This window comes from Canis lupus, chromosome 2, assembly GCF_011100685.1.
Source record: "Canis lupus familiaris isolate Mischka breed German Shepherd chromosome 2, alternate assembly UU_Cfam_GSD_1.0, whole genome shotgun sequence".
NCBI classification, from domain to species: Eukaryota; Metazoa; Chordata; class Mammalia; order Carnivora; family Canidae; genus Canis; species Canis lupus.
Window position 1 is genome coordinate 43,099,501 of NC_049223.1, and position 288,358 is coordinate 43,387,858.

Consider the following 288,358-nt stretch of genomic DNA (forward strand, 5'->3'; position numbering starts at 1 on the left):
TGTACAAAGACTGCCGCTCCTCCTCGCGTGTCTCCAGCGGAGGCGGAGGAGGAGGTGAGAAGGGTGTCCCCCATCGCTGACTCCAGGTTGTAAACAAGATATCCCAGGAAACTCTGTGAAGTTTTATTTGTATATGTTGGGAGAGAGGAGGACAAAAAGGGAGAAAAGCTTTAAAAGAAAAACACACACATTTTTTATTTATTTTTTTGGTTTGCAGCTGCACGTCTGCTGAACACTGGGTTTCTTTCGCTTTGCACCAGGCAACGACCCTGGACGCCACCTGCGCGCCCCGCGCGGAGTCGGGGGTGGAGGGACGGTCCTCGCCCGGGTTCCCCGACGCCCCCTGCAAAGGGCGGTGAGAATGACAGGCCGTACGCCCTCTCGCCGGCACCCGCCCGACGCACCAACACACCGAATTTCGAAACGCAACCTCCCGACCGGCCGGGCCGAGATTGCGGCCGAGAGGAAGCGGCGCACGGCCGCCGCGGAGGCTCCTCCTCTCGCCGGTGCAGCCCGGGAGCACCTGGCGGCCGGGCGAGGGCGGCACGCAAAGCCCAGGGCGCCTTTGCGGCGGCTGCGTCCCCGCCCGCCTCGCCCGGCCGCGCGGGCGCCGGGCCCACTCGCTCCACCTGCTCGGCGCCGGCCCCGCTCCTCCCCCGCGGCCGGGCCCCGTGCGCCCGCCCGGCCGTCCGGGCCCAGCGCCCGGCGGGCCCCGCTCACGCAGTTGGCGCAGGCTGCCCTACGCCAGCGGCGCAGCGCCCGCCGGCCCGCCCTCCCCCTGCGCTCTCCCCGCCCCCTCCCTCCCTCGCAGGGGCCGAGCGAATGTAGCCCGCGAGAGAAAATGGCGGCGGCGGCGGGGAATCGCGCCTCGTCGTCGGGATTCCCGGGCGCCGGGGCGGCGAGCCCCGAGGCGGGCGGCGGCGGAGCGGCTCTCAAGGCGAGCAGCGCGCCCGCGGCAGCCGCGGGGCTGCTGCGGGAGGGGGGCAGCGGGGGCCGCGAGCGGGCTGACTGGCGGCGGCGGCAGCTGCGCAAAGTGCGGAGCGTGGAGCTGGACCAGCTGCCGGAGCCGCCGCTCTTCCTCGCCGCCTCGCCGCCGTCCTCCTCCCCTTCCCCGTCGCCGGAGCCCTCGGACGCCGCGGCGGGCGGGAGCGCCTTCCAGCCTCTGGCGGCGCCGCAGCCGCACGGAGCCGCGAGCCGTGGCGGCGCCCGCCCTCCGGAGCCCGCGGCCGCCCCGGACAGCGGCGCCCCGAGCCCCGCGGGGGCCGAGCCCGGGGAGAAGCGGACGCCCGCCGCCGAGCCGCCTCCTGCAGCGGCCCCCGCCGGGTGAGCAGCGCGGCCGGGGGCGCGGCGGGGCCCCGCGGGGCGGGCGGGCGAGGCAATGAATGAAGCCCGGGCCCCGCGCCGCCCGTCGGGATCCGAGCCCTCGGGGACCCCCTCCGACCCCCTCCGGCGGCGGGCGGCGGCGGGCGGCGGCGGGCGGCGGCCGGGGCTCGGCCCGGGGGGCGGCCCGGGGACCCGGGGCGGGGACGCGCCGGAGAGTTTGTTATTGTGTGCGGACATGTGACAGGCGTGCGGGCCGCGCCGCGGGGACCCGTAGAGATGAGGTGAGGGGCCCGGGGCCCGGGGCGCGGGACTCCCCGAGGTGACCCGGCTCGGGACCGCGGCGCTGCGCTCGGGGCTGGGCTGGGGGGCGGGCAGCAGCTCGGCGGCGGCCCTGGACGAGAGTCCCGGGATCGCGGGGGCTGAGGCCCGAGCCTGCAGGCTGGCGGTGGCCCGGAAAGGGGCGGGGTGGGTGCGGAGCCCAGCCCGGGGCCGGGGGCCGGGGGCCGGGAGGCGGGGGGGCGGCGGGGGACGCGGTGAGGTCCTCCCGACCTTGACAGGCGGAGCTCCTCGGCAGGTACCGGGCCGGCGGGGACCCGGACGCCGGCAGCCGGGCCGCGCGGGGCTCGGGGCTGCAGGCTCCGTCCGCCTGTCAAAGCGGTGCGGGCGGGCGGGCGGGCGGGCTGCGGACTCGGGGGCTCGGAATATCCGAGGACTTGGGTCTCCCCTCTGCGCCCTCGAGGGGCTCCGCCTGTTCTTGGGAATGCGCACAGCGCCACTGAGATTTGAGTGACTTCGGTTTGGAGTTTGAATCTGGCCTTTGAAGTGTGCGTTCGGCGAGCGGTGCGAGAGCCGGACCGGATGCGTCAGCCATTCAGTCGCCCCGCGGCGGTGCCCGCTCCCCGCAGCCTGTGCGGCGCGGCCGGGGTCCGCGGCCCGGGTGCGGGGCGTCCTGCGGGCTGCGGCTGCGCGGGCTCCCCGCCGGCGGCCCCCGGGCCCCGCTAGTGCGGCGGCGCCTGTGCCTCACGGTACGTGCGACCCAGAGGACCCGCCGTTCCAGGCCTGACCCTTTCTGTACAACTGAAAAAAAAAAAAAAAAATCTTTATTTTAAAGAAAATTCTTAAGTGTGACAGCCGTAATCCTTTTTTTTTTTTTTTTTTTTTTTTTTTTTAAAGGAAATCTGGGGAGTGTTTGCACAGCATAGTCCTGATGAGTATTTCGAGTTGCTGGAAATGTTTTTGTGATACTTAACCGTTGCCCCGTGGAGTCTCCTGACCTTTATTCTGGGTATTTTAAACACTATGCCTTATATCTGTTTCCCTTGTGAGACGAATTTGGCGATACGAATCCTTGGTTTGGGTTAATTATCTGAAGTGCTTTAGCACTTTGTTGAGCTCGATTTCTTTATTTATTTAAAACCGCAGTTCATTTATTACCAGGAAGTTGCACCCCCCCCCCCCCAAAAAAGAAACCCTAAAAATTATGGTCAACGCTGGGGCGTGGCAATCTTGAGAGGAAAGGAGATTTGTGGCTGTGATAGTTTACTGTGTGCACTTGTAAATATAACTTAGTCTAACAAGAGTTAGGTTTCTCTATACTTTCCTACTTCTGTGAAGATTGAATTAAAACCTCACTAGAATAATTCTTTGAAGGCAACTTATAGTACAAATGAGCTCCAGATAAAAATATTAGGCATTAAATTTTAAAAGTTAATTGCGTCTGTTCTCGTGAGAGCAACTTTAGAGCATAATGTTAGAGCATAACATTGCATCTGTTCTCGTGAGGGCAACCACACACCATAAGAGGACTAAGGTGGAGGCAGATCGAATTCAGGACGGAGTAACCCACGCTTAGTTTTTGCATTTTATAACACAGGTTTTTTTTACCCCTCTTTGTAAAGGAGCTATTTGTTTAATGAGGTAATCAGCATTATCATTTTTAAAAAATGAATTTCATTAGCCAGTATGCTAATGTCATACCTACAGACTTCATTTATAGTAAAATGTTGATTCTCTAATCTTGAAAATACAGTGATTTCTCCTTCCATTCCTTGTCTGTGGGATTGAAATTAATTTGCACCTATTTGTATGAATACTTTGATTATAAAGAGTTCAGTAAACTTTACATTTTACTTTTTTGACAGTTTTTTTTTAATATTTTATCTATTTATTCATGAGAAACAGAGAGAGAGAGAGAGAGAGAGAGAGGCAGAGACACAGACAGAGGGAGAAGCAGGCTCCATGCAGGGAGCCCGATGTGGGACTCGATCCTGGGACTCCAGGATCACACCCTAGGCTGAAGGCGGCGCTAAACCGCTGAGCCACCTGGGCTGTCCTTGACAGTAGTTTCTTTTGTACTTCCTAGAGGAAAATAAAGCACTGATATTTTGAAGTATTTTTATGTTTCAGTAGTAGTATAGATCTGGAGCTCCCTTCTGCCTAAAGACTTACCGTACTTTTTAAAGAGAATTCTATTTTAATTTCAGAATTTACTTCAGTTTTTTTTTATCTTTGATGTAGAAACTGAAAATGTAGAAAATACATTTGCAGAGTATAAATTATGTAAGTTATACTCATATTAAAAGATTTTATGTCCCCCTCTCCTTTAGGGTAATAATTGAAATCAATGAAAGTTTTGTGCCTGTAAGTGGCGCCCAAGGGTTTGGAATTTTAACTTCTATTACAGAATTAGGAACTTTTTCTTCCTATTTATTGTCTTTGAAGAAAAATTACAGTGTTACTCTCCATTGAACAGACTGTTGTGAGTTTGGTAGATATAATTACTCTATCCTATTTTTGTGACTTAAAAAAAACCCTAACTATCAATTTGCTGGCCCCATGAAAGAACAAGATATGCTGTGCTTGTTAATGTTAGTTTTTGCTTAAAACTAAAGCTATTTCATAGGCTGTTTTTATATCCTCATATAGCCTTCAGCTTTCACTTCCTTTTAGAAGCTGCTAGGTTAAAAATATAATTTAGTGATTTTTTACTAGAGTAGATATAGGAACTTTATTACCCAAAAATAAGTTATAAAAAGTTAAATTGATGATTTTTATAAAACAGTAGAAGTAGTTACATAAAATTAACTTAAGTGAATTTGTAAGTTTTGTGGTTTTGAATTGTCTCAATTCTGTTTTAAATCAGGTAAGAAAATCAATGCATTCTTTATTGTATTTAACCTTATTAAATATAATTCTGAAAGAAAAATGTCAGAGCTGTAGTTGTCGCCAACTTTTATTTTCTTTTCATATCTGATTTTGGCAAGGGTGACTGGTTAACCAACATTCCTTAATGTATGATTTCCAATACTCTATAATAACTCCATTTTGTTAGATACAAAGCCCAGGAAGTAGCCCTGTTCATTGATATTCTTTCCCATCTTCTATCGTACCTCACGCATATGTGGCATGTTTTAAAAATGGTCATTGACTTACTGACTTGAAGATTTCAAAATAAGAAAGGAGTGTTCTTTGTTTTCAACAAGAGCAAAATAACCAGCTACAGCTTGCCTAGGCTGTCTGCTCATCAGTCCTTGACACTGGCTGTGAGCATTCCAGAAGAAGAAATAATGGGGTGGCAAGGCAGTTATAGTGAATGGATTTCCCGAGGGAAGATATGGGGCATTCAGAAGTGCTCTGAGTTAGAAAAGCACAACTTTTTCATTTGTAACCCATTTTCTTGGGTTGAGAAGTATTTTTCTCTGTAAAGAAGGCAATAGAAAAACTGGCATAGGAAAGTAATAGTCTCCAGAGGCTGCTTAAGAACTACACCATATTGCACCTCTAACCTTGGGAATACTTTGTGTATACCAGATATACCAAGTATATCCTTAAACTTGGTTTTTCTCTGTCCTTGCCTTTTTATATCCTAAGTCAGAAGTCAGAGCTACTTAAAAACGTAAATGGGTAGAAGATTAATGTGAGGAAATGTGCAGTTTAGGAACAGACCCAAGTTGTCTTTAACCAATAATTTAAGAACATTTTTAAACATGAAAGAAGTAATCAGGAACAGAATTAAATGGTTCAGTGCAAAACAGTGAGATTAGTCAGGTGCTCTTCTTATAGCAAGATTATAGGAGGATTTTAGCTGTGGCTGAAACACATTTATTGAGCATACAGATACATTTGGATTCCTTTTATGTAGTCACCTTTCTTGCCTTCTGCAGGTCAGGCTAGTTAGTTATATATAGTATCTCATTTCATTATCACTACAGCCCTCCAAGGCATTGTCATTTCTATTTTCAAGAGATGGAAACTCAGATTTGATGCTAAAGCCCTGTGATCACATAACTAGAAGAAAGACCTAGATCAGTCTGACTCCACAGTTAATTTCTTTCCACCTTCTATGCTGCTTTTATTTTTCCAAATTAATAATAAGTTGATTGGTAATTTTTTAAGTAGGAAGTTGTTCTGCAGGAATCCTAACAAACATAATAAATAGAACTCTACTCAGTGCCTTAGCCAATATAGTTGTTTCTTTGTATGTGTATATATTACATAGTTTTCTGTAACGTGTTAGGCAAGGAGAATAGTTGATTCATGCTCAGTGTTTCTTAGATTTTTTGATTTGTGCTATAAGTGGGGGAAAATAAAGAACTGAAATTAACATCAGTCATGAATCTAAACCATCACACATGGAGAGAAACTATTTCAGTATAGCTGTACCTTGAACCTTTGTTGTTTTTTATTTCATTCATCCAAAGTTTACGAATCTCTGGAAGACGACGGTCTGGGTTGTAGAGAAAAAGATCATTAATGCATGGCCTCTGTTTCTCTTGGTGGGTTCTAATATGAATGTGTTTAATAGAACCATGTTAAGTGCTTTAAGAGAGACACCCAGATTAAAAATTAGTGCTCTGAATCTCATCCACAACCTTACACACTGTATACTTATACTGAATACAGTGGTATCTCCCTAACTTTCTGAGCAATTAATTGGCCTTCCAGGTTAATAGTCAAGGGTAGTGGCTTTGTTCTGATTTCTGCTTGTATATTTTGGTCTACTAGTTTTTGCTCCTGTCCTTTGGTCTCTTTCCCCTTTCTTAGGTTAGGTCTGTGCTGTAGTTTTTCCATTTCTATAATAATGGAAAAAGGAATCTAGATACAGATTAATTTCAAACTATTTCTCCTTACACTTTTAGGAGGAAAATCATGAAATTGCAAGTTCAGATGCGATTTTTTAAAAAGATTTATTTATTTATTTATTCGGAGAGAGATAGGCAGAGACACAGGCAGAGGGAGAAGCGGGCTCCATGCAGGGAGCCTGACTGGGGGACTCGATCCCAGGACTCCAGGATCACGCCCTGGGCTGCAGGCGGCCCTAAACCGCTGTGCCACCGGGGCTGCCCGCGATTTTTTTTTTTTTCCTTAAAAGAACATTGAGAGGGGTTATAGGGAGCAAGAAACTCAATATATGCCAATGGTGGTTTTAAAACTTAGTCTTTATTATTAGTAACAGCAACTCTGCTAGTTAAGAAAACCTTAGGAAATGTCAAATATGCTCTAGAGTATAAGATAATAAAAAAAAAACCTTATCTTCATTTACTTTATGGCATATCACAGTTGGTTTAGATATATTAGGTATGGAAGGGGGTTCTGTATTGTTAGTGATTGTGTCCTTTGGAATACCAGTCTGGTTAGTTTGGTTTAATAGATTGAGATGTCATACAGTACAAAGGACTGTTAAGTTATTAATACCCACAAAGCACATATTTCTGGGAGTAAAGTATGACACCCGGGAATTATTAATGAGGCCATCGGACCTCTTGAAGACTGGTGGAAGTCCTTGGAGCTTACACAGTGCTATAGTTAGTGCATTAACTATGTTTATCACATGAAAGTATAGTGATGATGAGTGTATATGGAGTAAGGAAAGAGTAGATACTGGGTAGAGACTTTACTGTTGACAAACAGACTGGATCATTACCTTTTGTAATTGCCTATAGTCATTTAACTGGTATATTATCAAATAATCTTCAAACTGGTCTTACAGCATTCTAAATACTAAATATCAGTTGTTAACAAACAAGGAACTCTTATTATTCATACCATTGCCCAGTACCTAGACTAGTGTCCAACACCCATGAATATTAGGTGCCCATAAATGTTAGGATGAATTAATTTCCTGAAGTGATTATTTTTAAATTAGTGTATCTGAAGATTATAGTAATTTACTTCGATATGATTTTAATCATCATCTAGTTTAAGGTAAGTTTTGAAGGCAGGGACTGTTTCTTATGTAGTTATATATAACAGTAGTTGGTATTTAGCAATCAGTGGTTGATAATATTGAATGTATATAATGTATAACTTAAATTAGCTTAATAGCTAAGTGTAGTTACAAAGAAATTAGAGCCATGCTCAAACTGTCAAATACTAAGAAAATTGAATTTCTGATATTTGAAGTGGTTAGTTATTTGGGCCAGTGGGTAACCCTCCTAATTTTCTTCTTAGCCCTGGCAATTCTTCCTTGGGGGCCCATCATCACCATCTTGAACATTAATATGAGAGGATCCTTAGGGTGATCCTAGGGCTTCTGTCATTGTGTCTTCTTCATCCCCACCACTAATGCCTTTAGATAATTATTGATCATTCACAAGTGATTGCCAAATTTATTTTCCTAGCCACAATCTCTCCTAAACTCCACACCTATGCTTGTCTGTATGAGATTTCCATACTCAGATATCTAAAGCCAAATTCAGGGTTTTCTCTACACCTGGTCTTACAAATATATTCTCTGCTCATGAAATGGCAGAACCAGAACCTAGGAGTTACCCTTGATGACTCCTTGTATTTAGTCCACCATCACAGGCTGGGGATTTGACCTTTTTACCACATTTCTAGGCCAGGGTTCCATGATCCTATATTTATACTGATGTAGTCGCCTCTTGACTTGTTCCCAGTATCCTTTCTCCCTTCCAATCTGTTCTCCATATATATTTTTAAATTTTATTTATTCATGAGAGACACAGAGAGAGAGGCAGAGACATAGGCAGAAGGGAGAAGCAGGCTCCATGCAGAGAGCCCGATGCAGGACTTGACCCTGCATCCCTGTTCTCCATATTATATGGCCAGAGTGATCATTGTAAAATGTTAATTTGATTATAACAATGTTACTCTAGAAAAGTAAACAAGATTAAGTATAAAAACTTTATTTTTTTAAAGATTTTATTTATTTAAGAGAGCAAGAGAGCATGCGCACGTGGGAGAGAGACAGGCAGAGTATGTGAGCAGAGGGAGAAGCAGACTCCCCGCTAAGCAGGGAGCCCCATGCAGGGCTCCCTGCGGGGCTCTATCCCTGGACTCTAGGATCATAACCCAAACCGAAGGCGGACGCCTAACCAATTAAGCCACCTAGGTGCCCCCAAGATTAACTATAACAACTTTGAAAAGGGGCGCCTGGGTGGCTCAGTTGGTTAAGCATCTGCCTTGGGCTCAGGTCATGATCCCAGGGTCCTGGGATTGAGCCCCACCTGGGGCTTCCTGCTCTTCTCTTTGGGGAGCCTTCTTTTCCATCTCCCTCTGCCTGCCAATTCCCCTGCTTGTGCGCTTGCACTCACTTGCACTCTCTCTGTCAAGTAAATTAAAAAAATAAATAAAACTAAAAACTTTCAGAAGCTTGCCATTTGGTTAAGGACCAGGGAATCCTTAACTTCCCCTACCCAGTCCCTGCCCTGTCTGGCCCCTGCCTGCCTCTCCAAGTCTATCTCAGATCGCACTTGCCCTTGTTCTCTGCAGGATTGCCTTCTTTCATTTCCTCAAACTCAGCACACTACCTCCTGCCATAGGGCTTTGGCATGCACTGCATGCTCCCTCTGCCGGGAACACTTTCCCCAGTCCCAGGTCAGTACTTGATAGTTCAAATCTTAGCTCACTGGTACTTCCGCAGGGAAGCTTTTCTTCCCTGATCTCTCAGACTGGCTTCATAGCAGTGTCCCTACTCTCAGTGTTGTGGTTTTACATTTGTTATCTCATCTGATGAATGGCTGCCTTCTCCAGAAGACTGTAAGACCTGAGTGGAGAGTGCCTGTGGCTGGACAGGGACTCAGCACCTAGCAAAATGCCTGGTCCAGAGTAGCCCCTTGGTAAATATTTGTGGAATAAATGAGTAAGGATAATAATGACACAACAAGTTCAACTTAGTAGGTTGTGTGTTCTTCACCTTTGGTCAGTTGTAGTCTGGGACCTAGCTGAGACAGGATTAAACAGCAAAAGGCTTGATGATTGGTATTGCCACGTTCTCAGTTTATGATAGATTCATTGGGAGGTGTCTAGACTAGAAGACACGTCAAGTGTTTTGAGTAAGGTAGGACAGCTTAATGTGGTATGGAGGAAATAGCTATATAGTAGTCCCTGCCTCCCATTTCCAGTTTCACTTTCGGAGGCTTCAGTTACCTGTAATCAGTCACGGTCTAGAAGCAGACTATCCTCCTGACACTTCATCAGGAGGTCACTAGTAGCTTAATGCTACATCACAATGTTTATGTCATTTATCATGTTATATCATCACAAGAAGGGTGAGTACAGTATAGTAAGATTTTGAGAGTGTGACCAAGTTCATATAACTTTTATTAAAGTATATTGTGATAATTATTATTACTATCTTACTGTGCCTAATTTATAAATTAAACTTTATTGTAGGTATATATGTATAGGAAAAAAACATACTATACATAGGGTTCAATATTATCTGTAGTTTCTGGCATCACCTGGGGTCTTAGAATGTGTCCCTTGTGGAAAAGGGGATACTGCTCTATTGCATGATAATCTGCTGTAGGTTAGAAGAACTTACTATCTGTATGTAATTCTTTTGTACTTACTAGGAGGGTGAAAATATGTGTGTATGTATATTTATGTATATGTGATATCTATATTCATGTTTATACTCATATATACATAAATATACACATAAAGGTATTATGCATTAATACAATGATTCATTTTTTCAAATTCTTAGAATGTTATGTAAACTTAAGATACCATTTTAGGATTCTTATCCCTTGCGTATATTTATATTTTGTGTATTTATATTTTGTGTATAATTATACTCAAAAGTGTTATGCTTTAATTTTTCTCTTTTAAGTACTCTTAATGTAAACTTAAAATACCAATTCTGGGATTCTTATCCCAATAATCCTATTTCATGCAAAATATATTAATTTTTTATTAATAATAATTCATCTTGGAATAAATAGTTCACATTTGCATCAAAGAAAAAATTTGTGGGAAGCCCGGGTGGCTCAGCGGTTTAACTCCGCCTTCAGTCCAGGGCATAATCCCGGAGTCACGGGATCAAGTCCCACATCAGGCTCTTTGCGTGGAGCCTGCTTCTCCCTCTGCCTGTGTCTCTGCCCCCCCCCCCCGCCCGTGTCTCTCATGAATAAAGAAATAAATAATTTTAAAAAAAGACAAAAATTTGCTAGGCAAATACTGTGTAAGATTTTACGAACCAAGAGCCCACGTTAACAGAAAACATTTTAAAATTTACTGATAGTAACTAAACCCTGCAACCTCCCTTATCTAGAACATGGTTTAGCACTAAGAAGTAAGGAAAAAAGGCTCTCAGCTGCCAAAGGGCCTGTAACAAAGTCTGTCCTTTGAAGTTCCAGGGGCATTGGCTCAGGATTCACAGACACTTATTTAAGATATTATTCTTGTAGTCTTATCCATTTGGTATCTCCCAACACACAGCAATCAAAAAGCAGCCAATTAGAAGGACTAACAGAATGAGGAAGGGACAGGTTCCCTGATGGCAGCAGTATAGTCAGAGAGAGAGACTTGACGGCAAGAGAGGAGAGGGTGGGGAGAAGAGGACCATACAACCTGGCTGTCAGGGGACACCTGGTATGGGATCTTTCATTTCTACATGTCTGGATAGCTTCTCAGATTATACATTTTATTTGTTTGTTTGTTTATTTAAAGATTTTATTTATTTATTCATGAGAGACACAGAGGCAGAGACATAAGCAGAGAGGGAGGAGAAGCAGACTCCATGCAGGAGCCTGATGCGGGACTCGACCCTGGAACTCCAGGATCACGACCTGAGCCAAAGGCAGACTCCCAACCATTTGAGCCACCCAGGTGTCCCAGATCATAAATTTATTAAATGACAGAACTTTCCATATTACTTTTTGGGTTTTGGGTACCAATTTCCTTATATGTAGAATGAGTGTGATCAGGGTTGTGTTTTGTAATGGTGAGTGTGGTGGCTCATCATTGTAAGGTTGTGGTGTTTCTTTCTACTTGGTGAACTGAATTAGAAGGCTTATTATATATCAAGATTTCCATTCAAGATAATTGTAGGAAGTATTTTGATCCTTAATGTGGTAAGCTTCTAAGTTACCTAGAAGAGATATTCCTATGACCTTGTTGATACTGCGTAAATGAAATGTTCTTTAGAATTGCATAAAGTTGGATGGTACTCATTAGAAATGTCGTGTGGATTGTCTGTGGGGAAAATCTTTCTTGCTTTATTTGTTGGTCTGAGTCACCTTATAGCCTGCAGTTTCTTTAAGAAACTTGTTAATCACCACCACCACCACCACTGGTATACACTGACCTTTCTCCTAGGAAGACTGAGGAGTTAGGCAGTAAACTCCAACTTTGTAACATTGATCAAGTTACTTGATGACTGCAAGATTTTTGGTTTAATTTCTTGCAAAAACATTCCTCATGTCTGTATGCTCTAAGATGATAAGTGTTTTGAAACACATTTCACATTTCTTCTTTTTGCTCCTTCAAAATAATGAGTTGATTGTATCTCATGAAATTTCCAGGTTTCTATTAGTATTCTTAAATTCTGCTTTGGGTAGTAAGTAAGATTATTTTCATTAAAACTTAGATTTTAGAGATTCCTGGGTGGCTCAGCATTTGAATGTCTGCTTTTGACTTAGGGCGTGATCCCGGAGTCCCGGGATCAAGTCCCACATCAGGTTCCTTGCATAGAGCCTGCTTCTTCTCCCTCTGCATGTCTCTCTCTCTCTCTCTCCCTCTCTCTCTCTCTCTTTCTCTGTGTGTGTGTGTTTCTCATGAATAAATGAATAAAATCTTTAAAAATAATAAATAAATAAATAAGTAAATAAATAAAACTTAGATTTTATAAAAGATGTGACAGATTAATGTAGATATTAACATTCCTGAAAAATTTTAGTGTTATAAGTTTATTTTGAATCTTGAAAATATGTTTCACTTCTGATGCACTGACATCTCTGTGCCATTGTACAAGGTCCTAATGATGTTTCTGGGACTCAGAATTTACAGAATTAAACTTCATTAATAGAATTATTGGGCAGTCCTTTTAAAAGCAATAGAACAATTAATTTTTAAAAATTTAGATCTTTATCATTTAACAAAAAGGACTATACATTGTAGACTACTATACAATTTGCTTTTTTTCTTGACAGTGTTATCTTGATAACAGAGCTGTCTTTTTAATGACTGAATGATATTCTATCATGTGAATGTCACATTAGCCAGTTTCCTATTTTTAGACATTTATATACTTTGTTTTCGGATTGTTCTGTTAAGCTTCAGTGACTATCATTGTACATACATTTTCAAATATTTGTGCATTTAGTTCTATAAACCAAATATTCAGAAGTGGAATTGCTGAGTCAAAGAACACACATATTTAAAATTTGACTCCAGAGCTCAGTTGCCCTGTCAAACGGTGTACCAGTTTATATTTACCTCACAGTATGTGAGAGTGCCCATGGCCCCACATTTTGGCCAACATTAGGTATCATCGATCTTTCATTTTTTTTTGCCAGTCTGGTGGCTAAAAAAATGGTTTCTCTAATTTGTAATTCTTAGCTTTTTAGATCATTGTACAATTTGTCCTGTTTATTACTAGTTTCATATTTCTTTGGTATATTTCCTTTCACACATGGGTAAGAATTGTTCATTTTTTCTTACTGGTTTGTAATCATCCTTTGTATATTAGAATTTAGGTCTGATATGTATTATAATTGTTTTCCTCCACTTTTGTGAGTTATGAATTTCAGTTACAGTATTTTTCCATAAAGAAGCTTTAATTATTTTTCCAAATTTCAGTTCTTTCTTTTCATTATTTCTATTTAAGTCTTATAGAATGGCTTTCTAGAGATGCAGTGTTGTATAGTACTCAGGAGTACAAGTACATGAATTCTAGACACAGTTTCACAACTACAAGCAGGGTAACTGGGCAGTTACTTAGCTTCTTTGCACTTCAGTTTTCATAACTATGACATGAAGATGCCACTTCATAGTTGTTGCAAAGACTGTATTTGTATAGTTCTTCAAACAGTGCATGGTGCATGGGGAACACTATGTAAGTAATAACTGTTATTATTCCCTAATTGCAGAATTATCACACTTCATCAGTGTTTTATAATATTTTTATGTATTTTTTAAATATATGTATATTTATTTGAGAGAGAGAGAGCACAAGCGGGAGGGGCAGAGGAAGAGGGAAATGAATCTCAAACAGACTCCATGCTGAGTGTGGAGCCTGATGTAGTGCTCGATCTTATGACCCTGAGATCAGGACCTGAGCCCAAACCAAGAGTCCAACACTTAACCAACTGAGCCACCAAGGCTCCTGTTTTTATGTTTTTAAAAAAATAATCACTGATCCATCTGAAGTTTAAGAGGTGACAGAGGGCTCTAACTTTATTTTTCCCAAATGACTAACAAGGTGTTCCAGTACTATTCATTGATGAAAAACATCCCCTTTATCATATACTAAATTTTCAAGCATTTGGAAATTCCCAAATACATTCCTTTATTCCAGATCTTTTCTTATTAGGAGCCTAAACTCCTAAATAACCACATTTCAAGTTTTTTACAAAAATTTAAAAGAAACTCATTGACTAGAGAAAGAGGAGGTATCAGGAGACCATTAACTGTATCTTTGCTGACTCATTCTGATGGGTATTTTGGTTCCTGAAATGTCTTGGCTTCAGTGACAGAACCCTGCATCCAACTACCTCTGGGATGGTTTCTCTAGAAGATGCAGCTCTGGCAGTCACTGCAGCTTCCACGTTTCCAAACTGATTACTTGTCCTCTCCAGCATTCCCATCCTTTCCCTCCAATCACTTGGTTGTTCTGGATTCCTGTTGGTAATGCCTGCTACCATCTCCCAAGTTGCCGTGCTCCTACTCTTCTGGCTTTCTCCTTGTCAGCATCCGAGCAGCCTCCGATTCTAGTGTTGCCAGTTCTCTGCGGGCTTTGGAATCTACACCACAGCTGCTAACCCGGGGTGATGCCACTGTCACCTCATCCTGATTCTTGCAAAGCGTCCTTCGTAACTAGTCTCCTACTTTTAGACATGTCTTCCTGTCTTTTCCCTACACCGCAGTTAGACTGAGGCTTCTACAGTTCAGGTCTGACCTTGACACTTCTGTCCATGAAACTTTCCTTCATCTTCAGAATCAAGTTCAGGCTCCTTATTATAGCTCAGAAGCCTCTGGCGACCAGCTCTGCTTCCCTCTTAGGTCCCCCTTCCAGGACACCCTGCTCCAGGCATTCTAGGGCCATGTTCATATTTTTGTTTTCCCAGCTTGCCCCTTTTTTCTTAGTGTGCTGTTTCCTCTATCTGGAATACTCATTTTATCTCCACTGTGAGATTTTTTTAAATTGTTTTTTTTCCCTTCGTAACAAAGAGTTATTGGTATTCTGCTAAATATAAACGTGGCTATTTGTAGAAGTCAGTACTGTGTTGTAAATTTTGCTGAACTCTTTTGTGTAAAGTTCTTCAGTATCTGTGTTAGATTTGCTACTTTTAAACCTCTTCAGTTTTTCTTCTGTCATTGTGTTGTGGTCATGTCTTAACTGAACAACAGTGTTTTACAAAGAGTTGTTTGTAAAGTGCACATTTTTATAAAGTGAGCCAGATTTTTCAATTTGTATTAAAACTTCAAAGGTGCAGAGTTTGGAAAATATTTTGGTACCATGCAATGTATTACTGTCTTTGAGAATAATCCCAAACCATCATTTAGAGAACAAACATGCTAAAATGCTGCAAGTACAGACAGGGCTTGATTGTGTCCTGGGCACATCATCACAAGGTTTAATATCAGCTGCCTGGCCTCCTTAGGAAAGGTCCCAAGGTGCTGACGGGCTATAGGAAGACAGGCATATCAGATGTGGGAAATCTCTTTTGTCTGGTCTGTGGGTACTCTCTCTAGAGAAACCAAAAGACAGAGCAGTAAACATGCCAAGGTGAATGCCTATTGCCAGTACTCTTATCCCCCTCCCCCACCTTGACACTGCCACTGTCAGTGCCTTCAGGAGCACTCCGAGGCACTGCTGTGAACCAGGCATCAAGGTGCTGGGAACCCAGCAGGGATGATGCCTGTGAAGGAGTTTAACAAGTTAATGGTCTTCTGATGACACGGGGTGTGCAGGCCTTAGTCAGCTGGGAGTAAGGCCGGTATAGGGAGGGTGTTCTGGGAAATGAGAGGTCTGTGCCAAGTCTCAAAGAATGCAGAGTTATTAAACAGGTGAAAGGGTCTTGCAGGGAGGTTTCATGACTGCAGCGAGCAGGCCCTCTGCTACCATGAAGAACTGCAAGTATAGTTCAGATAGCTCTGGGTGGAGGGCAGGGTGTAGATGGGGCTCAGGAACGAAGCTGGGGACAAGATTTCTGTCTCTGTTAGAGAGGCATGCAGAGCTCCCTGCTTCCATATTGCTCTCAATGGCTAGTCTTTACATTTTTGTGCATAGGACAAAACTTTTGTAGTTTGACAGGTTATCACAGTTTGCTAGGAAGTGGATCAGGAGACCCAAAGGAGTTGCATCAGAGCTGGTGCAAGATAGTCTGCAGCCACCTTTGCACTGCCAACAACTCCCACAGTTTCAAAAGTTCACAGATTGGGAGGTGTTCTCTTGCAAAACAAATTCCATCCACTTTGATCCTGAATGTGGTTTTGGAACTGCACATTTATATTTCAGAGATGGCACAGCATAGTAATTAGGAACCTGCATCCTAAGAGTCAGATCTGTTAGCCATTTACTACTGTTGGTCTCCAGGGAACTCACTTAACTTCTCTGAACTTCATTTCCTACCTCAGAAATGGTGTAAGTGGAGTGATTAGATGAAATAATGAAGCATGATTCTTGACCCAGAAAAGTACTCAGGAAAATTAACTGTCAGTAACATCACTGCAAGTAACCATGAAGACTCACTAATTAATAATTTGTGCAGATGAGGATAAGGTTAAGAGATTCAAGGTTATCTTACTAGCTACCATTAGTTTAGCAAAGGTAGTGTGTGTAGATTATACATCATCTTGAGAGCAATTTATTTTTCCTTATTATTTTGAAATTATTTACTAGAATACATGAAAACATAACTTTCAAAACTATATAAAATGGTATAAAGCATATCACTGGTAGTACATAGATCTGGAATCTCATCACTTTATGAGGACATAAGGCTAGTCTCCTAGGTTTGGTTTTTCTCATCTGTGAAAAGAGGAGGTTGACTTACATATTCTCTTGGTTCCCTCAAAGCTCTAGCAACTTCCCACTAATTTAATTTAAAAGTTACCCCAATTATTGAAACAACAGTTGGTTTTTTGAACTTACAAACTCTTAGAATTTTAAACCTGGATATCAACTCTAAGGAGAAATAGTAAGGAAAATCAGTGAAGGCTCAGAAAAGAGAAATCATATTTGTTAAATGACCTTAAATGATGAGAAAATATTTACTGTTTTAAAGCCTATAACTATACTGGGAGAATAGTGTTTTACAAAGTCAAGAGAAATTAGGACTGAGTGGTTAGCATGTTTGTGTTTAACAGATACTGTTAGAGAGTTTTGAAAATAACTTTAAATATAATTTTTGGTAACTAAACTGTTAAAAATGGTCTTTTTTAAACATCAGCTTTAATTGTATAAGGAACAGATATCCCCAAGGATAACCTCTAATAAGCAAGGCCCTCCTTGGACTTTTTTCTGTGTTTATAAAGTTCTTTCCATAAATGCCCATATGTATACATACTTTCTTTTTTACTTAAAACTTTATTTTGTGTTGTTTGGTGACACTTAATTGTATTTTTTCCTGATTATGAAAATTCAAATTTAATTGTATGGGGTGGGGGGTCTTTTCACATAAATTGGATAGAGTTGGCAATTCTTAGTAAGTATGAATTTTACTATGAATTTTTTAATCTAATAATTTGGGGCTCAAGTTATAGAAAAATTAGACTTTCAAGTAGATTTGGAATAGGACTTTTTAACTGACTTATCATTGTGATTGTACCTAATTGAAATGTATCTACAGAAAACTCTTGCCCATACACAGAACTGAAGCTGCTTTAATTCATTGCTGGGTACATCCAATACTAATTACTGTTTGTCTTAGATACCTGGTAGTGAGGAATACTTGACCCTTTCTGCTTCCATCACAACCCGTACATTTAGTTCCAATTGTTGGGATCAGTTATTCAGATATTTGGGAGTAGTTACTACATGCCTGTAGGCTCCTGATTTATTCACAGACACAGCTGTGATGAGAAATAAAGGAAGTTCTTTTGAGTCTCGGTTGCATTAACACCATTATTCTAGGTTATTGTGACTGATTGTGATAACTAGCAATAGTTTTTGTTACCACTAATAAGGTAGGTAAGATTGTCATTTGCACAATGCAAACTCAAATCATCCTGCAGTTTTATAAGTGCATGGTGGAACATTCCCTCCACTGCAGGAGGATTTGCTAGGGGTTTTAAATAGTGCCAAAGATGCATGAGAACAAAGCCTTCCTTCTTGGGGCTTAGATCCATAAAGACAGTTTTGGCACCAAAGAGAAAAGGTTTATGCTCAAGAACTTCTTGCTTTTTCTTCTCCCTCTTCCTGGGCCAAGTTTTGGTGATAAGACATAAAACCGTTGGTGTCTGAAGTCAGCTTATCTCTAAATACAGCAACTTGGTAAAGAAATGTGCTCAGAATTACATTGTGTAATAAAATGCTTTATTCTTATCAAAGGTTCTCCAAAATACTGAATGTCGCAGATATTAATTACTAAAAACAAATTAGTAGAAGTTTCTTATCTGAGTAGAGAATATGGTTGGCCAAACACTGAGCCAAATGAAAGTATTTTTTCTGAGTTGTGTCTGTTTCATATTCCCCTGCCTACAACACATACACACACCCGAACCCCTCAAACACACACATGGGTCTTGCCTTTTCTTTCACCCATACAGACAAATTGTTCTGGGATTTGCTATTACAAGATCTTCAGTAAGCCACCTACACTGAATTCTTTGCTATATATATATATTTTTTTTTTTTTAAGATTTTATTTATTCATGAGAGACAGAGAGAGAGAGAGGCAGAGACAGGCAGAGAGAGAAGCAGACTCCTTTCAGGGAGCTGGATGTGGGACTCGATCCCTGGTCTCCAGGATCAGGCCCTGGACTGAAGGCGGTGCTAAACCACTAAGCCACCCATGCTGCCCGAATTCTTTGCTATATAGCAAGGTTCCTATAATGCCACTGTATTCACACATTTTCTTGTATTTCTCAGTTCTTATTAAAAATAAATCTTACTTTATAAATCATTTATTGAGCATTGATAGGATTTGCCTTTGTGATCAATCTGCTCGGCACCTTGAATTACTTATACCATACTTTTACTACTAGGCTGATTATCTGTTCTCATGTTATCGAGTTACTTCTGCCCCAGTATGTTACTTCGTGGAAATGCAGAGCACAGGATCTACATTTTATACTGGCTGAACCCGGATTGTTTTTAAATCTGTCACAGAAGTTAGCCCAGAGATCTAGAAAAATATGGGCTATCAATTATTGATTTTTTAAAATACCTAATCTAGGGTTGATTTTTTTTAAATTGTACTAAGGGAGATTGCATGTATTAAAAACATAGATAATAGCACTTCTATTTTGTTAAAAGTTTCTACTTAAGGGGTATATTTTAAATGTTCATATTTTCCCATATGCTTCATGACCCACAAGTGTCAAATCTTCTTAAGTACAATATGGTATCTTTTTCCCATAAACCATTGAAATATCCTTGGAAATTTTATAACTTTACCATTCTAGCTCTTTCTTCTACAACTCTTTACCTGTGAAAATGGGACAAAATCTTGGGTTCTTAGGATGATGTGTAAAAATTTGGGGTTTGGACACTGTGAGGACCTGATAGCCATCACCACCTCTCCTCCAGGATTATATGTCATGGAGGAAATGGTGAAATCAGCGCTTTTAGCTGTTGTGGCTTTCACTTTCTGCCCAGCAGCCCAGTAGTTATTTTGGGGTCTCCTATAATCTGGGAAGTGAAACATTATTGAGTCTCACCCTGGATCTTGGGCAAAGAAGGGTCCTCTGCTATGCTACAGCTAAAGCCAAGTAGACTGCCTAGCCCCAATGAGTTCAGATACCACAGAACTGCTGTTAGATAAGACTCACTCAGGATATTGACTTGTTCTGCCCTGCTGGAGCATAGAGGCCGCCAACCAGACTTTTTTAGGAGACTGGATCAGGAATAGGTGGAATGGAGAACAGAAGGGACTGTTGCTAGTGGCAGTGGTAGCAGCATCAGCCAGAATCAATGTTTACAGCCCGTGAACTACAAAACTTAATCACTTATTATAAGGTGATTAGACTCTGACAGAGGGAGATGGACCACAGAAGACCCAGGCCTTAATTTTTTTGTTAACCTCTGATTTGTAACCCAATGTTTTTCTAATTGTTCCTTTTGTAATTCAAGTTCATTCAGACTAAGTACTAGTGGGCCTTTTGACTGTCCTTTCAGAAACTTGGTAGCTTGGTAGCTTGTTCATTTCACTTATTAAATAATATTTGGAATCATTAACTGTGTCTTTCTCTCAAAACTTTAAACATTTAAAGATTTTTCGTATATTCTAATCTATTTCGAGATATTTACAATTGCTTATATAGGACTAATTAGAAAAAAATAGGAACAAATGAATTTGATAAGAATTTTTCTTTGACTTCTCAAGAGTCAAGTAGCCCAACATAAAGGTGAAAAAAAAAGGTAGAAAATACTTTGAAAACCAAAATTATTCTGGTAGAAAACTTCAGTTTTCTTTCCTGTTTCAGTTAAAATGAAAAGCCTAATCAAATTGCAGTTCAAATTCAAGATTTCTTTATGAACACATCTGATTCCTTCTTTTTCCTTTCAGCTATTGTATAGGGAATTTTCTCATGTCTAGTTGAAAGGTATTTAACCTGCTGTCCAGGAGCTGATTGTGGTAGACTAAGTTTTAGCATTGCCTCACACCAGCTGGCCTGTCCCCAATACCATCTTCCCACCTCTGCAGGACATTGAGTCAAGTAGTTTAATGACTTTGAGTTTGTCCTTATCTGTGAATTGGAAATAATACCTTTCCCACTTCGAGAATTTGAGAAGATCAAATGAGATGATGGATATGAAAGTGCTTTCAAAGGGTAAAAATGAAGCACTAGGATTTAGGGTCCCAGCATTTTAGAATTCCAGAGTGCAAGCACCTGCCTCTCTAAATATCACAGTGGCATTAGAGATGTTCAGTCACCAATGGCGGCGGGGAAGGGGGGGGGGGTTGCTGAGCGAAGCCATGGAGTGCAGAGCTGGGGTGGCTGGCCAGTGCTGATTCCCCTCAGCTTGTCCTAGTTCAGCAGGGTACTCCTGTGTGCCGATCTTATTGGAAAGAGCAGTAATAATTCACTTCCTCTATGCCTGGTCCACTGGTTTCTCTCATTTAAGCCTTGCTCTGTCCTTGTGAAGTGCAGTTTTATTCCCATTTTACAAGTGAGAAAGAAGATATTGTGAGAGGTGAGATGACTTGGCAGCTATTAGGCAGTGAAGCCTGGATGTGAATTCTTTTAAGTTTGAATCCAAGACTGTGCCCTTAACTTTTATAATAATCAATCTTTCTTTCTTTCTTTCTTTCTTTCTTTCTTTCTTTCTTTCTTTCTTTCTTTCTTTCTTTCTTTCTTTCTTTCTTCTTTCTTTCTTTCTTCTTTCTTTTTTTTTAGATTTTATTTATTTATTAATGAGAGAGAGAGAGGGGCAGAGACACAGGCAGAGGGAGAAGCAGGCTCCATGTAAGGAGCCTGACATGGGACTTGATCCCCTGTCTCCAGGATCAGGCCCCGGGCCAAAGTCAGCGCTAAACCGCTGAGCCACCTAGGCTGCCCTGGTGATAACTTTTTAAATTATGTTTAGGTCTCCCAAAATATACAGGAGGCATCAGTGAAGCATGTTGATACTTTTCATTGTGATATGAAGTTCTTATAAAATAAGGACAGTTGTAAACACAAAATCTTTTTTTTTTTCCTGTGTTTACTGTCCTAGAGAAGAGAGTTGGCTCTAGGCTGCAAATGTGGTTGAATTCCTTAACACACAGACCTTTGCCCACAGAATGGGAGATGTACTTAAGGTGCGTGTGCATTAGAAGTGGTCATTGTTAACACTGGAACCTTCACCCTTAAGAGAGTGCATGCACAGACTTTGTCTCCCCTGTACCCTGTGAATAGCCCTCATTCCCATTTTGCAGTTGGTGGGAATACCTCAGAACAGCTAGCCTCTCCACACAAGTGAAGTAGTAAGAGGCAGAGTGAAAAATCTGACCCTGTTTTGTATATATACACACACACTCCCTCCTGTGCTGCTTTTCCTCAGCTTACACCTGAGTGTCCTAGAGTGTTTCAGACGTTTTGAAATCTCTTTATACCTAAATGTAGTTATTAGAACTCTTTATAAGTGAGTCCTGAAAAAAACTGTTTTCATGTCCAGTGATTTTAAATTACAGCTCAGTCAGACTTCAGCATTCTTTTAGTTGATATATTTTAATTGTTGGTTATTCCTATTTACTAATTTGTGTAAAGATGTCAATATCTAAGGCTAACATCTAATACAGAGGTACGCCTAAGTGAATTTTAATTTACTTTTTCCTTTTCTAAAATTTAAATTCAATTTGCGAATATACAGTATAACACCCAGTGCTCATCCCATCTAAGTGAAATTTAGTCCATTTATTCGCTTGTTGATATTTGTTCTCACCTAGTAATATAAGTTAACAAATACCTGCCTGCCAAGTGTGGGATCTTTAGTTTCTGTTCAGCAGGTAGCTTCTTTGATAATTAAAAGAGCTTAGTGGCTTTGAGAGAAATCAGTAATCTCCCTGACCTGTGCTTCCCCCCACCCCCACCCCCAAACAAAGGAGATTATCTTTGAGTTTAAGTATAGAAAGGCCACTCAGGTAAAAATGAAGCTCCTGCAGGGCAAGAAAAATATCTTTGCCCTTAACTGTTTTCCCCTTATTTTGTTTTCTTAAAAATAATAGTAATGTGTTTGCTGTCCTGTAAATCTTACATATGTGCTCCTTATATAAACTTACACTATCACTTCAACTCAGTCCTTGTTTACTGGTGTACTATGTACATACTGCTGTGCTAGGAACTCATTTGGGAAGATAAAGAGATGATTCAATTCTTGTGCAGTCTAGCCAGTTATTGACTACTGATAGCTAGTTTCAGGAGAGACTCTTGGAGAAAAAAAGTAGTTGTCCATTCTACATGGACTTGACAGTATTCATGTATATACTAGGTATGAGGACAGCTTCATAAATGCTGCCTGTTGATTATCCTTTTAAGGTACAAATGATGTAGGCAGTAAAGAAAAAAAATGAAGAAAGAAATACTGTTAGGCTTTAAGAAAGCCCTCTTAATAAAAATGTATGTTGGCACACACAAACACACACCCCAGAAAAAAATGAAGAATGATGCAGTGTCAAACTCTTGAAAATGATTTTATTATGTATATTTTATTTGTATACATCTTTTAAGAAAATTTCTTGTGGACAGTAAGATAGGCTTAATCTTACATCTTATTACGGTGATGATTCCAGCTTTGGGAATGAAGTTTCAAGGCTTCTCATGAGTGTTTCTAAGGATACCTTTGCTCAGCTAAACCCTGGGTTATTCAGAATCTTTCACAGTTGCTGAGAATTGAGGAATGAACTTGGTGGGCAAGTTTAATTCCTTTACAGATAGGCCCTGGCTCATTTCTGGACCTCTGAAAGAGTAGTAGGGAAACTGTAACTCAGGTTCCTCCTTCTGAGGAGTGCCAGGATTTCCTAGAAGAGAGCAGAGGAACCTGCAAAGGAGCCTGAGATATCATAAGACACACACCCGAAAGGCAGGGGAGAGGACATTGTCTAAGGAGAAAATGGTCAGCAGTAGCAGTGCCACTGGGCAAGGAAATCCAAGGGTGGCAGAGTATGTCTCCTGACCAGTTTTTGTGGAGTGAGTGGTGGGCATCCGAGCCACTGTGCTTTGTTAGGGGGTAACAAAAGTGAGGAAGCACAGGCTCCACTTGAGAAGCTAGTAGAGGACAGAAGGGGAGTGAGGGGAAGGCCTAAGGGCTAGCAAAGGCAAAGAAGCATTTTAGAATTGATTTGGTTTGTTTTTATAGAAGGCTAGGAGAGGGAAGAACGCATATAGGCTAAAGAGATGGAGGAATGAAGGTTTTGTTTTGTTGTTCAAGTAGCAAGTGCGCCTTTTTTTTTTTTTTTTGCAAGTGTGCTTTTTTGAAACACTGACATTTCTCCAGGAGGAGGCTTGGAGGGTACTTGACTGAATGATGAAGAGGAAGCCAGTCTGTGATTAAAACTTTGCCATAGTTATGAAATATGTAGATAGGCATTTTTTTCTGTGTTTAAATTATTGTAATTCATGATGTAACAAAACACTCAACAAATTTATTAAGAACTGGTTATGTGCCAGGTACTAGGACTACACCAGTGATGGAGCAGACAAAATCCCTGTTCTTACAGAGATTATGTTCTAACAAAACATGGTTGTAAGTGTGCTTGGAACCCATTTCGTGGTTTCTACATGCAGAGTTTGTTCATGTTTTATGGACTTCTCTGTGGATGGCAAGAAACACTTTTTTTTTTTAAGTGACTTTCCCGCCACAAGGGTTCAGAAGATTGTTTTTTTCCAAGCCCTCTTGGTGACTCCTTACATTTCTTGGTACTTTCCTAGAAGTAGTGTCTTTATCCCATTTTTAATTTGGTCAGCACACATACCTGACTGCTAGCCAGTCAGATTTTGATGTTTGAAGGTGTAGTGTGGCTGTGCACTTGGGGAGGTGATCCAAGACTACTTTCTTGGTAATAATAAAGTATCAAAATTTTAAAGTATTTTTAGAAAAATAGCTTAGGACAGATTTAGAAATATAACTCTAACTTATTTTGTTGCATAACTGGTAGGCTTTCTTGAAAGTGGTAGAGAGATGGTTTTTACTTGGCAAGTATGTGGTTTATCTTATCTCTGCCTCAGGTAAACGGTGACTTACTGCTTATCTATGGCTGATTGCTCTGTCATTGACAAATTATGCCCTCTAAACAATTTTTTAAGTTTTGTATCTTGTTTATGTAAACATTAAATTGTGATTGGAACGTGGTTGAGAACAGCTACTTATGTAGCGTATCCATGAAGACTTTGGCCATCTATTCAGTTCTGTTGAAGAGAAAGAACCTAGGAGTATCCCGTGCAATCTGCCATCCTGAGAATGGTTACTTGGAACAATGAACAAAATTGATTATCAAGTCTCTAGTTTCATGGTTTACATTAATTAATTCTTTTGAGTTTTATGTTTTAGTCATCTTTGTATTTTTAACACAGAGCTTTAATTGTACTATTCTCCCAAATCTTAAAATAAAATTGGCATTCTAGAAATAGATGGTCTGTTTTTCATTCAATTCCTGTGGCTTCAAATGCATCCTGCCAGCTGTATCCCCCTAAACTAGGAGAACCCAGGTTTGAGAAGTCTGGGCTTGGGGTTCCAGCACTGCCGCTTTCCTGGACACACCCCATTTATTGGCTTCCTTAGCTAGTTCCCTCAACTATGAAGGTTGCTTCATAGTAAGATGTAGTCTTACGGCTTCTGCCTCCCCTCCCAGGAACAAAACCTGTTGGGGTTTCCTTCAAGACTTCTTATTCTTATTAACCATGGGGAAATCAACAGGCATTAACAAAATAGAGTCATGGACAAGTTCCAAAGTATGGGAAGTTTTTTCACTGAAATATAGATGTCTAGGCTCATGATTCTTGGCTTCTTTTACTGGAGATGAAATCTTTCACTCCACAAGTAGTGATCCCAGCTCTGCTTTCTTTCTGCAGCCCCTAGAGATAATAGTGTGTACTTGGTTTAAACTAAGGCCTCAGTGAAGCTTATTTACATCCTAGAGATCTTTCTGGTCTGGAGGCTTTTATTGAAAAGACATTGCTTCCTCCCAGCCAGCCATGTGCAGGTACCAAGCATTATAAGCTCCATAATATTAAAATGGAAAACCAGTAAGACGTGGGCCTTATCTACAAGAAAAATAGAGCATGAGAGGAAAGATCAATCTGTTCCTTTAGTAAGCACATGTTTCTTAAGTACGTCCTGTATGCCAAGCTTTCTGCTGGGGCAAGGGACATGTTGAGACCCATTTCTGCCCTCAAAGATCATTTCTTGCCCTCACAGTCAAGTGTTGGAGACAAATAAGAGGCCATTATAATAGTGCTATTTACTCAGGATAGAGGAATCCACCCCTCACTCCAACCTCAGACTGAGTTAGAGGGACTGTGCCTGGTGGGGAAGGCTGAAAACAGCATTTGGGATAGTTTCTCTAAGGTAGAGATGACTCTAAAACTTGAGTGCTAAGGTGGCAACTACAGGGCATTGAGAGCAAGAGATATGCCTAAGGAAACTAAACAAATTTTACTTTTAATTTTTCCTTTTTCTGTATAGTAGATAAATTACGTTTTATTATCAGCTTTGTTTCATTTTTCAACTTAAAAGGTTTGAGGTTGAGTATCAGCCAGAATGGTAATGAATTGAGTCAGAGTTATTCCAGGAGAATATTCACATGCATGCTTATGAAAAAGAGACACTGCCACGATTTAAAACAGGAATAAACACAATAATACAGTTTATGTAAGTAGAGTCTTTTGCCCCATTTCCATTCAGATTTTTATAACTGAATTGATTAAAATTAGAAATGGTTATGACAATCTTTTTAAGCATATACTAAACTAAGTCATAAGTCAGAACCAGCTATTTTAAAATGAATGCAATTATTTGGTTCTACTGAATTGTAGCTTTTTGCTACAGTGAAAAGAAATTGTCATCTTTATAAACATCTCCAGAATTTTGTTGAAATGAGGGAGATATTATTTAGGTAGGCAGAAAGTAATGATTCAGACTATATCTGGGACAGGATATGTCAGAATTAATGTGCCTTCTCTTTAAAGTGATTAGTAGTGCAAATGACATCTTTGATATTAATATTCGCTTAAGTGACATTTTTAAGGAAAGAGTGCCACCTACTGAATGAAGATTTTCTTCCTTGCCTGTCATTCCATTCTAGAATGTTCAGTTTCATTTTGAATTCTTAGTTTTTTCAACAACAAATAGTTTATGCCAGCCAATAAACAAAGAATTTACGTTCATTTCTGATCTCACCATCCAATGGATTAAAATAGGGTAGCTAGTATTCTTAGGCGAATTTTGTGCCTCCAAAAGTAGTTGTAGAGAACAAAATATAAACATAAATTTCAGTACTTCACAAGTTTCAAAACCTTCCCATGATTTTAATGTATTCATTGACCCAACGGTTTTTGTTTGTTTTGTTTTAAGATGGGTATGTGTACAGTCAGTGAGTGGGAATAGGTGAGCAAATAGCTGGAAAGAAATTATTCCAAGGAATAACTGACAGGGTTTTATAAGAAACATATTACATTAGTGTACATCTAGTGGAGAGACTTCAGTAACCTTGAGAATAATATTAGTACAGACATTATTTGATCACAACTTGGCCATAGGTCGTTTGGGGAGATTGCTGAAGTCAAGTTGGAAATCCAAATACCTATTTCACAATAATCTATATGGTACTTTTGGTAGTTATTAACAAGATGTTATCTTAATAGTGAAAGGTTGAGAACATGAACAATTAGCAAGCACACCAGTAACAATTAAAAGATTTTATTTGAGAATTTTACATGGCCATTATTTATGGTTTATTGGCACATTTGTGGTGTTTGGCTTAATTTACTGCTGGGCATCAAATGTTCACAGCTTTTTCCTTTTGTTTATTGGACTATGTAAGTAGAGAGTGATTTTTTTTTTCAAGAGGAGCTAAACTGTATGACAGATTGGTGTATACTTGCTGTTGTAGAGTGATTATACAGCCCACTGAAGAATGATATTTTGGGTCAAAATCCTGAACTGAAAAACAAAAATACAGTGTAGGGTATTAGAATTTATTCCATATAAAATGTTTTTGTCATCTAATCCAGAAATGTCAAGCTTGTGTTGTAAATACCAGATTTAATAAACCACAGGTTAGTTATCATGTTTTCAGTTTAAAAAATAAATTGGCATCTAAGATAGTAGATCTTTTAAAAAGAAAAAGTTAATTGTAGTGATATCTACTCTTATATAAATAAAGAGTAATAATTGGCCAAGTGAGTGATAGGCATTCTCCGAAAACAGTTTTTTTTAAAGATTTTATTTATTTATTCATAAGAAACACACACACACACACACACACACAGAGACATAGGCAGAGAGAGAAGCAGGCTCCATGCAGGGAGCCTGATGTGGGACTCAATCCTGGTACTCTAGGATCACGCCCTGAGCCGAAGGCAGGCGCTCAACCACTGGGCCACCCAGGCATCCCCGTAACTTTTTTTTTTAATTTGAGAGAGACAGAGAGAGAGAGCACGCTCACAAGCAGGTAGGGGAGGGGTAGAGGGAGAGAAGGAGAGAGAATCTCAAGCAGACTCCTTGCCGAGCACACAGTGCTCTAACCCATGACCCTGAGATCATGACCTGAGCTGATATCAAGAGTCAGATGCTCAACTGACTGAGCCACCCAGGTGCCCCTCAGAAAACATAATTTTTAATAATACAAAATAAAACTATTTTAGCAGTAATTGGGTTTTCATCACTCCAAATGACACAGTAAATATTAATGTATCGGGCAGCCCCAGTGGCTCAGTGGTTTAGCGCTGCCTTTGGCCGGGGGTGTGATCCTAGAGACCTGGGATCGAGTCCCACATCAGGCTTCCTGCATGGAGCCTGCTTCTCCCTCTGCTTGTGTCTCTGCCTCTCTCTCTCTCTCTCCCTGAATCTGTCATGAATAAATAAAATAAATAAAATCTTTAAAAAAAAGAATTATCCAGAAGAGAGATTTAAAAAAAATATTAATGTATCCTAGATTTTCTTCATTTTAAAAAAGCAAACTATCACTTTTGTGACATAGATCAAGAAGCATTTCTGAAATGATGACATCACATGATGAAAAAAAAAAAACACAAAAACCAGGCTGTGTGGCTGCAGAGAGTTCTGGAACCATGGGAGTTATAATTCAGATTGAGCCCTTGTCTCCATTGCTGCTCGAGACTTGGCCAGAAAGCATTCATGCTTCGTTTCTCATTTCTGGCTACTACTTCACATCTTTTTTACTTACGGAACTTAAATATGCAAAAGTGGTTGTGTCTTTTAATAAAGAGAAATTTATGGTAATTTGTTTTAAAAAAAAAAAAAACAACTAGAGGAGTTTTTTTTTTTTAATTTTTATTTATTTATGATAGTCACACAGAGAGAAAGAGAGGCAGAGACACAGGCAGAGGGAGAAGCAGGCTCCATGCACCAGGAGCCCGATGTGGGATTCGATCCCGGGTCTCCAGGATCGCGCCCTGGGCCAAAGGCAGGCGCCAAACCGCTGCGGCACCCAGGGATCCCTAGAAGAGTTTTTAATGTAAAACAACCTAAAAATCCATGTTTTGTGGTCTCTTCTTTCTTGAGTTTTCCTCCTGACAGTTGTTTGACATTTCTAAGACAGCTTTGAGAGAATCTTTTAAAAACAATACTCCCCCCTTTTCATAATTAGGTTTAAACTATTTTATGATAGTGACCATTGAGTATATGGAGGCTGAAAGTTTAGTATTTCCTAGCCTAAGTTTTCACAGGGTTTGTGGATCTACATATGTACTTTGCTAATGGTGCTAATGATGTTAAGAAAGGATTCTCACATTTTAATATACTAGGAGCCACTAGTTGATAGGAGTGACAAAGAATATTTTATGCAAATAAACTATTAGGAGGTACTCTCTAGATTTAACAAATAGGGGAGTTTATGAGTCATGTTGAGCTTTCTGTTTTTTGATATTATCTTTCCCTTGCAGAACTGGAGCACATATATAGTGGCATATTAATAAATAAGTCATAATGTTCACACTGGATGACCCTAATGTATTGCCTTGTAGTCTGATCTGGTCTGGTAAATTCTGGAATTCCAGAAAGGTTATGAATTACAGACAGTCTTGTCACTGGATAATGGTACAGTTAGGACTTGACTGTGAGTTTCCAAATTCCCCAATCCTATTTTTCTTTGGTTCTTGAAGCCTCCCACAATGTGGAGAGAAGTAGTATGGCCAAAATCTTTTAAAAAGCACATGGTACTGAACATGTACAGAAAAATACAGAGGGAAAATATTAGGAAATAATATGATGAACAGCCATAAAACTTGCCTGTATTTAATAAATGTTAATATTTTATCATACTTGCTGCAGTTTGGCGTGTGAATGTATGTACTTTACAGGAATAAATACTAAACAGTTGGAGGCCTCCTTGTCCCCCTGCCTCCATCCCGGCACCTCACAGATAGCAGTCTACCTGGTAGATTTGTATAGCAATTATCTCCTAAAACTAGAAAAAAAAATTTATTTTGCTGGTTTCATCTGTTTTTCAACTAACGTATTATTTAAAAAGAAAGAAAGAAAGAAAGAAAGAAAGAAAGAGAGAGAGAAAGAAAAGAAAAAGAACCAGCATAGTGTATAAGGGGAAGGATGGGACTTTGAGGCCAAAGAAACCCAGTTTTAAAACTCAGAATTTGGGCAGCCTGGATGGCTCAGCGGTTTAGCGCCTGCCTTCGGCCCAGGGTCTGATCCTGGAGACTTGGGATCGAGTCCCGTGTTGGGATGGAGCCTGCTTCTCCCTCAGCCTGTGTCTGCCCCCCCCCCCCCTCTCTCTCTCTCTGTCTCTCATGAATAAATAAATAAAATATTTAAAAATAAAATAAATCTCAGAATTCCCACTATGAATTCTTTTTTTTTTATTAAAGATTTTATTTATTTATTCATGAGAGACCGAGAGAGAGAGGCAGAGACAGGCAGAGGGAGAAGCAGGTGAGCCCAATGTGGGACTCCATCCTGGGACTCCAGGATTACGCCCTGGGCCGAAGGCAGGCACTAAACCGCTGAGCCACCCAGGGATCCCTGACTATGAATTCTTAATCCAAGTTAATTGATCTTTCTGCAAGAATTTCTTTGTCCCCACCATGAAGTTGGTGTGCTTCATCTTGTAACCACTGTGAGAATTAGAACCACTATATGGACAACATCTAGCATAATACCTAGTACAGAGGAGGTGCTCCCTAAAGAATAGCTTTAATCAATATCATCATAAATAATAATAGTAATAGTTTTAGTAGTTACATTTATTGGGTGCTTACCATGTAATTGGGACTTTTTAAGTGTTTTATTCATGTTCATTCACTTTAAAACTGTGAGATGAGAACTATATGCAAAGGGCTTAAAACAGTGAAAGACACAGGAAAGTGGGTCATAAATATTACCTATCTCCATTTTGCAGCAGAAATTAATAGGAAATTAGGGAGGTTAACTTCCTTTTAGGCACTCTACATATATGTTAATTTATTTAATCCTACTAGTCCTCTCTATAATAGGTATTACTATCCCCATTTTACAGTGAGGAAGTTGAGATATGAGAAGTTAAACAACTTGGGCCAAAGCCACAGCTAATAGCATCAGACCTTGGATCTGAACCCAGGCAGTTTAACTCCAGAGTTCACTGCCCTTATCACTGTGCCATACTTCTTATGTATGTGGCATGACTTCTGTATCTCCCGTCCTAGAAACATATCCTTCAAATTATGTCATCTCTGGTGAATAAGACACCTTTTTGGTTTTGTTGTGTGTGCAACCCAGATTTTACTGGTTCGAGTGCCTATTGTTCCCATCAGTACTCCTAAGATATCCCACCCAGCTACCCCTTGCAATACTTTTAAACTCCCCAGTGTGGGTCTGACATGGCTCGTGAATGCATTTGGTCTGTAGCCCTGTAGCTGTCTCTGGACAGCACTGCCTCCTTGTCCATTGCCTTTACCTCCTCCTGCTACACTGGTCTGACTGCCTTCCCACCAGTTACTGCCAGGAACAAGAGTGCTCCCACTGTGCCAGAGCTCTGGGAGTTTGCAGTGAAGTGGACTTGTGCCCCGAGTCCCTTTTTTATTTCATATTCTGGGACTGTAGTCTAGGCATATGGAGATTAGAGAAAATGGCTTGTGGGTTTTTTTGTTTGTTTGTTTTCCTTTGGCTGATGTCTCATCTTCACCCAAGACCTAAGTCCATTACGAAGAGTAAGTAGACGGGCAAATTTTAGTGACAAACTCTGGCCTCTGCTAACAATTAGACGAGGCCAAGTTTGAACGTCTGACACCCACTTCTCTTAGGATGGGTTCATATTGGGTGATTTTATCCATCTCTAAAGCTGGCTGTCAAATAATCTTTTCCCCTCATATTTTGAATTTTTAGAGCATTTGTTGCACTAAAGACATGCTGAATTTTGTGATAGCTTGAGAAGTCTTGTATTAAGACAGTAAGACAGCTAGTGTTATTTCTTCTCTAGATTTTTCTTAGACATACTAACTTGAGCCAGAAAGGACTATAAAGATGATTCAGTACAGATTCCTCACAGTATATCCTCCAAACCACTACTCTATCAAAGGTGTTCTGCTAAGAGGGACTTCTGTGCCAAATAAGTGTGAGGAATGCTGTGTACCTTTTTTCCTCTCTTGGAAAATTAAGTGCACATGGGTTTTTAAATAAACCTGTTTAACTTCATTTTATCTCCTGTTTCCTAACAGCAGGATCATAAACTGTTTAGTATTTTATAGAACTTTATTTTCACCAAAGTTATATCTTTTGTCTTTTAAAATTTTCAGCCTTTTTCAGCTCCATGCCTGCCAAACCTGTTCTTCCCTTGAAAATTAGCTTCCTCGGATCTTTCCAGGACTCCCCTAGATAAAATAAAGGAGGAAGATCCATTCCATCCTTGCAATTATTTATGATATATTGAAATACTTCTATTATAACAGAGATGGCATAATATTTTCTCTGTTGTGCTAGACTGAGCACCTGGAGGGATAGAGAGCCTTTTTTATCTTTTCGTTTCTTTATCCTGTTTTGTATTTGTACATCTCTTGCCTAGCACAGAGCTTACATGTAGTAGATGTGCCAACATTCATTGAACAGAGTGGTTTTCTAGCATTAAAAAAATAGAGAAGAAAAGCAGCATTTGTCAGGAAGTCATTCTTCCTCATTCTGAGCATCCCAGTTAACATGCCTTTCCACCAGCTAGAAGGAAGTACTATAGAAATAGTATCAGCTGTTCTGCGGCATTTGAAAGAAATCATTCTCCTAGCAAAGGCTGTAAGAGGGCTTTGTGCTCTAATCCAGTGCTATATCCTCTTCTCCATTAATCTGGGAACATTAAAAACAGCTCAAGGGTTTTTATTAACATAGATGGTATTCACTCAAAATGTTATATTTTAACTGTAAACCAACTTTTCTTACAAGAAGGGAATATGTACAGTAATAGACCAATTTCCCAATTATTAGCCTTATTCATTTGATCTCTTAAGAGAATACTCAAACTGAGCTGCCATGGTTTTTGAAAAATAATGGACTCTGTAAAAATGTAGTTACACACCCAATGGAAAAGGTTCCAAAGAAAAACATACACCAGAGCTCCCAAATAACATTGATTTGGGACTTTTTGATAAAAAGCAAAATGGTGACGGAACAGCCATCCCTTCCAACAAACCCTTGCCCCTTTATCTGCTTTGTACCATGAACTATATACTAGATGGAGGACAGAACACAGTGCTTTGCTAGAAACTGTCCCACAGTAGTGGTGTAGGGAGTTCCAGTGTACTTCTCTAATGTATTGTAAAAGCTCACTATACTTACACATCATTTGTCATTTAGACATTCTCTACCCTAGACTTGTTATGTAGCACAAAAGGGGAATTCTTAAAAGGAAATACACATTTAGCCAAATACTATAAAATATTAGCATCCTTTTCCTTGCTTACTGGTCTGTGTTCAACAATTAAGGAAAAGGATGCTCATACGTCCCATTTTTTTCTCAAAGGTTTCTAAAGGTTCTTCATCAAATATCAAGGACACACAAACGAAGGAATAAACAGTGGAATTTTTAGCAGTGAATACCAAAAGAATACAAGCCTATGGGATTAAACGTTTTTGAAGCTTTCATGGGTTTTTGTTGGAAATGAATGAAAAATGGGACCATATTGGTTTTAAACTCCCTCTGTAAACATTGGCTCTCAGAAACTAGTTTACATTAAGCCTGGTAGATCTCCCAATTTGTGGTTGTGAAGAAAATAATAGCGTGAATCTTTCCCCCTGGAAAGTAGAAAGGTAGTATTATTTAGAAATATTGTTACAAAGGTCATTACTTTGATGAGTAAAAAAAGTATTTTTGAAAAATATTTAAGTAATAAACATTCCCTGGCAGCTAGTTAGCTTTTCAGTCCATTTGTTTTGTCTGTCATTGTTCACAGAATAGCATTCATTGTTTTTCTGTCAATAAGATTTTCATGTATTTTGTGAATCGATGAATCTTAGAAAATCACAAAACTCATTTCTCTCCAATTCTAGCCAATTTTGTAATTTTCACATGTCTACCATAAATATTACCATTTCAGGACACCTGGGTGGCTCAGTGGTTGCGCATCTGCCTTTGCCTCCGGGCATGGTCCTGGGGTCTTGGGATCGAGTGTCGCATCAGGCTCGCCTGCTTCTCCCTCTGCCTCTCTTTCTGTGTCTCTCATGAATAAATAAGTAAAATCTTTAAAAAGAATAAATATTACCATTTCATTTTAGTTCATAATTTATGTGACAAGTCAGTAAATTTCACTAACTTGAGTCATTATAGAACTGAAAGCATATTTCAGTTTCACTTTAGTCTAATTTGTTTTTTTTATGCCCGTACATGAGGGGTGTTACCTTGAAAAGATGTCTGCCCTTACCATCTGCTTTTTTTCTTTGAGTGTTTACAAATGTATTTTATAATTTCAAATTGCTAATATTGTAGGATTTTTATTTCTTTGCTAACTTGATTACTGACTTGACTTGTCTTATTTCCTTTAGTTTTCTTTAAATTCGTATTGCCTCTTGGCAGGTTTTAATGTCTTTTGTAGACATTTTCTTGACCAGTCATTACTTGTGATTATTATCTTATATATTATCTAGCTTGATAAAATATAATTATTTTCATTTGATATAAATTGATTTTCAGATTCATCTGTTAGTACATTTAGAAGGAAGAGTAATTTTTTCCCCCAGATTTGCATAGAATATCCCAACTCCATTACCACATGATGTCATCAGTAATGCATATTAGACTGATCTCTTTGTGGTAAATTAACTTGAATATGGTAGTTTTTAATGGAATCTGCCAGCTACATTTCTGAGAGATAGGGATGTACCAAGGAAACCTCTTAACCAAGTTTTTGCATTGCTGTTTTATATTCTTCCTGGGACTAGACAAGTGTTTGAAAGATATTTTCCATTGTATCTTTTTCTTAGTTTATCTTGTTCTTAGGCATAGGAAACACAGCCCCTTTAGTTTGATGATATTTATTCATGAATAAGCATGTCTACCTGAATGTCTAACTTTGGTGTTTTACCTTCAGTATGTCAGTAATTTTGGAAGCTACTGAAGTCCGTCCAGAAGGCTTGTGTATTAGTTACACAAGATTTACTTTTCCTGCAAAGCAGTTTTATCAAATTCATATTTGAATATTGCTATGAATATTTGTGATCAAGAGGTGCCTTTTAATCATAAAACAGTTTCGAGTCGAATTAAACAAAAATGCGGTTTATAAAAGAAAACAACCTAGAATTTTTTCTTTCTTCACTTAATAATGCATCCTCCAGGGGCACCTGGGTGACTCAGTGATTGAGCTGTTTGCCTTGGGCTCAAGGTGTGATCCCAGGGTCCTGGGATTGAGCCCCACCATCAGGCTCCCTGCAGGGAGCCTGCATCTCCCTTTGTGTGTGTCTCTGCCTCTCTCTGTGTGTCTCTCATGAGTAAATAAATAAAAATTTTAAAAAATGTATCCTCCATTCATCATGATATTGTCTTAGTTGGTAGTTTTCAATATGTTATGTACATCTAAAAATACATTTTTGGGGGATCCCTGGGTGGCTCAGCAGTTTAGCGCTGCCTTCGGCCCAGGGTGTGATCCTGGAGTTCCTGAATCAAGTCCTGCATCAGGCTCCCTGCATGGAGCCTGCTTCTCCCTCTGCCTGTGTCTCTGCCTCTCTCTCTCGGTGTCTCTCATGAATAAATAAATAAAATCTTAAAAAATAAATATAAAAATACATTTTTAAAAGATTTATTTATTTATTCATGAGAAAGACCGAGAGAGAGAGAGAGAGAGGCAGAGACATAGGCAGAGGAGAGAAGCAGACTCCTTGCAGGGAGCCTGATGTGGGACTTGATCCCGGATGCTGGCATCATGACCTGAGCCAAAGGCGGGCACCCAGCTGCTGAGCCACCCAGGCGTCCCTCATTTAAAAATATTTTTAATTGTGTCTGAATTTATAACAGTTATAATTACCAGTATAATTGGTTTCCTTACCAATCCCTTAGAGTTTATTCAAAATATTTTTTTAAGATTTTAAAAATTTATTCATGAGAGACATACAGAGGCAGAGACACAGGCAGAGAGAGAAGCAGGCTCCCTGAGGGGAGCCTGATGTGGGACTCGATCCCAGGACCCTGGGATCACACCCTGAGCCAAAGGAAGATGCTCAACCACTGAGCTGCCCAGGCGCCTCATGGGGCTTGAGCTTAAACCCCAAGATCAGGAGTCCCATGTTCCACTGACTAAGCCAGCCAGGTGTCCCAAAATACGTTTTTCTTTTTAATTCACTTGAATTCTCTAGAAGGAGCCTATGAGGCATGTAGTTTACTCTATAGACTAGGTCATAGGTAATTGACTGCCAAAAAAAATTCCATGTGGAGTTGCTACCTTTATAAATACTTCGATGGTGGGGTGGCTGGGTTTTGGACTTGGTTAAGTGTCCAACTCTTGGTTTTGGCTCAGGTCGTGATGTCACGTCAGGTCATGAGATCGAACCCTGAGTGGGGCTCTTTGCTCAAGGTAGAGTCTGCTCTCTCCTCTCCTTCTGCTTCCCCTCTCTAAAATAAATAAATCTTTTTTTTTTTTTTTTAAAGAATGCTTTGATAGGTATTGTCTAATAACTCTGCTTTTTTGGTAAACTCCCTGTTACTGTATTTGCACAATGACTAGTAAGCTAATATTTTACAGATTACTAATTTAGAAGTCAAAACCTTTTGAATATTCTTCTTGTTCTCTTTGAAATTGTTTTTATGTCTAAGAGACACTATGGTAGAAGTTATGGGTTAAATGTGCTATGTGTGTCTGCTGATACAACTTCTGCACAGTGTTATTTCCCAGATACTTGTTTATTAGAAGTGATAGCCAACTACTTCTGACTGAATCAGCAATTGTTTGTGGAGTCCGTGGATGCTCTCTTGGTAGCTGCAGAACATGCCAGGGGAAAGGTCCTGCCCTCAAAGCACTTGCACTTTCCTTGTCTAGGTTGGCTTAAGTCAGCTAGTTAGCAAATAGTTACAGTATGATTACCCATTAATATATTATGTTGGTTTAATTCTGATTAATTTCATATATACTCTTCATGTTTCTATACTATATTCAATTTTTCAAAATTGCTGTAATTTTTGCTGAATATCTTTAATCTTAAAACCTGGATTAGGTGACATTTTAATAGAAACTAATCCATGATATCAGATACACTAATTTTTAATATGTACAGATAATTTGGAATAATTTTTTTAAAGATTTTACTTATTTGTTTGTGAGAGATATAGAGAGAGGCAGCAGAGACCTAGGCAGAGGGAGAAGCAGGCTCTGATGTGGGACTTGATCCTGGGACTCCAGGATCACAACCTGAGCCAAAGGTAGACGCTCAACTGCTGAGCGACCCAGATGCCCCTGGAATAATTTATAAATAGGAATCAATCAAAACACTGAGGTGGTATTACACTACTTACAATCATTGCCGACAATAAGTTATATTATCGTCTTTGTTATTTGGCTTCCATATTATTTAACTTTTGATGTTGTTAATTAGAACATGAGATTTTGAGGGGGAGATTCTGTGCCTGTATCTCTCGAAGGACTAATTAGGAAGATTTGTGTAATACTAGAAATAGCTGCCCCCCCATAAAGACTTCAGATGGAAATTCCACATATTATAAAACTGATTATACCATGGCCATATCCATATTAAGAAACCAGTAGTCCTTTGTTGTGCCAAAGAAAATGGCTACCCCTTATGGGGAAAAAGAAAAGCGATTGCATGTTTCTCATTGTAAATAAATAGCTGTGCCACTGTGAGTTCTCAGGGTCAAATATTACTGAGCATAAGTTGGAATAAAATCTTTTGGGGACTAATTATCATACATACGTGAGCCATTTCATATACCATTACTTCTTATGTAAAATTGGGTATGTTGCAATTATTGTATTACAAAATGGAAGGGTTGGACCAACCATTGATTTTATTTAATTCTTCCTGCTTAGAATAGGGAAACCATCAGTAGTAGCCTGTGTCTCTTGAGAATTATCTTATGGGAAAATAGAGCTGTTACGGATAGTTTGGCTTCAGATCTTGGCCAACAAATTTTAAACACTTGTAAATACTCATTTTCGTTCTGACCTGTAGGGACTGTGGAATCATTGCTATCTGGGTTTAAATCCTGTGTTTTTCACATACAGACTTTATCACCTTGGACACATAACTTAACTCCTTGGGGGTTTTTGGTTGTTTTTCCTATCTGCCAATGGGATAGTAAAAATCCCGTCATGAGAATTGACTGAGGTGACCCATGTGGTGCTGTTAGCACAGTGCCCTGTCCTTGGTTAGCGTCTGTTGTTAGCTTTATGCTTATTTGTTAGCTATGTTGTTAGCTCTTAGGTTTACCATATACTCTCCCCATTCTTACCTAAATAATTTCCTTCTCTTGACTTTTACCTGGAAACTCAAACTTTAAGGGTCCCACAACAGAGTAGTTTTGTTTTGGAAGATAGTTCCTCTCTTCTTCTCCTCTCCCCTTGGTCACAAAGCTTGTGGATTTTAGTATATGAATTCCTCCTCTCATGAGAACTTCCCAAGTGGACCTCAGTTGGGTGGGTCTGAATTATGCCTATCCTAAACAATTCACTGTGTTTTTCAGGGTTCCTTGAGATTCCTTGAACACTGAAGAATTGACTTTCTTTCTATATAAGTTGCCTATAATGTGAACTGTTCTGGAAATCTATATATACTAAAGTTCAACTTCATTAATCTCTAGAAAGGTTTCATATGATCATTATATACTCTTACTACAGGGAAGTGTTCTATTAATGAAGACAATGAATGTGCTTCTTTAATTCTTAAAATAATCACCATTGTAAAAATGGCTCTTTGTATTCTCATCAAATAGATAAACAGCACAGATAACCTCCTATTGAGTCATTGTAAAAACAAAATTAGAGTTGACAGTGACCTGCCATAGCAGTCAGAGTCAGACTGACCAGGATTTGAATCCTGCCCCTGCCCCATATATACTGTGTGACCCCAGGCATGTAAATCAGCCTCTCCAAGCCCCAGATGGTAATAACCTCATAGGCTTATTTGGAGGGTGAAGTACATGTAAAGCACTTAATACCATGCCTGGCATGTAACGTTAATTTTTCCTATTATGACATAAGTCTGGCAGTTATTTCTCCATATCACTAGTAGTTGACTAATAGACATTTTCATGCTAAAGATGAACCATTTAAGAAATACCTTTTAAAAATTATAATTAACTTGGTAGGATTCTATTTTTGAGTGTTTTTAGAATATCTTCTGTGTGCCATAGCAAGTGTGTTGTATTAGTGCTGTAGTCAGGCTCTTTGGAGGTGCAGGGAAGAGAGACCTATTAGGGTTTATTTCAGCGCTATGTAAAAAGGACCCATGAAGTTTCCTTTCCTCCATTCAGCGCATACATTGGGCCTCTGGAGAACTTGGTTATTCACCACCCAGGGAAGTTTAAAAGTAGTCTAATCGTGTAACAGCATATCAGGGTACTTGGGTACAACTCTATGTTTATTTGCATTGCTTTTTCCCTTCTCTCCATCGCTAACCATATCTTCCTTCGAATTTCTTTTTCTTCTCCCTTATTTCTCATTATTCCTACTTATTGCTTTGCTATTTTTCTCTATTTTGATGCCATTCTTCCTGCAGTGACACTATCTGTGTATCTTGCAAACACCCATAGTGGGCAGATCTGGTTAAAATGTACCATCCAGTATAGAGGGTCTTTGGACCAGGGTTCATTCTTGCACTGGCCAACTGTGGACTGCAGGATGGGTTCAAATGTATAAAGCATCATGCCCCCCAAACATCAAGCACCACCACCCTTGGAAGAGGAGGTGGCTGTCGCTGGTTAGGGCCCCTGGCTTCGGTTCACATGCCTTTTGTTGAGGACATTTGCCACTGATGATAGAAAAATGAGTAAAATGTTGTAACCTGTCCCAGAAAAGCTCTTGTTGGGATGAGGGAAGAGGCAGATATATAAACTAATATTCAGCTTTCTGCTGTATTATAATTATTGTGAACTAAGCGGGGGAGAGAGTGGCAACTGCTATAAAATGGTAGTAGGAAATTCTTTACTGAAGGCATGTAAGATGATAGGGTAATTCTGTCAGGGAAGAAAAATCATCTGCAATAGCAGCTATGAAATGCCTTGGGGTGCTTAAGAAGAGAGTATTTTAGTGCTTTGAGAAATAGTGGTTAGTTTTTTTTTTTTTTTTTAAGATTTTATTTATTTATTTATGATAGAGAAAGAGAGAGAGGCAGAGACACAGGCAGAGGGAGAAGCAGGCTCCATGCCGGGAGCCCGATGCGGGACTTGATCCTGGGACTCCAGGATCGTGCCCTGGGCCAAAGGCGGGCGCCAAACCTCTGAGCGACCCAGGGATCCCCAGTGGTTAGTATTGAAGGGGCTCTGGGAAGAGCGTCTAGTATATGACACCAGTGAGGTCAATCAGAGAGTTAGAAGCAGAACTAGGAAAAAAATCACCTCCTGGAAGTTCAGGGAGAGGTGAGCTGGAAGAGTGACAGTCCAGTCAGTAATAGCTGCTACCACAGGGCGTCAGCAGAGAGAGAACCGAGTGGCTTCTTTAAGAAGTGGCCATTGAACTATCTCATCTGTTAGCAGATAAATTCTGTAGATCTAGAGAAAGGGACCAGAACAAGAAGCCTAATAACCTCAGAAGAGAAAGGTTCTTTGAACCTCTACGTTGATCTTGGATTCATTCTGAGAAATGTTTAGAACCCCAAAAAAGCAAGAAACATGTTTTCTAAATAAACAGGAAAAGAAGATAAAGCTTAATATGTAACAATATTTAAGTTTCTTATATTTGTCTGGCTAAAATTTCATTTATTTTTAAAGTCTTCAAAGTAGTTTCTCAAAATATGTATATTTTGTCAAAGAGTCAAATAAAAAAAAAAGTCAGAAATGTACAAGCTCTTACTTTAGTTAAAATAACAGGTATTGGTTTTAGCTACTAATGCAAAAATAACTCTCCAAAACACTCATGTTTAACCAAAGTGAATTAGAGGCCTTCTAGTCTCCTGGTGATTTAGCAACTATCTGTTTAGATTAGTTTATGTTAAAAAAAAAAAAAAGATGTTTCCTATTAGAGCTGTAGTTTTAATTGGATAGACATGACTGCTATATACATACATGCATGATTTTTTTCCTAGCAAGTAGAATAGGATTTACTGTATATTTCATTGAATCTAAGATTTCATTGGTTATAAATTGAACCATTACCTTATATAAACCCTACCATAATTTTTATTATTATTATTATTTTACTTATGATAGATAGAGAGAGAGAGGCAGAGACACAGGCAGAGGGAGAAGCAGGCTCCATGCACCAGGAGCCCAACATGGGATTCGATCCTGGGTCTCCAGGATCGCGCCCTGGGCCAAAGGCAGGCGCCAAACCTGCTGCGCCACCCAGGGATCCCCCTACCATAAATTATATTTGATTGCAAGAAGCATTCAGATTTCACAGATACTAAAATGCAACAAAATATACATTTCAGAATTAATGATCTATGATTATTATTTATGGTTTATATTTGCATATTAATTTAGGAACAACAAAAATTCCTCTACTTAATATCTAAATTGCAAATGTAGTCTTAATTAAATGCAGGATGTAGTCATTAAATTTTAAAGTTAGGAAGGTCCTTAGGGCTGTCAAAGATGTTCACAAATGATCATTTAATATATGCTTTGAAACCTACCATAAGCCAGACATTGTTAGATGTTGGATATATAATGATGAATAAAACAATGGTCCCTGCCTTCAAGGAGTTTATAGTTCATGGTGGGGAAATAGGTTTGCAAATTGCAATGAAGAAATTCCTGACTGAGATTGGGACCACCTCCGAGGTATAGAACAATAGTTAAAATGAGTAGAAATGAACGAGATGAAATTTAGACAAGAAGCAGTCTGTGCAAAAGCCTTGAGCAGGAGAGATGTGGGAGTATTTCAGGTAGTGAAATAAACAGGGATAGGGTGGAGGTCTAGGTGACTTGAGTTGAGGTAAAGACCTTATAGTGCATGGCCACGTAGGACCTGTTAAACTGTCAGACTTTTGGTCTAAGCCCAGGGAGTGCCACTGGAGGATTTTAATAGAGGAAGTGACCCTGGCAGCTCTGTAAAGCCTGGACTGGAGTAAGATCAAAGTGAAGAAGCCCTGGTAGGAGTCTGTTGTTAGTACAGACAGGCTAAGTTGGCAACTTGACCTGGGGGGTTGTGAGTAGAAGATACATTTTCTTGACAATAATTTGCCAGTATTACCAAAAATCTTAATTTGTGTTCAATTTGACACAGCAGTTCAGTTTCATGGCATCAGTTTTAAAGAAATAATCTTAGATATATGTAAAAGTTGAGCTACTAATATGCTCATCTCTATTACTTATTAAGAAATGGGTTTAAATTACAGTATTTTTAAACAAGTGGAAAGGAAAGAGGCAAATCATGCAGACTTTAAGGAGGCCATATCACTCATTTGTTTAGACAGGGAGAGTCTTATTCATGTTTGGGTGAGTGCCACTGAGAGAGACCTGAAAATAGAATGGAGAAGAGATACTCATAAAACAAATTTAGGGGAAGAGAGACATTTAGGACCAAAGGGAAGATAGGTTCCTTTTGTCCAGGAGTGCTGGGGCTTCTGGGGTAAAAATGCACTGCAGTTCTGCACTGTGACTTATTTTTTGAGAACTAGCCTGGGAACATAGCCACGCCTTGCAACATTGTTACTGGAGGGAAAAGTGTTTGCTTTTCAAACTGGGGAGTTGTAAGTGAATTTTTGGTTATGCAATCAGCCCATAAATTGGGTTGCCTGTAAATCCGAGCTTCCCTGGGTAAGTAGTAACTGAACAGGATGAAATTTGAGGAAAACATTTCTCTACTTGCCCTCCCCTTTTCCTTCTCTTTGCTCCCCCACTCCTCATTCCTCTTCTTTTCTTCTCCTTTTCTTTCCCTTTCCCTTCCCTCCCTCTTTTCATTTCCCTCTCCTCCCTCCCCCTCTCCCAAAAGTTTAGTTTATACTATATTTTATAGTATACTATAAAAGTTTATATTTTATACTATAATCAGAGCAGGAAAAACAGACAGGCACTTGGGATCCCTGGGTGGCGCCCCAAAAACAGACAGGCACTTATAAGTAAATAAAATAATCTCCTTCCTTCCTTCCATTCTTTATTTACTTTTTTTCTTATATAGCCTCTTTCTCTTGGACAATTTTTTTATACCTGTGTGGTGGAAATATTCTACTGTATCCTCTTAATGCCCATTTGCAAGTTTCAGATATTTTGTGCTCTTTGCATTCCTCAAACTATCTAGACCAGTCTCTGCACAGAGGGGTTTAACTTTTTGATTTCCACTCCCCTCACAGAATGGATGCTTCAGGAAAAGCAGTTAACCATTTCCTTTCTAGTGCATATTTAGTTTTAAGTAGGTTTTTTGCTTGTTCTCTGAAGATACTGCTGCTTTGTGGTTGTAATTAGCTGGAAAATTCCTTAGAGCAGTTTGCATTTGACTTTTTAGTAAGCTTGCGGTTATCGTCTCTGGTATTTCCTTGAGTATTTCCTTTTCCTATCTGTGTAAGAAAAAAAAATCACTGTTCTGTAGCTTTATAAAATGTCCAAAATAGTTATTGAAGCTAGCGTAGTATTTTTTAAATTGTTACTTCTCCCAGAGTGCAAAACTTTCCTTATGAATCAGGTTTTAAAATCCATGTTTATGTATATTGTATTTATTATATATATATATATATATCTATATATAAAACTATATATAACTATAGTTATATAGTTATCTATATATATAATTTCAAATATATCCACATGTGGATGTAAGTATATTTGAAATTAGCAGATACTTTACTACTTAGGCTCTGTGGCATTAATTCTCAAAAGTATTAGCTTACAGATTATTTTATTTTCATAACTCCACACTATATTGAGTAAAGGTCAAGTGTTTGTACCAGTTTTTACTTTTTATATACAGAGTATCCCCAATGCTTTGATGTGGAATTATTGTTGTGAGAATACAAATTTAATCATTTAGGCTTTGAACAAATATTGTGGAATCATAGAAGATGGATTAGGTTATACTTAGCTTATTAAATATTTAACTTTTTCAGAAAATGATCATATCCAGATTCAGTCTGTATTGACTTAAATTATTATAACTGTTTGGATAAATTATTAGAAATCCTGGAAATCCTTAAATTATTGGAAATCCTACAGTAGTAAAATACTCTTCTAAATAACTGTCTTAAATACTTTAGGATGTGCGAGTGGTATAATTGGCAACAATGCAGTGCTCATGAATGTGTTCATAAATGCCATGCTTAATGTCTTGGGATCCGTTTTGTTAACTACCTGGAAACAAAGATTCTGCATTAGTATTATTAGTAAGTCTGCACCTTCTAAATATATTTTCTTTTTAAAGGCATTTTTAAACTCACATTATCATGCAGTGTTGAACAACAATACGGGGATGATTCACAGCGATACTTTATTCTTGGCTTAAATCATTTGAGGGTTTTTAGCAGTTATCTTTTTAGTTATATGTCCATTGAAAGTATAAAGTACTATTTGCTCTTGGAAATTATTCTTTATATATTAACCTCATTCTTGTTTCTCCCTGCATTTTAGTCGTGAGATGGAGAATAAAGAAACTCTCAAGGGGTTGCACAAGATGGACGATCGCCCAGAAGAACGAATGATTAGGGAGAAACTGAAGGCAACCTGTATGCCTGCCTGGAAGCACGAGTGGCTGGAAAGGAGAAACAGGAGAGGCCCTGTGGTAAGTCACTTGGGTTACCTGCTGTAAGGAAAAAAGAGTAGGAGGAAATGGGAAATTAAGTATCCACAGATCCTCTTGTAAGCTTTTTTTTTTTTTTCTTGATTTTAAATGCAGTTGTTTCATTTGCTTGATATTCTAGCCCCTTGGAACAAAATATAGCTAAAATTATGCTCACTAATCATCTTAAACTGTTCGAGAAACTAAGCTGGCTGGGTTGGGGAGGTAATGCTTAAAGCAACACTGCCCTCTACTGTTAGTATCTAAAATCCTTTTAGTAAAGATTTATATTGTACCTTAGAAAAAGAAAAGCATTTTTTTTCTCATTTTATTTTATTTTATTTTTAAAGATTTTATTTATTTATTCATGAGAGACACAGAGTGAAAGAGAGGCAGAGAGACAGGCAGAGGGAGAAGCAGGCTCCATGCAGGGAGCCCGATGTGGGACTTGATCCCGGGTCTCCAGGATCATGCCCCAGGCCAAAGGCAGGCACTAAACCGCTGAGCCACCCAGGGATCCCTCATTTTATTTTGATAGTCTGTCTCTAAGGGAGGATCCAAAGATCTGAGTTCCAGAAATCAATCCAGAAAACCAAACAGGTTGAATAGACTCATAGGGTTTGAGGTAAATTTAAAAGATACCCAAGGTTTGGGGAAAGAAAATCTAGATCCTGGGATTAGGAAAGGCATACTCTATACTTTGCCATAGTTATTTTCTTCTAAAGCATACAAATACTATGAAATGTACTTGTCTTTCTTTTTTTTTGTCTTTCTTATAAAGGATGTAGATCTTGATTGTTAAGTGACCCAGTTATCTGTCTGTATCAGCAGTTTTTTTTTTTAAGATTTTATTTGTTTATTTATTTATTTATTCATTCATTCATTCATTCATTCATGAGAGACACAGAGAGAGGCAGAGACACAGGTGGAGAGAGAATCAGGCTCCCTCTGGGGAGCTTGATGTGGGACTTGATCCCAGGACCCCAGGATTACGACCTGAGCCAAAGGCAGATGCTCAACCAGAGCCATCTAGGTGCCTTGTATCAGCAGGGTTTTATTTGCTTTTTGTTTGTTCTGTAAAAAAAAAGATGACAAGTTAAAATTTATTACATTTGGGGGAGGGCAAAGGGATGGTGGGAATAACCATAAAAGTTATTGAGTAAACTATTCATTTGACATTTCCCTTAGCTATGTGATCATCTAGGCCTATATTCATCCTACTTGCCTTTATTTTTTTTAAGAGGGGGTGGGAGAAGCAGAGGGAGGAGAGAGAATCTTAAACAGGCTTCATGCATAGTGCAGAGCCTGACATGGGGCTTGATCTTACAACCCTGAGGTCATGGCCTGAGCTGAAATCAATTGTGGGATGCTTAGCCAACTGAGCCACTCAGGTGTCCCCCACTTGCCTATTTAAGTAAAAATTTAATTCCTCAGCCACATTAACCATGTTTCAGATGCTCAGTAGCCACATAGATATACGATCATCATTGAACTGCGTTAGTGTTGCACATTTTACCCACTGGTGCTAACCCAGGGACCTAATATAGAATATAACTGTTCCTTTATATACCAACTTTTTAAGCTAAGCTACCACATTACCCATGAGTCTTTTCCTTTCCAGCTAAGCTTCCACATTTCTTCCATTTGTTTTTCATGTGAAGTAGTACGGTGAGAACTCCCTACAGTTTCAATAATCATATCAGAGGATTCAGATGAAGAAAGAAATACAGAATTTATCTTAGAAAAGAGAAAGTTCTAGGGATCCCTGGGTGGCTCAGTGGTTCAGTGCCTGCCTTTGGCCCAGGGCGTGATCCTGGAGTCCCGGGATTGAGTCTCACATCAGGCTCCCAACATGGAGCCTGCTTCTCCCTCTGCCTGTGTCTCTGCCTCTCTCTCTCTCTCTCTCTCTCTTTGTCTATCATGAATAAATAAACTAACCTTTAAAAAAAAAAGAGAAAGTTCTGTTTAAACAGTTTATAGAAGGGGTAAATTTCTGCCCAATTAATATAAAGAACTTTAAGCCATATGAAGTTTGAATATGCTGCTTTCTGGAGCTCCCTGTGGTGGTGGAAAGTCTAAGTCTTTTGAGAATACCATAAAGCAGAAATCACAACTTTTTGAAAAGCCAGTTCTTTATTACATATAAACTAAGGACATTCACTTATCTAAGACCAAATTTTGTTTTTTCTCACTGAAACCTTTTTGTCAAATCCTCAAGTATGTTACCTGTATGTAGGACAGAGGTAAAGAGGGAAGAGATTCGTGGAATAAGACACATAACACGTAGTCCTTAAGTTCAGTTATACTACCCTACATCTCATAGTTTACAGATTTCATATTACCCTTTAGAAATTTATAATCTACTTGGAAAGTCTGATTTTGTTTGTTTTTATTATGTTTATATATATATTAAATCAGGTCCTTGAAACATAAGTGATGTACAAGTATCTCCAATTATGAAAATGTAACTTATTAAATAAAAACAAAAGCATGAAATATCACAGAACAGTATGTGACTGAATGCAAAAAACAAAAAAACAGGGATCCCTGGGTGGCGCAGCAGTTTGGTGCCTGCCTTTGGCCCAGGGCGTGATCCCGGAGACCCGGGATCGAATCCCACATCGGGCTCCCGGTGCATGGAGCCTGCTTCTCCCTCTGCCTGTGTCTCTGCCTCCCTCTCTCTCTCTGTAACTATCATAAATAAATAAAAATTAAAAAAACAAAAACAAAAAAACAAAAAAACATGTGGAGTGGGCAGAGAGTAGTAACAGATTAGAAAGAAGAAAAATGTGTTAGGCTGATAGAGTTAAGTGTGCATTTGTAAAGGGAGTTAACCAAGATGGCAGTTTTCACCAGGTGAAGGCTAGAGTGTTCTGGTGTGCTGCAAGCTAGAGATGTGGATTAGGAGGGAGAGTAGGAGTGGAAGCCCAGGAAGAGATCAGGTTAGTCATGTTTGGTAGGCATAGCAGCTGGCAAGTAGAACAGTAGGAGAGTAGTGGAAGAAAGGCAGGGAAGGTTGGCTAAGGCTATAGTCACAGCTAGTTTAGGTCTGTTGAGAAACAACAGACCTTGCAACCTTCATTTCTGCTTGACAGACTGCTCTTCAAATGTGTAGCTTCTTTTAGTCATTCTGAAATATATGTCCAAACTATTGTCATAAAACATTGCCAAAAAAGGCAAAATATATTAATCAGACTATTTGGGCACTTAAATTATGCCCATTATTGTTTTCAAGATCCTGCATTTTGTCAATACAAATGAATAAGAAAACGTCTCCTTGAATCTAGTTGAATAAATTAACTGTAGAAGGTAAAAGTACTTATTTTTCACATTTGTTTACTAACCTATGATTGTTGATTTTGAATGTTAAGTAATTTAGGGCACATGATAACAGATTGTACTAAATTCTAAAATTATGTATAACGTCTTAACTAGTGATGAAGCCTAAATGAATGAAATCTGTGGATAAAAATAGTCTTAACATTTATTGCTTGAAGTAATACTAAATGAAAGTTGATATACTGTTACATTTGTATAGCATTGTGTAATGAAAAGGACTTTATTTCTTTGTTGTATTTACTTATTTTTCTTATATTTTTAAGTAACCAAACTAGTAAATTTGTTTAATTTAGGTGGTAAAACCAATCCCTACTAAAGGAGATGGTTCTGAAATTCACAATCTGGCTACTGAGTCTCAAGGAGAAGGCCAGGCAAGCACTGCATCACCCACTGCTAAAGGCCGACGCAGTCCTTCTCCTGGCAGCTCCCCATCTGGTCGCACAGTGAAGTCCGAATCTCCGGGAGTTCGGAGAAAAAGAGTTTCCCCGGTGCCTGTAAGTTAACGTTTCAGCAAGTTTGTTAACTTTCTACAACTTTACAGAAAAGTTTGACAGCAATCTGTTAGAGCAGCATTTCTCCAGGTGTGGCCCACAGACCCTTGGTTCGGGGAGGAAAGCAGGTCCTGAGACCCTTCCAGTGGATCCATTAGATCAAAACAAATTTTCTTTTTTTCTTTTTTTCTTTTTTCAAAACATATTTTCTAAGAAAACTGAGATGTTACTTGCCTCTTTCACTGCATTAATATTTACAGTGGTGGGTAAAGCTGATGCATTCATCTAAATTAAAGCTATAACAACAGAAATTGTAGCCTTCCTGGGGTATTTGTGGCATACTTAAGACAAGTGAAGGAAGGAACTTCAATAAAGACAACAAATTATTTTTCACTAGTGAGATTTATTTTTTTAAATATTTTATTTATTTATTCATGAAAGACAGAGAGAGAGGCAGAGACACACGGCAGAGGGAGAAGCAGGCTCCTCACAGGGAACCCAGTGCGGGACTCAATCCCAGAACCCCAGGATCGCGCCCTGAGTTGAAAGCAGATACTCAACCACTGAGCCACTCAGGTCCCTTCACTAGTGAGATTTCAAGCAAAAATTAGAATTTCAGGAAATTCATATCTACTACTTTAAACTTGACAGTTTCCCAGTACTTAAAAGAATTTTATAATGAGATTAGTGATGCTATCAAATGTGATTATTTTTCATATATAATCGCACAGTAGGAAAAGTTGGTTGGTGTGGTTTCAGATTCTACATCACATTCTTTAAGAAACCATTTCTTGGGAGTTATCAAAGAACTGCATTCATAATTATTGGAAGAGTCTTTTAAAATACCTTTTCCAGCTACATTTATTTGTGAAGCCACGTTTTCTTCATGTATTGTAACCAAAACATCATTATCACAGCTGGCTCACTGTAGAAGCATGGATGAGAATCCAGTTGTCTGTATTAAATTAGACTTCAAAGAGATTGGCAAAGTGATAGGTGCTGACTTTCTGAGAGAGAGAGAGAGAGAGAGAGAGAAAGAGTGGAAGAATGGGACTTCTAGTGGCAGAAATGCAAGTTAAAATTTACTTTATAAACTTGAAGAGCAAATGAGTGGATAATAGAATGATTATGATCATGACCACAAGGGGGAGATTTGGTTTTCCTCAGATCAGCGCATAAAAAATCCTTTTAGAAGTAGCAGCACCTGGGTGGCTCAGTCATTTAAACTGCTGCCTTTGGCTCAGGTCATGATCTCAGGGTCTTAGGATTGAGCCATGCTTCAGGCTTCCTGTTCAGCAAGGGGTCTGCTGCTTTCTCTCGCTATTTCTGTCTCTCAAATAAATAAACTCTAAAAAGAAAAAAAAAATCCTTCCAGAAGTAAATTTTAAGTAAATCTTTTTACATTAAAGCCAAAGATACTAAATAAATAAATAAGTAAATAAATAAATAAAGCCCAAGATACCCAACAGTATTTATTTGCTTTATGTTGACACATCTTTAAATGAGCTATTTTTTTAAAGCTTATAAAGTCTTTATTAGCTCATGAATCTCTAAATTAGGTGGAACTCTGCAGGAATGACTTCTGTCTGTTCCCCATCGTACCTGCTGAAGCTGGAATATCCAAGATGCTTCCTTATCATGTGTCTGGTACTTCAGCTGGGATGCTAGAACAGTTGGAGGCTGTTGGCATCTCTTCTTCATAGCATGGAAGCTGGGTTGCAACACCACGTTTTGCAAGCCAGGAGAGCATATGGAACAGATTTTTTCTTCGTCCTCAGAGAGAACCCTGCTGACACCTGTTTTTGGACTTCTAGCCTCTGGAACTATGAGACAAATTTCTATTAAGTTCCCCCACCCAACCTCCCCCAAAAAAAAGGCTATCAAGAGGGCAAATCCAGTCTGGAAGCTTTTATGAAGCCACTTTGTTTCCTAATGCCTTATTGCCCAAAAGTAGTAACATGCTAGTTGCAAATACAGAATTAGTGTGGTGGGGGACCACACAAAGGTATAAATGCTGGGAGGTGTGGTTTATAGGGGCCATCAAAGTATAAAAGTCTACCACAAGTATATACGGAATTGCATTTCCCCTTCCCTCCCTCACTTTAGGATATATGTTAGTCAAAGTTATCCCTCATTTTTTTAAACACCAAGTTAGCATTTCATTATCTGGATAAATCATAGTTTATTTAATGAACTATACATACTAATGGATATCATGCATTTTCCTCTTCATTACTAAAAAACAGTATTGCAAACATACTTTTTATATATGTATCATTTTACACATCTGTGAGCATATCCATAGTCTGAATACTTAGGTCTATAGCATGTGCATGTGTACTTGTTTCTTCTTTACTTTTTAATAACTGCCCATTAAAAAAAAATCAGTATTTTTTTTGGATTGAGATATAATTCCTATACTATACAATTCACCTTTTTAAATTATACTATTGATTGGTTTTGGTCTTTTCAGAGTTGTAGCCAGTCATTACAGTCAACTTTAAAACATTCTCATCACCCCCATAAGAAACTCCAGGCCAATTAGCAGTCTTCCCCAACCCTAGGCAACCATTACTCTACTTTCTGGAGTCTATATATAATTTGCCCACGCTGGTTATTTCATAAACAGTAAATGGAATCATGTAGTGTATGTGGTGTTTTGTTGGCTTCTTTCACCTAGGATCATGTTTTGAAGGTTCATCTGTGGTATAATTTTATCAGTACCCCATTTGTTTTTGTTCTGTTTTCTGGGTTTTTTTCCCCCACAAACTATGTTTATTAATCAGTGTATACATTGATTTTTGCCATATACATATATATTTTAAAACAAAAGTTATCTATGCCATATCATTCTTGTTCTTTTTGTTGGTTTAACATTCAGAATAAATTTCCAATCAACATAGTTCTCTAATTATATTTGGAAGTACTCCATTTTTAGCTATAGAATAACATTCTTTTGTATGGATATGCACATCTGGTTTGTCCATTCATTTAGTTGGACTTTTGAATTGTTTCTATTCACGGTTATTATGAATAATGCTGTTGGGAACATTTGTGTACAAATCTGTTTGTGTATATATCTTTTCACTTCTCTTGGGTTTATACCTGGAAGTGGAACTGCTGGTTCATGTTTTCCAAAGCAGCTGTACCATTTTATTTTCCCACCAGCACTGTATGAGGGTTCTAATTCTTTGTTCTCACCAACGTTTATTATCTTTAAAAATTAAGTTAGGCATAAAAAGAACTAGAATTTCCACTGGGCATTGATGGAAAAACCCAAGTTCTAGGAGAATCAGTGAAGTGGAATGAGTCGTATATATCACCTTTACCACAGGTGTTTTTGTCAGCCTTCAGTAAAGTAAATGCCTTAGTCTGGGGAGAGTCACTTGCCATTAGTTCTCTATAGAGTCTACCACAGGAGGAATTCCATGTTAGTGTTTATAAATTACCAGTTGCAAAAGAGCATTTAGTAACACCTTAAGTGGAAGCCAGGAAATTGGATTTTAATTTTTATCACTAGAAATAAGTCATCTTTATGCTTTTTTATCTTGGTTTACATAATACTTTTCAAAGTACTCAAATATTTACATTTTGTAAAATTACCACATTTGTCTCAATCAGCTAAGTATCATTAGTTACAGGGATAACTGAGATTTTAGAAGTTTGTGATGCGGTATGTCAGATAAAAGCATTTGTAAAATGCATTTTGTTCCATTATACTTTGGAGCATTTTTTCAGAATATAAAATGCCACATGGCCATCTGGTATGACCCTTTTTTAGGTAATTGTGTCTTATCAAGAAGTAAGCAATTTACTTAATACAAAAACAATGTTGTGAAGTTTCAGAGTGGGAGAATCACACCACCTCGAAGAGCCCCTTCACCAGATGGCTTCTCACCATATAGCCCAGAGGAGACAAACCGCCGTGTAAACAAAGTTATGAGAGCCAGGCTGTACTTATTGCAACAAATAGGACCCAACTCTTTCCTGATTGGAGGAGACAGCCCGGACAATAAATACCGGGTGTTTATTGGGCCTCAGGTAGGATCTTTGACCATTTTACATTTTATTAGTATCTGGTATTAACTCAGATGTATATACCATAGCATTCTTAAAGTTACATCACTTAATTTTCTTTAGTAAACTAAAGTGAATTTAAAATATATTTTGTGTTTACTTAATAAACATTTTTATTTAATGTACTTGTGAAGGTCTCTAGTATACTTAATATACTTAATATACTTTTCTTGCATATCCTTACATATCTTACCATATAAGAATAATGAAGCAAATTAGTAGCAACTTTGTTAAACTCAAAAAGATAAAAAAAAAAGTGATCATCTTAAAACCACAGATTTATTACTCATAGGTTCTCTTTTAACTCTAGAACTGCAGCTGTGGGCGTGGAACATTTTGTATTCATCTGTTGTTTGTTATGCTCCGGGTATTTCAACTGGAACCTTCAGATCCAATGTTATGGAGAAAAACTTTAAAGAATTTTGAGGTAACTTTTAATAAATGCTTTAGAGTAAAATTACTAACAAATTTTTATGGCTCATTCTTGACAATTTTCCATGAGGTGTAAATTTAATTAGACAGTAGTCATTTTGAAGGCATGAAGATATTTAATTATTATTTGAGGCTTATCTCTTATAATCCACTAATTAGTTTTTTCTTCCAGACTGTAAAGAAAGTAAACACTGACCTATAAAAATACTGTCTTTAGTAACCTATATATATTACTTTTGAAGCTCTTAAATTGGCTTTGTGAAAAATTTATGAAATAAAAGACAAATAATTCAACCTCTAGAACTCTTCATATGTATATTATGGCACGAATATCATTGTTACTGTCTTTTTTCAATGTTAGGTTGAAAGTTTGTTCCAGAAATATCACAGTAGGCGTAGCTCAAGGATCAAAGCTCCATCTCGTAACACCATCCAGAAGTTTGTTTCACGCATGTCAAATTCTCATACATTGTCATCATCTAGTACTTCTACATCTAGTTCAGAAAACAGGTTAGTACTTTTTAAGGAATTAAAAGCATTAATCCAGTGTTACTTTCTAATTTTAGAGGTATTTTTTTATATCTTCTTGTTAAATTGCTCTAAATTAATTTACTTATTGAATCTTGACTTTTAAAGTTAAAATCAGGGGTAAGCAATATTAAAGGTCATCTAAGTATGTGTGTATATACACACATATATGCATACATATATAGGGACTTTTTATCCTGAACAACTACACTGTTGAAAACTGGCACCTTAAATATCAGAATATAATAGTCATTTCACAAAAAAAGTCAGGTGGCAAGTATAAAATATAAGTGGCTGCTGTTTATCTGTCATTACTTTGTGCCAAGCACCTAAAATGGTGTCTAATTCTGTTCATATACCAACCTGATTATCACTCTTTTGCAGACAGTGAAGCTGAAGCACTGTATAAAAAATATTCTATAGTTCTTTTATAAACAAATCATATACAAGCCAAAGTGGTTTTCCAAAATCACTTTCAAATGTAGGACCTTTAAATTGAATGACATCACTTCTTTTAATGATCTTGCCAGAGAATTCTCATTACAGGCTATTTTACTTGTGAGAATACAAGGATGCTCTTCTAAACAGACTAATCGATAGTAATTAAGAGATAAAGTAGCCATTAATCACAGTTATTTAAAATCTGCGCTTCTCAAACTCTTCCATTTCCTAACTGCTGATAAGAATGAACACGTAATGCTAAAGGGTCTGAATGAATATGTAATGGTGAAGGATTTTTACACTCAAAATGACAGGTGTAAAAAAAATTTCAAATCTGTAGTATTATCAAAACACCTGTGAATTTTCTTTCTTTTCCAAGTTCTTTATTGGGTTTCTTCATTGGTTTTAATGTAAAAATGAGTTTTTTAAATTACTCCAGAAAGGAGTGCTGCTTCTCTTAAAAGGGCACTTCTGATATGTTCCTGAGGGACCTGTTTGAGAAGCACTAATCTTAAGTGATTAAATCCCATCTTCATCCCATCAGTTTTTTTTAAGTGTTGTAACTGCTTCAAAATTCATGAAGAATAGAATGTAATCAGGCCAAGGGATTTGTGAAGGAAAGAATGGAGAGACCTATGGGAAAAGTAAAAGTTTGAATTTTCTTATTTTTGATTAAATGAATTGATTTTAGAATCAATTGTTTTACAAGTTTTTTGGGAATTAGAGATTTCTACTTCACATGGTTCGGTGATAACTGAAGCCAAAAGAGATCGTGCAACAGCTCAGTTGAGTAAAGGCAGAATCAGAACCTCAGTATCTTGACTTCTTGTTCAGGTCTCTTTCCCTTAACTCCTTATCTCTTCAAAATAGATGAAAAAAAAAATGAACTTTATTTGTTAAGCTTCCTGAGCCAGACTTATTCTGGAACCATCCTCCCTTTGATTCACATTCCTGTAGTTTTTTATTTTGGAAAAAAAAGTTTAAAACCAGGTAGTCAAAGTCAAAATAGAAAGTTTCTCGCTAAAATGAACAAAGATAACTTCTAAACATGGGCTAGTCATAATATGGAGGTTTTATTAATTTGTTTGGTTTACTATATCTGTGGGGGGGGAACCACAGAAGCTATAATCTTGATATACTGGGATTATGCTGTGTAGCTAAGTAGATTAATGTTTCATGTAATTGGAAATTTTTATATCTAAAGACTACAATTTTTTTTTAAGACTACAATTTAAAAAACAAAACAGGAAATTTATCTGGAGACCTGACTGCATTGTATTAATTTTAAATTATATAAGAAACAATTAAAGCCAGAATTTGGACAAATTGAATATACTTTAAAAATTTTGATGCAGTAAGTGTACTTTTAAGAAAAAAAAATTAATCTGAGAAATGCAAAAGATTTATATATATATGACTCTTTGTCACAGTATAATACAAAAAATTGAAATACCCAGCAAGGGAATGGTTAAAATATACTCATATCAGGAATAGTTCATACAGATATTAAAATTATGCTTCTGGGGTGCCTGGTGGCTTGGTTAAGTATCAGATTCTTAATTTCAGCTCAGGTGTCCTCTCAGGGTTGTGAGATTGAGGCTGTGCAAGGCTCTGTGCTCAGCAGGGAGTCTATTTGGGATTCTTTCCAATTTTTACCACCCTTCCCTCGGCTCACACTTGTGCTCTCACACTCTCTTTCTCTCTCAAATCTTTTTTTTTTTTTTTTTTTTAATTTTTTCATGAGAGAGAGAGAGAGGCAGAGACATAGGCAGAGGTAAAAGCAGGCCCCACGCAGGGAGCCCAACATGGGACTCGATCCTGGGTCTCCGGGATTAGGCCCTGGGCTGAAGGCGGCGCTAAACCGCTGAGCCACCCGGGCTGCCCTCAAATAAATAAATCTTTAAAAAAATTAATGCTTCTGAAAAAAAAAATGCTTCTGAAGAATACTGAATGGCATGAAACAAAATGTAAGTTATAATACCGTATATTACACATGAACCCAGTTTTTACATATAAAGGTATTGTGGGATCCATACATATTTAATGAACAGAAATTTTAATGGTTCTTAATAGGTGGCATTATTATGAGTGACTTTTATACTTTAAGTACTTGGGGCTTTAAGATTCATCAGGTCACAGATTCATCTCTGTCACTACTCACCTCTGCCCTTGCAGCTCAGATAGCCACAAAGGATAAGTGAATGAATGGGTGGGGCTCCGTTCCTGGAAAACTTTATTTACAAAAGCTCACAACAGACTAATTTGATCTCCTTGTAGTACACTAATACCTGCTCTCTACTCAAATGACTTTACTTCTGATAAAACTTGCTAAAAAGGGGATCCCTGGGTGGCTCAGCGGTTTAGCGCCTGCCTTTGGCCCAGGGTGCGATCCTGGAGTCCCGGCATCAAGTCCCACGTGGGGCTCCCGGCACGGAGCCTGCTTCTCCCTCCACCTGTGTCTCTGCCTCTCTCTCTCTCTCTCTATGTCTATCATAAATAAATCTTTTTTTTTTAATAAATCTTAAAAAAAAAACTTGCTAAAAGAAAATGTGAAATGTAGAAGTGAGAAATGTTTCTACTGCTTTCTTAAAATATGAAAATACAGGAACAGTTCATGTCCAACAATAAATGGATGCTGAAGTCAGAAAAGCATTTAAGAAATAAGTTGTACCTGCAATTGGACTGAATTATGGAATTTTCTTTTTTCTTCTAAATCTTTTGAATAAGCTCACTTTGGTATAATTTGAAAGTTACTTGACCTGGGATCATCTCTGCCATTAATATTTTTATTATAGATTGTTGTGTAAATCATTTCTGCAGTGTTTTTTGTTAATTTTTATCATTACTGCATGCATATTTTGCATTTCCTCACTCAATATAGCTTCATTATCATGAAGAGAGCTAGAAGGGGCAAATGAGCAGGAGGGAGAGAGACTAGTACGTGTGCCTTTACCTCAGGAATCATCCATCATGACTTTGCTCGGCCTGTTCAGCTTTTATGAAAGTTTTTCAGGAAACTGTTACTTTGCTGTCAACTATTCAGACCTGTTTTTCAGGAATTATAGCTTAAAGTTGTAGAAGTGTAATATTAGGCTCAGAGAAAAGCCTGAAGTTAGTAGAGACTCAAATTTGTACAAGTAAGTAGATTATGAGTTATTCTCCTGAAATTAAGCCTACCATGAAGTGATTTTATGATCTTTGGCAGCTTCTTTAGCATTTCAGAGCCTAATCTTTATATTATAAAGGAAAATACTGATTTTTAAAAGCTACTCATGACATCATGAAGTGGTTCAACAAAACTTTATGAAGTAGAAAACAAAACCCCTGTCTCTAGTCTGAGCTGCATACAAAACTACTGTTTAACAGTTTAATACAACTTTTAAAAATTACATAAAGAAAATCGAATTCTTCTCTATACTATTTGTTTATACTCACACTACTACTACTCTCATCTTTGTTTTTTAAACAAATGTAAAAGTCATGCTTTATATTTTGATCTGAAACTTGCTTTTTTTTTTTAAAAAAAAAAAAAAAAAAACTTGATACCTGGAACAATTTTCCTGGGTCAGTACAAAAATAGACACTACTTTTTTTTCATGGCTGTATAAGATTATATAGATATGCTACAATTTATTTTGCTATTGCCATAATTAATGAACATTTAGTACACCTCTAATTTTTTGCCTATTAAATGCAACAAATTTTCTGTTTATGTATTCCAAATATCTCTGTAGGATAGCATCCTACAAAATAGGTTTTTTAGGTCATAGATATGTTATATTAAGTAATTTAAGAAATACTAGCAAATCCCTTTCCAGAAATTTCATTTTTTACTTCCACTAGCAGTGTATATGAGAACTTGCTTTCCTATGCCAATACCCAGGCCAGATGTGACCAACCTATACAATTTGTGTCAATCAGGTTATTTAAAAAAAAATTTTTTTTTCATTAAAATGCATTTTGTACTTCATTTTTCATACTTACTGGCTATTGGTATTTTTCATTTCAATTGCCTTTTTATCTTCTTTGCCATTTTACTATTAAATTACTAGTATTTTTCTTGCTGATTTTTAAAAGCACTTTCTGTATTAAGAATAGTCTAATACATAGAGTATCCTTCACATATACCTGATAAAGTTGCAGGTTCACCATAATTGGAATCATTCTGTACAAATTAGAATTCTGGCATGGTATCTGATGTTCTTCACCACATAGTATGTTGTGGATGTATGTTTTTGTCATTGTTTGTGAATGTCTTGGAGACTTTTTTTTTTTTTTTTAAGATTTTATTTATTCATGAGAGAGAGCGCGCGCGGGAGAGAGAGGCAGGCAGAGACATAGGCAGAGGGAGAAGCAGGCTCCATGCAGGGAGCCTGATGTGGGACTCAATCCCGGGACTCCAGGATCACGCCCTGGGCTGAAGGCAGGCGCTAAACCGCTGAGCTGCCCCCAGGGGTCCCGAGCCCGAGCCCTTTTCTTTTTTTTTTAAAGGCTTCACAGTGTGTGAGTGTACTGCTTTTTAAACTTTTTGATGTTCATTTGGTTAATTTTTTCTTTATGCTAAATACTGCAGAGAACATTCTTTCATACATATATAATCTATTATATAGATTATAATATAAAAATAATAAAATCTTATTTTGTCTCTTTATTTTCTTATGATATATTCCTAGAAGTCTAGTTGAAAGGTTTTGTATATTAACAATGTAACATATGTTTCTAGCTTTGTTTCTAGGAAAGTTGGACCAGTTTATGGACCCACACAAAGTGCTTCTGATGGGCCTTCAAACTTAACATGGAGTAGATGAGTTCTAAGGTCCTCTCCAGTAATTGCAACCTTAGAACTATTGGCATATAGCATGTTTGTATATAGTCAAACCTTACAACAGTTTGTTTAAAAGGTACAATAGCAGAATTATGGGGCTACATGGGTCTCTTATATTGTACTTCATATATTGAATTGTATTCATAGCAAGAAAAGGTTAATTCATACCCACAACCTATGAATATTTAGTGGTGTGAATCTTATTTAAAATTAGTATACTAATGAAAGAAATAAATACTTCCCAAAAAGTTCTATAGAAAATGCTCTTAACAAGCATTTCTAATTAGTTTTTTTCATATTTAAAGAACCCAAAATTGCTTTTAGCTCTGGTGTTAATCCTTTATTATATTCTTTTGTGTCTAATGCTTTCCTCTCCCCTTCCTTATAGTATAAAAGATGAGGAGGAGCAGATGTGTCCTATTTGCTTGTTGGGCATGCTAGATGAAGAGAGCCTCACGGTGTGTGAAGATGGCTGCAGAAACAAGCTGCATCACCACTGCATGTCAATCTGTACGTGGCTCTTCTCCTCCCCGTGCTTACCCAGCACAGTTAGCATATGAGCCCACTAGTGATTTAGGGTTCTAACATGACTTTTAGGGAGACTAGGGAGAGAAGAAAAATAACTTTAGGCCCTTATTTAAAGTTTTCACTAGAGTTGAGGATCTGTTAGGAGATGAGGTGTGTGAGCAAAGAAATGTAATACAGTGTGATATGTGTAGTAACGGAAGGCAGGCACAGAATTTAAAACAAAATTCTGGTCTGGAAGATGTATGTGGAGGTGAGGAGGTGAGAAGATCTTGGCAGGCATGACAGGGTAACATGAAAGCAAGTTTTGGAATAACATAACTAGGTAACCAAGTAGGCAGAATGTTTTCAAAAACAGCAAAATACATGTTGTAACTTTAAAAAATAGCATTTGCAGAAGGTACACATTAGAATAATTTGCCTCCTGTGTTTGCCTGCTTCTACATAAATATATGAAATTATTTTTTGAGATTCCTTCAATATAAACCTATACTAGCCATTAGCAACAATTATTATATGTAACTACTTGATGTTAAGCATTTGCATTTTTTTAAGTGTTTTCCTTTAATTTTCAGGGGCAGAAGAATGTAGAAGAAATAGAGAGCCTTTAATATGTCCCCTTTGTAGGTCTAAGTGGAGATCTCACGATTTCTACAGGTAACAATTTTGAATTAATGAATTGGATATGTTTAATAAAAAATAAAAATGTTCTCTGGGTGTTATTGAAGTCTTTTAAATTTTTTTTAACAAGCTTTTGTTAATTTTTCGTTTAGCCATGAATTGTCAAGCCCTGTGGATTCCCCTTCTTCCCTGCGAGCTGCACAGCAGCAAACCATACAACAGCAGCCTTTGGCTGGATCACAACGAAGGAGTCAGGAGAGCAATTTTAACCTTACTCATTATGGAACTCAGCAGATTCCTCCTGCTTATAAAGATTTAGCTGAGCCATGGATTCAGGTAAGTAGTTCTTGTTCTTCATTTCTCAAATAAACCTTTACAGACCAATTAATGTAGCTGTCTACCACTCGTTTATAATTTAAGGAAATACTTTTGCTTGCCTCCCTCATGACTGATAGTTTGATCGAAAATTTTACCTTTGGTGTTAACACTCTCCTGCTTATTATAGAGCTTAAACTTTGAAAATTCCTGGAGTCACACCTCCCAGCTCTAGAAAAATCTCTTTCTAAACAATCAGACATAAAGGATTATCTAAGGATAGACACTAGACCTCTTCAGTGCTAACCTGTTCAAATGTTTAATCCCATTCCTACTAAGAATTTCTATCATTTTTCTTGTTTATTACCATTTAAACTCAATCTTGGCCTCGGTGGCTCAGCGGTTTAGCGCCACCTTTGGCCCAGCGCGGGATCCGGGAGATCAGGTCCCATGTCAGGCTCCCTGCATGGAGCTTGCTTCTCCCTCTGCCTGGGACTCTGCCTCTCTCTCTCTGTCTCTCATGAATAAAGAAATAAAATCTTTTAAAAAATAAAATAATTAAAATAAACTCAATTTCTTTTTTCTGTATTCTCATGGCATATAATAGGTGCTTGATAATTGCTGAGTGGATGAATAAGAAAAAAAGTATAGTATTTGCCTTATATTAGCTAGCCATTTTTATTTGTAAGGGCAGTTTCTGTTCCTTCACTTTCTCTTCTGATGAAATGCTTTTTCTTCCACAGTAAATTGGAATTTCTTTGGTGGGTTGGTGGGACTCTAATGATTTTCTTTGTCGTTGCCTACTTTGTCTATTATTTTTAAAAATGTAGAATCCCAAACCAATCTCTGCAATAAACAATAGTGAAGTAAAATATTGTCAGTAATCTGTTAAATTCTGTTCAGTACTACTAAATTTGGAAACAGAGACACTGACTCAGCTTGTATATCATAAGGATTTGTTTCCTTTTTCTTTTTATGATTTGTATCTTCCTGTAGCTTTTGAATTCTCTTTTCTCAGTAATGTGTTATGAATCTAATAAAATCTGCAAACTTAATAAACACAAATTATTTCTTTCATCTGGTTCACTAATGGTACTAAACATAAACCCTCACCTGCCCCTTCAGGAGTCCTCAAGAGAACTTTCAAGTTGATACTTAACTATTGGATGCTATCTTTCAAGGTAGTGGTCTAATCAGTTTTGCTTAAGCTTTAGGTTGGACTGTGCCTATATACTCCTTGTTTTTTTATTGATGCGATACAAGACAGAATTAAGCCTTAGATTATGGTATGCTATTTAACAATGAGTGCCAGCCATATAACAAGTTGACTGTATTCTAGTTGACTTATTCTCCTTTACTATCACCTTAGAACACATTTAAATAAATCATCATTCGTTTTTCCTAAAATTGTGTTTATTCATCTCTAAAATTCAGAAATTTTTCATATAAGTTATGTAGGGTATTAAGTTTACTTTTAGCTAATGAGCCCATAATGTCAAGATCATGTACCCTTTCCTTGATTTAGGGACTCTGGCATTGCAGGCATGGTAATGATGACTGTAATGACATATAATTATAGGCATAGCACTATTCTTTGCAGATTTGAACACAAGAGTTTTTTTCTTTTGTCTTTAGATTTTTCCACTCCATTTATAATAGTTCTATTTTGTTGGGTGTTTCTTTTTCTTTAACCTTTTTCTACAAGACAAAAAGCACATTAAAAGTTTTTGACTTAACTGTTGTCATCTAGAGGAGAAATACTCTATCTCTTGGACACTACAGTGCCTTTTTTGGTCTGGCTTTATCTTGCTTCAGTTTCTTCTCTGTAACTACCTTAATACAAAGTTTGGATACTTCATAGATTTTTTTTTTTTTTGTCATAAGCATAGGAGTACAGAAGCATATAAAAATATATATGAATTTTAAGTGGCTGGACATATTTGAAACTGTAAGATTGGTGAAAATTTGAGAAATGTCCACAAGTTTCCTTTCATAATAAAAAATCATGCTTATTCCCAAATACTTTAGGTTCATTAGTTTTTCTTCACATTGAATTTATTGTGTTTGTTTGATTATAGGTATTTGGAATGGAACTTGTTGGCTGCTTATTTTCTAAAAACTGGAATGTAAGAGAGATGGCTCTCAGGCGTCTTTCACACGATGTTAGTGGGGCTTTGCTCTTGGCAAATGGGGAGAGCACTGGAAACTCTGGGAGCAACGGTAGAAGCAGTCCGAGTGCTGGAGCCAGCAGTGGGTCTTCCCAGACCAGTATCTCAGGAGACGTGGTAGAGGCATGCTGCAACGTTTTGTCAATGGTCTGTGCTGACCCTGTCTACAAAGTGTATGTTGCTGCTTTAGTAAGTAGCTTTATTACATAACTAAAGCATTATGGGTGGTTTTTTTTAGAGCTTGTAGATATCACTCTTAAGATGCAATGAAACTTACTTTACCTGATTTAATTTTGGAAAATCCAAATTTTTATTCCATAATCCCAAGAAATTGCAATTTTCCATTAATCTCTTCATTCGCATTTTACTTGTTTTAATCTATTCAGGTTAGGTTTTCTTATACACTGTTTACTTTTCTCCCCTAAAATAGCCATGTCTTGCTGGTCATCTCTTTAAATTTTCCTTACACCTTACACATGGTCAAATTAAAAACGCTTTATGGGATACCAAGTGATTGTAGTTACTTTGATTTTTAAAAAATTTTCTATTAGTTAGACATTAAGGAGAACTGGTTATTAATAAACATTGTACAGAAATTCAGAATCCTTTTCACAGAGGAGGGCTTCATGACATAGATGACTGAGTTTTTCTAGTTGAAGCTATTAGAAGTTGTCTTTCATGAGTGGGATGGAATGATGAAGAGGTTGTTTAATTTGCAATTTTTGAGGCTAATTTGACTTTCTCCATTCTGAGTATCCATATCTTAAGATAGGGTTTTTCGATCTTAGCACTATTGACATTGAGCCAGATAATTATTTGTTGGGGGCAAGAGTACTGTCTTGTGTACTGTAGGATGTTTAGCAGCATCCCTGGTCTCTACCCACTAGATACCAGCAGCAAACCTCTCTTCTCCCTCCCATCCCCTTCATGACAACCAAGAATGTGTCTAGGCATTGCTGAGTGTCCACTGAGGGTCAAAATTGCCCCAGTTCACAACCACTGCTTTAGAATCATTCTTACCTAGTTAGTTTTTAAAACTCCTTAATCTCTCTGCTTATTCTGGCTTTTTCTAATCCATTCTCTAGCAACTATGCTAATGCATAGCCTGATGGTTATGAACATGAATTTGGAGTTAGAACTGAATGATCTCATAATTTATCATCCTGAGATACTTGAATAATCTGCTAGTTAAACTAGGACTAGCCTAGGCAGTCTGAACATAAGGTCAAGATTATAGAGACCTTAATTCAAATTCTGGTTCTTCCATTTGCTAGCAGTGTGACTTCAGGACTCTTTAAATTTCAGCTTTCTCACCTATAAAATAATGAAAATATTACCTCCTTAAAGACCACTTTGATTATTTCCTAGCTTAGAATCCTTTAAAGGATTCGCTTGCTTTAGCAGCACTTCCAGAAGTATATTTCATGACAGTTTGGCAGGATTATGAAAAGTTCCCTGAAGAAAGTTCTGAGTTAAAATTGATGAACATTGAATTATAGAAGTTCAGTGAGTCTGTTCACTGCCAGGCTCCCAGGAACCTTCAATAAGCCAATGTACATTAGGAATTTATAAGAGCAAGAGGTAGAATGCATTATTTCCCAAATCTATCTTTACCGTGGTCTGTTTTTTCATGTAGAATATCCAGGGACCAGCATACTGTAAAGACCAATGTTTTGGGCCCAACTTTTGACCTGTTCTTGTTACTGTTTTCCAATACAAACCTTCAGACACACTTGACTGTTCAATGTACTGCCTTACTGTTGGGTTTTCTTCTTAAGTTCAGATGGTTTCCCATCTAGTTTGTGAGCTGTGGGGTGAAGGGACTCTGAGAATCCTACTGTATTCTGATTCCTCTATAATTAGTGTGCCACACATAATGGAGGCAGAAATGGCTCCTTCCCTTAAAGCTCTCCATTCTCTTTCTCCTCTCCTTTTTGTCCTTCCTCTTTTCCCTTTCCCCTCCCTCGCCATATATAATTCTTCGCTGAACCACTGAGAGTTAAAGGAGTCATGACATGACATTTCACCTTAAATATTTTAGCATATATCTCTTAACAAATACATTCTTCCGTATAACCACAATGCAATCAGCAGACTCATGAAATTTAGCATTAATAACAATACTCTTATGTACTTATAAAGCCCATATTCATATATCCCCAGTTGTTGCAACCATGTCTTTTACAGCTAAGTCGCAGATTTTACTCAGTTTTCACCAGTTTTCTCATTAATGTCTGTTTTCTATTTTAGGGTCCAGTCTAGATACTCACATTGCATTTAGTTGTCATGTTCCCTTAATCTCTTTCCATCTGTGACAGTTCCTCAGTCTTCTCTCATCTTACATAGATCTTGACACTTGAAATGTGCTGGCCACTTATGTTGAAGAATGTCCCTCATTTTTGGTTTGGTATTTTCTCATAATTTGATTGAGTTTATGCATTTTTTGTAAGAATACCAGAGATGATATGCCATTATTAGTGCACTCTATCAAGGGTACATGATGTTACTGTCTTATTATTGGTGATGCCGTCATTTATCACTTGGTCAAGGTGATGGCTATTGTGTTTCTTGCTATAAAATTACAGTTAATAAATGTCTTAGGAGAAATACTTTGAGACTAAGCAAATACCCTATTTCTCTTTTTTGCCCATTGATGTTAGCATTTGTCAGTGGGTCTTGCCTACAGCAGTTATTGTGGTGTTCACTGGTGATTTTCTGTTTCCCTCATTCCTTCTAAATTGGAATTCTTCTATAAAGAGGAACTGTCTCTTCTCCATTTATGTATTTATTCAGTTTTTATTTTTTATTCAGTTTTTAAATTTCTAATCAATATAGGCTAATGGGTATTTATTTTCACCTATGGATTATAATCCAGGACTATCATCATTTAATTTGTTGCTTATATTATTCCAGCTTTGGCCACTGGCAGCTATTTTTTTAACTTACTTTGAAATTCATACTTCAAAAATAGCAGTAGTAGTTCAGAGAGCTGCTTTCTACCTCATGTTTTATTTGTTATCAGTATAGATTCATGGATTTTTTTTATTTGTGGGTTATAATCCTTTCCTGTCATTATTTTATTAAATTATCTCAGATGTTGCCAGGGTCTCTGATGTTTCTCAAATGCAGTTAAACTGACCTTCAGTTTTTTCCTCCCAGAAAACATTGAGAGCCATGCTAGTATATACTCCTTGCCATAGTTTGGCAGAAAGAATCAAACTGCAGAGACTTCTCCGGCCAGTGGTAGACACCATCCTAGTCAAGTGTGCAGATGCCAATAGGTAAGGCCCTATTGATGAACTGCTTCACACCCTCTTATATTAAAAGCCTAGCAACAAGCCTCACACCTGGTGAGTATTTGATAAATGTTTATTAAATGAGGCTCTGAATATTGTTTTCTAACATGAGATTTGAAATTAAAATATAATACTTAAAGCTGTTGAACACTAGGGAGAAGTACTGATGGCAAGTAAAAACCACGCTAACAAACTGCATGGATAACCATATTTTTGTGTTGTGATTTTCTTTTATTTTAAAATAATATTTCTTAATCTCAAATCCAGTTGAAAGAACAATAGCTCTTATATACATAATCTCATTTTAGAGAATGAGTTACACAGGATAGGAACCAATAAAATCATTACACCTGCTTAAAAAACCAAACCATTCCATATTTGCTGTGTTTACTGACAGTTTATGCTAAAAAAAACCAGCAACAAATTGCATATATCTGTGCAACATCCTCCAAAACTGACAAGGAACAAGAATAATGCTAACTAGAGGGGTAAAAACAATAAGGTAGAGAAGTGAGGCACAATTGTAGTGAAAATAAGCTCAAACTCTGCTTCAGTGGGACCACTGGTTTGTTCACTATTCATTTAATGAGGACAGCTCCCGCCAAAGGTTGTCATTTAATGAGGACAGCTCCTGCTAAAGGTTGTCAGTTGTCGGGCATTCTCACCACTTTACATCCTGCCCATCTGACAGGAGAGGAAGCACTGAATCGCCATTGTTGTGCCCCTGCCATTACATTCATTTGGAACTTGCTCAGTCACACGATGTACATTGTAGGTGTGTAGCCAGTCTCAAAACCTAGGTGCTTAGATTTGACTTCTCATTTCATGAAGTTTGTCTCCACTGTTTTCTCTACTCAAGCCTATGGATGGATTGAAAGTATTAGAAATTATCTTATTTAGAGAGAATACTATAATACCTGAACAACATTAAGCAAATTATCAAATAATTTGTAAGATGCATAGAAAAATTATAGTTTTTCAGTATTAGAGTACATATTTTTCTGAGAACATCACTGCTTTTGTGACATTTGTTGTATTGTGGGCTTTCTGGAATGCTAAAATTAGGTTGTTTACCTGGTCACTTCAATGACGGAACATTATAAAAAACAGAGAAAGAGATTTTAAAGTATTTGGAACTCACTCTGGCTATTTAAGAGAATATAAAGTTTTGGATGGGAAGGTTTTGTTTTTAATGTAAGAGACTCTTACTGAAAATTCAGAAATTAAAATGAGCCTTTTTTATTTTAAATGAATTAATCAAAATATGCCTTTCATCTGGTTTATTTTGATATCAGTATTTGTTCTCTAAGAGCCACTGCTAAAGATTCTGTGTTTATCACAGATAAAATTTATTTAAAATTTTATAAAATTATATAAAATTTAGACCCTAAATAATGAATACAATTATTTGTAGGGACATTGTTAATGTAATTTGAGTGGTGGAAAAACAAATACCTGTGGAAACTTTTTTTCCCACTTTTACACATAGCATCACATTAGTATTGTCCTTTTAATGTGTATTTTATCCAAGATCCAAATCTGACGTTGCTTCTTTCATTTTTAGTCGTACAAGTCAGCTGTCTATATCAACACTGTTGGAATTATGCAAAGGCCAAGCAGGAGAGTTGGCAGTTGGCAGAGAAATACTTAAAGCTGGTAATAACTTTTTACTTAATATAGCAGGTCTTACCATTTTCCTTAGCTGACTATCGAATCCTTTAATCTCTGATAGGGCAATCCTTTAATCTCTGATAGGGCAGTTGTATACAGGACTTTGGAGTAATTGTGTAAATGGATTTAGTCACCTAACAATAGAAATATGAATTAACCAAAGAAATTCTTTTTTAAAAGATTCATTTAATCTGGGGGGGGGGGGGCACGTGCGCACATGTGTGTACATGCATATAGAGGGAAGGGCAGCAGGAGAGGGAGCAGACTCCCCACTGAGTGCAGAGCCAAACACAGGGCTTGATCCCAGGACCCTGAGACCATGACCTGAGCCGAAATCAAGAGTAGGATGCTTAACTGACTGAACCACCCAGGCGCTCCTAAGGAAATCTTAAAATAAATGTAATTAGAATATTATTCTTGGCATTATGCTCTTTTGATGTTTTGTTTTAGATTTTATTTATTTATTCATGAGAGACGCAGAGAGAGAAGCAGGCTCCATGCAGGGAGCCCGATGCAGGACTTGATCCTGGGACTCCAGGATCATACCCTGGGCCGAAGGCAGGTGCTCAACTGCTGAGCCACCCAGGCGTCCCTGTTTTAGATCTTAATATCACGGTTTTTCAGTTATTTTTACTTTCCTTTTCATAGGATCCATTGGTATTGGTGGCGTGGATTACGTCTTAAGTTGTATTCTTGGAAACCAAACTGAGTCAAACAACTGGCAAGAACTTCTGGGCCGCCTTTGTCTTGTAGACAGACTGCTGTTGGAATTTCCTGCTGAATTTTACCCTCATATTGTCAGTACTGATGTTTCACAAGCTGAGCCTGTTGAAGTCAGGTAATTTTTCTTCTGCAAATAGATTACTTTGTTCTTCCTTCCTGCCCCATCCCTACCCCCTAAGAAAGACACATTAGATTTATGAAAGACTCAAACTACAGAGCATATGTAAGTTACTAATACCTTAATCTTCAATTGACATAAAAACCTCAAGTCTAGGCTAATTACAAATTTATAGATCCTCCACAAAAAATTATCAATCCTTTGTTCTGAAATGACATTTTTAAATGTATACGCTTTAAAGTAGTACCTTCTTTGTATGTGCGTACATTTTGCAGTAATTTTGACTTGTCTAGTAATTGAATGTGTCTTTTTTTCTTTCAGGTATAAAAAGCTGCTGTCCCTCTTAACCTTTGCTTTGCAGTCCATTGATAATTCCCACTCAATGGTTGGTAAACTCTCCCGAAGGATATATTTGAGTTCTGCAAGAATGGTTACTGCAGTACCCCACGTATTTTCAAAACTATTAGAAATGCTGAATGTTTCCAGTTCCACTCATTTTACCAGGATGCGTCGTCGTTTGATGGCTATTGCAGATGAGGTGGAAATCGCTGAGGCCATCCATCTGGGCATAGGAGACACTTTGGATGATCGACATGACAGCTTTTTGCAGGCATCCGTCCCCACCAGCTATCCAGAAGCCACAGAGAACAGCCCCCTTGAGCGTACAGACCATTTAGAGAAAACTGGAAAAGGACTGTGTGCTACAAAACTGAGTGCCAATTCAGAGGACATTACTGACAGACTGGGCAGCATTTCCGTAGGACTTCCCAGTTCAACAATGGAGCAACCAAAGCCAATGGTTCAAACAAAAGGCAGACCGCACAGTCAGTGTTTGAACTCCTCTCCTTTATCTCATCATTCCCCGTTAATGTTTCCACCCTTGTCAACTCCTCCTTCATCTGCCCCATCTGCACCACCTGGCACTGGAACAGATGTCTCTAAGCATAGACCTCAGGGATTCACTCCCTGCAAAATACCTTCTGCATCTCCTCAAACACAGCGCAAGTTTTCTCTACAGTTCCAGAGAAACTGTTCCGAAAACAGAGACTCAGATAAACTTTCCCCCATTTTTACTCAATCAAGACCCCTGCCCTCTAGTAACATACACAGGCCAAAGCCATCTCGACCTACCCCAGGTAATACAAGTAAACAGGGAGATGCCTCAAAGAATAGCATGACACTTGATCTGAACAGTACTTCCAAATGTGATGACAGCTTTGGCAGCAGCAGCAATAGTAGTAATGCTCTTATACCCAGTGATGAGACAGTGTTCACCCCAGTAGAAGAGAAATGCAGGTTAGATGTCAACACAGAACTCAACTCCAGTATTGAGGACCTTCTTGAAGCATCCATGCCTTCAAGTGACACGACAGTAACTTTTAAGTCAGAAGTTGCTGTCCTCTCTCCTGAAAAGGATGAAAATGATGATACCTACAAAGATGATGTGAATCATAATCAGAAATGCAAAGAAAAGATGGAAGCTGAAGAAGAAGAAGCTTTAGCAATTGCCATGGCAATGTCAGCGTCTCAGGATGCCCTCCCCATAGTTCCTCAACTACAGGTTGAAAATGGAGAAGATATCATCATTATTCAACAGGATGTAAGTATAGTCTTGAAGAGATTAGAGAATTTCCTTGGAGCAAGCTAAAAGAAATCTAATTCAGAAATGATGCTTTTCACATGAGTTAATCATTAGAAGCAGTTTTTCACATGGAATTATACGACAGTTTTGTATCGTTGCTTTACCACAAACACTACTTGCCTATTTCAAAGGCATTTCTGATTGATTCTGTAATGGTGATCACTTCTGCTTTTGACACTGGTCACCAGCACTGTCCCTTCAGAACTTTATAGGTGGTTTGGGAAGCCAGACTGAACAAGAATAATACTTTGCCAGACTAATTTTACAAACTCTTCCTCTTTTAACTTAACAGTAAAAAGATTGCTTTCATTTAATATGTAGACACCGGAAACTCTACCAGGACATACCAAAGCAAAACAACCTTACAGAGAAGACACTGAATGGCTGAAAGGTCAGCAGATAGGCCTTGGAGCATTTTCTTCTTGTTACCAGGCTCAGGATGTGGGAACTGGAACTTTAATGGCTGTTAAACAGGTAAATATCTAGTGAGCACATAATGACTTAAATTATAAAAACAAAGCATGAGCAAATAAGAAAAAGGATGTGTCACTGTGTATATATGCTTTAGGTTCTTTAATTTTCAGAAACCCAGATTTCAAAATAAATACTGCCAGCACCAAAAGCATAATTAATTCCTTTTTTTTCTTTTAAGGTTTTATTTATTTATTCATGAGAGAGAGAGGGAGGCAGAGGGAGAGTCAGGCTCACTCTGCAGGGAGCCTGATGCGGGACTCAAGCCTAGGACCCTGGGATCATGACCTGAGCTGAAAGCAGATGCTCAACTGAGTCACCCAGGCACCCCTAAAAGCATCATGAATTCTAATGAAAAGCTGAAGCATGATTATTTTAACAAACTATAGAAATGATCCCTGAAAGTATAGTCTTGAAGCATGATTATTTTAAGATGCAACATCAGGGATCCCTGGGCGGCTCAGTGGTTTAGCACTTGCCTTCGGCCCAGGGCATGATCCTGGAGTCTCGGGATCGAGTCCCACATCGGGCTCCCTGCATGGGGCCTGCTTCTCCCTCTGCCTGTGTCTCTGCCTCTCTGTGTCTCTCATATGAATAAACAAATAAAATCTTAAAAAAAAAAAAAAAAGATGCAACATCAAGATGGACCTCCAGGTTCTTGGTCTTTTTTGTGCTTTTTATAAGCAAGAGTTATGGTTTCCTACTCCTTTTAGCAGTGTTACCAGTGCAATATCATCTTGGGATCTCTGTAGCTTACTTTTTATTAATGAGCATGTTTATGAAGATAAAGCTTTCATTTTTTTTTAAAGAATTTTTTTTTAATTTTTATTTATTTATGATAGTCACACAGAGAGAGAGAGAGAGAGGCAGAGACACAGGCAGAGGGAGAAGCAGGCTCCATGCACCGGGAGCCTGACATGGGACTCGATCCCGGGTCTCCAGGATCGCGCCCTGGGCCAAAGGCAGGCACTAAACTGCTGCGCCACCCAGGGATCCCAAAGCTTTCATTTTTTTTTTAAAGATTTTATTTATTCATGAGAGACACAGAGAGGCAGAGACATAGACAGAGGGAGAAGGAAGAAACAGGCTTCCTGCGGGAGCCCAGTGTGGGACCTGATCCCAGGACTCCGGGATCATGCACCCTGAGCCAAAGGCAGATGCTCAACCACTGAGCCACCCAGGCATCCTTAAAACTTTCATCTTTAAATTCTGTTGGTTCTTCCACTAGGCTTTTCTTATTCTATCTTTAGACAGTTTTGGAGGATTGGCTATGTCCCAGTTTTTTCCCTATTTCAGTGCTTCTTAAGCTAGACTCTTTTCTGTAGAATATTTTGACTTGGTTTTTAATAAATTATCTACATTGCATCCATGAACATAAATGCCAACTTCTGTTAATATATAAACTGATTTGAATTTGTCCATTTCAGATCAGATTGTTAGTAAAAATTGTAAATGGAAATTCATCAGAATTCAAAACTTTGTAAACATGGTTATTAAAACAGGTGACATATGTCAGAAATACATCTTCTGAACAAGAAGAAGTAGTGGAAGCATTAAGAGAAGAGATCAGAATGATGAGCCATTTGAATCATCCCAACATCATTAGGATGTTGGGAGCCACATGTGAGAAGAGCAATTATAATCTCTTCATTGAATGGATGGCAGGTATGTTCCTGTTTTAAATTGCCAGTGATAGTACATGAATTTAACTTTCTGGCTGACATTGAATTTAGGAGAAACAGTTTAATGAACACTTGTTTTTAATAAGTAGTTTGAATTTCTAAAAGCAAGTCACCCCTACCTAACATAATATGAACTGTAAATACTTTGTTCTGTCTTACATTGATTGATTGATTGATTGATTGATTGATAGCAAAGCAAAGTTTACAGAGTGATACTACAAAGCTCCCAAAGAGGGAGGGAACCTGAGAGGGTTGGGTTGCCCATTTGTCTTACATTTAAATAAAAATAAGATACTGTCTCTACCTTTCAGAGTTTTTCAGTGTTTCTTTTTAAATGATTGTATAGCACTGTTTTATAGGAATTTTTTTTAAAACCTGCTATGCATAAGACCCATATTTTTCCAGGCGGCCATCATCAAGGAGAGATGTTCTAACTTGACAGTATAAAAATGAAATCAAGATAGAACTTGGAAAACTTATTGTAGGTCAACTAGCACTGACAGAGAAAACTGAACCTTATTATCTGCTTGAACAAATACAGACTAGGTTTTATGTGGTATCATATCATACATACAGTAAGACAAGTAACTTAGGATGTATTGAACGAATAAATGCTTGGTTTAACTTCTTAGATTTTTTTTACATTTGAAGAGTAGATTTCTATTCACATATCCATTCTTTAGTATGTTCCCTGATGTTGGTTGTAGCTGCGTTGATAAGATTGACTATTATAAATAATTCATAGTGAGATTTATTGAGTTTGTGACCTGTCCCAGGTCAGAGCATTCCCAGGAGAATATGAAGCCTAACGCTGGATCTTCTGGCTCCTCCCGTTCGCTCTACCTTCTGCTAAATAACATGTTTAGCACTGTTTACTTAAGTCTTATTTTTTAAGATTTTATGTGTTTGAGGGAAACACAGAGATAGCGACCAAGATAGCACAAGCGGGGAAGAGAGGGAGAAGTAGGCTCCCCGCTAAGCAGGGAGTCCCACTCGGGACTCCATCCCAGGACCACGGGGTCATGACCTGAGCCGAAGGCAGATGCTCAACTGACTGAGCCACTCAGGTACCCTACCCTGCAGCTTAAGTCTTATTACGAAAAGTATTTTATACACCTTCGTCAAAAAGACAGGTGAATTGTACATTGCAAAAATAGTCTGGTGCAAAACTGTTAAGTTTAAAGCTTTCTGAAATCTTGACCTTTCAAAAAAACTAGTTTGTGAAAGTTTGATGAAAATGTTTGACAGGTTTTGAGATGACTGGAATGTGTTAGTTTTTAAGTCCATTTCGCTTCTGATGCAGAGTATAAACTTAACATTTCAAATGTGAATGTCCGCTCTTATGGTGCAAGCTTATGTAACCAAATTGTAATAAGCGGTTTTAATTTTGGCTTAAGTTTATGATAATTAGTATTATATGTTTGTCTTCTAGGGGGATCTGTGGCTCATTTGCTCAGTAAATACGGGGCCTTCAAGGAATCAGTAGTTATTAACTATACTGAACAGTTACTTCGTGGCCTTTCCTATCTCCATGAAAACCAGATCATTCATAGAGATGTCAAAGGTAGGAATTCTTTTAATTACTACCTACTAACAATAAATAGAAAACAAATGAGAGTTTTACAACTTGGACCTTTATTGGCAGTTTCTAACTTAAGATCAACTCTATCGGATTGTTTTTCCTGAGTAACTCAAAATACTAGAATTATTAGAAGTGAAAGGAACCTTGGAGTCATGAAATCTGCCTTCCTCAGAGAGACTGATTTTTCCAGTCTCACTGCTAATTGATGGCAAACCAGTATAAAAATCAGGTTTCTGATTTCTTGGTCTCATGATCTACTACTGCCTCCCCAACCGTTCCTGTTTCTAGTTTTATTTAGAATAATTGGGGTATCATGAGCTTCTTTTGAGAAAAATCCTTTAAGATCTTTTGCAGTTTATCTTATTAAGAATAACTGGTTTTCTGACATGTATGTGTGACTAGTATTCAAATAATTTTATAACATTAACTTTTATGAGTTATAATTAAGGAATTATACTATTTTGAATTGGTCTAGGTGAGTATGTTTCAATAGAACTGTCTTAAAATGGAAACCACTAAAATTTTAACTTTGAGGGAAGATTTTTGTTGGGAACATTAAAGGTTTTCAACACTTAGTAACATTTCATTAAATGTCTGCCTTGATCTCCTTTTGCCTTGTTACTTTGATCTTTCCCTCTGAAGATTTGGATTTTATTTTTACATTGTTGATACCTGTGTGCCTTTTTAGGAAGAATGAAGTGAATCAAGAGGGGAGATTTCTCTGAACCCTTCCATGCCCACTTCCTTTGTTACTGTCCTATTTCATTAGTAGTATTTTACTGAGTTTTGAATCTATTCTTTTGCTTTTTAACATACAAGGTCATTTGCTCTTTTTGTTGACAGGTGCCAATTTGCTAATTGACAGCACAGGTCAGAGACTGAGAATTGCAGATTTTGGAGCTGCAGCCAGGTTGGCATCAAAAGGAACTGGTGCAGGAGAGTTTCAGGGACAGTTATTGGGAACAATTGCATTTATGGCACCTGAGGTAAGAAGCAGCTGTGAATGTGATGGCAAAGTAGCTGGCGTTCCATGTGACAGAATTATAGCAACTTAGGTTGCAGTGTTGTTCCGTATGCGCTTACCAATGAGAAGATTATGGCTCTAAAATAAGGTTTTAATGATATCCTTGATTTCAGACTCTTAATCCCTGACGTTCCATCTTTGTCTTGACAAAATTTTAAAAGAGCAGGCTTTAGTAGACTTGCTTATAAGACCGTTGCCAACAGAGAATTTTGGGGTAGTTGTACTACTTGTTTTATAGTATGCCCAAAGTACACATAATTAAAAATCTTAACAATTGCTCTCTCTCTATTCCAAAGGGAGATGAGCACACAGAAGCTAGTCTTCACAGTAGTGAAGAAATTTCACGTAGTATTGCTGTTCTGAATCAGGCTTCTTCAGTTGTGTTCCACACTCTTCATGTTTATACGTAGTGATAATTGGTTGTCCTCTGGCCCCACAGTGACTTAAGTACACAGGGGCTGCTTGGATATTCTGTGATCTGACTCCTTTTCAGAATCTCACAATTCTCCAAAGTACTTTTGTGCCACGTAGGAGATTAAGCTTGTTAATGAAATAAATGAGACATCAAGGTAGTCCATGGAGTTGCTGTCTGTACCATTGTTTTGGTCTGAAATAAAAACCTAGAATACATAACTACAGAATATTTTTCTCTTTTGTTAATGAGTCATATTTCTAAATTAACTATTTTAGGTACTGAGAGGTCAGCAGTATGGTAGGAGCTGTGATGTATGGAGTGTTGGCTGTGCTATTATAGAAATGGCTTGTGCTAAACCACCTTGGAATGCAGAAAAACACTCCAATCATCTTGCTTTGATATTTAAGGTAACTATAATATAAAAATTACTTTTTCTGCTGTAATTGGCAGGAGGCAGATTTTCATGGGTTCCCCTTAACTCTCAATCTAATGTCAAAGCATGTATCCTCCTTGAAATAAATATGCATATATGTATCTCTTGGAATTCATACGGTGTGATGAATGTTGGTGGCATGTACAGTCAGTCCTCATTTTTCAAGTAGTTAGGCTCTATAAAGTCACTTCGAACAATGAGTTAGCGAATAATGAATCATTGTTCTTAGGTGAAATATGTACTAAGTATATCCAACTTTCAAATGTAAAAATGTAGAGCTCTTTATGGACACAATCCACAAATCTTTAAAATCTGATTTACTATTTTCTGTATTTAAAAAATTTACACGAGTCAGGTACCAAATCCCGTCTGTCCTACCTTTCTGACAACTCTCAAATCCATTCTGTCCATTTCCAGTGGAGAAGAGTATAGTAGTTTAGATTTTTAGCTTCTGATCCAGACATGTGCCAGTTAAAAGCTCAGGCTCTGGAATGATACAGACCTGATTTCAAACCGTGGTTCCAGCCTTTAAACTTTAAAAAGCCATGTGACTCGGGAAATGACTCCGTCTGCCCTCTGTTTTCTTGGTTATAAAACATGTATAATTACAGCATCTACTTCATGGGATTAATATGGGAATAAAATCTCTGGGCCTGAGTAACTCGAAATCCAGTGCACCAGTACCTCAGTACCTCCCAGCACCTCCCCCAGTCCTTCCCACACTTCCATACCTTCCCCATTCAGTGCAGTTGAGTTTCTGATGTACTAAGCGGACTGGCCAGGTGTGGTCTCAGTAGCTTTGAATAGCTCTCTGTGCTGAATGACAGAACATGTATGATGAAGCAAGGATGACAAACCATCATACTGCAGAGTATGAGGAGAGCATATAGTATGAAGTGAATACTTTACCTGTCTAATCATTTTGATGTACTTAGTCATGTTCATTTGAGACAAGGAAAACCATAGATCCATCTGCTCAGGAAGTGTTTGATTAAATTCTGAAATCCTAAAATTTGAAGATTCTTAGAGGAAGCCTCCCATCCAGTGGGTGAGTTTTTCCAGAGACTCCCTGTCAGAAGCAAGTCCACCAATTTCAGCTTCAGTTCTTCTATGTACAGGATGCACGTGTACTTCTAGATCAGAAGCTCCTATTGTGGAAAGTTTAAACACACTGGTGGTTTTTCTTACAGATTGCAAGTGCGACGACTGCTCCATCAATCCCCTCACATTTGTCTCCTGGTTTACGAGATGTGGCTCTTCGGTGTTTAGAACTTCAACCTCAGGACAGACCCCCGTCAAGAGAGCTACTGAAGCATCCGGTCTTCCGTACTACATGGTAGCCAATTATACAAATAAACTATAATGGAGACAGGATGCTCAACGAGAGCAAAACTTTTGTGGGGAACCACGCTGATAATCTGCTGGCCTTCATGCCACTGAACAGCTATGAACAAGACCAGTGGGGAACCCTTACCTAAGTATGTGATTGACAAATCATGATCTGTACCTAAGCTTAGTATGCAAAAGTCCACAATTTGTGCACAAACTGTAAACCGTGCCTTTCAAAGAACTGGCCATAGGTAAACAGGAAAGCAACGAAGTTTTGCATGACTAACAAGCATATTTTGGTGTTTTTGGAGCACTTTTTCAGCAATATTAGCAGCTGAGGGGCTCAGGATCTATTTTAATGTTTCAATTTTTCTTCCATTTCATATCGTGATGACAAGCAGGGGGTTCTACAATTCCGTTCAGTTTTTTTTTTTTGTCACTGGCTATAAATCAGTATCTGCCTCTTTTAGGTCAGAATATGCTATAAGTAGCAGTAAATATATTTTTAAAAGTTGATAACTTCTTTATGAACCACAATTGACCTTTATTTTTTAAATGCCTGGGCAGTTGTGGTTCACTGTGCATTTTACTGTTGGCCCATTCATTTCGTTTTTGGAAATTATGGTTCTATATTTTCATTTTACCTTCATTTTGTTTAATATTCAGGGAAAGGTGATCTTTTCAAACCAGAAAAAAAAAATAGAACTAGGTGTGAACTAGGGTTTATTAAATATCTTGCTATTGCAAGAGGTTTTTTTTTTTTTAATACAGATTTAATTTTGTTTGTTTTAAAAATTGGAATATAATAAAATACTACCTTCACTGAGTCAGTCACTGCTCTTTTCATGCAGGTTAAATATAAATTAAGTGAAAATCAACATTCTCTGTGATGCAGCTCACAACCAAGATCAAGATTACCTTGAAATTGTTTTTTTTAATGTATTGGTTTCTTTTGTAGGAAACTTCACACCACTGAAGTCTTACTTTGTATGTAACAATCCATTGTTCATCATCACCACTAATAATATTATTAAACTGCTATTTTCCTTCTACCATGCATCATCTCCTTACAGTAGGCCTGGCTGATACTTAAAGGAAAATTAACTAATGACTCAACTACCAATGAGTAATAGTGTTTTTACAAAATAAATTTGCTTGTAACTTTGAAAACATGATCAGAAAGAAAAGTGAAATTGAATTTCACTTACACACTAATTATTGGATTTTGCACAATTATCTAATGGTTTTCATCTGAGTTGAATTCAGATGCATGGAATCCTGAAGGAAAATGGCAGCTCTTTTATCTTTTCGTAAGTCTTTTAAATCAAGTACTGATTAAATATTTAATACAACTTTTTGAGATGTTAAGTTTTAACTCTTCAGAAGCCAGTTGAATTATTGCAGAGTGAAACAGAATTGGTTATTCTCAAAGACTCAGGATAAACTAAATAAGCTATATAGAGTACATTTTAAATGTACATCACAAATTGGAAGTAAAATAAGTTACAAGATAAGTTTACAGGGATATATTGCATATAATTTTTAAAAAGCAGTTTTTTTTTTTTATGTGAATGTGTCTCTTAGTGAAATTTTACATTCCTTTGTTTTGGAAGATTGGCAATATTTGAAGAGTTAAAAATAGTACCGAAATGTGAAGTTTGGTAGCTCTAAATGTGTTGTACTTGACTGTCTTTTTTTTATTTTCTTCTTTTTTGTGTGTGTGACTACTTAGAATTTTCACAACCCTAATAAGATTGTTTCCGAGTTTCTCATGTGCAAGCTTTAATGGATGCACTCTTGCCATTTTATGTACTGGAAGATCACTGGTCAGATTAATACTGTGTCTGACAGAAATGTAAACTGTATAAACTGAGGAACCTCAGCTAATCAGTATTACTTTGTAGATCACCATGCCCACCACATTTCAAACTCAAACTGCCTCTAGATGTCCAAATCCATTGTTTGAGTTTGTTTGCAGTTCCCTCAGCTTGCTGGTAATTGTGGTGTTTTGTGTTTTGTTTTGTTTTCAATGCAAATGTGATATAATCTTATTTTCTTTGGATCAAAGCTGGACTGAAAATTGTATTGTGTAATTATTTTTGTGTTCTTAATGTTATTTGGTACTCAAGTTGTAAATAATGTCTACTGCTGTTTATTCCAGGTTCTACTACCTCAGGTGTCCTATAGATTTTTCTTCTACCAAAGTTCACTTTCACAATGAAATTATATTTGCTGTGTGACTATGATTCCTAAGACTTCCAGGGCTTAAGGGCTAACTTCTATTAGCACCTTACTGTGTAAGCAAATGCTACAAAAAAAATCTCTGGGTTAAGAAAATTTGGCTTAAATGTATCCTTTGTTATTTTAAATATATCAAGATATTTTAATTAAAATTTTTACCCCATTGAACCAATTTTATAGTATTTGTACCTATTTTGGTGTTTGTCTTTATAGTAAATAAAAGTTTTTGAACAAAGGTTGGAATTTTGTTTATTTTGCCAGGTGCCCAGTTATGTCCTGTATAGCTAAAGGATCCAGACCAAGATCATGTGTTCCTCCTACTTGTCAAGTTTCTTCAGTTTCATTCAGTCCAGACTCATTCCTCAGTTTTTTCTTGACCTTCAGGACCTTAATATTTTTTAAGATTACAGGCTAATGTTTTATAGAGGTCCTTCGCTGGAGTTTGGTGCTTCCTCATGCCTGGATTCAGAGTATGAGTTTGTGACCGGAATGTGGGAGGGGTGACGCTGTGCTCTTCTTGGTGTGTCTTACCAGGAGGCGCTCCAAAGCCAATCTGTGCCAGTGCTGGTGATACGGTGATCATCTGAGTAGGCCTCACTCACCACTATCAAGTTACTGTTTCCCTTCATAATATCTAGCTTTATATTAAGTATTGTGCAGAGATGATACTTTGAGACTATGTAGTTTGTTCTTCATTCAACTTTAACCCTCTGCTCTTAGCTTTCCTGAATTCTGAATTACTACTCTGACACTTGCCAATTGCTGATTTTCTAGTTCTTGCATTCTTTCTGTATTTTATTAATGGACAGTTTGCTATAAAGAAGAGCTTCCTCTTCTCCCACTTATTATTCATTTATATAAAAATGGATTTGTGGATTCCTATTCAGTGAGAGAAAATCCATTACTGTCATCATGTATTTGCTCAAATTGTCATTCTCAGCCATTGGATGCCTCTTGAAAGCCAGCTTCTGTGTCCCAACTGGCAAGCCACCAGTATTCATTGCTCTTGGGTGTGCCTTTGTCACTGGCTCCCAGACCTTCCTGGTAGACAAAACTACTATATATATTCCAAGTAGTTTCTCTTGTGCACAGATGAGAAATATACATACATACATACACAAACCATGAGTTCATACCAATCTAATTTCAATTTACCACCACTATGGTTCTTCATTCAAGCTTCCCCTCATTCCATATTTTTAACACTTCCCTGGACAAAAAAAAACCTGACCCCCATGTACCTCAATATATGGTATATTAAGATCCATATATTAAGATCCAATATATGGATCTGTTCAAGATATATATATGATATATACATATATATATATCAAGATATATATATATCAAGATATATTCATATATATGGATCTTAATCTGTTCAAGTCCTCCCCCTAACCCCCTGAGTAGCCAATCTTCCTGATGCCCATCAGGCTTCCTTCCCTGCATGGCCCCAACCCCTGCTGGACTGCCTTTGTTCCCATTTACCTGTGGGCTTTAATACATATTTGTTCCACATATTTTTTTTAAAGCCATCTTACATGTATATATAAAAGTTGTATTATACATATTGCAGCATATGTATACGATATATTTTATTTTTTAGAACAGTTTTAGGTTTACAGCAAAACTGAGCAGAAGACTCAGAGATTACCCATATGCCTTCTGGCCCCATTACTCACAGCCTCCCCCCCACTATCAACATCTAAGGGCTTTTTGACCAGAAGAAAAGCTCTTCCAAAAATTTTTGTTTTTCTTTTAAATCTTAAGTGAAAATTATAACTCTTCAAACAGTCTACCTTATATGACTTGGTATGTTACATACTTTCACATAAATACTACTACTATTCCAAGGCAGTATAGATTAAACTTAACTGATTCCATCCACACAACTCTTTTTATATTGTATGGAATTGAAAAAAACAATAAAAACTGCCCTCTTATGTTAAACTGATTAGAAGAGGAATGAAGAATTACTCACTAGCAAGTACTTGTCAGGCATACCTTAGAACACAGTGATTATACTCCATTTCACAAATGCAGAAATGAGCCAATTTCAATCATTCTGCAACATAAGCTACAACAGGGAGCTCCCTTGGCCTGCCCCACAGTTTCAGTCTTAGATTGTACCTGTGCTTGTGTACTCATTTCCACTTTATTCTTCATTTTTCTGCCAGTAGTCATTTCTCACAGGATCAAACTTAATCAGAAACAAGATGAATTAACCCTGCAAAATAGGTAATATCATGGAGTAAGTGTGAGTTCAGATAGCATTTTGTTTTAAAGTTTCTGTATAATTTGAAAATGCGCATCTTTTTTTAAGAGAGGAGGGGGAGCAGAGATGAGGCACAGGGTGGTGGTGGGGGGGAGGGAGAGAGAGAGAGAGAGAGAGAAAATAAGCAGGTTCCATGCCCAGTGCAGACCTTGATGTGGGGCTCTATCTCACAACCCTGAGATCATGACCAGAGCTGAAATCAAGAGTTGGACGCTTAACCAACTTAGTCACCCAGGCACCCCCCAAAATGTGCATCTTTTAAACAGGCTCTAGATATTACTATTAAAGTGTATACTTCTGTCATTTCCAGAAAACAATACCTTTGAGAACAGGTTTTTGCCTTAGAGGAATTAAATTCTATTGTTCTTTGATTCTATTTAAATGGCATTAATAATTGTGTAAAAGGCCCATATCTGCAATTTTTGGGTTTCTCCTTTCTTGATTGTAAGCAAAAAACTCAGGTTGAATTGACATAAAGGAGGAAAGGATGGGCCTTTTAAAGTAGGTCATAAAGATGGACCTGGAAACCACAGAACATGAAACATACCCTGGGTCAAATCTGGCTCTGCCACTTGCCATTTGACCTTTTGAACCTCCATTTATTTCTGCCTCTATAAAAGTGACAGTGTTGTGTGAAATGAAGAACCTATGTAGTAAATGGCCTAGAACATTGCCAGGCACGTTGGATGCACAATATATGTTTGTATGAGTGCATGAGTGACACAAAGGTTCCACACTTAAATACCTGTGTGGCTAGAGGTGTCCTTAGTAGGGTGTGTGGCCAGTCTGACAGTCCAAGCTAAACTCAGGTTCAAGAAGGTCCATGCTTGCCATGTTGGAATGGGAAGAAAAAAAAATAACAGTGCCCAAGCCTTTAAATTTTTAAAAGAAACTGGAAATCTATATTTTATCTACAGTTTTCTGGTATTTAAACACTGGGAGAAACTACTTTAAAATTGGGATTAGTAATTATAGGCTAACAGAACTCATATGCTAGATCTGACCTGTGGCCAACCACGTTTTGATCTCTGGCCTTAGTCCAGACTTATAAAACAAAAGTAGAATATTGGAAGAGAATCTCGGCTTTGGAAAAGTGGATCCGAGACTTTGACTTCTAAGAGCTACAAGAAGAGGGAAAAGTGGAGATGCTGATCATTGATGCTAGAGAAGAAACCTCTGAAGAGAGAATTAATGTCTAATTATATGCACTAATGTGAAATGTTTACCACGAGCCTTATCATCAGGTAGCAAGTTATGCATATGTAGCATTCAAATACGCCATCATCACCGTGATACAGTTGTCGTGAATTTATTTGACAACAGATATTCTGTCTGTATTATGTGAAGAAAGAACTCCATCCGTGACTAAAGCCAGTCTCATCACCTTGTAGCCAAGCTGGAGTCACTGTAGCCCACGCCTCATGGCCCTCATAGTTTGCCAGTCACGTAGAGATAAAACGAGGATAGCCTGACGGTAGAAAAGGCAAAGCCATCACACCCCTAAGTAGCTTTTCTGACAATGCTGACATTCCTGTTATAGTTTAGAGGTAAATAAATGTTATTTTCCTTTAAAGTCAATTTGCTGAAGATTTCTCAACATGCATAAAGACATAATAGGAGGATGAGGGTGTATCTAGGATGAAAGGGAAAGAAGGAGAAATAAGATGGGATGGGAAATACTGAGAAATCCTTGGCAGGAAGGAGCATGAAAATTTTGTGAAGATCACTCTAGTAGCATCTTGAAGAAAGATCAAACAGGGTGGTACAAGAAGCAGAGACAAAGTCAGGAGATAACTGCAGTGTCCAGATAAATTACGAACGGGGGTGACTGGGTGGCTCAGCCGGTTAAGTGTCCGACTCTAGAGCTCAGCCCAGGTCTTGACCTTAGGGTGGGGAGTTCAAGCCCCACACCGGGCTCCATGCTGAGCTTGGAGCCTACTTTAAAAAAGAATTGTGAAGGGAGAGAGTGACATCAACAGCATAATAGGTCCTAACAAAACTGAATCATGAAGAAATAAAATGTGAACAGACTGATAACAAGTAAGGAGACTGAATCAGTAATTTTAAAACTCCCAAAAGTGAAAAGCCCAGGACCAGATTGTTTCACAGGTGAATTCTATCAAACATTAAAGAATTCATATCCTTCCCAAATTTTTCCAAAGAACTGAAGAGTAGGCAACACGCCCAAACTCAATTCATGAGGCCAGCATTACCCTGATACCAAAGCCATATGAAGACTCTACAGGGAAAGAAAACTACAGGCCAAAGTCTCTGATAAATATGGACTCAAAAAATCACATCAAAACATTATCAAACTGAATTCAACAGCACATTAAAAGGATCATACACCATGAACCCAAGAGGAATTTATTCCTAGGATACAAGCATGGTTCAACATATACAAATCAAAAAATGTGATATGCCACAGAGATACAGAAAGCTTTTGACAAAATGGCAATATTGTTTTATGATTTTAAAAACAAGCACTCCATGATTAGGGTATCAAAAGAACATACTTCAATATAATAAAGGTCATACATGACATGTACACAACTAACACCATACTTGACTAAGTTTTCATAAATGTAACTTCTTTTCCCTTAAAGTCAAGGTACATAAAGATATTTTTCAACCTTTATGTAAATATACTGACAGGATGAGGGCTGTATATGGTTGTGTAGATGAGAAGTTGAAAGCTTCTCCTCTTAAATCAGGAACAATCAGGGGTGCCTAGTCTCACCAATCTTACTCAACAAAGTACTGAATTTCCTGGCCAGAACAATAAGAAAAAAGAATTAAAAGGCATCCAAATCAGAAAGGAAGAAGTAAAATTGCCATTGTCTGCAGATAATATAATCATATGTATACAAAATCTTAGACTCCACCAAAAACTGTTAGAATAAATGAATTCTCTAAAGTTGAGATACAAGATCAATGTAGAGAAATGTGGCATTTCTATACAGTGTTAAAAATTAGCGGAAAGAGAAATTAATAATCTCATTTACAATTGCATCAAGAAGAATACTGAGGAGTAAATTTAACCACAGAGGTGAAAGACCTATACTCTAAAAACTATAAAACATCGATGAAAGAAACTGAAGATGAATTCAAGTGCTCTGGAAGAATTAATTTTAATTAATTTTAAGATGTCCATACTATTCAAAGCAGTCTATAGATTCAATGCAATCCCTATCAGAATACTAATAGAGGCACCTGGGTGGCTCAGTCGGTAAGCATCCCAGACTTGGTTATGGCTCAGGTCATGACTGCACTAGTTTTGAGATTGAACCCAGCATCAGGCTCCCCACTCAGTGAGGAGTCTGCTTGAGAATCTTCCCTTCTGGCCCTTCCCCTCATGTGTGCACTCCCTCTCTTTCTCAAATAAATACATCTTAAAGAAAAATACCAATAGCATTTTTCACAGAACAAGAACAAAGAATCCTAACATTTGTCTGAAACCACAAAAGACCCCGAGTAACCAAAATAATCCTGAAAAAGTAACTAAGTTGGAGGTATCACAGTCCCAGATTTTACACTATACAACAAAACTATAGTAATCAAAATGGTATGGTACTGGCACAAAAACAGAAACACAGATCAATGGAAGAGAACAGAGAGCCCAGAAGTAGAGCCACACTTATATGGTCAATTAATCTATGACAAAGGAATCAAGAATACACAATGAGGAAAAGACAGTCCCCTCCCCAATAAATGGTGTTAGAAAAACTGGACAGCTACGAGTAAAAGAAAACAATCACTTTCTTACGCCACATACAAAAATAAACTCAGAGTAGATTAAAGACCTAAACACAGGAGATAAATCCATAAAAATCTCAAAAGAAAAAATAGGCAGTAAATTCCTGGACATTAGAATTAGCAATATATTTTGGTTCACTCTCCTCTGGCAAGGGCAACAAGAACAAAATTAAACTACTGGAATTTAAATAAACTAAAAAACTTTTGGACGGCAAAGGCTGCCATCAACAAAACAAAAAGACAACCTACTAAATAGGAGAAGATGTTTGCAAATGATATATCCAATGAGGGGTCAATATCCAAATATATAAAGAACTCATACAATTAAACACCAAAAAACAATATGATTAGAAAACGGGCAGAGTTCCATAGTATACAGAATAGTTATTTTTCCAGATAACATGTACAGAGAGCCAACACACATCAAGAGATGCTCAAAATCATTAATCATCAAGGAAATGCAAATCAAAACCACAATGAAGTATCACTTTACACTGATCAGAATGGCCAGTATCAAAAAGATAAGAAATAATAAATGTTGGCAAAGATGTGGAGAAAAGAGAACCCTTATGCACTGTTGGTAGGAATGCAAAATGGTGTAGCCATTATGGAAAATAATATGGAGGTTCCTCAAAATATAAGAAATGGAATTACCATATGATCCAATAATTCCACTTCTTAGTATTTACCACCCCCTCAAAAAAACCCACTAAACTAAAAGTATATATCTCTTATGTGTACTGCAACATTATTTTCAAAAGCCAAAATACAGAAACAACCTAAGTCTCCATCAATATATGAATGGATACAGAAGATGTGTGCACATGTACACATAGACACACACTGGAATATTACTCAGCCATAAAAATTATTTTAATAATAATTATTTATTATAATATTTAATATATAACATTTAATATAAATATTATTCTCATTATGTAATAATAAATGGTTATCTTAACCATCTGTGATAAAAAGGCTGCACCTAGCAGGTATACTATGCTAAGTGAAATAAGTCAGAGAAAGACAAATACCATATTATTCCACTTATATGTGCAATCTAAAAAACAAAACAATGAACAAATGGACTCATAAATACCAAAAACAAACTGGCAGTTGCCACTGAGGAGTAGGATGGTGGGGGTGAGGGGAGGCGATGAGCAAAAAAGATGAAGGGGATTAAGAGGTACAAACTTACAGTTATAAAATAAGTAAGTAATGGGGCTCAAAAGTACAGCATAGGAAATATACTCAATAATACCAAAATAACTGTTTGATGAGTGACTAATGATAACTATACCTATCATGGTATTTCAAAATATATATAAATATATAATCACTATGTTGTACACCTCAAACTGATACAATATTGCATGTCAACTATACTTCAATTAAAAAAAATGTTTAAAGCTGCAGGATACAAAATTAATATACACAAATCAGTTGTTCCTATATACTAAAAATGAAACATCTGAAATAGTAAAAAAACCATCCTCATTTACAAGTGCCTTGAGAATAACAAAAGGCACAGGAATAATGTAACCATGGAGGTGTAAGATCTAGACACTTAAAACTAAAAAACTATGATGAAACAAGTAGACACAAATAAATGAGAAGATCATCTGTGTTCATGGACTAGAAGAATTAAAATTGTTAAAATGTCTATACCACCTAAAGCCATCTATAGAGTTGATGTAATCTCTATCAAAATTCTGGTGACAATTTTCACAGAAATAAAGAAAGCAATTCTAAAATTCCTATAGAACCTCTAAGGACCCCTAATGGCCAAAGCAATCCTGAGAAAGATGACAAAGCAGGAGACATCCCATTTCCTGATTTCAAACTATACCTCAAAGCTGTAGTCATCAAAAGGGTATGGTACTGGCATAAAAATAGATCCAATAACCAATGGAACTACATTAAGAGTCTAGGCATACACCCTCACTGTATAATATTTGACAAGGGAATCAAGAATATTCATGAAGGAAAAAATATCTCTTCAAAATGGTGCTGGAAAAACCTGTAACCATTTCCGGAATAATGAAACCAAACACTGCTCTTTTTTTTTTTTAATTTTTTATTTATTTATGATAGTCACACACAGAGAGAGAGAGAGAGAGGCAGAGACATAGGCAGAGGGAGAAGCAGGCTCCATGCACCAGGAGCCCGACATGGGATTCGATCCCGGGTCTCCAGGATCGCGCCCTGGGCCAAAGGCAGGCGCCAAACCGCTGCGCCACCCAGGGATCCCCCAAACACTGCTCTTATACCATTCAACGAAATTACCTCGAAATGGATTAAAGACTTAAACATAAGACCTGAAGATGTAAAACTCCTAGAAAAAAACACAGTAATAAAACTTTTGATGATGGTCTTGGCAACAATTTTTGGGCTGAGACACCCAACTGGAAGAAGCAACAAAAGCAAAAATTACTAAGTGGAACATGAAACTAAAAACTTCTATACAGCAAAAGAAAACAATCAAAATGAAAAGGCAACCTACTAAATGGAAGAAAATTTTTGCAAATCATGAATCTCATAAGGGGTTAATATTCAAAATACATTAAGAACTCACAACTCAATAGCAAAAATCAATCTGATTAAAAGATGCACAGAGGATCTGAATAGTTCGTTCCAAAGAAGACATACAAAGGTCAATAGATACATGAACAGGTGCTCAACATCACTCATCAGGGAAATACAAATCAAAACCACAAGAAGATATCATCTCAGGGAATGTAAGTTGGTGCAGCCACTATGGAAAAGAGTATGAAGTTTCCTCAAAAAATTAAAAATAGAACTTCCACATGATCCAGCAGTTCCATCACTGGGTATTCATCCAAAGGAAATGATATTACTATCTCAGAAAGGTATCTGTATTCCCATTTTCACTGTAGCATTATTTTCAATAGCCAAGACATAAAAACAACCCAAGTTCCATCAATTGGATGAATGGATAAAGATGTGGTAAATGTGTGTGTGTATGTGTGTGTGTGTGTGTGTCTATTATTCAGCTGAGAAAAAGAAAGAAATCCTACTATTTGCAACAATATCAATGGACCTCCAGGGCATTACACTAAGTGAAATAAGTCAGAAAAAAAAACAGACTGTATGATCCAATAAAATGTAGCATCTTTAAACAAACTCACAGATACAGAGAGTAGATCGGTGGTTGCCAGATGTTGGGAGACTGTAGGTAGGCCAAATGGGTAAAAGTGGTTAAAAGGTACAACCTACCAACCAGGTATAAGTCCTGGGGATGTAGGTATTGAGTACAACATGGTGACTAAAGCTAATGATACTATATTGAATTTGAAAGTTGCTAAGAGAGTAGATCTTAAAAGTTCTCATTACAAAAATAAAATTGTAACTATGTGTGGTGATGGATGTTAACTAGTCTTACTGCGGTGGTCATTTTGCAACGTATACCTATATCAAATCATTATATTGTTCTTGTAAAACTAATACACTGCTATATGTCATTAAAAAAAAAAACTTATGTGGAAATAAAGAGAAGTAGTCTAGGTGGCTTAAAAGATTCTTTTCATGGTCAACTTCTACTCAACTCTCATCTCCTGAACTATCGCCTTCTCAAGACCAAGGTACCTTCCCAGTCACTGCTATTCTCCAACATGGGGAACGGACCCTTTTATCATCATACTCCTCTACTAGGACATTCTGTCCCTCTCTTCACTTGATTCACTCCAACTTATTCTTCAGGACTTACTCTTAATTCCTCTACCCCTACCCATGCTGAGTCAGATGATTCTCTCCTGTAAGGTTTTGGCACCCATAACTAAGCTTTTTGGTCCTTCCCCTATTGGGCTATAATCTGTAAGAGACTATGAGTTTTGCAGCTGTATGAACAGTATCTTATTTATCTCTGTGCTCTCACTGACTAGTGCAGGGGCTGAAACAGACTCAACCTCACTTTGTTGAACTAAATGGCAAGGAGAAATCATTGACTTAAAAAAGAGTTGATTTCCAACTTAAAATATTTATAGCTTAAATAACTGACGAGAACAGTTTTCTGACTGTATATTCTTGGTGGGATATATATACTCAAGAACAAAAGAAAGCAATTAAATGCTTGGTTTCGGTAGCGGTGTTGTAATTCTCAAAGCATTTTGTATATTGTAGGACAGAGTGAATTAGTAAATACATTGATGCCACTGAAACAGTGTTTCCAGTGTGGAATAAGGAAGATATAAATATGAATGGGAAAAGATGGTGGAAAATCAAATGCTATTAAATTTCAATTGGATACGAACTCATGGTTTTTAAAATATAGTTTTCAAGAGTACCTGGGTGGCTCGGTGGTTAAGCATCTGCCTTTGGCTCAGGGCGTGATTCCAGAGTCCTGGGATCAAGTCCTACAGCAGGCTCCCCGGGGAGCCTGCTTCTCAGGCTGCCCATGTCTCTGCCTCTATGTCTCTCATGAATAAATATATAAAATCTTTAAAATAAATAATATATATACATATGTATTATATATGTATATATATTATATATATATATATAATATATATATATAGTTTTCAGTAACAATGAGCATATCTAGCTTCTCAATCTTGGCTTCTAAGGCTGACACTGTAAATGAAAAGAAACAGGGCTCCTTATATAAATAACCAGTTTCAGAACTAGAACAATAAAATAGAAAGTGAACCTAGTACATAAGCTTAATGGAGCAAATCAAAAGGATACAACTTAACAGGGCTCCTACAGAACAATTTGGGGTAATTTGATCATCAAATGTTAGAAACACATCATTTCATGAACGCCAGTGTAGCAATGGACTCAGGCAAAAATCCTCATTGATGCTGAAACCACTGAGTGAAATATTGAGAAAAAGGATCCTCTCATGGCCACAGAACATCACTCTAGAGATTATTTAAAAATACAATGGGAAACCAATATCTTCCAGTGGAGGTCTGTTGTCACTAGAAGTGGTCACAAATAGCATCGCAATACCAGAACAGACTGAAATGCTGTGACTCTTGATGTGATGCAGTAAGAAGTATACATTATATATATCTTTATCATCAAAATTAGAAGTCTACCTTTTGCCAAAAGTGTCCAAGTTGAATTATGAAGAAACAATCAGAAAAATGTTGAACATAAAATATTATGCAAGACACCAGGTCTGATATCTTCATAAAAGTTTTATGTCTTGGAGCATCTGGGTAGTTCAATCAGTTAAGTGTCTGACTCTTGATCTCTGGTCTTGATCCCAGGGTTGTGAGTTCAGACCCCATGCTGTGTCCACACTGGGTATGGAGCCTACTGACTGACTGACTAAATAAATAAATAAATAAAAGTTATATGTCATGAAAAACAAATAAAAGCAGGATAGACTAAATTAGACCAGATTAAGAGACTAAATGCAATACATGAACTCTGATCCAATTTAAAAAACAAATAACAACTTGATGGGATGAGTACTGGGTGTTATGCTATATGTTGGCAAACCGAATTTAAATCAAATAGTAGGGACTCCTGGGTGGCTCAGCGGATGAGCATCTGACTCTGGCCCAGGGCATGATCCTAAGTCCCGGGATCGTGTCCTACATCCGGCTCCCTGCATGGAGCCTGCTTATCCCTCTGCCTGTGGTTCTGCCTCTCTCTCTGTGTCTCTCATGAAAAATAAATAAAATCTTTAAATAAATAAATAAAATATTTAAAAATATAATAATAATTAAGAAAAGAAAAAATAAGAAACAAATACCAAAAGTCATTTTTGAGACAAGAGAAATGTAAGTGTGGACTATATATTCATGATGCATATGATATTGGGATCACATAGGAAAATGTCATTCTTGTAAAGCTGATGCCTGGAACTTACATTCAAATGGAAAGGAAAAAAAGAGACAAAAGGAGGCAACGTTGCAAAATATTGACAACTGGTGAAACTACTTAAAAGGTTGTTCATTGTACTTTTCCATAGGTTAAAAATTTTCAAATAAATTTTGGTAAAATATGTCTAAGATTGTATGTTTTTTGGCTTGTCATCATTTCTTTTTTACATTTTACCTTGATTTCCTTCTTTTGCAGCTAAGTTCCCGCGTTTGAGTGGCAATTCTGCCCACAGGAACTGACTGACCACCAGTTAAAGAACTACTTAGACAATTACAGAATATCCAGAAGAGGGCAGCAGAGTAAAATTTTTCTTTAATTAACGAATGCTTGGTGTGTTAACTTTGCCAATTATCTGAAAATCAGACTTTACTTCACCTCTCTCATGAATAAAGCAGTTGTGTTAGTATTCCTCTTAGAAAACTGAAAAACTCAAAAGGCAATCACTGAGACTTCTATTTTTCCAATCTAAAATCTAGACTCAATGTTTATTATCTGACAGGACATTCCTACTCTCCCATCCCCTCTGCTAGACAGTTACAACCAGACAGGTTATATCAGGACACCTGATAACTTTTTTGACGTTCTCCTGTTCTGAAGACCCCTCTTGCTCCCAGCTTTCCACCCCTGCTCTCACCCATCCATCCACCATCCATCTACCCACCCACTCACCACCTATCTGTCTTGGCAACCACTATTCCTCTGAGCTTCCTAAACTATTTCTGCATGCTAGTGCTCTGGAACCTTCAATGACTCCCTATCACCTACTACCTCAGATCTCAACATTTCCAAAGGTGTAATCTTACTTGGCCCTGAAAACTTTATTTCCTACTACTCCAAAGGCAAATTTCTGCTTTACTCAGATCATTCTATTTTTGCTCTGTACACCGACTGGGTTCAATCCCATCTCTGTACTTTTGCTCATGCCAGTGATTCTAAAACTTCTTGGTCTCGTAATTTGGTGTGAGAGGTAGCTGAAACTAACTGCACTGAATCTTCCAGTTGATATTCAAAGATGCCACAACCAACAGTGTACCACACAATTCTTTAAGGCATCATTCACACTACTGTCCTAATAGATTTGTGTATTTATTACTTTCCACTAGATGGCAGTAAAGTGTCTGGAGGAAGCGGTGGCTTTCGCTAATCCAAAGACTAGCAGAGCTCATTTCTTTTCTTCTCCTTTTTATGGTTCTAACACTCGATTTGAAAAACATTTCGTCTTCAGGCTCTATTACACTTTTGAAAATTATCAAGAGTCCCCAGGGAGCTTCTGTTTACATGGGCTGTATCTACTGATATTTCCCATACTATATGAAAACTAATGCTTTAAAATATTTACCTGTTAATTCATAAAAATAAAAATTCAACATCTATTACATCTTAATATAGATCACATACCTTGATGAAAAAACAGCTAATTCTCCTCACCCTGCCAAGCAGTGAGAAGAATGGCATTTTTTATATTTTTTCCACAGGTATTTTATTTTTAGCTTAATAAAAGAACTAGATTCTCAAGACAGGGGAAGATGGCAGAATAGGAGGACCCTAGGTTCACCTCACCCTATGAATACAACTAGATAACTATCAGATCATCCTAAATACGCCAGAAATCGACTTTTAGGCTGGCAAAACAACTCCACAACTAAAGGTAGAGGCCACCCTGAAGAAAGTAGGAAGTGCAGAGACGTAGTTTGGGAGAGAAAGAGACTGTGGCCACTGAGGTGGGGAGGGAGCCATGGTCGCAGAGAAGGGCTACAGACAAGTTAAAACACAGCGGAGGGCAAGGGAAAAACGAATCCCCCGTAGCAACTGGCATAGAAAGCAAGCAAGCCTGAATTTCTTGAGTTCTTCCAACCAGCCTGGCTTAAAGCCTGGAGTTCTAAAGGTCAGCATGCTTGGCTCCAGAAGAGCTCAGAGGACATTGGGGCTGCTCTTAGAGAAAAGTCAGGTCAAACATCCTGCAGACTTACAGCAGAAAGAGCAATCTGAAGAGCACCTGGGGCACACATGGTGAGGTTAGCTGCTCATCTCAGAGCATGTCACAGAGAGGCATTGTTCATGGTGAGACTCCTCCTGGTAGAAAAGAACTCAACAGGCACCATTTCCCATCCTGCCCCTCATAAGAAGCACAGAGCCACCTGCAGGAACCAGCACAGACACTACCTAACTTACTTACACCAAGCCCTGCATCCCCAAGCTTTGGTGGAGCTGCCCCTAACAGTCAACATTTGCCTCAGTTCCAGCTCAGTGGGCCCTTCCTCCACAAGACTAGCTCAAATCTATGCTCACACCTCACATCTCCTGATGTTATAGAGTTTTGGGCACCCTCAGTTCTGGTGGCACAGTGGCAACAGGTCTCTCATTTCACAAGCAGACCAGAGTACACCTACTTGAAACTCACCACATTCAGACCAGACACCAAACACTGCCCACAACAGGCAAAGAGCCTCTGCAAATGACTGGCCTGAAGGATAAGGCAGCCAGGACACGAAAGCAGAGCACACACAGCACACAATGGAGATACCCTCGGTAGCACCAGGCCTTAGGAAACAGATGACACTACACTGCAGGGACCTCTTCTTCATAAAGCCATTACTCTCAAGAATAGGAGCCATAGCTGACTTTCCTAACACAAAGAAACAGGCACAGAGACTTAAACAAACTGAGGAGACAGAGGAATTTGTCCCAAATGAAAAAAGAGGACAAGGCCACACTAGGGATTTAAGTGAAAAAGATAGAAGTAAACATGCCTGATGGAGAATTGAAAGCAGTGATAAGGATACTCCCTGGGCTTGAGAAAAGAGTGGAGACCACGAGTGAGACTATTAACACATAGATAAGGAACAACACAGAACAGATAAAGAGCTCAGTAAACAAAATGAGAAACACACTTGACAGAATAAACAGCAGTTTGGAAGAAGCAGAGAGAAAAGAATTATGCAAAATGAGAATAGACTTAGTGAACTCAGTGACTCCATCAAACATAGTATATTTGTATCACAGGAGTCCTAGAAGAAGAAAGAGAAAAGGTGGCAGAAACTTTACTTAAAGAATAACTTCCCTGATCTGGGGAAGGAAATAGATACCCAGATGCAGAAGTCACAGAGAACTCCCCAAAAATCAACAAAATCAGATTCACACCAAGACGTATTATAATGAAATGGCAAAATATAGTGATAATGAAAAGATATTAAAGGCAGTGAAATATGGGGCACCTGGGTGGCTCAGTCGGTTGAGTCCGACTCTCGATTTCAGCTTAGGTCATGATGTCAGGGTCCTGGGATTGAGACCACACCAGCTCTGCCCTCAACAGGAAGTCTGATTTTCTGCCTCTCTCTCTTTGCCCCTCCCTGTGTACATGTGCTTGCATGCATATTCTTTCTCTCTCAAAAGAATAAATAAATCTTTTTTAAAAAAGCAGCAAAAGAAGATAGTTATCTACAAAGGAAATCTCATAATGCTATTGCCAGATTTTTCGCCAGAAACTTTCCAAGCCACAAAGAAGTGGCATGATATATTCAAAGTGCTGAATAGGAGAGGAGCCTGGCTGGCTGTCAGTAGAGCATGTAGCTCTTGATCTCAGGGGTCATGAATCTGAGTCCCATAATGGGTGGAGAGATTACTCAAAAAAAAAAAAAAAAAAAAGCAAAGTGCAAATGGGAAAATCCTGCACCTGCAAATAATCTATCCAGCAAGGCTATCATTCGAAATAGAAGGAGAGAGTTTTTCCAAACAAAAACTAAAGGAGTTGGTGACCATTAAGCCAGCCCTCCAAGAAATACTAAAAGGGACTCTCTGAGTGGAAAGACAAAAATGACAGTAAAAACACAAAAGCAGTAAAATTTAATATTTCTGTAAAGTATTGGTCAAGGAACTCACAAAATAAAAGTCTGCAAAATATACACCATATACCTAAAACATGGGGAGGAGATAAAGAACAAGTTCAAACTTAAACAACCATCAACTTAATATAGACTGCTATATGCAAAAGATGTTGTTTTTCTTTAAGATTTTATTTATTTATTCATGAGAGACACAGAGAGAAGCAGAGACATAGGCAGAGGGAGAAGCAGGCTTCCCATGGGGAGCCTGATGTGGGACTTGATCCCAGGACCCCAGGATCACGACCTGAGCCAAAGGCAGACGCTCAACCACTGAGCCACCGAGGCGCCCTGCAAAAGATGTTATATACAAACCTAATGGTAACCACAAATCAAAAACCACTAATAAATATGCAAAGAATAAAGAGAAAGAAATCCAAATATATCACTAAAGAAAACCAACAAACCACAAAAGACAGAACGACAGGAAAGGACCAAAGAAAATCTTCAAAACCAAAAAACAAGTAATAAAATGGCAGTAAATACATGCCTATTAATAATCACCCTGAATATATATATATATATTTTATGTAGTCACAGAGAGAGAGAGAGAGGCAGAAACATAGGCAGAGGGAGAAGCAGGCTCCATGCACCAGGAGCCCGATGTGGGATTCGATCCTGGGTCTCCAGGATCGTGCCCTGGGCCAAAGGCAGGCGCCAAACCGCTGCGCCACCCAGGGATCCCAATCACCCTGAATATAAATGAACTAAATGCTCCAATCAAAAGACAGAGGGTGACAGAATACAATAAACAAATACAAGACCCATCTATGTGCTGCCAAAAGAGACTCATTTTAGACTTTTTAAAAACACCTGCAAATTGAAAGTGAGGGAATCAAGAAACATATCGTGCAAATAGAAGTCAAAAGAAAGTTGGAGCAGCAATATTTATAACAGACAAAACAGACTTTAAAACAAAGACTAACAAAAGACAAAGAAGGACATTATAAAATAATGAGAACAATCCAACAAGAAGGTATAACAATTGTAATTACTCACTCACCCAACATGGGAGCACCTGTTTATTAATATAAAACAGTTAATAACAGGGGCACCTGGGTGGCTCAGTGGTTGACCATCTGCCTTTGGCTCAGCTCACGATCCCAGGACCCCGGGATCGAGTCCTGCATCGGGCTCCCCTGTGAGGAGCCTGCTTCTCCCTCTGCTGTGTCTCCACCTCTCTCTCTGTGTCTCTCATAAATAAGTAAATCTTTTTTTTTTTTTAAAGGAGTTAATAACAAACATAAAGGAATTGATAATAATTCAACAATAGTAGGACACTTCGACATCCCACTTGTATCAATAGACAGATGATCCAAACAGAAAATCAACAAGGAAACAATGGTTCTTAATGACACACTGGACCAGATGGATTTACCAGATATACTCAGAACACTCCATCCTAAAACAGCAGAATATACATTCTTTTCATGTGCACATGTAACATTCTCCAAAACAGATCACACATTATATATTCCATTACATCCAGAAAGCTCTCCTTCATCCCCCAGCTCAAGCCCCTGGCAACTAGGGGTCTGTTTTCTTCCCTATAGTTTTGTGTTTTAAACGATGGCCTCTAAATGAAATCACGTATGTAGATTTTGAGTCTGCTCCTTTCACTTAAGTTAATCACTTGAGATTCATCTACATTGTTGTATTATCAGTAGTTTGATCCTTTTAATTGCTGAGTAATAATCCATTGTGAACATACCATGTTTTGTTCATTCATTTACTAGCTGAAGGAGATTTGGGTTGTTTCCAATTTTTACTGATGACAAATAAAGCTGTTGTTAACATTCTCCTGAGGAAAAAAAAAGCATCCACAAAGCAAGCCTCAACAAATTCAAAAAGACTGAGGTCACATCATGCATCTTTTCTGTCCACAACACTATGAAACTAGAAGTCGACCACAAGAAAAAATCTGGAAAGACTACAAATAACATGGGGGTTTAAGAACATGCTACTAAATAATGAATGAGTAAACTGAGAAATAAAAAAACAAAAAAGTACATGAAACAAATGAGAATGAAAATCCAATAGTCCAAAACTTTTGGGACACAGCATAAGCAGTTCTAAGAGGGAAGTTTACAGGAGTACAGGCCTACTTCAAGAAACAAGAAAAATCTCAAAAAAAACACCTAACCTTATACCAAAAGAAACTAGAAAAAGAACAAACAAAACCTAAAAACAACAGGAGAGAAAAAGAAAAAGATTAGAGCAGAAGCAAATGATACAGAAGCTACAAAAAAAAACCCAACAGAACAGATCAATGAAACTAGGAGCTGGTCCTTTGAAAAAAAATCAGTAAACTGATGTAAACCTCTAGCCAGACTTATCAAGAAAAAGAAAAAGAACCCCAAAAAATCACAAATGAGAGAGGAGAAATAACAACACACACCAGAGAAATACAAACAAACATAACAGAATATTATGAACAACTATATGCCAACAAAGTGGAAACCTAGAAGAAACTGATTAAGTTCTAGGAACTTACAACCTACCAAAACTGAAACAGGAAGAAACAAAAAATTTGAATAGACTAAACCCCAGCAAAGATAAGTGAATTCATTAAAAACAAAAACAAAAAACAAAAAAACAAAAAAAAAAACTTCCAACAAACAAAAGGCTTCCCAGGCAAATTCTGCCACACTTTTTAAAGATCTTATTTATTTGAGAGGGCACACAAGCAGGGAGAGGGGCAGAAGGAGAAGGAGAAGCAGACTCCCATTGGGCGTGATCCCAGGGCCCCAGGATCATAACCTGGGCTGAAGGCAGATGCTTAACTGAGCTATCCAGGTGTACTCCATCCCTTGTGAAAAGATTTTAGAATTCTACCAAATATTTAAAGAAAATCTAATACTTATTCTTCTCAAACTACTCCAAAAAAAAGGGGGAGGGGGGTAAACTTTCAAATTCATTCTAGGAGGCCAGCATTACCCTGATATCAAAACCAGATGATGATACCACAAAAAAAGAGAACTATAGGCCAGTATCTCTGATGAACATAGATATAAAATCCTCGACATACTAGCAAACCAAATCCAACAATACGTTGAAAAAAAAAAATCATTCACCATGACCAAGTGGGATTTATTTTTGCAATGCAAAGGTGGTTCAATATTCACAAATCAATCAGTGTGATACAGCACATCAATAAGAGAAAGGATAAAAACCATATGATCATTTCAATAAATGCATTAAAAGTATCCAACAAAGTACAACATCCATTCATAACAACCCTCAACACAAGTTTACAGGGAACATACCTCAATATAACGATCATATATGAAAAACCCACAACTAACATCACCTTCACTGGGGAAAAAAAATTGAGAGCTTTCCCCCTAAGGTCAGGAACAAAATAAGGATGTCTCACCACTTTTTATTCAACATAGTACTGGAAGTCCTACCCACAGCAGTCAGATAACAAAAAGAAATAAAAGGCATGCAAATTGGTAAGGAAAAAGTAAAATTTTCACTATTTCCAGATGACATGATACTATATATATAAAACCTAAAAGACTCTCCCCAAAACTGCTAGAACTAATACACAAACTCAGTAAAGGTGGAGGATACAAAGTCAACATACAGAAATCTGTTGCACTTCTAAATATCAATAAAGAAGCAATAGAAAAAAAAAAGAATAGAAAGAGAAGTTAAGAAAACAACCCCATTTACAACTGTAGTAAAAATAATCAAGTCTCTAGGAATAAATCTAAACAAAGAGATGAAAGATTTGTACTCTGAAAACTATAAAAAATAGTAAAGAAATGAAAAGTACACAAAAAAACGGAAAGCTATTCCACATTCCTGGACTGAAAGAACAAATATTGTTAAAATGTCTATACCACCCAAAACAATCCACACATTTCATGCGATCTCCATCTAAATACTACATTTATTATTTTACATTTACTACATTCACTGCATTTTTCACAGAACTAGAACAATCCTAAAATTTGTATAGAATCACAAAAGACCCTGAACAGCCAAAGCAATCTTGAAAAAGAAAAGCAAAGCTGGAGTTATCACCATTATGGACTTCAAGTTTTATCACAAAGCTGTAGTCATCAAGACAGTGTGGTACTAGCACAAAAACAGACGCATTGATCAATGGAACAGAATGGAAATTCCAGAAATGGACCCACAATTATATGGTCAACTAATCTTTGACAAATCAGGAAAGCATATCTAATGGGAAAAAGACAGTCTCTTCAACAGTGTAGGGAAAACTAGACAGCAAAATGCAGAAGAATGAAACCGGACCACTTTTTTACACCAAACAAAAATAAATTCTAAGTGAATTCAAGACCTAAATGTGAGCTCTAAAACCATAAAAACCCTAGAAGAGAGCAGAGGCAGTAATTTTTTTCACATGGGCCATGGCAACTTTTTTCTAGATTGGTCCCTTGAGGCAAGGGAATCAAAACCAAAAACAAACTACTGGGAATACATCAAAATAATGTGCTGTCCTCTGCACAGCAAAGCAATCAATCAACCAAACTAAAAGGCAATCTGTGGAATGGGAAAAGACATTTTCAAATGACATATCCAATAAAGGGTTAGTATCCAAAAAATATAAAGAACTTATCAAACTCAACACCTAAAAACCAAATAATCTAATTAAAAATGGGCAAAAGACGTAAACAGACATTTCTCCAAATTAGACATCCAGATGGCCAAGAGATAGATGAAAAGATAGTCAATATCACTTATCATCAGGGAAATGCAAATCGAAACTACAATGAGATATCACTTCACTCCTGTTAAAAAGGCTAAAATCAGGAACACAAGAAATAACAAGTGTTGGTGAAGATGTGCATAAAAAGGAACCCTCTTACACTGTTGGTAGGAATGCAAACTAGTGCAGCCACTTTGGAAAACGGTATAGAGGGTCTTAAGAAAGTTAAAAAAAGAACTATCCTACAATCCAGCTATCATACTACTGGATGTTTATCCAAAGAACACAAAAACACTAATTCAAAGGGATATATATGCATGCTTATTTTTATAGTAGCATTATTTACCAAACTATGGAAGCCTACCACTGATCAATGAATAGATAAAGAAGATGTGGTATAAATATACAATGGAGTATTATTCAGCTATAAAAAAATAATGAAATCTTGCCATTTGCAACACAAATGGCAGCTAGAGACTTTAATCCTAAGGGAAATAAGTGAGTCAGAGAAGACAAATACCATATGGTTTCACTCATATTTGGAATTTAAGAAACAAAAAAAAGCAAAGGAGAAAATGAGAGAGAGAGAGAGAGAAAGAGCGATACAGACTCTCAACTATAGAGAACAATTTGATGGTTACTGGGAGGGTGAAGTGTGAAGTAGGTGACAGGGACTAAGAAGTACACTTCTTTGGATGAGCACCAAAGGATTAAAATAATTTTTTAAAAAGAAAAGAGACTGGAGGGTATTATGCTGAGTGAAGTAAGTCAGTCGGAGAAGGACAAACATTATATGTTCTCATTCATGTGGGGAATATAAATAATAGTGAAAGGGAATATAAGGGAAGGGAGAAGAAATGTGTGGGAAATATCAGAAAGGGAGACATAACGTAAAGACTGCTAACTCTGGGAAACGAACTAGGGGTGGTAGAAGGGGAGGAGAGCGGGGGGTGGGAGTGATTGGGTGACGGGCACTGGGGGTTATTCTGTATGTTGGTAAATTGAACACCAATAAAAAAATTTTTTTTCAATAAAAAAATAAAAAAAAAGAAAAGAGAAAAAGAAATAAAAAATGGTCCATGTCAATATACAAATGGATCAACCATAAAAAAAAAATTAAGAGCTGGATTCTCCTATATGCTTCACCCAACGTGTAACCTCTAGAAAACTTCACTGTACCCTTGAGAAGATGGGAATAAACAAACACAAATAACATCTTAATACTACTATGAAAATCGTTTTGACCTTGCAGATCTCTAAAAAACCCTAGAGGCCCCCAATGTCCACAGGGTAAATTATGAGCACTACTGGCTTATACTATCCCTTCTCTTCCACCTCTTTTCTACCTATTTCTTTCAAGGACTCCTTAATTCCAATAACTCATACTATGGTAATTAATATTTAATTTTTCTAAATTATATGTTTTTCCAATCAAAGTATAATCTTTGGAAGCTGGATCTATGCACATAGTTATGGGTGAATAAATACTTGCTGGTTATATTACCCACATTAGACAGTGTTGGTATTCAAATAGCCTCCAGAATACCTCCCATCTTTAAACATCATCTCTCTTCCATCAGAGAACTGTTAGGTTCTGCCTCCAATCTACTGTTACCTTCCCCTTCAATACACCACACACACACACGCGCACACACACACACCAATAAAATTCCATTCAGGGAACAAGGAAAAGAGACTAAAAATGTATCATTTAATTCATGCAAAATAAACCTGCCTGTCCTCTAGCTTATCATTGGAAACACTGTTTTTGAGAGAGAGAGAACGCATATGCATGTGAGTCGTGGTGAGGGGCAGAGGGAAAGAGGGAGAATCTTAAGCATGTTCCATGCCCAGTACAGAACCAACTCAGGGCCCAATCTCATGACCCTGAGATCATGACCTGAGCCAAAATCAAGATTCAAATGCTTACTCAAACGAGCCACTTTGGTGCCCCAAGTTTGAAAAACTCTTCTTTCTTCAACAAACTCAAAGTTAGTGATTCTAACCATAAAAAATTTCATAAAATGTCAGGATATCTAATAGTATGTCAACATAAACTCAGTCTTTTCCTCATTTTCCACAGACAAAAAACCTAAACCCCCTCCTCTGCAAGTGGAGAAAGGGAATAAGACCCCTCTTTGGTTCGCCAGAATAGGACAGACAATGGTAGATTCACTCAAAGCAGCTCAGCAATTCCCTCCTGCATTTCCCTACAAGGTTGGCTTTCTCATTCTAGGCTATTTACATCTCATCTTCTCATCTCAAACCTCCCTTATTCCCCCAATAACTTCTCAGATAACGATTTTACGTCACAGGTTGCTAAGAAACTAGAAGCTATCAAACTTAGCCTCATCTTTCTTTAGTCAAACCCACAAATACACCTTCTTCTGAGCTCACATTTTCTTCCTTCCCTCTGGCTACAACTAAAGATGTGCCCCTACCCCTGTCAGAGAACAACCTCTCCACCTGTGCTCTCATTCACCTCCCATCTTCTCAAAGATTTTATTCAGGAAACTATTCATACATCTTTATTGATTTCTTTCTCTTTGTTGGATCATTCTCATTGGCACACAAATATGCCAGAGAGGTTTTCATTTTATCAAATTCCTCTCTACTTGTAGCTCCATTTCTCTGCCTCCCTTTCAGTAAAACTTACCTAAAACGTTGTGGATGCTTCTCCTTTCCAACTTCACATTTTCTCCTCAACACCCTCAAACTTGGGCAGCCCCGGTGGCGCAGCGGTTTAGCGCCGCCTGCAGCCCAGGGCGTGATCTGGAGACCCTGGATTGAGTCCCACGTCAGGCTCTCTGCATGGAGCCTGCTTCTCCCTCTGCCTGTGTCTCTGCCTCTCTCTCTCTCTCTCTCTCTCTCTGCATCTTTCCCTTCTTCCTTACTACCATGTTCTAACCACACTGATCTTCTTTTCCTTACTTAAACATGTCAAGGTCCTCCCTTATCACAGTGCCTTTGCATTTCCTATCCAGAGACTCTTCCCCACAGATCTTCCCAAGTTTGGTGACTCCCTGTAATTTGGTCTCAGTCATTCATGTCACCGTCCTATCTAAGGTTGCTATTGCTATTCTCACCAGGTGAACCTTATAAAGACAATTAAGTCCCAGCAGGAAACAGATGATACACAAATAAGTTATCCATCATACTTTCTTGTCAGTACCCTGTCTCATTTTCAGGCCACTAATTACTTGCTGACATTATTGTTGTATTTATTTTGTATCTGCTTCCTATACTAGAGCCTTGAATGTAGAAGGTATTCTATAAATTACGTACTGAAATCTCATTTTGAATTCTAGAAGCTACAGTATGTCTAGAGACACATGCCCTACTTGTGGGTTCTTAGGATATTACTCACATAGATTATCTTTCTACGTGGCATTTTTGTGATTTATACCATAAATGGGCATTAAATGATAAAATATAGCACATGTATCTTATTCTTAATTGTGTGGGGTCTTTGGAGATTTGAAACAACAATAAGAAGTAAGGGTAAAGAATCTGAGAGAAGTTAGCAGTTTGGGACAGCAGCACATTTCCATACCTATCAATACTAACATTTCACTTGTAACGTATATTATAAAATTGTCCACCAGTCTGTTTCTCATTTATATATATTTCAATTCTTATGTAAATCATTACAGACACAGATGACATCTAATCATCAACACTATCAACCACCATGACCCAAAACACTAACAATTACAGAATATACACTCTTTTCAACTGTGCATGGTATTATCACCAAGATAGAATATTACATCCAAAGACAAAACAAGTAAAAAAATTTAAAATAACGGAAGCCATGCATTTTCTCTAACCACAACACAATTAAGAAACAATTACAATAGGATATCTAAGAAAGCCCCAAATAGGGATGCCTGGGTGGCTCAGCAGTTGGGCACCTGCATTTGGCTTAAGGCGTGATCCCAGGGTCCCGGGATCGAGTCCTGCATCCCAATGTGGAGCCTGCTTCTCCCTCTGCTTGTGTATCTGCCTCTCTCTCTCAGTCTATCTCTCTCATGGATTAATAAATAAATCTTAAAAAAAGAAAGCCCCAAATATTTGAAAATCAAAACACACCTCTAAATAATCCATAGATCAAAAAAGAAATTATAAGGGGAAATTTAAATACATTTTGTACTGCATGATAATGAAATTACAACATATTAAAATTCCTGAATGATCCAGAATAATGTTTTGAAAGAAAGTTATAACTTCAGAAGCTTATATCAGAAAAAACTGGATAGAGCTAAAATGGCAGAGTAGTAGTGGGACCCCAGGTTTGTCTTATCACTCAAACATAGCTAATTATTGAATCATTATGAAAACCTAAGAAATCAATCTGAGGACTGACAGAACAAACAGCCCAAGTAGGTGGAGAGAAGAGGCCACACTGTCAAGGTAGCAGGTGCAGAGATGTGATTTGGGGAAGAAAAGGATATGGGTGTTGTAGAGGGGAGGGAGCACTAATCACCCAGAGGCAAGAGAGAGAAAGAAGTGCACAGGGATCACACAAGGAAAAATTTCCCCAAAGCCATTCACTGGAAAAATGAGAAGGGTTGAATATTTTGGGTTTTTTATAATAAATTTATTTTTTATTGCTGTTCAATTTACCAACATACAGAATAACACCCAGTGCTCATCCCACCAAGTGCCCCCCTCAGTGCCCGTCACCCATTCACCCCCACCCCCCGGCCCTCCTCCCCTTCCACCACCCCTAGTTCACTTCCCAGAGTTAGGAGTCTTTATGTTCTGTCTCCCTTTCTGATATTTCCCGCACATTTATTCTCCCTTCCCTTATATTCCCTTTCACTATTATTTATATTCCCCAAATGAATGAGAACATATGATGTTTGTCCTTCTCCAATTGACTTACTTCACTCAGCATAATACCCTCCAGTTCCATCCACGTTGAAGCAAATGGTGGGTATTTGTCGTTTCTAATGGCTGAGGAATATTCCATTGTATACATAAACCACATCTTCTTTATCCATTCATCTTTCGATGGACACCGAGGCTCCTTCCACAGTTTGGCTATTGTGGACATTGCTGCTAGAAACATTGGGGTGCAGGTGTCCCGGGGTTTCATTGCATCTGTATCTTTGGGGTAAATCCCCAACAGTGCAATTGCTGGGTCGTAGGTCAGGTCTATTTTAACTCTTTGAGGAACCTCCACAGTTTTCCAGAGTGGCTGCACCAGTTCACATTCCCACCAACAGTGTAAGAGGGTTCCCTTTGCTCCACATCTCTCCAACATTTGTGGTTTCCTGCCTTGTTAATTTTCCCCATTCTCACTAGTGTGAGGTGGTATCTCATTGTGGTTTTGATTTGTATTTCCCTGATGGCAAGTGATGCAGAGCATTTTCTCATGTGCATGTTGGCCATGTCTATGTCTTCCTCTGTGAGATTTCTGTTCATGTCTTTTGCCCATTTCATGATTGGATTGTTTGTTTCTTTGGTGTTGAGTTTAATGAGTTCTTTATAGATCTTGGAAACTAGTCCTTTATCTGATACATCATTTGCAAGTATCTTCTCCCATTCTGTAGGTTGTCTTTTAGTTTTGTTGACTGTATCCTTTGCTGTGCAAAAGCTTCTTATCTCGATGAAGTCCCAATAGTTCATTTTTGCTTTTGTTTCTTTTGCCTTCGTGGATGTATCTTGCAAGAAGTTACTGTGGCTGAGATCAAAAAGGGTGTTGCCTGTGTTCTCCTCTAGGATTTTGATGGAATCTTGTCTCACGTTTAGATCTTTCATCCATTTTGAGTTTATCTTCGTGTAAGGCGAAAGAAAGTGGTGTAGTTTCATTCTTCTGCATGTGGATGTCCAATTTTCCCAGCACCATTTATTGAAGAGACTGTCTTTCTTCCAATGGATAGTCTTTCCTCCTTTATCGAATATTAGTTGACCATAAAGTTGAGGGTCCACTTCTGGGTTCTCTATTCTGTTCCATTGATCTATGTGTCTGTTTTTGTGCCAGTACCACACTGTCTTGATGACCACAGCTTTGTAGTACAACCTGAAATCTGGCATTGTGATGCCCCAGATATGGTTTTCTTTTTTTAAAATTCCCCTGGCTATTCGGGATCTTTCCTGATTCCGCACAAATCTTAAAATAATTTGTTCTAACTCTCTGAAGAATGTCCATGGTACTTTGATAGGGATTGCATTAAACGTGTAAATTGCCCTGGGTAACATTGACATTTTCACAATATTAATTCTGCCAATCCATGAGCATGGAATATTTTTCCATCTCTTTGTGTCTTCCTCAATTTCTTTCAGAAGTGTTCTATAGTTTTTAGGGTATGGATCCTTTACCTCTTTGGTTAGGTTTATTCCTAGGTATCTTATGCTTTTGGGTGCAATTGTAAATGGGATTGACTCCTTAATTTCTCTTTCCTCAGTCTCATTGTTAGTGTATAGAAATGCCATTGATTTCTGGGTATTGATTTGTATCCTGCCACGCTACCAAATTGCTGTATGAGTTCTAGCAATCTTGGGGTGGAGGCTTTTGGATTTTCTATGTAGAGTATCATGTCATCAGCGAAGAGGGAGAGTTTGACTTCTTCTTTGCCAATTTGAATGCCTTTAATGTCTTTTTGTTGTCTGATTGCTGAGGCTAGGACTTCCAGTATTATGTTGAATAGCAGTGGTGAGAGTGGACATCCCCGTCTTGTTCCTGATCAAGAAAGGCTCCCAGTGCTTCCCCATTGAGAATGATATTTGCTGTGGGCTTTTCAGTAGATGGCTTTTAAGATGTTGAGGAATGTTCCCTCTATCCCGACACTCTGAAGAGTTTTGATCAGGAATGGATGCTGTATTTTGTCAAATGCTTTCTCTGCATCTAATGAGAGGATCATATGGTTCTTGGTTTTTCTCTTGCGGATATGATGAATCACATTGATTGTCTTATGAGTGTTGAACCAGCCTGGTGTCCTGGGGATAAATCCTACTTGGTCATGGTGAATAACTTTCGTAATGTACTATTGGATCCTATTGGCTAGTATCTTGTTGAGAATTTTTGCATCCATGTTCATCAGGGATATTGGTCTATAATTCTCCTTTTTGGTGGGGTCTTTGTCTGGTTTTGGAATTAAGGTGATGCTGGCCTCATAGAATGAATTTAGAAGTACTCCATCTCTTTCTATCTTCCAAACAGCTTTAGGAGAATAGGTATGGTTTCTTCTTTAAACGTTTGATAGAATACCCCTGGGAAGCCATCTGGCCCTGGACTTTTGTGTCTTGGGAGGTTTTTGATAACTGCTTCAATTTCCTTCCTGGTTATTGGCCTGTTCAGGTTTTCTATTTCTTCCTGTTCCAGTTTTGGTAGTTTGTGGCTTTCCAGGAATGCGTCCATTTCTTCGAGATTGCCTAATTTATTGGTGTATAGCTGCTCATAATATGATTTTAAAATCGTTTGTATTTCCTTGGTGTTGGTAGTGATCTCTCCTTTCTCATTCATGATTTTATTAATTTGAGTCTTCTCTCTCTTCTTTTTAATAAGGCTGGCTAATGGTTTATCTATCTTATTAATTCTTTCAAAGAACCAACTCCTGGTTCTGTTGATCTGTTCCACAGTTCTTCTGGTCTCGATTTCATTGAGTTCTGCTCGAATCTTTATTAACTCTCTTCTTCTGCTGGGTGTAGGATCTATTTGCTGTTTTTCTCTAGCTCCTTTATGTGGAAGGTTAGCTTTTGTATTTGAGTTCTTTCCAGTTTTTGAATGGATGCTTGTATTGCGATGTATTTCCCCCTTAGGACTGCTTTTGCTGCATCCCAAAGATTTTGGATGGTTGTATCTTCATTCTCATTAGTTTCCATGAATCTTTCTAATTCTTCCTTAATTTCCTGGTTGACCTTTCATCTTTTAGCAGGATGGTCCTTAACCTCCACGTGTTTGAGGTCCTTCCAAACTTCTTGTTGTGATTTAGTTCTAATTTCAAGGCATTATGGTCTGAGAATATGCAGGGGACGATCCCAATCTTTTGGTAAGTTCAGACCCGATTTGTGACCCAGTATGTGGTCTATTCTGGAGAAAGTTCCATGTGCACTTGAGAAGAATGTGTATTCAGTTGAGTTTGGATGTAAAGTTCTGTAGATATCTGTGAAATCCATCTCGTCCAGTGTATCATTTAAAGCTCTCGTTTCTTTGGAGATGTTGTGCTTAGAGGACCTATCGAGTATAGAAAGAGCTAGATTGAAGTCACCAAGTATAAGTGTATTATTATCTAAGTATTTCTTCACTTTGGTTATTAATTGGTTTAAATATTTGGCAGCTCCCACATTCGGGGCATATATATTGAAGATTGTTAAGTCCTCTTGTTGGATAGATCCTTTAAGTATGATATAGTGTCCCTCTTCATCTCTCACTACAGTCTTCGGGGTAAATTTTAGTTTATCTTATATAAGGATGGCTACCCCTGCTTTCTTTTGAGGACCATTTGAATGGTGAATGGTTCTCCAATCTTTTATTTTCAGGCTGTAGGTGTCCTTCTGTCTAAAATGAGTCTCTTGTAGACAGCAAATAGATGGGTCCTGCTTTTTTATCCAGTCTGACACCCTGCGCCTTTTGATGGGGTCATTCAGCCCATTCACGTTCAGAGTTACTATTGAGAGATAGGAGTTTAGTGTTATCATGATATCTATTCAGTCCTTGTTTTTGTGGATTGTTCCACTGAACTTCTTCTTAAGGGGAATTTTAAGAGTCCCCCTTAAAATTTCTTGCAGACCTGGTTTGGAGGTCACATATTCTTTCAGTTGCTGCCTGTCTTGGAAGCTCTTTACCTCTCCTTCCATTTTGAATGAGAGCCTTGCTGGATAAAGTCTTCTTGGTTGCATGTTCTTCTCATTTAGGACCCTGAATATATCCTGCCAGCCCTTTCTGGCCTGCCAGGTCTCTGTGGAGAGGTCTGCTGTTACCCTAATACTCCTCCCCATAAAAGTCAGGGATTTCTTGTCTCTTGCTGCTTTAAGGATCTTCTCTTTATCTTTGGAATTTGCAAGCTTCACTATTAAATGTCGAGGTGTTGAACGGTTTTTATTGACTTGGGGGGGGGAGGAATCTCTCTATTTCCTGGATGTGAATGCCTGTTTCCCTTCCCAGATTAGGAAAGTTTTCAGCTATGATTTGTTCAAATACATATTCTGGCCCTCTGACCCTTTCGGCGCCCTTGGGAACTCCAATTAAACGTAGGTTTTTCTTCCTCAGGCTGTCCTTTATTTCCTTTAATCTATCTTCATGGTCTTTTAATTGTTTGTCTCTTTTTTCCTCAGTTTCCCTCTTTGCTATCAACTTGTCTTCTATGTCACTCACTCGTTCTTCCACCCCGTTAACCCTCATCGTTAGGACTTCTAGTTTGGATTGCATCTCATTCAATTGATTTTTAATTTCTGCCTGATTAGCTCTAAATTCTGCAGTCATGAAGTCTCTTGAGTCCTTTATACTTTTTTCTAGAGCCACCAGTAGCTGTATAATAGTGCTTCTGAATTGGCTTTCTGACATTGAATTGTAATCCAGATTTTGTAACTCTGTGGGAGAGAGGACTGTTTCTGATTCTTTCTTTTAAGGTGAGATTTTCCTTCTAGTCATCAGTGCAGAGTGGCCAAAAACAAGTTGTATTGGGAAAAGGAGAAAAAGACAGGAGAGAAAGAAGGAAAGAAAAGAGAAAAAGAAAAAAGAAAAAATGAAGAAAAAAAGACAGGGAAAAGAGAAAGAAAAAGAAAGAAAGGAAAAAAAGGGTGGGGGAAGCAAACAAATCAAAAAGAAAAAAAAAAAAAACACGGAGGAGTATCTTCTGTTTCTGTATACTTTAAGTCCCTTGACTTCCCCTGGAACTTGTCCCTCTAGCTGGTCTTCTGGGGGAGGGGCCTGTTGTGCTGATTCTCAGGTGTGAGCACTTGGGGGCGCTGCTCTGCCCCCTGCCTGGTGCAGGGCTCAGTGGGGGTTGTTTACCCCGTGAGGCCCCAGGAGGAACAACCACAGTGGCGGCGTCCAGCTCTGGAGCCCTGGATTCAGCTCCCGCAGTAATGGAGCTCTCCGTCTGCAGGGCCTGGATGCTCCGGGGCGGGCCTCTGATCTGCTCAGCTCGGGGCAGGAGCGCCTTGCTGTCCTGGGCCCTCCCGGCCTCTGCCTGTCCCGGGGGGAGGCCGGGTCCTGGGCTGTGTCCCAGCGCCCAGTGCTCCTGAGCCTGCGCTGTTGGATTCGCGCTCTCTGCCGCGCAGCCGCCTCTCCGTGAGCTGCTCCCGGAGCCGCTGCAGCCCCCTCCGCACGGAGCCTCTTCGTCTGCCGGAGCCGCCTCCGAGCTGCTCCCGGGACGCGCAGCCCCTCTCTGCGGAGCCGCCGCCGCCCGAGCCCCTCCGAGCTGCTCCCAGGTAATACGTGTGCGCGCTGCAGCCCTTTAGGGAGCTCGGTGCACTCTCCCCGGTATGCATTTGCTCTGTTAGTGTCCCAGGGAGCCTGAGGGCATCCCCGCCCTCCTGGGGTCCTGCTCTACCTGCGAGAGAGTCTTTCCGCCCAGTCTTTCCTGCGAAGATTGGTGAAGCTCCTGCTTCTCTGGGACGGGGCTCTCCTGTCCTGGGGGCACTCGCCCTGCCCTTAGCCCAACTCCTCGAGGGGCCCCTCCCCCTTGGATGCCTTTTGTTTCTTTATTTCTGACCCCCCCCCCCCCCCGCCCCCGTCTTCCTACCTTGATAGAAGCGCAAACTCTTCTCACTGTAGCAATCCAGCTGTTCTCTCTTTAAATCTCAGGCCGAATTCGTAGATTTTCAGGTTGATTTGAAGGTTATCTAGGTAATTTGGTGGGGACAGGTGATTTGGGGACCCTATTCTTCCGCCATCTTGCCCCTCCTCCAGGTTGAGTATTTTGAGTTTTGACAACCAGAAGAACTCGAAGAGTAGAATTTTAGAGGTCAGTGCCATGGTTGATGTGGAGCCTAGCGGACCCTGCAGCGCGCCTGTAAAGGAGGGCAGAGAGTCCAGTAGTGGACAGCACAATCTGAGGATCCCCTAGGACACACTGGGATAAATGGTCCCCTTCTTGGAGCACATTTGGAAGAGGTGGTATTGCCTTACCACGGACAAAAGGGCCGTTGGGTGCCATTACCTTCTCCTGTCCCTCAGGCGCACAGGCACAAAGACACCTATCAAGATTCCTCCAAATTCCAAGCTTCTATGATTTGGTGTGACTGTCCTTCTGGGAAAAACCTGCACCAGGCCCAGAACAGTGAGACCCTCCCACTGAGGACCACTGTAGGTCTGTCACATGCCAGGTCCTTAAAGTTTGGAGTTTTAAAACTCAGCCAGCCTCCCTGGGATAGAACACAGGTATACCATGCTGCAGGGCAGCAGACAAACCAGACACAGACAGGGTAAAGGCAGGGATCTGAGGGAGACCTGGGACACATGAGGGGAGATTGTTCACTCTCTTGTGAGAGCTTCCTGAACAGTGATGGGCACGAACTCCATTTTTCAGGGAGAAGGGAGAGGACCGGTGTCATTTCCCTCCCTACCCTCCTGTGGTGCAGCGAAACACCAACAGTGGAGGGAGGCATAAACCACTTATACCAAGCGGTTTACCCTCCCCCTGTATTCTGCATGTGCTTCTTTAATAGGACAAGTGTGCATGAGAACCAGAGCAGCAGGCCCCTCCCGCAGAAGACCAGCACAAACCCACCACATGCACCAAATCTACTGACCATAGAGTGCTGCAAAGCTTCAGCTCTGGGAGCAGTAGCATCAGGTCTCTTTGAACAAGGAGACCAGAGCACACCTAGTTAAAACTCACCACACTCTGGCCAAGGTACAAACACTCCCCACTGCAGGCAAGGAAAAACTCTGCAGAGGGCTGCTGATCAGAGGGAAACAACAGCCAAAACATAGCAGTAGAGTGCACAGAGCATACATCAGAAACACTTCCTGAATTGGCAGGCCCTGGACAGTTTATGACCTTTTCTTAAAAAGCCATTACTCTCGGGAGCAGGAAACATAACAGGCTTTCCTAACACAGAGAAGATGAGAAAGACCTACACAAAATGCCAACATGAAGGAATTCATCCCAAAGAAAGAAAAGGTCATGGCCAGGGATCTAATTGAAACAGATATAAAAAACTATGGTTGATCCAGAATGTATGTATGTATGTATGTATGTATGTATTTATTTATTTATTTATTTATTTATGATCCAGAATTAAAACAATAATCATAAGGACACTAGTTGGGCTTAGAAAAGTATAGAAGACACTAGGGAGTCTCTTACCACAGAAGTAAAAGACCTAAAAACTAGTCAGGCCAAAATTAAAAGAAAAAAAATGCTGTAACTCAGATGCGAAACCAACTGAATATGATGACCACAAGAATGGAAGAAGCAGAGGACTGAATAAATGATACAGTGATAAAATTATAGAAAATAATGAAGAGGAAAAGAAAAATATTGGATCACAAATATAGATGTAAGGAACTCAGTGACCTCATAAAAGCATAATATTCATATCATAGGAGTCCCAGAAGAAAAAGAGAAGGGAAGAGGGGCAGCTTGAGGAAATTATAGCTGAAAATTTTCCCTAATATGGAAAAGAAAACACATATCCAAATCCAGGAGGCACAGAGAACTATCGTCAAAATCAAGAAAGGCAGGCCAACACCAAGACATATCACAGTAAAATTTGCAAAATATAGAGATAAGGAAAAAATTCTAAAAGCAGCAAGGGAAAAGAAATCTCTAACTTACAAGGAAAGACAAATAAGGTTAGGAACAAATTTCTCCAAAGAAACTTGACAGGCCAAAAGAAAGTGGCATGATATACTCAAAGTACTGCATGGGAAAAATATGCAACCAACAACACTCTATCCAGCAAGGCTATCATAAATAGGAGAGAAAATGAGCTCCCCAGACAAAACTAAAGGAGTTCGTGTCTGCTAAACCAGTCTTGCAAGAACTATTAAAGAGGACCCTTCGAGTGGGAAAGAAAGACCAAATGCAGCAAATACTAGAAAGGAACAGAGAAAATCTTTAGAAATAACTACTTAACAAGTAATACAACAGCACTAAATTCTTATCTATTAATCATCACTCTACATGTAAATGGACTAAGTGCTAAAACAAGATCTATCGATATGCTGCCTACAAGAGACTCATTTTAGACCTAAAGACACTGGCAGATTGGAAGTGAGAGGGTGGAGAACAATTTATCATGCTAATGGACATCAAAATAAAGCTGGAGTAGCTATACTTATATCAGACAAACTAGACATTAAACCACAGACTGTAATAAGAGATTAAGAACAGCACTATATCATTACACAGTGATCTATCCAACAAGAAGATCTAACAATTGTAAATATTTATGCACCCAACTTGGAAGCACCCAAATATATAAAACAGTAACAAAGGAACTCATTGGTAATAAAACAACAATAGTAAAGAACTTAAATACCCCATTTATAGCAATGGACAGATCATCTAGTCAGAAAATCGACAAGGAAACAATGGCTTTGAATGACACAGCGGACCAGATGGACTTAACAGACATATTCAGAACATTTCAACCTAAAGTAGCAGAATCCATATTCTTGAGTGCATTCTCTAGAATAGATTACATAATGGGTCACATTATCAGACCTCAACAAATACAAAAAGAAGATTATACTGTGCATATTTTCTGATGACAATGCTATGAAACTTGAAGTCAACCACAAAAAAAAAAAAAAAAAGGAAAAAAAGACCACACATACATGGAGGTTAAAGAACATCCTACTAAAGAACGAATGGGTCAACCAGAAAATTAAAGAAGAAATTTCGGGGACCCCTGGGTGGCTCAGCGGTTTAGTGCCTGCCTTCAGCCCAGGGTGTGATCCTGGAGTCCAGGGATCAGGTCTCGCATTGGACTCCCTGCATGGAGCCTGCCTCTGCCTGTGTCTCTGCCTCTCTCTCTCTCTCTATCTCTGTCTCTCATGAATAAATAAAATATGAAGGAAGAAAGAAAGAAGAAAAGAAAAAGAAGAAAGAAAGAAAGAAAGAAAGAAAGAAAGAAAGAAAGAAAGAAAGAAAGAAAGAAGGAAAAGAAAAGGAAGAAGAAAAGAAAAAGAAAAGAAAAGAAAAGAAAAGAAAAGAAAAGAAAAGAAAAGAAAAAAAAGAAAAGAAAAGAAAAGAAATTTTAAAAATACATGGAAACAAATAATAATGAAAACAGGACAGTCCAAAACCTTTGGGATGCAGCAAAGGTGGTTTTAAGAGAGAAGTATATAGGAATACAGACCTACCTCAAGAAGCAAGAAAAATCTCAAATGCACATTCTAACCCTATACCTAAAGAAACTAAAAGAACAACCAGGAGAAGGGAAATAATAAATAAATAAAGTGAGGAGAAGAAGGGAAATAATATAAATTAGAGCATAAATAAAAGATACAGGAACCAACAAAAATTGGTAGAACAGATCAATGAAACCAGGAGTGGTTCTTCGAAAGAATCAATACAATTGATAACCCTCTAGTCAGACTTATCAAAAAGAAAAGAGAAAGGACCCAAATTAATAAAATCATGAATGAAAGAGGAGAGATCACCACCAACACCAAGGATATAAAAACAATTTTAGAAGAATATTATGAAAAAATTATATGTCAACAAATTGGGCAATCTGGGAGAAATACATAAATTCCTAGAAACATATCAACTACCAAAACTGAAACTAGAAGAAACAGAAAACTTGAACAGATCTATAACCTGCAAAGGAACTGAATCGGTAATCAAAAGCCTCCCAACAAACAGAAGTCCTGGGTCAGATGGCTTCCCAGGGGAACTCTACCAGACATTTCAATAAGAGTTAATACCTGTTCTTCCCAAATGGTTCCAAAAAACAGAAATGGAAGGAAAACTTCCAAACTCATTCTACAAGATCAGCATTACCTACATCCCAAAACCAAAGACCCCACTCAAAAGGTGAATTATAGGCCAATATCCCTGATGACCATGGATGCAAAAAATTCTCAACAAAATACTACCAAATTGAATCCAACAGTACATTAAAATTATCATTCACCACAGTCAAGTGGTATTTATCCTTGGGCTACAAGGGAGGGTTCAATATTTGCAAATCAGTCAATGTGATCCATCACATTAATAAAAGAAAGAATAAGAACCCTATGATCCTCTCAAAAGATGCAGAAAAAGCATAGGACAAAGTACAGTATCCATTCTTGATAAAAACCCTCAAAAAGAGTAGAGATACAGGGAACATATCTCAACACCATAAAGGCCATATGTGAAAAATCCACAGCTAATATCATTCTCAATGGGGAATAAGATTTTTCCTCTACAATCAGGAACAAGACAGGGACGTCCACTCTCACCATTGTTATTTAACACAGTACTGTTAGTCCTAACCTTGGCAATCAGACAGCAAAAAGAAGTACTAGGCACCCAAATTGGCAAGGAAGAAGTCCCAACTCTTCACTATTTGCAGATGACATGATACTCTATACAGAAAATCTGAAACACTTGACCAAAAAATTGCTAGCACTGATACATAAATTCGGTAAAGTAGCAGGATAGAAAATCAACATACAGAAATCCCGCATTTCCATACACCAATAATGAAGCAGCAGAAAGAGAAATAAAGGCATTGATTCCACTTAAAATTGCATCAAAAACCATAAGATACCTAGGAATAAGCCTAATCAAAGAGGCAAAGGATCTGTACTCTGAAAACTATATAACTTTTATAAAAGAAGTAGAAGAGGACACAAAGAAATGGAAAAATATTCTATGCTCATTGATTGAAGAATATTGTTAAAATGTCTATACTACCCAAAACAATCCACACATTTCAAGTAATCCCTATCAAACTACCATCAACATTTTTCACAGAACTAGAACAATCCTAAAATTTGTACAGAATCACAAAAGACCCTGAACAGCCAAAGCAGTCTTGAAAAAGAAAAGCAAAGCTGGAGGTATCACCATTCTGGACTTCAAGTTTTATCACAAAGCTGTATTCATTAAGACAGTGTGGTAGCAGCACAAAAACAGATGCATTGATCAATGGAACAGAATGGAAATTCCAGAAATGGACCCACAATTATATGGTCAACTAATCTTTGACAAATCAGGAAAGAATACCTAATGGGAAAAAGACAGTCTCTTCAACAAACGGTGTAGGGAAAACTGGACAGCAAAATGCAGAAGAATGAAACTGGACCACTTTCTTACATCAAACAAAAATAAATTCAAAATGAATTCAAGACCAAAATGTGAGCCCTAAAACTATTCAAAATCCTAAAAGAGAGTAGAAGGCAGTAATTTTTTTGACATGGGCCATGACAACTTTTTTCTAGACTGGTCCCTTGAGGCGAGGGAAACAAAAGCAAAGATGAATTATTGGGACTTCATCAAGATAAAAAGCTTCTGCACAGCAAAGGAACAATCAATGAAACTAAGAAAACTTTTTAAAAATGGGTTAGTATACAAAACCTATACAGAACTTATCAAACTCAACACCCTGAAACACATAATCCTGTAAAGAAATGGGCAGAAGACATGAACAGACATTTCTCCAAAGAAGATATACAGCTAACAGACACATGAAAAGATGCTCAACATCACTCATCATCAGGGAAATGCACATCAAAATTACAATGAAATAGCATCTCACACCTGTAAGAATGGCTAAAATGAACAACTCAGGAAAACAGGTGTTGGTGAAGATGCAGAGAAAGGGGAACACTGTTGGTGGGAATGCAAACTGGTGCAGCTACTCCTGTAAAAACAGTTTGGAGGTTCCTCAAAAAGTTGAAAAGAGAGCTACCCTACAGCCTAGCAATTGCACTACTAGGTACTTACTCAAAAAATACAAAGATACTGATTTGAAGGGACACATGTACCCCGATGTTTGTAGCAGCATTACCAACAAATTATGGGAAAAGCCCAAAAGCCCACTGAGCAATGAATGGATAAAGAAGTTGTGGTATATATGCATACACTGGAAATATTAGCCATAAAAAAAGAATGAAATCTTGTCATTTGCCATGACACGGATAGAGCTATGGTGTATTATGCTAAGCAAAACAAGTTAGACAAAAGTCTATGATTTCATTCATATGTGGAATTTAAGAAAAAAAAAACAGATAAATATTGGGGAGAAAACGGTAGACCATGAAAGGTAAACCATAAACAGACTCTTGGGACACGGCTCAGTCAAACATTAGACTCCTGGTTTCAGCTCAGGTCATAATCTCAGGATCAAGAGATCAAGCCCTATGCTGGGCTCCAAGCTCAGTACAGAGTCTGCTTAAGATTATTTTCCCCTTCTCTCTTCCTCTTCCTCTGCTCTTCTCCCTACTCTCTCTCATAAATAAATAAATAAATAAATAAATAAATAAATAAATAAATAAATATAAATAAATAAATAAATAAATAAAAATCTTTTTAAAAAAAAGTCCAAAAACCACTCTTAACTGAGGGTTACTGGAGGTGAGATCTGGGTGGGGGTATGGGCTAAATGGGTGATGGGTATTAAGGAGAGTACTTGTGATAAGCACGGGATGTTTTCTGTAAGTGATGAATCACTAATTCCACTTCTGAAACTAATATTCCACTATATGTTAACTAACCGGAATTTAAATAAAAACACGAAACAAAAAAAAAAAAAAAGGAATAAAGAAAGGTCTAAAATCAGTGATGTAAGGTTCTACTTATAAAGCTCAAAAAAGAGTAAAACCAAAGTAGAATGTATAAAATAATAGAAACAGAAATTAACAAAATAGAAAATAGACAAACATAAGACAAAATTAATAAACCCAAAAGCTCTTTCTTTGAAAAAACAGAAAACTCCCAGTTACAACAATGAAGACAAAGGAAGACACAAATTACCAACATCAGGAATGAAAATGGGATTTTCATTAAAGATCAAAGAGATAGTAAGACTATATTAGCGAAAACTTTATGCCAAACAGTTTGCCAGCATTAATGAACAAATTCCATGAAAAATATCTTACCAAACCTGAAAGAAGATAAAACAGAAATTTTCAATAGCTTTCAAAGAAACTGAATTCAGGAGCGGGGGATCGAGTTGGCAAAGTACGAAGATCCTGAGCTCACCTCCTCCCACAGACATACCAAAACCCACAACTACATACAGAACTATCTCTGAAAACAAACTGAAGACTACCAGAATAGATCTTCTACAACTACAAAGAGAAAGCCACATCAGAATGGGTGGAAGGGGCAGACATGTGAATTAGTCAGGATTCACAGCCCTTGCACAGTGATGCCCTGGCAGGAGGTATAACACAAACATATAAACATTCAAAAAGGAGTAAGAGGTCCAAGCCCCACATCTGGATCCCCAGCCAAGAGACATGCTTGGGAAAGAGGAGCCCCCATAACACTTGGCTTTGAAAACCAGTGGGGTTTACATATGGGAGACCCAGATGGCAATAGGAAACCAAGACTCTGCAAATAATAGGCAGGTGCATAATCTGGGGAATAGCCCTGCACAACAGTGAGTCCACACCAAGTGCAGCCCAGGAGGGTACCTGCAGCTCAAATAGGGGAGACCACTAGGGAACCTTGCTCCAGTAATGGATTGGGGATGGGGTTGCACAACTGGGTCTGACAGGATAACTTCTGCATAAAGCCATGCAGATGGAAGATATGACTGATCTACCTACAAAGAAACACATACAGTTAGGCAAAAGGAAGACATGGAGGAATAAGTTCCAAACAAAAGACAAGACAATACCTCAGAAAAATAACTAAAGAAAAGAGAGATAAGCAATAAACCTGAAAAAAAGTTCAAAGTAATGTTCATAAACTCAGGAGAAGAATGGATGAACAACACTGAGAACTTCAATAAACACACACAAAATAAAAATAAATAAATAAATAAAAAAGAATCAATCAGAGCCCAAGAATAACTGAAACGAAGAACATATTAGAAGAAAACAACAGTAGATGAGATGATCCACAAAAATGGATCAGGAACCTGGAAGACAGGGTAATTGAAATCACCCAATTTGAAAAGCAAAAAGAAAAAAGAATCAAAAACAGGATAGTTTAAGAGACCTCTGGGACAACATTCCCAGCAACAGCATGCTGGGAAGCACAGAAATATTTGCATAATAGGTCGCAGAGGAAGACAGACATAAAGGGGCAGAAAACCTATTTGGAGAAATAATGACAGAAATTTTCCCTAACGTGGTAAGGGAAAGAGACATCTCATTTCAGGAAGCACAGTGTCCTAAACAAGATGAACCCAAAGAGACCCACACCAAAATATATTATAATCAGTGTAAACAGTTAAAGACAAAATCTTAAAATCAGCAACAAAAGCAACTAGTAATGTATAAGGGGACCCTCAAAAGACTATCAGCTGATTTTTTTCAGCAGATTTCAAAGGCCATTAGGAAGTGACACAATATATTCAAAGAGTTGAAAGGAAAACATTTATAACAAGAATACTTTACCTGACAAAGTTATCACTCAGAACTGAAGAGGAGAAAAGGAGTTTCCCAAATAAGCAAAAGCTAATGTTGTTTATCAACATCAAAACCAGTCTTACAAGAAACACTAAGGGAACTTCTTTAAATGAAAAAGAAAAGGCATTAATTAGAAATAAGAATATGTGAAAGAAAAAATAACACTGGTAAAGGTGAACACATAATAAAGATAATGGGCCAATCACCTACATAGCTAGTTATGAAGGTTAAAAGACAAAAGTAGTAAAAAAGTAGTAAAATCATCAAGACCTAAAATAATTAAAGGATACACAAAATAATAATATGTAAAATATAACATCAAAAACATAAAATGTTGGGGATGGGGGGACTGTAGTGTTTTTAAAATGAACCTAAATGGGTTTGAGCTTAAATGACCATCAACTTAAAATAGACTGCTAAATACTTAGGATGTTACATATGAACCTCATGTTATATATGAACCACAAAACTAAATACTAAAAATAACAGATACATAAAAAATAAACATAAAGGAATACAAACATAATACTAAGGAAAATCACCAAATCACAAAGCAAGAGGATAAGAGAAGAGAGAACAGCAAAAACAACCAGAAAACAATTGACAAAAACAGCAAGAAGTACATATCTATCAATAATTACATTAAATGCAAATGAACAAAATGCTCCAATGAAAAGAAATAAGATGGGGGTGCCTGGGTGGTTCAGTCGGGTGTCTGCCTTCAGCTCAGGTCATGATCTCTGGGTCCTAGCATGGAGCCCCGCATCAGGCTTCCTGCTCAGCAGGGAGTCTGCTTCTCTCTCTCTCTCTCTCCCTCGGCCCCTCCCCACTGCTCGTTCTCTCTCTCTCTCTCTCAAATAAAATCTCAGAAAAAAAAAAGACATAAGGAGGAAAATGGATAAAAAAAAAACAAACAAACAAGACCCACTTACAGGCTGCCTACAAGAGGCTCACTTCAGATCTAGACACACAAAGACTTAAAGTGAAGAGAGAAAAAGATATTCCATACAATTAGAAACAAAAAGAAAGCTGGAGTAATACTTATATCAGGCTAAAACACTGTAACACACATGCTGTAACTAAAGACAAAGAATGGTGTTACAAAAGATAAAAGGATCAATCCAACTAGAGGATATAACACTTAAAAACATCTACGCACCCAACACAGGGGCACCTAACACATAAAGCAAATATTAACAGACACAAAGGCAAAAATGGACAGTGATAAAATAATAGTAGGGGACTTTAAAACCCCACTTAAATGGATAGATCATCCAGACAAAAAAATCAATAAGGAAACAATGGTTTTAAATGACATGTTATACCAGATGGACTTAAGAGTATTCTATTCCAAAACAGCAAACTACATATAAATAATAAATAAATAAAACCTTAAAAAAAATCACAGAGGAAATAATGAAATAGCTAGTTCTTTGAAAAGATAAACAAAATTGATAAACCATTACCCAGGTTTGAAGAAGAAAGAAAGAAAGAAAGAAAGAAAGAAAGAAAGAAAGAAAGAAAGAAAGAAAGAAAGAAAGAAAAGAAAAGAAGAAAAGAAAAGAAAAGAAAAGAAAAGAAAAGAAAAGAAAAGAAAAGAAAAGAAAGAAAAGAAAAGCCCAAATAAATAAAATCAGAAATGGTACATATAACAGAGAAGGTACATATAACACCACAGAAATACAAAGGATTATGAGAAAACTGGAATTAATAGGTTAACAAATGAGATAACCTAGAATAGGTAAATTCCTACAAACATACAATCTTATGAGATTGAATCAAGAAGAAATAGAAAATCTACCAAACCCATAACTAGCAATGAATTTGAATCAGAAAAAAAACAAAAAAAACAAAAAGCCTCCCAACAAATAGGAATTCAAGACCAGATGGCTTCCAAGTGAATACTACCAAACATATTTTTTTAATTTTATTTATTAGAAATAGAGAGAGATAGAGGCAGAGACACAGGCAGAGGGAGAAGCAGGCCCCATGCAGGGAGCCGAACAAGGGACTCAATCCCGGGCCTCCAGGATCACACCCTGGCTGAAGGTGGCACTAAACCGCTAAGCCATTGGGCCGCCCCTCTACCAAACATTTAATGAAGAGTTGAAACCTGCCCTTCTCCAACTATTCCAAAATATTGGTGAGGAAGGAATGCTTCCAAACTCATTCCACAATGTATTAGCCTGATACCAAGAGCAAAGAAAAATGCCCTTAAAAAAGAAAATTACCGGCCAATATCCCTGATGAACGTGATGCAAAAATCCTCAACAAAATATAAGCAAACTGTATTCATTAATACAATAAACATGCAGCATGATCACCTAGACTGTATTCCAGGTACACAATATTTGCAAATCATCAATGTGATACACCATATTAACAAAAAGAAGGATAAAAATCACATGATCATCTCAATAGACACAAAAAAGCATGTGATAAGAATCAACATCCATTATGTTATGTTATGAATTTTTATGGTAAAAATTCTCAACAAAGTGGTTAAGAGGGAACATACCTCAGCATAAAAAGGGCCATATACCAACAACACAAAAATAACGTCATACTCAATGGTGAAAAGCTGAAAGCTTCTCATCTAAGATCAGGAATAAGACAAGGATACCCACTCCGGAAAAAAAAAAAAAAAAGATACTCACTCTGGACACTTTTATTAAACAAAGTATTGAAAGTCCTAATGACATCAATCAGACAAGAAAAAGAAATAAACAGCAACCAAATTGGAAAACAAGAAGTAAAAATGTCACCATTTGCAGAAATGTGATTCTACATATATAAAACATAATAATACCACCAGAAAACTATTAGAATAAATGAACCTAAAGTTGCAGGATAAAAAAAAAATAATACACATTAATCTGTTGCTGTATAGAACAATAATAAAGTAGCAGACAGAAAAACTAAGAAAACAATCCCATTTGCAATTTCATCAGAAAGAATACCTAGGAATAAATTTATCCAAGGAGGTGAAACCCACACACTGAACACTATAAAACAGTGAATAAAAAATTGAAGACAACACAATTAATGAAAAGAAACTCCATGCTCTTGGATTGGAATAATGAGTTGTTGTTTTAAGATTTTATTTATTTGACAGAGAGAGAGGCTACAGATTCAGTGCAATCTCTATGAAAACACCAATATTTTTCACAGAACTAAGTTAATTAATCCAAAAATTTTCTGAAACAACAAAAAATGCCAAATAGCCAAAGCAATCTTGAGAAAATACAACAAAGCTAGAGGCATCACACTCCCTGATCTCAAACTATACTATAAAGCTATAATAATCAAAAAGTGTGGTACTGGTACAAAACCAGACACACAGATCAGGAGAAAGAGTCCAGAAAAACACTACACTTTGCAGTCAATTAATTGGCAACAAAGAAGGTTAGAATATACTATAAGGAAGAACCAATCTCTTCAATAAATGGTCCTGGGAAAACTGGACTATTATGATACACGTAAAACAATGAAACTGGGTCACTTTCTTACACCATATACAAAACCAAGTCAAAATGTGTTGAAGACTTAAATGTAAGACCAGAAACCATAAAACTAGAAGAAAACAGGCAGTAAGCTCGTGGACATCAGTCTCAGAAATATTTTTTTGGCTCTATATCCTCAAACAAGGGCACCAAGAACAAAAATAAAGACATTGGACTACATCAAACTAAAAAACTTTTCCATGGTAAAGGAAACCATCAACAAAATGAAAGTCACCCTACTGAATGGGAAAAGATATCTGCAACTGATAAGACAGATAAGGGATTAATATCCAAAATATATAAATAACTCATACAACTCAATATAAAAAAAAAACAATCCAATTAAAAATGGGTAGCAAACCTAAATAGTCATTTCTCCAAAGATATATAGATGGTTACCAGACACATGAAAAGATGGTCAACATCACTAATCTTCAGTGAAATGCAAAGCAATACTACAATGAGATATCACCTCATACCAGTCAGAATGTTGAGTCTCAAAGACAAGAAATAACAAGTGTCAGCAAAGATACAGAAAAAAGGAACACTTGGGTACTGTTGGTGGGGATGGAAAATGCTGCAGTTGCGATCGATAGTCTGGAGGTTCCCCAAAAAATTAAAAATAGAAATACCTATATAATCCAGCAATTCCACAGCCAGGTATTTACTGGAAGAAAACAAAAACACTAGAAGAGATATATGCACCCTCATGTTCACTACAACATTACCTACAACAGCCAAGATATGGAAACAACTGTCCATCAAAAGATGAATGGATAAAGAATATATGGTATACAAATATACAATGGAGTACTAACTCAGCTATTTAAAAAATGAAATCTTGCCATCTGGACAACATGGATGGACCTAGAAGGTATTATGCTAAGTGAAATAAGTAGACAGAGAAAATCATCTATCACATGATTTTACTTATAACAGAGAGCCTAAAAACAAAACAAAACAAAACAACAAAAACAGAAACAGACTCATAGATACAGACAGTAATCCTGTGGTGCCACAGGGAAGACAGGCAAAATAGGTAAAGGAGAAGTTTGTACCAAAAAGGATGTGAGGCTTGATCCTCACATACGGATAAAGACAGATAAGATATAGGATACATAAGAAAGCAACGTACAGGGATCCCTGGGTGGCGCAGCGGTTTAGCGCCTGCCTTTGGCCCAGGGCGCAGTCCTGGAGACCCGGGACTGAGTCCCACGTCGGGCTCCCAGTGCATGGAGCCTGCTTCTCCCTCTGCCTGTGTCTCTGTCTCTCTCTCTCTCTGTGACTATCATAAATAAATAAAAAAAATAAATAAAAAAAAAAAAGAAAGCAACGTACACCATAGGGAATATAAGTAATAATAAAGTTACAACTTTGTATGGTGACAGATGGTAGCTACATTTATGGTGATCACTTCCTTTTTTTTTTATATATGTGTGTATATATATATTTTATATTATTTATTTATTCATAAGAGACACAGAGAGAGAGGTAGAGACACGGAGGAAGAAGCAGGCTCCATGCAGGGAGCCCAATGCAGGACTCGATCCCCGGGCCCCAGGATCACGCCCTGAGCTGAAGGCAGACATTTAACTGCTGAGACACCCAGGCGTCCCATCCCTGGTGATCCCTTCCTAATGCATATACATGTTGAATCACAATGTACACCTGAAAATAATATTGTATAACAACTGTACTCCAATAGTAAAAAAATGAATTCATTATCAAAGAAAACTACAGGTTCAACGGTTACACTGGTGAATTCTATCAACAATCAAGGAAAGAATAAAAGCACTCATATACAAATTTTTTGCTTTTTTAGAAAGTAAAGAAGAAGAGAACACTTCTCAATACATTTAAGAGGTCAGTGTAAACAAGCCTAACACCAAAACCTGAAAACAAAACTACAAATAAACCATGAGGCTGAAAAATTTAAAATACACTTCAAAATAAATATGAGACAACAAAAGCAAATAAAAACCTATAGAGTATGACCAAAGTGTTACTCATAACTGAGTTAGCTCCAGACTTCCAGGATGGCACAACATTTGACAATGTGTCATTGTAATTCACTACATTAACAGAAGAACATAGAGAAATTATGTTATCATCTCTATAAACAGCAAAGAAAGCCATGTGATATTCAACATTTAATATTAAGACAAAAATTCCTGACAAATCAAAACTAAAGAGAACTTTTTAAACTCAAACTATTCCTACCAGAAAATTATAGTAAATATTAAACTTGATGGTAAAACTTTAGAAACAAACAGAATAATAAAGCAGAATTATACAAACTAGTATGGGGAGACACCAAAATATATTTCTGAATAAACAAAAGAAGTTGCAGATATTGATAGTTTTTTGTTTGTTTGTTTGTTTTTGATAGTAGTTTAAAAGCACACATATTTCTATGATTTTCTGTAGGAATATGCACAGGTATATAAATACATAGAAATAAGACTTGCAGAAATCCCATCAGTCTGATAACTTCTGAGGAAACCAGGTGAGGACCAGAATTGGTGTAAGCATAGGTCAAAGGGAGTGATTAAATGAGATTTTAGCCTTATTTACCATGTTTCTATTTGTTATTAGAAGAATGTTGTTTTTATGAATAACTTAGGTAATTAAAAAGTAATTTTAATACCATAAATTTAAGTTCAACATAATACTGGAGGTCCTGGCCAGAACAATTAGAAAAGAAACAAATAAAGACATCCAAACTGGAAAAGAAGTAAAACTGTCACTATTTGCACATTACATATTATATACAGATAATACATCAAGAAAACCTTAAAGACTCTACCGAAAAACTATTCTAATAAACTCGATAATGTTACAGGGTACAAAATCAGTATATAAAAATCTGTTGTTTCTATATCCTAAAAATGAACTATCAGAAAGAAAAATTAAGAAAACAATCTCCTTTACAACTGCATCAAAAAGAATAAAATAGAAGGACATCTGGATACGTCAGTTGGTTAAATGTCTGACTCTTGATTTTGGCTCAAGTCATAATCTCTGATCATGAGATGGGGTGGCACATGGGGCTCCATGCTGATTGTGGAGCCTGCTTAAAATTCTATCTCTTCCTCCCGCACCCCAAAAAAGATTTTCTCTCTCCTTCTGCCTCTACTCTCCCTCTCTCTTTAAAAGAAGAAAACGAAGAAAAAAAAAAAGAAGAAAAAAGAATAAAATAAGTTGAAATAAAATTAACCCAGGAGGTGAAAGATCTATACCCTGAAAACTCTAAGACATTAACAAAAGAAAATGGAAGAAGCAGCAAGTATAGGAAAAGATATTCCCTGTTCAGGGACTGGAAGAACTAATAGTGTTAAAATGCCCTTAGTACTCAAAGCAATCCACAGATTCAATGCAATTCCTTTCAAAAGTCTGATGGCATTTTTCACAAAAATAGAACAAGTAATCCTAAAATGCGTACAGAACCACAAAAGATCCCGAACAGCCAAAGCAATCTTCACAAAGATGAGCAAATCTAGAGGCATGCTCCTTGATTTCAGAGTATATTACAAAGCTACAGTAACCAAATAGTATAGTGTCAGTATAAACATAGATGATAAAGGGAAGAGAATACAGAGTCCAGAAATAAACCCACACCTACATGGTGAATTAACTTATGACAAAGGAGCCAAGAATATACAATGGGGAAAAGATAGCCCTTTCCACAAATGGTGGTGGAAAAAGTGGGCAGCCTTGTGCAAAAGAATGAAATTGGCCTACTATCATATACTATACATGAGAACAAACTCAAAATGGATTAAAGACTTAAATTTAAGGCCTGAAATCATAAAACTCCTAGGTAATAAGGAAAATACAGGTGGTAAGCTCCTGCACATCAGTCTTGACAATAACTGTTTTGTTAATCTAACACCAAAAGCAAAGGCAGCAAAAGTAAAAACAAACAAATGGGACTACGTCAAAGTAAAAAGCTTCTGCACAGCAAAGGAAACCATCCACAAAATGAAAAGGCAACCTATGGAATGGAATAAAATATGTCCAAATCATATATCTGATAAGGGGTTAGTATCCAAAAAATATAGAGAAATCCTACAACTCAACAGAAAGAAAAAAAAAAAAAAAAAAAAAAGCAAAGACCACAATCCAATTTTTAAAAATTGGCAGAAGACTTGAGTAGAGGGCAGCCCGGGTGGCTCAGTGGTTTAGCGCTGCCTTCGGCCCAGGGCCTGATCCTAGAGTCCCGGGATCAAGTCCTGCATCAGGCTCCCTGCATGGAGGAGCTTCTCCCTCTGCCTGTGTCTCTGCCTCTCTCTCTCTCTCCCCCTCTCTCTGTCTCTCATGAATAAATAAAAATAAAATCTTTTTTTTTTAATTTTTATTTACTTATGATAGTCACACAGAGAGAGAGAGAGAGAGAGAGAGAGAGAGGCAGAGACACAGGCAGAGGGAGAAGCAGGCTCCATGCACCAGGAGCCCGATGTGGGATTCGATCCCGGGTCTCCAGGATCACGCCCTGGGCCAAAGGCAGGCGCTAAACTGCTGCGCCACCCAGGGATCCCATAAAAATAAAATCTTAAAAAAACTTGAGTAGACATTTTTTTCCAAAGAAGATATACAATATGGCCAACAGACAAATTTAAAGATACTCAACATCACTAATCTTCGGGGAAATTAAAATCAAAACCACAAGGAAATAACACCTCACACTTGTCAGAATGGGTATTCTGAAAAAGACAAGAAATAACAAGTGGGAAGTTCTCATGCACTGCTAGTGAGACTGTAAGTTAGTGCAGCTATTAGGAAAAACAGTATGGAGGTTCTTTAAAACATTAAAAAAAGAGAACTATCATATGATTCAGCATTCTACAGCTGGGTATTTTTCCAAAGAAAATGAAAACACTTACTAGAAAAGATATATGCACCCCTATGTCCACTGCAGCAATATTTACAACAGCCATGACATGGAAACCATGGAAGTGTCCATCAATGGATGAATGGATAAAGAAACCAAAGTGTGTATATGTATATAGACACATACAATGGACTATTACTCAGCCATTAAAAAGAAAATCTTGCCATCTGGGACAATAGAGATAAAGCCTGAGGATATCATGCTAAGTGAAATAAGACAGAGAAAGACAAATACTATATAATTTCGTCTATATGTGGAATCTAAAAAACAAAACAATATAAAACAAGCTCATAGAGAATAGATCGACAGTTGCCAGAGGTTGCCAGGGGCTGGAGGGTAAAGGATGGTTAGAAAATAAGAAAAAAAAGAAAATAAGATCTGGGGATGTAATGTACAGTGTGGTGATTGTAGGTGACAATACTCTACCGTATATTTGAAAGTTGCTAAGAGAGATCTTAAAAGTCCAAGAAAAAGGGACGCCTGGGTGGCTCAGTGGTTGAGCATCTGCCTTCAGCTCAGGGTGTGATCCTGGGGTCCTGGGATCAAGTCCGGCATCAGGCTCCACATAGGGAGCCTGCTTCTCTCCCTCCGCCTGTGTCTCTGCCTCTCTCTGTGTGTCTCTCATGAATTGAAAAGAAAAAAAAAAAAAAAAAAAGTCCAAGGAAAAAAAATGTAACCATGTATGGTGACCAATGTTAGATCTATTGTGATCATTTTGCAGTATATACAAATATAGAATCATTAGCTGGACATGTAAAGCTAATATAATGTCGTAAGCCATTATGTATCAATCAATGAATAATAAATCAGGTCTACACAAAATGGTACTGGATGGACAACACAGATGATTACACTACATGATAAAAACTTTTAAAACACTGGAAATATATACAAAAACTGCTTTTAAAAAAAAAGTATATTACCACAGCTAAGTATTCTACTAGTTCTTTTCGGTTCCTTTTAAGTGTAGAGACCATAAAATCACTTTCTTTGAATGCTGTTTATCAACGCATCCTGGAACTGAATTGACTCCATTTAGCAAATCAGGTAAATCTGGGTGATGCCAATTTACCAAACACAAGCACCTGATCGCAGAGCCTCCGGAGTTTGCCGACATCCTTATACTATTATATTGGAGTGAAACAGAGACTCTGGCAGATATTCTTTCCTTCCTTGCATTCCTCTTTTGGAATTGAACAAATTGGTCCTAAAGCTACCTGCCTTTACCTGGATTTTCACTAGGTCTCACCTGTTCATTTTTAGACTTCTGTTTAGGATTTCACCTTCACTCTCTCAGGCAAAGTCTAGGAGAGCATTTGGCGGCCTGAGGAGAGGGCACCGACCGACACATGTTAATGAACACTTACGGATTTGCAGGTAGTTGGAGGTTCTTGTAGCCGGCGTCCACCGGAGCCGAGCGTCTGTCCTAAGTGGGTGCGCGTGTAAGTCCACGAGCGAACGGACAAAGGAAAGGCGGGGAGGGCTTCCCTCAGCCGCCGCACCTCCGACTCCGCCGATTCGGCCCGCGCCGCAACAGGGGCCGGCCCGGAGCCCGCCGCCCGCCGCAGCAGCACCCGGAGAGCGAGCCCCGCCGCCCCGGAGCAGCGCGCTCCAGGCGGAGGCCAGGAGGGGCGGGACGGCGTGGCCTCCGCTCCTCCCCGGGCCGGGGCGGGCCCGAGACCGCGGCCCTCCTCCCCGCGCTGGCCTCGTCACTGCGCCGCGGGACCGCCATGCCCGGCCGCCTGCTGCGGGGCCTGTGGCAGCGATGGCGCCGTTACAAGTACCGCTTCGTTCCCTGGATCGCGCTGAACCTAAACCACAACCCCAGGTGAGAGGGCGAGACCCGCAGGCCAGCGGCGCCATGTTTCGGCCCCACGACGCCGACCCGGCGGCGGGACGGGAGGCAAGTGGGCCCCGAGTGGGCGGGGCCCCCGGCGGGCGGAGCTTCAAGCGGAGTCTCAGGGGGTGGAGCTTCGGGCGGCCTCTGGGGCCCGAGGCGGGTGTGCCTTGTGGGTGGAACCTGGGGGGGCGGGGCCCGAAGGGGGCGGGGCCCGAAGGGGGCGGGGCCGAGGCTGGCGCCGTCGGAGGAGAGCTGGGATACCGAAGGGGGCGGGGATACGGGGGGGCGGGGAGCCGGAGGGGGCGGGGCTGTGCCCCAATCTCCCAGGGTACCCCGCGCCGCCGGGACCTGCGAGGCGGGCGTTGCCCGCGGGCGGAGGCGCGTTCAGTCCTTTTTCGTTCTCAGCTGATCCCGGGCTTCTGTCCCGGCAAAAAACAGAAACTTGTCAAAAAGAACAAAGCTCTTATAGCGTGAGGGTGCGTGGTCTTGTCTCCGCCAGGGCACAGTTAGGCGCTTGAAATCCCTTAGAAAAGCCAACCCGAGGTTTATTTTCGCAGCTCCGTAGTTCATCAGGTGAGGGTAACAGCTTGGACTGACGCAGAGAAACGAGCAAAAGGCCACTAAAAGCACGTCGGAGTGTTGGGTTGAGGTCAGGGACGTAGCGAGCGGCGGCCCCCGGCAGCGGCGTGCTAGCGACCTGCATGACCTGCAAGAAGTTGGCTGAGCGCTCGCTCAGTGCCACGCCAGCTCCACGGAAGGCCAGTTCGTAACCAAAGAGCTTTTCCAAAGTTTCATTCGGCGGAAACGTGAGTTCAGGGCCATCCTTACCATAGCATTGTGAAGCGGGAATTGCTTTCCTTTAGTTAAGAAGTAAAAATAATACCATCATGCGCCGCTGAAGAAGTACGTACCCCCTCGGGGAGAATGTGACAAAGTGTATCATGTTAAGTTCGTCTTTGAAATTACACGCCTATAAAAAGAGCCATTGCAATAGGAGGATTCTTATGTGATGTTCACGTAACGGCTGTATAGTGGAAAAAAGAACTGTCTAGCTCTGTATGGGTTTCTGGCTGTTCCACTTAGCAGCTTTAGGATGTTGGGCAAGCTCCCCAACATCTCCAAGCCTGTTTCCCTGTCTGCAAAGAAGAGATCATGTAAGGACCCAACAGCATTTGGTACAGTTAGAGCCTTCACAGATACTGACTGCTGTTAGCTTGGGTAGGTATTGTCTGGAGTTAGGTAACAAGAGCTACTACCCCCAAACAACTTTTTCTGAACATCTTAGTTTTATCCTCTTCAGACACAGAATAATCGTCATTAAGGCCAGTTACTCAAGGCATGAAGGCGTAAAGCCGGGCTTTTATCAGTTTAAGGGTAGTGAACGGAAACTTTTCCCGTTTTCAGGACCCTCCGATATGTTCCAGAGGAATCCAAAGACAAAGTTATCTCAGATGAAGATGTCCTAGGAACATTACTGAAAGTTTTCCAGGCTCTATTCATAAATGATCTCAATAAGCAATCAGATATCTTGACTATGCTTCCAGAAACTGTTAAATCAAACTATCACGACCTACTGTCAGTTCAACATCCAAGGGTGAAACTGCTTGAACACAGACATCAACAGCAAAATAACTTTAAGCCAGAAGAGATTCTTTATAAGACATTGGGTTTCAGTGTTGCCCGAGCAACTAGCTCATTGATTTCTGCTGGAAAAGGTGTCTTCGTTACCAGAGGATTGGTACCAAAAGGCGCGGTTGTATCTATGTATCCTGGTAATTGCACAATTAGTGCTTTGCCAAGAGTTCCTGTTTGTTGATTAATATAAGTTCAAGTAAATACATAGCCCTGTAATCCTTCGCGTAAGCAGTTGAATTGGAAACTCAGACTTCCACAATTTTTAAATCTTGATTTGGAAATTAACCATAAATTATTTTATGTGTTAGAAAGCATCCTTGAATATTTGTTGGAATAAATGCACTTTTTACAGAGATTTTTCTAGTCAGTGTTTAAATATGGAATATAGTATGGCCTACTTTGATAAAATGAATTACTTAGAAAGCACTGTAGAATAAGTCAGTTGGCTTACATAATTGATAACTAAAGGTAAAAATAGTATGGGTTAAAAACAGGAAAGGTGGAATTTAAACCCATAAATCGGTGAATAAAGACCTTCCTGTCATTTCTACACTTGGGAAGTAAAGCAGCCTCTTGGCAAAAAGACCATTGTCTAGGATGCTCAATAGAGAAAGATGGTATTATTTGGTGTAGCACTTAATATGTGTGAATGTTTGAGTCAGACCAATATTTTCAAAAGGTCATTCTACTATTTTCTAATTTTACATCCCTAAGCAAGAAAGTTGGTTTCCTCCTACACAACTAATCTAACTTTACAAAGACTAAATGGAACAAGCTGGCAACAAATGAATACTAAAACAAATTTGGGCAGCCCTGGTGGCGCAGCGGTTTAGCGCCGCCTGCAGCCTGGGGTGTGATCCTGGAGATCCAGGATCGAGTCCCACATCGGGTTCCTTGCATGGAGCCTGCTTCTCCCTCTGCCTGTGTCTCTGTCTCTCTGTCTGTCTGTCTGTCTGTCTCTCTCTCTCTGTGACTCATGAATAAATAAATAAAATCTTAAATAAATAAAACAAGTTTAATAGATTAGCATGCCTGGTACACAGGACAAGCCCAGTAAATATTTATTTTCTCCTTTCCTCGATTGCCAGTGAAAAGAAAAATAACCTGAATGACAGGCTCATTTATTCCTGTTTTGTGTACATTATTTAATCGGTTAGTAACAAAATACATTTCTTAAAAGACTTTTTAATAGATGTCATATCACAGTCTACTTTAAAAAGCAAAAACAAAACAAAACACCCCCACAACTTTGTAAAACTGGACCTCAGATGTGGTGTTCACATTTTAATTAAACTAGTCACATTTTATTTGGCTGGGTGAGCAAGTTGGTCCTCTGCTCCATTTACTATTAAGCACTCTTCAAAGGAGGAAAGTAGACCAAGAGAATGTGATAATCTAGGCTGGAGGTGAAATATTAGAAAAAGGTAGAGAAATTAAAACACTTCCTTTCATGTTATGTTTCATGTTATGTTTTTCATGTTATGTTTCCTTTCATGTTATGTTTGTTTCAAAGAAAAGTCCATATGTTTATGATTTTTACATGTTGCTATCTCTTTATCTTATTGTGTAATAGGTACAGTATATCAGAAGTATGAGCCAATTTTTTTCCAATCCATTGGAAACCCATTTATTTTTAGATGCCTGGATGGGGTACTCATTGATGGAAATGACAAAGGAATATCAAAAGTTGTATACAGGTAAGTTAGTGCCCATGTTCAAACTTAATATAGGACCACAGCAAGATGACTATGACCACTGGCTTTTTCAATTTAAATAAAAATCTGTTCAAGCAGCTGCTCATTGGCAACTCAGTTGTCCTATTGGCAAGACAAAACTTTTTAAAGAGAAATTGAACTTGTTCGGTTCTAGGGCTAATTTTACACTTTGGGATTTTATTGTAAGATATAAAAGAATAATCCCTAACCAATGCTTTCACCTGTTTCAGATCTTGCAATGGGAGGGATCGACTTGGTCCCTTCAAAATGAGTGATAGTACTTGGCTAACATCAGAAATTTGTAACCCACTGGCTGTAGGGCAGTATGTCAACAATTGTTCAAATGGTAAGTTGGCATCATGGGTCTGTGAGACAGGATATAAATACAGCAGTTGGTAATTTTCTTCCTTTGCCCTATAATTGAGTGCCACAGGCAGTTAAATTTAACATCTCAGCTTTTCAAAGCCTGTAAGTAAACTATAACATTCTGGGGGCAGGTAGTAGAGAATTTGGGGAAGTAATGATATACATTAATTGAGTAAGTTACTGTTTTCTGGTTTTGCAACAAATGTAGACAATTGGTAACTGCTCTTTTGATCATCCTTATTTTAGCATTGTTTTAATAGTGAACTTAGAGATCATTTTGTCAGTACTTCAGTCGAGCCTTGTAAGTTAAACTGGTATCCTCTTTCTGCTGCTCCATGTCTGAGTCTCTTATCTTCCCATAGGGCTTGACTTTCCCAAAAGTCTAAGTTTGATTTGGCTACATTTAGCGTAGCTTTTGGTGTTAGGGAGATGTGAACTTGAAACCTGACTCTTCTACTTAATCTTTAACCTTTCTGAGCCTCTGTAAATAATAGGGTCGCCTGGGTGACTTAGTCCATTGAGCATCTGACCCTTGATTTCGGCTCCAGGCATAATCTCAGGGTTGTGATATTGAGCCCCAAGTTGAGACCCTAGCTGGGCCCTGAGCCAGGTAGGCAATCTGCTTGAGAGTCTCTCCTGCTGCCTCTCCCCGCACTCACACATGTGTGCACTCTTATCTCTAAAATAAATTTTTAAAGAAGTAAATAATAAAACATATAGATAATCTGGTAATGCCTGGAACATATTAGTGATTATTAATTTGAGCATGTACTTATGAGAAAACCACACATCAAGTGCCATAATTCAGTACTATTTTCCATGACCTTGTAAAATGGCTGTTGCTAAAAATGATGTACTTGTTCCTAGACAGAGCAGCTAATGTCTGCTATCAAGAATTTGATGTGCCTGCAGTTTTCCCTATAGAGCTGAAGCAGTATCTTCCAAACATTGCCTACAGCTGTGACAAACAAAGGTCAGTCTTTTTCTATCTCCTGTCTTATGCTGTACTTAAAAAGCATTTTCCAGGGCACCTGCGTGGCTCAGTCCATTAAAGTGTCTGACTCTTGGTTTTGGCTAAGGTCATGATCTTGGGGTCCTGGGATCAAGCCCTACTTGGGGCTTTGCACTAAGCTGCTAAGCTTGTCTCTCTCCTTTGCTCTCTGCTCCTCCTCCAGGGCCTAATATCTCTCTCTCTCAAATAAATAAACATTAAAAAAAAAAAAAAACACATTTTTCCAGAAAAAGCTATATATAACTGGAGGTAATTTTTTTAGCCAAAATTTATAACTTAAATTTTGATTTTCATCATACCTGAATGTGTTAATGTAGGCTTATTAAAAATTTTAAATTATCCATTAACTCCATTCATTCTGCTTATTAACCATCTTTATGTGGTCATTTAAAAGTATCAACCTTAAAAAAATAAGGTATCAACCTTAAAATTGTTTTTGTGATTCTGTGTTTTTCTACTTTAAAAAAATCTTCAAATACATTCTTACTTTAATCATTTTAAGGATCATGTTCTTCATCTCACCTGAGAGCACCCAGTTGAAGGAAAAAGCCAAATTACACTATTATTTCTCTTGCCAATTTCATAGGTTTGGAAACTTAACAATGAAAAAAAGATAAATATTCAGAAAATACGTATTTGTAATGTAATGTTTATTTTCTATTCACTAAGTGGAAAGTCTACTGAAAGTATTTGAGTAACAATTTCTAAATCTAATTATGTAGAGTATTAACAATGCTATAGGAAGATATAATGTTAATGCCATTGAGCTGCCAGTTGTTAGTAAACTTTATTTTGTATGGGCCCCATTAAATTGTAAGATTAATTGTAAGATTAAAACAGACTATTTTCTGTACTTAAAACTTGATAACTTCTATTTGTGTGTATTTGTATATCTAACAGTTTAGGGTTTTTAGCCATATATTCTGGAATATAATGTCATTACTGTTCAACAAGTATAGGAAATGTTAACTGAGTAGAAACATTGAAGGTTAAATATGTCTTATGATGTCCATAAAAGTATTTTTAACTTTAATAAAATATAATACTTTAATAAAAGTATTATTATTTTTTGAGAGGGAGAGAGGGAATCTTAAGCAGGCTCCGAACCCAGCACAGAGCCTGACACGAGGCTCATATTGACAAGCCTGAGAGTAAAACCTGAGCCAAAATCAAGAGTCAGATGTTTAACCAGTTGAGCCACCCAGGAAACCCAAAATTCCAATAGATTTTAAGTAATGTTTCCAGCTTTGCAGAATACAAGATACAAATTAATTTTAAAGTGCTAAACTATTATAAATGTCATTTCAAAATGCTTTTGTGATACCAGTTTTGGGAGCCTGAACATAAAAATAACATGTTCAGAAGTAGTTATAAAAACTTACTGACTTGAGGGATCCCTGGGTGGCGCAGCGGTTTAGCGCCTGCCTTTGGCCCAGGGCGCGATCCTGGAGACCCTGGATCGAATCCCACGTCGGGTTCCAGGTGCATGGAGCCTGCTTCTCCCTCTGCCTATGTCTCTGCCTCTCTCTCTCTCTCTCTGTGACTATCATAAATAAATAAAAAAAAAATTAAAAAAAAAAACAACTTACTGACTTGTGGTCTTTTTAAATGATATAGAATAGACATAATGCACTTTAAAACATAATTAGTTAACTGATTAATTTTTAAAGAAAGAAAGAAGATAACCCCATCAGGGATAATCCTCATGGGAATCAACTAACTTAGACAGTGGTAAGGAATTTGCATAAAATTATGTCTGTAAAATCTGTATTGGTTATATTAAAAATATGAACTTGGATCTGTTAACACTTAGAACTTTTGTATATTTTGCTTTTTGTTTTCAGCCCACTTCGATGTGTCATTCTTGTAGCACTCAGGGACATCAAACAAGGAGAAGAGCTTTTTTCAAATTACTATACAATTGTCAGCTAACTGTGAATTAGAAAGTAGGTTTTCTACTCAGCTGTTAACTCTAAATGCTTTTGTTAATTTTATCTCCTAGTTCCACCTATAGAACAAATATTTTGAGGCCTAATTAGAATGTGAATTTTTTGTTATTGATATTGTGTGATAAAAGCTATTTGCTTCATTACAACTTCAAATTTGTAATGCTATTTCAATTTTAATTGGCTTTCCCCTACATAGTAGCTTATTAAAACCTACTGCCTGAACTTAAATTTTCAATTTTTCTTTAATTTTGTATATCTTTGTGGTGGTTTATAAAATTTCAGCCAAGCCATCATTTTAACTGTATTTTTATGTAATAAACTAAAGCCAAAAATATATGTTGTGTAATCATGAATTGTGTGTGTATGTGTGATTTAAAGATTGTTTTAGCTAGGTAAGGGGGAATTGGAATTCAATCTTATGTGAACATTCACACACATATACAAAGTTTGAAAGTGAGAGGTACTCTCTCTTTAGCATGGAAATACAGGTAAAAGTGTGGAGGTGTGGGAGGGACATGTATTCCCCATTCTCTTATTTCAGTGGGGAGCGCTGACATTAGTGAAGTTCCTGACCTCACTCTCCATCCATTGGAGGAGGAGTGATTTTCTGAGATCCTCTCTGGAGAAGAACTAGGCTCCCATGGTTCAAACCGCTCTAGTTCCTTCTCTGTGGGCTTTCTGCCCAGCCAGTGACAGAGAGAGTTTGGTTCAGAGGTGGAATATTAGTGAGCTGTCCACAGCTCTGAAGCCACCTTCTACAGTGAGTTTCATTCGTAATACTTACTTTGATCTCCATCCACCTGACTCCTGCATCTAACTCAGTTACAAATCTGGATGGAGTGGAGGTTTTACTTATGGACCCCTCCAATCCTAACATGGAACCTGTATAACCAGATTCTAACCACCTGAACAACAGCTTTCCTCACTTCATTTATTGCAATTTCAATAGCCTTCTAATTGCCCTCCCTGTTTCCACTCCTGCTACCTCTACGAATGGATCACCAAGAGAGGTTCTTGTAACTCAAATCTTGACCCACCTCTGCTCAAAATCCTCTGATTACCCTTCAGATAGTGTAAGAAATGCCCAAGTGCTTCACATATATGATATAGTCACTCACCACCTCTTCCCTCATCTCTTGCTCATTTTACCCCAGGCACTTCTCCCTCCTTGCCACTCCTTGAAGCTGCTGGGCGCACTTGCACTTTGGGCTTCTGCACTGGTTTTCTCTGCCATGGTCTTCCCCCAGAGTCACGTGGTTCATTCCCTCCCTCCGCCACCTTGCCCCACCATCCTACTGAAATTTACAATCCCCAACTGCCAGCCCTGAAAATTCCCATTACACTTTCCTTCTTTGTATCAGATTTTTCATGCATGGACAGTAAATGTTTATTTGTGACAGCATCTGATTCTTTTTCTCAGCCTCAGCTTTTGAGTCACCAAGATCCTGGGAAAACAGGGAGACTAAGCTTATTACAAAAAAAAAAAAAAAAAAAACACTCTACTTGACCAAACTTGACCAAGAAGATCCTGTTACCCAGAACCTACCATAAAATACACAAATACTAACTCCTGTGGACACATTTGCGGGGGCTAAAGTATTTAGGAGTGAACTCTTGCAATATTGAAAAATTTAAAACTAGTTCAGGAAAAATAAAAAGGCATGTTATATAAGAAAATAACAAGTAGGTTAAAAAAAAAAAAAAAAAAAAGAAAATAACAAGTAGGGATCCCTGGGTGGCGCAGCGGTTTGGTGCCTGCCTTTGGCCCAGGGCGCGATCCTGGAGACCCGGGATCGAATCCCACATCGGGCTCCCGGTGCATGGAGCCCTGCTTCTCCCTCTGCCTGTGTCTCTGCCTCTCTCTCTCTCTCTGTGACTATCATAAATAAATAAAAATTAAAAAAAAAAAAGAAAAGAAAATAACAAGTATGGTAAAATGTCAATTGTTCAATCTGGATTTTTCTTTATTCTGTTCTTTTAACTTTTGTCTTAAAAAGTTTTTCTTTTAAAGGTAGGAGCAAAGTCACCACTAGCATAAGGGTAATTTAGGTCATCATGTTTTTAGTGAATACCTACTATGTACAGGGTCCTGAGTGAGTCAAAGAATAAAACATGGTCCCTGCTCATAAAATGCTCATGGTGGGAGTATAAAGCTTGCCTAGTGTCATGATTTGGTCTGCACTGGAGAGGTGACCGAATTTTTTTAACAGAACATAGATATTTTAAAACAATCATAGATCTTTCTTACTAAAATGATTGTTCAGACTTACATTTCATTTCTGACATACTTCTGAAATGCTTTTTAGGAGTCGTATACCAGAAAACAACTTTGTGGCTTTACCTCTATAATAGCCATCTCATCAAAACTAAAGTGAATGTCAACTAGTGTATTAAATCTAGGAACACATGAGCACTTTTGGTCTAAAACCACAAATGCAGTGCCCCTGTGCACAGCTTTGTCAGAGAATCCACACACAGAAAAGGAGGATTTGAGAACACCTACCTAGTTGAGAAATCATCAGCAGTTTATGTATGTCATAGGGATGACGACAAAGTGTATATAATGAAATACCCAACTTACAGACGCTCTGAGGCCTCTGAGAAGTCAGTGAAGCAGCAAGCTCAAAGCCCATCACTGACAGACATTATGGCCAACAAGGATGTCTGTAAGTCACAAGACATTGTTCCTACAAGGCTTTCCTCCCTCCCCTAAAAGCCTGAAGTGCTTTGTAACCCTCACATGTTACTGGGCTGCACTCTTGGCTAGATTCAAAGCACTGGTGCTTGTCCCCACCTGAAGGCACTTCTGTGTTTGTGTCCACCACACAGTCTGCACACTAAGGTTCTGTGGTGGCTGTGCATGAAAGAATGTGGTTTTAGACAAGTAACCAAAGCAGAGGAGTCAGAAGGCTTGCTTTCATTTTATCCTCTTCATGTCCTTATACAAAATCTGGACCTTATGTGCAATCTGATTACTGCATATTAAGAATGGACTAGAATCTCTCTCCCTCTTCCTCTGTCCCTCCCCTCCATGCTCTCAAATAATTTTTTTTTTTTGAAAATTTTTAAAAGAACGGACTAGAGGGGATCCCTGGGTGGCTCAGTGGTTTAACGCCTGCCTTTGGCCCAGGGCACGATCCTGGGTTCCCGGGATCGAGTCCCACGTCGGGCTCCCGGCATGGAGCCTGCTTCTCCCTCTGCCTGTGTCTCTGCCCCTCTCTCTCTCTATCATGAATAAATAAATAAAATCTTTAAAAAAAAAAAAAAGAATGGACTAGATAAAGCTCTGCTCAGAGCAAATGAAATGGGGACAAATTTGTGAAATTAGGCTAAAACAAGATCATCAGCTTGAAAAGATGAAGGTTTAGAGAAGATATTTTCTAGAGTCTACTAAACTATGAATACTATGGATAATAATGACTAATTTACAATATGTCAAATAATAAAGTCTGATCAAGCTTCAGATATGTCTTCCTAAAATACAAAGTTACCTAGAACAGTGTTTGAAACATAATAGACATCCAATAAGTATTTCCTGAATTAAAGTATAATAAGCCTCACTTTGGAATGGCTGCTTCATTATAGATGGAAATTTGTCATAGATGATTTAAAGAAAACTTATTTTTATCTACCAACTTTGACACTTACCTATCATATTTACTACAGCAAAAAACTGAAAAGTGGTTAAGTTTCTACCCATGTGTTATAGCTTAAGATCATTAAATAAAAATTTAATTGCCGCAAATACTCACACGAACCAAGAAAAAAAAAAGATTTCCAGATTTTTATTTCTGGAACTGTACACCAGGTATTAAAGTACAACAAATACAAAATAATGCTCAAAAAAATCAGTGTTTATGTACAAATATTAAAATCAATGCAACAATAGCAACTTCCTCTTGAACATCTGATACTAAAACTTGTTGTGATTGTCACTAATTAATCTCATACTCACAGGGTACTTATTTCAAACTGGGACAATTGGAATCACTGGTCATCTAAGAGGAATTTTTAATATCTACCATATTTAACAATAAAACTAATAGTTTCCTCCTTTTAGTGAAAAAATTAAGAACTTTTTAAAAAACATAGTAATGTCAATATTTTTATAAATTATTTCAATTTCCATTTGTAGACAATGTGCTTTGAAACTCTGGGCAAACAATCTCCTTGGTGGTCAGGTTTATTCATTAGTTTACATTCAAAGTTGAAATATTTACTAGAGACTTTGGTTAAATTAAATAGTATCACTATGCTCTATTAGATCTGACGTTCTCAAATATTTATGACCCTCAATTTTAAAAATTAAAAAGGAAACAATTGCACAATTCTTTGACCTAATTGTACACACTTTAGTATTGTTTAAACAGTATTCTACATCCTTCAAGTAAATTCAGCAGTTGACCATGACAAGAGGAAAACCAAACATTTAAAAAGCTAGCATGGAAAAGATGCAGTACGACCAACAAAAGTAAAGTATTGCTATAATCACAGCACCAGTTACACTTCTAAATGAATCCGCTGTCCTCTTCAAATTCCCTGTACAGAAAAGATACATCAGCCAACAATGCAACAGCTCACCATGGATTTTTGGTTTGTTCATAAGAAAATAATGTGACAAAAGAAAAAAAGAATTTATCACAGTTTGTTATAAGAATTGTGCTTAACACTTGATAATAAAGGCATTATTGTTTCTTCATAAAATTGCAAATCAGTAATTTTCATGCTCTCAAACGCAATTCTTCTAATAAACAGTAACAAATTCTCTGTTAAGATGCTTAACTGGAGGGGGAAAAAACCCAGTAAACCCAGCGTTCAAAAGAAAATTCAATAAATAGCTATTTTACATGGATAAAGTCATAGTGGTACAATTTATGAATGTCACATCAAGCATGCACAAAAATGGTATTATACATGGCAGAAGCAGTCAGAAAATATTGAATTAGATCTAAAAAGATATGAAGAATTTACACATATATATACAAAAATCTTGCAAATTATTGCCTCATTTTAACAAGGAATTAAAAGTAAACGTTACCAGCTAGTTAGCACTCTCTAAGAGGCTAAAATCAGATTGACATTTAAAAATCTATTAAACTAGCTGGAATTTATTTTTCTCTCATATCATTTTCTGGATTTTGGTCAAAAATCTTTATTTAAATAACTAAAGTGTCCATTCAACTTGCTGATAATCAAAACTTTAGATAAGAAACACTGTTTCCATCTTTTATCAAGATCCCAGCAATGCATAGATAAACTGAATATGTTACTGCATCAGCTACTGAGAATGGGCATGTTCATTTAAGTGCAACTGGTATTAGCATTCAGTCATCTTTGTGTAAATTACTTTATACAAACCAGCCACTGTAAACCCAGAGTGAAAATCAAAGTTAAAACAATGGAAGATTATGGCCAGTATCTTACTAAATTATAAAAGGTATACTGATTTTTAACAAAAGAAATAAGGTTCAAAGTTTAGCACAACACCACAGCAATAAGAAGCTGATAACTTGGATAAAAATATCTTAAAGCAACACAGAGCCCAGGCTACCCATTATTTACTGTGTGCATACAGGAATGCTAGACTTTAGATGTATAAATTAGAGACTGATTTTAAGTTATTAATTTAACTACTTTTGTCCACTGTGCTAAACTAAATTTTATAGTAAATATGCTACTGCGTAAACACTTCAAAGCAATCTTCATTAAAATGCTGCAAAGAAAAATAAGAATACACATCATCCAAAACTAAGGATGTCATTGCAGTTCACAGTTTGTATAATAAATACCCTCCCTTTTCCATCACTACTAAGGTCACTACAACCTATCTATTCATCAGCACAACCTTGAAGCAACTTATTCTTACAAATATAAGCACTGCAGCCAAACATTTAAGTTTTTTGCAAAGCAAGACAACTAGTAGCAATTGAAAATTAAGACGGTGCAAAAAAACCAAAACAAAACAAAACAAAAAAAAACCAACCCAAAGCAAAATTCTGTTTTAAACTAAATTCTAAAAGCAAAGCTTATTACACCCTAATACTGTATTACATATTGTTTGATTTCACCTTTTAACTTAAAGAGCAAAAAGGCCAAAGTTTAGGACAATGGCTTCTCATTCACAATGTCTGGAATAAAGATAAAACTGAGTCTGAGATGCATCTGAACGTCTCTCACTTTTTAAAACTTAAAGTGGTAAAGTACCATTCTATTTCAGATAGAAACTCACATTTTTCTTGCCAACTGTTCAAGCTAAACAAAAAAGTTTAAATATACTTCAAGGTTCTACTGCATTAAGTGTAAAATCTAGAAGTCCCTCCAAAATATTAACACTTTGAACTGCAGTGCTACAAACAACTTAAGAAGTGTCCCAAAATGTAAACCATTGAGTGGCAACATCCTAGGCTTTGTAGACTGTGTCCTGTAAGTCAGTTGCCTCAGGATAAACTAAATTATTAACGACCAGTATGATTTGTACAATAATAATCTTGACAATGGTGGACAAAACCCCATCTGAATACCACATCTTCAAATGCCGAATTTTTAGCCAATAAATGAAGGTACACAGAACTCTTCCCACAGTAAAATGACCGATTCTGTGTAAGGTAGCCCTGGTCTAGAATTTTTTAACAGGATCCAAGCAAGCGTCTTCATAATGTGCACGCGGTTCCTTGTGCTGGCTTCCATAAAGATGGACTTGCTGTTTTGTAAACTGAAGTGCTCTAGTTGAGTAACATGAGAGAAGTTTCCATTTAAAAAAAAAAATCCTTGCATGTTTGTGCAGTTTAAAGAAACCTACCCCTGCTTTTATTTAATTAAGAAAATAAAACCAAAAAATGCTACATTGAGCAGGGATTGGGATCGGTACCTGTAAACATTGTGATTCCACTGCATCCATTACGGCAAAAGGAATTTACACGAAAAGAAGCCACTCCATTCAGTTCAGAACATCTGTGCTGGTTTTGAGCTGGTGGCCTCTGTCTACAGGTTTAAAACTGGGAGTGAGGGCAGTGGGGAACAGAAAAGAATAGAAAAAGAAGGGAGTGGAGAAGAGGTACTGGGGGATGAGGAAGAGATAAGCAGAGCTTAAAGCTGCACCACAGAGTTCAATCTTAGTTCCCAACTCTGCTAATCATAGTTTATTTCCACATTTATGGATTGAAAAATGAAAATACTCTTGATAAATCAAGATATAGTTCTATACATACTGACATCACTGATGTCATAGTGAAAAAGGTTCAAACTTCCAGTGAAAGACTAAGCAAACCTGATCCTTTCCTCAAGTTTACTGGTACTGCACACCCACTGTTTTTGGGCCCTTCACTCCTGTCACTCTGAGTGAAGGGCGGCATGCTGATGCAGAGCATGGGCACCGATGAAACCATTGGTCTCACTGGCAGACAGACTGCCAAAGTCCGCCACAGAGACAGCCATTTTGGCACTGGTGATGTGATGCGTGTGATTTTCAAAGTCCACACCCAAATTATTTACAGAAACCTCATTCATAAAGGATTCAGGAACAGCAATGCCCATTTTCAATCTCTTTGCTGGTCTTTCTGACTCTTCACTGCACATGTTCATGGGGTTTAGCTCCGAGTGATAAAATCCAGTCTCAAATAAATTAAAACAATCACTTTCCCCATTGCTAGGCAGGGTGAGTAACTCCTCTGTTACCACAGGCACATGATTGACTTGTCCACGGGGTGTGTTGCCCAGTGGAGGAAAGCTATCATCCAAACAATTCACATCCGTAGGGTTGCACACAGTTGCCACACTGTTGGTCAGAGCTAAAAAGAAAGAGAAAATGGTTTAAATACATGGTCCCAAGTCATGAAACAAAGAGGACACAATTTTGCCCTAAGCCAAAGAAAAAAAAAAGATGCTCATTTTACCTGTCAAGTCACTGGCAGTGAAAGAGTTGAGAATGTTCAGCTGTTGATCAGGAAGCGGCTCAGGTCGATTAGAAGTTAAGGCTGAAGAATTTACGGTTGAACCCAAAGCTTCTGTTTCATCTACCAAACGATCCATATAGTCCCTAAAAAATGTACCCCAATAATTTCAAGACTGCATATCACAGTTAAAACCAGAAGCCTTTAAAATCAAGCCCACGGTACTTACGTAACTCCAGGGTGATGGTTATATCGTTTCTTTCCAAATCTTGTCTGTTGAGCGAAGTAATCATAACGTTCAGATTTCTTCCACATATAGTAGAATGCTACACATTCAGCAACTGTTCTAGTTCTCACCTAAAAAAGTTAAAATTTTAAATAGAAATCAACAGACCTATTTTTAAGTAACTTTTTTTTTAAGATTTTATTATTTGACAGAGGGAGAGAGAGAAAGCACAAGCAGAGGGAGAGGGAGAAGCAGGCTCCCCAGTAAGCAGGGAGCCTGATGCAGGGCTCAATCCCAGGATTCTGAGCCAAACGCAAATGCATAACCAACTGACCTAACAAAGGCACCTCACTGGCTTGTTTTTTGTTAGTTTTTTTTTTTTTTTTTTTAACAACACTATAGCTTCAATCCATGGGTCTTATTTTCTATCCTCCCAATTATAAATTCTAAACATTTTACTTATAAAAAGTGTGCTTATATTTACACTATTTAATCATAAGGATACCTTCAAAAGCCCAAGGTTATTTAAGTCAGAATATGTTCATTTATAAAAATGTGTATCCAGAAATGATCTTCCACCTTTACTGAAAATCTTAAAGCACTGGCAGCCTTTACTTTTCCTCACTGAGTTCTCACTATGATTTTGACTGCCACAGGAGTTCTTAACCTCAAGAAGTCCATGAACAGAATTCACTGGTATCTATTAAATTTCAAAATTATATGCAGGTACACTTTCCTGGGGAGAAGGAATGCAGCTTCATCAGCTTATCAAAAGGTTCCATAATGCAAAAGAGATAAAGATGATTTGCTAGCTAAAGGGCAAGGTGTTTTCCTTCAACATGAGTTTGGTTCACAGCTCCAACAAAGTTTCTCAAAAACAACCACCACACAATAATAAAATTTGAGCCTTGACAACTTGGCTCCACATCCAGACTAGAGCTGCTCAAACTGTATATAGCTCCATGTATGAGTTCAGAAATACAAACTTCCGTGTCCTTATCTAATACACGCCTTCTCCACTGCTTAATCAGTATCCAATAAAGAAATTTCAGGGATGCCAGGGTGGCTCAGTCGGTTAAGCCCAGAGACCCACACAAATGTAAGTCTTCCTTTGGCTCAGGTCATGATCCCAGGGTCCTGAGATCAAGCCCCGCACAGACTCTCTCCTCTCCATCTGCCTACCGCTCTGCCTGCTGATCTGCCTACTAGTGCTCTGTCAAATCACTAGATAAAATCTTAAAAATAAATTATACATTTCAATAAACATCATTCACTGTGTTTGTGGTGAATGTAGGCTTCTTGGGGACAGAGACCTTTCCTGTCTTTTTTTTTTTTTTTTTTTTTTTTTTTAAAGGAGAGAGGGAAACAAGCCATAAGAGACTTTTTTTTTTTTTTTTAATTTACTTATGATAGTCACACAGATTGAGAGAGAGGGGCAGAGACATAGGCAGAGGGAGAAGCAGGCTCCATGCACCGGGAGCCTGACGTGGGACTTCAATCCAGGGTCTCCAGGATCGCGCCCTGGGCCAAAGGCAGGCACTAAACCGCTGCGCCATCCAGGGATCCCGACCTTTCCTGTCTTATTCACTGATGCATCTCTAGCACATAAAACAATGTCTGGCAAATGGTAGAACTTAATTATTTATGGAATGAATGGATAGATTTCATAAATCACTGCAAAACTTATGTTTTATTTTGACTTAAACAATCCAGACTTCTTTAAAAATGTTTTATCTACTAATTAAATATTTCATCTCATCTTTGAAAAAACATTAGGTGTTCATACATACAAAAAAGGCATTAAACTATTCAACATCTTACAGGAAGGTCTAGCCAATTCAATAAAACAAGAAAAAAGAAAGGTATACAAATTGAGAAGGAAGAAATAAAACTGTCTCTTCACAGATATGATTGTCTACATAGAAAATTCCAAAGAATCAGCAAAACACTCATGGAACTAATAAATAGCTAGGTTACAGGATACAAGATTATTATGCAAAGGTCAACTGCTTGCCTATATACCAGCAAAAAACAACCAATATGTAAAATTTAAAAATACAGTAACATTTGCATTAGGACCCCAAATATGAAATATTTAGGTACAAATCTAACAAAGTACATGTAAGACCTATGTGAGGAAAACTATAAAATCATGATTAAAGAAATCAGAGATCTAAATAAATGGAGAGAGATTCCCATTCATGGGTAGAAAACTCATAACTAACTGTCAGTTCTTCCCAACCTGACATATAGATTCAGGACAATCCCAATCAAAATCTCAGCAAGTTACTTGGCAAAGACTGACAAACTAATTCTAGAGCTTACATGGAAAGGCAAAAAACAGAATAGCAATACCATATTAAAAGAGAAGAACAAAGTTGAAGGACACTACCCAACCAAGACTTACTATAAAGTTACAGTAGTTAAGACAGTGTGCTACTGGTGAAAAAAACAGACACAAAGATTAATGCAAGAGAATGGAGAGCCCAGAGACCCACACAAATGTAGTCAACTAATCCTTAACAAAGAGTAAAGGTGATGCAATGAAGGATAGTCTTCTAAACAAATGGTGTTAGAACACCTGGATATCCACATACAAAAACAAAAACAAAGAAAGAAACTAGACATAGATATTAACAACTTTCACATAAACTAAAAATGGAATATAGACATAAATGTGAAATGCAAAACTATAAAGCTCCTAGAAGATAACGTAGGAGAAAAGCTAGATGACCTTGCAGATAACAATAACTTTTTAGATGTAACACTAAAAACATGATCTTTTAAAAGAAAATTTGATTAGTTGAAGTTTAAATTAAAATCTTCTACTTTGCAAAAGACACTGTTAGGAGAATGAAAAGACAGCCAAATACAAGGAGAGAATAGCTGCAAAACACAAATGTGATAAAGAATTACTATCCAAAATATGTAAAGAGCACTTAAAACTCAACAAGGCAACAAATCACTCAATTAAAAAACAGGTTAAAGGTCTTGACACCTCATAAAGAAGATACACACATGGCAAATAGGCAAATGAATAGATGCTCCACATCTTATGTCATCAAAGAAATGCAAATGAAACAACCAAGATACATTACACACTTATTTTAACAGCCAAAATCTAAAACTCTCACAACACTGAATGCTGGAGGAATGTGTAACAAGAGGAACACAGTGCTGGTGGGAATGCAAAATGGTAAAGCCACTTTAATGGACGTTTTGAAGGTTTTCTACAAAACGAAACATACTCTTACCATAGAATCCAGCAATCCCACTCACTGGCATTTAGCCAAAGGAGTTGAAAACTTAAGTCTGTGCAAAAACCTTCATTCTAGATATTTATAGCAGCTTATAACTATCAAAACTTGAATGAGACCAAGATGTGCCTCAATAGGTGAATGGATAAACTAGGTATATCCATACAATGAAATAAAGAGAAAGGTGTTAAAACAAAATACACTATCAAGCCATGAAGACACAAAGAAATCCTTAAAATGCATATTGCTAAGTCAAAGAAGCCATTCTGAAAAGGCTACATAGTATAGGATTCCAACCATATGACATCCTGAAAAGGCCAAAGTATAGAGACAGCTACTGGGGTAGAAGGGAATGAGGAAGAGATTGGAACTGGTTGGAGTGCAAGGGATTTTAGGACTGTGAAACTATTCCATATGATGCTATAACAGTGAGTATCATTATATATGTAATGGTAAAGTTATTACACATTTGTCAGAACCATAAAACACAGAAAGTGAACCATTATGTAAACCATTATGTATCGAGACTTCAGTTAATAATATATCAATATTGGTTCATTAGTTGTAACAAATGTATCCCACTAATGTAAGATATTAATAATAGTGGAAGCTGCATATGTGTTAAGGGGTATATGGGAACCCTGTGTACTCTCTGGTCAATTTTTCGGTAAAAATTTGTTCTAAAAAATAAAATTAATGAAAAAGAAATATGATCTTGACCTACCCACCTACATACTTCAGAATCTCATGTTCCTTTAGGATGAAGAGATAATAATAAACAAAGCATATTTTAATTATTCCAAACTATTAGAATATACACATGTAGACACTTTTTTAAAAACTGAATTTATTTTTTAGAGCAGTTTTAGGTGTACAGCTGACGCAAGCAGAAAGCACAGAGTTCCTAGGAACCATCTCCTGCTTCCAAACATGCATAGCTTCCGCCACAGCGGTACATGTTACAGTCGATGTATCTACACCGGCATATCCTTAGTACCTAAAGTCCATCATTTGGATTAGGGTTCACTCAAGTATTAGACATTATAAGGTACTGACAAATATATAATGACATATATCCACCATTATAGTATTATGCAAAATAGTTTCACCATCCTATAAAATCCTCTACACTGTGTCTATTATTCATCCCTCCCTCTATGACAAATCTTGAAACCATTGATTTACTGTTGCCACCGTTTTGCCTTTTCATAATATCATATAGTTGAAATCAAACAGTATACAGCCTTTCCAGATTGGCTTCTTTGACTTAACAATATGCATTTAAATGTTCCCCCATGTCTTTTTGAAGCTTGATAGCTCATTCCTTTTAGCACTGAATAAAATTCCATTGTTTGGATGTGCCACAGTGTATTTATACATCTACCTCTCAGGGTGTACTTACCCATCCACCTCAAAGGATATTTAATTGTCTCCAAGTTCTGGCAATTATGATTAAACCTGCTATTTGCATAAATACCAATGAGTACAACTGCTAGACCATATGGTTAAGAGTATGGTTAGCTTTGCAAGAAACCTCCCAACTGTCTTTTAAAGTGGCCACACTATTTTGCATTCTCATCAGCAATCAATGAGAGTTCCTGCTGCTCCACAACCTCACCAGCATTTTATGTTATTAGAACATTTATAGTCGGTTCTAGTAACCAATGTTTTCTCTTTGAGCAACTATAGTTCTAGCTGCTAAAGAGAAAACATTTTGAGGCCACAAACCTCTGAATAGCTTAGAAAGAAATCAAAGTCAAGAAAAATGGTATAAGGCTAAGACTACCTGCAAAATATAGTAAAGGGTAAACAATTATGAGTAAAGGGTAACAATTATGTATGTCAAAAGACAGGTGAGTACACTATCAGCCATACCATGAGCAGGCCATGGCAAATCCCAGTCATGTTTAGAGCAATGTTAAGAAATGTTAATGTCCGGAAAGCATTAGCAAAATCTTCCCTTTTTGCTACCCAGGTGACTTAAAACATATTTGCATATATTCATTGTAATTACTAAGCAATCTGTATGAATTTGCCTAACTTACCTTATTCTTCTGTATAAGATGAAAATCTTTTCCAAAAAGCATGAGTGCATGTTCAAAGCTCCGGCATTCATCTTCTGTCCATGCAGTCATTCCTTCTAAGAAATTTAAAAAGAAACTTCATTGGCCTCAGGGCTCTTTTATATGAATTGCTAGTTTACTTTCAGTACATTTCCCCTATAAAAGGCCATGAACTCTCTCTCCCTCAATCTCTCTCTCACACACACACACACACATACACACACACACAGAGTTCTATATGCAGGTTTCAGTTAGGATTACCAAAAATAAGCACAATACAAAACTTATTTAAAAACAACAATACCAAAATATAAACACTGGTGTTTTTTTCTCTGCATGGTAGGATAAGAATGTAATGTTTTTCTATAATTTATGCTCATTGTTTTTCTGATTTTTTTAAACAATGTGCATGTATTTTTTCAAATTAGGAAAAAAAAGTTTATTTCCTTTATGAAAAAAAAAAGCCTATTTTGGTATTGTATCAAAACCATAGGCTTTTAACTAAAGACCATAAAAAATCAAAACATACTTATTTTAAGTCAGTTTGCAGAGTGCTACACTCTGGAAACCCAATGGAAATAAGAAACAGCCCATGCTCTCAAAAGACTAAATCCCATTCAACTTCTCAGAAGACACTAATGTTAGTGCCCTCAACTCTGGGGCAGAGGAAACTTGAAGTTCTTCACTCAAAGACACTGGGGACAGGTCTCCATTAAGAGTAGTCTACCATGAAGATAAAACATAGTTTGAACTAAAGAAAAACCCACATCTAGTTTTTGAGATTAGGAGGAAATAATTTTCTCAAAAGACCAACTTTTACGAAAAACAATTCAACAGACTATCTCAACCTACAAATTTAAATGTACGGTTTTCAGCCTATTTTTCCAGATCATTTATAAAATATTACTGAGTATCATTTCATTCTATATATACTTAATGAAAGCTATGGTGCATGCAATATATGACAAAACTACTGAAATTAAAGTTATTTTCCTTGATACACACAAAACAAAGCCTAAGCATTATAAAAATTTCACTACATGATTACTAAAAATACCCTTCTTATAATAAATTTGATGGAATATATTATACATGTTTTTTTTTTATCTTTGATCTCCTTTTCATTTCCTGTTTGATTAAAAAAAAGAAAAAACTTTTTTTCCAATGAAATCATAAAATCATTCTTTTTAATTACTTTGGATATATTGTCATCTCTGGGGTCTGCTTTGTTCTGTAACTATTTCTTCAAGAAAGTGGAGGTGACAGGGGGATAACTAATTTGTATTTGAACAATCTCTGGTACGTCTAAAAATAGAGGGCAAGAAAAGGAAAAAATTATTGGCTATGAAGATGAACAACGATCTTACAAAAGTGATACAGGACTGTTCCATCCTTTACAATACTTTGCTTATTCTAATCCCCAAATGAGCATCCCCTATCATTTCCCTGTCTTGATTCCAAGTGTTTCTTACCTTGAGATGCCTTTCCGTTGCAGCAGTACCTTTCAATTGCTTCCTTTATATTATGGTTACACTTGAGAAGTTCATATAATGCCTATAAGAGAAAGGGGAGGAAAAAACCTATTCAATAAAAATTACCAGAAATACACACTTAACAGCATTAAAGCAGGAAGAAAAACAAAACAAAAAGAAAAAACAAACAAGACTAGTAAGAGTCCTGACAAATACTGCCTGAAATGCTCCCTAAATGCAAGACATTTGGAGCTTTTGCTTGCTCAAACATTTACTCTACTTAACTATCCTGGTGATGGCCTCTGGCATACCAGGGGTTTGTTCATTTTCACTCTACCCCTCAGAAGACACCCACCAGTATCAATCTTGACTTTTGTTTTTTTAATTCCCCGCCCATCTGAGCCGGGGCAAATTTCCCCATTGTAGATGATTTTTTTCTAATTGGGATAAATTAGAACTGTGGTCTTGTTTCTTGATATCACCTACTCCCTGCCTTTCAGAGTGCTAATAAAAGTGAACAGAAGCAGGCCTAGAATAAAAGGATGGTACTTGATGACTAGGGTTTATAATGGTCTCATGGTCTACTATGAAGGGTGTCATTTTCTAAATATTAGAATTTCTTCTCATTAAATGTTTGGAATTATAAATACACTAAATAGCAGCAGAGAGAACTTAACTGAGAGTTAAGTAATAATCTACCTTCCCAGGTATTTCCAAGGAAGGCAAAGATGGCTCAATATTAGTAAACCTATTAATACATCAATAGGTTAATGATCAGGACATAAGTAATCATTAAAATATAATCTAGCTGCTAAAAAAGCATCTGATAAATCAGTATCCATCTTTAATTTTAAAAAGACGATAACCATTATAAGTGTAAGTAGATGATTGCTATTTCACTTAGGATCACTGAGGTTGTTAAAGATACAGAGTGAAAAGTATATGAGAGGGAGAAAATGATGTCAGAAGACAAAACTAGGGGCATCCAAAAAAACCCTTATTAGGCAGTATTCCCAGCCCCATCCCACATACAATCAATAGTATCCTGCCTCTCTAGGTACACAGTGCTTAACAAAGCGAATTTATACAATCTTAATAGATAATACTTTCCAACACTTCTTGAATAAAGTTCAAGAATAATCCAAAAAATACCTTTATTATAAAATCTACAAGTCCAACCATAGAGAATGTTTAAATGACATTATAGCCACAGGATGGAACATACTGTCATCATTGAAAAAATTCTCAATGGCAAAGGAAAGTAAGTGATTCAAATTAAGGTGTGTGCATATGCATAGAAGAAAAAAACAGAAAAGAAAGCGTGAAACAATGTGGGGTGGTTATCATGAGGACTTGGGACTTTTTTTAAACCAGTATTTTCCAAGTTTTAAAAATCTCTCAGAAAAAAAGATATCCTGTTCACATGCAAAAAATATTTGAACCAAATATAAGAAAATTAAGAAGGGCACCTCACTGGCTTAGTTAAGCATCTGACTCCTGATTTCAGGGTTGTGCGACTGAGCCCTGAGTCACACTATGGGCTGGGCGGGGAACCTGATTCTCTCTCTGACCTCCCTGCCCCCTCCCCCTTAAAAAGGAAAATCAAGAAGAGACCAGTTAGCAGCTGTTTCAACAGAAATTGGAGTATACCTGTTCATTGTCCCTTGTGTGTGTTCCTGCAGATATCCTATCCATTATTTTTTCATTTCCAGTTCTTAATGAGGTCTCAACAAGGTACTCCTTAACTTTGCTCTCCAAAACCACACCAGGACGCCAAAGTAACTGGTCTTCATTTTCATACACTGATAAAGAAAATTCCATTAACACATTAAAAATAGTGAACACACTCACAGATGTATACAACTGTTCTTCCTTTTCTTTGATATGCTTTACACTGGAACAACTAACTTTGAGAATAACAGCAATTTGGTTGTCAGGCAAGGTGACTCTTGCCTTAGTGAAGATATAAAACATTTTTTTAACTTTATTAAGGGCCAAGTGTTTCAGTGGCTAGAGCAAGAGATTTTTCACGGTTGGATTTAACTAACCTATCAGAAGGCATCAATGCCTAGTAAAATCTAATGTAAACCCTTGAAGGGTGTTTTATATTCTCCTAATGAGGGGGTAAAAATAACATGTATAAATTCTTTAATAACCTCACTGGAATTTCTTGAGGTTATCTCTTAAACTCCCTAACTGCCTCTATGATGTGTATACAGATTTAAAACTGCAAACAAATAAAACAAACAAAAATAAATAAAAAACAAAATATCTGTGAATAATAAAATACCTAAGAAAGGTAGGTTTTTACTTTACTGATTTTCTCCCAAAGGGTGAATTTTACTTACAGGAGGATGCAGATTAATCAAAAATGGAAAAGAATTATTAACAGTAAGAGAAATAAACTTTCTAAAATCTCTTAAAGAGGTTGATATATTAATAAGTGAAATGTCACTAAAACAAGATGTATAAATCTATTAACGCACATATTGCTACCATACTTAAAGCATCTACTTCACACAATAAAGTAACATAGATGGCCAAGTATCTCATTGCTTCAAGTACAATGCATTCTTCAAGTATATGATAAGTACTAAATATAGCTAATAAAATAATTTACCGCACTATGTACCAAAGAGCAGGATAAATGCTTTATATATTCTCAACTGTGTGAGGCAGGCATTATTGTTCCCAGTGAGCAGGAAAGTTAAAAATAAAATGTGCCTGTGAACCAGTAAGAATGACTTTTAATGTAAATTTCCTTTCTTCTTTGTTAAAACTGAAATAGGTAAAAGAGTTTGAGTTTATTCCCTTCAAGTACGGAGAAGGTACACCTTCCCTCCTGAATGTGTACCACTGAGAGATGATTACCTCCATTATGTTTAATCTAAGAACTGAGAGCAGCTGAGCATGTTCTTGACTTCAAGGGTTTGTGTCATTTGGGTGGGGAATGGAGAGGCTGGTCATCTGAAGATCAGCTACTGTTTGCCTTCCTAGGACATCATTTCGAAAGCAGTTTAGGAAAATGTTGTTGCTAGGGGCTGCCAACGCTAACTACCCTAAGGTAGCCAGTCCTCCCTTCCTTTAAATGGAGGATAACCTAACAGAGCAAAGGAAGAAAGAAAAACTCAGGAAGGGTTGTGCAGCTATGCTGCGTTGGCCCCATGATGTCACATGGACAAATCGACTCTACAGAAAACACACATGGCCAAATCTTCAGGCTTCCCAAGTTCAGCTAGGGAAGTGTACCTGTATTTTTATTCTCCACCACACTTTCAGAACCAACTATAACTAAGATCTGACGAAAACGTGAAGAAATACTGATTACACTTAAGTAGGGGTATACAAAACATGAAACAGAATCCTTGTATTCCACCACCTTCTCTCTCAGGGCTTGCAGAGGAGAATTTCTTCTAGATTCTTTATTCATCAACGGTTTTCTTTCCAAGAAGATTTTATCTCCTATGTGCTATAATCTCCTATTATCTCAGGTCATAACATTCTACCCACTTCTACCAGACTGAGACACAGGCCAAGCAGATGCACACGCAGAGGCATTCTACTACTTTACTGGGGCCTTAGCATCCCTGTAAGGCTACGCAGCCTTACTACACAGGGAGAGAAGTGGTTCTGAGTCTCAAAGTTAATTGTGATATATTATTCCCAAGTCAGGTCTAAACCTTTGCTGGTTCCAAATCTATCTTTACACTGCAAGGTTGAGAGGCACCTGGGTGGCTCAGTCGGTTAAGCATCTGCCTTTGGCTCAGGTCATGATCCCAGGGCCCTGGCATCGAGCCCCACATTGGGCTTCCTGCTTCTCTTCTCCCTCTCCCTCTGCAGCTCCCCCTGTTTATGCTCTCTCTCTGTCAAATAAACAAATAAAACCTTTAAAAGAAAAATATATACTGCCAAGGATGGTATATTATCAGATAATTAAACAAACATATTAAGGGGTAACTTGGCCTAACAAATATTATCAAAATCAAAATCAAAAGCCTTACTTACCTTTCTCATCACCATCATACTCTCCAAGGTAAGGGGGGATCTCTGCCTGATATTGTAAACCGATCATTATTTCCTATAAGAAAATTCAGATGTAAAAACAACTTATAAAAATATACTGAAAAACAATTAATTAGTTATTTAACAATTAATCAGTTACTATGAGTCAAAAGAAATTTCATCTTGCAACAGCAAAACTAACTTAAATTACTTCACAAATGTTTTAAAAAGCTATTTTAGTCCAAACTGTCTACCAAGTTATTATGATGGTAACTCAACTTACTTTCCTCAAATCTTCAGGCGAGTTACCACTGTCCGTTTCAACATCTTCAACTTCTGATTCCTTATCTCCATCACATGTAGTATTTGCTTAAAAGAAGAAAATTAAATTTAAAAAAAGTTTTTATTGTCTATTTTGCAGTACCCAGAAGAGTGCCTGGCACATGGGATTTTATAAAAATCTGTCGAATGAGATCAGTACAAATATACTCAACTTGTAGTATGCTCACATTTTAACACTAAGCAAATTAAGACACTAAAAATACTAAGAAAAGTGTTTTGGTCTACTATCAAATAGTTTGGGAAGGCAAAAGGAAAACCACTACAGTCACCTTAAAAAAGAACAGAAGACACTGAGGTTCTTATTATGCTCACCCAGAGTTAGCAGATTAAGTCTATCAAAATTATGCTTTTGTACACATATACCTGCATGTGTATTTGCATTTGTTAAGTGAACAGTTCTTCCACAATCAAAATACATTAAAAAATAAGCAAGGTTGCAGATAAGAAATTATTTCACTTCAAAAGCCTTTTAAATATTGCTGATTTTTACATTAAGGGGCAACGCCAAGAACTAAAAAGAAAAAAAAGAATCAAATCACTAAAAAAATTTTTAAATACTTTTTAAGCACCTGTTTTCAAAACCAGGAAAGTAAAGGGTCTTTTAAAAGAAGTCCATAAAATTTCATGGTTGAAGAACTAAGATTGGATTACCATAGCAACAGATGAATCTTGGGAAAGAAAATACACAGCCTTGCAAAACTAACCAAATGTTTTAGGTTTTCAAATAATGTTGGTTCTCCTCTATCCCAATAAAAGGTTACAATCTTATTTGGATTGTAAGAAAATTGTATTTCCATTCGGCTAAACACTGAGAATATTCTGACAAAATATTTTTTTGTCTTTTTTTTTTTTTATGTCTGATAAACTAGTGAATACCATAAAATGTACTTGAGCCACAGCATCAGTGCTACTATTCATCACTAATGACTGAGCTTCTTACATCGTAAAGGCCGAGGGAAGAAATCAGAAGTTTCGTGGGAAGTCACAGACGGTGTCAGGTCATCCGCAGAAGACTGAGTTTCTTCATCATCACCCGACAACAGGTCTTTTGCTATCTCCTCCTATAAGAATTAAGAACGCAGCACTAGAGTTAGAAGTTATTACATCTCATTAAAAAAAGAAATTATACCTTACCAATTTCATCTTAGTCATAAACATATTATGTATTACAATACAATTAAGAACTTGGTGAAGTCCCCTTAGTTTTGAAAGAAGTAAATCTGAAATGCTCCCATAATGTACATAAATATTTTAAAACACTTAACATTTAATTATATATAATATTTAATAACTATACTATTATACACTTAAATAATCTGCTTAACTTACAGATAAGCAGAAAGCTTATCTGAACCTGTAGGCTATTTTTTAGTGAGTTTACAACAAAAGTCACCTTATTTCTAAGTGATTAACAATTAAATTCACTTTTTTTTTTTTTTTTTTTTTTTTAAATTCACTTTCTGCTAACATAAATAAAACCAAAAAATTCCCCAAACCCCTCTCTTCCAAAAATTTAAAAATCTAATGAAAAACTCTGACTAGTTATATTATTTTAAACAAAACAAAGAAATGGGTCTTTTTAAGATTTTACTTACTTATTTATCCATGACAGAGAGAAAGAGAGAGACAGAGACAGAGACATAGGCAGAGGGAAAAGCAGGCTCCATGCAGGAATTCTAATGTGGGACTTGATCCCAGGATCACGCCTTGAACCAAAGGCAGGTACTTAACCGCTGAGCCACCCAGGCATCCCAAAGAAACGGGTCTGAATTAACTTGTATCTAAGTATATAGTCATCCGTGTACCTGGTACACAATAGGCACTCAATATTTGCTGAGTAACTATGGTGATTACGGTGTACATTAATATGATCTTTGCCTGAAAAGGGGGAGCAACAAAACTCACAGGAAGAGATGTGGATTCCTCTCCCTGTCTGAGATCTAAAAGGCAAGGAAAGCCTTCCAGAGACCACAGAAAGTTAGCAGAAACCACGGCTGTGTGAACCTTCCTCAGCAGGGACTATGCCTTCCCCACAACCAACAATGTTACAGACATATCACCAAGGCCTTGGCTGCTGTGGATGCTGTCACCCACAGAGCCCAAGAAAACAGAACTTCTCTCCAACCACTCCAAAACTAAGCCGGCTTGGTTTGAAGGCTTCTGGGGGATTTATTAACCAATGGATTCAAGTGTTCAGAGAATCAAAAAAAGTTAGGGCAAAATCTAAGTTTAGATACAGTAGGTCAACATAGGAAAGAAAAACTTCATGGGAGAACAGTCAAACAAAAATGTTTTAGGAAGCTATTAGTACTTTTAAAGCAGTGTAGTCAGAGCCAAACAATATTTAAATAGGTTGCCAAAATGATAAAGAGCAATGGGTCAATAAGAAGTTTGTATTTCAGAATTTTAAAATACTTTCAGTTAAAAAATGAAACCAATCAAATGCCAATGATAATGGATCTGGAATTTTTCTTTTAAATGCTTGTACTCACTTTGTCTAGTGTCATGTCTGGTAGTTCATCAGCAAGTTCACTTGGGGAGCTGTTTGCACTGGAATTTGCCACTGCTGGAATTGTAGGTTCATAGCCATAGAATGCCAGTAAATCTTCTAGAGGCATGTTTCCTTCCTATTCAAAGCCAGGGCACAAACATAAACTCAGGAGATATCACAATAAAGAAGCATAGATTAACTGTGATGCCCTTAATGTTCATAAAACACATTATCAAAACTGCAGTATCAAATCAAAGCCCAGTTTTAGTTTTTCTTTTTGTACTACTGCTAGAAAATAGGGTTAAACACTTAGGACTATTATTTTTTTTTTAAAGATTTTATTTATTTATTTATGAGAGACAAAGGGAGAGAGGCAGAGACACAGGCAGGGGGAGAAGCAGGATCCATGCAGGGAGTCCGATGTGGGACTCAATCCCAGGACCCCAGGATCACGCCCTGGGCCGAAGGCAGGCGCTAAACCGCTGAGCCACCCAGGGATCCCCCTAGGGCTATTATTAATATATTAACAAAAGCCTAACAATTAACATCTTCATTTTTATTTCTAGTTATCATTTCACTCTTTAAAAAATTCCTCAAATATTTGCTTTAGTGATCTTTTTTTTTTTAGCATTCACATTAGTATAAAGATTTTCCGTGAAAGAATTTACAATTAATAATCAATAACTTCACGTAATTTTCAGCTTGTTTCCTTACAATTAACAGTTGACCACTTAGTTTATCTTCATGTTGATGAGATGATATCTGAAGGGCAACCACTGCTGAGCAATCACTAACACCAACAATTATTTATATATTACTGTTCAAAATTATCCTTTATATACTAGTACCATATCTCTATTCTGTACAACTGTTTTAGGTTTCTCCTCCAAAACCACTTACTGAAGTCTGTATCAATACCACCATCTTACAGGTGACAGAAGCTTAATTCTGGGTTCAAACCCCAGTACCACCAGTTCACTTAATGGCAGCAATACTTTGATAAAACTACAAACTCTGGCTGCAATGCTTCCTGTGTTTTACCTACGCGAGGCCACATTTTGGCCACCCTTTTCCCCCAACTAATTAATCTGAAAATAAGTTGTGTATTTTCTTTTTAAGAATATCTTAATTCAACTATTAAAGTGTATACAACCATTTACAATTATTCCGATATATAAATACAAAATAACATATCTATAGACTACTCAATTTGCTCTATGTTTTAAAGATGTTTATGCTCATCTATGAAAAAATTCATTAAGGTTGCTTATGGGTTTAGTTTCCCCTTTAAGATGAAATGCCTAAGTCATGAATCAAAAGCATGAAAGTGGTAAAGCAGAGTATGTAAAATATGCCCTCAGCTGATCACAAAGTGAGCTGAAATAAGCCAGTGATGATTTCTAGAAAGCCAGTGGTTGCTCACCAGGGCCCACAGGATATTCAGGCCCTAGAGTTGCCCAAGATTCTGGCCTTCACCCTTACAGGTCTAGAACTTTTATTTTACACTGTGCCTGATTAAAAGAGATCCATGCTAAATGAACTTAGAATAAGGTTTATGACAGAATGTGACTTTGTAAATTTGCAGTAGGAGACATGTGGCTTTCCAGTGACCATACCAATCATGTCACTCATGAAATCCTTTCAGCTTGGGATTGAAATCAGTTAAAAAGCTGCTTTGGTAGCATGGAGTCAGCACAAATGGAGCTGGGATGGTCAGGATGGCCAGAAGTTTGCCCATGCCATGGGGAAACCTCGTGAATTATTCTTCTTCCAAATCAAAGTACAGAACCCCTCAAATGTACCCAGAACCAGATTCTGAGTCTCTCTAAACCTGCTCCTTGCAGATTCCATGCAGCCCACTCCCTGTGGCTCATACTGGTTCTAAGAAGAGATTAGGTTGCAGCTTTTGCAAACCACCTGTTTGTAGTATTTCTTCAAAACCTCATGGTCCATGAGCTGAGGAGATGTCAATTCTCACGCATTATACCCTAATAGCCCACCTTTCCATCAAACATTTACTGGGTTTTAGGTATTGTGCAGAGGTTGCTAGCTGTGGATACAGAAAAGAAATCTATAGAAAAATCCCTGTTCTCAATGAGTTCAGTCTTGATGGAAGAAACTGGGAAGTTAACAACTATAATACAATGTGTTGGTTGCAATCATTAATTCTGGAAATGGTAGTATACATTTGTAGGTACAGAGAAGGGAAGAACTACACTCTAGAATAAAGGCATGCATGAGGGTAGGAGGTGCCACATAGGGTGCAAAGACTGAGCTAAGTCTTGAAAGATGAATAAGCATTTGACAGATGAGGGCTGTGTACCAGGGACTTGTGGAGTGTCACAGAAACACTGACTGAGCAGTTACTGGGTGCCAGTAGGCCACTGTGCCAAGTGCCAGGATGAAAAATAGGTCTTACCCTTCTGCTACATACAGTCGGGGGCGGCGGTGGGGGGGGGGGGGGGACGACAAATAATGACAATACACAAAAAACAAAACTGCCGATTAAATGAATGCAAAGGAAACACATAGGGTCCTGAAAAACAGAGTAATATAGAGAGTTTACTTTCACAGGGTCAAAGGGAAGACAGAGAGTGCTCCTTACTCCCAGGGCAATGGGAAGTAAATGGAGACTAAAAACACAAGTGGCGGGGGGCGGGGGGGGGGGGAGGGGGGGGAGTGCCATGACTTTACTTCTTCTTAAATGTTGGGCAGCTACCTAAAGAAAAATCTGAAGAGGTGGAGAGACAAGAAAAGAGCAGGGAGACCACTTAAGGGTCTCATGATGAAATAAGGTAGTGATATAAACATGGAGACATGTAAATAGATGATATATATACTAAAGTGGAATCAAATGGGTTCCTGGATATAGGAGTGAAAGGGGGACAGAATGAGGTCTCTCCAGATTTCAATATGAGCAACTCCATAAACAGTGGTAACTTTTACTGAGACAGAAAGGACCAAAGGAAAGGCTTCTGAAGGAAAAAAATTAAGAATTCTGTAGGAAGACCCAAGTTTGAAAAGACTATGAACCACCTAAGTAGAAGAGTCAGGTTGGCCAGCAGCCTGGTACTCAGAGGATCAGGCTGAGCTAAAGATATAAATCTGGCATTCGTTAGCATCTAGATGTATCTAAAAGCCAAAGAAAGTGGGAAGGTAGACAAAAAAGAAAAGGGAATATATGCTTTCTTAGAAGTACTTCTAGATATATTACCCTACAGGCAATAGGATATATCTGGAAAATTTTAGGCATAATATGCATTTTGAAAGTAACATTCTAGGGGAAATAGAAGAATGACAGCCTCAACTAAGGAAGGGAATTATCTGAGCAAAATTAAGAAAAAAAAAAAAGAATGTTTTTCTTGACCTACTTGATAAAGTGAATAAAAGTGATGGAGGAGTCTAAATGGATTGCCTGTATCTGGCCTGGAAGGCTAAACACTTATAGCACCGTTATGAGGCAGAGATATCAGATAGATAAACTTGAGGGTGGAGAGCATGGCAGAAATGATAATTCAAGGCAGAAGCCAAACCAATGGCCTTGAATACGATCATCCAGAAAAGGCATATAGAATGAGAAGACAGAAGATAGAAACCAGGGGAATGCCATCAATTAGAACATAGGCAAAGAAAGAAAAGCCCATAAACACAACAGAGGGAGATACCAGAGAACTAAAAGAAAGCAGAATTACATAAGCTAAGGAAGAATCAAGTGTGGAGAGACCAGGGATATAGTCACTTAGGTCAAATATCAAAGAGAAAACAAGCAAAATAAAGAGAGACAGGAATTCTCTGTACCTGTCAAGCAGGAATTATTGGTGACCCTACAGCCTACTAGGAGAACCAAAGCTGAATCAATGAAAGGGAGAAAGTACATACACTATAAAAGGAGACTCACTAAGGGCAATACAGGGTTCAAAGAATCTCTTCCAAATTTAGGAAACAAAACGTATGAGTGGGATTTTCTATGCTGAAATAAAAAGATAAGTGGAAAGAACAGACTCAGGGATGGAATTAAGAGTCAGCCTAGGATGTGGCATATACTCTTGGAACTGTACAGAAAGAATGAATATAAAAATCAAGTTTGTACGTATGGGGCACACAGGAGATTCTAGGTAGTTACTCATGAAAACCTTACTTTCAAAAAAAAAAAAAAGAAAACCTTACTTTCTCTATAAAGACACAAGTAGGATCATCTGTTGAGGAAGCAGGTGACTACCCTAGTAGAACTTTATCAACACATTTAAGGAATGACACTAGTTACCTAATGGGAGCTGATGCTAAAACAAATTATTTGTACTAAAACTTGTATAGCAAAACTAGAAAAGATGAATCCAATCTCTGAAGCACTTCACAAATGAAACTTCTATTAGACCTAGTAATAAAGGCCTTAAGTCCTATGAAGCATAAGTTTTTTCAAAATCGAATGAGTAAATCTGTCTCTGAGATCTGCGGTGGCTAGATCAGCTTAGAAGTTTGATCCAGCATCTTATTCCAGGTACAAAGATTTTTCTCTTCTTTTTCTCAGGTATTATGTTGACCCTATTTTAATTTTAAGGGGCATATCTGAGTCTAGTCACACTTATAAATGAACTATTTTCTCACTCAAAAGTTTTATATCAGGAAGAACACAAAATCTAGAGGCAGAGGACTCATTAACTGCTATCCACTACCATAGTCAAATCACCTAACCCCTCCCACCTCCATTTCTTCATCTGTAAATAGAAAAGCCTCAAAATTTCCTTGATCCTATGATGCATAACTTCACATACCAGAAATTGGGATGCATTAGATTACCAATGTATAGATTTCCCACAGTACTGTTCCTCCCTGCCCCTATCTATATTATTTCTAAATATACCATACATTTCACAATCAACAAGACTTCTTAACCAAGGAAATAATGCTAATACTCATCTGATACACCTAATGGTATTCCTGGACTGATGAAAAGAAATTGTCTAAGTATAGGTCAATTTCACATAACACCAGTCTGATATCTTAAAATACGCATTGAGAAACAGTATAAAATTAAGTATAAACTTAATTTTTAAAAAAACTCACAAAACAGGAAGGATCTATACTAAAGTGTAAATGGTAGAAAAGATGATTTTTACTTTCTTATTTCACAATGAATATCAAGGGAGAAATCTACCTATTATTGTAAAGAACTTCCCTAAAAGTTATAGCTCTAGACTAGTAATTAAAGCCTCAGGAAACAGTAACATGAATAAACTAAAATATAGAAAGACAGGACATAAATCTTATTTTATACAGTTAATAACATAATCTAGTCACATAATGTATTCTCTACACCAAAATACTACTATACAAAAACTGTTTTTTTACCTCTTATTTTCCACAATACATAATGTACTAAAAATTTGTAAGCACTAAAACACACGCCATATTTATTTATTATGAGTATAAACACATAATAATTTCTAAAAACAAATATTAACATCAAGTCCCTAAGACTGTGAACATGTATGAATTCCTAAATCAATGTTCTAATAATAAAAGATTAACAGAGTACATTAAATGATATAGAAATAATTTTAGAAATAATTTTAAATTTCTTCTATAAATGATCTTTACTCTTTTTTTTTTTAAAGATTATTTATTTGAGAGAGTAAAAACAAGAGAGATCACAGAAGGAGAGGGAGAAGCAGACTCCCTGCTGAGCAGGGAACCTGATGTGGGGCTCAATGCCAGGACCCTGAGACCACAACCCAAGCTTAAGGCAGACACCTAACCAACTGAGCCACCCAAACACCCCTAATTACCAGCGTTTATTAAACAAAATGAAAATCATAGCAATAGGACTAGGTATTTTTGTTAATAGCTGAGAATTCTTTACTGTTCATTATTTCTCTAGATCTTTCCCAATGTCCTTTTAAAACCTACTAAACAAGGGGCACCTGGGTAGATCAGTGGTTAAGCATCTGCCTTCAGCTCAAGTCATGATCCCGGCGTCCTGGGATCAAGTCCTTCTCCCCCTGACTATGTCTCTGCCCCTCTGTGTCTCTCATGAATAAATAAAATCTTAAAAAAAAAAAAAAACAAAACACTAAGCAGGGGCATCTGGGTGGTTCAGTCAATTAAGCACCTGACTTTAGTTCAAGACTCAATCCCAAGGTCCTCAACGGGACCTCTGCTTCCCTCTGCCCCTACTGCCCACCCACCGTACCCCCACTCCACTCATGTGCTCTATGCTCTATTAAATAAAATCTTTAAAAACACCACTAAAAAAAAAAAAAAAAAAAAAAAAAAAAAACCTCCACTAAATACAGGTTAAAGTAGCTATTACTACAATCTCTAGAAACCTACAAGTCTGAAAAATAAAAATCTTACCAGCCCATAAAAATCTCAACCAGATTACATACTCAAGTAGTAACTGAGTTAACACATTAAATGAAATTTTAAGTTCTTATTTTACTGACAAAACAGCTATCTGCATGTCTAAAATGCAGTCCAGTTCATTTATACCATTTTCTTATTTCATGTTGTAACTATGCTGTCTCCCTATGTTTAACAACAAACACGTAATCAAGGCAGGGGCCTTATGAGACCACCTGAAACTTTTGCCATGGGCCCAGGGTGGTCTTCTGACTTATAAATGTGCAGAAGAGGGTGCCTGGGTGGCTCAGTCAGTTAAGCATCTCCCTTTGGCTAGGGTCATGATCCCAGAGTCCCAGGATTGAGTCCCACATCGGGCTCCCTGCTCAGGGGGATTCAGCTTCTCCTTCTGCCTCTCTTGTTTGTGCTCTCCCAGACTTTCAAATAAATAAATAAAGTCTTAAAAAAAAAAATACAGGAGAGAAGTGTCTATTCTAAGAAGCCTTCCATGAACTTTCACACTAGGCTAAATACCATTTACTATATACATCCTTTCTCCCATAGCTCTCATCGCTTACTGCCTCCATATACAGTTAACGTATCATATGAAAAATCTTTGTTCCCTTTTGTCACTCTACTTTAAACTGTAAGCTTCTAGAGCTCAGACACATTTTCAAATTGCTCATTTTTGCAATCTGCTTGTAATTCTCTGTTATGAATGGTTACCCATTCATAAGAGGTAGGAAGGAAGTGCCTGAATAAAGCCAAGGCAGAGCTCAAGACTCTTGGGAATCTTATCAAAAAGCAACATTTTATCATCACCCCTTAAAGGAGCAATACCCAAAGTTTTTCTTCTTATTTTCCAACCATTTTATCTCTATATTCCCAAATCTATTTGACTATAAGCTGGTTTCGGTTTGTTTGTTTGTTTTTTAATGATTAAATCTAACAGCAATTGTGTTGGATTAATTTGCCAAAATTAGGAATCAGGTCTACCAGAGTAAGCCTGGTAGACCTGGGGTCTAGATCCTGAAGAATGCCTCTATTTCCCTGTCTATTAACATGAAGGGAGAAATACAGTAAAAACTCATCTCTGCCTCACAAGGACAACAGAAGAGACTATGTAAGAATGTGTCCTGTCTTCTTCAAGAAAAAGAGGTATAAAAACTCAAAGGATTAATCTAATTCAATATTATTCCTGAAAGCTTTTGTTACTCTGGGCTGATCAGAAATGTGCAAATAAGGTTAATTTATAGATAAGTATAAGCCTACATTTTTTCAAGTGATCCCTATGGAGACCTCTCTCTGTAGTCCTGATATAAATATGTGTTTAAAAATCCTGTTCATTTCCATTTACAATGATTTGGGGTTTAAGAAATTATAAATTACATTTACTCTTGTCAATTTTTTAAAAAATGAGGGGTAGAAAATGGGACATTATTACTTCACAATTAAAAATAGAGTAAAACTTTTTCAATGTTCTTTTAGTACTCTACCACAGTACAAGTTATTTAAAGGAAAAGACTTCTCCCTGTGTCTACTGCAGTGTTTAATTAAACTCAAGTGTGACTCCCCAGTAGAATAGTGTGGTATAATGCGCTGGGCTGGGCTACCATTCAGAAGCAAGTTTAGGGCCCACAGGTCTCTCTATCTCATTATTCTCACCTGTAAGATGACCAGATGTACTTCACTGTGCTTCAAAAACTTAAAAATCAGATTAAGAGATAGAAAATAATTCTGAAAAGTCAAATGAAAATCTACTCATTTATTAGGCTTTCCTTCAAAATAATGAGAAAATCAGTGACTGAAAGTTAAGTCAAACACAAAGATGCAGATTCTATTTTTATTTCAGATAGATTGTAAAATAACTTATAACAGAATTTCAAAATCTTTACTATGAGTTTGCTATTAAAATATGAAAGTTAAATCCTTTACCTTTTCTAAGTCTTCAATTTCAGAACTGAAGTTTTTACCCTCATCCATCATTTCCTCTTCTTCAAGAGTTCTTTCATCATCATAGTCATGGACCAACATCTCAGCAGTGGGGTCAAAATCATGATCCTCAGAAGACAAAGACCCAACTGGAATGAAACAAAGTGAATCACTTTACACATTCACAACGTTACTTACAAGAGAAAATAATTTGTGTTCTTCTGCCAGTTCCTTTTAATGTTTATGTGTGAGCTTTATTAAATGCATTTACTATATACTTAACAGGTTATAAAGACCATACAGTTCTGAAAAGGTATCTAAATCAGCAAAAGAACAAGGCAGAGTAATTTAAAAACACTTTAATAAGAAGTCCAGTCCATGAGAACAAGACTTATAATGCCAGCAAAATGACTCCATTTAGGAGAAATACTAAAAAAATGTTTTAAAGCTCAAACCTGTTTGTCAGTTAGCTTAATGCATTTGTCCAAAAAGCAAGAGAAAAATGACAGAAGAATTATGAATGGAAGATTTCACAAGAATCTGTTTTACCATAAGGCTCAATACTTCAGGCAAAGAAAATATATAAATTTCACTCAACTTATAACCCTCAAAGGTATAAAACCCAACAGAAATCTGGTTCATAGAAAAACACAAGTTTTTGTGAAGCAGCTATACAGCAAATCAGTCTCTAAAGGTCTATGTCATTTTTCATGTCCATAACTGTATTTCAAGCTCTCCACACAGGCATTAAACTATAAGAGCATACTTTTCTTTAGACTACTAATAAAGCAATTAGTTTTTAAGATTCTGTGAAGGAAATACTAAAAATCATATCTACAGGTTTTTGAAAGATGTAACCTGTTGCAAGGTGTTTTGGCCAATTCATACTGGTTTATAAAATCATAATGCTTTTTAATGGCAAATGTGAAGTCACCAGAATATGCTGAAAACCAAGCTGAGAAATGAGTAAGATTCATAATGCCAAGATAATGAAATCGAATTTATGAAAAAATGGAATTTTCTCCATTTTACTCTAGTATCTAATTCAATTAGACCATTAACTCTCAGAGCAGGAAAACAAAGAGGTACCAGAATCTTGGTGTAGTGAAAGCAAGAGGTAGAAGGTCGCACTTTTTAAAAACTTTTTAACATAAAAAGGTTTTTTTTTTTTTAAGTAAAGCTATTTAACATCTTAAATTTCAAACATTTAAGGACAGTATGAGATCATTACCAAAACACTAATCTACACCAAAGATTTTTCACTATAAAAAAAAAACAAAAAACAAAACCACACAGACATAATTCAAAGATTTTGATTCTGAGTTTGGAGAACTCTAATCATTAGTCTTAAAAATAACACAATTTCTCTGTGGAACTCAATTCCTTAGGAAGCTTACATTACATTATTTTTTTAACATTGAAAGATATTATCTGTGTATTTCAAAACCTGTTGAAGTACAGATGGTTTAACTTAATTTTAAGGAGAAAGATGAATATTTATTAAAGAGCTCAAAAGCAGAACATCCACCATTATCGATTTCCTATTTTGAGGAATTCCTGGAAACCTGTGCGGTATACAAAGTGTCAGGGATGAAACAGATGGTAGCTTTTCCACCTCTTTGAGGGCAGAGCTCTCTCTGTCCTTTTTTTGTAATCCCCACATCACTGGTCACAGTGCTCTTCTCTCTTAAAATGGAAGGTATTCAGTAAAGGGCCAGAAATCAAAGGGCCTGAGGGTCTACTCCTGGCTTTGTCCCTGGCTTGCTGAGACCTGAGGCGAGTCATTTAAACTTTCTGGGCCCAGGTCCAGTTTTTCATCTGTAAAATGATTAGTGTTGGCTTAGATGACCTCAAGAGCCTCTTCTAAGCTCTAAAATTTTCTTTAAAATTGGCTACATGATTAGAAACAGGTTATAAAAGTTTGTTTAAACACCAAAACTACACTGTCTTCTTGCTCTTTAGATTGTAACTTCTTAAAAGCAGACAGTGATGCAAAATGGAAAAATTCCATTATCATCCAGATGTTTGGCATCATGTATATAAATATTCTCTTCCTGAAATCAGTTATGACAAAGAAATGTTTGTCTCAAAATTAGAAAAACTTTTTAAAAGTTTTTTTAAATGTAAAGATGTAAACAGCTACTTAAAAAATAACCACAGATTTCTTCTGCTTAATGATTATTTTATAATACCTTGAAAGATAATCAAGTGAGATCTTAAAAGTCAACTAAATACACAAAGTAATATGCAGGGAAATGGGCTGTTCACTCTAAGGCAACATGTTGTAAGGGAAGATTTGGAAGCTTTTCCAGGCTCTATTAACTAGGTGACTCTCAGTAGAGTTATTCAAAAGTTTTCTCAAGTGTAAAATAAAGGACTTGGAGTAGTTCAGAGGTACTTTTCCTGGAGACTATTAGAGGGAAAAGAGGCAGCCAAAAAAGGGCTGGAAAGAGGGTCAGAAATTGAAACAAAGCTGACCTGTCCATGATGGGATTCAGGGGTGCCAGAAACCCCAAACTGTATGCAATTATGCACACGTGGAGAATTCAGGAGATGATCCCTTGCTTTCATCAGAACCTGACGGTCTTTCCCATTTAAAAATGGTTAAACCCTACTAGATGATCTAAGGATGGGTCACCTCAAAAATTCTGTATTACCACTTTTTTTGTGACAAACTTGAAAATCCTGTTTCTTTTAAGGTAGCTTTTACCTAACCCTCAAGTTCCAAGTTTAATACAACCTATAGTCATTCCTCAATTATGAAAAAGGTAGAAGACAAAAATAAGGAGAGACGAGGAGTCATGGTTAGTTAATAAGTAATACAAGTAATCCCAAAGTTTCAACAAATTAAAGAGTTGATTTCTCAAAAAAAAAAAATTGAAATCTCAACTGACCTGCGAAAGTTAGTGGAAAGTTAATTTGGGATTAACTGTTTCAGGCTTGGAGAAAAAAGGATATATGATAATTAAAGATATATGACTTAAAAAAGAACACTTGTCTGTTGGCAGCTTGGTAACAAGGTTTTTTTTTTTTTTTTTCTTCAACATGCAAGAAAAAAGAGAGAGAGAAAGTATAACTTGTTCCTTCCTCAAACAACTGCATTACCAAAATGTACGTTGAAACTTAAAAACAAATGATGCAAAATTCGCAGGACCAATTTGTGTGTGTGTGTGTGTGTGTGTGTGTGTGTGTGCGCGCGCGCACGCGCGCGCACGAAAACCTCTGGCAATAGATCTCTGAGCTCCCCATTATCCTTTGGGACCCACTGAAGAGGTAAGAAAATAGGACAGACCTGGGCTCGAACTTCCAAAAGAAGCCTAGGAGAGAGAAGAAAACGTGCGGTTAGATCGCGCAGCCCGGGGAAGAGGCAGCGCCGGCAACAGGGCGCAGAGGAGGCGGAGCGCAGGGCTGCTCGGCCGCTGCCAAAAGTCCGAGACGCAGCTCCGCTCCAATCGCTCCCGGCCCCCTTCGGGCCCCTCTTGGCCGCCTCGCCTTCCTCCCCGGGTCCCCCGCGCACAGACTCGCAGCCCCGGGACGAAGCCCAGAGTCTAGCAGGCAACTCCGAGCCGCCCCTCCGAGCTCCGCAAGTTACAAGGCGGAGAAGCAGAACCCCGAGCGGCCGGCTCACGGCGTCGGTCCCCGGCCGCCGGCATCCCGCGAGTCCCCCGAACCCCACCCGGCTCCCCACCGACCCGAACAGCGCCCCGCGGCGGGATACCCTGTCCTGGAAGGACAGCGTCCTCCCGGCACCCAGTCCAAGCTCGGGGGCCCGGCAGCCCCGATTCCGAGGCTGTCCTCCGACCTGAGCGTAGGCCAGCTCGAAACTGGACACCCGCCCCCAAGCCAAGGCGCAAACCCCCCATTCTCCCTCCCGAAATCGGAGACGCGGCCCCGCGGTCCCAGAGATGCTGGTTCCTTCCAGGGCGCTCGGTCCCTCCCTAGGCCCCCGGCAAGCCCCGGCCCCAGGGGCTCCTGCAGCGGCGCCACCCCCTCCCCCCAGCTCGCGGGTCCCGGGGGACCAGCCCCGGGCCGCGCCGCTCGCCCTGCCTCCTTCCACCGCGAGCCCCCGGGGTAACGTCCGGAGTCCGGGCCGCCGCCTTCCCACCCCCGGGGCTGCGGGGCGAGGAGTCCCGCTCGCCCCCCGCGAAGCCGGCGGCCGTACCTGCCGCTCGCCTCGGAGCCCGGAGCAAAGTGGGGCGCGAGGCTCGCGGGCGCCGCAGCCCGGACCCGCCGGCCGGGGCCCCGCGCACTCGTCCCGCAGGACAGCGGCGCAGCCCGCTCCGCGCGCGGCGATCCGGCCGCGGGGGGGGGGGGGCGGTTTCCACCCACCCCGGCCCCCGAGAGCGGCGCCGAGGCTCGGGCGGCCGCGTCAGCTGCCCGGGGGCGCCGCGCCGCGCCGTCCGCAGGCCCGGGCTCGCGGCCGCCGGGCGCCGCCTCCCGTCCGGCCCCACCGCGCAGCCGGCTCGGCGCCGGGGCCGGAGCCGCCGCGGCCTAGTCCCGGAGGGAGCCCGCTCCCGCGCCCGCTCCCGCCCCCCGGCCGGCCCCGCCACGGCCCGCCGCCGCCCCGCCGCCCCCGCCCCGCCCGGCGCCCCCCCGCGGGCCCGCGGGAAGGGCCCCGGGCGCCCCAGGCCGGCGCCGGGCCACGGGGGGCCGCCGCAGCCCGCCGCAGCCCGGCCGCTCCTGCCCGGTTCCTCTGCTCACCTCCGCCATATTGGTACCTTTAGGGCGAACGAGCAGCGCCGAGCCCAGTCCCCGGATGGGGCGCCTGAGCCAATCGCAGCCGCCGCCGCCGCCGCCGCCGCCGCCGCGGTCCGCCCGGCACCCGCCCGGCGGCGGCGGCGGCTCGGCCCCTTATAGGGCAGGGCGGCCCGCGACGCCCCCGGCCCGCTCGCACGCCCACCCCGCCCGCGCCCGCGCCCGCGCCCCGCGCCGCCCCCGCGCTCGCCGCCGCCGCCCGCTGCGCTCCCGCGCCCGCCCGCCCGCCGCTCTCGCTGCCGCGAAGTTCTGCCCAACTGGAGGCAAGTGGGGGACGAACGGAAACTAGGGCACGGGACGGACCCGCGTCCACGGCCGGGCTGGCGGGGCCGACGCGGAGGACCGAGCCCCGGACGCTGCGGCCCGCGGGGAGGGGGCGGCCGCAGGCGCGGAGGGGCCGCTCGGCTGACTCGCCCACGGGAGGAGACCGCTGGACGGGAGCGCCTCGGAGGACGGACGGACGGACGGACGGACGGACGGACGGACGGCAGGGTCGCCCCGAGTCGGAGGACGGCGACCCGGCACTTTGCGCCCCGCCCCCAAGGGATCTGAGGACTGCGGGGTGCAGACCTGCATACCCCGGCTCTTGGCCCGGCCCGTGGAAGTGGTATTTGCCTGTACAGAAGAACAGGCAAAGGATCAACAAGGCAAAGCGTTTGAAAAGACTTGCACGATTCAGAGGAGACACTCATAAAACATAAACTGCGCACGCACCCATAAAATCAGAACACTCCTAGGGGCTGTTAATTACTAAGTAGTCCAGAGCATGACCCAGGGGTGCACACTCGATAGCAAAATAGTCTGTCAGAGGCCCTGAATGGAGTCTCCGTCCGTCCCAGAAGGCCGAACGTTTGCTTAGGATCAAAAAGAAAAGTTCCATGGGCAAGCACATGGGTGGAGAAGAGAGTGGACGAGGCTTAACTCGGAACAGGTGCCTTCTGGCCATTTGCTCTTCCAGTAGGAGAGGTAAATCTAAATTTGTTCAAGAATACATGAGATCTCAGTTATGCAAAAATCATTTTCATGTGAATAATACCTACTAGTCCATCGAGATCTGACTCTTAACATTCCAAAGACCATTCAATTCGGAGTAGGGTTGCTGAATCAAAGGCCTACAGAAAGAAAGCATCAGTGAGCCAAATACCGTCAGACACTCACTCCTGGCAGATCCATATCCACGCTGAACAACTTTAAGCAAAGTACACAGAAATATTCACTAACAAGTCATGGGTACCCCACAGAAATGAATCCCGCAAGTTCAAGTCAATGGGCCAAGTGGACTTGGTCTTGAGGCAGAAAGCCGGAAATAACTACGTATGGAAAAGAAAGTTTAAAAATGTGGAAAAGTCTCCTTTAAGATCCATGGATAAATCAGATGTCAGATGCAAATACTCAGACAAGTGTGGCAGATGCTACAGAGACTTGCAGAGGAGAACGCTCTCAGAGCTTTTCTCCCAGTTGTTGCTAAAACATGTAATATTAAATGATGGAGCTGAGGTTTTTGCTCACAAGTTGAGAACCTTTATAGAACCTAAAACTCTCCATACTTTCAATGGAAACATGACAAGTCTGCTTTTATGCTGGGGTCACCTTTGATTCCCTCCTCCAAGAGAACATACAGAGAATGAGGCTGAAAACTGGAGGGAAAAGAGTTACTGTCAACATTTTTGCGAAGGCATCTTAAAATTCACATTACTCCACTGGTAAACGTTATTTATTTATGGAAATTTTGGGGAAAAAATCACTTCAACCATTTCAAAACATCGTAAAGACATGGAAAATTACACTTTCCCTGCTGTGAAAGATATCTTTTGACCTTTTGTCCAGCCAAAGCTGAACTTTGAAACCAGAGGCTTGGCACACGTTGTATGTACTGTCCTCAATGAGGCGTTTAGAGTTTTCAAAGTTAAAAAAAAAAAAAAAAGGCAGCTTGAAATTAAGCACAAGTGATTAACTTTAGAAATGTTGCAGTGAGCATGCCCTGTGGACAGAGCCATTAAACAGTGCCCTGATCTGCTTGACCACAGCATGAGCCACCACAGACCAAGTCAGGGATCTGAATCATGAAGAAAGAGCCTCCAACAGCCTGCTTTGTACTTAACATTAGGAAACATGTTTTCTTCATAGCAAAACGTGGCTAATCCAAGCTATAAATGGAGTCTTAGATTCCATATTGCCACGTCCAAGAAGTATAGAGACTCATGCATGCACTTGCATGAAATTAGTAGAGTTTCTGCAGATTCTTTTTTTTTAATAAACTGTAAAGATTCCATAGAAGTATTTATAATTTTGACTGTTTATATTCTCATAGTTTATGTAGTCCAGGGTATTAAATAAGGATTCACAGAAAAATAGTGAAGCTAAATTTTCAGTTTAAGGAAGCAGAGCTATTTTCTCGCCTTCTAATCACTAGAGAAAAAGTTTACTGCCCAGTCTTACATAACACATTCCTTTTATGATAAAGTGTGTAAAGTCTATGTACGTACCTGGATCTTCACTTTTTTTTGATGACAAGACTTCTAGGAGTTGGTACAGACAAAAAGTCCCCTTGTTCCATAGAGTGGAATAAAAACATTACTTTTTACTGTTGTTTTTATTAACCTGTCACTACACAACAGATGGTATTATAGAGAAAACAAATCCTAAGCTGAACACTACAGGATCACCATGAGATTCCTTGTCTCTGAAAAGCTTGTACTGTAACTGTATTCTTGTATGTGGCATGGATGGGAACAAGAGGAAGGAAAACTCAAAACTGAAACCATGGTAACCCTTTAAGGAGAACCAAAATGTAATAGATCCTCCAGCCATCTTTAGAAATGAAATAAATCAGCCTGGGTGGCTCAGTGGGTTGAGCATCCAACCTTGGTGATGACCTTGGTGTGGTGGGATCGCACTCTCCTCTCTGGACCCCTTCAGTTGTGATTCTCCTCTGCCTCACCCTCTGCTCCTCCCACCGCTCATGCACTCCCTCATAAAAAAATTTTTTTAAATAAATAAAAACTTAAATGAAATAATCAAGAAAAGTTTACAAATGTGTACTTTGAGACATTTTATTAAAAGATACATAAGATAAAATAAGAAAATGTAAATATAAAAAATGAGGACCAGGAAGTTAACACCAGAGAAAAAGAACAAGAATATTCAGATAATGAGATGTAACACAATAGGAGAGTTAAACCATAAATTTTGGCTCACAGCTTTTTGAAGACAAAGCAAGAAAATAAATAATTGCAGTTAGTTGTTTGATTCTCATTGTCTTTGAGGAGAAATATACAAATTTTTCAATGGCAACAAAGCTTTCCAGGACACTTTAAAAGAAAATATCTTGCCTGAGCCACATATTAACAAAATAATGTAGAGGTAAATACCCCCTACCAGATCCTCAAACTCATTAGCAGGTTTTACAACACTGTTTCTTTTAGTGACCATCCATGAAAGTTGGGGGTACTATACGGCTGTGTGGCCTACTGAAAGCAGTTTTAGTAGGTCCACAGTAATGCAATGCAAATATTTAGCTTTTTGCAGATTCCATCTAACCCAAGGGAAAATAATAGGCTATCCAATATTAATGTCTATGATAGTTAGACAGGCATAAAGAATGGGTGAAGTAGGCTTGTATGAAGGCAAAAGTGGGGGCAATAGCAAACCAATAGATAATAATCCTGTCTGAATGGGGCAGCCACCAACTGAGTCTCAGATGGGCTCTTGCCTTGTAAGAATGTGGGCCCAGTGCTTCTAGACATTTCAATTCTCCACAAACAACTTGAAAGTTGAATTTTTATGAAATCTGTTTTTAAAACTTGCCAACTGGGCTGCCCGGGGAGCCCAGGGGTTTAGGGCCTGCCTTCAGCCCAGGGCCTGATCCTGGAGACCGGGGATCGAGTCCCGCATCGGGCTCCCTGCATGGAGCCTGCTTCTCCCTCTGCCTATGTCTCTGCCTCTGTGTGTGTGTGTGTGTGTGTGTGTGTGTGTGTGTCATGAATGAATAAATAAAATCTTTAAATAAATAAATAAAAATAAAACTTGCCAACTAATTAATTTTTTAACACCATGTAGGCCAAATAAGTCTCATTAAATCATGCTGTGAGCTTCCAGTTTGCAGAACCTAACCTAGAGTATCCAATTAATATTACCTCTCAAAATGGCTTCAGATAAGACTGTCATGCCAACAATTCAGCTCTCCATTGGATCAAATTACTGGCATTTTTTTCTAAATATATCTACTTCTGTGAGATTCTCAAATATTTTTTGTTGGAATGAATGACTAGTCTCTAACAAGGCTAATTCATTTTTTTTTTTTTTTGGCTAATTCATTTTAACAAGTTTTGACTAAGCAAAGATTGTTAACAGAGGAGAGATGCTCTTTGGGGAAAAAAAAAAGTATTCACAGAGATGAAAAGAGAGCAAATCCTCAGTTCATTAGAGGAGAAGAGAACCTGGTCCACAGACATGAGAATCTATCTGACCCATGAGTCAAAGCCATCCTTAAAATATGATGGATACATCATACCTTTGCAAGGTGTCTAAGGTGATCCAATTACATCTTCAAACTTGGTGACTTTAAATTTAAGGTATATTCTCAAAAGAATTGTGAATACTTACAGTCCTCTCCACATATCCAAGTTGACATTTAATTTTTTCTATTATAAGTATAAAGAGTTGCAAAGGATATACTTCCCAATGTATTGTAATGGTGGTCATTTAAAAATAAAGCCTTTATTTTGTAGGCAACGGGGGGGTGGCAGGATGGGGGGGTGGGCACCTTGGTCATATAGTAGGTTGAGCATCTGGCTCTTAGTTTCAGCTCAGGTCGTGATCTCAGGGTCATGGGATCGAGCCCGGAGTGGCGCAGAGTCTGCTTGGGATCCTCTCTTCCTCTCTCTCTGACCCTCACTCCCAGATAAATAAATCTTTAAAAAATTAAGAGGAAATGTGTGTAATGGCATCTAAATACCATAACAATTTGACATGTCCATCATTCTTTTTTTATAAATAGAGAATGTGTTTCTTCTTTAACAGTAGGAAATTTTATGATCCCCTCTTCTCTCTGAACTCATATTCCCATTCTATTTCATCCAAAGAGTTTTATCCCAGTGTAATATGTTTAAGCCTGAAAGTCTTTTAGTGATGCCCTGTCTTTTCTTGCAAAAAAAAAAAAAATCTCTGTAAACTGACACTCAAAATTAATAATTTCCCTCCAGATTATCAATCCAATGATTATCTTTTAGTCCAATTATTAATTCATAATTGACCAAAACAATATATATATTATAAATTTTGATTAAAGCTTGTTGGACAAAAATCAAAATTGCACTGAAATCAATCTCTTAATAAGATAAATGGGACCTTTAAAAAATTAGTCCATGTACCTATGGATAAACTTTATGTAATGCTGGAATGAGAACAAGTTAACATCTGTTCCATTCTTATTCTTTATGTGTGTAGAAGTAAATTCCAAAAAACCGTATTCAAACAATAAGAGTTTTATTGTTAAACCATCATAGAATTCTTTGAACCTTTAGTAATATATCAAGTTGTAATCTTCCATCAAACATTATTGTTAATAATCTTATACTCGGGCAGCCCCAGTGGCGCAGCGGCTTAGTGCTGCCTGCAGCCAGGGGCGTGATCCTGGAGACCAGGGATCGAGTCCCACATCGGGCTCCCTACATGGAGCCTGCTTCTCCCTCTGCCTGTGTCTCTGCCTCTCTCTCTCTCTCTGTGTCTCTATGAATAAATAAATAAAATCTTTAAAAAATAATAATAATCTTATACTCTTATTTTGATTGGCTTCAATTTTGTTGAAAGCAAAGAGTTAAAAGCTACCTGATTCCAAAAGGATTTGTTACACAGTCCTTATAGTCCTTCACTACAATTCACTTCAATCTTGATGAATACCAAGAAATACCAAACCTTTCCTAAAGCTTATCAAATGATTGTATTGGTTATTTTTTTTTTCTGTTAGAGGTGAATGTTGAAGCCAATACACTTAGAAAAGGGAGAAAAATGGAAATATTCTTAATTTTAATACTTTCTGGTCAACATAATATTTTTAAATAAAATCTTTTCTATCTTGTCACACATTTTAAATATATTTTTGTCAAAACCATGGAGCTATAGATTCAGCCCAGTTTGTGGAAAATATTTGCCAGACAAGAAGCTAGCAAAGACTGTCCCCTTTGTCAAACCAAACTGCCAGGTCAGATTTACTTTCTTTCAGAAAAAGTCTGACTTCACTTTTCAATTCTAATGAGCATGTTAAATCTTATTTTGAAGCATATTAAAAACCATTGAGAAATAAATCACAAACCATGTTACTACAAAATAGATTACTAGAAGCAGGCAATTCAAGATTAAAATGATGTAACATCTAATAGAATTTATTCACTGTAACATAAGTTATAAAAACAAGAGTAATCAATACACAGTTCCTCATTACTTATTTTCACTCAATGTAATGTGTAGCTAAAATTGATAAGTTATTTTTATTGCAAGGGATGTGGTAAAAGGCACAGTAATCCTTTGGCAAATGTGTACATGTGTGTATTGAATTTTGGTATTTGCTTGGGAAACAAAAGAATCATGAGTAAAAAAATTCAGAAATATTCCACTAATTTCATTTGTATTCAAACTTACGTATTTGATGATAGAGAAGGCTATGTGCTACTAAAAATAATCAGTCCAGGAGTTAGCCTTTCTTTTTATTCTTAATACAAAATGGGAAAATATTATAAGGTGAAGTTACATGAGGATCTTTATCTGTGAGTTTTATCTAATGTTCATAGAAATGTGGAAATCTGAAAAAATTTCAGTTTCCTCTCAGAGACATGGCCTACAATGTGCCTCCCACCAGGGATGCCTGGGTGGCTCAGTGGTTGAGCATCTGCCTTTGGCTCAGGGTGTGATCCCAGGGTCCCTCATGGGACTACCTACGGGGAGCCTGCTTCTCCCTCTGCCTATGTCTCTACCTCTCTTTGTGTCTCTCATGAATAAATTTAAAAATCTTTAAAAAAAAAACTAGTTGAAAATACTTGCTTAAACAGTGTTTACTATTGCCTATCAATGATGGTTTCCTTACTTTGCTCTTTCCAGAACCCTCCTTCAAGAGCAATGTATTTTTTGACAATGGTCAGGAGATAAAGAAAGTCATTAAATGAAAATTATTCTGCCTACATTCCACAACATACTCTCTGATATCAGAAGATCCTGACAAAGACCAAAATATTCCATTCTTTACACCATGCTTAACCTAAGAAATATATATGACAGGAAGATTTAACATGCATTAAATAAGTTCTATAAGCTTATTATATACCCTTTATTTTAATATGTTTCTAAAAATATAATGTGAAGATTTCTTCTTTTATCTTAATAATTCTAATTGTAAAAAAAAAAAAAGGGGGATTCACTTCTTTAAGTGAATTGACCAAAAAGGTTGAACAAACCAATGTTTAAGTACTGACAAGTGCTTTGTAATTCTATGTTGTGCTGTATTGGCATGGAAACTAGAAAGAGTCTTGAAAAAGCTTAAGTTGACAATTTCAGAATTTCAGCATTAAGTAACAGGCAACAAATTTGGAGAACTGGGTTTGTGATGGAATGCACAGGGCAAGAATAAACAGGGTCTTCTCTCAATAGAGGATCATTAGCATCTCCCAGGGTATTAGCAGAACAAGATTTACAAATGATCTTGAAGAAAGAACGTACAATTCAAGGAATGCCAGTGACTTTGTTCTCCATCTCCACAATGAATATATTCAGGGTTTAGTTCTACGTGAGACTTGAATCTTCTATACTCTTCGTTGGCTTCTCACAATGTGAGCATCTTGCTGCACTAAGTGCAATTCTGGTGTTTAAAGATATAATTGAGGGAAGGGGGCTAGTATAGCTTGGCCTATAAATACAAGCCAACTCCTTCATCTGGTGTTTAACAAAAGAGATACCTAATACTGAAGAAAAATAGATGCCATTGGACTTTTTGAGAGGCTGTATTTCCATTTTCAATGTGTTAGTTTCCTAATGCTTTTTTTTCGGTCCAATTTCTTTTCTTTTTCTTTAAATTTATTCATAAGAGACACAGAAGGAGAGGCAGAGACATAGGTAGAGGGAGAAGCAGGCTCTGTGTCAAAAACCTGATGTAGGACTCGATCCCAGACCCCAGGATGATGACCTGAGCCAAAGGCAGACACTCAACTGCTGAGCCACCCAGGCATTATTCACTTCAATTTTTTAAAAATTATTATCAGGGCACCTGGGTGGCTCAGTCAGTGAAGCATCTGACTCTTGGTTTCAGCTCAGATCATGATCTCAGAGTCATGAGATCAAGCCCCATGTAGTCAGGCTCCAAGCTCAGCAAGGAGTCTGCTTGAGATTCTCTCCCTCTCCCTGTGCCCCTCCCCCTGTGCTCACTCTCTAAATAAATAAATAAATAAATAAATAAATAAATAAATAAATAAATTCTAAATTATTACGCAGGTGCCTGGCTCACTCAGTCGGTGGAGCACACAACTCTTGATCTTGTAGTTGTGAATTTCAGCCCCATGTTGGGTGTAGGGATTAACTTGAAATAAATAAAATATTTAAATAAATAAAATAATTATTATGAAGTGTTTCAGGAATATCAGAAAGTATGCCATTTAAGTAGCTTTTTATAAAACTTTCTTTTTCTTAATTTAGTTTGCACAAACTAAATGTAAATGCAGTGTGATTCCACATTATAAGCATATATTGAATGCTTATTAAGTGCATATTATTTCATTTAATCCTCTCAACTACTTTGGAGGTAGATGTTGTCTCTATATTACACATAAAGAAACTAACAGAGGAATTAAAACTTACTCAGCTTGTAAATGACAGAGTTAAATTTGGGGCCAAATCTGCCTGAGTTTTCTTCATATCAAATGTCAATGAGTACACCAAGAACTATTCTTTTTTAAAAAAGCATTTAGTTGAAACATTGATAATTGTGAATGAGACCAAGCAAACTCTTTTGGAGGAAAAAACAGCCTAAACTAAAGACCAACTTTGGGAATAATCCACAAAACTGGATAAAAGAAATAATGTGTATCATATCAACTTACTGTAATGATAATTCTGTTAGGTAAAATGATCTGAGTTATTTAGTGCTTAAAAGATAGTAAGCCGAGAGAGCATAGACCATGTCCATCTGAGTCCCTCTTTGCATGCACTTGGCCTAGCACACTGCTTGGCACATAGTGCACACACACTCAGTAAATATGTGTTGAATGAATGAATTAATGAATTAACGAATCAGGATCTAGTTCAACTATAGCCACTTCTAAAAGACCCAAGGTATAAGTATACAGTATGATGATAATAAGCAATGTGTCCTAATGCATCATTTGGAAGGGTGTTCTAGAGGCAGCATTCACTTATTGACCCATTTACAGATCACGTCCATGCCTGGCCTTTGGTTGGATTGGGTCTACCCATGCAACACAGGTACCAGGAAGTCCAGCCAGAGACATGGGCCCTCTGATTCACTGTGCATTCAGGCAGCCTTATTGCTTACCAGTTCTGACTTGTTGAGATCCTTCTCCCTCCCCCACCTCAGATATCTAACTGCCCTTGATGTCGCACCAGAGAGTAATGTCCTCAGGGCCACCTTACTTGTATGACTCACTAGAACATGCTTCCTTGGCTTTCACCCTCCAGGTTCCCTCTGGAACCTCCACTCACCCATAACATAACTGTAAGTTTTTCCTGGTCCACACAAGCTACCTCAGCTCTGCCTGGCCTTCCATCTGGAAGAGGAAGGGACATATTAAACTCACTGTGTTGAGATCTGTAAGGGGATTCACTACAAAGCTACAAGGCAAAACAGCTCTCCTCATTCACCAACTTGTATTTCAGCTTTGGAAATACTTACACCCTAACACTTAGCTTTATACACACAAATGAATCCACCCCACTACTGAGTGTATTTCTAGACAAAATTACCACGTCAAAGTTGTACAAGAACAAGCCTGGTTTTTTTTAAGATTTATTTATTTATTTATTTATTTATTTATTTATTTATTTTTATTTGAGAGAGAGAGTGTGGGAGCATGCAGGGAGGGGGTAGACAGAGGAAGAGAGAGAGAGATTCTCAAGCAGACTCCTCACTGAGCATGGAGCCTGATATGGGGCTTGATATGAGACCCTGTGATCATGACCCTGAGCCAAAATTAAGAGTTGGATGCTTAACCAACTGAGCCACTCAGGTGCCCCAAGAAGAAGCCTATTCTTTGGGAGAACTTTTTGACATAGAAAGAAGGACTTCTGGAACTGGTTATATCAGAAGTAGTTAGGTGCTAGGGCTCCCATAACAAAGTACCACACACTGGGTGACTTCTGACAGCAGAAATTTATTTTCTCATAGTTTGGTTTCTTCTGAGGCCTTTTTCCTTGGCTTTTAGATGGCCACTTCCTTATGATGTCCTTACATGACCTTCCCTCTGTGTGCATATATTCTTGGTGTCCCTTTGTGTATCCAAAAATCCTCCAGGACATCATTCAGACTGGATTAGGGCCCACCCAAATGGCCTCATTTTAACATAATCACCTCCAAATACAGTCACATTGCAAGGTACCACAGAATTAAAACTTCAGCATATGAACTTGGAGGGACACAATTCAAGCCCTGACATGTGCCCCCTCAGATTCTTTCTGCCCAATCTGCCTCTCAGACTTGCAGCTTCTGCTATGGATGACCAATTCCACACAGGGAACTGTGTGCTGGTGTCTGGCTTCTTGTGCCACTTCTGTACTTGGACAATTTATAAGCTGCAGAGCACAGAATTTGGCTTCTTGAGTAACTGCTGGAGGGGGTGGATGGTGTAAGGCAGAAATGTGAAAGTGTCGATTCTGTATGAAACTAATTCTGATGAGTATGAACATGGGAGACTGAAGGGTATCAGGCAATTAAATTTCTTCTCTTCTTCCCTCGGATGGATGACTCTTGGGTGCTGGTTCTCCAAGCAACCTGTCCTAGGATGTCCAGTGTGGGTGAGTAGATGCCCCTGCTGAATGACCTGCTGGGCCTCCTGTGGCTTTGTCATGAAATAATGACCAACATAATTATACACCATCTTGCATTGCTTCCCGTGCTTCCCTGTTTGACTTCTCTTTTTCCTCACTCTTGTTGCCATGGCTTTGCATCACTCAATTATTCCCAAATACATCATTACTTAATCCTTGCCTCAGGCTCTGTTTTCTGGAAAACCTAGGCTACACCACTGGCATACTCGACAAATGGAAAATGAGACCAAAAGAAAACCCTGTGAATTAGAGACAAACATTGACAAGGAATCTTGGGCTGATTCTTAGGAGTATGTATTAATCAATAACATGGTCCCGCATTAATGTGTAGAGTTCAGAAGACTCATCATCATTCTTAATGATGTATAAGATAATACATCAGTCAGTTCCAAATAGAAAGACAGAAATCATTCTAAGATTTAAAACTCTTTTCCTCTTTTCTAAGAGGAAATTCAAATAAATAAATAAAAATAAAATAGAGGAAATTAAACTATGAGCTGAGGTTCCAAACAGAGGGCCGTCAAGTTGTCTGGAGATTTGCAAAAGCAGAAAGTGGTACCATTCCTAAACTGGAGAAACAAAACAAATAATCAGTGGTACCACAGCCCAGGGGCAGGTCAGTGGGGGAAGCTGAACTATGGTATGCTTGCCTAGCTAGAGCTGTACTGAGGATGTAACCAGAGACAGAAAGAGGGACAAATATCCTGGCTTCTCTCTTCCTCTCTGTGATTTTCTGGCAGTGCCACCCATTACCTGAACCCAAGAAGATGCCCCATGACCCAGGAGCCTGGGAAATAGAATTTCTGCCCCCCTGCCATATGGAGGAGTTCAAGGGAATTAATGGCACAGGCTAAGGACTAGCCCAGAAAACAGAATAGGTTGGCTTGGAGAAATTGTTAGAGGTCAATAACTTTATGGGCCAGGGAAGGGTACCTTGGGAGAAAAAATGTAACACGGATATAGCATAGCTGACATTGGAATAAAACAGATCTGAGTTTAAATGTTACTGGCATGTGACCTTGGACAAGTCATTTAATTTAACCTAACCTCAGTTTCCTCTTTTCACTCTATGACGCAATCCTCTCAGAAAGTGTGTGTAATACTTTAAAACTGTCCCTCTGAGGGATAAGGAAGCTGGAACTATACCCAATTCCCATCCCTGTTGGAAGCTAATTCCTGGCCCTAACTCTCAGGCACTTTTGTCCTGAGCTTCTGGGGTGCCAAGCGCATTGTCTCAGCCAGATACCATTCTTAGGAAGAGAAACACAGGAACAATGTGTGCCAGGCGCTGTCTGAAAGTGACTTTAGGAGAGACTGAGGAATGTGGATCAAGCACCAGCAGTACCTATTGCTGATGGGGATTGCTGCAAAAGCTCCAAAGATCCTATTAGGCCACAATCCAGCCTTAAATCAGCACAGTTGCACTTTCATGTTTCCCTAGACCAGTACTTTTTCAACTTTATTGACTAATACCCACACTTAGAAATACATTTTTTTGTGGGTTTTTTGTTTTTAATATTTTATCTATTTATGAGAGAGAGAGAGAAAAAAAACAAGAAGGGGGAGTTGCAGAGGGAGACGGAGAAGCAGGCAACCTGCTGAGCAGGGAGCCCGATATAGGGCTCGATCCTAGGACCCTGGAATCATGACCTGAGCCGAAGGCAGATGCTTAACAGACTGAGTCACCCAGGCACCCCTAGAGATATATTTTGACATTGTGACTCAGTACACGTGTGCACGTATATATACGCATATACAACTGAAACAAAAGATTCATAAAATTATACTTATTCTGAATAGCATATACTCTGATATTTTTCCTTTTTATTAGATTTTTTTAACAAAGGGTTGCAAGGTTTCATGACCCTCTAAAGACCCTTGGTTCATATCCTAGCTATGCAAAGCGTGGACTGCTGCCATGACAAATTAAAGAACTGGAGCCAGAATATGACTAGACTATGTCACTATATACTAAAGTCATTAAGCACTAAACTCAACTGACATTTTTTCATAGTAAGATATTCTCAGTGAAGGAAGCAGTATGTCAATTGATATTTTGAAAAGTAAAAAAAAAGGAAGTTTTCAAACATTTGCCCTTTTCTGTTATTAGAAGATCCCTAGCCTTCCAAAGTCTTGTTCAGTTATTTCTTGAGATCTCTAAGGAATATTTGGGATGCTGTCATCAAACTACATTTACAGAAGGTCCCCACCCTCTCCTTGATGCTGATGGCTAGAAGCAGGGTGAAAACCTCTGCCTGCTTTCTCTGCTCATCCCTGCAAGAAGGACCACTTGGCCCATACTCCTGGGATCCCTGCTCCTGGTGCCATCTTGCCTCATGGAAACAAGATTCAAATTCCATTTCTGTAGACTAAAAAGAGAAGGAAAACTGGGTTCGCACTACGACTCTGGTTTTCAGGTTGCAGATGAGTTCTGTGCAGTTACCATCTTCCAGGACAGCAGTTCTCAAATGGGAATATCCACCCTGGAGTATGTTGCTACTCAGGTGGACACGTGCCAACATCTGAAGACAATTTGGTTGTCACAATGTGAGGCAGGAGCTTGCTACTAGGATTTGGTTAAGGAGAAGTTAAGGATGTTGCTAAATACCCTACAATGCACAGGACAGGCCCCCATAACAAAGAATTAAACGACCCAACCCATCAACAGTGCGTTGAAGGAGAAACTGCCCTAACCACGCATGCGGTCTTCCCTGTGGTGAGCAGGCACAGACTGTTTGAAGCTGACTGGTTACATATCTTTATTTTTTTCTAAAGATTTTATTTATTCATGAGACACACACACAGAGAGGCAGAGACATAGGCAGAGGGAGAAGCAGGCTCCCTACTGGGAGAACAGTGCAGGACTTGATCCCAGGACCCCAGGATCATGACCTGAGCCAAAGGCAGACGCTCAACCACCAAGCCACCCAGATACCCTGGTTACATATATTTAATTTCCATTTGTACTGTTTCCTAACTTTGGTCTGCAACAGCCTGCCAGTTCTCCTTCCCAACCTCCCTTTCTTGGTGACCCTTCTTCCAAATCCCAAATATGCATGCCCAGGTCTGAAAATTTAAGAGGCACCTAACAGCACAGTTTGAAAAGGTGTGGCTCTCCCCTGTGCAGAGAAGCAGTGAGCCCTTTGTCCCTGAGGGCAAAACAGAAGAGCTTCATACGAATATGAAAGCATCAGTCCCTTGTTCCACGCAAGTAACAAACATCTGGCAAGTCTCTGAGTTTTAGGCACCCATCTCTATGTTTTAGAATCAGAATCCAAAAGTAAGATAAATCTGTCACAGGGAGATATATGAATATTTTTATTCTAAGAGTTGATAAATAAAGTCCGACTTCTCCTGACTTGAAATTCAATCCGGCTAATTGGTTTAACAATGAAGACTGACTTTGCCATTTAGATTATACAGCAGGCATTTCCATAGATGAAATTGGTTAAATCTGTGGGCCAAGGTCCAATATATAATATACCAGAAATGACATCCTTTGCAATCCCTTAGATTTATAATAGAAAAATCTTCACGTTAACTTAAAAAATGTGAGAGGATGGTGATTGAAGTCAGAATACTGATTACTGACAGGACAGAGAGGGCAAGAATCAAGAAGTGAGTGTGAGGGAGCCTGCTAAGTGGGGAAATGTTCTACATCTCGATCTTTGTGGTGATAATGTGAGTGTGTATAAATATGATGGAAAAGTTCACTGAGCCATACAGTCAAGATTTGTGGATCTTACATAAGTTATATTTTAATAAAAACAACAACAAAAATAAAAGGGGATTTTCAAAATTCTTTTGTGAGACTATTCAAGCAAAAAAGTTTGAAGACCACTGCTGTAGGAGACAGAGAGGACTAAGTTTTCCTAAAGCCAGGGTTCAAAACACGTATCTCCTCTCCTCTATCCTCAGGACCTCTTCATCCTCATGTGTCTCACTTTCCTCCCAAACTCTCACCAAGTCCCTGGAAGTTTTACTCTGTAACCACACACCCCTTACATTTTTGAACCACTTCCCTGGGCATTTCTCTCTGTCACCTGCCTTAACTGAGATCTGCTTCTCTTCTTGATCCTCCCTTCCCCATCCACCCAGGACACCCTCCTTTCAGACTGCACAAACCTAGAATGAGGAAGTGAGGTCCCTGTCCTTGCTCCTCTGATAGGAAGTCAGGGTGCTCCAACCTGAGAATCCTAATATTCATCATACTGTCTTCATTCCTGGTCACTGTCATTTACTGACTACCTGGCCACTGCCCTTCACCAATGGAGGGTCTGGTATACATACCGCCTTCTCCACCCGGATCCCTGCTATTCTTTTGGTTGCATTTATACCTGAAGAACAGAAGATCTTAGTTCTGATGAAGTCCAATGTATCATTTTTTTTCCTCTTATGGTTGTCACTTTTGGTAGCCAATGTGATTTTTGTCTTCTCAAAGTTTTCCAAGATTTTCTCCAGTATCTTTTTTTTTTCCCCAAAAAATATGTTATATTTTTAATTTTAACATCTAGGTCTATGACCCATATTGAGTCAATTTTTATATATGGTATGAGCTAAGGGTCAAGGTTCTTTTTTTTTTTTTTCAATATAGAGATACACAGTTGTCCCAACACCATTTGTTAAAAAGCTTTCCCCTATTGAAATAACTTGGCACCTTTGTCAAAAATCAACCAAATATATAGATAGATAGATTTTTGATGGTTCATATATATATACATATATATCAAAAAATATATTTTTCATTCATATATATGAAAAATTATATATAATACCTATTACTAGGTTTCATGTTTAATTTCATTGTTCTATGTCTGTCAAAAGGTAATTCTTGAGGGGCCCCTGGGTGGCTCAGTCATTTAAGCATCTGCCTTTGGCTCAGGTCATGATCGCAGGTTCCTGGGATAGAGCCCTGCATCCGGCGGAGCCTGGAGCCTGCTTCTCCTTCTCCCTTTGCCTGTTGCTCACCCTATTTATGCTCACTTTTTCTCTGTCAAGTAAATAAATAAAAATCTTTTCTAAAAAGGTAATTCTTGATAACTTATAATAATAAGATTTATAATAAATCTTGAAATCAGACAGTATAAACCCTTCATCTTTGTTCTTTTTCAAAATTATTTTGGCTATTCAATATTCCTTATTTCCATATGAGTTTCAGAATCAATTCATCAGTTTCTACAAAATGCCTGCTAATACTTTGCTTGAGATTGTGTTGTATCTATAGATAAATTTGGAGAGAATTGACATCTGAGCAACAGTGAATCTTTCAACCCATGAACATTACATATCACTCCCTTTACTTAGGTCTTATTTACTTTCTCCTAGCAATGTTTTATAGTTTTCAACATACGTCTTGTAAATATTTTATTAAACTTATCCCTAAATATTTTATAAATAAAATAGTATTTTTGATACTATTTTGGATGGCATTTAAAATTTTCATTTTACCATTGATTGTTGCTAGTATATAAACATTTAATTAAATTTTGTATATTGACCTTGTATCATACTACTTTGCAAAATTTATTTATATTTTAGTGGCTTTTTTGTAGACTCCTTAAAATTTTCTATGTTCACAAACATGTCATCTGCAAATAAATACAGTTTTACTTCTGTCTTTCTGACCCATATGCCTTGTTCTTTCGTTTGCTGTATTGCGATGGCTAGGACCTCCAGGACAATGTTGAATAAAAATATTGAGAGTATTTATTCTTCCTTGCTCCTGATATTCCTGGAGGAAAGCATTTCACCTTTCACCTTTTTGGTGGTTTTAGAAACATATTCACAATTTCTCTTATACTCCTCCCCTCAGAAAATGGAATCTTTTTCCTTTCCCTTGAATGTGAGCAGTAGTTAGTGACTTGCTTCTAATAAATAGATTCTGGTAGAAAGGGTTGTATGTGACTTCCAAAAGATCAGGTCGTAAATGGCATTGTGACTTCCTTCTTGCTTTCTTTTTTTTCTTGAATCACTTACTCTGGGGGAAGTCATTTGCCAAGCCATGGGAACACACAAGAAGATTTATGAAAAGATCCATATGGTGAGGACCTAAGGCTTCCTTCAAATAATGAGTAAGGACCTGAAGCCTTGTCCCAACAGCTTTGTGAATGAACTATCTTGGAAGCAAATATTTCAGCCCTAATCAAGACTTCAAATAACTATCATCCCAGGTGGTATTTTTGGGTTTTTTTTGTTTTTTTTTTTCCAGGTGGTATTTTGAATGCAACCTCATGAAAGAATCTCAGTCAGAACCACTTTACTAGCTTGCTTTCAAATTCCTAGCCCTCAGAAATAGTGAGATGATAAGTGTTTATTGCTCAAGCTGGTAAGTTTTGGGGTAGTGTTTTACACAGCAATAGATAACTGATATAGCCATTAAGTATCATGTTTCCTTTTATGCCCTTTATCATGTTAAGATATTTCCCTTTTATTACCAGTTTGCTGAGAGTGAGTAGGTCATCATGAATGGATCAAATTTTATCAAGTACCTTTTCACATATATTGAGATAATCATATTCTTTTTCACCTTTACCTGTTAATATGGTGATTTCCAATGTTTTTTCAACCTTTCATTCTTAGGATAAACTTTCTCATTTTGGTACATCCATATACTGAGAATAGTATCAAACAGTAAAAAGGCATAAACAACTAGTACATGCAACAGCACGGATGAATCTTAGAAACACTCCGGTTCCATTTACATAAAATTCACAAAATGGCAAAGCTAACCTAGTGACAGAAAGTATATTAGTGTTGGATGGGAATTGACAGTAAAAGACAGGAGGAAAGGACGATGGAAATGTTCTATATCTTGATCATAGTAGTGGTTATACAAATATATAACTAATTGATCAGTACCCTTAAAATGGGTGCACTTAAATGTAAGTGAATTAACTGTATCTCAAGAGATTGATGTGTAAAAGTTTATACATGAGGGGCACCTGGGTGGCTCAGTTAGTTAAGCATCTGCCTTTGACCCAAGTCGTGGTCTCGGGGTCCTGGATTGAATCCCATGTGATGGGGGGCTCCCTGCCTTTCTGTCTCCCTCTGCCCCTCTCCCCAACTTGTTCTCTTTCTCTGGCTCTCTATTTCAAATAAATAAATAAATAAAATCTTTAAAAGTTTATACTTGAGGGGCACCTGGGTGGCTCAGTTAGTTAAGCATCTGACTCTTGATTTCAGCTCAGGTCATGATCTATCGGTGGTGAAATTGAGCCTGCATCAGGCTCTGCACTCAGCTCAGAGTCTGCTTGAGATTCTCTCTCTCTCTCCCTCTCCCTTTGCCTCTCCCGACGGCACATGCATTCTCTCTTTCTCTCTCAAACAAATAAATAAATCTTTAAAAATAAAATAAAACTTTATACTTGAATTCTATAAAACTATGCAGGTTGAAAATGTATTTCCCAATCATGCCCATTAAAATAAAACTGGTAAAACAGTGGGTCTAGGTTATCTTCAAACATGGTTATCTGTGTTGCAACACTAGCAATTTGGTTAATAACCACAGTGAGGGAGAAAACACTAGCCTAGTTAATGGATTTAATCTATTCCTGAATCTAAATGGTTGTTAAGTAAAGGCTTCTGCTGTGTATAGAATTGTTACTGAAATAAGTGTGCTCACTGAGCCTGGTTTCCTAGGCTAAAATTCAGTATGCTTGAGAAATCCAAACCCAAGTCAATTTTCCAAACCAGAAACCTGTACTCAAGTTATCCTGGCCTAAGAAAAGGAGGTTAAACAGAAACACAATCCATGCCTTTTCTGATGGCTTTTCTCTTTGTGCTGACAGCATTTCTCCTTTAGCTATGATAATATTGAAATCTGTCTCACCCTGAATTGGGACTCTTCAGCCTGGAACACACAGAAATGGTACAAATGCTAATAGTTGTTTCTAAATAAACCAACCATAAAAGAGAAGTCACTGATAAGAGAAACGATTAACATTATCAATTGTAAGTTACTGTCAGTAAAAACAGTTAGTTATTATTACCATACCTAGGGCAGAGACTCCTCTCCCTTATCTTTCCTTTTGCAGAAAATAAAAAGAACAAAGGAAATGGGAGTCTACCTCTAAACCGATAATTGCACCGGCCATGCCATCATCCTTGGCACACTCAGGTTGGAATTCCAGAATGATTGCTGTCCCCATGTCAGCCCCTCCTTGGCCCCCCCAACTGCTCAGTCCAATCACTGGAGTAGAAGAGAAAGAAAAGCATTAGTGTCCTTCACATCCAACGTTCCTCTTTCTCTACTCTTATTTTGGAGGTAGAATCTGAGAACCCTAACGCCTGCAAGCTTTTTCCTCCCTGGATGAAGTCAAGGGCTAATTCTGCCATTGTGATGGAGAATCCCCTTTAGAGGAAACCCCAAGTGTCCCTGAAATCAAGGAAAGGCAGCACACCTGAGGTCAGTAAGCCAAACAGGAGCCCGGGAGCCAGCAGTGAGAATGAGGAGACCATCATCAAAAAGACAGATGATAGTGAGTGTTGACACGGATGTGGAAAACTGGATTCCTTGTACACTGCTGGAATAAATGTAAAACATGACAGCTGCTTTGAAAACCAGCCTGGTGGTTCCTCAATAGCTTGAGTATACAGTTACCGCATAACCCAGCAATTCCACTCTTAGGTGTAAACCCAAGAGAAATGAAAGCATATGTCCACCCAACAACTTACACACAAGTGTCATAGCAGCAATATACATAATGGCCAAAACCTGGAAACAGCCCAGATGTTCATCAGCTGCGGAAAGAACAAATAAAATGTGGTATATTCACATGATGGAATATAATTTTTCAATAAAAAGGAATGAAGCACTAAAACATGCTACAACATGGATGGATCTTGAAAACATTATGCTACATGAAAGAAATCAGTCACAGAAGAGCATATACTGTATAATTCCATTTATATGAAATGTCCAGAATAGGCAAATCTATCCATACACAAAGTTAAATAGTGGTTGCCTAGAGCAGGGTGGGGAGAAAGATAAATGGCACATAGAAGGGCTGGGGGTTGCCGTGTTTCTTTTTGGGGTGATAAAAATATTCTAAAATTGATAGTGGTGATGGCTGTCCATTTCTTTTGACTATACTAAAAGCCATTGAATTGTACATTTTGCTTTTTGTTTTAAGATTTTATTTATTTATTCATGAGAGACACAGAGAGAGAGAGAGAGGCAGAGACACAGGCAGAGGAAGAAGCAGGCTCCATGCAGGGAGCCCGATGCAGGACTTGATCCAGGGTCTCCAGGATCACACCCTTGACTGAAGATGGTGCTAAACCGCTGAGCCACCCGGGCTGCCCCCTGAATTGTACATTTTGTATGGCTGAATTGTATGGCGGATGAATTACATTTCAATAAAATTATTTAAGTGTCTGTGGGGTGAAGAATCATGGGACCAGGGCAGGAATGGAAAGCCCAGGAGCTAGCCAGAAGGGAAGGTGAGGAGAGAGAGAGTAGGCAGGTGGCAGGCTAAGGCAGTTCCTTGGCTAGTGCTGTGAGGTGCTGTTGCTAGTGGTCTGTATTTGCAGCAACTCGAGGCAGTGATAGGTTGAGCTAAATTTGAAGGACCAAGAGTGAGCTAGGTGGCCTACTGTTTTTAAAACAGAAGACTGCTTCTATAATTGGGATTCCAGAACTTCAAAGGGGGTGCTTCTGTATTCGGGTATTTTTTAGGGGGCAGATGGTAGGCACTACATTGACCTGTTTGTTTAGGTATTCAGAGTCACGAAGCTGAGTTACTCAGGCTCAGTTTGAGACACTTTATCTTCCTTTACCCCACGTAAGGCCTTTTTTGAAACATTCCTTTATGTTCATTCATTTTTAGTCCCATAACTTACCCAAGCAGCCTCTCTAACCGGCATGATGAATGTCTTTCGATTTGTATGTATACACTTGCATTTTTAAAAAAATATTTTATTTATTTATTCATTCAGAGAGAGAGAGAGAGAGAGAGGCAGAGACACAGGCAGAGGGAGAAGCAGGCTCCACACAGGGAGCCCGACATGGGACTTGATCCCGAGACTCCAGGGCCACGCCCTGGGCCAAAGGCAGGCGCCAAACCGCTGAGCCATCCAGGGAACCCCTACACTTGCATTTTGAGTGTTACTGTTTTGTAGGCATGCACTCTTAAATTTAGTAAATATTATTGTGATAGATGGCTCATTGTTTCTTCTTTTTCACTCTACATTGTCTTTTAGACTCATCCATGCTGTTAGGTGTGCCTCCAATTCTTTGCTTCTAACTGCTCACTGGTGTGTGTCCAGTACATATTACCTATCTAATCTCCCCAAGATTGACACACAGGTGGCTTCCTCTCCCTGCTACGCTCAGTGATGCACACCATCCATGAGAATGCTCCTCACAGGCCTCTAGCCCCAGGGAGTGTAAGTGACCAAAGGCCCCAGCTGCAATGCTCTGAAATCCATCTCTGTGTTTCACTTAAGATCATACTTCCCACAGGCTTCTCCCAGCCAGTGACTGAGTGAAGCAGGGACACTGAGACAGACCCATTTCTGGGTGACGTGGGATTCCTCTCAGAGCTGATTTTGCCTGGAGGATGTCCTGGTGGACTTGAAAAACCTTCCTTCAGCCACATGGCAAGCCAGGACACTTGCACCAACCTTCTTTCCCTCTCTCCTTCACTCAGGACCAGACTTGCATTATGGTATGATGGTCCTCCCAGCCTTCTCAATTTCCTCTCACAGGCATCTCTTCTAGTAAAATCTTTGCATTTAATTGGTTTAATTCACATCTTGGTGCCTGTTCCTTGGAAGACCCAGGCTAATCTATAATGCTATACTGAGCATCCTCAAAATGTCCCCTGATAAAGTTGTGTAAAGATTTCTTTTTTAAAAAAAGATTTATTATATATATATAGATATAGATATAGATATATAGATATAGATATATATATATATAGAGAGAGAGAGAGAGAGAGGCGGAGACACAGGAAGAGGGAGCAGCAGGCTCCATGCTGGGAGCCCAACATGGGACTCGATCTGGGGACTCCAGGATCGCGCTCTGGGCCAAAGGCAGGCGCTAAACCGCTGAGCCACCCAGGGATCCCCCTGTGTAAAGATTTCTTGAGGATTGAGATTGAGATTGAGATTGAGATTGAGATTTCTTGAGATTTCTTGAGGATGTACAGGAGGGAAATTTTTGGTCACCTGGTGGGGCCGCATTGCCCCCAGAAGGGGCTGCGCCCATCTCCATTCTTACCAGCAGCACCTCAGGGTTCTGATAGCTTCTCACACCTGCCTCCTTGTGATATTTTCCAGCTCATGTTTGCCCATCTAATGGACAGTTGTGTCTCTTTATTGTTTTAAATTTCTTTTTTCTGGGATCCCTGGGTGGCACAGTGGTTTGGCGCCTGCCTTTGGCCCAGGGCGCGATCCTGGAGACCCGGGATCGAATCCCACGTCGGGCTCCCGGTGCATGGAGCCTGCTTCTCCCTCTGCCTGTGTCTCTGCCTCTCTCTCTCTCTCTCTCTCTCTCTGTGACTATCATAAATAAATAAAAATTAAAAAAAAATAAATTTCTTTTTTCTGATCACTAAAATTATGGATCATGTTTTCAAATGCTTATTAGCCTTTAGGGATTCCTCTTCTGTAAGTTACTTGTTACATTCTTTGCCTATTCTTACATTGAGATTGCCTTCTTTTTCTTTTGGGTTTCAGACATTGCAGACATCTCTCAATTTACCATCTAGTAACTTTGTCCATGATGTTCTTGATTGAACACAAATCCTTGGTCAACTTGGGTGGCTCAGTGATTTAGCGCCGCCATCAGCCCAGGTCGTGATCCTGGAGACCTGGGATCTAGTCAGTCGTTGGGTTCCCTGCATGGAGCCTGCTTCTCCCTCTGCCTGTGTCTCTGTCTCTCTCTCTGTTTCTCATGAATAAATAAATAAAATCCTTAAAACACACACACACATACAAATCCTTAATTTTTTTGAAGATTCTATTTATTTATTCATGAGAGATACAGAGAGAGGCAGAGATATAGGCAGAGGGAGAAGCAAGCTCCCTGTAAGGAGCCCTGTACGGGACTTGATCCCAGGACCCTGAGATCACGACCTGAGCCAAAGGCAGACATCCAACCACTAAGCCACCCAGATGCCTCCATAAATCGTTGATTTTAATGTAATCAAGAGTATTTTGGTGAGGGGGAGGCAGTGTTTACATGTCACATGGGCAAGTTACCTCTCTATATTTTAACTTTTCATCTCTGAAATGGTGGTAATATAAGAGAATCCCACTCATCTGAAGTAAGTTGATATGAGGCAATTGATCAACTAAAAATGGAAAATTATAAGATGCCATATGTGTGTTAAACACTTTTTAAAGATTTTATTTATTCATTTAGAGAGACTGAGGCAGAAGAAGAGGCGGAGAGAGAATCCCAAGCTAAATCTGCACTGAGCACAGAGCCTGATGCAGGGTTCTATCTCACAGCCCAGGGATCATGATGTGAGCCAAGATCAAGAGTCAGACACTTAAGCAACTGAGCCACACAGGTTCCCATGTGTTGAACATTTCTTAACTTAAAACATATAAGTAAGCCTTTTTAAAGAGTGGGGTCCACGCTGGGTATGGAGCCCAAAGCAGTGCTTGAACTCAGAATCCTGAGATCAAGATCTGAGCTGAAATCAAGAGTCAGGTGCCTAACTGACTGAGCTACCCAGGCACCCCCAAATAAGCCTTTCTTTATACATCCTTATGTAATGCTTAGACCGTTTATTAGGCTAACTGTACTTCACATTTTTTTTCTTGTCTCATCTAGATCCATAAAACATTGGTAACCATTTCCAGTTTGAGATTCTTTAAGGTGTAAGCAAGAACTTGCATTTTCTAGCTTGTTACCATTTTTTTCTCCTATTATAATTGTTCTTATTTATACTTAATTACACAGAGAGGTTTTAAAATCATCTTTCCAAAGCATTCCAACTTAATTTTCTTCAGAACAACTCTTCACACTCATATTTAGTCAGTTTATGTGCCATTTAACCAAATTGTACAATTATAACAAATACAATAGGCACAAATAGGTTTGGAAATAAAGACAATTTTTTTGTAAACATATGACTCAACATGCCAGAGCAGAAGCACAAGGGTAAACCAGAGTCCTTGAGTGTAAACGTTCCATGTGCCTTTGGAATTCCTCCTTATGGGTCATGGAGGAAATAAATGAAGAGCCTTGGAGAGTCTTATGAGTTGTTCTAGTAGGATCTGCTTACAAATTTCCACCGTTATCTACCTTTTGGCTACGTGTGCTCAATACTGCACCTGGCACGCAGTAAGAGCTCAGTAATTGTTAATCATTAATAGTACTGGACGAGTGGTTCTCAGCCCTGGATAATCTGTCCCTCTCACCTCCCTCCCTCACCTTAAACACATTTTGCAATGTCTGGAGGCATTTTTGGATGTCTCAGCTAGAGAGGTGTTATTAGTATCTAGTGGGTAAAAGCCAGATATGCTGATACACATGCTACAGTTCCCAATACAGTCTCACAGCAAAACATCTATAGTGCCCAAGTGGAGAGCTCTTCAAGAGAACAGGAACCATATAGGTGTTTATTCATGATTGTATCTTTAGCACCTAACATACTTCATGGTCCACAGTAAATATTCAATAAATACATGTTGGCACATTTATGCAAACTGACTCAATGAGAGGAAGTTTTTTGAGATGAATGAGGGCACATCCTCAGAATCAGGCCCGAAGATTTCAAAGGGCACATACCCCTTTCCCAGAAAACTAATCCAAACCACTTCAGCAACTTAAGTGTCCATCAACAGATGAATGGATAAAGAAGGGGGGAGATATATATTTTAAAAAATGAAATCTTACCATTTGCAACAACATGGGTGGACCTAAAGGGTATTATGCTAAGTGAAATAAGTCAGCAGAGAAAGACAAATACCATATGATTTCCCTCATATGTGGAATCTAAAAACAAAACAAATGAACAAACAAAACAAAACAGAAACAGACTCATAGATACAAGAAACAAACTGTTGGTTACCAGAGGGAGGAGGGGTTGAGTGGGTGAAATAGGTGAAGGGGATTAAGAGGTACAAACTTCCAGCTGTAAAATAATCAAGTCATGGGATGTTATGCACAGCTAGGGAATATAGTCAACAATATTGTCATAACTTTGTATGGTGGCAGATAGTAACTGGACTTATGGGGATCATTTCATAACACATAAAAACATAGAATCACCATGACATACATCTGAAACCAATAGGATATTATATTTCAATTACACTTCAATAAAAACAAACTAGAACAAAACACAAATAGCTAGTGTGTTCCAGAGAGACTGGACCTGAACACAGGCCAGGGCTTTATCCACCAGGATACCCTGCTACTAATCAGGCTCGTTGAAGACACATGAAAATGATTTTGAGGGATCCCTGGGTGGCACAGCGGTTTGGCGCCTGCCTTTGGCCCAGGGCGCGATCCTGGAGACCCAGGATCGAATCCCACGTCGGGCTCCCGGTGCATGGAGCCTGCTTCTCCCTCTGCCTGTGTCTCTGCCTCTCTCTCTCTCTCTCTCTCTCTCTCTCTGTATGACTATCATAAATAAAAATTTAAAAAAAGAAAATAATTTTGATAAAGTAATACAAAACAATCACATTATAGAGAGGGTTGGAGGGACGCCTGGGTGGCTCAGTGGTTGAGCATATGCCTTCGGTTTAGGGCATGATCCCGGGGTCCCAGGATCCAGTCCCGCATCAGGCTCCCTGCAGGGTGCTGGCTTCTCCCTCTGCCTGTGTCTCTGCCTGTCTCTCTGTGTCTATCATGAATAAATAAATAAAATCCTTTTAAAAAATGAATAAGGAAAGAAGGAAAGAAAGAAAAGAAAGAAGAAAGAAAGAAAGAAAGAAAGAAAGAAAGAAAGAAAGAAAGAAAGAAGAAGAAAGAAAGAAAGAAGAAGAAAGAAAGAAAGAAAGAAAGAAAGAAAGAAAGAAGAAAGAAAGAAAGAAGAAAGAAAGAAAGAAAGAAAGAAAGAAGAAAGAAAGAAAGAAAGAAAGAAAGAAAGAAAGAAAGAAAGAAAAGAAAGAAAGGATTGGCATAAAAGGGAGCACAGCACACATCCTAAGGACATTTTTAGGGTCACATTCCAGAATATAAAATTAGGAAATCATAAAAGTACACGACGAGTTGTCTTTTCCTTTGCTTGGAGACATTTCGCAGAGAGAAGTTTTGCATATGGTCCTGAAATTTCTCTGCTCATTCAAAGTTTTGGCTCTCCTTTTTATGGTGTGGATCTACAGAACAACAAATGCCACAACCTTTAGTTCACGCATGACTGTCGCCTGTGTCACTCTGGGATTCAGCCAGGCCTGGCACTGCTCACGGATGGGTGGAAGGCGGAGAGGCAGCAGGCCTTGGATGCATCTCGGTTGGTCCCTAGGGGTCAAACACAAGGGAGGGAGACGGAACCCAGCAGCTGCAGCTGCAGTGAATTCTGGTTTCGCACGCAGGGCAGGCAACTGCAGACAGCCTGAGCAGGGAGCAGGGGAGCAGGCAGTTGAGAGGGAACAGGAGCCCAGCAGGTGTGTGAAGCCCCATACTGGGGATCACCCGTAGAGGTTCAGGACATCAAGCCAGCAGTCGGTCAGCCCTGGGGTATCCGTGATTCTGACCCCTGGGAGCTAGACTGGCAGGGCCAAGGAAGGCTTCTGTTCTAAAAGATAGGACACCAGCCAGGTTATTGACAACAGGCTCAAATACGGAAGCCCACATTCGAGAAATGGAGCCTGCAAAAGTAGGTGGAGAATTCAGGAACCAAGTAGTGGCTGCTGAAGGATCTCTATGTGGGTCAGTCAGAGCTTAGCTGGAGTAGAAAGGCTGCACTGTGGGGCGAGGAAAAAGAGGAAACCAGGCTCCAGACTGGACAAAAGGAGATGGGCAGTTAACAACTGTCAGGAGGCTGTGGGATCTCTGCTAGTTTCTGTTGCTCCATTGTGAGCACAGTAACAGGCAACCCAGGAGCCTCTGGATTCCAGAACATTTCCCTTTCATATGCTACTATTACTCTACCTGGAGTAGACTCACAGGTCATATCACAGAGCTACTCTCTCAGTGGAGATTTTAAATATTTACAGTATTTTTTGCAACTGATTGTTAGCTAACTTCTTTTGCTCCTTGCTGCTACCTTACACCTGCACCAGCCACTAGAGCTCTTTCTGCACGGCCAGCCCTGACCTCTTAAACTTGTGAACAATCTCCTTGAACAAAGCCCATCAGAGATGTCTAAATAGAGAGAGGATGAAATAAACAGGAGAAGGGAGAGAAAGGGACCAGTTCTAGGTGAGGTCTATGATGGAAGAACACTGAAAAGGAAGTTGTGTAAAGAGAATGCTAGTGTGCTCTGAAGCATTTTGTGGTAGGATTAAGTCACCCTGTGCATAAATCTTTTCAATGCTCATCTATAGAGAAACAAATAAATGAATAACTGAATGAGCACACCAGTGAATGAATTGAAGAGTTAATGGACTGATAAATGAATGAATGATGATGATAGGAAAATGGCAATGAGTAGCCATCATTGCACAGATGTGTATGTGTGTATGAAAGGGGAAAAGATCAAAGGGTTGATGGGTGTAATCAGTACACAGAGGGCTACTCAGGCCGTTACAGAGGGATTGGTGAAAAATTATAGGAGATTGACAAGTCCCACAGGGCCTCAGAAACCCTCAACCCCAGGATGGTGACAGACATGTGTGGCAGGTGCACCCTCAAAACTGGCAGCTGTCACGTTCAACTCCCCCCTTCCCCCATCCAACCATGGGGTGTGAAGCAGAGAGGCCCAAGTCAAGGGACTCACCACTCACCCAGTCCTTTCTCCAACAATCCCTCATTTTGACTCCCTGACAATATGAGAGAAACAGAATCATTCACAGAGCATATAAGTAATGCTTTAATGCAAAAGAAATCCTGTGCCTCCGAAAGACCAGCTACCTAACATTGGCTATACTGATACTCTACGCATGTGCTACATGATGGATGGTGAAATTGAGGCTATATAGAGTTAGATGACCTCCAGCTTGATTTTATTCTAGCCAATCCATTGGAGAAAAAATGTGTCCTAATGATGTGTTGTGGCTGATCTTTTCAAAGTGCATATCAAGTTTTCAACTGATAAAGGGGGTGAGTACCAGGATCACCTGGGGAGCTTTGTCAAACTTCACATGCCCAGGAGTGCTGGCCCTGTTCTGTTTTACCCTGCTTGAGACATCAGCTACTAGACAGAGGGCAAGGAACTAGTTCTGAAGTTGTTTGCACTCAGTACAATGTCTACCACTCAGTGTTGGCTCAATATGTAGTTCCTGAATAAATGGATGAATAAACTAACCCTATTGTTTTTATAACTACAGAATTTGGGGATGCCTGGGTGGCTCAGCGTTTAAGCATCTGCCTTTGGTTCAGGGCATGATCCTGGAGTTCAAGGATCAAGTCCCACATCAGGCTCCCTGCATGGAGCCTGCTTCTCCCTTTGCCTATGTCTCTGTCTCTCTCTCTCTCTCTCTGTGTCTCTCATGAATAAATAAATAAAATCTGAAAAAAAATAACCACAGAATTTGGAGTTTGAAGAGATATTACAGTTCAGCTAAACATCTTATTTAATGACACTTCAGCCAAACAAGGTCCAAAGTAGTGAAGTGATTTGTCTAATATCACACATTTAAATACTTAGCATGGTTACTAAAATTGCAAGAGTATTCAGAGTAGTCAGTATAAAAATATAAATTAATCAGCAAACTTTTTTTTTTGCAAAACGCAAAGCACCAGTTTGAGAGCACTGGTCAGATGGTATGATTGAGAGAGAGAGAAAAAAAACAAAAAGATACGTTAGGATCACACATCAAAAGTGGGACATCGGGGCCAAGGATCTGTCCTCTCTTTATGTTCTTCCCCTCCACAGTCTGAAAAGCCCAACTGCCAACTAAGTGTTGTCCTACAACTCTAAGCCTACAAAGTACAGCAGATGGACATGGTTTATCAGGAAAGTATCTCCTTCAGCAAGAGAAAAGGAACCAGTCTCACACGCCAATTAGGTGCTTCAAAGAAGATTCTGAAAGAAATGTTCATTAATTGGGAATGATTTAGACATTTCAAGACATAAGATCTCTATTATGAAAACCCTCACCACTACTGAAATGTCTTTTCCTGAAGCAACAGCAAAGTGTCAAGAACATGGTTATTAGTTTCAGAGGAAAGGCTACTTATTTCTACTGTGAAGAGCCAAGAAATCACTCAACACTGAAACAGCTACACCTTTTTCATTGTGCAAAGACCAAAATAAAAACCAGTCTCTGCTTGCAGGTTAAGTTCTTGTCAATACTCTGCACTCCAAGGATCTATGCATGAATCAACTTGGCTTTAGGTTGCCAGAGAGCAGGGTGTTATTTAAAAAAAAAACACCACCAAGAGTGATGCTTTCCACGGGGCCACTAAGACACCACCTAGAGAAGATAATGATGAAACACAATCATCTTCTTAGACTGTGCTCTGGTGATTGAGCAGCGGGAAGGAAACACTGATGTGTCAACCAAATGGCCCAGACCTTTAGAAAGCAGGAGCACTTTATGAAACCAGGCTCCATAAAGCAGTTCCATCATCTGTCTTCAGATTTAATCCATCCACCCAAATGGTTTAAAACAAAACCAAGCATTGCAATAAAAAATATTTTAAAAATATGTGCATGATCCTAATTAAAAATGTTTAGGGGAGGGGTGCCTGGGTTGGTGGCTCAATGGCTGAGTGTCTGCCTTTGGCTCATTTCATGATCCTGGGGTCCTGGGATCAAGTCCCACATCAGGCTCCTTCCAGGGAGCCTACTTCTCCCTCTGCCTATGTCTCTGCCTCTCTGTGTCTCTCATAAATAAATAAATAAATTATTTTAAAAAGATGTTTAGGGTAGTTTGTTCTTAGCCACTGTATTTCCAAAAATATCTCTCGCATATGCCAACAAAATTGAGCCCACAACCTGTGTTATCTGTGACTTCAACCACTTGGACCATTCTTCATATTTGAAGCCAGCTGTTAAAAGGCATTAAGAGCAAGGTCACTTAGCCTCCAAAGAAGGTCATTTGACAATGACACACAAGGTCATCCACAGATGCAAAATAACAGTTTTTGCAATGGTGGGTGGTCTGCACCATTGCACAGTGTTATTGAGAGCAGAGACGTCACCAGGGACTCCTTTCTGAAATTAAAAAAATGCATTCTGCTGCCTTGTTTGCCCTGAGAGAACTGATTTTGAAATCTACCAGTCACATTAGATTTAAAAACCTTCAGATGGCAAGACTTGCAGCATATACAACATTCTATGAGTTCACCCTAAGATAAAAATCATCCTTCATCCCTCATATTTTCATCTAACTATGGTGTTAATAATTAATATAATACAATTTTATGGAAGTTTTAAAAAATCTCTTAAGTGGGCAGCCTGGGTGGGTCAGCAGTTTAGCGCCAACTTCCTCCCAGGGTGTGATTCTGGAGACCCAGAATTGAGTCCCACATTGGGCTCCCTGCATGGAGCCTGCTTCTTCCTCTGCCTGTCTCTCTCTCTCTCTCTCTCTCTCTCTTTCTCTCTCTCTCTCTCTCTGTGTCTCTCATGAATAAATAAAATCTTAAAAAAAAACTAAGTACTTAAGCAAATCTGAAAAAAAAAAGTTTTTTGATCAGAATGATTTCCACAGAATGTTAAATGCAACACTTATGTTACTATGTGTGTCTTAGGTTAATAGGTAGTTAACAGCATCCTTCCACGCAGACCTTGACATAGGAAAATGTGGAAGAATGGCAAGAAGCCTGTCCTCCTCCAGGAAAGGCTCACATCTCATTTTCCAAGGAATTTCCATTGTAATAAACTCTCTCTAAAAATATTTTGTGGACATCCACATGCAGAAGAATGAAACTAGACCACTCTCTTTCACCATACACAAAGATAAACTCAAAATGGATGAAAGATCTAAATGTGAGACAAGATTCCATCAAAATCCTAGAGAAGAACACAGGCAACACCCTTTTTGAACTCGGCCATAGTAACTTCTTGCAAGATACATCCACGAAGGCAAAAGAAACAAAAGCAGAAATGAACTATTGGGACTTCATCAAGATAAGAAGCTTTTGCACAGCAAAGGATACAGTCAACAAAACTCAAAGACAACCTACAGAATGGGAGAAGATATTTGCAAATGACATATCAGATAAAGGGCTAGTTTCCAAGATCTATAAAGAACTTATTAAACTCAACACCAAAGAAACAAACAATCCAATCATGAAATGGGCAAAAGACATGAACAGAAATCTCACAGAAGAAGACATAGACATGGCCAACATGCACATGAGAAAATGCTCTGCATCACTTGCCATCAGGGAAATACAAATCAAAACCACAATGAGATACCACCTCACACCAGTGAGAATGGGAAAAATTAACAAGGCAGGAAACAACAAATGTTGGAGAGGATGTGGAGAAAAGGGAACCCTCTTACACTGTTGGTGGGAATGTGAACTGGTGCAGCCACTCTGGAAAACCGTGTGGAGGTTCCTCAAACAGTTAAAAATATACCTGCCCTACGACCCAGCAATTGCACTGTTGGGGATTTACCCCAAAGATACAAATGCAATGAAACGCCGGGACACCTGCACCCCGATGTTTCTAGCAGCAATGGCCACGATAGCCAAACTGTGGAAGGAGCCTCGGTGTCCAACGAAAGATGAATGGATAAAGAAGATGTGGTTTATGTATACAATGGAATATTACTCAGCTATTAGAAATGACAAATACCCACCATTTGCTTCAACGTGGATGGAACTGGAGGGTATTATGCTGAGTGAAGTAAGTCAGTCGGAGAAGGACAAACATTATATGTTCTCATTCATTTGGGAATATAAATAATAGTGAAAGGGAAAATAAGGGAAGGGAGAAGAAATGTGTGGGAAATATCAGAAAGGGAGACAGAACATAAAGACTGCTAACTCTGGGAAACAAACTAGGGGTGGTAGAAGGGGAGGAGGGCGGGGGGTGGGAGTGAATGGGTGACGGGCACTGGGTGTTATTCTGTATGTTAGTAAATTGAACACCAATAAAAAAAAAATCTTAAATAAAAAAAAAAATAAAAATAAAAATATTTTGTGGTGAGATATTGTAATTCTAAGTAATGAGACATTTTCTTTTATTGCCCATGATATAACAATTAAAGTTGGCAAACCCTCCCTTGGTCACACTTAACAATCTATGACATTAAAATATGGCTGTGGTTTGGTCAAGGCCAATGAAATTAGGCAACCCTGCACTAGTTGTAAGAATGGAATGTTAAGTTAGCAATTTCACTTTAATGAATTTATGTTAAGAAAATAAAGATATGAGCAAATATTAATATACAAAGATATTTATGACACGATTTGTCTTCTATGAAAAAAAATTGAGACCGATTCTAATTCTCAATAACAGGTCACTAAATAGACCATGATACTGCCATAAAAAATGATGATTGAGGGGTGCCTGGTTGGCTCAGTCAGTTATCTGCCTTTGGCTCAGGTCATGATCCTGGGGTCCTGTAATGAACCCCGGGCATTCAGCTCTTTCTGCTTAGTGGGGAATCTACTTCCTCTCCATCTGCCCCCTGCCCCACTCGTGCACACACACACTCTCTCTCTCTCAAATAAACAAATAAAATATATTTTTTTAAAAAGATGATTGAGGGACACCTGGGTAGCTCAGTGGTTGAGCATTTACCTTTGGCTCTGATCGTGATCTCAGGGTCCCGGGATCGAGTCCCACATTGGGCTCCCTGCATAGAGCTTCCGTCTTCTGCCTGTGTCTCTGCCTCTCTGTGTCTCTCATGAATAAATAAATAAATATTTTTTAAAAAAAGATGATTGAAATATAACAATTTTACATTAAACATTGAATAATGGAAACAGTTATAAAATACTGAAGACAGATGAACTTATTTTGAGAAAAAAAATTCACATACAGAGAAAATAGTCCAGAAGAATATATGGTATAATGATGGGTTATGTTAACTTTCTTCCTTCTTTCTAAGTTTTCAAAATAAATATGCAAGAACTTACAAAACTTCATTTTTTAAAAACCCATTTTATAGAAAAGAATAACATTGGAGGCCAAAAATGCTATTTGCCAGATGTTTGTCATAGATACATGCAAGACTTCCTTCCTACATGAAAAGCCAGGATGGGCTAAAAGGATGAAACAGATAAACCCCACATCTCAGTGACTAAATCCAATTAGAGGTTAGTTTTTATAAATGTGATGGTCCAATGCAGCTATCCCTACATACATACCTTTCATAGGTAACTTTACTTAGTACATGGAGGTGAGAATGAAGTATCCTCCTAAAACGTAGAAAATGAAGAAATGAAAATTAACCTAGCTGAAGCCAAACCAAATTTATCAAATTTCCACCTATTGAGCACAGAACAGAAGAGAATTAGATGGACATTAAAAAGGTGGGCATAGTCACCTATGTCCTATACTCCAGGACTTATTTTTTTCAACTACCAACTCATGATCACGATGCCAGAATGGAATGTTTCATGTGATCCATGACAGAGATCTAATAGATTGGTTAGATGCAGATGACTAAGGATCTGATAACACTCAGATTGAGTTGGTTGACTCAAAAAAATGATTGTAGCAAGAGACCTGAAATTGTGGCACAACCAAACATTAATGTAGTCAAATATTTTTTTTTAATTTTTATTTATTTATGATAGTCACACAGAGAGAGAGCAGAGACATAGGCAGAGGGAGAAGCAGGCTCCAGGCACCGGGAGCCTGATGTGGGATTCGATCCCGGGTCTCCAGGATCGCGCCCTGGGCCAAAGGCAGGCGCCAAACCGCTGCGCCACCCAGGGATCCCTAGTCAAATATTTTAACCTGAAACTGAACAGGTTGCAGGTTAAAATGTGAAGCACTCTATCTGAAGAAAGAGTGTTAATAGAAAATGATCTTCAAAGAATTCAGTAAAAGAAAAGGCTAGAAAAGAAGAAGAGTTTGGCAGTTTCTTCATCGCTGTTCAGGGAAAGACAGTAATTCATATTCCTTGAACCCTGTGGCTCTCATGCTTCTAAATATTTCACTCACATTGTATCATTTAATTCCATAACAACTCTATGAAATAGCATCTATTGTTACATCCTTCCAACAGATGAAGAAACAGGTGGTCAGGGAGTGCAAATGACCTGCTTTAAGTTTTCTTTTTTTTTTTTTTTTAATTTTTATTTATTTGTGATAGTCACAGAGAGAGAGAGAGAGAATGAGGCAGAGACACAGGCAGAGGGAGAAGCAGGCTCCATGCACCGGGAGCCTGACGTGGGATTCGATCCCGGGTCTCCAGGATCACGCCCTGGGCCAAAGGCAGGCGCCAAACCGCTGCGCCACCCAGGGATCCCTGCTTTAAGTTTTCAACTTCTAAGTGTCAGAGTCAGAAGTCAGTCGATGGTTTCTGACACCAGAAGCTGAGAGTCAGTGAGCTCACTGACCCACAGGAGACATGAAAACCATGGTTACTCAAGAGGTACAAAAAATTTAACCTATAGAAAATTTTAATGTCACCAAGTATTCACGATCAAAGAAGGTCCCGATACCTCCCTCCTCGACCCAATGCCTCTCTGACTTGGGGTTCAGGCTTTGTTATCCATCTCTCACACTGGCTGATTATGTTTCAAGTGAATGACCCAAGACAGTGAGTTTGCCTAATGGATTTCTACTTTGTTTTTGAGACCTTTCCTTTGTGCAAGAATTGGTGAATGCTGGGTCAGTTGTTTATACATTAACACATTTAAATATTCATAAACAGTATCAGCTTTAGTGTTCCCAAACTGCTTCATGAATAATTCACATGTTTGACAGCAACCTATGTTATTCAATTTATTTAAAGACTACAATCAATATAGCATGCTGCTCCAAAACATAGCAACCAATCCTTTAACTGTAGTGTGCTTTAAAATTTCTTTCCAGTTATTTCTCCATCACACTGAACTACAAATATAGGGTAATTACTAATAATTCTATCTCCATTTTGCATGTCACCACAATCAACATATTGATTGCTTTTTGATTATAATAAACGGTTGGTTAAATTGAAGGTTTGCGATTAAGAATGTTAAGCTCTGATATTTATTTAATTCAGCTGCACCAATTTAGGCTCTACATGGTAATTTCATAAAAGCTATTGAGAATCAGAGTAGTTATTTGAATCAAGTTATAAAGAGAGCCCAGTTTCCCCAGGAGAATCTGGCATTTGAGTAAATTACACCAAGTAGGGGTTTGGTTTTGCCTCTTAGAGCATACAAATCACTCCAGCATTATGCTCATTTTGATATGTAAATATCAAAGCAGAGAAAAACAGGAAATTTCTTAGGTTAATTTCTTATTTTAGGATTTACAGAAGAAAGCTTCAGAGAAACACTAAATGAAGTCTCATTTATAAAAACTTTGTCCTGGGCCCCAACTGGCTGAGTAAAGAGAAAAACAAGAATTATGAAAGAAATATGACTGAATGATCACTTTTATAGAGAATTTGAGAGGTTATCAAGATTTTGGCTGAAGCCAGGAAACCCATTTCGAAGGACTGAAAATCTTACATGTTGTAGAATCCCTTAGGAGGGGATACCAAGTTTTTGTTCAAAAACAGTACTGTGATTACAAAAAGCAGCCCAACCTAGAATGATCAGTGACAAGAAACTCTTGCTAACATCATGCAGACTTCACTTTCATCTCTTTCCTCTTATTCTCTTTGAACGGCCATCTCTCAATACCTTCTTCATTTATTAATTTAAGAAACGAAGTATGTTCCATTGAAACCTGTGTCTCCCACCTCTAGCAACCGAGAACGTGATGGTTATACAGAACCAGCTTTCATATTTTCTCAACTCTAGGGCGTGCATACTTTACACTATAATGTTTCTTCAATCAGAATGTGTGATTAATACATTCTTTCCTTATATCACCCTTAAAAGCTATTATTCCCTGCATGGTCTCATGATCCACACTGTCTTAAAATGAAACTATGGTACTGTTATCACTCATGGGCTCATCTAAACTAGCGTTCTCTTGAAAGTATAATCAGCCTGGGCCATGCCTGACTTTGTACAGAAACCCAAGTCCCTCCTATTCATAAAGCCACTATGGGGACTAAGTCTTCCATATATCCTACATTTAATACCACATGGTTCACTTCCATGTCAACTTTTTTGTCTCCTCTCTCCCAGACTCTTCCCTATACTATTTTGTCCTTCCTTTCTCTTGCTTCAACCACTCCTATTCCTCTCCCTCCCAAATCTTCCCATTATGCTCTTAGGAAACTATTTCTTATGCAAAAATTCCACAGGATTTTCAACATCAAAAGGTGTTGCCTTGCTATCTTGCCTAAACCAAAATCCAGACCTTTCCAAAGGAAACCACTTGCCTTGCCACCCTCTGAGGAGTTGCTTCTTACTTTTTCATATCCAATGTACACTGAGGTCAAAAGATTAGCTTGAGAGCATCTTCCTTAAACAATGATACATTCAGACCATTATTCTTCCATCCTTGAGTAAAATCTTCTTTTCCTTTAGGGCCCATAACCTGGCTTTGCTGTCCTCCCTTCCTCAACTCCCTGACTTGTTGACCTCCTCATTATGTCCCATTACTCACTATTAACCTTGCCTTCTTATCTATCATCTCCCTCTTCCATCCAGTTTGTTATCATTGATGGTTGCTTCAATGTTCATGTGAGAGACCATCCAGCACTTCGGTGTCTTGTTGCTTTATTTATTCAACTTCAAATCACTTCCACCTACTTTAAATGACATATTTTGGACCTCGCCACCACCTAAAATTATTTCACCTCGAAAATCTTCAAATATCCCACTAAAAGGATCATAATCTCCTTTCTTGTTCTCTCATTCTGAAATTCCCACTGTTTGTTCTTAACTCTTGTTTCTTCATCCTCTCTGCGTTTCCTTTTATATCTAATTTAGATCCCATAGCCCATCACTTCTACTGTTCTCCATCCAGTTTCCTCTACTGTATTCCTCTTTAATCCTTCCATCACATATATCCAGCAAAACTCCATGACTGGAGAATACAATCACTCTGTAGCATTTGACCATATTAACCATGTAATCCTTTTGAAGATTTCTTTCCTGCAGTCTGTGAAGCCATGGTTTCTTGGTTTCCATCTTACTTCTTTGGCCACTTGTTATCAACCTCTTTCCTGAGGCATCTCTTCTTCTGCCCAGTCTGTGAATGTAGGTGATCCTCAGAGCTCGTCTATTCTCCACTGGATGATCTCTGCTATTTCTATGCCTACAGTTATCATCCATACTGTGTCCGTTTGAGTTTTCTAAGAAGCATCCATCAAGATGTGATTAGATGTGCAAGAGATTTTTGGGGGGAGACATCTGTGAAGGATAAAAGGGAGGCAAGCAGAAGTAGGTTGGGAAAAGCAGATAGATCTGAAGTCATTTTGACACCTGTGAAAGAAGTGGGCAAAGGAAAGATCAGTAGGAAGAGTCTCAGATGGCCACGGAGTTCTAAGACAGTTTGATTCAGCGAATCTGGAACCAAAGTTGCCTATTAAGTAGTCCTGGGGCTATCTGGAAAGTGTGGCCTTGGTATGAACCCAGTGTAAGATTCAAAGGGGGTGTCAGCTGGGTCTGTCAGTCAAGTGTGCCTCTCATAGCAGGTTCTCTTGAAGGAGGTCTGAATAGTGCACTTTCATGGCTATCATCCATGTCAGTAAATTTCAACCTTGGCAGGGCATCAGAATCCTGATGGAGCTCTTTAAATAGATTTGTACCTAGATCCTGCCTCCTGAGAATTTTGATTTAGTTAGACTTAGATGAAGTCAGACATGTTATTTGCAAAAATCTCCATAGGTAATTCTGATTCCTAGCCACGTTTGGAAACAAAGATGGCATGAATTGCTCTATTTAGTCTAGGTCTCCATCCTAAGGTCCAGACCCATATAATCAACAGCCTATTGGATCTTTCCATTTGGATGTCCCAAATTAAAGTCAATATAATCTGCCCCATGCCTGTTCCTTTTCCTGCATTCCCTGCTTCAGTGATTACCAATAACTTTCACCTTTTAGTGGTCTGAATCAAAAGCCATGGCATCATGATTGACTCCTCTTTCCTTTACTCCTCACCATCTCTTAGACACCAAGTCCTGTTGATTCTGCCCTCTTGATACTTCCTGAAAATCTCTCTCTTCCCTAGTGTCACTATGTTAGTTCAAGCTATCATTCTTGCCACCATTCTTGTCCCCTCCAATTCATTCTTTGAACCACAGCCAGTGATCCTTCCATAAAACACATTTGGTAGTGTCAATCTATTGTCTCCTCATGGCTCACAAGATAAAGTCCAGAATCTATTATAAATTTATTACACACAAAAAATATATAAATAAATAAAATAATAAAAAATAAATAAATAAATAAATAAACTTATTACACAAAGCCATACACATTTGGACCCTTGTCTATCAGGCCTGCCTTAACTCTTGTCAGCATCCTACCTCCTGCTGAGCCACTGGCAGTTCTGGGAGATCTTCAGGTATCTGTATCAGCTCTAACTTCTTCCTGGAATATACTGCCTACTTCCTTTCCTTAATCCTCAATCTGTCAAAGCTCCATTTGAATTCACTTCCTTTGTATACCTTCCTTAAGGTCAATGTTTCTTTCCACTTCCACCAAGCTGAGTTAGATGCCCTTGCAATCCCATCCGATCCCACCATTGCATGTTTTGCAAAGATTAATGTGATTCTTCAGGCTATGAATGTGCCTTCTTCGCTAGCATATCCTCAGCACTTAGCACATTGGGGCTCTCAGCTATGTACCTTGTGGGCTCTGAGCCATAGAAAGAGCACAGGCTTCAAATTTTACCATGGCCTATTTCTAGATAACCTTGGGCAAGTACTTAATATCCAGTTTTCTCGTTCATAATCTGAAAAGTATCCCTCTGGATTGCTGTAATGATAAAATGGATCATTATCTAAAACATGGTGCCTGTCATCCGGGAGTATACCCCAAAATTCCAGTTTTTTTATTCTCTTCACTTTTGCAAGATCTCTGCTTAACACTTCACCTAAATGAATCTGATATGCCATCTTCATTGTTTCCCTGTTAGAGCTGCTTCCTTCCTGTATATTAGACCATCTTCCCACAACTCATTCACATAGCTACCTTCCTCTTTTCTTTGATTCCTTCCATGAGCCAATTCCTGTACCTCATTGCTGAGGCAGACACCACTAATGGTTTTTGCAGAAACTGTGGCGTCAGACATAGCAGCAGATCCATAAGTTACTGCACATCCATGGGAGCAAAGGCTAGGGCTTGAATCCCCAGGTGGGAAATGATAAATATAATTGCTGAAGTGGACACCATTAATGGTTTTTGCAGAAATCATGCTGTAAGATCCTCCATCATATGGACACACGAACTCCCCCAAGAGCAACCAGGATAATAAATTCTGGTGTATCAGAAGTTCTTAGCCAGACCTTGGACATTAAAACACAATCTCGTGTAAGCTTTTGCTAGGGACAAAGCAAAAGCTAGATAACAAATCCTTCTCATTCATATGTTCTTAAAAAAAATGACTTAGGACTCTTATCCTACATACACTAATTAACTAACTAATAAATCCTCTAGTATTTACTGAGTACCTTCTATGTACCAGGCATTGTGAATGGTCTACGGATAAATATAGTTTGGAACTGAAAGTGGTTTAGCACAGTAGTTAAGAGCATGGGTTCCAGCTCCTGTCAACCTGAACTCAAATATATGTCCCAACACTCATTACTTGTATGACCTTAATCAGTGAACTGTGGTGTGCCTCAGTTTTCTTGTCTGTAAGTTGGGTATAATGATAGTACATTTCTAACAAAAGTGCAATGAATAAATGTGTTAACACATAAAGCTTACTTAGAACAGTGTCAGCCACAGCATAAATCTAAATATATTAACCATGATTATTGTAGGAACACAGAGGAGGGGTATCCAGCCTAGTCTTGGGGACCAAGAAGGGCTTTCTAGAGGAAAATGATGTCTAAACTGATACTAGAAGGATGATGGTAGGTGAAGGAAAGGATGATTTAAGACAGGAACTGAATGTACGACAAAGGTAAGCAGGTGTGCCACCTGTCTTCCATTTGTCCCTCCTATTTTCACTCTCCTCCACTCTGCTCTTTGTTCAGAGGCTAACTTCTTTGGATTCTTTTTGTGGCTCTTGCTTACTGGTTTCTAGTTGTTATTTGGCCACTGAGAATCCCTGGAAGGCCATTAGAAGGAGGTAGGAGAATAGGGCGGGCTTACTCCCTGGTTCTGCTCCCAGGAAGCCACAGCTTCTGCCAATCACCCCCCTCCTCATCCCACAACCTTTCCCAGGCATAAAGAAAGAATCCCAGCCCAAGAAAGTACCTGGGGAAGGAGGTCACCAAGCCTGATATTCTTTAAATCCCTAGATATTTCTAATAATCACTAGATATTTCTAACCCTATTCCAAGTATCAGCACTGAGGAGCAAAGAGAAAAAAAAACGCTCTCTTTCTCTTTCTCTTTTTTAAAGATTTGATTTGATTTTACTTATTTATTTTTTAAAAAGTCTCCACAACCAGTATGGGGCCTAAGGCGAGGCTTGAACCATGACACTGAGATCAAGATCCGAGCTGAGATCAAGAATCAGATGCTCAAGCACCCAGATGCCCCTATTTATTTTTAAGTAGGCTCCATGCCCAATGTGGGGCATGAACTCACATCCCTGAAATCAAGAGTCACACATTCTACCAACTGAGCCAGCCTGATGCCCCTATCTTTCTCTTTATATACCCCCCTTTTTCCTTAAAATCTCTAAGGACCAAAAATCTCCAACTCAAAATAAAAAGTTTGATTTAATAATGGAAAAATGTCACTTAAAATTCAGCATTTAAACTTTACACTTTTTCTATGTTGTATCCTCTTTCTATCTTGGGGCAGATGTCTTCAATAGCTTAACCATTTGATGGAAGTAGTGTCTGCTTTATGCTATGACATTAACCTCTTTGTTCTGAATGCCTCAGGAGGGGTTCTGGAAATGGGATCCATGAGATGAGTTAGCCCACAGACTACCTGGGACAAAAATATACTGGTTCAATACGCTCATTATATTTTACCTGTTACACAAAGATTAGCAATAATGTATATATAAAGTACTAGATGAATCCTGGCACAAAAAAAGCACTCATACACTACCTGTTATTATTTCATAAGTTAAAGATGATGGCTGATGCATGATTATTCTAAATTCTTAAGCAAGTGATGCTGAAGAGCTTTCTCTACTGCACCCAGATGACTACAGCCCCACTTTCACAGCTTTTATTCTTTCTCATTTTATATTTTTTAACTCTGTATCTGGGTTCTCTGTGTGGAGCTGTGGTAAGAGTTGTCTCAGTCCTATTACCACCTGCCACTATAATCTGTTGACTATTCTGGTTTCCACCATTCTTCTGCTCTGCCCTTGGGAAACACATTTCCAAGTAGGAAGGGGCCAGCCACTGCAGCTGTCCCTGATTCCAACCCTGCAAAGCTCTCACCAATATAACTTCCTCAGGGCCACCTGAACTTCAGCCTTTGCCAGACCTGAGAGCTGCTGGCACTACCAGGCATGGCCTCTAGGGGCACTCGGGTCTCTGTAGTCATGGGTACTGAAGCTGTCAGGTAGAGATCACAGGAACTGGCTCCTTTACACAAAACAATTTTTTGATCCTAATGTAACTAGAAAAGCACTAGACTGATTTTATTTGCACAGTAGTTCCCAGGTTCTGTGGAGTAGGAGGAAATATTTGCAATCTTGACAAATGAATAATATCTACAATATATAAGGATCTCTGAAAACTCAACAGTGAAAAACAAACAATCCAATTAAAAAATGAGCGAAAGACATAAAGAGACATTTCCCTGAGGAAAATACACAGATGGAAAATAAGCACAAGAAAAGATGTTCAACATCATTAGCCATTAGAGAATTGCAAATTAGAACCACAATGAAATATCACTCTACACAGCTAAAATCCCAAACACTGACAATACAAAATGCTGTGCTGTCTCCACAATATGGATGTGGAGAAACCCAATCACTCATATAACTGGTAGAAAATGTAAAATGGTATAACCACTCTGGAAAAGAGTCTGGCAGTTTCTTTACAAACAAAACATGATGGGGCACCTGGGTTGCTCAGTGGGTTGGGTGACCAACTGTTGATTTGGCTTGGGTCCCAATCTGATGGTAGGATTCCTCTCCCTCAGGCTCCACCCTCAGCATGAGGTCTGCTTGTCCCTCTCCCTCTGCTCCTCCCTCCACCGCTCTGCCCCCTTACCCCTGCCCTGCTCATGGATGCAGGCATGCACTCTCTTTCTCTGTCCCTCTTTCTTGAAAATAAATAAATGAACAAATAAATACTCTCTTTTAAAAATGAAATATGCAACTACCATACTACCCAGGAGTTGCCCTCCTGGGCATTTACAACAGAGAAATGAAAAATTATGTTCACATAAAATATGTACATAAATGTTTACGTAGTTTTATTCATAATAGCCCCAAACTGGAAACAGTTCAAATATCCTCTAAAGAGTAAATGATTAAACAATCTGTGGTACATCCATATCATATAATACTACTCAAAAACAAAAGGAAGCAAACTAGTGATGCACACAACTTGGATAAATTTCCATGAAATTATGCCTGAGTGAAAAAAACAACCCCAAAGGTTACAGAATATATGCTTCCATTTATTTGACATTTTTGAAAGACAAATCAGACCAACAGAGAACAGCAGTAGGCAGGAGTCAAGGAACAGGGTAGCCAGTAGGAAGTCAGTTTGGCCACAAAAGAGTGACATGAGAAATCTTTGTGGTGATGGAAATGTTTTGTTCTGTATCTCAATTGTATCAATGCCTATACCTGGTTGTGATATTGTTCTGTAGTTTTGTAAGATATTACCACTAGGGATGAGTGGGTAAAAGGATTATGGAATTTCTGTGTTATTTCTTGCAACTGCATGTAAATCTCCAACTCAAAATAAAAAGTTTGATTTAATAATGGAAAAATGTCACTTAAAATTCAGCAATTGTTCAATATTGTCATAGTTTATCAGTATTGGTCATTAGCTACTTTGGATTTACCTGTTACGCCCTTATTAAAGTCATTTTACTCATTTAAAAATATGACCAAGCTTCCTACCTTCAGCCCGCATACACACACATAAATGTACACACATTTACCTAGATATTAAATACTCCTACTCTGGAGGTCTAGTGTGGTGCCTAGAAATCTATATTTCTAGCAATGAGATAATTCTGATATATACTGAAACATTTCTTCAGGTGAAATTTCCTTATTAATCTAAAATAATATTTCAAGGTCACCTATAAGTGACCATGCAGTGTCAGTGGTAAGATAGAAAAGTCCTTGAGCTTTGCTAGGCAAACATCTTCCCAGGAAGTCTGGCTCCTGCTATTTCATAGGACATGCTTCCTTTTGGAGCACATATCCTCCTACTTCCCGTGTGCGTAACATCTTCATCTTTGCTCGCCTCTCCAGACTGCACTTGGTGACCTATTCAGTTTTACATGGAGGAAAAACACGGTATTGAGAGTCTTAGGGTCAAAATGAAGGTTTCTTGAAAAGTACAGATGTTCTTATTTTAAAATAAAACTCCTACTGTTACAGTTCTGGATCCTGCAAATGGTAAAAAATGAGAAGAAAGTGCCTTGTCAAAACAAAAGCTCTGGACTCGTGTAATCACACACTCTTGTCTTGGAGTAAAGGTTCACAGCTAAGCTAAGGGATAGCATTCCCTCCTAAAATCTATTTAAGGTAAACAGGGATTTTAAAAAGACATACAACTTACCTCTGGTACCAAATAGAAAGAATTGAAACCTGCACTAGACAGCTGCTTGCTTCCCAAAATGTCTGGGCAGGATCACAGCTGCAACTTTTCTGAAATCTGAGGAATCAAAATCAGAGAGAAAGTTGGGGGCCAAAGAATCAAGACTTTAGAATACCAAGGCATTAGAAAGATGAGAGGAATCCTCATTGACTAGGCAAATAATTCATGCCAGGTCAATTTATATCAAGGCAGGGGAGCAACGCAAAGTCTTCGGGAAAGGGGAGTGGATATACTTTTACATCCTAGCAACTTGAAGACTTTTTTCCAGCATATTTCAAAGTCAAGTATAGACTCTTCTATAAAGCCATTAGGCTTCCTCCCAGGGGACAAAGAGACAAACTGTATGTTTTCTTCTCTTTGTTAGAGGCAGGTAGGAAAGAATGAATAGGGACTGGACATTCCTAAAAACTCTGCTTGTTTTTTGTATTGGCCAGAGGACTTGGTTTCACACAATGAAGATTTGGGGTAATTAAGCAAAATAGGAATGTATCACCAGGAAACCTTAAGAATCTAGTTCATAAAAGGAATGTGAACCAAGGTGGGCTTAGCTGCTAGGTCCACTGCCAAGGTCATGCCAACCTGGTTGGGTGCCATTGCTGCTGCAGCTACCACTGCCATATACTGAACACTGCCAATGGCTCCACTACCGTTGAACCCTGATGGGTACCACTATTGTCAACATCCCTAGGGAAGCTGTCTCTCCTGAGAACAGGATGAATCAGAACTAAAAGTCCTAATGATTCAGGACCTCCTGAAGTATAGCCTATAAATTTATATTTTATTTATTTTTTTAAAAGATTTTATTTATTTATTCACGAGAGACATAGAGAGAGAGATAGAGGCGGAGACACAGGCAGAGGGAGAAGCAGGCTCCATGCAGGGAGCCCAACATGGGACTTGATCCGGGTCTCCAGGATCACGCCCTGAGCTGAAGGCGGCGCTAAACCACTGAGCCACTAAGGCTGCCCTAAATTTATATTTTAAAATATAATACTCAAGGTGATTTTAAAGATCCCCTGATTTGAGTAGCAATTACTTAAATATGGAATATTAATTGTGTTATTGTTCTCCTCAAAGCTTCCCTGTTTGTTTCATGTTCAAAACTACTCAGTGGCTAATTATTACCTATGGAAAATAAAGTTCAGATTCCTTGGACTAGCATTCAATACCCCAGGTTCTCTGACCCTATCCCATTTTTCCAGACATGTCCTCCTCTCTCTTCTGTGTACCCAACACAGCAGTCCCACTGAACTGCCTGGATCATTCCACAGCTGTGCTGATACTCCTCTTGGCTCTGCTCCCATCTTTATCTGCTGAAATACTCTTCATATTTCAGGTCACCTCTACGACATTTCCCTTAATTACTTCTCAGCTTCCTCTGACACATTTCTCTTTTGACATATCACATTATGACTCTGATATAGATTTTTGGCATTTATGGTATTTATAGTAACAGATAACAATCTTTGCATCACCTATTAGAGATAGAATAGTTCCTGATTCATAGTAGATATTCAATAAATAGATAAACAAAAGCCGTCTTGGAAAATTTTCCATGCAGGTTATAAAGTACATTAACCCTGAAAAATGCTTCCAATTAGGGGGAGGGCTTGCCACAAATTCTGGTATCCTAAACAATAATCTGTTTTTCAGATTTATAGATCATGATTCTTTAAGAGGGATGGATGATCACACTAAGTCCCTTCAACTACAAATATTGCTTATGTTAACACTGAATTGAATACCAATGAAACTGTGTTTTATATAGTTAGATCATGCCCCTGCCCTCAAAAGTTAAAATTAAGAATGTCTATTAACTTACAGCAACTATTACATAAAGATCATTACTGTGGATGGGAGTCAGGAGACAAATACTTCATTGTAAATATGTAGCAATGAATTTTAGATAGAAAATTTCAAAAACCAAATACCTATTTTTAAAGTAGTTAAACGCAAAGAAAAGGTTGCTCCTTTACCTCTCAGGTCAAAGTCTGAAGGCCTGGAGTGATTGATTGGCCTAATGATGTGTGGTTAAAAATGAAAAAGGACTAAGTTTTGGATTTTCCTGTGGTCACCTTATGTCAGACAGCCAGTGCTGTGAAATTATAAATACAGTAGTGTTTGCTTTCATTTTTCTCTGTGTCTTGAATGTTTCCTCTATCTTTTGTTTGGAAGTTATAAAACCAAAGCAAGCCAATATGAAAATAGAAAAACAAAGAGCTTAACTCCTTTGCTTTGATCTGGCAGCATATCAGAACTACATAAACATAGCGGTGAAATAAGTGTGGGGAGGGGCTTTATTGATGGAACTGTGAGGTGGTCAATGAGTTTGGAGATTCCATCCAGAATTCAATCCAGATTCAGGAAAGGATTGTAAAAAATAAGAATAAAAATCTCGACATAGGATGATCTCGTGACTATTCACTTATTCAACAAATATTTACTACATGCTGGCACTCTAGGTCTTGGAATAAGTAAGACATAATCTGTCTCCTTGTAGAACTCATCGTTCAGTGAAGGAAATAAGTAACAAATGATTGCACAGATGATTACCCTGAGGTGGTGGAAATAGTGACTACAAAGGAGCTGCACACAGTGTATGTAGTATGTATAACAGGAGTCCCAACAGCAACTCACCTCTTGGCCTCCAGACTTTTAGTGTATACCTCTACTGTTTGTCCCCAATTTGTTTAGCTCTTCCTTTTAGTCTTATAGTCAGTCTTGTCTATTCCAGCTCTCTCTTCTCTAGAGTTCTGGCAATCATTAGACTTGTGTCACTTCTATGCATCCAGAATTTGGAAATACCAACAGTTATTTTCTGCATAGTATCCTAGTCTGGACAGAGCTAATTAGAAGAACTATCATCATGGATGATCGCAGACAAGATTCTTCAGATTCCTATCATTCTAAAACAGAATCAGCATTGTCCACAGAATGTGGTGGGAGAGGTCTGCTTTAAATGACATAATCTATGGCCCACCCCTTCAAGGACTCTGTTTCTGTCAGTGGCAATGAGGGTGTCATGATAGCCTCTGTGAGATGATACTTCATGTGAAATGCTCACACCCAGATTTTGTTTCTGTTGCATTCTTGGGGGTTGGAAGCATTATCACTGCTCAGGCATATTTACTCATCAGTATCTATAATATTGACCAGCTAAGACAATGCCAATAACCTGGGAAAGTTCTTGATTTTTACATTAGTTATTCTCATTTCCTTTTAGGTTATGAACAAGGAGACCTGCTATGACCAAAGACATCACAATCGTAGACATCAATTTGTGAAGAAGCAAAACTGGGGATGAGGGGGTCAACAAAGTTCTGTATAACCCATTTATTCAGACATGCAATATTTGTTCACCTCTTCTACAGACTTTTCTGGGTTGCATGCTAAAGAAGATTCAAGGTGAGGAAGATATAATTCCAATTTCTAAGTAATCAGTTGGATTGAACTTAAATAAAAGGATCAGCCTCAAATAATAATATTGCTGTTAAAAAAAAGTCTAACAAAAATTTTTAATATAACTTGAAAGCAAGTAAAGGAAACTCCCAGGTGCAGGAACACAAAACAGAAGTTGGAGCCAAACCTCTCGAGAAAATATTGATAAATCGATATTAGCATCAGAGGCCAAGGGCCGTAATAATAATAATGGTTTCACTGAGATGAGAGATGAGGATTTGAGCTTCCCACAAAAACCAGGCTCACAAGGTTATTTGGCTTATGATAAAGAAATGCGAGGACATTGACCACTGTCCAGGAAAGGGTCAATGGGACTATTTATCCACTAAGAGAAAGTGGCATCTGTCAGAAATCAGGATCCCAAATCTGGGTCACAAGTGTGGGAGGCCACATATTCAGACCACCTTGTGGAAGTGTGAACACCCAGCCAAACAATTAACCTAGAAACCTTTCTGGAACCAATGAAACCTTTAAGGCTCTAGAAGAGGCATCATAAAACTTTCTTAAAAAGATGTCTTCCATGTTGAAAGTCCCCCAAACCATGTCAAGGTTCAGTGATATGCTAGGAGGATACACAGGACTTAGCATATACTCATATTCATGGCTAGGATTTATTACACTGAAAGGATACAAAGCATAATTGGCAAAGAGAAAAGGCACATGGGCAAAATTCAGAGAAAAATAGTTATAATTCTTCAAGAGTCTGCTCCCTGTAAAGTCACATAGAACACACTTAACTCCCCCAGCAAGGATTTGTTACAACATATGAAATGTTGTCTACCAGGGAAGCTCATTAGAGACTCAGAGTCTAGGATATTAATTAGGCACTTGGTCAGGAAGGCATCCTCTGCCTATCTCATACCCAGATCCTAGACTCTCAGAAGGAAAATGAAAGTGAGTGTTCATCATAAACCAAATTGTACAATTTAAGCAGAGAGAGCCACTTCTGATCAGTCCTGATAATAGTGGGTCCACTCTTGAATTCTAGGTATAAAGTATAGAACCACAAAGAGACCTTAAATATTCTCATCACACATCCAAAAGTTAACTCTCTGATGAAATGGATGTTACATAACTTGTAACAAATATTCTGAGAATATTTATACATATATACATACCACACATTTCAAAACATCACACTGTACACTTTAAATACATTAAAATTTTGTTTGTCAGTTTAATAAAGCTGGGGTGAGGGAAGAGTAGTAAAAACAAACAAAACTGAAATCCATTTCTGTTGGTTACAACCAAGAATCTTGATGTATATAAGAACAGTATGAAAGGGGGGAACCTGGGTGGCTCAGTCAGTTGAGTGTCTGACTCTTGGTCTTGGCTCAGGTCATGATCTTGGGGTCATGGGATCGAGTCCCATGAGGGGTTCAACAGGAAGTCTGCTTGAGATTCTCTCTCCCTCTGCTCCTGCCCCTGCCCACACTCTCTCTAAAATAAATAAATAAATCTTAAAAAAAAAAAAGAACAGTCTGAAATCCCTTTTCAGGAATTTATTCCTAAAATTATTCCTGGAATTATTTTAAAGTGTAATTTAAAATAATATGCAGGCTCAAGACAACTGGGTGGCTCAGTGGTTGAGCATCTGCCTTCGGCTCAGGGTGTGATCCCAAGATAGCAGGATTCCCACATTGGTTGGGCTCCCCATGGGGAGCCTACTTCTCCCTCTGCCTATGTCTCTGCCTCTCTCTCTCTCTCTCTGTCTCTCATGAATAAATAAATAAAATCTTTAAAATAATATATGGACTCTAGAACCTCAAGATTTGGGCACCTGGTGGGAGAAAATATGCATATAGAGACCTGACAATATATATAGTGTGAAAAGTACTGTGACAGACACACCTACAAATCCCTCTGAGAACCTAGTGGAGGGTATCTTTTCCATCTTGAATGGAGGAGGGGTCAGGGTCAGGCTTCACAAGAAAGTAACAAAACATGAACGGAGTCTCTAAAGGGCAATAAGATTTCATCATATAAAGAAGAGAGGAAAAAGAACTGTATTTAAGGGGAAAGATATGATCAAATGTATGGTAGGAGGAAGCTGAGACTAAAGATAAAGTAATTAGGATATGAGCACCATTACCTGTAAGGTTGAAGATAAAATAGAGAGAGTATCTGAAGAAGGCTGTGGGAAATTAAGGAGGCTAAATAGGTAGAACTAAGTTATAAAAAACGGAAATTGACATTCCAAAATGTTTGCATTGTTCTTGTCAGATTTCTTTTAAAGCCAAAGCATGTTGAACCATCATTTTCATGACCCAGGGGGAGAAGAGCAGGTCACTGAGATGGGGAATGGATTGGAACTAGAGGGCAATATTCCAGCCCCAAGGCTAGTCACTGAAAACAGGGAAAAACCCAGTAAATTCTTTTAGACTTAAAACAGCCTTATTCACATAAAAGAGCAAAGAGGAAACTAAAACACACAGAGGACAAATGGAAAACAATTAGTGAGATGATAAACTTAAAACTATATCAATAATTAAACTATAAATGGTTTAAACATGCTAATTAAAAGACAGAGGTGATAATGTATCAATTTTGGCTCATCAGTTGTATTATGGACTGAATTTTGTTCCCCACAAATGCCTTTGTTGAAATGCTAATCCAGAGTGACTATATCTGGATATAGGGTCTTAAGAGCTAATTAAGGTTAAATGAGGTCATGTGGGTGGGACTCTAATTCAACAGAACTGTGGCCTTACAAGAAGAGGAAGAGAAGGTGATATTTGTCTCTGTCTCTCTGTCTCCGTGTGTGTGTGTGTGTGTGTGTGTGTGTGTGTGTGTGTGTAATTGCACCCAGAAAAGAAAGAAGGCCAACATCTACAAGCCAGAAAGAGGGCCCTCACCAGAGACTGAATGGACTGGGTCATTGGTCTTAGATTTCTCAGTTTTCAAAATTATGAAAAATAAATTTCTGTTGTTTAAGCCAACCTATGGCATTTTGTTACAAAAGCCTTACAAAAGAAATTGTAACAAATGTGCTACACTAATGCAAGATATTAATAATAGGGAAACTGGGGTACAGGAGTGAAGGGGGATCTATGGAAACTCTCTGTAGGTTTCACTCAATTTTTTTTGTAAACTCAAAACTGCTCAAAAAAGAAATTATTTTAACAAAAAGGCAGAAACTGTCCAATTGGTTATAAAAGCAAGATTCCCTGTATAGTGCCTATAAGAAATGCACATTAACTACGAAGACACAAAAGCCTAAAACAGAGGACAGGTAAAGATATACCAGACTAACACAAATCAGATAAAGCTGGGGAGCCTATATTAATAATCAGACACAAAGCTTTCAAATCAAAGAATCTTTCCAGTGACACAGAACGTCAATTCACAATGATAAAATATTAACCTACCACAAAGACACAACAAGCTTCAAAGTTAATGCAGTAACAGAGCTTCAAATAAACATAAAGCAAAAATTGATAGAATTACAAAGAATGGTAGATAAATCCATAATTATAGTCAGAGATTTCAATAACCCTCTCTCAGTATTTAATAGAACAAATAAAGAAAAAGTAAGACAATGGAGAAGACTTGAATGCTACTATCAACCAATATGATCTAATCAATGTTTATAGAACACTCCAACGCAAAATAGCAGAAAAACATATTCTTTTCAAATGCATACATAAATTTACCAAAATGCCTCATATTCTGAAGCATAAACAAATCTTAATAAATTTTGAATGACTTAATTAATAATAAGCATATTTTCTGAACACTTCGATATTTTTTATTTAATTTAATTTAAAACCAATAACAGAAAGATCTTTGGGAAATCTCTATATACAATTGGTCATTGGATAGCAGGGAGGGTAGGGATAGTGACTCATCAGGCAGTCAAAAATCCACATATAACTTTTGACTTCCTCAAAACCGTAAATTACTAATAGCCTACTGTTGACTGGAAACCTTACCAAAAGCATAAACAGTCAGTTAACACATATTTTGAATGTTATATGCATTATATACTGTATTCTTATAATAAAATAACCTAGAGACAAAAATGTTATTAAGAAAATTGCAAGAAAGAGAAAATACACTTATAGTACCATACTGTATTTATTGAACAAAAGCTAAGTGGACCTGCTCAGTTCAAACTTGTGTTGTTCAAAGGTCAACTATAATTGGAAACTAACACACTTTTAAACAACAAAGGGGACAAAGAAAAAGAATCAAAATTAAAATTAAAAAATATTTTGAACTGACTACGAGTGAAAACACAGCATATCAAACTGTATGAGATGCCTGAGTGGTAGAATAAAAAGTGGTCCCCCAAAAAGTCTACATCCCAATCTCTAGAACCTGTGGATATTACCTCATATCACAGAAGAGACTTTGCAGATGTGATAAGTTAAGAACCTTGAGACAGGAAGATTATTCTGAATTATCAGAGTAAGCCAATGCAATCACGGTAATCCTTGTGCAGGAACCAAGGAGAGGCCATTCTGAGAGAGCAATGTGAACCCGAAGTAGAGACTGAAATGAGGTCCTTTGAAGATGGAGGAAGGGGCTTAGCTAAGGAACAGACAGCATTAAAAGATAAAAAAGGGGAGAGCCCTAGGTGACACTCAGTTAAGCACTGACTCTTGGTTTTGGCTCAGGTCATGATCTCAGGATCCTAAGATGGAGTCCTCCGTTGGGGTGCATATTGAGCAAGTCTGCTTGGGACTCTCTCCCCTCTCCCTCTGCCCTTTCCCACCATGTGTGCACACACACACTCTCTCAAATAAATAAATAAATCTTAAAAAAAAAAAACCTGGGAAAGGGGTGTCTGACTGGCTCAGTTGGCAGAGTTTATGATTCTTGACCTCAAGATTATGAGTTTCAGTCCCACCTTGGATGTAGAGATTACTTAAAATAAAATTTTAAAAGAGCAGCTGAAAAGAACAAAGAAACACAGTCTTACCTCAAAGATTCCAGAAGGAACCGGCCTTGCCAACACCTTGACTTTAGCTCAATAAATCTGAATTTGCACTTGTAACCTCCAAAATTGTAAGGGGACAATTTTTTATTGTTTTAAGCCACCAAGTATGTGGAAATTTGTTACAAAGTCAACAGGACTATGATACAGCCCTCAAAATACTACTTAAAAGAAAATCTAGGGGAATAAATGCCTAACTTTTGCCTTATGAAACTAGAAAAAAAGAAGCAGATTCAAAATAGCAGAAGAGGGGATTCCTGGGTGGCTCAGTGGTTTAGCGCCTGCCTTTGGCCCAGGGCGCGATCCTGGAGTCTCGGGATCGAGTCCCGCGTCAGGCTCCTGGCATGGAGCCTGCTTCTCCCTCCTCCTGTGTCTCTGCCTCTCTCTCTCTCTCTCTATGTCTATCATAAATAATAAATAAATAAATATTTTTTAAAAATAGCAGAAGAAAGCAAATAATAAATATCAGAGCAGAAAGCAATGTAATAAATATAAAAGTGAAAAACAATAACGACAAATCTGTGAAACTAAAAGCTGGATCTTTAAAATCATTGAAATTGACAAACCTCTAGCCAGACTGATCAGAAAAAGAAAAAGAAGACACAAATTATCAATATTAGGAATGATAGAAGTGATATCCCTCCAGATACAACTAATGTTAAGAAAATAAGGAAGTAAGTATTCTGAATAACTTTGTGCTAATAAATTCAACTTAGATGAGAAGGGGATAGATTCTGTAAACTGTGAAAGCTCATTGAAGAAGAAATAACTTGAATAGCCTTATATCTATTAAAGAAATTGAATTTGTAGTTAACCTCCTTCCTTCAAAGAAAATTCCAGAGCCAGTGGCTTTACCAAGTTCTACCAACTTAAGGAAGAAATAATACCAATTATATACAAACTTTTCTGGTAAATTGAAGAGCATGGAGTACTTCCCAATTCATTCTATGAGGCCAGCATAACTCTGATACCAAAACTAGACAGAAAAGAGGGACACCTGGGTGGTTCAGCGGTTGAGCATCTGACTTTGGCCAAAGGGTGTGATCCTGGAGTCCTGAGATCAAGTCCCACATCGGGCTCCTTGCATGGAGCCTGCTTCTTCCTCTGCCTGTGTCTCTGCCTCTGTATGTCTCTAGTGAATAAATAAATAAAATATTAAAGGGGTCCCTGGGTGGCGCAGCAGTTTAGGGCCTGCCTTTGGCCCAGGGCGCGATCCTAGAGACCCCGGATCGAATCCCACGTCGGGATCCCTGTGCATGGAGCCTGCTTCTCCCTCTGCCTGTGTCTCTGCCTCTCTCTCTCTCTGTGTGACTATCATAAATAAATAACAATTAAAAAAAAACTTGTCACTTAAAAAAAAAGACAGAAAAGAAAACCATAGACCAATATTCGTCATGAACACACATGCAAATACTCCAAACAAAATTGTAAGTGTAAATTGTATCAAGCAATACATAAAAATGATAAAACATTATGATTACATGGCATTTATCCTCATGTATTCCACATTACATGGGGCTTGAAGAATGCAAGAATACAAGATTGGCTTACTATTCAAGTATCAATCAACATCATTCACCATACATTTCTTTTTAACTAAAAATAAAACAATAACAACCCCGTGTAATCATGTAAATCCATGCAGAAAAAAATTGTTCCCTAATAAACTAACAAACAAACAAAAACTCTGAGAAAATTGGGAATAGAAGGGAACTAACTTACCAAGGCTGATAAAGTGCAGCTGCCAAAATATAATGCTAACATTATATTTAATGGTGGAAATGAAATGTTCATCCTCCATAAATTCAAGAATAAGATGAGAACATGCATTTCTGCCATTTCTATGCAACTTTATATTGGTGGGTCTAACCAGTACAAGAAGGCTAAAACAATAGATATCAGCCAGTCTAGGAAGAAAGAAATAAAACTGTCTTTATTTATAGAAGACATCATTACCTATACAGAAAAAGAGAGGTAATATACTTAAAAGCTACTAAAATTAATAAAAGAGTTTAGCAATGTTTCAGGATTCAAAGTCAATGTACAAAAATCAATTGTATTTCTATACACTAGCAATGAACAATTGGAAATTGAAATTAAAATATTTAAAATAGCACTAGAAATATGAAATACTCAGTGACTCAGTTGGTTAAGTGTCCAACTCTTGGTTTTGGCTCAGCTCATGATCTCAGGGTCATGGGATAGAGCTCTGCATCAGGCTCTGTGCTCAAGGTGGAATCCACTTTGGATTCTCTCCCTTTCCCTCTGCCCCTCCCTGACTTTATCTCTCCTTCTCTCTCTCTAAAATAAATAAATAAATCTTTAAAAAATATATATGAAATACTGAGGGTTAAATCTGACAAAAGATACGCAAGATACATACACTGAAAACTACAAAATATTGTTGAGAAAAAATAAAGACGACCTTAATAAATGGAAGAGACGTAGTGTTCATGAAAAACTCAGTGTTGTGAAGAGGTCAATTATCCTCAAACTCATCTACAGTTTCAACACAATCCCAATAAAAAACCCAGCAGGCTTTTTATAGGAACAGACAAGTCGATTCTGAAATTCACGTGGCAGTGCAAAGGACTTGAAATTGCGAAGATGTCTTTGAAAAAAGAAAAGCAAAATTGGAATGTTAACACTACCTCATGTGAAGATTTACTATAAAGCTACAATAATCAAGAGAATGTGTCATCAAGGGAAACAAATAGATCAATGAATCAGACTGGAGAATTCAGAAAGAAACGTACATAAATGAACAGCTGATTTTTTACAAAGGTGCAAAGCCAGTGTAGTGAAGAAAAGATCACTTTTCCCACAAATGATATTGAAGCAAGTGGATATTCATATACTCAAGAATTAATTCTGATCCATATCTTGTGTCATTAAAAAATTAAAATGAATTACAGGTAGAAAACCTAAAACTTACATAATAACAAAACAGGAGAAATTCCCCGATTGTTGTGACCTCAGGTTAAGCAAAATTTCTTAGATAAAAAGCCAAGAAGGAAAAAAAGAACATTTATAAATTGTATTTTACCAAAATTAAAAATTTCTGATCTTCAAAACCCATTTGTCAGAAAATGAAGATGAAAAGCCCCAGATGATGAGCCTGGCTGGCTCAGTTGGTAGAGCATGCAACTCTTGATCTCAGGGTGTGTGAGTTCAACCCCCACATTGGGTATGGAGATTACTTAAAATTGAAATCTTTTGTTAAAAAAAAAAAAAAAAGAAAAGCCGGAGACTAGAAGAAAATATTTGTGAATCAAATTGCTGATACAGGTCTTATGTTAACTATGTTTAGAGAACTCTAAAAACTCAGTAATGAGATTTAAAAGCAGAGACTCAGATATTTATACACTCTTGTTCATTGCAGCATTGTTCACAAGAAACGGAAAGGTGAAAAGTAACCCAAAAAAGTAACCAAGTGTTCATTTATGGAAGAATGGATTAAAAAAAAAATGTTACACACAATGACATATTTGGCCTTAAAAGGGAAAGAAATCCTAACACATACTATAATTTGGATGAATCTTGAAGAAATTACACTAAATGAAGTAAGCCAGCCACAAACAAATACTACATAACTCCACTGATAATGAGATATTTAAGAGAAGTCAAATTCATAGGGATGGAATGTAAAATGGTGGTTGCCCAGCTGGAGGTGAGAGAAAATAAACAGCTATTGTTTAATAGATAGAGTTCAAAAAAAAAAAAATAGAGTTCCAGCTTATCAAGATGAAAGAGTTCTGACAAAGGATGGTGGTGATAGTAACACAACAGTACTTACTGCCATTGAATTTTACACATAAAAGTGGTTAAGATGGTAAATTTTATATTAAATGTAAACTTTGCCACAATTTAAAGCAAACTCAATAAGTAGAGAACAACCCAATTTTTTTAATTGGGCAAAATATTTAAACACATATTCCCCCAAAGAAGATATACAGATGGAAAATAAGCATATTAGAAGATGCTCAACATTGTTAGTCATTGGGGAAATGCAAATTAAAGCCACAATGAGAAATCGCTACATACCTATTAGATGACAAAAATTAAAACTACTGAGCATACTAAATTTTGGCAAGGATATGGAAATTTTGTAATTTTCATATAGTGCTGATGGGAATGTATATAGGACAATTGCTTTGGAAAAGAGTAGGGTAGTTTCTAAAGAAGTGAGACATACATTTACCATATATAATCTGGCCTTTCAATTTCTAAGTATTTACACTAGAGAAATGAAAACATATGTCCATACAAAGATTTAAAAAAAACATTTATAGCAATTTTATTTGTAATGGCTAAAACCCTGGAAACAACCCAAATTTCCATCAACAAGTAAATGTACAAATTGTGGTATATAAATGTATAAACAAATTGTGGTGTATCCATGTGAGACTACTACCTCTTTCCTTTTATTATTTCTTTTTATTAAAAAAAGGAACATGGATATATCTCAAAATAATTATGCTGAGTGAAAGAAGTCAGACAAAAGCAATAGTATATACGGTATGACTTCATTTACATACCATTCTAGAAAATACAAACTAATCTATAATGACAGAAAGCAGATCAGTAGTTGTCTGGGCATGAAAAAAAGGAAGGAGGAGGAACAGGAGAGGAAGAAATTAATTACAAAGGGGCACAAGCAAACATTTGGGGGTGTTGGATACATTCCTTATCTTGGTGGGGGTGGTTTCATGGATGTAGGCATATGTCAAAACCATCAAATTGTATACATTAAACATATACAGTTTATCGTATGTCAATTTACTTCAATAAAGATATTAACAAAATAAATAAAGGAGTTTTATAAGCTCAGACTTGATCTGCCTCAATGAATTCCAACTGTCGGTAGAGGCAAAGATTGAGGGGCATAACAATTTGGAATTTTCACTTTGGGAAATGACTAAGGGAGATGACCTGGGATGAGAAAAATAATATTGCTGAGCCACGTGGAAAGTTTTGAAGAGGTCAAAAAGTGTTCATTCTCTCTACATTTAATCAACATAGAAGGCCTCAGAGTCAAAAGATATTATTAGGGTGGAGTGCCTGAGTGGCTCAGTCAGTTAAGTGTCTGCCATCAGCTCAGGTCATGATCCCAGAGTCCTGGGATGGAACCCCACATCGGGGTCCCTGCTTAGCGGGGAGTCTGCTTCTGCCCTTCCCCCTGTGCCTTCTCTCTCTCTCTCTCTCTCTCTCTCTCACTTATTCTCTCTCTCTCTCAAATAAATAATCTTTATCTGTGTGTTTATTTAAATTTTTAAAAATTCAATTAATTGACATATTATTAATATATGTTATTATATTAGGGTAGAGGTAGAGGTATTATATTAGAGGTAGAGGTCAGTGATTCACAGTCTTATATAACACCAAGTGCTCAACACCTCATGCGCTATCCTTAAATGTCCATCAACCAATTACCATATCCTCCCACCCCGCTCCACTCCAGAACTCTTGAGTTTATTGCCTATAATTAAGAATCTCTCATGGTTTTTCTCTCTCTCTGATGACTCCCCATGCAGTTTTCCCTCCCTTCTCGTATGATCCTCAGCATTGTTTCTTATATACCACATGAGTGAAACCATATGATAATTGTCTTTCTCTGATTGACTTATTTCACTCAGCATAATACCTTTCACTTCCATCCACGTCGATGTAAATGGTAAGTATCCATCCTTTCTGATGGCTGAGTAATATTCCATTGTATATATAGACCACATCTTCTTTATCCATTCATCTGTCAGTTGCTTTTCCCACAGTTTGACTATTGTGGACATTGCTGCTGTGAATATTGGCAGGCAGGTGTCCCTTCAGATCACTGCATTTGTATCTTTGGGGTAAATCCATAATAGTGCAATTACTGGGTCGTAGGATGGCTATATTTTTAACTTCTTGAGGAACCTCCATGCCATTTTCCAGAGTGGCTATACCAGTTTGCATTCCCATCAATGTGTAAGAAGGTTACTCTTTCTCCACATACTGTCTTGTTAATTTTAGCCATTCTGACTGATGTGAGGTGGTATCGCAATGTGGTTTTGACTTGTATTTCCCTGATGCCAAGTGATGTGGAACATTTTTTCATGTGTCTGTTGGCCATTTGTATGTCTTCTTGAGAAATGTCTATTCATGTCTTCTGTCCATGTCTTGACTGAATTATTTGTTTTTTTGGGGTGTCAGGTTTGATAAGTTCTTTATAGATCTTAGATACTAGCCCTTTATCTGATATGTCATTTGCAATAATCTCCCGTTCTGTAGGTTTCTACCCCTGTAGGTTAAGAACCTCTTGTCTCGAGCTGCTTTCAGGATTTTCTCTTTATTTCTGAAATTTGCAAGCTTCACTATTATATGTCAGGGTGTTAATCTATTTTTATTGATTTTGGGAGGGGTCTCTCTACCTCTTGGACTTGAGTGCCTTTTTCCTTCCCCAGATTAGAGAAGTTTTCAGCTATGATTTTTGAAATATACCTTCTGTCTCTCTCTCTCTTTCTTCTTCCTCAGGGACCCAAATAACTCTAATATTGTTTTGTTTTATGGTATCACTGATTTTTTTGAAGCCTCCACTCATGGCCCATTAGTTGTTTTTCTCTCTTTTCCTCAGCTTCTTTCCTTTTCATCAACTTGTCTTCTATGTCACTTACTCTCTCTTCTGCCTCATTTACCCAAGCTGTTAGAGCACCCAATTTAGACTGCATCTCAGTTAAAGCATTTTTAATTCCGGCCTAATTAGATTTTATTTCTGCACAAAGAGACTCTCTAATGTCTTTTATGCTTTTTTCAAGCCCAGCTAGTAACTTTATAATTGTTATCTTGAATTCCAGCCCTGAGATTTTACTTATATCCATATCAATTAGATCTGTGGCAAAGAATATTACCTCTGGTTCTTTCTTTTGTTGTGCATTCCTCCTTCTAGTCATTTTTCCCAGAGAAGAATGGATGAAAATCAATAATATCAACCACAATCCAAGCTAAATACACTAGACAAATCCGAAACCAAAAAAGAAAAGAAAAAGCAAAAAAAGGGAGGACGAAGAGAATATAACCTCCCAGGTGGACAAAACGTGGTGATCCCACTTGGTCCTGAGTATCTTTTGGTCTGTGTTAGAAGACACTAAATCCCAAAACTGTAAAGAAAGCAAAACTTATATATGCAAAAATAAAATTGAATACAGTGAAAGGAAGCTAAAAATGAAGAATATATCTATAAAATGTAAATGCAAAAAAAAAAGAAAGTTAAAAAAAGACTTAAAAACAAAAAGCTGATAAAATAGGAAGCTATTGAAAAGGAAAAAAAGAATAAAAAGAAAAGAACAATTCTAAACTGAAAAATAAATGAATCGTGAGAAAAAAGCCATGAATTCTATATGCTATTTTCTTCTAGAGCTGGAGTATTGCAGTCCTGTGTGCTCCCTAAAATTGCTGTTCCCTGTTCTTCCAGCTGGTCTTGTGGGGGAGGAGCCTCTGTGCTGATTCTTGGGTGTCTGTGTGGGCAGAGTTGCACCGTCCCTTGCCAGGAGGCTGGGCTCCGTGTAAGCTGCTTCTGGTTGTTCTATGTGGCTGTTATTCCCTGAAGGCTTTCTGTGCCTCTTTAGAGGACAGAAATTAAAAGGGCTGCATTGGGATCTTCAGCCCTGGAGCTGAAAGATCGAGGTCCCCTTTCTTCGGTAAACCCTCAAGGATAAGCAGTGTTCACTTTTGAGTGTGACAAACTCTTCAGACTCCTGTGGCGTGTGCCCACACAGATCTTCTCAAGGAAGTCAGAGGGCCACTGCATTTCTGTCCTCTGCAGGGCCCCCCTGCACTGATAGGTGTCTATGGATCTCACCAGGGGTTGTGGTCTATAGTGTTGACTGTAACCTGTTTCCCTGCCAGCCCAGCCACCCTGTTCTCTCTGTGACCCCAAGGATCCTAAGATCCTATGTCCCACCTAGGACTCTGCCCCGCTTCACCACCTGAGCACCTTTCAGGCAGGGACATCTCTCGCTGGAGCAGATTTCTGCAGGTACTAGTTTTGTGTTTTGCTGGTCTATCACTTCCCAGTAGCCAGCTTAAGGAGGGTCCCTCCCCCCCCCACCATTTATCTTCCATATATCCCCTCAGATTCACTTCTCCGCATCTCTTACCCTGCAAAAAGTGGTTGCTTTTCTATTTGTAGAATTCCAGCAATTCTTTTCTTACATTTCAGGTTGAATTCATAGGTGTTCAGAATGATTTAATAGTTATGTAGCTAAATTCAGGGGACCAATGAAACGAGGTCCTCTACTCTTCTGCCATCTTGTCCCATCCCCCTTCCCCTGATTTTAGATAATCTACCTTCCTACCACCTGACAGTGAAACACAAGCTGCAACCCTTTCAACATCTATGTCCACGAATTTGAAGTCTTTTTAAAGCCAAATGCCATATTTATTGTTATAAATTATATATTATTGTATATAAATTTCCCTTTTTTTTCAACTTGGAAGTGGTCACTGTTTAAGTGATCAGACTAGATTATAGTCATGGGAGTTACCTTAGTTCAATCTTCTAACAAGACTGTTTATCTGGTCTTCCCTGTTACCAGCATCTCCACCTTCTACAAAATCCATGATCTTTTTCTTCATTCTACCTCATGGAGAAGATAATTTGAAGGGCCAAAAAAAGTTGTTTCCCTCTCTGAAGGATTTTCCAACCATACGGATCTTATAAATAAGATCCTCCATACAGATGATGCCCTATTTACCAAGAGTTGGATAAATCAAAGTGTTATCTGTCAGGACAATTGACTTTTCTAAAAATAAGTTTATTGGAGAGAGAAGGAGAGAGAGGAAGAGAGAGAGAGAGAGAGAGCATACTTGAGTGGGGAAGAAGGGCAGAGGGAAAAGGAAAAAACAGACTCCCCACTGAGGGGGAAACTCAATGTGGGGCTGGATCCCAGGATCCTGAGATCATGACCTGAGCCAAAGGCAGATGCTTAATCAACTGAGCCATCCAAGAGCCCAGGACAACTGACTTTTTGTTGATTTTTGTCATGACCATACTGATAAATCAATTACTGATTTCAGGCTCAGGTACCCTACACAGTACAGCTCCACCATCCTCAACATGTTAACAGAAACTTTGCTGAGCTTAATAAAGGTGTCACTGAAGAGCTGACAAAGGTGAAGGAGCGCCAACATCTTTCAGATGTTTGGGCTCATACCATTGATACCTCTGAACCTGAAAACAAATTTCCATTTGGGTTTCACGGTTGCATAGAAGTTGCTCACTTTTAGGAGCACCTGGGTGGCTCAGTCAGTTAAGCGTCTGCCTTCAGCTCAGATCATGATCTCAAGGTCCTGGGATCCAGCCCCATGTCAAGCTCTCCTCTCAGTGAGGAGTCTACTTCTCCTTCTCCCTCTGCCCCACCATCCCCCAATCATGCTCGCTTTCTCAAATAAATAAATAAAATTTAAGAAAAAAAGAAGTTGCTCATTTTTCTTGCCATCCTCACAATTCAAACCTAACTTCTGTACATCTGCCAATATTCCCTACTATCGTGCTTAACTTTTTCATAGATAAGCTTCCTTGCCTTTTGAGGCATCTTTTGGGCAAATTTCTCAGGTACTTGATCTTCAGCTCTGCAATAATCCTTTTCTTTGTCTTAATGGTTTCTAGCATAGCAGAAACCTTTTTCTCCTCTCCTATACCCTTTTTTGGGGCTAGTAATGAATTTCCTAAGTTATGAGGCTACTTATGAATTTCTTAACCATTTAACATGTGTAAGACTGTGCCGGCATTTTTATTAGGTTCCTATACCTTTTTCTTTAATGTGTAACTGATAAAGTTTTGGAGTGTTGTCTCCCTGATGCTACCTTTTCCCATAAGCCTCTTAGCTTTTCTTGTACTGCGGTGCATAGCATGATTTTTATGAGTGAATACATCACGGTATAGCAGACTTTTTCAGAAGTGTGGGGTATATCCTTGAAATACTAATCTTGGGTCCAATAGCTATGCTATTGGACACACACACAGTTTTGTTTAAATACCATTGGGCAGGGATCCCTGGGTGGTGCAGCGGTTTGGCGCCTGCCTTTGGCACAGGGCGCGATCCTGGAGACCCGGAATCGAATCCCATGTCTGGCTCCTGGTGCATGGAGCCTGCTTCTCCCTCTGCCTGTGTCTCTGCCTCTCTCTCTCTCTCTCTGTGTGACTATCATAAATAAATTTAAAAAAAAATAAAATAAAATAAAATAAAAATAAATAAAAAAAATAAAAATAAATACCATTGGGCAGGTGTCCTATCATATAAGTTTGATTGAGAGCTGACAGGGGAACAAAGTATCCTTTTGAGAGTCAGCCTACACAATGATTGTTTATTTACAGCATACCAGTCCTTTGTTCCTTCTGAGCAATGACTGATTTGGGATGTAATGCCAGGCATTAGCACTGGTCAACCCACAAAAACAAGTATTAAGTCAGCTCACATGTAATGGATCAGGCTTAGCAGTGACCCACCCTCTTGGCATCTTAGGTGCCAGTAACAATATAATTCAAAGCATGTTCCATCATTGCCTGCATTATAATCACGTGATGAACTCAACAGAATGAAGGTTCCTGGGCTCCACTCCTAATCTGCCAAATCAGAGCCTCTAAGACCAGGACCAAGGAATCAGCATTTTTACAGGCACACAGTCATCCTCAGGGACCTGAACTTTGAGAACCACTGGACTAGAATGTCTACGTGAATTGCAGTACAACACACAATGCAAAGCCAGGTTCCTGGGGGCTTGATATATAGCTTAACCACTTTGTAGCTAAAACAGATGGCTCTCATTCTATTTTATATATCATTATTATCCAACCACAATGGCTTTTGTCCAATTTTAGGCCAATACTGTTGAGGATTTGTTATGGGTGCCACATGTTGACCTGTTGTGAGGGAGAAGAAGGTTGATAAAATGAAAGAAAAGTACCACAGAGTACTTTGACATATTAGAGAATATTGATTGTAGCTGGTTCATTAAGTTCATATCCCATCTGTCTGTCAAAAAAATTTTAGAACTGTTTTTTTAGAACTTTGAATTAAATTCTCTGATGTGTTCTGAAACAAAGACAGGACATCTGTAGCTTGCTAGTGAATAATTTCTATCTTCTATAATCTAACTACTCATGAACTGTTACTAAGATCTGTAGTTGTGTACAAGATGGGCTGAGAACAAAATAGCAGTTAAAATTGCAGAGATATTATGAGTACATTAAAGGAATATAATTATTTTTCTGGAGAAGGTAACTGTTATTGTGATATAGCATACATAGTAATGTCTTCTAATCACCAGCAAGTATTAACATGATGTTTAACATTTTCCACCTTGGAAGATGATTCAAGTCACAGGCAAAATAAGGAAAAACCTATACACAATTGATAAATTATTGAACACTACATCTGAAACTAATGATGTACTATATGTTGGCAAATTGCATTTATTTTTTTAAATTTATTTTTTATTTTTTACATTTTTTAATTTAAATTCAATTTGCCAACATATAGTATAATACCCAGTGCTCATCCCCTCAAGTGCCCCCCTCAGTGCTCATTGCCCAGTTACCCCATCCCCCTGCTGACCTCTCCTTCCTGCCACCCTTTGTTCATTTCCCAGAGTTAGGAGTCTCTCATGATTTGTCTTCCTCTCTAATTTGTCCCACTCAACTTCCCTCCTTTCCGTTATAATCCCTTTTACTATTTCTTATATTCCCCGTATGAGCGAAACCATATGATTGTCCTTCTCCGATTGACTTATTTCACTCAGCATAATACCCCCCCACCCAGTTTCATCCATATTGAAGCAAATGGTGGGTATTTGTCTCTTCTGATGGCTGAGTAATATTCCATTGTGTGTGTATATATATATATCACATCTTCTTTATCCATTCATCTGTCAAAGGACATTGTGGTTCTTTCCACAATTATTATGGACATTGCTGCTATGAACATTGAGGTACAGGCGTCCCGGCATTTCACTACATCAGTAATTTTGGGGTGAATACCCGTAGTGCAATTGCTGGGTCATAGGGTAGCTCTATTTTAACTTCTTGAGGAACCTCCACACAGGTTTCCAGAGTGGCTGCACCAGTTCACATTCCCACCAACAGTGCAAGAGGGTTCCCCTTTCTCCACATCCTCTCCAACATTTGTGGTTTCCTGTCTTGTTAAGTTTCCCCATTCTCACTGGTGTGAGGTGGTATCTCATTGTGGTTTTGATTTGTATTTCCCTGATGGCAAGTGATGCAGGGTATTTTCTCATGTGCTTGTTGGCCATGTGTAGGTCTTCTTTGGAGAAATGTCTGTTTATGTTTTTTGCCCGTTTCATGATTAGGATTGTTTGTTTCTTGGGTGTTGAGTTTGGTAATTTCCTTATAGATCTTGGATACTAGCCCCTTATCTGATTTGTCATTTGCAAATATCTTCTCCCATTCTGTAGGTTGTCTTTTAGTTTTGTTGACTGTTTCTTTTGCTGTGCAGAAGCTTTTTATCTTGATGAAGTCCCAATAATTCATTTTTGCTTTTGTTTCCCTTTCCTTCATAGATGTATCTTGCAGGAACTTGCTGTGGACAAGTTCAAAAAGGTTGTTGCCTGTGTTCAACTCTAGGATTTTGATGGATTCTTGTCTCACATTTAGATATTTCATCCATTTTGAGTTTATCTTTGTGTATGGTGTAAGAGAATGGTCCAGTTTCATTCTTCTGTGGCTATCCAATTTTCCCAATGCCATTTATTGAAGAAACTGTCCTTTTTCCAGTGGATATTCTTTCCTGCTTTGTCAAATATTAGTTGACCACAGAGTTGAGGGTCCATTTCTGGGTTCTCTATTCAGTTCCATTGATCTATGTGTCTATTTCGTGCCAGTAACACACTGTCTTGATGATCACAGCTCTGTAATGCAGTTTGAAATCTGGCATGTGATGGCCCCAGCTTTGGTTTTCTTTTTCAATATTCCTCTGGCTATTTGAGGTCTTTTCTGATTCCATACAAATCTTAAGATTATTTGTTCCAACTCTGTGAAGAAAGTTCATGGTATTTTGATAAGGGGCAAATTGCATTTAAATAAAAAAAGGAATACACTAGTTACAAGTAAAAAATAAATAAAAGAGATCTGTCTGTTAAAGAGATCTATTATCTCTCCTTTTTTAAAAAATATTTTATTTATTTATTTGAGAGAGAGAAAGAAAGAGCATGAGTGGGGACGGGGGTAGAGAGGGAAAAACAGTCTCCCCACTGAGCAGGGAGCCCTATGTGGGACATGATCCCAGGATCCTGGAATCATGACCTGAGCCAAAGACAAGTACTTAACTGACTGAGCCACCCAGGTGCCCCTATTAATTTTCTCCATAGCACAAACACACATTACAAAATAACTCTCATACTTCCTATGCTGGGAAGAAAAAAAGCAAGTCCTGTCTTCTAGTGTGTGTGTGTGTAAGAAAACATTGTAACAAATATGTGTTTTTAAAGCAAATAATGAAGAAAATGGACATAAAAGTACAGAATTTCAGTGGATTTGCTTTGTCTCTTTTGAAATTATTGAAACAGAACTACCAAGGTGGAATGTACTATGCATGCTTCAAAAAATGGCACCATGTATAGAAAATCAATATGAGTATTAGCTAAGTGCTAGAAACCTCCATTACTAGAAGTTACATTAACAATTCATCTTGACCATCTTTTCTAAACAAAACTTGGCTTTACCTGTTCAAAAATTCTCACTTTCTAGTGGCATGACAAGGGTCAAACTTGATGAGGTATTTAGGAGTAAATGTCATGATAACTACAACTTCATTTCAAAGGAGATATTTATAGATAGATAGATAGATAGATAGATAGATAGATAGATAGATAGATAATGTCCAGAGGAAAAAAAGCAAATACAGCAATATATTAATTATTACCAAATCTATGAAGAAGATATAGGGGTGTTTACTGAAGTATTCCTTCAACTTTTCCGATCTTTGAAATTTTTCATAATATAAATTTGAAGGGAAAAAAATAAATACATAATTTAGCTATTTAGTGAAAATATTTAGTCACTCCAGAAACCTCTGTAATCATACCAAGCCTGTGAGTACAATTTAGCATGTAATTCTGGTTTTATGACTTAGCATGGCACTCCTCTAAAAGTATGGCTGAAGAAAAGGAAGTGTAACCCGAAACTGCCCTACCCACTACAATTCTTTTGATGTTGAGTATACTCCCCTCCAGAAGTATGACTGGTATATAAATGTTACAATGGTTTTCTATCTTCAGGCCCATTTCTTGAAAGATTTTTTTCCTCTTTGTATGATTGACTAGCAACTGAACTGTCATAGTATGGAGATCAAAATGAGAACCTTCTGCAGAGAACAGGTTTTACATTAAGTCTTCAAATCAATAAGATTGTAGAATAGCAAAAGGATTCTAAATAGACTTGAGTCCATGAGTAACATTTTATTTATCAAAATAGACAAAAGTGGATTCATTCATGGAGTGAAATCATGGAATCGGTATTTTTCTCCTGGAAGGGTCACAGATGTTTAAATGTTGTATATGTTTACATATTTGATATGTTATGTATATTTCCATTTCATGAACGTGAAGAAACTAGCCTATCTCAGATTCTCTCTTCCTCTCTCCCTGTCATCATCCTTCTTCTCTTGTCCCCACTGCTTCTGTCTTTCATCCTTGAAGGGTGGCTCAGGGCAAAGGACCACATCTTATCTGCAGAATGAGGAGAGGGGTTAAAATGCCTCCCAGTTCTCTTGGATCCCACAGCGCTTTAGCCACATTTTCTTTTGCTGGCAAATTGTCTCGTTTATTCTCCTCACCCCATGGGAACCCACCAGCCTCAGGATCTCTTCAATCAATAGTTTAAATGGCCCCTTTCCTGAAACATGAGCGATGAGATTTTCTTTTTTCTGTCTCGCTACCTCTTGCTCTCTCCTTCTTTCTTCTTCCTACCAGCTTCCATTTCTGTAAGTCAGACAAATGATCACTTTCTGAGTTTCTAATATTAGCCCTTAGGTCACTTGACCTATTAACCCTTTCACAGCTGGCTTCCCTCTGCACCTGCTGGACCATTATAGTTCTAAATTCCATGGAAACCGAAAGATTCTTAAAACATACTTAGTAAAGGCTGGTTTCCATTCTCCTAGAAATGCAAGTTCATGGCAGGTGATGTGTCTAATGTGGTTAGCTGGGACTAGTTAAACTCTCTAGTGGACCGCTTGGGTATAACCCCATGACTTCCCAGTTACTAAATATTTCCGTCTACGTCACCATGCGAATCAAGTGCCAGATGCAATGTTAAGGTTATGACCAGACAGACACAGAAACAGCAGTGCATAGTTTTCTAAAGCACCTTCAAGATGACAGGTATTGTGCATGTTCATCTGCTGCTATTATTAGAAGCACTTCATACTGACTAAGCTGTTACTGAGGATGAAGTGGATTAAGACTTATGGAGCCTGAATGGTAAACACATGACACAGGGCTTTGGGGACAAGCTGAGTGGCACGCAGTTTTATTCAGCACCACACCTCTAATGCCCAGCAGGGAAGCCTACATTGAGGGCACTTTCTAAGCAGCAGCAAGGCAATTCAAATGTTTGAATGACTCATCTAAATTGACCTTCCACAGCAGCCCAGCAAACCTCATAAGCAAACTGGCAGCATAATGCCATTGTAAAAGCACTGGAGGGGAAGCAAAGGAACCACAGATGCCCACCAACAAGGCAGGTGAATCACCATGTCCCTCCATGCCTGTTTCCCCATGAAGCTCAAGGACAAGAATATCTGACTCCTACTTGCCTTGTGAGGTTGTTAAGGAGGACTTCAGGTATTGCTGACCAAGTGCTTAGAACATGGAGTGATGCTGGAGAGCAAGTACAAATGAGTTGCCAAGTTCCAGCAGACACTGAACTCTAGATAGACAGAGGGGCATCGTGTCTGTCACTTTTGAATACAAATGTCTTGGGGCAGCATGGGTGGCTCAGTGGTTTAGTGCCACCTTCAGCCTAGGGCCTGATCCTGGAGACCCAGGATCAAGTCCCACATCAGTCTCCCTGCATGGAGCCTGCTTCTCCCTCTGCCTGTGTCTCTGCCTCTCTCTCTCTCTCTCTCTCTCTCTCTTTCTGTCTCTCATTAATAAATAAAGAAAATTTTTAAAAAAGAATACAAATGTCTCTATTTTATTTTCCTTTATTTTGAGAGAAAGAGTTTGTGCGTGCACAGGTGTTGGGGTGGTGGAGTAGGCAAGGGCACAAGGAGAGGGGAGAGGGTGAATCCCAAGCAGGCTCCATGCCCAACAAAGAGCCCAACATGGTGCTCGATCCCATGACCCTAAGATCATGACCCTTGCTGGAAGCAAGAGCCCAACACTTAACTGACTAACCACTCAGGGAACCCAGTGCAAATGTCTTTATATGATGATCTAAGTAGTAACTACAGAGCCATTTGATACAAAGTTCAACTAAGCTGTGATGTGACTGCCCCTCAAGAAGAGTCCTAGAGGTGAGGGCAGAGAGACAGAGCAGGAGTCTTTGAGAAGTGTGTGCTTGAGATGATAATCTTTTAACAACTACATCTGTTCAGAGGGTGGGAGGGCCAACAAATAGGTATAGAAGATCCTGTTGCCTTGTAGCAGATGACATTTGGTGGAAGACTGCTTGAACTGGGCCAGACCAGAGTGTACCTGCCAGCCATTCTCTGTAGGTCTGACTCATGGACCCTACTAACCCCAAGTGAAGAGAGAACAGCATGAGGGCAAAAGACACATCCAAGTGAGATCTCTGGATGAATCTTGTTTCCCTAGAGGATATTGAGAGTAATGAACAAATAATAGTCTGTAGAAAAATACCAAAACGAGAGAAAGGGCATCATCTGCAGACTCAGATAATCCACAGGTATCAGAGAAGAAGAAAAAAATTTGGAAAATTTTACTTCCTTAAATGTAGGCAAAGTAACTGACCTCTTCTAAACAGATTCAGAAAAGCATAGGATGGATGAAAATGGAAAGACAATAGAATGAAAAGAAAAGGGAGAGGGGGTGAAATGACTCTGAAACAGAAGAACTGAAATCCATAATGGAGATGATAAAGAACAGAATTGGCAATGTGGTGTCACCTCTCTGGAAGGAAGTTTAGCAACATGTGTTTATATCCTTAAATATATACATGGCCTCTGACCCCATAATATTTCTATGGGTGCCTGCCTGACTCAGTCCATAGAGCATGAGACTCTTGATCTCAGGGTCATGAGTTCGAGCTCCACTTTGGGTGTAGAGGATGGCTTAAAAATAAAACCTTTAATAATAATAATAATATTTCTAAAAAAATTAACGCAAGGAAATAGTACTACAAATTTGTAAAAATACAACTACAAGATGTTATTGAGGGCTTTAAAAAAAAGATTTTATTTATTTGAAAGAAAAGGGAGAGAATGTGAAAGGGAAAAGCAGACTCTCTGCTGAGCAGGGAGCCCAAATCAGGACTTGATTCCAGGACCCCAAGATCATGACCTGAGCCAAAGGCAAAAGCTTAACTGACTGAGCCACCCAGGTACCCCAAGGGCTTTTTTATAGTAGAAAAATAAGTGTTCACCACTAGGGAATTACTGAAATAAATTATGATATTGATATATCATGATATTAAAATGAACATAAAAAAAATAAAAATAAAAATAAAAAAATAAAATGAACATAGCAGTGGGCACCTATAGAGTTTATATATGATATGTATTATATGCTAAAAATAAAGCAGATTACAAGATAATGCACAGAGTAAAATTTTACTTCAGTTGTTTAAAAAAGTCTATGGGTGTGAAGTATAGAAAAGAAGTCTGGAAAAACCATATTATTAACTTTTGCTGCTGCATAACTAGCCATTCTAAAACTTCGTGGCTTAAAACAACCATTTCTTTAGTTCATTTTTTGTGGAGCAGCATTTTGGCTGGGGTCATTTGGGTGGTTCTGGCCTTGAGCTTTATCATGCATCTGTGGTCAGCAGCCTGTTGGCTGCACCTCGCTAGATAGTCTCAGCTGTGACAGCTCATCTCTGCTCTTCCTGGTCTCTCATTCCAAGGAAACTAACCTGGGGTTGATCACGTTGCTTCCCAGGGTTCTGAAATCAAGAGTGAATCCTGAGCTGAGAACTGGCATATTAGTTCTGCATCTTACTCGCCAAAGTAAATCACAGGAACACCTCATATTCAAGGGCAAGGAAAACAGATACCACCTCTTGATTTAAGGAGCTGCCAAGCCATATTGCAAAGGGAGTAGATAAAGAAGGAAGGATAATTGTGGCAATTTTCGCATACAATCCACCACAAGGATGTACTAGCATGTTAGTGATACACATTTAGGACATGTAATTATGGGTGATTTTTATTTTATTCCTTATATTTTTCTATACGAGCAACATCTTTTGCAATGAGCATATATTACTTTTGACACTGAAATCCTAAAACATAAAATGCATAGATAAAGGACTAGAAGGAATTATCAAAACGTTAACAAAGGTACCATTTGGGTGTATGGTGATGGATATTTTTCTATTTTACTAAACCTCCAAAATTTTCTATAATTAAAAGAAATTACCTTTTTCTTCTTAAGAGACAGAGAGTGAGCAGGAGGAGGGGTAAAGGGAGAGAGAGAAAATCTCCAGCAGACTCCCCTCTCAGCACAGAGCCCCATGTGTGGTTTGATCTCACAACCCATGAGATCATGACCTGAGCCGAAATCATGAGTCTGAGGCTTAACCCACTGAGCCACCCAGGTGCCCCTAAAATAAATTACTTCAATAATTAGAAAAGAAAGCATAAAAACTTGTCAATGAAAAAGTGTTTTGAAAATTACATTTAGGGACGCCTGGGTAGCTCAGCGGTTGAGTGTCTGTCTTTGGCTCAGGGCGTGATCCCAGAATCCCGGGATAGAGTCCTACATCGAGCTTCCTGCATGGAGCCTGCTTCTCCCTCTGCCTGTGTCTCTGCCTCTCTCTCTCAGTGTCTCTCATGAATAAATAAATTAAATCTTTTTTAAAAATTAAAATAAAAATAAATGAAAAGTAAAAATGACATTTAAAGAGACTCGACTATAGAGAAAGAACTGAGGGTTGCTATAGGAAGATGGGTTGGGGGGATGGGCTAAGTGGGTGATGGGGATTAAGGAGAGCACTTGTGTTGAGCCCTGGGTGTTATATGTAAGTGATGAATCACTGAATTCTACTCTTGGAACCAATATTACACTATATGTTACTAAATTTAAAGAAAAACTTGAAAAAGGAAAAAAATAATAAAATAAAATAACTTTTAAAAGAAGGCTAAGCATTAATGTCTAAAAGACCTCACAGGGGCAGCCCAGGTGGCTCAGTGGTTTAGCACTGCCTTTGGCCCAGGGTGTGATCCTGGAGACCTGAGATCGAGTCCCAAGTCGGGCTCCCTGCATGGAGCCTGCTTCTCCCTCTGCCTGTGTCTCTGCCTCTCTCTCTCTCTCTCTCTCTCTCTGTGTGTGTGTGTGTGTCTCATGAATGAATAAATAAAATCTTTAAAAAATAATAATAATAAAATAAAAGACTTCCTGGAACCAACAGTGACAGTGTGCCACACTCTGAGAATGATTAACTTGGTTCTCCGCATTTGAAATCTAATGATAGGAAAATCATTTTTGTTGCAAAACAATGGTGAACCTGTTTGTCTACTTACACAAATGCATTTAGAAAAATATCAGTAACAGTGCAAGTTTCCACATACTCCAACACAATTCAGTAAAACCTCTATGTTTTGGAGTTCCTGGACACTGCCCAGTTGCTATGACAGCTTTGTTATATTGGTTTCCTATATCTGCATTCAACTGACTAGGACTCCAAATGCAGGAGTGACAGATTGATATGCTCTACCCTCCAGCAGCAAGGCCAGGTGAGTGTGAGGAAGAGAAGCCCCTAGAGCACACACAGGAGATACTTCTTGTAGAGGCCAGCCTGCACCGATACTACCCTGGGATAGTAGGATAGTCTCACCCTAGAACTGGCTCTCCTTTAGAGAACTAACCTCACTCTTCTTTACTAGAATACAAACACTCTCCTATTATGGCTCTCACACTGGAGTACTGACAGTGTCTTGGCCTAGGTTCCCAGTAAAAAGAGCCTGAAACCCTAGGTTTATGTGTGGATGCTTTTCCAGGGAATTCAGGCCAAGGGATAAGGAGTGAGGCCCAAAAACAGTGAGACAGGGAAAGAGAAAAAAACCGACATGAGGGATCCCTGGGTGACGCAGCGGTTTGGCGCCTGCCTTTGGCCTGGAGACCCGGGATCGAATCCCACGTCGGGCTCCCGGTGCATGGAGCCTGCTTCTCCCTCTGCCTATGTCTCTGCCTCTCTCTCTCTCTCTCTCTCTGTGACTATCATAAATAAATAAAAAATTAAAAAAAAAAACCGACATGAAAAGGATCTAGCAAGTTGGCCACCAAAAATTGATAACTCAAAACCATGAGATTGTGCCTCTGAGAAACCACATAAATGACATCTCAGCATCATCTTAGGAAAGGAAGAGGGAAAAAGGGAAAAATTTATCCATAGGTTCCCATCTTTCATCGGTTAAAATTTCTCCCTATGAGGCATTAATTTCCCCACACTGCCAGGGTACACTGAGCGATACTACTCTTAGATCCAGGAAAAAAAAAAAAAAAACCTTTTGCCTTGAACTTGATGCTCTAGACTTGCCCTGCACACCGCAAACCTTGCATAACATGAACACATACCCACGCACATACACAAATATTAGAGAGCATGCCTGCCACTTGGGATCCTACCATCAGCCCTGGCACAGCCCAACCTGTAACCTAAGCATCTGCTCCTGCTCAGACCCCGGGGGGAATCCTTCTTCACATGGCTTGCCCTACATCCTCAACACAAAAGGCAACTGTGTCAAAATGCCATGAAAATTTGTGGGTTGTTCCACTGCCAATACTGGAGGCCAACATCCTTTTGGAGTCCAGGGCAGATTTGAGAAGCAGAAGTGCTTAGGTTAGAAAAAGACAAATTTGTTAACTTGTCAAATTCTTCTCAGAAAGCAGGAAGGCAACAGATTCTTTCACAGTGAAGTATTTCCCAATAGTGCCAAGCATTCTTGTTATTCTTTGTGTTCTAATTCAGGGCTCTGGAGGAAGCAACAAATTGATGTCGTATTCACAACAGTTGCATATGGTCACAGAGGAACATTTATAACACCAAATAAGTTGTTGTACTATTTTTTTTTTTTTTTTTTTTTTTTGTGATAGGCACACAGAGAGAGAGAGAGGCAGAGACACAGGCAGAGGGAGAAGCAGGCTCCATGCACCGGGAGCCCGACGCGGGACTCGATCCTGGGTCTCCAGGATCGCGCCCTGGACCAAAGGCAGGCGCTAAACCGCTGCGCCACCCAGGGATCCCAAGTTGTTGTACTTTTAAATGTGTATTGTCTCTCAGATACTACACCACCTTCTGTATTTTGTGCTGAGGTGGTTACTGGATCTCTGCACACTACACTTCTATTTTCTGCCAATAGGGAACACGATGGAGTGGTGGGCAGCTGGAAGGCCAGAGAAGGGGGGGCTTGCTCTTCCTTCCTGTTAGCTGGGTGTTCCTGACATCATCACCTCCACAACAGCCCTTCAGCTCAGCAGCGATACCTGGTTTGTGACCAGCATTTTGCAGTGGTCCCAGAGCCAGAATCACAGCATCCGCTAGCCAGCCAGGTGGCTCTTCTGTTCAAAAGTCTCCACCCCAGCTCTGCACTGCTCTCCTCCAAACTTCTAGTTTCTTCTTTGTTCTCCCACCCTGAGGCATGGTAACTTCTACTCGTGCTATCTTCAATGTTACCTTTCTGGTCTCTTTTCAGTGTTTTAGTCCTCTGATACCAGTCTGACCAATTCCTTAAATATTTGTTGTTCAATCAACTGGTGTGATTTCTCTTTTCCTAACCGGCGCTAACTGACATAATATATCTAAATAAAGCATAGCAATTCTTCACAGTGCAACTAGGTGAACATTGAGGGCTGGAATTTAAATAAACTTCCAAAAACTGAAGTACAATTTCACTTAAATGCTTTGAGTTTAAATTTTTATGTTAATGAATTATGATGTATATTGGACACTTAGTTTTAATAAATAATCTTGAATATTTTAGAAGAAAAAATATCTTGCTTTTAAAACAATGTATCGGTTAGGATTAAAGAGACTTATTTCAGTAAATTGGATTGGGCGATTATTGAGGCTGCTAAATCTGAAATCTATAGGACAGATCAGCAAGGCTAGGGGTTTGCCAGTAAGAACTGATGCTGTGTTCTTGAGGCAGAATTTTTTCTTGCTGAGGAAACCTTAGTTTTTGCATTGAAAGCCTTTCAACTAATGAGATGAGACCCACTCATATCGTGGAGGGTAATCTTTACTCAAAGTCAACTGATGATAGGTGTTAACTACATCTACAAAATACCTCCACAGCAGCACCTAGATTAGTGTGATTGAATAACTGAGTAGTATAGCTTCACCAAGGCTGTCAGCTTTAAGCTGACACATAAAGCTCACCATCATTTTTATATATATAATAATTTTGCATAAAATAAATAAGAATATGTTTTATTTTAAAAATTTATATTATTTATATTTTTGTAACTATATTTAAGGTTTGTGTTCCTCAAATATTGTTATATTTGATTTAGAAACAAAAAAATACAAAAATAGAGCTTAGTAAAATTAAAAAGCAAATCCCTGGGATGCCTGGGTGGCTCAGCGGTTGAGCACCTGCCTCAATCACGCCCAGGGCGTGATTTCTAGATTCCGGGGTTCGAGTCCCACATTGGGCTCCTTGCATGGAGCCTGCTTCCCCCTTTGCCTGTGTCTCTGCCTCTGTGTGTGTGTGTCTCTCATGAATAAATAAGTAAAATCTTTAAAAAAAAAAAAAGCAAATCCTTCCCCACGGAAATATTGACCTGCTGGTTAATATCTTCCTTTCAATACACCCTCTCTGCCCTCACAGGCCCACGCAGAGACTGGGGCAAAAGTACAAATGGAATCTACCCATATTTTCATGTTTTTAATCAATAGTTAAATTTTCCATTTGTTACAAAATTTGAAGTTGCAGAAATTTCATCTATTTGTTCAAGTTGTATATTTGATGAGAATATTTTTCTTGCTCATTTTAATTGTTTTTGATGAGTAACGAAAACATAGAATTTGTTATGTAATGTCTTGTTTGCTGAATTTGTAGTGGTCATACCCAACTGAAGGCTGCTCATTTTCCTTATTTTTGACCTTTGAAATTTTGAGCAGACTACCTTTTTCCGAAATTGGAAATCTTGAATACCTTTGCAAAAGACGCTCTAATTTGGCAATGTCCTTAAAATATTTTACAACCAGAGTGTAAAAATGTTCATGATCATTGATATTTTCTGTCAAATTGCTTTATAAAAAACTTCATAACAACTTACTAATATAAATTTTTTCATTTATTAATTTTTTGGGCTAATGTGGTAGGCCAAATTGATGGTGGGTCAAAAATGATACCTTATTTTCATTTTAATTATTGTTGAGGTGAAACAGTTTCCCAAGTGTGTATTTGAGTCAACACTTTAAATTTCTTTTTTAATTTTTATTTATTTATGATAGTCACAGAGAGAATGAGAGAGAGGCAAAGACACAGGCAGAGGGAGAAGCAGGCTCCATGCACCGGGAGCCCGATGTGGGTTTCGATCCCGGGTCTCCAGGATCGCGCCCTGGGCCAAAGGCAGGCACCAAACCGCTGTGCCACCCAGGGATCCCTGAGTCAACACTTTATATCATAAGGTATAAAATTACCTATGGTTCCTGACCAAACAATTCTATTTGTTAATTTATTCTAAAGAAATAATCCATATTAGGTATAAAAATGTTTTTTCTGAAGTTACTATAATATTGGGAAATTGTAATGAAGTCCAATTGGTGGGGACTTACAGTTAAATTATAATAAATTTGTTTATCAAGTTTATGCAGCCCCTAAAAATGTCTCCTTATTAAGGCTAGATGCCATCATGAGGTAGCAGGGCAGGAAGAAGGGGTGGGGAATCTTATAAGAAAAGAAAAACCTAAAACCAAAACTTGAAGATACTAATTACTGGTACATTTTGAACACAGTGAGTTTTTTTTTTAATGCTTAAAAAAGACCAGAAGAAAATTCATCAAAACAATAATGGTGATTATATTAGGGTCATGAGACTACAAGCAGCTTTTTCTTCTTTAATTGCCTTAAATTTTTCTATAAAGGGGCTATATAACTTTTTAATTAGAAAATTAAAAAAGAATGATTCTATATATTCTACTAAAACCTTGAACTCATTAAAAATCTTCATTATTCAGAGCTAAATGAAATATTCAGCTTTTCACTTCTTTTGGATCACCCTGCCTCAAGATTTATTGTGAAGGTAGGAGCCATGGGAAGGGGAATCCATCAGGTTTTCTTTTATCATCTGCAAACATGTTTGCCTACCAGATTGCCCTTTCCTTATTGCCTTATAGAAATATCCTGATTATTTTCCAAAAGTAAATCCTCCAACTGTGTCCTCGGTTTGAACTCCTTCTTTCTCTCAAAACTTGGCCTCATCCGTTGTAATCTCTCTCATGTGGACTGCTTCTGTTTTCATTGGATTCTTCCCTGAAAGCTAATGATGCTTAGCATCTTTTCATGTGCTCACCAGCCATTTGTACTTCTTTAGAGAAATGCCTATTTGAGTCCTCTGTCCATGTTTTTAATGGGGTCATTTGCCTTCTAAAATCTAGATTGTAAGAGTTCTTTATAAATTCTGGATACAAGTTCCTTATCAAACATATGATATGTGAATATTTTCCCCCATTTTGTGGGTTGTCTTTTCACTTTTTTGATGATATCATTTTCAGCACAAATGCTATTAATTTGGATGAAATCCAATTTAGTCCAATGAAATTTTCCTTTTTCTTCTGCTGCATGTGTTTGGTGTTACATCTCAGAAGGCTTTACCTAATCTAAATCCATGAAGATCTATCCTTAAGTTTTTTTCTTCTTTTTTTAAAAGATTATTTATTTGAGAGAGAGAGAGAGAGAGAGCACACGCATGAATGGAAGGGGCAGAGGAAGAGAGAGAAAAAATCTCAAGCAGATTCTATGCTGAGCCTGGAGCTCAACTTGGGTCTCAATCCCAGGACCCCTGAGATCATGACCGGAGCTAAAACCAAGAGTTGGACGCTAACTGACTTTGCTGCCCAGGTGCCCTTCTAAGTTTTCCTCTAAAAATTATAAAGTTTTAGCTTTTACATTTGGGTGTATGATCCATTTTGAGTTAATTTTTGTACAGTACAACAGCAAGTTCATTCTTTTGCATATGGCTGTCGTTTTGCCATTTAACCCAATGAATTGTTTTGACACCCTGTCAAAAATCAATTGATCTGTATGCAACTGATAAATTACTGAACACTACATCTGAAACTAATGATGTACTACTATATGCTGGCTAACTGAATTTAAATTTTTAAAAATATTAATAAATAAAATGAAAAAAATCAACTGATCATAGATGTAAAGGGTATATTTTTGGACTCTCCATTCTGTTACATTGATCCATATGTTTATCCTTGGCCAGTACCATACTGTCTTGATTACCTGTAGCTTTGTAGCAAGTTTTAAATCTGGAGATATGAAATTTGTCCCTGCTACTTTGGACCTTAGACAAGTTACTTAATCTTCTCTTTTCAGTTTTCTTATTCTCTTCAATGATGGTAAAAAGAATATCTCCTCAATATTATAAAAATTAGTTTGTACACTCGCAATGAGAGAAAACCTGATTTTTCTGTAGCCATAGGAATGAGTAGCTACCATTATCAGATTTCATTTAATCCATCAAGGACAACTTGCCTCACAGAATGCACTTCTGCAAGCCAATCAATCAGTCCCAGCCCCGCTTAAGTTTTTTTCTTCTTTTCAAATAAATAATCTTTTTTCCCCTTCTGAAAGCCAGCCAGTCAGGAACACTCCCACTCCACGTGATGCTCTAGTAAAAGGACTCCACTGTCAAATTAGGCAAAAGGCTGCATACTTTATTCCTTTTTAGAGGTTCATAGTGACTCTATCCTCAATCCAGTTCCCCTAGGAAACAGATTGAAATTTGTGCAGGTAGTGTACTTGGGGTGCCTTAGGAAACACCATCTGTAAGGGAGTAAGAGCAGTAAGCCTGGGCAGAAGGAGAAGTGTCTCTACAATACACTGGGCATAGAGCCCATAGCTGATGCCACAGGGAGCTTTGGAGCTGGGATACGCGTTCAGAGTTGTTATGCACTGGGGCAAGAGGGGTCAGGCTTCTCTAGTCATTGGATGCAGACTGTGCCAAGGATGAAGGGGAATAATCATGGGCAATTCAACTGTCTTCTGCCAGGACATCTCTCAGGGAGGGACAGAGCCATGAGCCATCAGCAGCCAGCTGTTCTGATCCCTCAGCTGGGAGAATGAGTACTTCAGTTCTGAAGCCAGAACCTGGGCAGAGTGGCACAACAGAGTGCCTACTACAGCTCGACTATTCCAACACCAATTCTCTGGCACCAAGTGAGTGTCCTACAATTTCATTCAAATCTGATATTAATGAGCTGGAGTTAGTGAAGACCCCACAATTTAATGCCTTCCTCAGGCAGCCCGGGTGGCTCAGTGGTTTAGCTCCTGCCTTCAGCCCAGGATATGATCCTGGAGACCCAGGATCGAGTCCCACGTCGGGCTCCTTGCATGGAGCCTGCTTCTCCCTCTGCCCTGTGTCTCTGCCTCTCTCTGCGTCTCTCATGAATAAATAAATAAAACCTTTAATAAATAAATAAATAAATAAATAAATAAATAAATAAAGCCCTCCTCAAGACTGTCTCCCCTTCAGACACAAACTGCAAATCTCAGAGACTAACTGTGCTTTTGATGGACTATAGATTTAGGAGTTCCCATGATCCCTTCAGTTTCAATTAATTCGCTAGAGCAGCTCACAGAACTCACTAAGCATGCTATGCTTATGATTATAGTTTTCTTTAAGATTTTTATTTAGAGGTTCATAGTGGCTTCTCCTTCAGGCTATGCTTATGTGTCTCCATTCAGCTCAGGTCGTGATCTCAGGACCTTGGGATTGAGCCCATAGTCAGGCTCCCTGTTCAGTGGGGAGTCTGCTACTTCTTCTGCTCCTTCCCCCCCTGCTTGTGCTCGCTCTCTCTCTCAATCTCTCTCAAATAAATAAATAAATAAATAAATAAATAAATAAATAAATAATCTTTTAAAAATTATTAGGAGCAGCACTAACAGACCAGTAAGCCAATCATGGAGGCCTTCTAAGTGCAGGGCCCCATGTGACAACAGAGGTCACACACCTATGAAGCTGATCCTACCTGATGAACTCTTTCCTACTGTTTTCTAGTTCAGTAAATGGCAACATTGACCCAGTTTCCCTGGTTTATCATTACTGACTTTTCCTTCCCTCATCTTGAATTCTCCTGCTTAAATATCTCTCAGACTAATCCACACCTCTTTATCCCCACTGCCTACTTCCCTAACTCAGGCTATCATCACTGCTCACCCCAGACTGCTTTGGCCTGCCACCACTCACATTGCCTCTTATCTCACTCTTCCACAAGGGCAGCCAGGATAATCATTCTAAAAATGTGGATCTCAGGGTGCTTAGCTGGCTCAGTTAAATAGAGCCTGTAACTCTTGATCTTAGGGTTGTGAGTTCGAGCCCCACATTGAGCAGAGAGATTACTTAAAAATAAAATTAAATAAATAAATAAAATGTGGAGCTCATCGTCATCTTCTCCCCCCCCCCCATCTTCCCTGCTTACAACAACTCAGTGATACCCCTTGCTTTTGGGGAAAAGTTCTAATACCTTAACATGGCTTAAAGGCCCTTTCTGATGAGGTCCCTGCTTACTTTCAACTCACTACTCCTCTTTGTTTCCTGGTGGCCGTTCCTTTTCCTCTGTCCTTGTTTGATAGAAGATAGGATCCTCTGACATAGAACCAGACTTCGTTAAACAACAACAAAAAGAGCAACAACTGGGGCAACTGGATGGCTCGGTTGGCTAAGTATCTGCCTTGAGCTCAGATTCTGGGATGGAGCCTGGTATCAGACTCTGCTCAGCAGAGAGTCTGCTTCTCCCTCTTCTGTACTCTCTCTCTCTTTCTCTCTCTCTTAAGTAAATAAATAAAACCTTAAAAACAAAAACAAAACAAAACAAAAATCAGGACAAATTGCATAAAAAAACATCAAGGGGAAAAACAGGATCAGCTTTAGAGCTGGACCTGACCCTGTGCAGCTCAGCTGCCCCCTCCTGCTGGGCCATGTAGCGCAACAGCACAGTGTAGTGCCTAAAAGCAGGGCCGTTGGAACCAGACTGCCAAGACACTTAATACTTTTCTGCCTCAGTTTCCTCATCTGTACAAACGAGAATAATGGAACTCTCTACCTTAAACTGAGGATTCAATTAGTAAGTGCATGTAAAACACTTAGGACATAACTGGCAAGAGGTGAGCATTATATAAGCATTATCAACAGAGCTCAAACTCATTTCTGCTTCTTCCCTCTCCTGTCACCCAACTACCTGTTAGCAATCCTTTCTCCTATTCATGCTTTTTGTTAATTGATGGCTTTGGCTTACTCATGGCTTCTACTCCCTCATGGTATCTGCATATTGTTTTCTCTCTATGTGAGTTTGACTTCTACTACAACTTGTTGACTGCTCAGGTACCTTTTGAAACTTCCTAGGATAGAGATTCTGATAGGTTCAGAAAAATCACTGCAATCCCTATAGGACAACTTACTGTACTCAGCTGAGGCAAGAGCACCCCCATCCTGGGGCTGTTCCCCTCTGTGGAAGTTCAGGGAAGAAACTTCTCAGAGGAACCTGGGAAAGCTAGCATCTTGGGCAATGGTCCCTGCAGTATACATATGTACACTCAGGCTCATAAATTAATCTTATAAATTAAGATTCTTATTTACTTATTTATTCATGAGAGACACAGAGAGAGAGGCAGAGACATAGGTAGAGGGAGAAGCAGGTTCTTCGAGAGGAGACCAATGTGGAACTCGATTCCAGGACCTCAAGACATTTCATATTCTTTTATTTTTTAGGGTTGGGAAGGGCAGAAGGGAGAAGGAGAGAGAGAATCATAGAGAAGCCCTAGAGCTTGATGCAGGGCTTGATCTCACAACCCTGAGATCATGACCTGAGCCAAAACCAAGAGTTGGATGCTTAACCAACTGAGCCACCCAAGCACCAATCAATTCATATTTTTATCTTACATTTTTTCACGCATTTGTATCAAAAAGCTATGCATTACCTTCTTTTTTTTTCTTTTTAAAATTTCAAATCATTGTACCTTTCCTTGTGTGAAAATACTGCCTGCATTTTTGGGTAAAACAAAATAAAACAAAACAAAACACCTCACTAGAAATAGTTTTAGTAATATAAAAAATTTGCAACTTAATAGCAAAGAAGTATATCCAAATTACTGCTGACTATAGTTATTTCTGTATTTTCCATGTTTTTAAAACAATTATCTTCTTTGGTGTTATGCACTCAAAGAATAATTATGATAAAGTTAGGCAATTCTGTATACCTCTAAAAATCTCATTGAAAACATCATGTTTTCTATGCATAGGATCTATCATAGGTGCAGCTGCAGTTAGCGGGATGTACATAGCTTCTTTTTTCTTTTACACCGTCTTGACAAAATAAGATTCATGATTTATTAAAATATATATACTAAATGTAATAGTACCCAGATATACTACATAAAACATAACATAGAAATGAAAGTTCATAAATTCATTCCAAATCTAAATACTTAGAGACAATTAAACAGCATATTTAGCCCTCCACTGTGTTTATTTCTTTCCTGTACTTTTCCACCCAAAATCTTTTTATGAAAAACCTAAAAAATATAGAAAAGTTTAAAAGATTGTCCAGAGATTATCCATATGCACTCAGTTTATTTACCCATTCTTCTGTTGATGGACATTTGAGACCTTCCTATTTTTAGCTATTATGAGTAAAACTGTTATATAAATATTGCAGTTCAACTCTCTTTGTAGATGTATGATTTTATTTTGCTCTCATAATGGTGCTCTTCATGAAAAGTTTTTAATTTTGATGAAGTCTGATTTGTGAACTTTTTTTAATGGTTAATTCATTTGTGTCCTAATTATGAATTTTTTACCTACCCTAATTTCATGAATACATCATGTGTTTTTCTATAAGTATAATAGTTTAATATTTCACATTTAAATCTATTATTTAATCTCTAATAATTGTGCATGTTATAAGATGAAGCATATTTTGAAGGCCTTTATTCCATATCGATATTAAATTGTTCCAATACCATTCATTGAAAAAATTCATCCTTTCCCAATGAATTGCTTTGGTGATTTTCTTATACACAAAGTAACCATACATGCATGGTTCTATTTCTGGACCCATTGAACTATTTGTCCTTATGTCAATAGTAAAGTGTCTCAATTACTCTCTTAGATTGAGATTAATTCTTGACATCTAGTCCTTCAAAGCCATTCTTCTTCAAGATTGACTATCACAGACCTTTTACTTTTTTTTTCACATAATTTTTGAAATCAGCTATGAGTTTCAATTTTTAAAAATCTGCTAAGATTTTTACAGAATTGTCTTACCTTTATTGATCATGTTGGGGAAACTAGATGTCTTAACAATACAGAGTTTTCCAATTCCTGAAATAACATATATCTCTCTATTTAATTAGGTCTTCAACTTCTCTTAGCAATGTTTTATAGTTTTCAAAACCACAAATGTAGAAGTCTTGCATATCTTTGAATTCATTCTGGGGTATCTGATGCAATTCTGTGCTCTTATAAATGTAGTTTTAACATTTTAATTTTCTAGTTGGCTATTGCTAATATGCAAAAAATATATTTCCTATTGACCTTGTATCTAGATACCATTGCTAAATTCAACTTATTATTCTAGAAACAACTGTAGACTCAGCTGGATTTTCCAACCATCAAATCAAATCATTTGTGAATAAAATGAATTTTATTTCTTCTTTTCCAGTTGTATGCCTTCTATTTCCTTTTACTGTTTTATTGCACTAGCTAGGTTCTTTAGTACAACGTGAATAGAAGTGGTAAGAATAGATATCATTATCTTGCTCCCAACTTAGTGGAGAAGCATTCAATAGTTCACCATTAAAGTGATATTAACTGTTGTTACTATTGTTGTTTTGGGTGTGTTCCTTACCAAATTGATGAAGTTCCCTTCCTAGTTTTCCCTGAATGACATAAGCTTCTCTCAATTTCTTTGATTCTTGTATTTGCATCCCTTCTTTCATGTAAAAAATACTGGGCTCCAATCATGTGAATATAACTCTTTTTTATGCTGTGATGTAGATGAAATGGCTTCAAAATTATGATCTCAATACTAAAGTTGCTACTAAGTAAGGTACAGGATTTTCCTTTTAAAAAATATGAAAAAAATTAAAAATTAAAATTAAAAATTAAGAAAAATAAAAAATATGATATATTGCCTTAAGACTATACAGAGTCCTATCTTCTAAAGACAATTGAAATAATTTTTTCCTCTTTATGGTTGTATTGCCAATTTGATATACAGTTAGATTGAATTGTTTCATTTTACTTTCAATTTTGGAGAGTTTTTTTTTTTCATATCTTCTGGAAAGAAAGACAGTTGTGCCTCTTCTTTTTCCATTTTTATTTTTTTATTTTTTTTTGGTTTTTTTTTTCTTTTTCCATTTTTAATCTTCTAATTGTTTTCCACTGAGTATTTGTTTTTTTTTTAATTTTTTTTAATTTTTTTTATTTATTTATGATAGTTACAGAGAGAGAGAGAGGCAGAGACACAGGCAGAGGGAGAAGCAGGCTCCATGCACTGGGAGCCCGATGTGGGATTCGATCCCGGGTCTCCAGGATCGCGCCCTGGGCCAAAGGCAGGCGCCAAACCGCTGCGCCACCCAGGGATCCCCTCCACTGAGTGTTTGTGTAGGTTAAATTCTCATAGAGTTAATTTGTTGTGAAGATGGTGATCATTCTTGTCTGGTTCCTAAAGAGAGCAAGTGTGTGTACAGTATTTCCCTAGTGATATACTGCTTTAGAGGGGACTGTGTGACTTTTCTTTCTTTTTTTTTTTTTTTGGGGGGGGGGGGGGGGGCAACGGGTTTGCCGCCAGAACACAGGTCTCATGAAAACCACCGCTAAACCTAAACCAAAATGGGAAAAGAAAAGACTCATATAAACATCGTCATTGAAAAACAAACAAACAAACAAACAAACAAACACCGTCGTCATTGGACACATAGATTCAGATAAGGCTACCCCTACTGGCCATCTGATCTACAAATGTGGTGGCATCCACAAAAGAACTATTGAAAAATTTGAGAAGGAGGCTTCTGAGATGGGAAAGGCTCCTTCAAGTAGGCTGGGTCTTGGATAAACTGAAAGCTGAACATGAACCATTGATATCTCCCTGTGGAAATTTGAGACCAGCAGGTATTATGTGATCATCACTGATGTCCCAGGACACAGAGACTTTATCAAAAACATGATTACAGGCACATCTCAGGCTGACTGTGCTGTCCTGATTGTTGCTGCTGGTGTTGGTGAATTGGAAGCAGGTATCTCCAAGAATGGGCAGACCTGTGAGCATGCCCTTCTGGCTTACACACTGGGTGTAAAACAACTAATTGTTGGTGTTAACAAAATGGATTCCACTGAACCACCCTACAGCCAGAAGAGATACGAGGAAATGGTTAAGGAAGTCAGCACCTACACTAAGAAAACTGACTACAACCCCGACACAGTAGCATTTGTGCCAATTTCTGGTTGGAATGGTGACAACATGCTGGAGCCAAGTGCTAACATGCCTTGGCTCAAGGGATGGAAAATCCCCCGTAAAGATGGGAGTGCCAGTGGAACCACACTGCTTGAAGCTCTGGTTTGCATTCGGCCATCAACTCATTCAACTGATAAGCCCTCACATCTGCCTCTCCAGGACGTCTACAAAATTAGTGGTATTGGTACCGTCCCAGTGGGCCGAGTGGAGACTTGGGTACTTAAGCCTGGCATGGTGGTCACCTTTGCTCCAGTCAATGTTACAACTGAAGTAAAGTCCATTGAAATGCACCATGAAGCTTTGAGTGAGGCTCTTCCTGGGGACAATGTGGGCTTCAATGTCAAGAAGGTATCTGTCAAAGATGTTCGTCATGGAAACATGGCTGGTAACAGCAAAAATGATCCACCAATGGAAGCAGCTGGCTTCACGGCTCAGGTGATTATCCTGAACTATCCAGGCCAAATCAGTGCTGGATGTTCACCTATGCTGGATTGTCACACAGCTCACATTGCTTGCAAGTTTGCTGAGCTGAAGGAGAAGATAGATCGTCATTCTGGAAAAAAAGCTGGAAGATGGTCCCAAGTTCTTGAAATCTAGGGATGCTGCCATTGTTGATATGGTTCCTGAAACCTATGTGTGTTGAGAGCTTCTCTGACTCTCCTCCTCTGGGTCATTTTGCTATTCGTGACATGAGACAGACGGTCGCTGTGGGTGTCATCAAAGTGGTGGACAAGAATGCAGCTGGAGCTGGCAAAGTCATCAAGTCTGCCCAGAAAGCTCAGAAGACGAAATGAATATTATCTCCAATACCTGCCACCCCAGTCTGAATCAGTGGTGGAAGAACGGTCTCAGAACTGTTCGTGTCAATTGGCCATTTACATTTAATAGTAAAAGACTGGTTAATGATGACAATGCATCGTAAAACCTTCGGAAGGAAAGGAGAATGTTTTGTAGACCATTTGTTTTGTGTGTGTGTGTGTGTGTGTGTGTGTGTGTGCATGTGTGGCAGTTTTAAATTATTAGTTTTTAAAATCAGTACTTTTTTAATAAAAATTTTATTTATTTATTCATGAGAGACACAGAGAGAAAGAGAAGCAGAGACACAGGCAGAGGGAGAAGCAGGCTCCATGCAGGGAGCCCGATGTGGGAGTCGATCCTGGGACTCCAGGATCACGCCCTGGGCCAAAGGCAGGTGCTAAACCACTGAGCCACCCAGGGATCCCTAAAATCAGTACTTTTTTAATGGAAACAACTTGACCAAAAATCTGTCACAGAATTTTGAGACCCATTAAAACAAAAGTTTAATGAAAAAAAAAAATAGAGGGAACTATGTGTATCTGTTAACAGTGCTCTCTCCTCCATATTTCTCCAAGTACAATCCTAAATCTGACTTTCATTACCTCTTTCTCTGCTTTAATCTTCTTTCCATTCTATCTACCTTTCGTGGCTGATAAATTGTTTTAATCACTTCTGTGGTTGTGTCACTTCTCTGTAGGTTCTGTGAAATGCAAACATCTTTGCTTGGCGTCACTACAAGAATTAATAAGACATAAATGTATTGGGATTGGGTTTTGGATAGAGTATAGATGTGATGCAAAAGCAGAGATAAGGGAAATCAGAGTCATACATAGTTCTGTGTAACAGGAGGCATCAGATAGCCAGTAGCATGAGCTGGAGAATAATAATCCATAGTTAAGACTGTGATGGTCAGAGAACAGAGAGGCCAGGTTGGGAATTGCAACTCCTGTTTGAGAGAGGACCTCTTTGAAGACTTGAAGTCCTTTCCCATCGATATTAATGAAGCACAATGATCTGGTTCCAATTTACCTTTCTCATCTTCTTTCATACTATTACTCTTGATAAAGTTCATCAGACTTATCTTTTTGTACCATTTCTGTCCTTGGGATTTCAAATTAGGTTTGTTTTGCATCTGACACTTCAAGTTGGTCCTCTGCAACCATACCAAATACCTCCAGCCACAGACACCGAGATCTCTACAAGACTCCTCCACAACACAAGAGATTTGACTGTATTCTTTGCTCCAACTATTCCCTCTGTTCAGTGAGCATTTCTTGATCCCTACTCCTAGAAGTTATCTCTGGCTCCTCCAAATTTACACATAACTTTATCTGTGCTTCTCTTACGATACCTCAATTCCTACCTTCCACTATAGTTATTAAAGTACAGACTTATCTTCTGAATAAACATCCTTAAGTGACTCAGACTGATCCATCTTTGGATCCCAATAACTTCTAGAATGATGTCCTGATCCGTGGTAATATCCGTGGTAATTCCGTCAGGAATGAGTGTGGTCTGATCATTAGAGAAAACACTTGGCTCCATCTTTCTTTTGCTGTCCTTTTGTTAATAGAACCTAAGGTTGTACTTGCCTTTTCTTACTATTAAGTAACATACACTTAAAATCAACAAAACCCTTTGCTTTGGGGTACCTGGCTGGCTCAGTCAGTGGAGCATGTGACTCTTGATCTCGCGGTTGTGGGTTTGAGCCCCATGTTGGGTGTGAAGATTACTTAAAAACAAATTCTTAAAAAAACACAAACCTTTGCTTTTTTAAAGAAGTTTCTTTCCTATGCTAGGTCTCCTTCGACTTCTATTTGTGAGACTGATCTTTTAAGCTTAAGTAAACTTACTAATCTAGAACAAATTTTATCTTTTGAGAGTCTATCATGTAGTTGTGGAGATCTTGATTCTATCATCCAATCTGTAATTGATCCCTCCCGCTTTTAGTCATCTATTTGGTAAGCATCTCTTCTAGGTCTTCATGAAGGTAGATAATAAAAATATGACTAGTTCATGAATCTTGATAAAACTACCAAAAAACACAAACCCGTCCAAGCCAACACAGGTTGATTAATCAGAGGTGTTTGACCACTGTTATTAAATTAGCTAAGAATCTTTTTTTTTTTTTTTTTGAGATTTTTAAAATTTATTTATTCATGAGAGACACAGAGAGAGAGGGAGAAGCAGGCTCCATGCAGGAATGCCCAGTGGGGGACTGGAGATCCTTGGTCTCCAGGATCAGGCCCTGGGCCAAAGGCAGAGCTAAACCCCTGAGCCACCCAGGCTGCCCAAATTAGCTGAGAATCTAACCCACACAATCCATTATTATTTTCCACACCACATTTCCTGGACTCATTCAGAAGAATATCATGATTGTCTTTGTCACATGTCTCATTAAACCAAGAAATAGCTATCAACAGCTTCCTCCTCTTCTACCAATCTCCTTCACAGAAGAAAATGAATGAGTTTACTTTGGCATGCCATGCTCCTGATGAACCCAAGCTGGCGCCTATTGCCATATAAAAGGATTCTGATTTGTTTAACAAAGCCAACCATTCACACTCCTTTGGCTCTCCCAGTGTTCAAAGGAAGGTGTTGCTCCTACAGGAACAAGAGAACTTGGTGATTCACTCCCAGGAGAGAGGTTACTCCTCTTGACAGCTAATCACAACCTGGCAGCAGGAAAGTAAAGTAAATCAAACTGACATAACTTAGCTTCCTAGACTGCCCAATGCTGAAAAATTCAAGGGAGAAGGGTAGCATCTCACGCCTATTGTTTCTCAGCACCCATACATAGTTCCCAGAACTTCATAACACAAGACCAACCTTTAAAGAACGTTCACTATCTAATCATCAGTTCTTAACGAAAAAAAGTTCACTATCAATTGTATAATATTCATTCCTAAGGGTGTTCCTAAAATACAGGTCTTTGTGGCATAGTTTTGATAATACTTTTCTCTGCCAGGAATTATTTTGGTCAATGGTATCCAATAAATACCTGAATTTGTTTCTTGCCTTACCTAAATCCACTAGTTGTTTTTTTTTGGGGGGGGGGGGTGTTAAATTTCAATTTGGAAATAGATTTTATCTATTCTGATTAAACAGGTAAATTTTGAAAACATAATTATAACAGATTTGAGTATTCCCTAGGTCTCAGCTCTCCTTCCAGGCAGACTTCACAATTCTATTAATTAGTTTGTACGTGTACATATTGGAGGAATCTTTTTATTCAGGGCACTATTATACACTCCAGTAAATTCCTAGAAACTCTGGGTTAAATTGGATCCTGTCCTTAACATCTGTACTTCCTATAATGAAATACAATACAAAATAATCTATTTAATGACAGTTTTGGGTGGGCACGAAAAAGGAACAAAAATAAAGTTTGTGAGTAAAACTGAGTTTCTGTTAGAAGGATTTCCAATATAAAATGGCATTTAACTAGCAGATCCTGGCATAAGATTTTTCAACTTCCAAATAAAATACCTAAGAAGAAAGAAGAAAAATACCAAGATCAAAATAAAAAAACTGATAATTAACCTATGGGGAGAAGCAAGGAGAGAACTCCACTAAGTGTAAGTCAGTTTGAAACTGGAAAAGTTTAATCAATTGCTCCCTTCTATGCCACTGGGGAAAACAGCAGCACTCATGGGTCAGACAGAGGTCAGGTAGTAGTAAAGCCCTTTCTCTTGTCCTGAATGAAGAAATAAAAGATGGTAGCAATGAGAAACCTTACACACCCAAACTTCCTCCACATGGTTAGAGGAAGCCAGCATCTTCTCTCCTAGTCCTCTCTTCTTTCACTTTTTAAAAACATTCAAATTCAATAAATAAATAAATAAATAAATAAATAAATAAATAAAATAAAAACATTCAAATTCCATGATACAAACTAGGCAGGAGCTGGGTAATACTGGAGGTGTCATAGTCTCCTGTGTAAACACTGTAGAGACAACAAAATAGGAAGAGCTGTGAAAAATGGAAGTTCTGGCGATTGCAATCCTTCACAGAGCCCACCAGTCAGAGGGTGCTAGAGACTGTGGGAGCAGGAGAAGGTACCATCTCAGGCCAGGGGAATCTCACTGGATGAAAGCTTGCAAGAGGCTGGGAATGGGCTAAGAGCTGCCCAGCAGGTCAGCTACAGATCTGAGAAGGGAACAGGCAAGCTGAAACCCAAGGGCAGCAGTGTGCTGGTGAATAGACTGCCTATCTCACGAAGGTCACCAACCCCCTCCTCCATTTTGTAAGTATTTGCCAATTTCCATGGTGGATCTCAGCTGTCAACCAAACCGCAAGCTAGGAAGAGAAGACACAGCCCTGAGTTGGAATAAGATGGATCCATCACATTACATTCTCTGACAAACACTAGATGTGGATGGATTTCTCATCATTCTAGAATGAGGAAAGAGGAACCTGTGAGAAAAATGCTTCAGGGCACAGGAAGGAGAAGAATGGTAATAATAGCCAGCTGGACTGAGCGTAGATTATGCTAAGTATTTTATACTTTACAAGATACGTCTCATTTAATCTTCATAGCAACTCTATGCAGTAGGAGGTATTTTGTGAGATAAAGTAATATTTGCCCTGTTCAGGCAGCTATTAAGTGGCAGACTTGGTCTTTGGACTGCTGAACTGCAAAACCTATACACTTGAACCCTAAGCTAAGCATAAACTAAACCTGCAATAAATGTCCTGATTTCTTGACTCATTATGATAAACCATTCATCTTCCTTATATATTATTGTTGTTTTCACTTCTTTCTCTTTTGAATTAATGAGAGATTTATGTCCAGGACCTTTCAATTGCTCTCTCTTAATTTATGACAAGTGGCCTCTGAGGGGAGAATTTTTTTTGTGGATGAAATGGGGTGAGGAGATGTAGGTGTGGTGGGAAATATGCAGAGAACAAGCAAACAGGGTGCCAGAAGGCAACAGATAGAGAGTAGAGGCTGGAATGGATATTCCCAAACAAAAGCAGCCAGTTATCTATCAATATTTCAGTATTCTCTCCTAAATTCAGGCCAGACTTTTTCTTTGCTATCTGTCATCAGTGTTAACAGCCATATGGATTAGTCATCCCACACTGTAGCTTCATGGTGGCTTGATGTGTACAATGACCTTTATCCCATAACAACTACCTCCTCCCATAGGCACACCTGGGGATCTTTGCACGTCTATGTGCTCCACCTCTGATATACTGAATTCTGGTAAATTGCTCACTGATCACAACCTTCTGCCTCTCCCACTCTTACTCCTTCACTTGACCTTTGACCAGCCAAGTCCCCAGGGACCGCCTCCTGTGTTTCCCACTAACTTTCCTGGCCTTCTGTTTTCTCTCCTTTTTTAACTCAGCCTAGACCCCAGGTTGTATCAGCTCAATCATTGTGTCATCAATGATCTCAGCACCTTTGCCCCTTTGCCTCCCATCATCATATTCATCCATCCCTCTTCTCAGCCCTCGAATGCAAGTTACTAAGAACATCATGCAATAAAATGATCTAACCTCAGCTTATCCATCCTCACAATGCCAAAGTCCTTCAGTAAATGCTTTGTACTATGTTTCTCCTATTCCTCACAGAAACTATTTCAAACTTTTACCACTTTCCTTGATTCTCTTGCCCTACAAACGACTCTTTAACCTCAGAAGACCTTGACTTCGTTTCCCATTTAGTAGGAACTTCAGTAGCTCCCTTTTGAAGACTCCACATTCCAGAGTCTGAAAACTCTAGGGAATTTCACAGCCAGGTCTGCCTTCCACACTCAGGAAGAGATGGTTCTGGAGCTTGATCAGAACCCACTTCTTTCTTGTTGGCACACATATTATTTACACTAAATCCCACTGCTGCCAGATCTCCTGATGATCCTGCAGGAGCTGTGTGGAATATTTAAGAGAGGGCAACTGCCCTCACATAGTAGTAATCTCTTCCAAGCCTTCTCACTCTTAGGTTCTCAAAGTTACACACCTGGAGCAGAAAAAATAGAAAAATTTCCATAAGCTCAAATCTCTTTGAGTCAGCCTTGATCAAATCGAATTCCAGATTGTACCAGAGGTGCCATATGTTTCAATAATAGGAATCATGGACAGATGAGATGTTGACAGGGACATTTTAAGGTTTCAAAACTCTGAGCAGGCCATTGCAGCTTGATACAGAGATAAAGATCAAAGATGGACTCCATTAACCAATCAGATGTGTTGAGGACACTAAAAAATGTAAACATTAGCCAAGTTGGGGTGAAGATCCCTCCTTGACAGATTATGTTTCTTATCATGATGAAATTGATTCCTGGCTAGTGTGCATTTAAGAAGTTCAACAGTTACATTTTTATTTTTAACTATAATGGTTTATTGTTATATTACCCTTAATTTTGAGACAATAATGCTTGTTTTACTTGTTTGTTTTGAGAAATTTTATTTCCTCATTGTTACAGGAAGTTCAATTTTAATTTCTTCATCAACATTGTAACTGATCTATTGTAATTAATTCAAACAAGCATAAAAGAATTGTCAGATCCTCTTGGAGTTAGGAAAAATAGACCTATTTTCTTCTTTTCATGGCTCTGGTTGTAAAATAAGCTGTGATTATACCAGAATATTTTATTTCAGTATTTATGCTGAAAAAACATCGATCTACACAAAAGTAAAGTGAACAGGGGATCCCTGGGTAGCTCAGCGGTTTAGCACCTGCCTTCAGCCTGGGCGTGATCCTAGAGTCCCAGGATCAAGTCCCACATTGGGCTCCCTGCATGGAATCTACTTCTCTCTCTCTGCCTGTGTCTCTGCCTCTCTCTCTCTCTCTCTCTCTCTGTGTGTGTGTCTCTCATGAATAAATATATAAAATCTTTTAAAAAAAAGTAAAGTAAACAATAAAATGAACTTTCATGTGCCCATCATCCAGATTCAGCAGATCATGAAGTTGTCACATTTGTAGAAATGCTTTTAAAAGCCAGTGCAAAAAAAAAAAAAACAAAAATAAAAATAAATAAATAAATAAATAAATAAAAGCCAGTGCAAGAGAATAGTGATGGATTGATGGCAGGCCTTTCTCTGTTGGCCCCTCATACTATATCAATGCCAGAGGAGCGTGCAGCCCTGAACCACTGCCCAGCCTCCTCACTGGTGGGCTGTGAGCACTGAAGGCGGCTATACAGGGGTAAAAAAAAATTTTTTAATTAAAAAATAGTAAGCCAATACCTACATTTAGCTGTATATTTAGCAGTGCAAACTGGTCCTTTGAGCAGCTACCTCTAAGGTCCAAGGACACTAGAGCTCTGTGTAATGCCAGAGCTATTTTCTTCCTAGCACACACCTCAGGGTGGATATTTCTACTTCAGATTTAAGCTTTTCTTTATTTTTATGCTTCATTGGTTCTGTGGTTTGTTGTGTTTCTTTTTTTTTTTTTTTAAAGACTTATTTATTTTATTTAAGACGGAGAGAGATGGTGGGAGGTGGGGGGATGGGGTTGGAGCAGAAGGAGAGAGAGTCCTAAGCAGGCTCTGGTGGGTGCAGAGCCATAGCTAGAGGCAAGGCTTGATCTCCTGACCTCAGATCAGGACCTGAACCCAAATCAAGATTTGGAGGTTTATCCAGCTGCACCACCCCACCCCCGTTTGTGGGACTTTAAAAATTGTTACATAAATCGTACACACACATTCTATTTCATCAAACAGTACATGGGAGTTGTTACTAATTTTTTTTCTTTTTTGAAAGATCTGTCTCTTCTTAACTCTGAGGTGACCACTGTTCATGTGAACTAGTTGATTTGAATCATTCACAGCTTATCTTCAAGGCCACACAATCACGTGCAAATATCCTGTGCTAGTTAATAAGCCCTTGTGTCTTAGCTCCAGCCTACTCCCTGTTTTGTGATGGTGGGATTGTAACGTTGCTCTCTGGCTTCCTGTTAGGATCCTAGTTGTTTTCCATTTGTTAGCCCACTGGCTGAGGATTGCTCACACCACCCTCAAAAGCTTTTTCACCCCTGCAGTTGTACCTGTGGCCCCAGGCAGTGGCTGAATCAGGCTTGCAGTTTTTTCAACAGTTGCAGAACCAGATTCATCACACACTCTCACTTAGAGATCTTCAAGTTCAATTTTAGGTACCTAGTTAGCCCATTCTAGTTAACCGACTGATACCTAGTTCATTGTTATTGTATGTTTAGCTTTCTCCATTTCATAAATCTGATATGATTTCTCTTCCTACTAGACATGGACATAGAAGTATTAATATGTTAGAATTTTTTCATTCTCCTTACTTACATATTTTTTACAATAAATGGGAAAATGCCCAGTATTTTGCAACTTGTATTTTTCACTTAATGTTTCATGGACAGTATTTCCAAGTCAATATATATAATTCTAACTAATTTTCTCAATAGCTGCATAATATTCTATTATATGGATAGACTGTAATTCAACCATTCTGTGAATGGATGTACAATTCAAGTCTTAATTTTTTGCTATTACAAAAAAAATGCTTCAATAAACAGTCTTGTTCATATATCCTCTATACTGATACATTTTTTTCTATTAAAAAATTACTGACAATGGGATTGGTATTTTGAAGAATGAGATATTTATATTTGTGTGACACCACATATACTGAATTGAACTTGTCATACTCCTCAGTTTATGACACTGTATCATGGATTCCCCTCTAGAGCCTCTAGAAAGAACACAGGCTGCAACACCTTGATTTAATCCATGAGACCCATTTCAGATTTGTGACCTCCAGAACTACAAGATAATAGATCTGGTTGTTCTAAGCTGCTAAGTTTGTGGTAATATATTACAGCAACAATAGGAAACTAATACACTGTTCTTATTAAGTTTAGATTAATGTTATATATTATCTCACAAAGTTCAGTAGCTTCCTATTCACCTAGGCCCACTACTTAAAATTTTTTTCTGAGTCAACCTGATAAGATAGATGTTACTAGACTGTTGTCCAAAGCGTGAAATTCATGTTTCTCCAACAGTGTATGAAACATTTCCACTAATTCCCAATAGTAAAGGACACTATTGATTCTTTTAATGTTTAATGTTTCACTCATCACATGAGTGAAAAGTGAGATCTTATTGTTGTTTAATTTGCATTTCACTGACTAGCAATGAATCAAAACACTTGATTTGTTGGTTATTTGGATTTATGATGTTTTATGAATGTTTCCTAATTTATTATTTTTTCACTTATTTATGCTATTTTCTTGCTACAAAGTATTTTTTTATTTTTATATGTTTACATTTTCTGCTACTGTTTTGGGGTTTCTAGGCTTGTTTAAAGTCCTTCATACCCTTCGATGATGGCTCATGTAAATGCCTACATTTTCTTACAAGATTTTATCATTTACAATTATGCCTTTAATCCAACCAGAATTTATTTTTAAATATAAAATACAGAATTCATTCTAGTCTTTTCCCAATTGCACCAACAGTATTTATTAAGTAATTCAGCCTTTCCTCAGTGAATTGAATTATCACCTTTGCTATGCATTAAATTTTCATTTATACTGTATCTATTTTTAAATTTTGTTCCTTCACTGGTACAATTTGGATTTAATTTTATATTAGCTTTATGCTGTATTCCAATATTGAATAGGCAAGTTTTCCCACACTGTTGTTCTTTCTCTCTCTTTTAATGCTTTTCTTGGCTTTTTCCTTATATTATTCTTCCATGCAAATTCTAGGATCCAGTTAAAAGAAAAAAATTTGTATTGAATTAAATTTACAAAATAATTTTAGGAAATTTGACACTTGACAATGCATTATTTATTGAGGAAATCTTTTCATTTGTTTCATTATGTCTGTATTTTTAAAAATTGCCTTGCTAAATTTAAATTACTAGCATTTTATTTTAAAATTTTGAACCTATAAAATGAAATTCCTTTATTGTTCTGTTTTTTTTGTTTGTTTGTTTGTTTTTGTAGGACTATGCTGTATTTGTAAAACTTGTGAAGAATTTCATGTTTTATGTATTCCAGAATAGTTTGATAAGCCTAGGAATTATCTGTCATTTGAAGGTTAGAAGGAATTTAGCTGTAGCATTGGGGCACCTGGGTGGCTCAATGGTTGAGCATTTGCCATTGGCTCAGGCCATAATCCCAGGGTCCTAGGATTGAGTCTGGCATCTGGCTCCTGGCAGGGAGCCTGCTTCTCCCTCTGCCTATGTCTCTGCCTCTCTGTGTGTCTCATGAATAAATAAATAAAATAAAAAAAAATTGTCCAGACTTACTGCTTTTTTCATTATTTGAAAACAATTTTATTATGAAAATTTTCAAATATTACAAAAATAGAGAAAATAGTAGAATGAATCCTATGTACCTACGACCTAGCTTTGACAATTAATTTTTCATTCTTGTTTCATCTATCTTTCCACTTTTATTTTGCTAGAATATTTTAAAGCAAATCTCAGATTTCATAACATTTCATTTGTAAGTAGCTCACTGTGTATCTCTTACAGATAAGGTTCATTTTTCTTTAAACAGCCACGTTATCAAAAAAATAAAAATATATAAATAAATAAATAAATAAATAAATAAATAAGCAGCCATGTTATCATACCTAAAAAAAAAAAAAAAAAAAAAAAAATTCCTGGGCAGCTCCGGTGGCTCAGCAGTTTGGCGCCACCCTCAGCCCGGGGTGTGATCCTGGAGACCAGGGATCGAGTCCCACATCCAGCTCCCTGCATGGAGCCTGCTTCTCCCTCTGCCTGTGTACACTCTAACTCTCTCTGTTTCTCATGAGTAAATAAATAAAATCTTAAAAAAAAAAATCCTGATTGTTTAAAAAATATCCTTTAGGGGCACCTGGTTGGCTCAGTCGGTTAAGTGTGTGCCTTCACCTCAGGCCATGATCCCAGGTCCTGGGATTGAGCCCCATGGCAAGCTCCCTGCTCAGCGGAGAGTCTGCTTCTCCCTCTCCCTCTGCCTCTTCCCCTGCTCATTCTCTCTCTTTCTCTCCCTCCCTCTGTCTCTCTCTCTCCCCCTCTCTTGTGCACATACACACTCAAATAAATAAAATCTTAAAAAATATTCTTTTACTTTTGGTTTGTTTGAATCAGAATCCAAACGACATCTAGTGCGTTGCATTTCTGTTGTTCTGTCTCTTAATTCTCACTTAATTTATAAAAGTCCTCTCTTATCTTCTCCCATCCTGCCTTCCCCATGCCATTTATTTGTTGAAAAGTCAGGTTGTTTGTCCTACAGTATATTCTAGATTTGTATTTGGTTGTTTCCTTGTAGTTTTACTTAACTTGTTCCCCTTTTCTTTCTTTTTAAATTTTTTTTTATAGACTGAAAGTTAGACAAAGTCTTGATTATGTCTAAGTGAAATTATTTTGGGGGTGCCTGGGTGGCTCAGTTGGTGAAGCATCTGACTCTTGGTTTTGGCTCAGGTCGTGATCTCCAGGTTGTGGGAAAGTTAGACTGTATATTGAGTATCAATTCTTGACTTTTTACTCTTCACAAACCCTCATATCTAAAAAAAAGTGATCAGGTTGTCTGGCTGGCTCAGTCGGAAGAGCATGTGGCTCTTGATCTCTCTCAGTGTAGTGAATTCAAGTCCCCCGCTGGGTGTAGAAATTACTTAAGTAAAGTTTAAAATAAATAAATAAACAAAATTGAAAAGAGTGATCAAGTTCTATCAGTTCTACCTATCTAATAATTCACAAATCTAACCACTTCTCTTCATTTTCCTCTCTCACTTCTCAGTAAAGCCTACATTTTCTAGATCCTCCCAATGCATCCCTACATTCAGTCTTTCTCTCATCTCGTCCATCTTCTACACTGCAGCCAGAGAGACCTTTTTAAAGTACCAATTTGATAATATTACTTCTTTACTTAAATCTTTTCAAAGGATATGTCAAGACTGATACCTGACTCATAGATATCAGTTATGTCATTATCCTTGGGTCAAACAACATAAGATTCCCATTTACAACTACTTCATATGGGATCCCTGGGTGGCGCAGCGGTTTGGCGCCTGCCTTTGGCCCAGGGCGCGATCCTGGAGACCCGGGATCGAATCCCACGTCAGGCTCCCGGTGCATGGAGCCTGCTTCTCCCTCTGCTTCTCCCTCTGCCTGTGTCTCTGCCTCTCTCTCTCTCTCTCTCTCTCTCTGTGACTATCCTAAATAAATAAATAAAATATTAAAAAAAAAAAAAACAACTACTTCATATGATTGTATTAGGTTCCCAGGCTGCCATAAAAATTACCCCAACTTTAGTAGCATAAAACAACAGAGATTCATGTTTTCACAGTTCTGGAGGCTAGAGATCCAAAATCAAGATGTTTAGCAGGGCCATGTTCCCTCTGAAATCTCTAGGAAAAATTCTTCCTTGCTTTTTTTCTAGAATCTGGTGACTCAAGCTATCTGTGGCATTCTTTGACTTGAACTGCATCACTCCAAACTCCACCTCCATCTTCACATGGCACTCTTTTTTGTGTGTCTCTCTGAGTCCTCTTCTTTTTTTTTTTAAGATTTTATTTATTTATTCATTATAGTCACACAGAGAGAGACAGAGAGGCAGAGACACAGGCAGAGGGAGAAGCAGGCTCCATGCACCGGGAGCCCGACGTGGGATTCGATCCCAGGTTTCCAGCATTGCGCCCTGGGCCAAAGGCAGGCGCCAAACCGCTGCGCCACCCAGGGATCCCTCTGAGTCCTCTTCTTACTACAACAACAGCCATGAGATCTAGAGCCCACCCTCTACCAGGATGACTTCATCTTGAGACCCTTAACATCTGCAGACACTTTGCATTCTGAGGTTCCAAGTAGGCATGAATTCCAGGGGGCTATTGTTTAATTCATTACAATTGCCTACAGGCATTTTATGATACAAAATCTACTCACAGAAAATGCTCTGCATCACTTGCCATCAGGGAAATACAAATCAAAACTACAATGAGATACCACCTCACACCAGTGAGAATGGGGAAAATTAACAAGGCAGGAAACAACAAATGTTGGAGAGGATGCGGAGAAAAGGGAACCCTCCTACACTGTTGGTGGGAATGTGAACTGGTGCAGCCACTCTGGAAAACTGTGTGGAGGTTCCTCAAACAGTTAAAAATATACCTGCCCTACGACCCAGCAATTGCACTGTTGGGGATTTACCCCAAAGATACAAATGCAATGAAACGCCGGGACACCTGCACCCCGATGTTTCTAGCAGCAATGGCCACTATAGCCAAACTGTGGAAGGAGCCTCGGTGTCCAACGAAAGATGAATGGATAAAGAAGATGTGGTTTATGTATACAATGGAATATTACTCAGCTATTAGAAATGACAAATACCCACCATTTGCTTCAACGTGGATGGAACTGGAGGGTATTATGCTGAGTGAAGTAAGTCAGTCGGAGAAGGACAAACATTATATGTTCTCATTCATTTGGGGAATATAAATAATAGTGAAAGGGAAAATAAGGGAAGGGAGAAGAAATGTGTGGGAAATATCAGAAAGGGAGACAGAATGTAAAGACTGCTAACTCTGGGAAACGAACTAGGGGTGGTAGAAGGGGAGGAGGGCGGGGGGTGGGAGTGAATGGGTGACGGGCACTGGGTATTATTCTGTATGTTAGTAAATTGAACACCAATAAAAAAAAAAAAATGAGTTCAAAAAAAAAAAAAAAATCTACTCACGTCTCCAGCCTCATCTCTTACCACTCTCCACCTCTCGTTGTAATCTCCAGTTTACACTAAGCCCCTACAATTCTGGGACCACAGGTTGCTTGTCCTCACTTCTTCAAAAGGATCTTTGCACTTCCTGCCCACATTTGGAATATCCTTGCAGCCTCCCTTTGCCTGATTCTTACTATTTTTCAGATTCAATTGCTCTAGGAAGTTTTCTTGAATCTCATCCCTTATTTCCATATGCTTGCCTCACCCCAGATGCCCACTGCACACTAGCTCTACCTCGATCAGAACATGTTCCCCACTATTTCATAATTTTATTTGCTTCACCACCTCTTCTCCACATCTCTATCCCCATTTCTTTTCCAGTCAAATAATCATTAAGGAACCGATCATTTCTTGTTTTGTTTTTATTTGCTTTTATATTCTCAGAACCCAACATAGTGCCTAATAGGCACTCTACAAATGGTTATAGAATGAATGAATGAGTGAATGAGTGAATGAATGTCTTTGAAAAGCTGTTCACATATGGTAAGAATTTCCAGGTGTTAAAATTGATATGCAATAGCATCTGTGGTGGTTTCTTTATTCATGTTTGTCTTTAAAGAGAATATTACCTTCATCTGAGGAAATCAAGAGAAGTACTCCATGAATATTGAATATTACATTAGGCAGTATTAAATTACCCCATTTGATTTTGGTGTTGCATGTGATGAAAACCCACTGTGATCTGACCATAGCCCAATTCATTTTGATTATTCTTAGATCAAATAATGTAAGATTCCCAATTATAGCCACAAATGTGAATGGTGGAATTACCATATGAATGGGTTTGAAATCCATATTAATATTAACTTTAAAGAAAATTATGTAGTTTTTTTTCTAAAGAGAAGAAAAGTTTCTATTGAAGTTGGAAACTGTATATACCTACCAGTGAAAGAACCAGAAAAATAGCCTTAAAGAGAAAGTTAAAGCAGATAGTATTGATAATACTTCAGGTAACTCACCACTCTCATATAAATAGAATTTAATTTGTTCAATCACCTTGAATAAAATGAGTCCAGGCAAATATTATTAGGCAAAGATTACATTCAATTTAGTTAATCATTTTTGGAATAAAAGGCTCCCAGGATTCTCCAATGTTTTCCTCTTTGGTTGACATAACATCAAGGATTATATAAGTATGTAGCAGGACCTCACACTTGTCAGAAAGGCTAAACCAACAACATGGGAAACAACAGGTGTTGGCAAGGATGTGGCAAAAAAGGAATCCTCCTGCACCATTGGTGGGAATGCAAACTGATGCAGCCCCTCTAGAAAACAGTATGGAGTGTCTCCAAGAAGTTAAAAATAGAATTACCCTATGATCCAGCAACCCCACTACTGGGTATTTACCCAAAGAATACAAAAACACAAATTCAAAAGGATACATGTACTCATATGTTTATAGCAGCATTATTTACAATAGCCAAAATATGGAAGCAGCCCAAGTATCCATTGATAGATTAATGGATGAAAATGATGTGAGATAGATAGATAGATAGATAGACCACAATGGAATATTAGTCAGCTATAAAAAAAAAGAACGAAATCTTGCCATTTGCAATGACACGGATGGAGCTAGAGAGTATTATGCTAAGTGAGATAAATCAGTCACAGAAAAATAAATACCATATGATTTCACTCATGTGTGGAATTTAAGAAACAAAACAATTGAGCAAAAAGAAAAAAGAGAGAGAGATAAATAAAGAAACAGACTCTTAATTATAATGAAATGATAGTTACCAGTGGGGAGGGGATGGGTGGGTGAAATAGGTGATGGGGATTAGGATGGCATTTGTTGTGATGAGCACTGGGTGATGTACGGAATTATTGAATCACTATATTGTGCAATTCCTGAAACTAGTATAACACTGTATGTCAACTAACTAGAATTAAAACAAATACTTAAAAAAAAAAAAAAGTATATGGCAGGCTAGCTGGATTGCCCAAAAGAAAAGAGCCTACAAGCTAATTGTGCTTGAAGGACATCAATAAGTAGAACATGAATGGTAGGGACAGTTCCTGAAGGCCCTTGGCTCCTGAAGAACAGTGTGGCCCTGTCATGGGGAAGTACTCCTAACTTGTGTTTAAGGGAGTTGTAAGGACTGGCCAGAGGTCATCTGGGGAGATGAATGGGGTGTGGCAAGGTTCTCCACACTAACACAAACCCAAGTTTCCAGGGGGCATCAAGAACAGAATAACTCGGAGTGCCTGGATGGCTCAGCGGTTGAGCACCTGCCTTCAGCCCAGGGTGTGATCCTGAAGTCCCGGGATCAAGTCCGTATTGGGCTCCCCACAGGGAGCCTGCTTTTCCCTCTGCCTGTGTCTCTGCCTCGCGTCTCTCAGGAACAAATAAATAAATAAAATCCTTAAAAAAAAAAAAAAAACAGAATAACTCAAAGATTGAGGGATTGAGTTGTGAAGAGACTGAGAAGGGGGTTTCTGGTGTCTGATCTTCAGATTGTACCCTGGGAACTAACTCAGCAATGAGGAAGAGATTGATGAGTGGAGAAAAAGATCACCTTTTTTCTTCACTTCTTCCCTCCCCATTCTCCCTCCTGTCATCTCTCTATCCTCTCTCTCCCTCTTCTCTTACATACTTGCTGTCTGCCCCTCTCTGGATTATTGGAAAGTAGAAATAAAAGCAAAACAAACACCCATTATTCATATAACCTTTTCCTGCAGCCTATCTTTCTGTGAACAAAGGCAATAGGTGGAAAGAACTAGATATTCTCTTATAACTCTTGTTTCTGAAAATCTATTCATTGTTTTTTAATCCATTCATTTGTTCATCATTCAACAAACATGTATTGAGCCTATAATATTCTGGGTATATAATTTATCTTCCAGATCAATTATTTTCAATTCTTTTTTTAAGCCATGAAAGCTTTTTTTTTTTTTTTCTGAGTAAAAGATCACTGATACTCAATAGGGAAATTAAAGTCGCACTGAATGAGTTGGGTTTTGGGGACACAGAATTTGGCCAACTCCTACCCTGCCTTGTCTTGCAGCCCCTGAAAGATTCTGTGAAGCATAGCATACATACCACTGTTCTATAGTGATCACTTTTGGAGGATGCTAATGAACTAATGCATTAAGTTCGTAAACTGATAGCATTATGATAGATAGCAACTGATAGAACTAATCGTTACTCCTGCGTTTACTATACACACTGTACTCAGAATAACCAACTTTTTGATGGAAAGTTTTCTTTATAGAATTATAGATAGAAAGAAAGAATGATTTTTTAATTCATTATCACCATTTTGCAATCCTTAATAAATTAGCAGATCTAGTCAGCAAACATCAATGGCTGCTAACACCACAAAGAACAACAACCGGACTTTCTGTGTTACCCAATAAAAGAACACACCCCACCATTCATAAAATTGTCTTGGAAAACAAATCCAGTATAAATCTGGTTAATCAGTAGATCCCACGTACAGAAAATTTAAAGGACATAGGATCATGAAGGACTTCTGTTCTCCACTTTTCTTGAAGCTGGCACTCCATATCAACACCTCTGCCTGACTTCAGGTGTTCCGGCACTAGCTCAGAAATCTAGACAAAACAATTGAGGTACTAAGTGGACAATTTGTTTATCTTTGACCTTCCACACAGAATCCTCTCTCCTCATCTTCAATTTCTCATTCTCTACTGGATCCTCCTCATCAGCATTTTAATGTGTAATTAGTTCCCACTGCGTTTCATATTACTAAATCGGATGTATGTCAATCTTCATCTTATTTGACTTCTCAGTTGCAACCATTATAGATCCTCTTTGAAGCCAGTCTCTTCCACTGCTAGTAGGATATTGCACTCTCCTGCCAGTTTCCCAGTCTCTCTAATCGGGACTTCTTATTCTCTTCTGACAAATCATCTTTACATGTTGGACATTTTTAAAGGCTCAGTTCTGGTTTCCCTTCCTCCTCATTCTGCTCTTGCTCTCTCTCTTTCTCTTCCTTCCATCTCATCACTCTACCTTCAGTTATTCACGTTTTCTCAATGATTTATATGCTGATAACTTCCAAATTTATATTTCCATCCCAGGCCTCTTGGATTGTTTTAAAACATGTCTGTCAATTCTTTGATAATCCTTTCATCAAAGATGGAATCTAATTCCTGTTTACTTAAATATGGTCTGGCCTTATGACCTAACAAATAGAATGTGTATAACAGAATATGTTTGTTGGCAGTGATGCTATATAACTTCTGAGGCAAGTGAAGTGATCCAGCTTACCCCTGGTTCTCTCTCTCAGGATGCATCCTTTAGAGCCCTGAACCACCATATAAGAATTCTGGTGCCCTGAGCTACCTAGAGAGACAGAGCAGAGACCCACACTGAGATAGAGAGAAATGTCCAAAGAACTTCAGCTATTCTAGACTCAGAGTCTTCCCAACCCAGTGTCAGGCATGTGAGTGAAATATTCCAGATGCCAGTCCCAGCCATCATTTGACTATGACCTCATGACAGACCCAAGTCAGAACATTTCAGTCAACTCGTTTCAGATTTCTGACCCACAGAAACAGTGAAAAGTAACAAATGATTATTATTTATAAAGCCACTAAGTTTTGGGGTGATTTGGTACTTGGCAATAGATATTCAGAAAATCCTCTGACTTCTACACAAACACCTTTGAATTCAGGACACACCACTCCCAAATATTCCACTTTGGCATATTGACTCTTTTGAGCTGAAGGAACTGCAGATGCAGGAAGGACTCCCTGACCTCCCTTTTCCCACCTAAACACAGTCCATAAAATCTCCCATAAGAAAAGCACCCTCCCTGTACAGGAAGAAAAGAACATCCTTATCTCCAGAAATTGGGAATTGATGCTGAAATGGATCTATACAAGTAAAATTACTAAAATAACCCTTATCTTCCACCAGGCCTGGCCTCCCATATCTCCCCACTTCTCCATAATTTACTGCCCCTAGCTTAAATCCTTTGTTTTATCACTTCTTCTCAAATATATTGTTTCTTCAACTAAAAGTTATATAAACTTTTTTATCTGGTCACCTTCCTGGGTCTTCAATTTCTAGTGAAGATTTCCATGTACAGGGACACCTGGGTGGCTCAGCGGTTGAGTGTCTGCCTTCGGCTCATGGTATGATCCTGGTCTGGGGATCAAGTCCCATGTCAGGCTCCCTGTGAGGAGCCTGTTTCTCCATCTGCCTATGTCTCTGCCTCTCTCTGTGTGTCTTTCATGAATGAATGAATGAATGAATGAATGAATGAATAAATAAATAAATAAATAAATAAATAAATAAAATCTTAAAAAAAAAAGATTTCCATGTACATGTGAAATTCTAATGGGATTTGTATGCTTTTCTCCAATTATTCTGCTTTAAGTCAGTTTAATTCTCAGGCCCAGTCAGAGATCCAAAGAGAATAGAGGAGAAATTTTTCTTTCCCTCTCTCTGGCCCTAGTGTTTTCCAACTTTTTGCCTCTTGTTGAGTAGTTCATTATCTTCATATATAACCCAGCTCTCATTCCTCTAGCTTCATGTTTGACTTCTCCTCAAACAGTGCTTCCCTCGGTCTTTTCATAAATATCATCTGCCTTGTTTTTCCTAGAATTCTTACTTGGTATCATCTAGGCATTTGTGCAATATTTTTTTAAAAATCCCCAGGCGTAGCCAAGGCAGACAACCTATGAAAAAGATTGACTCTCACCCACATATGCATATATTGGAATGCAGATCCAAGTATTTCGTGAAAGTAATTCTGACTGAAGTAGAAAACCATTAAGAACCATTAAACTTTGACATGAGTTGTTGATGAAAGCAATAATTTCCTTTCCTAGAAGACATTAAAAGAATTAGATTCAGAACAATTTAGGAACCTAAGTAGTAAAGATACAGTCACTTCTAAAGCTAGGATAAAGATCTGAATAGCCAATGGTCTGTAAGGAATCTAATCTTAAAGGCTGATATAGGCTTGGATTAGAAATATTTGTGCCCAAAGCAATGTTTCTATATATGCTTCTATCCTGCCTATTCCTACCAAGGGATACATGATTCATTTTTTTCTGGACTTGGTTTCTCTTGGCTTTGATCTTCACTGGGAATGGAAAGAGTGGAGTTAACTAAGAGAATCTTTATCAGAGTAAAAGAAAGGGAGTACCCAAAGAGGGTCAGTAGGACTAGAAATGCCCAGGTCTGCCCCAAGAGGGGAGGAAATGGGACAGGATAACAGACAAGTTAAGAGAGGTTGTACGCTAGATGGATTCATACGGAATTTCCTTTGTGGGGCTTCCATCAACATGCTTGTATCGCAGAAGGAAGAACTGTCTGCCTTATCTTGTGACAAATGTTGGTCATGAATGTAAATAAATAGAAAAATGCCATTGATGTGTGGCATTTAGCTATACAGCTTCATATAGCTCCAAACTACAGTATGTTGAATCAAAGAATAATTCTCTGATAAGAAAACACAATAACTGATGCTCTAGAGAGGGAAAGGGAGAGAGAGAGAGAGACATTCACAGAGAGAACGGAAGTAATCCTTCATAAATTCCACAAGAAAAAATATTAATGGGGTACCTGGCTGGCTGTCAGTAGGGCATGAGACTCTTAATCTCAGGGTTGTAAATCTGAGCCCCATGTTGGGTATAGAGATTACTTTAAAAAATAAATGAAATGAAAGGCCAGGTTCAATGTCATTTACACTGCAACATATTGGAACACAAAATAAATCAGTATCTCAGTCCTCAGATAATGTAACACAATGAATAACTCACCAAAACACTGCATATTTAATAGAAAAGGCCCAAAATGAAGCACTACAGTACTCTCGAATGAACATGAACAGCTTCTGATACTAGGCACATTAAGTGTGAGGTGTTTGGGGAAAATAGCTCTGTTTTTGACAAGTACCACATCTGAGATGACATCTGAATAATTAATATGTTTAGCCTGGATAATATATTTTGAGAAGGAATGTGTTACTCTGGATACAAATTTTCAAACAGCAAACAGCACTTCTTATTGTCACCTCCCATTATGTGTCTTTCATCACCTATTTAGCCAGCTGTGCTGCTATGTAGGCAAAAGCAAATATGTAACAGATGCTCCTAGAACTTTAAGCATGAGGTATTTCCAAACATGGCTAGCTACCCTGGTTAAAGATAAAAGGTGTCTGCACTGGAAAACAGATTAGTTTACCAATTAAGAATAACAGATAATGGAATAAAATTCATCACCTCCTAGCTCTGTGATCTTGAGCTAAGTTATTTAAGCTTTCTAAGCTACAAGTCTCCTCTTCTCCCTGGGATGGCTGTGATGATTAAACAAGATGATCCAATTAAAACAAACATATCTGGGGCACTAGGGTGGCTCAGTGGTTGAGTGTCTGCCTTTGGTTCAGGTCATGATCCCAGGGTCCTGGGATCGAGTCCCACATCAGGCTCCCCACAGGGAGCCTGCTTCTCCCTCTGCCTATGTCTCTGCCTCTCTCTCTATGTCTCTCATGAATAAATAAATAAAATCTTTTAAAAAATAAGAATAAAACAAATATATCTGGCATAGGGTAAATGTTCAATAGATGTTAGCAATCTATCATTTTTATTGAATTGCATACATAAAAGCTTTGGCAAATAAAGAAATGGTTTGAAGTAAGCAAGTTGATTTGGTGCAGTACTACAGTTGAGGCTGCTGTTAAGTGGGAAAAAAAAAATAAAACAAAACAAAAAACTGTATGATTGGAGCTCCAAAACTCCCACCTAAGCTTGAAGCAAAGAAGTTCAACTTTTATCCTCTACATATTGCAGTTGTCATAAAGTTCCAATAAAAAAATAAATACTATTTTTTTATGTTTCTACTTATTTATGAGAGAGATAGATAGAATGCAAAGGGTGAGGGACAAGCAGACTCCATGCTGAGCGCAGAGCCCAATGTGGGGCTTAATCCCAGGATGCTGAGATCACGACCAGAGCCAAAACCAAGAGTCAGTTGGACTCTTAACTGAGTGAGCCACCAGGTGCCCCAATACTACAATTTTTTAAATAATTTACAATAACAGATAGTGGCTAGAGCCTCTGATTTCAAATCCATACATTACATATCCATGAAAAAACTCTTAGAAAACTAGAGCTAATAGAGAACTTACATAATATGACAAATAGTATCTACAAAAAAAATCTACAGCAACAATATACTTCATAGTAAAATGTTGACATATTTCCCTCTAAGATAAGAATGAGAAAGGGAAGTCTGGTTTTCATTCAATATTGTACCAGCCAGTGCAATAAAGCAAGAAAAATAAATAAAAGGTATAAGGATTGGAAATGAAACAATAAAAGTGTCACTAACTTCAACTAATATGATTTTAAATATAAATATCCAAAATAGCCTACAGAAAACTATATTTAATGAGTTCATTGAAATTGATGGGTGCAAAGACAATATATGAAACTCAATTCTGGGATGCCTAGTGGCTCAGTGGTTGAGCATCTGCCTTCTTCTCAGGGTGTGATCCCAGGGGATTGAGTTCCGCATTGGTCTCCCTGTGAGGAATCTGTTTCTCCCTCTGCCTATGTCTCTGCCTCTCTCTGTGTGTCTCTCATGAATAAATAAATAAAATCTTAAAAAAAAAAATAGGGATGCCTGGGTGGCTCAGCAGTTGGGTGCCTGTCTTCAGCTCAGGTTGTGATCTCTGGATCCAGGATCCCTGCAAGGAGCCTTCTTCTCCCTCTGCCTATGTCTCTGCCTCTCTTTCTCAGTCTGTGTCTCTTATGAATAAATAAATAAATCTTAAAAAAAAAAAGAAAAGAAACCCAATTCTATTTCTTTTAAGATATTTATTTATTTATTTATTTATTTATTTATTTATTTAGAGTTTGAGCTGGGGGAGGGGTGGAGGTGGGAAGGATACAGGGGAGGGAGAGAATTCCTAGCAGACTCCATGCTGAGCTCAGAGCCCAGGGTGGGGCTCAATCCCATGAACCTGAGATCATGACCTGAGCTGGAATCAAGAGTCCCATGCTCAACCAACTGAGCCACTCAGTCACCCTACTCAATTCTATTTCTATATCCCAGCAAAAAATGGAACATAAGTTTTTAAAAAGACACAATCTTCAATACTTTCAAAAATATCAAATACATGGTAGTAAATACAGAAAACAAGATATTAGTGGGATAAATCTTGAAAACCTGAAGTATATAGATACAACATGTTCTTAGATTGGGAGACTCAATGTTGAAAGAATGTCAATTCTTTCAAAATTAACTTCCAATTAATTATAATCTCATTAAAAATCTCAACAGAAATTTTGTAAGTTGAAAAGGTGATGGTAATATTTGCATGAAAATGCAAACAGCTAAGAATAATAAAAACAATTGAAGAATATAAAGTAGAAAGACTCGTTTTACTGATATCAAGGATTATTATAATAACAAAGACTATAAGGTATCAGTGTAAGAATAGAAAATTGCAGAATCCAAAAAAGACCCATATGCATCTTCACTTGCTTTACATTAAAGGTAATGATACAGAGAAGTGGAGGAAAGACAGTTTTTCCAATTTGGGGTATCCTTGTAGGAAAAAACAAAACTTGGCCTCTACCTCACACAGTACACAGAAATTAATTCCAGATAGATTTTGGTTCTAGATGTAAAAGGCAAAACAGTAAAGTCTCTAGAGAGTAACTTAGGAAATTATCTTAATAATTCTCCCATTCTCCCTCCCAGATCCTATATAGAAACCATCTCCAGGGGATCCCTGGGTGGCGCAGCGGTTTGGCGCCTGCCTTTGGCCCAGGGCGCGATCCTGGAGACCCGGGATCGAATCCCACATTGGGCTCCCGGTGCATGGAGCCTGCTTCTCCCTCTGCCTGTGTCTCTGCCTCTCTCTCTCTCTGTAACTATCATGAATAAATAAAAAAAAATTTTTTTTTTAAATTTAAAAAAAGAAACCATCTCCAGGAGACAAAATGATCAACTCATTTACATTAACATGTAAATTCTAGGGATTAGATGTAAGATGTACCATTAGAGGTCATATGTTCCAGTTCCTCATCACAGTGGATAAAAAGACTGACAACAGTTTAGCTATTAGCATTCCCAAGCCCTTCAATTGGACTATGGAGTAAATTTCCTGCTATAGAAGTTAAATGCCAGACTACTAGGCTGAGGAGGAAATTTCAGTCCTCTGAAATCATACCTCTGAATTTGGGTTGTGCTTGAATTGTTTCACTTTGAAGGAGGTATTTTGCCTGGGGCTTTGGGCCATGTAATAGTGGAGGATCCTAAATCCTCAGAAGTTGTTTTGAGGTGGGAGGGGATATGATTCATCACCTAGGGTAGGGTGACCATCTTGGTTTGCCTGGGACTGGGGTGGTGATGTCAGAATAGTCGCTCTTGACTCAGGAGTGGAATATCTAAAGGCTCACTTATTTTATGTCTGATTGGCAATGCTGACTAGTAACTGGGAACTTAGCTGGAATTATCAACTGAATTACCTTTACATGAATTCTCCATGTGGCTGCTGGGGAATCCTCACCATGTGACGGCTGAGTTCCAAGAATAAACACCCCAAGAGAACCAGGCAGAAGTGTGTCACCTTTTAAAGCCTAGCCTCAGATATCACATAGTATCACGCAGTCACCCAGATTCAAGGAGTAGAAGCCTAAATACCACCTCTCCAAGGGAAAAGTGTCAAAGGCATATTGTAAGAGGAGTGGGTAGGAGGAGAGATATTGTTGTGGCCATTTTGGGAAAATACAATCTGCCACAACTGTATACGGAGCCTACTGAGATACATAGGTGGGGAGTGATGAGGGAAACAAAAGAAAATCATCCTCTCAGGTGCTTCTCATTATCTCCTGCATCTCATGAGGTCAAGTTCTATCCTGTGAGTTTTAGGTTTTTAAATATAAGCTGGATTTCCATAAAGTTATGGTAAAGAGTGAGAGCAATGTGTCTGGCAAAGCCATCTGTTCACAGTTCAGGTGTGCTTTATAACTTTGAGGACATTATGTGACTGCAGAGTGGGGGCTGGCCACCTGATGTAGTACAAAGACTATCAGCTTGGGGTTAGAAATTCTCCTTCCACTGTCAACTCCACTATTTCATTTTATGTCATTGGGCAAGTCACTTTTGTGTCTCAGGTGCCTCATTTTTTAAATAAGAGTGATAGTAATACTTGATCTATTCACTTGGCAGCTGTGGGAATCAAATAAGTATGAGAGGGGTGGCTGGGTGGCTCAGTCAGGTAAGCTTCTGCCCTCAGCTCACTTCATAATCCCAGGAGAGTCTGCTTCTCCCTCTCCCCCAGCCCAGCCCCTCCTCTTGCTTGTGCTCTCTCTCTTCCTCTCAAATAAATAAATAAAATCTTGAAAATGAAGATAAATATGAGAAACTGCTGTGGAAGCATAAAGCTTTACAATTTTATATAAATGTGTCAAGTTCAACATGTGCTATCTTCAAGAAGGCTAAGTATAGAAGCAAAGACAGGAACAGCCTTGGATGAGAAGGCAATACAGATGACCTCTAAGGCTCTATCAAATATGTAATGAAGACCTCGAACCAAACTAATTACTTACACCTGACTTACTGAATTAAAACATTTTTGACCAAGTGAGGATCAACTAACAATTAGATGATAAAACCGTGTCTAGTGCATTGATACAATAAATCTGCAGATCAACTGAGGTCCAAGTACATTCATTATTTTTGAAAAATAATAGAGAAGAAGCATAGTTCCTACCATTTTTTATAGATCTGGAGCTTAACAAACTCTGAAACTTATACGGGTGTGTACCCTTCTGTCATGAACTTCACCCACTCTCTGAGCCCCAGGCTCACATCATTAATGGCCTACTGATTATGGGGCAATCAACTGTTCCATTTTACTTAGGAACGAAAGGATTTCCAGGATGCAGACTTTCAGTGCTCTAACCAGGTAGGACCTAATTACAATGGGACAGATTACACGTTACCACTGAATAACTCTCCCTGGTCACTCCTTTTTTTTTTTTTAATTTTTATTTATTTATGATAGTCACAGAGAGAGAGAGAGAGAGAGGCAGAGACACAGGCAGAGGGAGAAGCAGGCTCCATGCACTGGGAGCCCGATGTGGGATTCGATCCCGGGTCTCCAGGATCGCGCCCTAGGCCAAAGGCAGGCGCCAAACCGCTGCGCCACCTAGGGATCCCTCCCTGGTCACTCCTAAGGTGACATACTCGGCATATCCAGGAGTCACTGACCATCTTCCCCTTCAACACGGTTCCTCATGGTGTTGTCTCCAGCAATGCTCAGCACCCTGCTGTGCTGGTACCGTGTTAGAAACCTTGGAGTCATCACAGACCTTTCCTCCTCACCTACCTCCCACACAAAATTAATTAAGTCCTCTGTGTGCCTCTTTGGAAAGTGATGTCTCTTTGGTGGTTTAACTTCTTCATCAGCTCTTACATAGACTATTGTAAAGGCCTCCCGTTATAAAATGAAATGTTTAACTGTTCACCCTCTAACATATAGAGGGTGAATTCTAACACATAGAATAATATGTCTCATGACATATTATTTGGACTCTGTATTCACATTTCCTTATTAACAAAAATTACTGATATATACCTTCTGGTCAATGAAAGACTGAGGAAATGGTTCAGAGTAACGGGACATGATAGAATCCTAGATTGGGCCGAGGGGGGAGGTGTTGCTACAAAGGATGGTGTTGAGACAGTAGGTGAAAACTGAATATGGAGTATATATTAGATAATAGTATTTTATCAATATTAAATTTCTTGAGTTAGATCACCACTCAGTAGTTATATAACTGAATGTCTTTGTTCTTAAGATTTACATGCTGTAGAGATGACATGCCATGATCTTGGCAACTCTCATATTTTCAGCAAACCATTTTTAAAAAATAAGAAGGGGATAAAATAAAAAACAAGATATCTTAGGTATGCGTAAGCACTTGGCAACACTATTGAAACAAAACATTAACTAGTCACAGGCTGGCCCATGTCAGACAGTGAGTTCAGAGGTCACATTTACAGCAAATGCGATGAAGATATCAGGTCTAGTGTGAGGTCAACATAGGTCATAAAGCCAAAGGCTTTCTAGAAGGCCCTTTCTGGTATAAAGAGATTAAGGGGTCCCATCAGCCAAGGTTCTATGAATAAATAATGGGATTTGCCAAGTAAGTGCTTACCAAAGTAAAGTTTGGAAGGAGTCTAATAAAGACAGAAGCAACAAATGTTGTCTATTGCAATTCAGCCTCCCACTTTCTGAATTCTTCACATCTCTGAATTAAAAACGGGTAAATCTATAGTATAGGGTCAACTGGCTATATGTCTTAAAGAAACCAGATTAGACCTGACCTTGCTGATAACTTCACCTCTGAGTCATTGAACTTGTGACTAGAGATGAAGTAACAGGCAATGAGGTTGGCCCCTGAGAAGAGCACCAGAGGTGCTCTTCTAATAGCTACCTGCACAGAGTCTGTTCCCATTGTCTGGGTTGGGAATGACAATGTGTTGCCCTTACACTGCGTCTGAGTTTCAAAACCAGGATGGTATTTCTCCAAAACCCAAATTCTTTTTTTTTTACTTTTATTTTATTTATTTATTTTTTTATAAATTTACTTTTTATTGGTGTTCAATTTGTCAATATATAGAATAACACCCAGTGCTCATCCCGTCAAGTGCCCACCTCAGTGCCCGTCACCCAGTATCCCCCACCCCCCGCCCTCCTCCCCTTCCACCACCCTTAGTTCGTTTCCCAGAGTTAGGAGTCTTTCATGTTCTGTCTTCCTTTCTGATGTTTCCCACTCATTTTTTATCCTTTCCCCTTTATTCCCTTTCACTATTTTTTATAGTCCCCAAATGAATGAGACCATATAATGTTTGTCCTTCTCCGATTGACTTAGTTCACTCAGCATAATACCCTCCAGTTCCATCCACGTTGAAGCAAATGGTGGGTATTTGTCATTTCTAATGGCCGAGTAATATTCCATTGTATACATAGACCACATCTTCTTTATCCATTCATCTTTCGATGGACACCAAGGCTCCTTCCACAGTTTGGCTATTGTGGACATTGCTGCTACTAGAAACATCGGGGTGCAGGTGTCCCGGCGTTTCATTGCATCTGTAATGCAATCCCTATCAAAATACCATGGACTTTCTTCAGAGAGTTAGAACAAATTATTTTAAGATTTGTGCAGAATCAGAAAAGACCCTGAATAGCCAGGGGAATTTTAAAAAAGAAAACCATAGCTGGGGGCATCACAATGCCAGATTTCAGGTTGTACTACAAAGCTGTGGTCATCAAGACAGTGTGGTCCTGGCACAAAAACAGACACATAGATCAATGGAACAAAATAGAGAATCCAGAAGTGGACCCTCAACTTTATGGTCAACTAATATTCAACAAAGGAGGAAAGACTATCCACTGGAAGAAAGACAGTCTCTTCAATAAATGGTGCTGGGAAAATTGGACATCCACATGCAGAAGAATGAAACTAGACCACTCTCTTTCACCATACACAAAGATAAACTCAAAATGGATGAAAGATCTAAACGTGAGACAAGATTCCATCAAAATCCTAGAGGAGAACACAGGCAACACCCTTTTTGAACTTGGCCACATTAACTTCTTGCAAGATACATCCACGAAGGCAAAAGAAACAAAAGCAAGAATGAACTATTGGGACTTCATCAAGATAAGAAGCTTTTGCACAGCAAAGGATACAGTCAACAAAACTCAAAGACAACCTACAGAATGGGAGAAGATATTTGCAAATGACCTATCAGATAAAGGGTTAGTTTCCAAGATCTATAAAGAACTTATTAAACTCAACAGCAAAGAAACAAACCATTCAATCATGAAATGGGCAAAAGACATGAACAGAAATCTCACAGAGGAAGACATAGACATGGCCAACAAGCACATGAGAAAATGCTCTGCATCACTTGCCATCAGGGAAATACAGATCAAAACCACAATGAGATACCACCTCACACCAGTGAGAATGGGGAAAATTAACAAGGCAGCAATTGCACTGCTGGGGATTTACCCCAAAGATACAGATGCAACAAAACCCAATTCTTAACCTAAAAGTTTTGCTGCCATACTCAGACCCTGAACAACCTGGCCATCTACTTCTGTCCCACATCCAACATCTATACCCACTATTCCTGCAAACAAGGCTTAATTTTCAGCTCTATCTAAATCACCTGTCCAACACCTTAACCATAATGCCCTCCATATTATTTCTCATGTGTTGCATCTACTCAGATGACCCTTGACCACTAGGCATGCAAGAAACCTCACCTTGCTTCAAGTTTATAACAAATGTCTGTTCTTTAAAATCTTTAGTGAGGGGTGCCAGGATGGCTCAGTCAGTTGAACAACCAACTCTTGATTTCAGCTCAGGTCACGATCTCAGGGTCGTGAGATGAGCTCCACATCAAGCTGCTCACTTAGTAGGGAGTCTGATTCTCTCCCTCTCCCTTTTCTTCTCCCCCTACTCTCATGCTATCTTTCTCTAAAATAAATAAAGAAATAAATAAATAAACACAAACAAACAAATAAATCTTAAATAAATAAATTTAGTGAGATATTTTCTGATACCTCCAAGCAGAGGTTGGTTTTTTCACATTAGACTTTACACAGACTTCTATTATAATTTTTATTTTTTAATTTTGTTTTATTGTTACTTTTATTTTATTTTATATTATTTTATTTTAGAGACAGAGGGAGCAGGAGGAGAGGGAGAAAGAGAAAGAGAATCTCAAGTAGGCTCCACGTTCAACATGGAGCCCCACGTGGGGGCTCAATCTCACAACCCTGAGATCATGACCCGAGCCAAAATCAAGAGTCAGATGCTTAGGTGACTGGGTGCCAGGGTGGTTTAGTCAGTTAAGGGTCTGACTCTTGATTTCAGTTCAGGTCATGATCTCAGGGTTATGGGATTGAGGCCTATGGAGGGCTCTGTGCTCAACGCTCTCTCTCTCAAATAAATAAATAAATAAATAAATAAAATCTTTTTTTTAAAAAAGTAATTATTTTATTAGATGTGGTAATCTCATTAGATTTTTTTTTTAAATTGACCTTATGTAAAAAAAAATTGACCTTATATATTAGTGATATATACCAGAGAATTTACAAATGAATTTATATCATATCTGCAATTTGCTTTAAAACAATCCAGAGAAAAGAAAAGAGGAAATTAGAATATCTGGCAAAATGTTAGCAATCATTTAATCTAGGGTAATGAGAATTATTTATTATATTCTTTTTACTCTTACACATTTGAAAATTGTCATAATATGGGGCACCTGGGTGGCTCATTTGGTTAAGCATCTGCCTTTGACTCAGATCATGATACCAGGGTCCTGGGATGGAGCCCCACATCCGGCTCCCTATTCATTGGGGCTTCTGCTTCTCCCTCTCCCACTCCCCCTGCTTGTGCACTCTCTCTCTTTCTCTGTCAAATAAATTCTTTTTATTTATTTTTTTAAGATTTTATTTTATTATTTATTCATGAAAGAAACAGAGAGAAACAGAGACACAGGCAGAGGGAGAAGCAGGCTCCACGCAGGGAACCCAACTTGTGACTCGATCCCGGGACTCCAGTATCACGCCCTGGGCCGAAGGCGGGCACCAAACCGCTGAGCCACCCAGGGATCCCCCAATAAATTCTTTTTAAAAGTTTGTCATAATAAAAAGATTCTTTTATGATAAATTCTTTAAAAAATAGATTTATAAAACGTGGGATTAAAGCTGACTAAATTTTAATAACTGAAAGTCACCATTAGGCTATAATATCTACCTAAGATACCCCCAAAGGAGACAAAAGCAAGGTTCAACATTATCACCAACAACAAAAATAATTGATTGGAGAATAAAACGATTTCCTTCTTATGTCCTTCCCTCCATCCTCTCCTGTCTTCCCCTTCACCTCTTCAGAAGAGCAGATCCAGTAAAACGAGTTAAAATGCTACTCCTATCATCCAATAAAGGGGAAGCCTGGACTGGAGAAGTGTCTATGGGGATAGATTTAAAAAGTGGGTTTATTTACAAAGTTGTGGATATGGGGAAACCTACAAGGATAATGCAGTGATCTACTGTGGTGGCAGACTGGATGCTAGCTCCCTCAAGTATAAAGATTTGAAGAGAGGGAACATAAATGGGAACCAAGATGGAAAGTCATGTGGAGTTGGCCTGCTTTAGAGGAACATGACCAGCTAAAAAACAGCTCCCAGAGAGGGAGCCAGTGGAGCCAATACCCTGATCCACACTTGTCCCTCTGTCCTCTGCAGAGATGACCAGGGGCTGAAGCCCAGGGTAAGACAGGCATACAGCCCTTTATACTGAGCCTTGAGTGGGGCAAAGCAGGGTGGAGAGTGGATTTAGAGGGGCAAACACAAAGTGCCCAGCATGGGCTTCAATCTTTGTGCATGACCTATGTAATGAGGTTCAACGTGATCTGAACACTGCCCACCTGTCTTACATCTGCTGCAGTCACACTCCTAGAAAATGGGAGTATTAGGAGATAACAGTGGCCAATTTATAACCACTAATCATATGAGAATCAAATGAGTGAACCTGTGTAGAGCATTCAGTTTGCTTACTGCTTGGCAACAGTAAGCCCTCAAAAATATTAAGAGAAAGCCTTCTGGACATAGTTCTTTCTCTCTCTCTCTGAATGTTTTATTCTTCTCAGGTACTCTGGGAACCAGGTTTTTTTTTTTTTTCTTTTGTTATGTTTTGCTTTGG

The 288,358-nt window shown here is 38.6% G+C and overlaps 3 protein-coding genes, 3 long non-coding RNA genes, 1 other non-coding gene and 2 pseudogenes across 16 annotated transcripts; 6 read left to right on the forward strand and 3 right to left on the reverse strand.

The window, feature by feature from the left end:
• Positions 1–841: 841 nt before the first annotated feature.
• Positions 842–79,522, forward strand: MAP3K1 (mitogen-activated protein kinase kinase kinase 1). Its single transcript, XM_038530628.1, has 20 exons — positions 842–1,323; positions 44,751–44,901; positions 48,531–48,731; positions 52,569–52,769; positions 53,116–53,232; positions 53,599–53,747; positions 59,420–59,541; positions 60,132–60,213; positions 60,330–60,513; positions 62,571–62,849; positions 65,820–65,941; positions 67,521–67,612; positions 68,276–68,465; positions 68,790–70,068; positions 70,432–70,584; positions 72,084–72,246; positions 73,696–73,827; positions 74,689–74,831; positions 75,560–75,691; positions 76,908–79,522. Exons 1-20 carry the CDS (start codon positions 842–844, stop codon positions 77,055–77,057), a joined length of 4,524 nt encoding a protein of 1,507 aa, XP_038386556.1. The 3' UTR covers positions 77,058–79,522.
• Positions 66,155–129,231, reverse strand: LOC106557898. 4 transcript variants are annotated; one of them, XR_005355530.1, is made up of 6 exons: positions 128,975–129,231; positions 81,418–81,514; positions 76,449–76,533; positions 76,096–76,203; positions 67,647–67,761; positions 66,155–66,816 (listed from the first exon to the last, which is right to left on the reverse strand). It is a non-coding gene; the product is annotated as an uncharacterized LOC106557898 (long non-coding RNA). The 4 variants fall into 4 exon arrangements; XR_005355532.1 differs by lacking the exon at positions 67,647–67,761; XR_005355531.1 differs by lacking the exon at positions 76,096–76,203 and having other exon boundaries at positions 128,975–129,230.
• On the reverse strand, positions 70,814–70,995 carry LOC119870581 (annotated as a pseudogene).
• Positions 129,232–129,278: 47 nt separating the features above from the next.
• On the forward strand, positions 129,279–156,729 carry SETD9 (SET domain containing 9). Of its 3 annotated transcripts, none has more exons than XM_038530635.1 (6): positions 129,279–129,435; positions 130,852–131,219; positions 132,656–132,779; positions 133,028–133,143; positions 134,031–134,136; positions 156,245–156,729. In XM_038530635.1, exons 1-6 carry the CDS (start codon positions 129,338–129,340, stop codon positions 156,297–156,299), a joined length of 867 nt encoding a protein of 288 aa, XP_038386563.1. In that variant the 5' UTR covers positions 129,279–129,337; the 3' UTR covers positions 156,300–156,729. The 3 variants fall into 3 exon arrangements, 2 of the variants coding, with proteins under 2 accessions (XP_038386563.1, XP_038386562.1); XM_038530634.1 differs by lacking the exon at positions 156,245–156,729 and adding an exon at positions 136,020–136,458 and having other exon boundaries at positions 129,281–129,435; XR_005355528.1 differs by lacking the exons at positions 129,279–129,435; positions 130,852–131,219; positions 156,245–156,729 and adding exons at positions 129,780–130,253; positions 136,020–136,458.
• MIER3 (MIER family member 3) lies at positions 139,894–217,694 on the reverse strand. Of its 5 annotated transcripts, XM_038530629.1 has the most exons (15): positions 217,533–217,694; positions 214,857–214,952; positions 204,269–204,319; positions 190,609–190,674; positions 166,141–166,286; positions 157,868–158,002; positions 156,316–156,436; positions 155,317–155,402; positions 155,037–155,109; positions 152,682–152,833; positions 151,032–151,113; positions 149,542–149,636; positions 144,243–144,370; positions 144,017–144,159; positions 139,894–143,911 (listed from the first exon to the last, which is right to left on the reverse strand). In XM_038530629.1, the coding sequence occupies exons 3-15, from the start codon at positions 204,273–204,275 to the stop codon at positions 143,454–143,456; spliced, it is 1,692 nt and encodes a 563-aa protein (XP_038386557.1). In that variant the 5' UTR covers positions 204,276–204,319; positions 214,857–214,952; positions 217,533–217,694; the 3' UTR covers positions 139,894–143,453. The 5 variants fall into 5 exon arrangements, with proteins under 5 accessions (XP_038386557.1, XP_038386559.1, XP_038386560.1 ...); XM_038530631.1 differs by lacking the exon at positions 204,269–204,319 and having other exon boundaries at positions 217,533–217,692; XM_038530632.1 differs by lacking the exons at positions 190,609–190,674; positions 204,269–204,319 and having other exon boundaries at positions 217,533–217,689.
• Positions 187,928–190,888, forward strand: LOC119870239. Its single transcript, XR_005355534.1, has 3 exons — positions 187,928–188,260; positions 189,969–190,051; positions 190,203–190,888. It is a non-coding gene; the product is annotated as an uncharacterized LOC119870239 (long non-coding RNA).
• Positions 217,695–217,836: 142 nt separating the features above from the next.
• Positions 217,837–218,377, forward strand: LOC111094650. The gene is made up of 2 exons (XR_005355533.1): positions 217,837–217,929; positions 218,119–218,377. It is a non-coding gene; the product is annotated as an uncharacterized LOC111094650 (long non-coding RNA).
• Positions 218,378–255,537: 37,160 nt separating this feature from the next.
• On the forward strand, positions 255,538–256,953 carry LOC100687450 (annotated as a pseudogene).
• Positions 256,954–263,973: 7,020 nt separating this feature from the next.
• LOC119870565 lies at positions 263,974–264,110 on the forward strand. The gene has a single exon (XR_005356232.1). It is a non-coding gene; the product is annotated as a small nucleolar RNA SNORA42/SNORA80 family (small nucleolar RNA).
• The last annotated feature ends 24,248 nt before the right edge of the window (positions 264,111–288,358 follow it).

Excerpts from the sequence above, each read along its gene's own strand:
- SETD9 (XM_038530634.1), top strand. The coding sequence starts at position 129,338 with ATGCCCGGCCGCCTGCTGCGGGGCCTGTGGCAGCGATGGCGCCGTTAC. Across the intron at positions 129,436-130,851 it reads AACCTAAACCACAACCCCAG|GACCCTCCGATATGTTCCAG; the intron begins GTGAGAGGGCGA and ends TCCCGTTTTCAG. Across the intron at positions 131,220-132,655 it reads GGTTGTATCTATGTATCCTG|GTACAGTATATCAGAAGTAT; the intron begins GTAATTGCACAA and ends ATTGTGTAATAG.
- MIER3 (XM_038530629.1), bottom strand. Across the intron at positions 155,403-156,315 it reads CTTCCCTCGGCCTTTACGAT|CAAATACTACATGTGATGGA; the intron begins GTAAGAAGCTCA and ends TCTTCTTTTAAG. Across the intron at positions 143,912-144,016 it reads CACTGCCAGTGACTTGACAG|CTCTGACCAACAGTGTGGCA; the intron begins GTAAAATGAGCA and ends CTTTCTTTTTAG.
- MAP3K1 (XM_038530628.1), top strand. The coding sequence starts at position 842 with ATGGCGGCGGCGGCGGGGAATCGCGCCTCGTCGTCGGGATTCCCGGGC. Across the intron at positions 65,942-67,520 it reads AAGTGTGCAGATGCCAATAG|TCGTACAAGTCAGCTGTCTA; the intron begins GTAAGGCCCTAT and ends TTTCATTTTTAG. Across the intron at positions 72,247-73,695 it reads CTTCATTGAATGGATGGCAG|GGGGATCTGTGGCTCATTTG; the intron begins GTATGTTCCTGT and ends TTTGTCTTCTAG.